Source organism: Lagenorhynchus albirostris, chromosome 4, assembly GCF_949774975.1.
Source record: "Lagenorhynchus albirostris chromosome 4, mLagAlb1.1, whole genome shotgun sequence".
Lineage (NCBI taxonomy): Eukaryota > Metazoa > Chordata > Mammalia > Artiodactyla > Delphinidae > Lagenorhynchus > Lagenorhynchus albirostris.
In genome coordinates, this window is record NC_083098.1 from 78,761,978 (window position 1) to 79,050,335 (window position 288,358).

At 36.7% G+C, this 288,358-nt stretch overlaps 2 protein-coding genes across 2 annotated transcripts; one reads left to right on the forward strand and one right to left on the reverse strand.

Moving 5' to 3' along the window:
- The first annotated feature begins 4,256 nt into the window (after positions 1 to 4,256).
- Positions 4,257 to 178,590, forward strand: LOC132519360 (cytochrome c oxidase subunit 7B2, mitochondrial). Its single transcript, XM_060147295.1, has 3 exons — positions 4,257 to 4,277; positions 93,693 to 93,748; positions 178,196 to 178,590. The coding sequence occupies exon 3, from the start codon at positions 178,255 to 178,257 to the stop codon at positions 178,498 to 178,500; it is 246 nt and encodes an 81-aa protein (XP_060003278.1). The 5' UTR covers positions 4,257 to 4,277; positions 93,693 to 93,748; positions 178,196 to 178,254; the 3' UTR covers positions 178,501 to 178,590.
- Positions 40,863 to 41,756, reverse strand: LOC132519359 (ribonuclease H2 subunit B-like). The gene is given in 2 exon segments (XM_060147294.1): positions 40,863 to 41,036; positions 41,038 to 41,756. Coding segments are annotated over 2 exon segments (816 nt in total). The 5' UTR covers positions 41,685 to 41,756; the 3' UTR covers positions 40,863 to 40,867.
- Positions 178,591 to 288,358: the final 109,768 nt, after the last annotated feature.

Consider the following 288,358-nt stretch of genomic DNA (forward strand, 5'->3'; position numbering starts at 1 on the left):
TTGAAAAAAAGGAAAGTTCATGTTTAATGAGATTTTAGATACTAAATTTCTGTTTTTAAGTGAGTTGATAAATAATAAGTACACAAAATATGTGACTCTTTATCATCCACCATGAGAACATTAGTGATATCACTATGAAAACCGGAAGACATAGACTTGCAGAAGAATCATCAGCATCTACTTCAAAGGTTAGTGGTTATTTTAAGAAGAGTGTATTGGAAGATAAGAAGTTAACACACACATGGTTGCAGAGGGTACATCTACATATAACATTGTGAAATAGACATTTTCCTTTAGAGTAAATGACTATTCATCTAGTTAGTTTTTCTTATTTTTAATCCCCAATTTTCTAGTGCATGTAGTTTGAGACATTGGCTGTTAAATAAGGCCAGTTTTATATTGTTGCTATCAGATGCTTCAAGAAGAAAATAAGTTAAATAACTTCCCATGCTTTTTTTTTTCCCCTTTCAGCTCATGGAATCACATTACAACTTGAAAATTCATTCCTCAAAAGTAAAATGTCTGCTATTTTTGTGAATGTTATTGTGTATTAAGTTAAAAGGATTATATTTAAAATAAAGTTACTTGCAGTAATATGAATTTAAATTTGGCAGGGCATAAGGTCATAGTAAAAAATAAAAATTCTTGTTGAGAAATGTATGCAATGACTACATTTGCAAAATCGCCTGTGGTGTGTACATAATTCATAAATGCATCCAAACTGCAATTGACTTATAAACTGTAATTGTCAAACTTCACAAATATTGTTATAATGCATACGGACATACCTCGTTTTATTGTGTTTCACGCCATTGCGTTTTGTAGAGGTTTGTGGCAAATTGGAGGTTTGTGGCAACTCTCTTTGGGGCAAGTCTAGTGGAGCCATTTTTCCAAGAGCATCTGATCACTTCATGTCTCTGTGTCACATTTTGGTAATTCTTGGAATATTTCAAAGTTTTCATTTTATTTTACTTGTTATGGTGATCTGGGATTAGTGATCTTTGATGTTACTTCTATGACTTGCTGAAGGCTCAGGTGATGGTTAGCATTTTTTAGCAATAAAATATTTTAAAATTAAGGTATATACATTGTTTTTTAAAAATATAATGCTATCATATTTTAACAGACTACAGTATAGTGTAAACATAACTTTTATATGCACTGGGAAACCAAAAATTTTGTGCAACTTGATTTATTTCGATATTTGCTGTATCACGGTGGTCTGGAACTGAACCCACAATATCTCCGAGGTATGCCTGTATATAGTTGGCCGTCAGTATCTGCGGGTTCCACATCCACAGATTCAACTAAACACAGACTGAAAATATTTGAAAAAAAAATTCCAGAAAGTTCCAAAAAGCAAAACTTAAATTTGCAGTGCACGGGCAACTATTTAAATAGCATTTACACTGTTTTAGATATCATAAGTAATCTAGAGATGATTTAAAGTATATGGGAGAATGTGCATAGGTTAGGCTATATGCATATACGGTGGCATTTTATATAAGGAACTAGAGCATCCATGAATTTTGGTATTCTTTGGGGGTGGAGGGGTCCTTGGAACCAATTCCCCGTTGATACCAAGGTACTACTGGATATAACAATTTGATGAACCAAACTACAAAACTCTTTGTGATAAAACCAGAATTGAGTACAAAAAAAAAAGAAAAAAAAAGACTCAAACATAACAGCATATGTTTTTTCTCTTTGGTTGCTTCTAAATAGGATTTTATGAATATTTACTTCTTTACAAATACATTTTGTAAATAAATTTCAGTGGTATACAGAGCTACTCAATTTTTTATAAACAAAATTTTGTTGCATTGTTTTAAAATCATTTAGAAATTTTAATTAAACAATTGAAAATTGTGCTAATAAAATTCAGGTTTTGAAGATTTGTAGACTGCAGTTATTGAAAAAAAAACTTCCTTGTGACACAAGAAAGACATTTAAATTTACCTCTACAAAATCAAGGAATAACCTAAACAAGTTCAAGTGGATTTTAAATTTTGTATAATATTGTTGCAGGAAGGGGAACCCCTTCCAGGGCCTGAGAGTGGGCTCTTGTCTAACACTCAGAAATGAATTGTTCGAGGAGACACACATGCTGACAAAGCAAGAGACTTTATTGGGAAGGGTCACCCGGTCGGAGAGCAGGACGGTAAGAGAACCGTCGGCTTCTCTTGCCGTAAGGAGGAGGAGGACGACGGCTCTGTCACATGGCTTGCAGTCCCAGGTTATATGGTGATGGTATTAGTTTCCGGTTATCTCTGACTTTCAATCTTTCTGACTCAGGGTACTTCCTGGTGGCACGCGCATCGCTCCGTCAAGATAGATTCCAGCGAGGATTCTGGGAGGTTGGTAGGACATATGGACTGGCATCTCCTCTCTCCTTTTGACCTTTCCCGAATTCTTCTGGTTGGTGATAGCTTGTTAGTTCTGCATTCCTTACCGGGACCTCATGCCGTGATTACTGTGGTGCCTGGCCAGGGCTTGGCGGTTTCAGTCAGTGGTTCCCCTAACAATATAAAATTTAATTTTGAAATTCTCTAATTGTTCCTTGGGATATTTTAACCCATGTGAAGAATCTTTTGATGGAGCTCCTATTATAACAGGATAAATTCACGTTCTTAGAGAAATAAAATGAACTTTAAAAGGCTTTCCAAGGGCTTCGCTGGTGGCGCAGTGCTTGGGAGTCCGCCTGCTGATGCGGGGGTCACGGGTTTGTGCCCCGGTCTGGGGGGATCCCACATGCCGTGGAGCGGCTAGGCCCGTGGGCCATGGCTGCTGGGCCTGCGCGTCCGGAGCCTGCGTGTCCGGAGCCTGTGCTCCGCGACGGGAGAGGCTGCAGTGGTGAGGGGCCCGCGTACCGCAAAAAAAAAAAAAAAAAGTCTTTCCAATTTGCAGCATCTAAATTTGGCAAAACCTTCAAAAGTATCATAAATAATGGAAAACTTATTTTATGAAGCTTGTGTCCTACGAATGTTTGCTGAAGATTGTTACTTTGAGTAGAGGCAGAAAGACGGCACTTGGGAAAATATTTGGACTGAAAAATTTACATATTTTAAGAAAAAATAGGAATGAGATTTTGTTTAGCATAATTTTTGAGTTTTTCTTAATTTAAAGTATTATCATCCACAGTGAAGAGGAAAGATGTCAAAATTTCCTATATATCAACCATAAAATACATATTTGAGAAGACTGTAGGCAGTTTAAAAAATTTAAAAACAATAACACCGTATTAAAAATGTATTCTTCAGAAAAATATTAGTGACTATTACAGGCGATAAAGGCTGAAACACTAAAATACATTAATATGTGCGAATAATTATAAGTCTGTTATTTTTAATGTTCATATTATAATGAAGACATTTTAAAGTTTTGCTTAAGGGCTTCCCTGGTGGCGCAGTGGTTGAGAGTCCGCCTGCTGATGCAGGGGACACAGGTTCGTGCCCCGGTCCGGGAGGATCCCACATGCCGTGGAGCGGCTGGGCCCGTGAGCCATGGCCGCTGAGCCTGCGCGTCTGGAGCCTGTGCTCCGCAACGGGAGAGGCCACAACAGTGAGAGGCCCGCGTACCGGGGGAAAAAAAAAAAAAAAAAAAAGTTTTGCTTAAATAGCTGCTTTAATTTTTAGAAATAATTTTATTTTACAAAATGAATTTTGAATTGCCCTCTGTATAAATCCATCAGTATAAAATCTCCAAAATTTATAATTTTAATTTTATTGCCCCCTTTCACTTTCAAGGGGCATCGGTTGGAAAACATTATATGGTTACCATAATTAACAACCTGGCCTGTTTAGGAGAGGTCAGATACACTACAAGACTTGTAGCTCACTCTCTGGTTACAGGAAAAGTTCCCTTGCGGCCCAGAGGGATTAAGATGTAACAGAAAGAAAGAAATAGTGAGTTTGCCAAAAGATTGCTGTGATATGGAGGGAAAAGATTCCCACCAGCGAGACTATACATTATGTAGAGGAACGGGAACACCTCTGCCAATGCTGTTTCCTTCACTATGGAGGGACATATATGAGAACAACACGCCTAAAGCTTCTCCGTCTTTTTACTTCTTCCCGTGGAGCCGGCAGTCAGCTATTTGATTGGTCAGTTTTGAAAGAAAGTCTGCGTGTATGACCCGCCCCTTCCTTTCGTCTTAGGGAGGAGCGGTCTCTAGAAAGTGCCCACTTTACTCCGCCCCCCGGCCGGCAGTGAAGTTGACAAGTGCGGAATTTGCCTGTGCGCCATCTTGCCGTTGGCTGCTGTCTGTGCCGTAGTTGGTAAGTCTGTCTAATTCTGGAGTTTAGTATGAGCAAACCTGCCGTTATGAGCCAGAGTCTTAAACATCTTCGCTAGCATTTATAAGGAAATAGTTTGCTTTTCCTGCTACGTTATTTCTTTTCTTTTGTTTTTCATTTCTCCCTGGGTAAAAGAGAGACGTTACTCGCACGACCCTCCTCACACCACAACATCTAGAATGTAAAGTGGGCATAGAGAGAAAACAAAAAAAGAGGAATTCTGTGCTGTAGAGTGCTTATGGAGTAAAACTTTGGGCATGCTTATGGCATGGCTGGAGTGGGAGGTGTTAAACTTGGATAGTTTTGGACTAGGCGCTGACCACATATTTTCAGCTGTAGTGGGTTGTTGCAGTTTGTGACGATTTTGTTTACAAGAGAGTGACGGGTTTTATATAAGAAAACACTGATTTCTGTAGAGGCAAGTCTGCAGGCTCTGGGCTGTAAGCAAAGGCAGGAAAACTTTGATAGGCTCAGCAAGCAAAATCTGACCAGTACCGCTGAGATGTCCTTATTAAATGCAGCCTAGCCAAATAGTTGCTGCTGCTTGACCATACATTCTGCATACCTGATTTTTTCTAAGAAGCCTTCTCTGAGGCAAGGGTTTAATTATAGAGAGTCTTTTCATGTAGTGGCCGTTTTTAGGTCTCAAAGTGTTTCTGCTATATCCAGCGGTATCTGCAGGACGTGGTTAGTGCCAGGCTTAGGTTGGTGACAGAGAAAGTCTGCTGAAATTCTGATTATCTTTATATATATATATATATTTAAAGATTTATTAATTATTTATTTATTTAGGCTTCGTCGGGTCTTAGTTGAGGCATGCGGGATCTTTCGCTGTGGTGCGCGGCCTCTTTGTGCATGGGCTTCTCTCTGGTTGTGGAGTGTGGATTTTCTCTTTCTCTAGTCATGGCGTGCTGGCTCCAGGGTGCGTAGACTCTGTAGTTGTGGCTCGGGGGCTTAGCTGCCCTGTGGCATGTGGAATCTTAATTCCCTGACCAGGGATCAAACCCAAGTCTCCTGCATTGGAAGGTGGATTCTTTACCACTGGACCACCAGGGAAGTCCCATATATATATATTTTAAATAAATTTATTTATTTATTTTTGGCTGCATTGGGTCTTTGTTGCTGCGTGCGGCTTTCTCTAGTTGCGGTGAGCGGGGGCTACTCTTCATTGCGGTGCACAGACTTCTCATTGCAGTGACCTCTCTTGTTGCAGAGCTTGGGCTGTAGGCATGCGGGCTTCAGTAGTTGTGGCACGCGGGCTCAGTTGTCGTGGCCCGCAGGCTCTAGAGCGCAGGCTCAGTAGTTGTGGCGCACGGGCTTAGTTGCTCCGTGGCATGTGGGATCTTCCTGGACCAGGGCTCGAACCCATGTCCCCTGCATTGTCAGGTGGATTCTTAACCACTGCGCCACCAGGGAGGCCCCCCGTTTTATATTATTTTGAGTCTCCTTCAGAGTCAAGAGAGGGAACGTTGGAGGAATCCTGTGACTTGTTGGTAAGTTTTAAAGTTGCTCCTACCTCTTGATCACAGGTGGCTCTAAATTTGGTAATTTTATACCATCTGACCATGACTTTTCACTGCTGAGATTCAAACTGTGACTCTACCCATAGGAGGTTGATGGACATCAAAATTTAAAAAAAATGGGGACCCTTACTCTACAGAGCATATAATTTCTTCTTAAATTCAGAATGAGAAACAACTAAATAAAATTATTGCAAAAACAGTGGCTAAGAAAGCAAGTCATAAAGGCTTGCTCTTGGGGTGCTCTAGTTCTAATAATGGATTTTGCTTAGGAGTTTGCAATGTTAGAGTAATTTAAAATTTGTGCTTCAAGTTAATATAGAACAATGGAAGAGTGGAAACAAAAAGGAAAATAGGATGGAGGAAAGTAAAACTTTTTTTAGAAGAAAACCTGAGAAATTAGGGAGTGAATTGACAAAGGTGACATAGGAAATGACACTTTGAAGTTCCAGTAGACATCTATAAGAGAGAAGTGGAGATTCAAGAGGATCTAAATGCTGTACAACAGAGTATTGGAAAAGGGAGAGGTGTTTAGTTGTTACTAGATTGAAATAGGGTCCCCAGGTCCCAAATTAATCAAAAAGAGAAAGAGGCAAGATCTCAAATGGTATGACTCCTTCAAAGAGAGTCAAGGAACAGGAAACCATTGAGAGGTCACAGATAAGAAATGATGTAAAATGCATTAGAACAGAATCGTAAACAGTGAGAAAACTAGGAGGATATGTAGAATACACCAAGTATGATTATGTGATTTTCAGGTAATACAGTTTTTGTAGGTTTGCAGGGAGGTATAGTTTGTGCCTCAAAGGAACATGCCCAAGAATTAGGACTCAAGACAAGGCTCAGCAAGATAAGGCATACTGAAAGGGGCAAGGCAAAAACATGAGTTAAAGTTAAGCTTGAATGGGTTTGATATCAGTCTGTTGGGAGAAAAGTTTTTTTTGTGGAATTATCCATCTCAGGGAAGTGGAGGAAAAGAGATTTGTTTAAACAGTGGATACTTTCAGTAAACTCAAAATTTAGTGATTTCATCATTGATGGTAGAAATGATTTTGGAATTTAAGAAACAGAGGAAAAAATGAGGAAAAAACTGATGTCTAGAAAAGATAAAAAGGAAGGCAAGTATTCATTTCCAGCGAACAGCAATAATCCTTTATATTTTGGAGAGGAGAACAAATTAATAAGCAGGGTAAGCTTATTAGAAACTCAACTTCCTAAACAGATTAAATGATTAAAAAATTAACTAAAACTTTATGAAAGGTATAGGAGAAGGAGAGAAGAAAATAAAAACTAGAGGCGTATTTCATTGCTGCAGAAAAATATGTAGCAGAAAAAAATGCTATTCAAGGTCTGAACAATTCAGTGGTGAAAGACACTGCCTACAGGAGCATATGGAAGGGGTATTAGTTCTCCCTGGGCCCGTAGGGTCTCGGCTTCAGAAGCATCAATTGCAGTTTCAGTTCAAGAATTTGTTGAGAGTGATTTTCCAGCCAAAACAAATGGGATAAGAAAGAAGCCATCCCTGAGAGGCAGGTTTCACCAGCTTAGCAATTCTATAACAAGAGGCAGTGGAAAGAGTCACTGTGGTATAGGATTGAAAGTATCTGCTTCCTGGAGATAGTAGGGCTTGTTTAGAATCTCCACTTCCAGCAGTACCAGAGAGCCAGAAACTGGGAGTTAAAGGAGGGAACAGAAATGAAGAGGTTTTTAAAATATGTCGCAGAGGGAAAAATTGTACTTCAAATAAAATCTGGTGATCTTGAGTGCAAATTTTAAAACTTTTCTGGAAGGCAGGAATGTTTCAAATGTCATTCTTTCAGAGAGGCAATGGTATGCTAAGTGCATTTTGCTTCCACTTCTCCGTTTTTGCTCTTACTTCTGTTCTATCCTCTGTAAGTTTTACTTATTTAAACAATTCTATAATACTTAGTAAATGCCCAATACTGTCCTATGTCCTTTGCAAATGTTGACTCATTTATTTTATGTATTTATTTATTTTATGTATTTATTTTATGTATCAATCCTGTGCAGTAAGAATTCCTATAATTCCTATTTTATAGATAGGTTCAAAGAGTTTAATTACTTTGTAAGGGGGACAGACCCAGTCTGTCTGGTTTGAGTCAGACTAGTTAGGTAAACTCTTTAGTAGGCCCTATATTATGTATGTCTCCTGTGTCATTTTTTAAATGCAAATGCATGCAAATATGAATATATATTCTTAATTTTTACTTTTCTCTACAAAGGAAATCAAATTTTATACACTGTTCTGTACCTTGTTTTTTTCTCTTAATTGCGAATTCTGGAAATATTTCCATATCGATATGTACAGAGCTTCTCATTCTTTTTCATTGTATAAAATATTAATATAGCTGTAGTATTAATATTTTGTTATGTGAATGTATCATAGTTTATTTAAATATTCCCCTGTGGATGGACACTTGGGTGATTTCCACTCTTTTACAATTAAAAATAGTAGTGTGGGGCTTCCCTGGTGGCGCAGTGGTTGAGAGTCCGCCTGCCGATGCAGGGGACACGGGTTTGTGCCCTGGTCCGGGAAGATCCCACATGCTGCTGAGCGGCTGGGCCTGTGAGCCATGGCCGCTGAGCCTGCGCGTCCGGAGCCTGTGCTCCGCAACGGGAGAGGCCACCACAGTGAGAGGCCCACATACCGCAAAAAAAAAAAAAAAAAAAAAAAGACAAATGCATATGTAGCATTGTTTATATATTACCAAATTCCATAAGTCTTTTACCATTTTGCATTCTGCTTACAATATGCTTCATCATAGCCTCATTAACAGAGTATTATGAAATGGTGAGATTTTTGCCAATCTGATAGGTGAAATGTGTTACTTCAATGTTGTTTTAATTTGTATTTATTATTTAATAATAAGATACGAATGAGTTAAATATCTTTCCATTTGTTTAAGAGTCACTTGAATTTCTTTTTCTGTGAACTGGCTGTCGTTTGCCCTTTTTCTAGGGAACTTTTAGTGTTTTATTTCTGTTTGAAATCTAGCTGTTCTTTTTATATGAGAGAGATGGACCTTTTGCCTCTGATGTGAGTTTCAGATGTTTCTTCCCATGTCAGTCATTTGTCTTTTGACCCTGCTTATTTTTTTAATATAGTAAAATATATCAACATTTTCTTTTATGGGTTTTGAGTCACATTTAGAAATGTATTTCTCCAAGTTTATAAAGGAATTTGTCTGCTTTAGTACTTTTGTGGTTGCATTGTTTTTCCTTTATATATTTAAATCTTTGATTCTTTTTGAGTTTATCAGTGGTCGTGGAATATGATATAGATTCAACTTTATTTTCTTCCAGATGACTATCCTTTGGGCTCTTTAAAATGTGGCTAGTAAAAACCTGTCTTTGATATGATACAATTTATGAATCCCTGAAGGAATTATACCCATTTCAGATACTGGGAATGCCTCTGACTGAGAGGAAGCAGAAAAAGAAATTCATCAGCATGAGTTTTGGACTTTCTCCTAACAGTCTGATTTTAACATTTTCAAGCTGCAGCTCACAAAGGCATGAGAATTTGACCATAGACGTAAATTCCTTTGAACCTTAAAGTTTTTTGTATTTGAACTTTCAAGGTGATCTAATATTTGGACTTTAATTTCTCCTTGGGAATTTAATAATTTAAAGAGGTTACTTTCAAATTTGGGATATGTCTATAATGTCAGAATTTTATTCTTAGAATTTAAGCCATTTGATATAATTGCAGGACCTCTGATAGAAAATTTGGAATAAGAAATAGAATTGGGAATAAATTTTCAGCTCTAGATTTAGAATGACTACAGATTTAATTTAGTTAATGTGGTTTTTTGACCTGTTTTGGAGTATTCTGGGCTCAGAAATCTAAACTGCCAACAGTGGTTCCAGAAGGATACCCAGAATCATAGTTGGGGTGGGTGACTCAGTGATGGGAGCAGGAATGTCTTGGTAGGCTGCTGATTCCTTTCTCTCGGAGGAAGCCACTCCCCTAGCTGAGCTGAAGCTTAATGATAAAGCTCAGTGGTTTAAGAGAACAGAATGCTAGAGAATATTGGTGTATGGGAGGGATTGTAGAATGCTTCCTCCCTACCTCTGATGTTTCCTTAAGGTCCATTGTCATAACATGTCTGGCCTTTCAACCCAACTTCTTCCTAAGTAGTTCAGGGAGTTATTTGATTGTTGAATTGAGAAGAAGAAACTGGGAGCCCCTTTATCTCCGCTTGTTCTTGGGATTGAACTGTCCTCAGGAAGCTGCTCTGCTCTTCCATTTTACAAGGGTGGGTGAAGGACTGTCTCCATATCGTATTACTGAGACTAAAAGGGAAACAGCAAAATTTTGGATTCAGTGCTAGAAAACATGTTAATGGATAAACCGCACTCTCCACCATCTGCTTTAATCAGACACAAAGGTAATATTTGGATCTCCCAATAAGCCAACTAATTTGTATTTCTTAATTCTTCAAAAATTGAGTAGGAGTGCCAATTATTGACCTTCCTCACCTCCAACTCCATCAAGGTGGGAAGCCCATGATAAGGACAATGGAGTGACTGAACTGAAATTTCAGATGCTATATTGTGTCTCATAACTGAGGTGGGAATCAAGTCAGCAAGGACATCACCATTCAGTACACTCAATACATGCTCAGTAGTAATCTATGTTTAATAGCTGTGTGGAGGGAATATATGCAAATTATATCTCCACAAGATATCTCCAGAAAAATGAGCAAGGATCATATGCATACCACCCTTGATGCCTTAATTCTATATATACCTTTTCTGACACCAAAGTGTGAAATTACAGGAAAGTCTAAATTTAAAAAGTTTTGTGTTAGGCTAAGTTTTTAGAAGCAGAAATAATGAGACATAGAAATAAAGTAAGTTATATGTTATACACCTGAGTGTTTAGAACTGCCAAGACTGTAAAGTCACATCATGTTGAGTTTTGGGTTTTTAATATTCGTCTTTATAAATTTTATTCTGAATGAGCCCTTGGGATACTTTGTATCAGTGACAGATTTTTATTAATAATAAAAGCACCATCCCCACCTCTGCCCTTTGCCTTATACTTCTGGTGACACAATGAGAGCCAAGTCAGTTGTTCCACTCAAGTAGCCAAACTGTCTGTAGGCAAAGAACATACTTTTTTCTCCGCTTATTAAGTGGTAAAGAGGTAGCTGTCTTCCTCCCCTCCTGAAAGAGTCTCCTTGGAAACATGATGGGCCTGATTCATAATTATAATACTTTTGTATGTAAATAAAGTCTCCCCAGAAGCCAGAGAGCCTTGTGTGTCTCAGACTGAGAGATGTCTCTAAGTCCTGGGTCTCATTCCTCCTTGAAATGTAAATACCTAGGAATACTCCCCTCAGTGCTTTCACCCAGTACTTAACAGACCTATGCTAGAATGTAACCCTTTGGCTTTGGAGGAGATAAATTTTATTATCCTTCTGGATCAGAGCATTTAGTGCCATCATTAGGGAAACAAATGGCTACAGATTTAATCCTATGATGTATGAAAATGTTTCTAGGAGAAATGAAAGAAAGGATTCCCTAACTTTATAATGAATTCATTTTCATGTGGCAGGAGGATTGGACTTTTTATAGGAAATCTTTTATTTCCCACACATCCCTTACATGATTTTTCTGTCATTTCTGCTGGATAAAGATGTTAATACTATACTTGGGACATAGCAAATAATTCACAAATGATAGCTATTATAATAATTATTATGCTTATTATTTTAAGATCTCAAAAATGCCTATATCCATGTTGCACAAAGAATCATTAAAATTTAAATTACTTTTTTTTGAATTTTATTTTATTTTTTTATACAGCAGGTTCTTATTAGTTATCCATTTTATACATATTAGTATATATATGTCAATCCCAATCTCCCAGTTCATCACACCACCACCACCAACCTCCCCGCCGCTTTCCCCCCTTGGTGTCCATACATTTCTTCTCTACACCTGTGTCTCAATTTCTGCCCTGCAAGCCGGTTCATCTGTACCATTTTTCTAGGTTCCACATATATGCGTTAATATAGGATATTTGTTTTTTTCTTTCTGACTTTCTTCATTCTGTATGACAGTCTCTAGATTCATCCATGTCTCTACAAATGACCCAGTTTTGTTCCTTTTTATGGCTGAGGAATATTCCATTGTGTATATGTACCACATCTTCCTTATCCATTCGTCTGTGGATGAGCATTTAGGTTGCTTCCATGACCTGGCTATTGTAAACAGTGCTGCAGTGAACATTGGGGTGCATATGTCTTTTTGAATTATAATTTTCTCTGGGTATATGCCCAGTAGTGTGATTGCTGGGTCATATGGTAATTCTATTTTTAGTTTTTTAAGGAACCTCCATACTGTTCTCCATAGTAGATACAGTGCAAGAGGGTTCCCTTTTCTCCACACCCTCTCCAGCATTTGTTGTTTATCGATTTTCTGATGATGCCCATTCTAACCAGTGTGAGGTGATAACCTCATTGTAGTTTTGATTTGCATTTCTCTAATAATTAGTGATGTTGAGCAGCTTTTCATGTGCTTCTTGGCCATCTCTATGTCTTCTTTGGAGAAATGTCTGTTTAGGTCTTCTGCCCATTTTTGGATTGGGTTATTTTTCTTTTTTAATATTGAGCTGCATGAGCTGTTTATATATTTTGGAGATTAATCCTTTGTCCATTGATACGTTTGCAAATATTTTCTCCCATTGTGAGGGCTGTCTGTTCACCTTGTTTGTAGTTTCCTTTGCTTTGCAAAAGCTTTTAAGTTTCATTAGGTCCCATTTGTTTACTTTTGTTTTTATTTCCATTACTCTAGGAGGTGGATCAAAAAGGATGTTGCTGTGATTTATGTCAAAGAGTATTCCTCCTATATTTTCCTCTAAGAGTTTTATAGAGTCCGGTCTTACATTTAGGTCTCTAATCCATTTTGAGTTTATTTTTGTGTACGGTGTTAGGGAGTGCTCTAATTTCATTCTGTTACATGTAGATGTCCAGATTTCCCAGCACCACTTATTGAAGAGACTGTCTTTTCTCCACTGTATATCCTTGCCTCCTTTGTCATAGATTAGTTGACCCTAGGTGCGTGGGTTTATCTCTGGGCTTTCTATCCTGTTCCATTTATCTATATTTCTGTTTTTGTGCCAGTACCATATTGTCTTGATTACTGTAGCTTTGTAGTATAGTCTGAAGTCAGGGAGTCTGATTCCTCAAGCTCCATTTTTTTCCCTCAAGACTGCTTTGGCTATTCGGGGTCTTTTGTGTTTCCATACAAATTTTAAGATTTTTTTGTTCTAGTTCTGTAAAAAATGCCATTGCTAATTTGGTAGAGATTGCATTGAATCTGTAGATTGCTTTGGGTAGTATAGTCATTTTCACAATATTGATTCTTCCAATCCCAGAACGTGGTTTATCTCTCCATCTGTTTGTGTCATCTTGATTTCTTTCATCAGTATCTTATAGTTTTCTGCATACAGGTCTTTTGTCTCCCTAGGTTTTTTATTCTTTTTGTTTCATTGGTAAATGGAAGTGTTTCCTTAATTTCTCTTTCAGATTTTTCATCATAGTGTATACGAATGCAAGAGATTTCTGTGCATTAATTTTGTATCCTGCAACTTTACCAAATTCATTGATTAGCTCTAGTAGCTTTCTTGTGGCATCTTTAGGGTTCTCTATGTATAGTATCATGTCATCTGTAAACAGTGACAGTTTCACTTCTTCTTTTCCAATTTGTATTCTTTTTATTTCTTTTTCTTCTCTGTTTGCCGTGGCTAGGATTTCCAAAAGTATGTTGAATAATAGTGGTGAGAGTGAACATCCTTGTCTTGTTCCTGATCTTAGAGAAAATGCTTTCAGTTTTTCACCATTGAGAATGATGTTTGCTGTGGGTTTGTCATATATGGCCTTTATTATGTTAAGGTAGATTCCCTCTATGCCCACTTTCTGGAGACTTTTTTATCATAAATGCGTGTTGAATTTTGTCAAAAGCTTTTTCAGCATCTATTGAGATGATCATGTGGTTTTTATTCTTCAATTTGTTAATATGGTGTATCACTTTGATTGATTAGCATATATTGAAGAAACCTTGCAGCTCTGCGATAAATCCCACTTGATCATAGTATATGATTCTTTTAATGTGTTGTTGCATTCTATTCGCTAGTAGTTTGTTGAGGATTTTTGCATCTATATTCATCAGTGATATTGGTCTGTAATTTTCTTTTTTTGTAGTATCTTTGTCTGGTTTTGATATCAGTGTAATGGTGGCCTCATAGAATGAAGTTAGGAGTGTTCCTTCCTCTGTAATTTTTTGGAAGAGTTTGAGAAGGATGGGTGTAAGCTCTTCCTAAATGTTTGATAGAATTCACCTGTGAAGCCATCTGGTCCTGGACTTTTGTTAGTTGGAAGATTTTTGATCACAGTTTCAATTTCATTACTTGTGATTGGTCTGTTCATATTTTTTATTTCTTCCTGGTTCAGTCTTGGAAGGTTATACCTCTCTAAGAATTTGTCCATTTCTTCCAGGTTGTCCATTTTATTGGCATAGAGTTGCTTATAGTAGTCTCTTATGATGCTTTGTATTTCTGTGGTGTCCATTGCAATTTCTCCTTTTTCATTTCTAATTTTATTGATTTGAGTCCTCTCCCTCTTTTTCTTGATGAGTCTGTCTAAAGGTTTGTCAATTTTGTTTATCTCCTCAAAGAACCAGTTTTTAGTTTTTTTGATCTTTGCTATTGTTTTCTTTGTTTCTATTTCATTTATTTCTGCTCTGATCTTTATGGTTTCTTTCCTTCTACTAACTTTGGGTTTTGCTTTTTCTTCTTTCTCTAGTTCCTTTAGGTGTAAGTTTAGATTGTTTATTTGAGATTTTTCTTGTTTCTTGAGGTAGGCTTGTATTGCTATAAACTTCTCTCTTAGAACTGCTTTTGCTCCATCCCATAGCTTTTTGATCATGGTGTTTTCATTGTAATTTGTCTCTAGGTATTTTTTGATTTCCTCTTTGATTTCTTCAGTGATCTCTTGGTTATTTAGTAACGTATTGTTTCTCCTCCATGTGTTTGTGTTTTTTATGTTTTTTTCCCTGTAATTTATTTCTAATCTTATAGTGTTGTGGTCGGAAAAGATGCTTGATGTGATTTCAGTTTTCTTAAATTTACTGAGGCTTGATTTCTGACCCAAGATGTGATCTATCCTGGAGAATGTTCTGTGCCCACTCCAGAAGAAATTTTAATCTGCTTTTTTTGGATGGAATGTCCTATAAATATCAATTAAATCTACCTGGTCTACTGTATCATTTAAAGCTTGTGTTTCCGTATTAATTTTCAGTTTGGATGATCTTTTCATTGGTGTAAGTGAGGTGGTGAAGTCCCCCACTATTACTGTGTTACTGTCAATTTCCTCTTTTTTTTTTTTTTTTGTGGTACGCGGGCCTCTCACTGCTGTGGCCTCTCCCTCCCGTTTCAGAGCACAGGCTCTGGATGCGCAGGCTCAGAGGCCATGGCTCATGGGCCCAGCCACCCTGCAGCATGCGGGATTCTCCCGGACCGGGGCACGAACCCATGTCCCCCGCATCGGCAGGTGGACTCCCAACCACTGCGCCACCAGGGAAGCCCTCAGTTTCCTCTTTTATAGCTGTTAGCAGTTGCCTTATGTATTGTGGTGCTCCTATGTTGGGTGCATATATATTTATAATTGTTATATCTTCTTCTTGGATTGATCCCTTGATCACTGTGTAGTGTCCTTCCTTGTCTCTTGTAACATTATTTTAAAGTTTATTTTATCTGATATGAGTATTGCTGCTCCAGCTTTCTTTTGATTTCCATTTGCATGGAATATCTTTTTCCATCCCCTCACTTTCAGTCTGAATGTGTCCCTAGGTCTGAAGTTGATCTCTTGTAGATAGCATATATATGTGTCTTGTTTTTGTATCCATTCAGCAAGCCTGTGTCTTTTGGTTGGAGCATTTAATCCATTCACATGTAAGGTAATTATCAATATGTATGTTCCTATTATGATTTTCTTAATTGTTTTGGGTTTGTTTTTGTACGTCCTTTTCTTCTCTGTGTTTCCCACTTAGAGAAGTTCCTTTAGCATTTGTTGTAGAGTTGGTTTGGTGGTGCTGAATTCTCTTAGCTTTTGCTTGTCTGTAAACCTTTTCATTTCTCCATGGAATCTGAATGAGATCCTTGCCGGGTAGAGTAATCTTGGTTGTAGGTTCTTCCCTTTCATCACTTTAAGTATGTCATGCCACTCCCTTGTGGCTTGCAGAGTTTCTGCTGAGAAATCACCTGTTAACCTTATGGGTGTTCCTTTGTATGTTGTTTGTTGTTTTTCCCTTGCTGCTTTCAATAATTTTTCTTTGTCTTTAATTTTCGTCAATTTGATTACTGTGTGTCTCGGCGTGTCTTCTCCTTGGGTTTATCCTGTGTGGGACTCTCTTGCTTCCTGGACTTGGATGGCTATTTTCTTTCCCATGTTCGGGAAGTTTTCAACTATAATCTCTTCAAATATTTTCTCTGGTCCTTTCTCTCTCTCTTTTCCTTCTGGGACCCCTATAATGTGAATGTTGGTGTGTTTAATGTTGTCCCAGAGGTCTCTTAGGCTGTCTTTATTTTTTTTCATTCTTTTGTTTATTCTGTTCTTCAGCAGTGAATTCCACCATTCTGTCTTCCAGGTCACTTATCCGTTCTTCTGCCTCAGTTATTCTGCTATTGATTCCTTGTAGTGTATTTTTTTTTTTTTTTTGCGGTACGCGGGCCTCTCACTGTTGCAGCCTCTCCCGTTGTGGAGCACAGGCTCCGGATGCGCAGGCTCAGCACCCATGGCTCATGGGTCCAGCCACTCCGCGGCATGTGGGATCTTCCCAGACCGGCGCATGAACCTGTGTCCCCTGCATTGGCAAGCGGACTCTCAACCACTGCGCCACCAGGGAAGCCCCCTTGTAGTGTATTTTTCAATTCAGCTACTGTATTGTTCATCTCTTTGATCTTTAATTCTTCTAGGTGTTTGTTAAACATTTCTTGCATCTTCTCTATCTTTGCCTCCATTCTTTTTCTGAGGTCCTGGATTATCTTCACTCTCATTATTCTGAATTCTTTTTCGGGAAGGTCGCCTGTCTCCACTTCATTTAGTTTTTTTCCTGGGGTTTTATCTTGTTCCTTCATCTGGTACATAGCCCTCTGCCTTTTCATCTTGTCTGTCTTTCTGTGAATGTGGTTTTCGCTCCACAGGCTGCAGGATTGTAGTTCTTCTTGCTTCTGCTGTCTGCCCTCTGGTGGATGAGGCTCTCTAAGAGGCTTGTGCAAGTTTCCTGATCGTAAATTACTTTTAAGTTCATTTATTTCACTTTTAAAATGAATTTGTGGTTGAAATTTAGGTGGGATGTCTGTCTTGAGTGTTGAAATTTTCAGAGAGGTATCTCCGTTTTTCTCATGGAAGACCACTGTTTAGTTCACAACTACTTTTTCTCCCTCCTTGGTGAAAGAGTACCTCCCACCCCCACAAACATACATATCTGTACACATGTCATGTATATACACATATACACATGTGCGTGTCTTCAAGTGCACTTAGGTTTCTCTCTCTCTACAGCTTTATCACACTGGATTTTATGCCTTCTAAGGCATTGAGACTTATTCCCTACTATTTCCTAAACCCAGTAGTTTGGAGATGATCTCTTATTCACTTGCCTTTCTTAACTCATCTTTTAGATTCTAGTTATAAGGATTCAAATTCATTTTATTTCCTGTTTAATATGGTGACAGTTTTTGAAATAGACAGGGTACAGTAATATCTAGCTAGAAAGATAAAGCTACTTCTGGTGAAGTGGAAAATAGAGTATTGTAAAGCTATAGTAGTTGAAAAAGGAGAAGGATCGGGACTTCCCTGGTCCTCCAGTGGTTAAGGATCCACCTTCCGATGCAGGGGACTTGGGGTCGATCCCTGGTGAGGGTACTAAGATCCCACATGCTGTGAGGCAACTAAGCCCACGCACCACAACTAGAGAAGCCCACATGCCACAACAAAAGATCCTGCGTGCTGCACCTAAGACCCAATCCAGGAAAAAATAAGTAAATATTTTTTTAAAAACCTAACACAAATTATTCTTAAAAAAACGTAAAAAGGAGAAGGATCAATATAGGTTGGAGGATTGATAATATTTATTGGAGGAGATGGTATAGGATTTGGACCTTGCTTTTTATAAGAAGTAAAGAAAGAAGACAGCATATCAGGTATGGAAAATAATATGAACTAAAGCCATTTCTTGAACACACAGTAAATTTTACAGCGATAAACAAGAAGTGATGAACAGCCCCCCTTTTTTTTTCATGATTTTACAGTATAGTAATTTTACAGTACACTGTGATTCATTGATTACTTCTATGTTTAGGGAACAGAAGGAGATATGCTGTCAGCAATGAACCTGTCAGGTTAGACCAAAAAATTTAAGATAGTTGGTATACATAATGTAGGATCAACAAAAATTTTAAACCAGAAAGTGAAAGAATGAGCAGCAGTACTTTAGGAAATTTGGTCGTTGATAAATTGAATGGAGAGAGTCTTGAGCCAGGAACACCAATTAGGGAAATAGTTGAATAATCTAAACAATAAATGATGAGAACATCTAACTTAATTTTGACTTTTTGAACAGAGAATTCCAAAGAAGAATCAACAGTTCTTTTAGACTTAATTTATGAATGCAAGGGAAGAGGTAATTCAGAGCTTCAAGACTTGGAAAAAAGTATATAAGTTTGGAAGAGAAAGAGGCAAATTCTTCTTTATGCACATGTGGATGTTGGTCAGTGGCTATATACAGGCGAAAAAGCTCTATGTGAATAATGAACATATGTTACTGGAATTCTAGGCAAGAGATGAAGGTTTGGAATTCACCAGCCTAAAGGTGGTAGCAGTCATGAGAGTGAGTAAGCCTTCTAAGTTATAAGGCTAAAGAGTATATTTTAGAGGAATAGCTCACAGAAGGTTAGAAGAAGCAGTGAGCTGAAGGTCAGAGAATATAGCCAGTATAGTTAGGGAAGCTGAAAAAAATTGTGATGTCAAGCTAATGTGTCATGTGCTGCCCTTACCCTATTGATAACTAACTTGGCTGGACCGCCCTTTGTGGTTCTTATTCAGATTGCAAGATGTCCTCAGCAATAACTCAGGAAACTTTGAAAAAAAAAATCTTTATTACTTACTGGTCTTGGAAATTACATGGCACACCTGGGGCCATGCAGTGAGGGTGCAGTATGAGAGAGGGAGACAGGGGGTGGGCGGGAGAGCTTGCTCAAGGGCATGGATTTGGGGTTCTGCTTTTACTGGGGTTGAGGGTGGGGGCCTAAGGTTTTGCAGGCTCACTCCTTACTAGTGAATTTAAATATAAAAGGAGGAATTTAGCAGGAAGAGAGAAACCAATGGGCCCAAATGGGCAATTATCCAAATCAGCCAAGATCTTCAAAACAAAGGAGACTGGGTGAGGCCTTGGTCTTTATCTAGCTATGTGACTGACAATGTGTTTGAGATAGCCATCTTTGAAGGGGATGCCCTTTGAAGGGGATGCCAGGGCAATCAAAGCTTAAGTCAGGCACTTGCATTACAAAAAGTAGAACACTGTCAGGGCTTACACTACAAGTGGTGAGCTATATGAAATTTTCTTGTGAAGTAAAAGAAAATGAGATCTGAGAAATTCTAGTTAATCTTCAAGTTTAAAGTATTACCCAAGGTGGGGTGAGTGTGAAATGAGGAGGCCTGAACTCTTATATCCATATAAATTTGCACATGAAAACACCATCACCCATTATTGTAGAATGATTTGTCAGATAAACTGTGAATGAGCTATTTAGTTTGAGCAGTGGAGAGGGATTGGGGGTAGCAGTATGGGTGGTGACAGGAGGGCAGTGCTGAGTTGGCAGCCATAGGGGTTATCCTGAGGGGTGCTTGAGAAAACAGAATACTTGTGTAGCGGAGGAAAAATAATTTCCTTTACCCTTCTAGGTTCTTGGCTGAGACACCCTCTATAATAAAAGAGAGATTAACAGGAGAAAAACAAATTTAATTTTGTACATACATGGGCCCTAAAGATATGAGACCCAAAGAAGCGACCAAAGCTGGCAGCTTTTATACCTTTCAGGCAAAGAAAATGGACTGAAATAAAAACACACAATGTAAAAGTTGTGAGTTAAGTTTTATTCAGGGACCTTATTGAGGACTATAGCCTGGAAGACAGCCTCTCAGATAACTGTGAAGAACAGCTCTGAAGAGGTAAGGGAGGGGCCAGGATATATATGAACTTTTTTGCTGGGAAAAACATGTAGTCAAGCATAAAATAGATTACTGCTAATTACAAGGAATAGACATCTCAAGTTAATTATTTTAGTCCTTTTCTATGTATGGGAAAATGTGAAAATATGGGATCATTGAAATTTTTCCTTAGGTGTGTGTCTTAACTCTCTAGGAACCAGCATATCCAAAGCACAGACTGCTTCCTGTTTTTCTCCATCCTGAATTCCTCTGAGTGCACTGTCAGTGGGCACTGCAGTGGCAGTGGCTTGATCCTTGTAGAACTGGAATGGCAGGCAATGTTTTTTCTGTTCAGTGGCCCCTGTTGGTCATAAATTTGACCAAGGTTTGGGAAGTATTTCATGACTAATTTGTCCCATGGCCCTAATAACTTAACTCCTAGGTTAGGGGAGGATCTTGGTGATAGGCCATTTATGTGCTATATCTGGATTAGGCCCTGTTAATAAACAAATTCTCTGGACCATCTGTCTTACTGGTCTATTATCCATGAATTGCTTTTCCCTTGATGCTTCTTCCCATATCTAGTGTTGCATAATTATAATTAATTTTATGTAGAGCTAAGTAAGTGATCAGTTGCCTCAAGACATTTAGCCATCATTAATTTTGTTGAAGGTCTGGTTACACAATGAGTAGTGCAAGAGACAACAATCTAATAAAATAGACAAGATATAAGTAATATAGCTAGTAACACATTAATAAGGTTGTAGTACAGCAGAGTGAGACACAAAGCACAAACAGTTTAAAAACAACAAGGAGTGAACAAGTTAAAACAATGATTAGTATAACTAGTTGCAGTTTGGGTCACAGTAAGCCATCAGGTCCTGAGGGGAGCCAGCTGGAGAAGCCAAATTCTGGAGGGCTCACATAGAGAGAAAAAGATAAATGTTTCATCTTCATTTATAAAGGTATACTTTATTAACTTGCTGTAGGTCATAGCATAAAAAGAAGGGTTTTCTGGAAAACAAAGATTAAAAGCCTGTAATATTTCAGACAAAAAGTCATAAAATTATAAATCATATTTATCAGTTCATGCAGTCCAATTTAATTAATTTTTGTTTCACTCGATGAAGCCATAAGGTTTTCCATTAGAGTTTTGTAATTTCTTACCTAGTTCAGCAGTATGATCTAAAAATCACCAGAAATCTGTATTTGTCAAAAATCCTTTCTATGAATTTTCTTGAAAATCTTCATTTTTATAAAAGCATCTGAGTACAATAATAACTGTCTATAAATGATGAAAGACTTAAAACGGCATGGTTAAAGATCTGATTACAGTGCAGTTGAAAAAGAAATTTGGTTAATTCTGTGACATACAGCATTTTAAGATAACTACAATTATGACTGATAACATTGTACCAGCACATACTAGATTTTTAGGAATCCCATGTAATTTCTAGAATATCTATATTAATGGCATTTACCCATGCAGTATAACCTAAGAAGGTTTATTACTACTTATTTGACGTTTCCCAGGTAATTGAACATACTAAATAGACCTAATTAATTTAATATCTCTCTTTGGAATGTATCAGGGGCCCTCTGAAGCATCCCAAAGTTAGCTAGATGTCAAAAGAACATTTAGAATTTGATTTGAGGAAGTTTGTCAAAGATAGCAAAAGGCTTAAAAACACTTGGTCAACTAGGATCATAGGTTATTTGAAACAGTACTTATTCACTCACCCAAAGGGACAATAAAAGATTTGAAAGACAAATACAGAAAGTTACAATGAATTAAAAGGTACAGAAACTTTACACTTCGTTATCAAAAGCAGATCAGTATTCCAAGAAAACTTTGTTCTCTTAACACAGAGAGGGAAACAAATTCTAGTTTTGTACCAGCTTATTTTTACTATTAAAACTTATTTACTCAAATTCTATTCTAATCTTAGCCAATCAAGACCATGCACAAAACTCTTTTTTCAGGGTTCCTTTCCCACAAACCATCTATAACTTTCTTATTTACATTCAGATTTTGTCCTACATTTTCCCTTTCTTTTTCTCTCTCCAGGACAAAATCACTTTCTTTTCCCTTAACGACATGTATTTCCATTCCTTATATATTTTTTCCTTTCATACACAGATGTTTTTATTACTACTTTTAGTATTTTAATTACATATATTAGAATTCTTAGTTTTTAAAAACCTTAATTTCTAGTGAAAACTAAGAAGTAAACAATTATGAACTGTTTTTTACAGTAGCACTCTGTAGATTGGCAAACATAAATATTGTTTATGATTTCTAAAATGTACTTTTTTAAGGAAAAATTTTCAGTGTGGCACCAAACATTTTTATCAATAATCCTAAATATCTTTAGTTTTTCTCCAAACAGAAGCCTATGTTCAGTAATAAATGTTTCGGTATATTATTGGGTTGGCCAAAAAGTTTGCTTGGGTTTTTCTGCAAGATGTTATGGAAAAACCTGAAAGAACTTTTTGGCCAACCCAATATTCTATTTTGGAATGATCTAGATATTTAATAAATTTCCATTATTTAACTTAACTTAGCAAAACTCTATTTACCAAAAATCTGAAGAAACTATTTTTTAGTGGGCATAGCCTAAAACATAATTATTCTTAACAAGTTCACCTAAAAGTTCTTACCCCATTTATATCTATTTAATTCAGTTGTTCTCAGCAATTATGTTTAGATTAGCCATGAAAATTTCATGAGACAGTAGACCAAGTCAGCCATCATGCCAAGCTATTTTTTTTTGCTGATAAATTTTATAACAGAGATAATATGACCTTATTTGACTTTTAGTGAACATGGTTACAATAAAAGTAAGACATGTCTGTATTAACTAAACCAACAAACTTAAACTTTAATACTACGTATTAATTTAATATTGAATATTTCTCAGATCACATGAATTTGAAATTCATTTGGGTTAGTTTCTATTACATTTAGAAGTATTTAATTTATAAGCACTTACTCTTAAGTCAGTTAAATAGAGCTCTTTATAAATTAATTTTGATTCTGATAATGTTATCCAGAGGTAGAGAAATATCAAATTTATAACATACACACAGACATATAAACAGACATAACCAGTGATCTCATAGCTTCATTTCAAAACTTAAACATGAATCAGGGATTACAATATAAACTTACTAGTTTATAAATAACAGTTGGAATAAGTTAAATTTATTTGCTCAGATGACTGAGGCTTTTTACTATTTATGGAAAAGACTTTTTAAGATTTTTGTTTGTCCTTGATAAATCCTTAAGTAAGCTGTGAATTAGATTTTGAGCAAGGAAGCCTTTCCAGTAGTTTGTACTTTTAAAAAGGCCTCTTTTCCTCTTTTTTTTTTTTTCCTTTGGTTTACCTGATTGAGTTAACTAGGCTCAGTCTCAGGTCATTGCGGGCTGTATTTACATTTCTGATTTGTAGAGATTTGCAAGACAAACACAGTTGCTTTTAATTCCCCAAAGAACTGGTCTGCCGCCTAAATGATAGCAAAAAATTGATTTGCCCAGCTACATTTTCTTTAATTTGCTTTTTTATATCAGTGAGAATATTTCCAACTAAACTGGAAATCAAGAGTTCTATGTTCTAGAACTTTAGGGTTCATTTTATCAAGCCTTCAAAAGTTTGCACAAGGCATTCAACAAAGGCCCTCTGAGTGCACAAATTAAACCCAGAGCAATTCACCTCAGAGGCAAAAAACATCAACAACAAAAACCCCTCTATTATTGCCTTTATTAGTCCCCAGTTTTTACTTCGTATTGTATGGGTTCAGGTAACCCTATTGGTTTCTTTTAGTATATTTAATTAATATTGCCAGAGGGGCAGGTTTATATGCCCTGTCTTATAATACCAGGCAGGGGAGCATTCCCCAGTGAGACTTAATAGTCTGTCCCACAATATTATAATTAGGTAAAAGAGATTTAACCATCTTATATAAAGCCCGTTCAAATGCATTGAGTTTTATAAAATTTCATCTAATTCTTTCAACTCTTATACCTTAATTTTAGCCTCCATTAGGACCCCACCAACAAGTATTATTCCTACAAGGAGTCCCAGAAACTTTCCCTTTTATCCCCTGGCCATTTAACCTAATTTTGTATAAAAGGCATTGGGGTCCTCAGTGAGGGGTCGAGCCAAGGGACCCAGACCCTTTTGTCAATCTTTTTTTTTTTGCAGTACGCGGGCCTCTCTCTGCTGTGGCCTCTCTCGTTGCGGAGCACAGGCTCCGGACGGAGCTCAGGCTCCGGACGCTCAGGCTCCGGACGCTCAGGCTCAGAGGCCATGGCTCACGGGCCCAGCCGCTTCGCGGCATGTGGGATCTTCCCGGACCGGGGCACGAACCCGTGTCCCCTGCATCAGCAGGCGGACTCTCAACGATTGCGCCACCAGAGAAGCCCTTTTGTAAATCTTTAACTTGATTAATTGGCCTAAATGTTGTACCAAGCAATTGCTGGTCTGGTGGTATCTCAGTGTAATTTTTTCTTTCAGCCTTTTAAATTTTTTCTAAACTGGGGTTAAATAGAGCGGACTTGTTTGGGGCCCTTTAATGTTGGATGAATAGTGGGTCCCTTTGGACCATTCAACCTTAGGTAGTGTTGTATCACAGCCTCTGTTTTTTTTTTTTTTTTTTTTTGGCGGTACGCGGGCCTCCCACTGCTGTGGCCTCTCCCGTTGCGGAGCACAGGCTCCGGACACGCAGGCCCAGCGGCCATGGCTCACGGGCCCAGCCGCTCCGCGGCATGCGGGATCCTCCCGGACCGGGGCACGAACCCGTGTCCCCTGCATCAGCAGGCGGACTCTCAACCACTGCGCCACCAGGGAAGCCCCACAGCCTCTGTTTTTATCCCATCAATGTCCATTTTATTTATCTCATTTAAAATAATCATCTAAAGATTTCCATCCTGTTGGGATGAGTCCCTTTAAGAGTTACGCCTTGTTGGGAAGAAATTGCTTGACTTTCCCCTTAGCTTCTTCCTGTTGCCTTGTTAATCATCTTAATTTAACATTAATTAACCTAATGTTTTTATTAACATCTGTAAGACTTATTAAAAGGAAGCTGAGACCACAAAAAAGGCTCCCAAACCTTTTTTTTCTTTTTGGTTAGTTTGTTTTAAAATAAGGGAGTTTTTAAGGTTAGCCAATTATAATTTTTGTATCCACCTTTTAATTTACTTTTTTCATAGGTACCAATAAAATAGCTATTTATAATGAGAACTCTCTAGAAATTTACCAATTTAGAAGTATTTTTCAATTTAAAGGGTCCATCCTCTGGCCATTTGCAAGTAGTATTAATAGTGACTCAAACCAATAAGGCACAAGAGGCATCCCACAAGACAGTGCAAAAGATGCAGCCTCCACAAGGTCCAGAAAGATTACTCCCCCGAATAGTCTAAGTAAAGGCCTTTGTTGCACAGGTGGATACAACAAAGGTTGAGATGAGGCCTTTGTTGAGATGAGACCCCTTTTGACAAATTTCCCTGAGAGCTGGCACAAAGAGACTGCTCAAAATCCCAGTCTATTCAACTGGCTACCAAATGTTCACCTTAGGTATACCTTCCAAATAGCAGAGACCAAGCTCTCAAAACACAGAACAGAACACCTAAGAAGATCAGGTAGAACATTTACATCTCAAAGGCATAGGGAGACAAATACGAGTTCCTCCTAGAAAGGTTTTTCTTCCTTTAAGATGAATTCTAGAAAAATGTTTTATCAAGCTAGCTTTCTTTAACTGTGTACACAAAAACCAGTTTAGGAATGTCAAAAAGAGTCCCATCTTGGCCATTTTTAAGGTGAGATTTCCTTAGTTCCCAATTAAGTAAGTACTTGCAAATATGTTTTGTATGTATTGTACATGAATCTGGCTGGGGTGTTAGGTCGGAGGCTGGCTTTCTGATGCCCCTCATTTAGGAAAGATGTTAGGCCAGCTTCCTACCTAATAACCCAGTCCAGATGGCTTAGTGTTTTTTAACTGAGCAAATCCCAGTATCTTTCAGCTGGGGGGCACCTCCCCCACCCCAGTATCTTTCAATTGGATAAATCTTCCTAAGTGTCTCTCAGCTGAGGAGTCAGGTATCTTTTTATTCATCACCAAAAAAACCCACTTGGGATCATCAGCCCATAGCAGGAGATCTAAGACATAGGAGCTATTTGCCCAGTCATCTAGGCTCACTGAGGAGGTGGACTGGCACAAGTGACCTTTGCTGGTACCAAGGCTCCAGAGCCTGGTGGAGTTAAGGCAAAGGAGAGAATTCTGTTCTGGGTCCCTTCACAGTCACCAAAACTGTTGACTGAAAAACATGCAACATAAAAGTTGTGAATTAAGTTTTATTCAGGGACCTTACTGAAGACTGTAGCCCAGAAGACAGCTTCATAGATAGCTCTGAGGAGCTGCCCCCAAGAGGTAAGGGAGGAGCCAGGATCCACATGAACTTTTTTGCTGGGAAGAACATGTAGTCAAGCATAAAAAGATTACTGCTAATCATCTCAAGTTAATGATTTTAGTGCTTTTATATATATGGGAAGTTGCAAGAATATGGGGTCATTGAAATTTTTCCTTAGATATGCATCTCGAGCATCTAGGGGCCAACATATCCAAAGCACGGGATGCTTCCTGCTTTTCTCCATCCTCAATTTCCCTCAGGGTGTACTGTCGGTGAGTAGAACTGGAACGGCAGGCAACATTTTTTTCTTTACAAAACAGATTTGTGAAGAATTGGCAAGGTGAAGAAGTCTGAGCTTAGGGTAGTAAACTAGTGAGGAAGAAACAAGTTTTGTTTATGTGGCCTTCTTGGCTCTGAATTCCCTATCTCTAGTGATAAGAATGTCTGTCTCCTGGTTCAGGGAGGATACCTTTCTTATGGAAAATTTATTTCCTGCTTTTCGGGGGACAGAGGGTCAGAGTGTCCTTGAACCAGCTATTTTTTAAGTAACTTTAATTCAAAATAATCAGTATGCCAAAGGGGCATATTTTGGGGAGGCCTGACCTGCACTCATCACTTGAGAGTGGATGGTAATGGGCTGGTTCCTAGTGTCTTCTAGTACTACTGGGGGTAAATAAATACTTTATTTCTTAAAAAAAGTCCAAGTGATATTTCTCTGCCTTAGCATTTTCCTGTTATAGAGAGAAAGAATCCCAACTAAGCTGATGTTGAATTGTTAGCTTTTTTACATGGATAAAAATGAGAAGAAATATGAAGATATATCACCTCTTCTTCTGTTTAAAGACCCAAAACAAGAGTTGTGGTAGGGGAAGGCAGGGGACAAAGGAGTTGGAAACTTAATTTTTACAAAAAAGCTAGCAGTTCATGACAGAGTCCACAGCTTGAGTGGCCTGTATTTCCAGACAGTTGCCCCTGTCTTGACCCTGTTTGTTTCTGGTTTTGTTATCTGTGTCCCTGGGGTGAGGCCAAGGACAAAGGACAATTTGGGAAGCCAGCCATGGCCCACAAAATAAGCCTTCAATTGTCATTTTAATATGTCTACCATTTCACCTTAATTTAATTTCCCTACCTCCAAGAATATATCTTGTTTTGTAAGTTCACAGGCTGACACATCATCCAGAGAGACTATTTATTTTTCCTATCTTCTTCGCACAAATGCTGAGATTATTCTTGCAACAGTAATCAAGATCTTCTGTCTTTGGGTTGCAAAGAAAATGCATTCAACTGTACTTGAAGGAGAAAATTGAAATTCGGCAACAGATGATAAAGCACATTCTCCTTCTCTTTCAGTTGTCTGCTCATATCAGCTGAACTGCATTAATAAAAGCAAAAGGGGACTGTTGCTTGCTATTGGCAAAATATACAGTATTCAGTTGCCCAAAACTCTGTATTAGGTGTGTTGCGGTTTACTTCTATTATGGAACCTTGTGCTTTTAGTCCTTTTTTTTTTTTTTGTCAGTGCTAGCATGGTGCAAAATGAACTATGAAAGGACTCCCTAGAGGAAGGTGTTTCCCACTAGCTTTAAGAGCAGAGCTACTGTGAATTTTCTAGAAATATGATCAAATCTCAAGTATTTGAGATGCCTTGCCTATCTGCTTGCTGTAACCTTTTGACATTACTGGTGTAATTATTTTAGGAAACAGCTCTGTAGATTTATTAGCATGCTTAATGCTAGCTTTAATTAGTGATTGCATTTATTGGGTATGCAAGTCATGAGGTTGCCACTGGGTACGTTTACGAATAACACAACCACCATAATAATAAAAGGCATCCACAAATAAAAGTAGGTTGGTACCTCTGAGAGAAAGATTTCCATAAATAAAGGGCGTAGTGCAGATTTTTCTTTTTCCGCCATCAGACAACCTCATGGGCATGCCAATTGTGAAACCATAGTCAAATTTATAGAAATGCATGGGTAAGGACAAAATAAAAGTTCATACTCATATACACTCAAAATAATTCTTTTTAGCCAGCCCTGTAACAGGAGGCCAGTGGCTTAAGTATAGGCAAAATTTTGAAGTAGGAATAGTTTAACTTTAGGTGCCTTTAGACTCGTCTTTGTGTGCCTAGCAATATCTCCTTCTCCAGAAGACTCATTAATTTTCTCTCCCCTCTGAGATTATTTGTGCTCAAGAGGAGATGAAATGCATTAACACTGAGGTTTAAATGATGATAGGGGCTCTTTGAGACCAAACTGACCTAGCTTCAAGTCCACTTTTTATCATTTTCCAGCTATGTGATTTTAATGAATACTTTTTACCTCAAGGAGATGAGGTTTTAGTGCAATTTGAGCTTATACAATTTGGGGGGCTCTTTTTTGAAAAATTCAAAACTGTGGCTATACATTTAGGTAAGAAAGTGAATATTTATAATTACACATTGAAAATGACAAATAAAACAAAATTCAGAAGAATAAATTTAACTTGGTATTCACCAACGGTATTTGTCCATAAAATTTTTTCCATAACAATAAGAATACCTTACCAAAATAACTAGTGGTCTTGGGATACAGTGACCTATTCTGATTCTTATTTTCTGAAGATGTAGGGGCCACTTTGATTTTTCTGTCCTTCTAATGAGTCATTTTTCTTTCTGATCATGGAAATTGATGTGGGTAAGAAGGGCAAAGTTTGGGATGAGTCAGGCACCATTGAACAAATCATCTCTTCAAGTGCACTAAGCTCTACCTTTCATATAAAGTGGTGGCAAGTCCCCAAAGTAACTCCTATGCAAGGAATGCATGTCTTTGTGTGCTTCAGTTCCTGAACCATGGCCAAGCCAGTAAACACCTCTTGTAAGATGTATCATAAAGTCCATAAAGGATTATAGAAATAAAGGTACGTGATAGTGACTTAAAAGATGCCCACCTATGCTGTTTGCCTATATTAACTCATGTGACATTTCTGATAAACTTGTCCTACTAACATTATGAAAAGTATCAGTGAAGTCTGATACCATGTGTGATACTGCTTTTCTTTTCCTTTTAGGCTATATTATAATCTCAATACCAGTAGTCCTTGCAGTTAGTATCAAAGTCAGGAAGACTCACAGGCTACTGGAGTTAGCAAGAAGGAGTACTTGACCCTCTTGGGAGGAAAGGAGTTCTTCCCTTTCCATTGATGCATTAAGTAGGCTGTTCTTTGGAACCTTTGAGTTGTACTCGATAATAGTCCTTAATATTTGCCTCTCCTAAAGGATGCCCAACAATAGCTAAAAATAAATTTAACTGAATAGGGTGAAAGAGTAAGGAAATAAATGAATACATAAGAGGTCCGTTGCACAGAGCTGGAACAAAAGAAACCTACTTACATCTGAGATTCATTTTCTCTTCACTGCATCAGAATAACATGCCTAAAATTTAATTTGGTTTTACAATGCTCACAATCAAGCTTGGCTTTCGGGATGTTGTATTCTGAAAAATCTGTGGTGTCTTCAGCTTGTGCTGAATCCAGTGTCATTCACTAGTGACACAGGCAGGAGAACAAGGGGAAGAAGCAAGAGTAGGCTCAGGGTAAACAAACTAATCCATAATGGGGTAGCACTGTATTCACTAGTCTACTACATAGATTTCAAAGGGATGGGGGAAACTGAAATTTGATGTAAGTTCATGTCTTTTCTCCAAGTCCTCTGAGATCAGAGACAAGACAAGGAAAGTTTACATAGTTGTCTTATTCAAAGTGAATTCTCTTAGACACTTAGTTCAGCTGGCTCTGGGGGCGTCTCTCTTTCTTCTGATCTCCTTTTCTCACTGCTTCTCCCTTTCAGTCCTCTCTGTTGGATCCTCTTCCTCATCCTGGCCTTAAATGTTGAAGTATCCCGGGACTCTGTCATGGACCTCTTCTCTTCTTTAGACACTTTCACTCCCTAGGTAATCTTTTAATTACCATCCTGACACTGAAGGCTCCCCAGGTTCCATCTCTGACCTGAATCTTTCAGACCCATATCTAACTGTCTACTTAAACCTAACATAACTGAACTTGAATTCTTGATTTTTCTCCACTAAGTCTGTTTCTCTCAGCGTGTTCCCCTTCAAGTAAATGATAACATTTGGTTGCTCAGGTCAAAAAATTCGGCATCACCCTTGACATCACTCTTCATTTCATATCCCACATCAGCAAAACTGTTGGTTTTACACTTTTGAAATTTATTCTGAGTCTGACCACCTCTCTCCATTTCTGTTGTCACCACTTTCGTTCAAGCCACCATCATCTGGAACCTGGACGTTTACTTTATCCTTCTACCCCTTGTGTCTACTCTTGCCTCCATTTAGCTATACTTCATACATAGCCAGAAAGATCCATTTAAAATGTAAATATGCTATTACCTTCTGAGTAAAACCCTCAAATGCATTCCTGTCACACTCAGTGAAATAAAAAATCCTTATTCTGACCCAAAGGCCTTACATTATCTGCCTCCAGACTCACTAGTTTCTATCTGTACTCACTCTTCTCCAGCTGCTCTGCTACTCCTCCATGCTGGAAGGACTTTACCTCAGAGTCTTTGCACTTGCTGTTCCCCCTGTCCAGAATGATCTTCATCCAAATGTCCACGTGGTTTGCTCTTTTATTTCTTTCAGTCTTTGTCAGCTTGTCAGAGAAAACTTCACTGCCTGTCCTGCTCAAAGTAGCACCTTTACCCTGCTTTATTTTTCTTTACATCTTTATTTATTGTCTACGTCTCCCAGTAGAATGTAAGATCTATGTGGAAAGAAATGTGGCCTGATTTGTCTTTTATATGCCCAAAGTCTCAAATGTCCTGGCATATTGAGTAAATATTTAGGGAATGAATGAATAAGGTGCCATTAATGTTCTAGGGGCTCCATTTGCTTTAGAGCAGTATCCTTTCTGTTCCATAGTCAAATCCATTATATTGATAGTTCCCAGCCAGTTGCCACACCTGGCTTTTAGCAGCTAATCTGTACTAGAACAGAAGCCAAATCCTGTGATTATGAAAACATGACATGTACTGAGGAAGGCATAGACTTAGGCTGCATTTCTGCTCACAGACACACCAGAGTAACATAAAGCTTCAGGACTCATTACAGATTCTACTTAATTGGGGCTTAAGTCTGCTATCTTACAACCTTCAGCTAGAGCCATTGTTTCTGGAGTTTGGCTCAGTTAGCTGTGCTTGTTAGAGGTTTCAAGGCTTAGATGAATTTCTTTAAAAAATGCTGCTGGTATTTATTCCTTTGTGTAAATCATTTTTTCCCCTTGTAGTAAAAGTAACACAGACTAGATTAATGAGGAAACATTGGAAAAACAACAATTGTAGAAAAAATTCCACTTCTCAGAAACAACCATTCTTAATTTTTTTTAATAGATCTTTATTGGAGTATAATTGCTTCACAACACTGTGTTAGTTTCTGTTGTACAACAAAGTGAATCAGCCATATGCATACATATATCCCCATATCCCCTCCCTCTAGAGCCTCCATCCCACCCTCCCTATCCCATGTCTCTAGGTCATTGCAAAGCACCGAACTGATCTCCCTGTGCTGTGTTGCTGCTTCCCACTAGCTATCTATTTTACATTTGGTAGAGTATATATGTTGATGCTGCTGTCACTTCGTCCCAGCTTCTCCCTCCCGCCCCATGTCCTCAAGGCCATTCTCTACGTCTACGTCTGTGTTCCTGCCCTGCCACTAGGTTCATCAGTACCATTTTTTCTTTTTTTTTAGATTCCACATATATGTGTTAGCATACGGTATTTGTTTTTCTTTTTCTGACTTCACTGTGTATGACAAACTCTAGGTCCATCTACCTCAATACAAATAACTCAATTTCGTTTCTTTCTATGGCTGAGTAATAGTCCATTGTATATATGTGCCACATCTTCTTTATCCATTCATCTGTTGATGGACATTTAGGTTGCTTCCATGTCCTGGCTATTGTAAATAGTGCTGCAATAAACATTGTGGTACATGTTTGTTTCTGAATTATGGTTTTCTCAGGATATATGCCCAATAGTGGGATTTCTGGGTCATATGGTAGTTCTATTTTTAGTTTTTTAAGCACCTTCCATACTGTTCTCCATAGTGGTTGCACCAATTTACATTCCCACCAACAGTGAAGGAGGGTTCCTTTTTCACCACACCCTTTCCAGCATTTATTGTTTCTAGATTTTTTTTTTTTTGCGATACGCGGGCCTCTCACTGCTGTGGCCCCTCCTGTTGCGGAGCACAGGTTCTGGATGTGCAGGCTCAGCGGCCACGGCCCACAGGCCCAGCTGCTCCATGGCACGCGGGACCCTCCCAGACAGGGGCACGGATCCGTGTCCCCTGCATCGGCAGGCGGACTCCCAACCACTGCGCCACCAGGAAAGCCCTAGATTTTTTTTTTTTTTTTTTGTGGTACGCGGTCCTCTCACTGCTGTGGCCTCTCCCGTTGCGGAGCACAGGCTCCGGACGCGCAGGCTCAGCGGCCATGGCTCACGGGCCCAGCCGCTCCACGGCATGTGGGATCTTCCCGGACTGGGGCACGAACCCGTGTCCCCTGCATCGGCAGGCGGACTCCCAACCCCTGCGCCACCAGGGAAGCCCCCCTAGATTTTTTGATAATGGACATTCTGACCGGTGTGAGGTGAAACCTCATTGTGGTTTTGATTTGCATTTATCTAATGATTACTTATGCTGAGCATCTTTTCATGTGCCTCTTGGCCATCTGTATGTTTTCTTTGGTGAAATATCTATTTAGGTCTTCCACCCATTTTTTAATTGAATTATTTGTTTTTTTGATATTGAGCTCCATGAGCTGTTTGTATATTTTGGAGATTAATCCTTTGTCCATTGTTTCATTTGCAAACATTTTCTCCCATTCTGAGGGTTGTCTTTTTGTCTTGTTTATGGTTTCCTTTGCTGTGCAAAAGCTTTGAAGTTTCATTAGGTCCCATTTGTTTATTTTTGTTTTTATTTCCATTACTCTAGGAGGTGGGTCAAAAAAGATCTTGCTGTGGTTTATGTCAGAGTGTTTTTCCTATGTTTTCCTCTAAGAGTTTTATAGTATCTGGTCTTACATTTAATCCATTTAGAGTTTATTTTTGTGTATGGTGTTAGGTAGTGTTCTAATTTCATTCTCTTACATGTAGCTGTCCAGTTTTACCAGCACCACTTGTTGAAGAGGGCTTCTTTTCTCCATTGTATGTTCTTTCCTCCTTTGTCATAAATTAGGTGACCATATGTGTGTGGGTTTATCTCTGGGCTTTCTATCCTGTTCCATTGATCTATCGTTCTGTTTTTGTGCCAGTACCATACTGTCTTGATGACTGTAGCTTTGTAGTGTAGTCTGAAGTCGGGGAGCCTGATTCCTCCTGCTCCGTTTTTCTTTCTCAAGATTGCTTTGGCTATTCGGGGTCTTTTGTGTTTCCATACGAATTGTAAAATTTTTTGTTCTAAATCTTTGAAAAATGCCATTGGTAGTTTGATGCGGATTGCATTGAATCTGTGAATTGTTTTGGGTAGTATAGTCATTTTCACAATATTGATTCTTCCAATCCAAACACAAGGTATATTTCTGCCTCTGTTTATGTCATCTTTGATTTCTTTCATCAGTGTTTTATAGTTTTCTGAGTAGAAGTCTTTCACCTCCTTAGGTAGGTTTATTCCTAGGTATTTTATTCTTTTTGATGGTAGATGGGATTGTTTCCTTAATTTCTCTTTCTGATTTTTCTTTGTTAGTGTGTAGGCATGCCAGAAATTTCTGTGCATTAATTTTATATCCTGCAACCTTACCAAATTCATTTATTAGTTCTAGTAGTTTTCTGGTGGCATCTTTAGTTTTTCTATGGATAGTATCATGTCATCTGTAAACAGTGACAGTTTTACTTCTTCTTTTCCAATTTTTATTCCTTTTATTTCTTTTTCTTCTCTGATTGCCATGGCTAGAACTTTGAAAACTAGGTTGAATAATAGTGGCCAGAGTGGACATCCTTGTCCTGTTCCTGATCTTAGTGGAAATGCTTTCATTTTTTCACCATTGAGTATGATGTTTTCTGTGGGTTTGTCATATATGGCCTTTATTATGTTGAGGCAGGTTCCCTCTATGCCCATTTTCTGGAGAGTTTTATCATAAATGGATGTTGAATTTTGTCAAAAGCTTTTTCTGCATCTATTGAGATGATCATATAGTTTTTATTCCTTAATTTGTTAATATGGTGTATCACATTGATTGATTTGCATATATTGAAGAATCCTTGCATCCCTGGGATAAATCCCACTTGATCGTGGTGTATGATCCTTTTTATATGTGGTTGGATTCTGTTTGCTAGTATTTTGTTCAGAATTTTTGCATCTATGTTCATCAGTGATATTTGACTATAATTTTCTTTTTGTTATATCTTTTTCTGGTTTTGGTATCAGGGTGATGGTGGTTTCATAGAATGAATTTGGGAGTGTTCCTCCCTCTGCAATATTTTGGAAGAGTTCGAGAAGGATCAGTGTTAGCTCTTCTCTAAATGTTTGATAGAATTTGCTTGTGAAGCCATCTGGTCCTGGACTTTGGTTTGTTGGAAGATTTTAAATTACAGTTTCAATTTCATTACTTGTGATAGGTCTGTTTATATTTTCTAATTCTTCCTGGTTCAGTCTTGGAAAATCGTAACTTTTCAAGAATTTGTCCATTTCTTCATGGTTGTCCATTTTATTGGCATATAGTTGTTTGTAGTGTTCTCTTATAATCCTTTCTATATCTGTGATGTCAGTTGTGATTTCTCCTTTATAGTTTCTAATTTTATTGATTTGCATCGTCTCCCTTTTTTTCTTGATTAGTCTGGCTAAGGGTTTATCAATTTTGTTTATCTTCTCAAAGAACCAGGTTTTAGTTTTATTGATGTTTGCTATTGTTTTCTTCATTTCTATTTCATTTATTTCTGCTCTGATCTTTATGATTTCTTTCCTTCTACTGACTTTGGTTTTCTTTACTCTTCTTTCTCTAGTTGATTTATGTGTAGGGTTAGATTGTTTGAGATTTTTCTTGTTTCTTGAGGTGAGATTGAATTGCTATAAACTTCCTCTTAAAACTTCTTTTGCTGTGTCCCATAGGTTTTGGGTCATTTTGTTTTCATTGTCATTTCTTTCTATGTATTTTTTTATTTCTTCTTTGATTTCTTCAGTGATCTCTTGGTTATTTAGTAGTGCACCATTTAGCCTCCATGTATTTGTGGTTTTTACAGTTTTTTTTCCTTGTAATTGGTTTCCAGTCTCATAGTGTTGGGGTCAGAAAAGATGCTTGATACGATTTCATTTTTCTTAAATTTTCTGAGGCTTGATTTGTGACCCAAGATGTGATCTATCCTGGAGAATGTTGCATGTGCACTTGAGAAGAAAGTGTATTCTGCCAGTTTTGGGTGCAATGTTCTATAAATATCAATTAAATCTACCTGGTATCTTGTGTCATTTAAAGCTTGTGGTTCCTTATTTATTTTCTGTTTAGATGATCTGTCTGCTGGTGTAAGTGGGGTGTTAAAGTCTCCTAGTATTATTTTTATTTATTTATTTATTTAAAAAAAATTCCGTATTATTACTGTGTTACTGTCGATTTCCCCTTTTATGGCTGTTAGCATGTGCCTTATATATTGAGGTGCTCCTATGTTGGGTACATAAACATTTAAAATTGTTATATCTTCTTCTTGGATTGATTCCTTGATCATTATGTAGTGTCCTTCCTTACCTCTTGTAACAGTCTTTATTTTCAAGTCTATTTTGTCTGGTATGAGTATTGCTACTCCAGATTTCTTTTGATTTCCATTTGAATGGAATATCTTTTTCCATCCGTTCACTTTCAGTTTGTGTCCTTAGGTCTGATGTGGGTCTCTTGTAGAAAGCATATATATGGATCTTGTTTTTGTATCCATTCAGCTAGTCTGTGTCTTTTAGTTGGGGCATTTAATCCATTTACATTCAAGGTTATTATTGATATGTATATTCCTATTACCATTTTCTTAATTGTTTTGAGTTTGTTTTTGTGGGTCTTTTTCTTCTCTTCTGTTTCCCACCTAGAGAAGTTCCTTTAGCATTTGTTGTGAAGCTGGTTTGGTGGTGCTGAGTTCTCTTAGCTTTTGCTTGTCTGTAAAGGTTTTAGTTTCTCTTGAATCTGAACTAGATCCTTGCTGGGTAGAGTAATCTCGGTTGTAGGTTTTTCTCTTTTATCAGTTTAAGTATATCCTGCCACTCCCTTCTGGCCTGCAGAGTTTCTGCTGAGAAATCAGCAGATAACCTTATGGGGTTTCCTTTGTATGCTATTTCTTGTTTTTCTCTTGCTGCTTTTAATATTTTTTCTTTGAATTTAATTTTTGTTAGTTTGATTAATATGTGTCTTGGTGTGTTTCTCCTAGGGTTTATCCTGTATGGGACTCTCTATGCTTCCTGGATTTGGGTGACTATTTCCTTTCCCATGTTAGGGAAGTTTTCCACTATAATCTTTTCAAATATTTTCTGAGACCCTTTCTTTTTCTCTTCTTCTTCTGGGATCCCTATAATTCGGATGTTGGTGCATTTAGTGTTGTCCCAGGTCTCTGAGATTGTCTTCAATTCTTTTCATTCTTTTCATTTTTTCTTTAATCTTCTCCTTGGCACTTATTTCCACCATTTTGTCTTCCAGCTCACTTATTCATTCTTCTGCCTCAGTTATTCTGTTATTGATTCCTTCTACTGTATTTTTCGTTTCAGTTATTGTGTTGTTCATCTCTGTTTGGTTGTTCTTTAGCTCTTGTAGTTCTTTTTTAAACATTTCTGGTATTTTCTCAATCTGTGCCTCCATTCTATTTCTGAGATTCTGGATCCTCTTTCTTATCATTACTCTGAATTCTTTTTCGGGTAGATTGCCTATTTCCTATTCGTTTATTTGGTCTTATAGGTTTTTACCTTGCTCCTTCATCTGTGACATATTTTTTTGCCATCTCATTATTTTTTCCTTTTTTTTATGAGTGGGATTGTGTTCCTGTCTTACTGGTTGTTTGGCCTGAGGCTTCCAACACTGCAATTTGTAGGCTGTTGGGTAGAGCTGGGTCATGGTGCCTAGATGAGGACCTCTGGGAGACCTCACTCTGATGATTATTCCCCGGGGGTCTGAGGTTCTCTGTTAGTCCAGTGGTTTGGACTTGGAGCTCCCACCAAAGGAGCTTCAGCCCAACCCCTGCCTTGTGAACCAAGATCCCACAAGCTGAGCGGGGTGGGGAAAAAAAAAAAGAGAGAGAGAGAACAATAATGAAGTAGATAAAATTAGACTAGTTAACTAACAGCTATGTTAGAAAATATAAAAATAAAAATATAGATGAAACAACAACTGGAAGATAAAACAGAACCACAATAGTAAAAAGGAGGAAGAGAAAAAAAAAGTGGAAGAGGCATTGGCTGTGGAGGGCAGAGCCTAAGCAGGGTTGAGGTTTGGGCAGTGGGTGGGGCCTATGCTTAGGAAAAGGGCTGGAAAAGGTGGAGGGGTGAGGGGTTGGGGCTTAGGCTCAACAGAACAGAAGAGGCCCAGGCTTGCCCCTGCCTCTGGTCTCAGACAGCAGGAGACCACACCTGGCAGACCAGCAGGCTTCCTGGGCTTGAGTGGGTGGGGCAAATGCCCTCTGCTCCTTTCCCACTCCCCCCGCCTGCCTCTCCTATTCTATTCTGGCCTCCCTTCTGCACTCCCAGGATCAACCCAGCCTGGAGGGGAATCATGAGGGCATAGGACCCAGCCCAAGAGTGGGGCAGACTTCCCTGGCCGATTGGACAGGGGAAATGCTGGGCCTGCTTCCTCCCTGATCTGAGCCCCCGAGGGCTCCTCCAGGTGTGGGAACCCCTCTCCCCTCTCAGCCACTGCTCAGGGGCACTGGTCCTGTCCGGCCTCCACTTCTTCTCCCCCCTCAGTTCCCCCACATCCTACTGGTTCGTTTGGGGGTTCTTCCCATTTCCTTGGGCGTCAGGGTCCCCCACAAGCGTCTGCCAGGCACCCTAGTTGCGGCAACCATGGTTAATTTTGATGCATTTGTTATTAGTTTCACTTTAGTGTGTTTGTTTATGTTTGTGTGTGTGTATGTGTGTGCGCACACATGCATGTTTACACAGTTGGAGTAAGCCAACAGTATTTACTGAGCACTATTTTTATTCAGAGCCCTTTGTTCCTGTCCTAATAATCTTATTAAAAAAATGAGGGGCTTTGACTTTCTGTCCTCATTGTGAACTACTCCTCAGGAGGCATTCCTTTCACATGAAATTAGACTTCCCTCTTTCCATGTTACCATTACCCTGTGCTGAATGTATGTTTGTCCTTTTTGTTATATCTATCTAGGCTCTCTCCCTCTCTGAGAGAGAATACAGTGGAAGCCTGCTCAGACATGTTGGAACAATATTGGAAAACAGAATTCAGTCAGTGAAAACAAGAGAGTAAAGTATGTGAGAGTGTCCCTGACTTGAAGAAGAGTCAAGTAGTGTTGTGATGTCAGGCTTGGTGGATATGGGGAAGAGTTGCACGCTAAGACTGTTTTGTGACGGAAGCTAAATGCAGGGAGCAGATGGCAGGTCTAAGGCCAGACCTAAGAAAGAAGATGTTAAGTCCTAGCCAGAGAGAATGTAGGTAATAGACATAGTGGATGATGGAAACTTGGGGACTTATTATAAGGGTGGCTGAACTAGTTCTACCAAATGGAACTAGTTCTACCATATATTAATTAATTAATATATGATCATTATAGGAACACTAGAAAGTGCAGATAAGTGGCTGTCCACTTACTTTAAAATATCTTTTGGTGCTTGCTTTGTGGTATTAGTTGTATCTAGGGTGGAGATTAGGGGAAGAGAGAGACTTGGGAATTGGAGGAAGTATATACAAGAGACGAATAGGGAAGTACATCACTGCAATATAATCATTCAAGAAGAAATATAGTGATCTGTCATCTTTGTAAATATAGTAACCTGTCTACACTGCTACTTGACTTGTTATGTATTACTTTGGTGATTTGAATTAAATCTATTATTTTTAGAAAACACTTAAATTCATAAATTGACATTAACAAGCTGGAAATAGACCGGGATTTAAATGTGGCTTATTTCCTGTCATCCTAAAAGAATTCATCGAAGTCTTGGTGGAATGCAGTGTCTAATACCTGAGGGCACCCCTCTGAGACACCGAAGTGTTTGCTTCAAAGGAAAGCGATGAGCTCTTATGGCCCCTTCTAAGGGACACCACTTTGCTATTCCCATTGTGCTCCTAATGCACAGTACCCAGCATGTGAGTTATTGCTTGTCAGGAAAGCTCTGATTGTCACTGTGAAATGTTGTTCTCCAGGTGTTTTTAAGAGTCATTTTAAGAGTCATTAAGAGTGGTGTCAGCACAGCAGGCGGCCCTTCCGTTTTGGAACATCGATGCCTTCCGCAAGGGTTGGCAGACTACTGGTTCTGGCCTGATTAATAGTTCCAAACAGGAGTGAGGCATGTCCAGGAGGTGGCAAAGAATCCCCAGACCAGGCTAAGTTTTTATTCTTCAATCTGCCTCTAGGGTGCAGAGGCTAACTCTGCTCCTGTGAGGTAATTAGGGAGGAATCAGGAAGTAAGACTGCTTGCCTGCTTGGTATGAATTGTCAAACAAGACTCATATGTGACTCAGTTGTCTTATATCTGTATGAGATATTTATTTTGTAAAGTAGTTTTACATACATAATTAGATGAAACCTCTGAGTCCTGGGTGGCAGACAGTGTATAGATAAAGGACATAAGACAATCTTTTCTTTTTTTAGCACCTATTACTTTTTTTTTTTTCCCCCTAATACTCTTGGGCTTGGAGGACATAGTATCTTCCTATGGAAAATGCACATGAAAATCTATGCCCTAAAATGCTTCTCAGCAAAAAATGAACACAATGAAACATGAAGAGTCTAGAAAGAAGAGATGAGATTCACTGCTTCCCTCCCTCCCTTCCTCTCTCCTTTCCTTCCTTCCTTTCGGTTTGATATATATTAAACCCTCCTAGACTGAGGTACACTTAATGGTTCCTGCCTCTTGCTAGAATTGTAATGCTAATTTTTTTTTTTTTGTCACACATCAGTTTATTGAGGAAATTGTGATGTTAGAGGTTAATTCTATTCTCTTGATTACTTTTCATGATGTCAAACAGAACTCCAAAGTCCACAAGCCATGAAGTTACACAATTACTTTCCCATATTTTGTTCAGGAAACACAAACATCAAACACAAAGAAATGTTCAAGTGAATCTGAAAATTGCCCCCTTCCTACTTTTTTTCAAAAGGTGGTAATTAAGAGTTAGGAAGTACAGTGGAATGGAGGAAGGATGAAAATGGGACATGTAGAAGGCAAACATTTTTGCTCGATTTAATTTTCAGTGTTTCAAATCTTTCCAATTTTTTTAAACATGTTTTGCACCAAAAAAGGAATCAATACTTTTCATTCCACTCTTGTCAACTTTAGCCAAAACCTTCTGAGCTGCAGTCATTTTGCTATTTTTCTTTACAGTCTTCAAATCTTTAGTGTTAAACTTAGTGTAATCTTCTTTTGCTTCTACGGGCTCATCTGATTACTTTCTTTGATGGAGGGTTTGGCACTGAAGCTGGAGGTTCTGGAAGCTTTAAATATTTAGATAAGTCATCACTTAGTTCTTTAGGGATGTAATCAGATATCAGACCATGGGCATAATTAATACAATCCTCTTCCTTGTCACTGGAAACCGGGTCACCAGAGAAAAATGCAGTAGACTGTACCCGGGCACCGACATTTACACTATTGGTTTTTAATGCTGCCATAGTCTGATTAACCTTTTTTTCCAGCCATTTTAATGTCTTCTTTTTGCTGTACTTGTAATATTTCTTCTTGTCTATTTCTTTCTCCTCTGTCACATGTTGAAGTAACTTCTTAAGTTCAGGAAGTTTCAGCAACAAGATGCAATTCAGAAACATGTCATCCATCACAACTTGATCCAGGGGCTGAAACTTTCCCTCTCTATCAGCCTTTATAAGGGAGTGGAGAAGCAGAAACAGAGGGTCCATGAGTGTGGCAAAGTGAAGAAGAACTCTTGATTGAACTGATTCATTTATAAACCAAGAATGGTTTTTTTCCTTGAAAACTTTTATTTCAAACAGCTGCGGTAGACACATATTGAACAAGTAAATGGCTCCTTCCCCTGAACATGGGTTAACCAGTTTTACAAACAGAAGCCCACTTTTCATCTTCTTTGAAGCATCTTTTAAATACTCTGGGACTAGGAACACGTGCTGCCGGGCGTGAGCCCCTTCTCCGCAGTCCACACCTCCCGCCCTGCTGCCTGTTTGGTCCCGGTGGCCACAGGCCAGGCCTCTGCTAATTGTTTTTTAAAAAGCCAATTATATTTTCATGTTGCCGAGAAAATTTCTGCCTAGAGTATAAAACACCTGCTTGTGATATTTTTTTCCATACCGGTTAACAGTTCTGTCCAGTAGGTGGACTCCTTCATGTACAGATAGGGGTTTTCTTTTTCCTTTAATCAAGTGTTCTTAAATTTGTGAAAAGGCATTTCCTCATATTAAACTTTTGGTTTCACCAATTTATTTTCTGAAAGACTGAAAATAGATTTTGGTATACTGCCTATTCCTGTTTGAGAAATAACTTCATCTTTAGTTACTTTTTCTTTTGTTTTATTTCATTTTTGTTTTAGTTTATATCTTGACATTTTAAATTTATAAATCAGAGCCCCTTCGCAGTGACTAAATTTACCATCTGCATTGGATTCTTTTAAAATAAACTACATTTCTGTGCTTATATTCATCACAATATACAAATGTGTGAATAATTATGATTAATATATATTGATACCAAGGACTAATAATTATATTTGTTGTGAGAATAAATCTGTTTATAGTCTCCATAGTTGTTTTCTTCACATTGTTCTGGAGTAAATGTTTTTTTATAATGCTTTTTTCAACAGGGAATCTGGCTCATGAGTCATTTTTAAGCCAGTCCCTGAAATTTACACTAGTTACTACCCCTAGGGTCAGATGTCTTTGGCAGTTTCTCTATGGCCACTGGGACAAGTGCAGATTCTCATTCTGGGTTATGAGTCTTTGTCCCTAAATCCTTACCTTTCATCCCTGTTCTTTGAAAATCTTATCATACCATGTACTTATAGACACTGAGATGTTGTATGCGTGATGAAAATACCAGTAGTTGATTCAATACTTTTATTCCAACATGAAAAAGAAATCTCTTGACCTGGAAACCCAATTTAGGAAAAGCTTCATTTAGGTAACCTTTGTGTGCTCTTTCTCTGTGACTGAGCCAGTGATGATAGCATGTGACCTGAAACCAAATTTCTCTCACAGTTCATTGCGTTTTCATATATTACAGGTTCTACCTCCAGTGAAAGATTAAAATGTCAAAGATAAGTAGAAAAAACAAGGCAACCTCTTCCCTGTATAATCAAGGCCAATTTTGCTGTTTTTATTCTAGATTGTAAATTTGTTGAAAGAAAGAGTTGTATCTTATTCATCTTCGTATTTATCCTAGTATCTGATATCAAACATGGAAGCATAACTGAACAGAATGTATTCTATTACTTCAAAAATTGAAATAACTTGGATTAGAACCTTCTATTAAGCAGAATAATTAAGGATGTCATTACAGAACAGAAATTAAAAAAAAAACACACAGATATTTAAGATAGGCAGATATAGTTTTGAATCATGGCTCCTTTTAGCATGGCTCCTTTGAGCTGTCTGACCCTGCTCAAGTTATTGAACCTCTTGGAGCTTCAGGTTTCTCAGTTTCTAAAATGGGAATAACAGTGCTTAGAAATAATCGAGGACAAGATATTATATAATTTATCCAATAATATCTTATGAAAAATGAAGACTCAAACCCAGCTCTTCTGATTTCTTCTGTATAACATTGAAAATGTCTTTCTATACTTTAAGTACTTATAAAGGACAGGGATTAGAAAACTCTCCATACTAGTTACAATAATCCTGTTCTAGGATGATATAGGGAGAAGGAAAAAGATAATACTGGAAACTAAATTCTGAAAGCAAACTTAAATTTTGAGACCTTTCTATGGCCTGAACTTTAGTGTCACCTCCAAATTCGTATATCCTAATGCCCAGTGTGAAGGTATTTGGAGGTGGGGTCCTTGTTGGGTGGGGGGGGAGAGGTGCTTAGGTCATGAGAGTGGAACCTTCATGAATGAGATTAGTGCTTTTATAGAAGTGACCCCACAGAGCTCCCTAGCCCCTTCCACCATGTGACGATATAATAAGAAGTCTGTGACAGGAAGAGAACCGTCACCCAACTATGCTGGCACCCTGATCTTGGACTTCTGGACTCCAGAACTGTGAAAAGTAAATGTTTATTGTTTATAAACCAGCCAGTTTATGGTGTTCTGTTGTAGCAGCCCAGATGGGCTAAGACAGACCCTGACAAGAACTTTAAACTGATATTCAGGTAATGTAATTAAATGTTTAACATTTTATAAGTTGGTAGGTAAGAATTAGTTTGAGAGAAAATTTTAGTGCAAAAAAATGTGGAAAGATAAGGAATTCTGAAAGGACCAAATCAGAGAGATTATTTTCTAAATTAAGTCAGATAACCAAGATATATGCCAAGATATTAAATCTATGAAGTAATTTCAAGAAAGCATGAAGAAAATGAAGAGTTGGAATTGTCAAAGTAATTGATAATGTCCTTCACATGGTTAAATATTTTCTTCTAGAATTAAAAATTTAATCCAGATATGATATCAATTTAATTATACTGAGGACTGGTACTAGCCTTACCTAGGATTCAACTGTATGAAAATATAATACACCTTGATTTTTTTTAACCAAAAATTTAAGGTAGAGATTTTATTTCCCGCTGCCTGTCAGAAATAAGAGGAAACTGACCTTATTTTTTATAAAATTATAACCTTCGGATTAAGTTGCCCAAGAGACCGAGTGAAGGATGTTTATTAAAAGTCCCTTTCCCGGGCTTCCCTGGTGGCGCAGTGGTTGAGAGTCCACCTGCCTATGCAGGGGACGCGGGTTCGTGCCCCGGTCCGGGAAGATCCCACATGCCGCGGAGCGGCTGGGCCTGTAAGCCATGGCCGCTGAGCCTGCGCGTCCGGAGCCTGTGCGCCGCAACGGGAGAGGCCACAACAGTGAGAGGCCCGCGTAACGCAAAAAAAAAAAAAAAAAAAAAAGTCCCTTCCCCATTGCAAAACTAGGAATAGTACAGGTATGCAATAATAATAATGATGATTGCAGACAGAAAAAGGGTTAAGAACCAGGGCTATGGGACTATTCAAAGAAATGGACAGGATCTACTATTTGATTCTTACTCTTCTCTGCGGGCCACTGTATCAAAAGGCATTCAAAGGATTGCTTTCTTTTAGGCTCTAAATGTCCTTTGGGCGTTTGCAGATCTGCATGCTACATTGGAAAAACCTCAGCTTACAAGATGTCCTGTTCAAGCTGTGCTATAAAAGCAGAGGAAGTAGCAGCCCCAGGCTTTCTATCTTTGTCAGGACTCCTCTTGAGATATTAATGTAAAAGTTTACAAAACTAAAAGTTGAATTACATCTCAGGTTCAATTGGATCTGTTAAAATGGCTTATGGTTCAGGGTAATTTATCAGGTTTATGTATCTATTGGCAGAATTTATAGTGTTGTATAGACCACATACAGGTGGAGTTGAGGAAAGGAATCAATCTTTGTCATCTCTTAGTCTTTTTTGTCTTTGAGATGTGGCAGGAGTAGTGCTGAATAAAAGCCAAATAACCTGGGAATCCATTCTTTCTTTTAGAGTGGCTTGGGATAAGATCTCAGTTCTCACATAGGTGTTATTTATAACATATATAGAGTTTAGAAAGAAGAGAGCTTTGGTTGTCAAAGAGATATTTTTATTATCCTGGGATACATACATCTAAAACTCTAGGACTTTCAGTAAAAATTTTCTTCATAGCTTCCAATCAGTTGCACCAGCTGCTTCTTCAGAATGTCCCTTTTTTTTTTTTTTTTTTTTTTTTTTTTGCAGTACGCGGGCCTTTCACTGCTGGGGCCCCTCCCGCCGCGGAGCACAGGCTCCGGACGCGCAGGCTCAGCGGCCATGGCTCACGGGCCCAGCCGCTCCGCGGCATGTGGGATCTTCCCGGACTGGGGCACGAACCCGTGTCCCCTGCATCAGCAGGCGGACTCGCAACCACTGCGCCACCAGGGAAGTCCCAGAATATCCCTCTTGATCAATAATGCCCATGATACTGGAAGGAGAGGAGAGAAACTTTCTATACAGTAGAAGTGAAATCTCTGTTAAGAGATACATATGTCTGGTTGCTGGCCCAAATTTTTGAACTGCTCCATGTTTTCTAATATTTCTTGTTAGATCAAGAATGTGTATTTTTATGGTGTTTCATTTCTCTAAAAAATTTTTATGACTCTTCTCATTAGCAAAGACAAAATCAGTCCACCATATTTGAACTTCAGCCAGTCATTACCAGGCTAGACTAACTGCCTTTCTGAGATGATTTTTAAGAAATAGATTTGGGGGACTTCTCTGGCAGTCCAGTGGTTAGGACTCCACACTTCCACTGCAGGGGGCACGGGTTTGATCCCTGGTTGGGGAACTAAGATCCCACATGCCCTGAGGCGTGGTCAAAAAAAAAAAAGAGAGAAAAAGAAATAGATTTGGAACAACCAAGTTTTACTAATCAAAAATCAGTTGTATTTAACACTAATTAGGTGTAGTGACTTTTCAGAGTAAAAAATGTCAGATATATTTTCAGCATAGATAAAACTACACACTCCTTTTTGGTACTTGCATCAACCTGCCCTGCTCTAGTTTGTTTTATATACATGTGGATTTACATTACTGTATTTTAATACATTTTAATAATTTTCAGAGTATCTATTGTTAATGATTTTCTTATAGAATATCAAACTTAAAAGAAAAATTGGAAGCACAGTACAAAGAATGCTTTTTTCCCCTGAACCGTTTGTAAGTTACTAATTTGATTCTTTATCATTCCCAAATGCTTTAGTGTTTAAACCCTATGAACAAGGACATTCTACTGCATAATCATGACACCACCTTCAAAACCAAAAAATCAACTTTGATACATCCAGAGACATCTCAGATTCCATTCAAGTTTCACCCATTGTCCTAAATGCATCCAGCAAAAAATCCAGCTAAAATTCTCATATTGTATTTAGTTATTTTGTCTCTTTTGACTTTTTCAGTCTGGAATATTTCCATGATTTTTTCTTTGACTTTAATGACCCTAACTCTTTTGAAGATTGCATGCTAGTTATTTTGTAGAATGTTCCCTCAATATGAATTGGTCTGCTGTTTCCTCATGATTACATTCAGATTTGTCAGGAAACCACAGAAGGAATACTTTCATCTTTTCATTATATCCTATCAGGTGGTGCATGGTTTCAGTTTGCCCCATTACTCATGATATTCACCTTGATTACTAGATTAATGTGTCTGCTATATTCCTTCGCTGTAAAGTAACTCTTTTCCCTGTTGTAATTTATATTTTGTGGGAAGGTACTGTGGAACTGTGTAAATATCCCGTTCCTCATAAATCTGTAGTTTAATTTGTTAATTTTTATCAATATAGACTAGAGGCTTTCTATTTTATTTTTGTGTTCAAATTGTTCCCAATTTGGCAAGCAGTAGCCCACTTATGCCAACTTGTCTGTTCTTAGGATATGTGCCATTATTTGAGCACTTCCTTTCTGTGGCTTATCTTTAAAATTTTTTTCCAGCTTTATTGAAGTATGATTGAAAAATAAAAATTGTATTTGTTTAAGGTGTACAATACAATGATTTGATTACTACAGGCAAGCTAATTAACATATCCATCACCTCACAGTTAACTTTTTTTTGTGTGTGTGGTGATGAGAAGACTTAAGATTTACTCCTTTAGCAAATTTCAAGTATGTAATACATCATTATTAACTATAGTCACCATTCTGAACTTATCTTAAAACTGAAAGTCTATACCTTTTGGCCAGTGTCTCCCCATTTCCTCCAAGACCCAGGCCCCAATAGTAACCACTCTTCTACTCTCTGTTTCTATGGACTTGACTTTTTTAGATTTCCTGTGTAAGTGAGATCATGCAGTATTTCTCTTTCTGTGTTTGGCATATTTCATTTAGCATAATGTCCTCAGGGTTCATTTATGTTGTCACAAATGGCAGGATTTCCTTCCTTTTTATGGCTGAACACTATTCCATTGCATGTGTATGTATATCTTTATATGTATTTATACATTACATATATAAATAATATGTATTTATATATAAAATACATATTTATGATAAATTTATATATGTTATATATAAGATGTAGATATATGTATGGATAAAGAAAACTTGGTTTATATATGTAATTTTCTTTATCCATTCATCTGTTGATGGACACTTAGGTTGTTTTTATGTCTTGGCTACTGTAAGTGATGCTGCAATGAACATGAGAGTGCATATATCTCTTTGAGATATGGATTTTATTTCCTTTGGATATATACCCAGAAGTAGAATTGTGGCTCATAGTGTAGTTCTATTTTTAATTTTTTGAGGAACCTCCATATTGTTTTCCATATGACCAAGTTACATTCCCACCAGTAGTGTACAAGAGTTCCCTTTTCTCCACATCCTTACCAATGCTTATCTTTTGACTTTTTGATGATGGCCATTCTGACAGGTGTCATATCTCATTGTGGTTTTGATTTGCATTTCCCTGATGATTAGTGATGCTGAGCACCTTTTCATATACCTGTTGGCCATTTGTATATCTTCTTTGGAAAAGTGTTCAGGTCCTTTGCTCATTTTTAAAATTGGATTATTTATTTATTTATTGCTATTAAGTTGTATGAGTTCCTTATACATTTTGAATAGCCATATTGGATATTTGTAGCTTATCTTGCACATTCTGTGTCTCAGGCCCAGAGTCAGCCGTTTCTTCAAGTAGCCTCATTCCTTTTAATGGAGAATGGTAGAAGCTAAGACCCAGGAGTTAGGTGTACTGATTGCTTTTGGAGTGTCAGTGCTTCCAGGCCTTACAGTGGATTAATGTAGGGAATATAGATATATATAACACACATACAAGCACACTCTCATTTATGTCAATAATTATTCCTCTTTATGTAGTGAAAACCGTGAGTTCTTAGTACAACCAATACCAGTCCCAAACTACCAGATTTATTTTAGTTTTCTCCTTTTGCACATGTTTAACTCTTATCTCTGATTCTGAGAAACCTGTCTCCTGGTTTCTCCCAGGAAATATATTGTCTTTAATATACCAATTATGTGTCTTTGTTTTCAACTCCTACCCTACACAGATGCCTTTCTCATCCTGTTCCAACTCTGACTCCCATATGGGATGTCCTCTTCATTCCACTAGGGATTCTATATACCCCATCCTAAGTCACTCTCCGTAGATGAGCTCCTTGCCCCATTTGGACTCTGACATCCAGTGCTATGCTGCCCTCACTTATAAATATGTTCCTCACTGCATTTGGGCTTCTGGTTCTCCCTGCTGGACCAGCCTACATGCAGAAAGATCCTTCTCGCTGTGCTCGAGCTCTGACACCACACACAAGGCCACGCCCATGAACAGATGCCCCTCCTCATCTTGCTTAGGTGCTGGCGTCTCAGGTTAGGCGCCTTCCCACAGGAATCACTGCTTACTCTGGCTGTGAGTGCCTGTGCCGAGCTTCTCCTCCTCTCTCTTGCTCGGATGCTTCCCCAACTCAAAGCTAACTCCAGGTTGCCCTTCCATGTGGATGCCCTCCTCACCCAGGTCAGACTGATACTCCGTCACACGGAGACTTCCTCTGTGGACACCCCTGAATCTCATTTGTGCTCTGATACACTGTTCTGGGTTTCTATTTGTACCCTTCTCACAACTGGAAAACATGTCTATTTTGCTCTCCTCCTATGTATGATTTTTTATATGTATTTTTTTAACTCCTATTTTAGAAAATCAAAAAGCTTTCTTTTTAAGAGAATAGAACTGAAACGTATGTTTGAAACTCTGAAAATCAGGTGGTCCTCTTCTTTTTTTTTTTTTTTTTTGCGGTACGCATGCCTCTCACTGTTGTGGCCTCTCCCGTTGCGGAGCACAGGCTCCAAACGCGCAGGCTCAGCGGCCATGGCTCATGGGCCCAGCCGTTCCGCGGCATGTGGGATCCTCCCGGACCGGGGCACGAACCCGTGTCCCCTGCATCGGCAGGTGGACTCTCAACCACTGCGCCACCAGGGAAGCCCGGTCCTCTTCTCTTTATGAAGAGAGTCACAAAAAGATTATTTGAATATCACCATTCAGTATATTTAACCTATTATTTTTTTTATAAAAGTTTGATCTCTACTTGGCCATTTTTACAAGAACATAGGTTTGCCCCATTCACATATCTTAGACAATCATTAATCTATCCTTAAGTAACACTACAATTAGTAGAATTGAATTTGTAAACCCTTTTTTAAAGATTATGTCGAGTCCACTTTGTGTCCTTATATACCTAGTGTGTTTCCAGCAATGAAAAAAGCACAATGGGTAATAGAGAGATAACATAGGGCATATCTCATCACCTCAAGCAGCTTATGATCTTTTTGGACTAGCAATAGTTCCAAAGGAGAAGCAATGCAGTGCAGCATATAAACTTCGCTGAATAACAGTCTGTTGGTAAGTATGAAATATGGCTTTCCAAGAAAAATATGGCTTGTGGACTGGAGCAGTTGAATTTTCTCATAAGAAGTGTCTGAAGTGTTATCACTTCAGTTGGCCCTGGAGAGTAGATGGGATTTGGACAGATGAAAAGATGGGGTAAAAAGAAGAAGCATGCATCAGGAAAATCACAGGTAGAATAAGCATGGCGCATGGGGGGATGCAAAGGAATTTATTGTGATGGGAGCAACAGTAAATTGGGAAGTCATAGGAGGTTAGATTGACAACTAAAATGGGCTTGGAACCTGTCAGTACAAAGAGTGGGCTTTTCCCATAGTCACTAGAACCACAGTAGGATCTAGGGCAACATTATGACATGATGAAAGTTGTGTTTTAGGAAACTTAATCTAGAGGATATTTCTTGTGTAGGTTAGAGTTGGGGAAGACTGTAATTTAGTCAGTTAAAAACAAGCTGGAAGTGTTCAGGGCCTCGAATTCAGCTATGATACTGAGGATGGAAAAGGTGGAACAACGCTGAACTCTTTCCAAGGACAACTGAGAACACAGTGAAACAAACCAACAAACAAAAAATGAAAGGTTAAAAGTGGCTTCAGAAGCTATGAGGCAAAATGAGTGGGCAGTGCATTCTCTGAAAGTAACATTAACATCTAACATTTTGCACTTTCCATTCGATTTAAAATGCCTTTCTTTAATTTCCTGGTTTAGTAATTATTTTATCTCATGACTTTCCAGATAATCTGCAGAATGGCCATTTAAAAAAGCAAAATAGAGAGGAAGATTAAAAAGAAGAATTGGTAATGAATAGTTTGAAACACATACATGAGCAGAAGTTATCTCTACATGCAGTGTAGCAGTTACCCACAAGCAGGTACATGTTCGAGATAAATTATTCAGCCTTAGTTCCCAGCCATAGTCTTGGAAACAGATGGAAGGTTTGAAGTATTTTTATTTTTTTATTTTTTTTATTTTTTATTTTTTATTTATTTATTTTTTTAACATCTTTATTGGAGTATAATTGCTTTACAATGGTATGTTAGCTTCAGCTTCACAACAAAATGAATCAGTTATATACATACATATATTCCCATATCTCTTCCCGCTTCCCTCCCTCCCACCCTCCCTATCCCACCCCTCCAGGCAGTCACAAAGCACCGAGCTGATCTCCCTGTGCTATGCGGCTGCTTCCCACTAGCTATTTACCTTACGTTTGGTAGTGTATATATGTCCATGCCTCTTTATCGCTTTGTCACCGTTTACCCTTCCCCCTCCCCATAACCTCAAGTCCATTCTCTAGTAAGTCTGTGTCTTTATTCCTGTTTCACCCCTAGGTTTTTCAAACCATAATTCAAAAAGAGTCATGTACCAAAATGTTCATTGCAGCTCTATTTACAATAGCCCGGAGATGGAAACAACCTAAGTGTCCATCATCGGATGAATGGATAAAGAAGATGTGGCACATATATACAATGGAATATTACTCAGCCATAAAAAGAGACGAAATTGAGCTATTTGTAATGAGGTGGATAGACCTAGAGTCTGTCATACAGAGTGAAGTAAGTCAGAAAGAGAGAGACAAATACCGTATGCTAACACATATATATGGAATTAAAAAAAAAAAATGAAGTATTTTTAATAAGCATTTAGATGTAGGATTGAACCTGTAATTTTCAGAAAATACTTAGGAGACCAGCCGATATATCAAGTAGGGAGCACGGTAATATGATTATGTCTCTGTACAAACAAACACATAACAGAAGAGATGCAACCAGCATAGAACTGCATGTGTCAGTCTTACAAAGTACACAAAAATATCAGTGCTGAGAGAAGTTTCTAGAAAACATCTGCTATGTTTGCAGATATTTGGCCAAGTTTACAATTTTTTTTTTTAAAGCATCATGTCTAAGTCTACATAGATAAAAAATACTGTGTGCTTTCAGAGGTTATCAGGGACTATATAAAACCTACATATCAAAGCATAACCTTTATTTAGAAATATGATTAATATAGCTGAGAATACATTCTGCTCTTAGAACAAAAAAAAATAGACAAAAAATCAATATGATGGGCCATATGTTGTTTGGTAGTTATAGAAATGGAATATAAAATGAAGGCTAGTTAATTTTCAGCTTGTTTGTTTTTTTAGTTTTGTATCTTCTGTTGCAACTGAATAAAGTATATTCCCAGTGAAGATTTTAGGGGTGAAATTCTACTCACTGCTTCATTCCTTTGGGATCTTCTTGTATCTTCACTGAAACTAAAATAACCTCATCTTTGCTTTAAGTATATTTTGTGAATCTTAATAGTATCACAAATTTAAGCAAATTCCAACTTTTTTCCCCTCCCAGCTCTGTTGCTCTTACTTGAATAAAACATAAAATTAAATGTTTGATTTTGGTTGTATGTTGTAAATTATGCATTGACTTTAGTTTTCACAGAAACATGAGCCAAATGTATTTTTTAAAAGGGAAAAAAATAGATGGATAAGCTAAAGTTCCAAGACTCAGAAAATAATTGCTTCAATTTGATTTGAGACACAAAGTAAATTGTAATCTGAAAGAAAAATATATTTTTCTCTTTATGGTTTGTAATATTTTAATCCATTTACCAACTGGACATCAATTTCAGTCCTCTGATGATCTGACCAAAAGAATGTGACTGTGGTTTAAATAAAGAAGGAAATAATATCACTACTAACAGATAATAGCAAAATTTATTGAGCTCCTGCCATAATTTAAGTGCATTCTACTTTATTTTCTATTTAATTAAATTAAACACAAAAGCTCTAAGAGATGGGTAGCATTGCGATCCCTGTTTTAGGCGTAGAGTGAGTCAGTAAATTGTCCAAGTTCCCACAGCTAGGAAGAGGTGAAGACATGAACTCAGACTCTGACATTCTGACCTCTGAGTTCATTTCCTTTAGTCATGCTATAGAACTTCTTATTTGACATAATTTGTGAAGAATTGCCTTTCTGAGATAGAAATGAGAAACGGAGATATGTATTCCCAAAAATCAGATAAATTGAGGGTACAGTATGTCATTAAAGACATAGTATATAATAGTAGTAGCTACCAGACATGACTCTTAGGTTATCATATTTAATTAATAATTTTTTACTTATTCTCTTTCCCCAGCACCATTTTCTAGAGGAGGAAACTAGAGCTCAGATACAGTATTTACCTTCGTCAGGATCACAGAGCTTGTAGATGTCAGATTCAGAATTTGAACACAGATCTCTGACTCCAGAAATCTGAGTTCCTTTTGGTAGGAACCTGTGAGTCCAAAAAGAGGGAGTAGAAGAGGCAGTTGAGTAAGGATTTAGGAGAAATGGAAGAGGCTGTGTCTGTGGCTAAGAAAAAGGAGGAAGCCTGGTAGATCGGGGTATGGAGTGTTAGGGTGGAGACAAGCTCCTTGGCAGGAAGAGACCACATTTCTGGTGAGAGACAGAGGCTTTCAGCAGTCTCACTCTTTTATGGAGCCCAGCGTGAGGGCTCATTCATCTAACCGTGCGTTCCCCATCACATTCATCCACATATGTTAAGGACAACACACTGTCTCTGAAAGAGCATTTTTTCCATGCCAAGTCAGCAGATCTAAGTGGAGCTTCTCGCTCTGCCAGCTACTGGATAATAATCAGAGGAATATCATGCATACATACTTTTTAAGCAGTAAGCAGCATTCATCTTTCGAGGCTGGGATAAGGGGCAATCAATGATGTTTGTAAAATGGCTTTAGAAAAGTGGTCAGCCTGTCCTACATGTTAGTTACTGTCATGACTAGTTAAGTTGACTTCCACAGTTTTAAATTTATTTATATATCTGAGGAATAAGATACTTGCATGTCAATTGCTTAGGGCTAGGGCTGTGATTGTCAATCCTTACAATCCCCAGAACCCAGACAAATGTACACACACACAGACACACACACACACACACACACACACACACACACACACACACACACGGCACCCATCCGAATCTTCTAGAATTGGGGGGAACAGCTGTAATGTTTGAAAAAGTCTCATGCTCCTAGGAACTTCTTAGGTATTCCTCTAGGGTGTGTCTAACTATACCAAACCAAATAATGAGGTAAATTTGAGATGCAGTATTTTAAAGCTCTAGAATAATATCTATATCTTTTCTCTTTCTCAATTTAAAATGTATTTAATACAGAGCTAATCTTTTCATGAATGAAAATGGCCTGAAACCCACATGCTGCTTCAGCTGGTTTATTAAAATATCTTAAGATATAAGTGATGCTACAATATTTTCTTAACTTTGTTGGGATATTGGGGGAGGGAGGCAAGGAGGGTTGTGGTAAAGAAAGTTAACAAGTTACATTTCTGGTTCCCAAATGTAATTAGTAGTCTTTTTCCTCCTCACCTTTTTGTATAAGCCATTTCTTATACAAAGATTCTTATAGCAATGTTTGAACATTGCTGCAATTCTTCCCTACTCTGACCCAACTCTAGCTAATTCCTCCATTTCCGTTAGGGGGTCTGCAGATATATATATATATATGAGCTTATAAGTTATTTTCTTAACTGAGCCAAGATTTGAAAAATTAGGAGACTTTACATTTAAAAAACCCCAGGTTTCCAGTTTTTTTTTTTTTTTTTTTTAAGAAAAATATCAGAAGTTCTAGCAACACTGGACTATCTCTCCAAGGCTAGATCTGAGATACATAACCTTACTAATGAAAATATTATTTCGAATTTTCCCACAAAGTTTAGGTAATTTAAAGGGGGATAGTACAATTTGATTTTTAAAGGGATCAGTCTTCTTTTTGTGTTTTTGAAATTAACAAATTATTTGTTTAAGAAGGTAGACTAGTTTCATCGCAGTGATCAAGGCAGTTCGTAAACTTTTGTGGGGGCAGATCATACCATCTGCGATATCAGTGTAAGACACTTTGTAGGGCGACTGAGTAATCTCCAGATGAAACTAAGAAATGTAACTTTAAAATAGTAATGACAATAAAGGTGGTTGTTGATCATTGCTTGACACTGAAGACTAACGTGAATAAAAAAAGCAATTTCTTTATAGCTTTCGATGTTCTGTTTTGTGGTGAATGTTAAATTAAATATTATTTATGTATTATATATAATCCACTTTCCCTGGTTCCCACTGTGAAGTGTCTACTGACACCAGTCCAGTTTCCAAGTTAGTCTCTAAAAATACTATGCTCATGCCTTCCTCCAGCATTCACATGTTGCCTCTAACTGAAACCATTTTATATTTCCCCTTTGGGTACCCAAATCTTACCTACCCTACCAGGTCTAAGATAAAGTTCTCTTTTTTCATATATACTTTTTTTGATAAAAAATGTTGCCTATTAGAAAAGGATATGGACAGACATTGGAGGGTGACAAACCTGGTTTTGAAACCAAATCTTCTGCTTATTGTTACGTGACTGTGTAGACATTATTTAGCTTCCCTCATCCTCAATTTCCCCATAAAATTGCAAATATTGGTGTAATAATTGCCTCCAGCTTTATGAGAAAAATATTACAGCATGTTAAACATCTGAAGAATCATAAAGTGTTAACAAATATTTTTCTATAGCGTTTAATAATCCAAAGATTGTAAAGTAGCAGCTCACAGGATGCATAGGCCTCGGAGTTGTGTCTGTTTGATTTACACCATGTTTAAAAACGTTTAAATAATTTCCAACACTAGAAAAAAATAGATATTTTACATAAACATCTAAATTCTTGTTTCTGTTTAGAAAATTAGAAGATCTGGGAACTCGGGACCTCCATTACCAAATGGCAGCAATCCATGGGCAGCTTTTTTGAGAAAACATGCTTCAGTGTGGCTCAGCATCTACTTTGCCCATTTTACTTACTTGCCTTTCTTGGGTCTGATTATCATTTGAATTTACTATCCTGGAGTTAAACCATTTATTTTTGTATTTGAATACATTCTACCTTTCATCTTTAACTATATGTGTCTTCTTCTATAGTATATAAAAATACCATGTATTTTTTATACACTATATTCTATAGTGTATAAAAATACCACATTAATACCATATATTTTAATGTACCTTATTATAGATAACATATGTCTTATTCTATTATATATAATATATAACTTCTAGGACAGACATGAGATTTTAAAAAAATCTTAAAAACCCTACCAGCTTCTAATATCACATCGTAAGTTAATAAATACTAGTTAGATTACAATGTTAAAAGGTGAAAACATGTAATGTCAGTGAAATTAATTTTATCTGTCATCAGTATACCTTCCATCTCTCTATGAGACTATGAAGGAGGGTACATGGAGAGAAAAGAAAAAGCTTATTTTTTTCTCTTTTCAATACTAGGATTGGATTTTCAGGGATTTTCTTCCATGCACTGAAACTTTAGTATGCATACATTCTAAAAACTCTTTGTTTTGATCAGTTTTTACTTCTGTAGCTCCCCCACTGGGAAATTGTACTCGCTTTTTGTTTAATTTAGCTGTTACATAAATATGTTGAAATGCTTCACTATTTCAGTTCCTGCTGTGAAAATATTTTTTAAGCAGCAATATTAAAACACTTTTTTTCTCCCAGCTATATAGATCATAGGAATTTGAAAGCAGCAAGAGAATGTAGAGCTTATCCAGTACACCTCATGACACCACTGGGGCTTAGAAAAGAAAATGGTATGCCCATAGCTCACGTTGAGATCGAAGAACCTCAACTAGGGCCTAGCATTCATGACTCCAGTTCAAACTGATGTTTAAATTTTAAATAGTAATTCAACTTCTTATGTTGTAAAGCAAATAAAATGAATTCCACTGAAATAGTTACGTTCTCCACCTCATAATCTAAATCAACTAGTATTTATTAAACTTACTATGTGGCTTTATTTTATTCTCCCAAGAGCCATGTAAGTTAAGTATTGTTATTATCCTCATTTTACAGTAGAGAAATCTGAGTGACTTGTTGAGAGTTAGACAGCTAGTGATGGTGGAGGTGAGATTTCCACTCTGGCCATCAGACTTCAGCTTCTGTGCCTGTAACCACTAGACCACCTGCCTTGTCATCATGTGCTTATTTTCTCTATTTTGTCCTGAGTTTGTCATGTCCATGTATAAGAACTGGTATAATGTTGACAAAGTTTTCGGTCTATCTGTGATTGCTTGAAGTTTAACTTTTAAAGTTAAAAGTTTCTACCTTCATTACACAGTTCTATCAAACTGTATCTCATTGTTCCAACTATTTCTGTTCCTATTCACCATTTCACCTGTCTGTGAAATTCTGAAATTGGGAATTTTCTTCCACTGCAAATATCTCTACAGATGTTTGCCACAAACAAACAAAAACACTTCAGCTATGATGACTTTGGATGAGCCAAATAATTCTTTTAATAAGTTTGCCTCAAGCTTTTTCTCAGTTACTCAAAAAATCTCGTTTCCCCTAGGAGTAGTTTTGGTCTTCAACTATTAATTTCACCCTTTGTATGAAAAGAGTGCCTGATGGGATAAAAAACTGGGCACTTTCTAGTCAAGGGAGAATTTCCTGTTCGACTTTTTAATGTCCTTATTTTTGCAATAAATAAGGATGCTGGATGAGACATTATGTAAGGAGACCAAAGGACTGGAACCTGGACTTCACAGTTGAGAAGTAAAACATATGAACAACCTGGCAAATAACTTAAGTCCATATAAGGCGACCCTGAGCAGTGAAAGTCAGTGTCCCAGTCCTCTAGTGCTGAGCTGAGGTGAGTGTGTGGAGTGAAGCACAGTTGAGTTGAGTGATGTTAGTCAAGGGCTTTGGAAAGAAATACTGTCCAATTCCGGTTCCGTAGTCATATCTTCTGCCTGGCTCTCGTTCCTCACTGATCTGTAAGAACTCAGAGGAAGCACATAATTCAGATCCTGGGCTATTTTTTTTTTAGAACACATTATTTTTCTGATTAGACAACAAAACCTAACTTAACTGTGAATATTGTAGAACTGTAAAAACAGTATGAAAACAATATTGTCATCCAACATCCAGAGAAATCTACTGTAAACAGTTAATTATCTTTTTCTGCAGGTCCATGTATTTAACTGCCTAAACACCTCTCTGTTGCCTCTATATTATATATGTTCAACAAATTTAGGAGCATGTTATCTATGTAATTTTTAGCTTATTTTTTCTCACTTAACTCAAAAGTCAGAGTAGCACAAAATATACAACTGGTTTGCATACATTTAATATTTCTCAAAAGCATGTTTTAATGCCTTTGTCATGTTTTCTTCTGTGATGATTAGTATATTTTGTTATTCTCCTATTATACTCTTCTCCATTTTTTTCTCTCTTCATTTTTTAGTTGTAGTTGATCTACAATATTAGTTTTAGGTGTACAACATAGTGATTCAATATTTTTATAGATTATACTACATTTAAATTTATAATAAAATATTTGCTATATGCACTGTGCTGTACAATATATCCCTGTATCTTATTTATTTTATACATAATAGTTTAGACTTCTTAATCCCCTATCTTTATCTTGCCTCTCCCCTCTTCCCTCTCTCCACTGGTAACCACTGGTTTGTTCTCAATATCTGTGAGTCTGTTTCTGTTTTGCTGTGTTTATTTATTTGTTTTATTTTTTTAGATTCCATAAATAAATTTAGATTTATTTTTTAGATTTTTAGATCCCATATAAATGATATCATACAGTATTTGTCTTTTTTTCTCTGACTTATTTCACTAAACATAATGCCCTCCAGGTTCATCCATGTTGTTATAAATGACAAAATTTCATTCTTTTTTATGGTTGAATATTTCATTTTATAAATATTTCATTTTATATCTATCTATAGATAGGTAGATAGATAGATCTATAGATATATCAATCACATCTTCTTTATCCATTCATCTGTTGATGGAAACTGAGGTTGCTTCCATATTATGGAAATTGTAAATCTTGCTGCTCTGAACATTGGGGTGTATGTATCTTTTTGAATTAGTGTTTTCATTTTCTTCAGATATATATCCAACAGTGGAATTGCTGGATCATATGGTAGTTACATTTTTAGTTTTTGAGGAACCTCCATACTGTTTTCTATAGTGGCTGCACCAATTTACATTCCCACCATCAGTGTACTAGGGTTCCCTTACCTCCACGTCCTTGTCAACATTTGTTATTTGTGTTCTTTTTAATGATAGCCATTCTGACAGGTGTGAGGTGATACCTCATTGTGGTTTTCATTTGATTTCTCTGATGGTTAGTGATGTTGAGCATCTTTTCATGTGCCTGTTGGCCATCTGCATGTCCTCTTTGGAAAACATGTCTATTCAGTTCTTCTGCCCAGTTTTTAATCAGTTTTTTTTTTGATAGTTGTATGAGCTGTTTATATGTTTTGGATATTAATCCCTTATTGGTCATATAATTTGCAAATATTTTCTCCCATTCAGTATGTTGTCTTTTTGTTGTATTGATGTTTTCCTTTGCTGTGTAAAAGTTTTTAAGTTTAATTAGGTCCCATTTGTTTATATTTGCTTTTGTTTTCTTTGCCTTGGGAGGCAGATCCAAAGAAATATTGCTGCAATTTATGTCAAAGAATGTTCTGCCTATGTTATCTTCTAGGAGTTTTATAGTTTCTGGACTTACATTTAGGTCTTTAATCCATTTTGAGTTTATTTTTGTAAATGGTGTGAGAAAGTATTCTAATTTTATTCTTTGACATGTAGCTGTCCTCTTTTCCCAGCATCACTTATTGAAGACACTATTTTTTCTCCATTGTTTATTCTTGTCTCCTTTGTCATAGAATAATTAACTATAGGTGTGTGGGTTTATTTCTGGGCTTTGTATTCTGTCCTCTTGATCTGTGTGTGTTCTTGTGCCAGGACTGTACTGTTTTTATTACCATAGCTTTGTAGTATAGTCTGAAGTCAAGAAATATAATATCCCCAGCTTTATTCTTTTTTCTCAAGAGTGCTTTGGGGATTCAGGAACTTTTGTGGTTCCACATAAATTTTAGGATTATTTGTTAGTTCTGTGAAAAATGTCATGGGCATTTTGATAGGGATTGCATTTAATCTGTAATTGCTTTGGGTAGTATGGGCATTTTAATTCTTCCAGTCCATGAACATGGGATATTTTTGCATTTCTTTGTATTATCTTCAATTTTCTTCATCAAGGTTTTATAGTTTTCAGAGTATAGGTCTTTCATCTCCTGGTTAAGTTTATTCCTAGGTATTATTTCTTTTGGATGTGATTTTAAATGGTATTGTTCTCTTGCTTTCTCTTTCTGGTAGTTCATTTAGTGTTTGGAAAAGCAACAAATTTCTTTATATCAATCTTGTATCCTGCAACTCTACTGTCTTCATTTATTACTTCTAATAGTGACTTTAGGGCTTTCTATATATAGTATCATGTCATCTGTTTTACTTCCTCCCTTCCAATTTGGATGCCTTTTATTTCTTTTTCTTGTCTGATTGCTGTGTCTAAGACTTCCAATACTATGTTAAATAGAAAGTGGTGATAGTGGGCATCCTTGTCTTGTTTCTGATTTTAGAGGAAGAGCTTTCAGTTTTTTACCACTGAGTATGATGATACCTGTGGGTATGTCATAAATGGCCTTTATTATGTTGAGATATGTTTCCTTTATACCAACTGTAGATGAGAATTTTTATTATGAATGCATGCTGAATTTTCTCAAATGCTTTTTCTGCATTTATTGATATGATCATGTTATTTTTATCCTTTTTTTCATTAATGTGGTGTATCACATTGATTGATTGTGAATGTTGAACCATCCTTGTGACTCTGAAATAAATCCAACTTGATCATGGTGTACAATTCTTTTTACATACTGTTGGATTCAGTTTGCTAATATTTTATTGAGAATTTTTGCACCTATTTTCATCAGAGGTATTGGCTTGTAATTTTCTTTTTTTTTTTGTAGGTTTTTTTTTTTTCTGGTTTTGGTCTCATGGTAATGGTAGCCTTGTAGAATGAGTTGGGGACTGTTCCCTCCTCTTCAATTTTTTGTAATAGTTTGAGAAGGATAGGTATGAGCTTTTCTTTATATGTTTGGTAGACTTCCCCTGTGAAGCCATCTAGTCTTGGAGATTTGTTTGCTGGGAGTTCTTTTAATTACAGATTCCACTTCACTACTAGTGATCTGTCTGTTCAGATTGTCTATTTCTTAATGATTCAGTCTTGGAAGATTGTATGATTCTAGAAATTTATCCATTTCTTCCAGGTTGTCCAGTTTATTGGTATATAAATGTTCATAGCGTTCTCTTATGATTTTTTTTGTTTCTCTGTGATACTGATTGTTATTTTTCCTCTTTTGTTTATTGGGATCCTCTCTCTTTCTTGATGAGCCTTCCTAAAGGCACATCAAATTTGTTTATCTTTTCAAAAAACCAGCTCTTGGTTTCATTGATCTTTTCTATTTTTTCACCTCTATTTTATGTATTTCCTCTCTGATCTTTATTATTTCATTCTTTCTGCTGATTTTGGGCTTTTTTTGGTCTTCTTTTTCTAATTCCTTTAGATGATAGGTAACCTTGTTTTCTTCGAGCTTTTTCATTTTTCTTAGAGTAGGCCTGTATCATCATAAATTCTCCTCTTAGAACTACTTTTGTTGCATCCCACAGAATTTGGATTGTTCTGTTTCCATTTTCATTTGTCTGGAGATATTTTCTCATTTCCTCTTTATTTCTTCATTGACCTATCGGTTTTTTTCATAGCATATTGTTTAGTCTCCATGTGTTTGTGTTTACCCATTTTTCTTCCTGTAATTGATTTCTAGTTTCATACCATTGTATTTGAAGAAAAATGGTTGATATAGTTTGTCTTCTTAAATTTTTAGAGACTTGTTTTATGGCATAGCATGTTATCTATCCTGGAGAACATTCCATGTGTAGTTGAAAAGAATGTATAAGCTGCTTTTTTTGGATGCAATGTCCTGTAGATATCTATTAAGTCCAACTGGTCTAAATTGTCATTTAAGACTAATGTTTCCTTATTGATTTTCTGTCTGGATATTTCCATTTATATATGTGGGGTATTAAAGTCCCCTACTATTATTGTATTATTGTTAATTTCTTCCTTTATGTCTGTTAATATTTGTTTTATATATTTAGGTGCTCCTGTGTTAGGTGCATACATGTTTATGAGTGTTATATCCTTTTCTTGTATTGATCCCTTTATCATTATATAATGTCCTTCTTTGTCTTTTGTTATATACTTTTTTAAAAAGTCTACTTTGTCTCATATACGTATTGCTATCCTAGCTTTCTTGTCATTTCCATTTGCATGAAATATCTTTTTCCATCCCCACACTCTCAGTCTGTGTGTGTCTTTAGCTCTGAAGTGAATCTCTTGTAAGCAGCATATAGATGGGTCTTGTTGTTTTATCCAGTCACCCACCCTATGTCTTTTGATTGAGCATTTAGTCCATTGACATTTACAGTGATTACTGATAGGTATATACTTATTGCCATTTTGTTACTTGTTATGTGGTGCTTTTTGTAGTTCTTCTATGTTCTTCTTCTTTTACTTTCTTCCCTGTGGTTTAATGATTTTTTTTAGTGGTATGCTATGTTATTTTCTCTCTAGCTTTTGTGTATGTCTCATATTTCTTTGATTTGATGAACCATGGGGTTTATATGTTGACCTATAACTGTATGTAACTAATTTCAATTTCAGTTTCAATAGCCACATATGTCTAGTGGTTATTGACTTGAATAGAGCAAGTATAGAGTTCAATTATTGGTAATTTTGAATCTGCTGACTATCTTAACTGCTGCTTACTGTTAGAACTTTCATAGATCTGTATTAAGATGTCCTTTCATATATTCTGTGACGAGAAATATCTTTGTTACTCTATTGCAGAGGTTTTACTAAATTCAATAATACTTTTTCAAACTCAGTGAGCTAATTAGGTAGCTAGTTATCTGAAGTAAATGTGAAAACCCTTAAAAACTGTATGTTGATACATACTGATGCATGTGTTATTATATATTGTACTATATCTTTTACAAATGATTAAGATGAACTTAAAAATTAATTAGTTGTCTAATTTTAAAATAATCACTCTACATTCTGCTCAGTGTACCTTACTACTTTTATTTACATGGTTAAAAGTAGATTAAAAGAAGTAGAGTTTACTTGAATTATTTGAAAATAAGACATTTGATTCTTCTGCCTTTAGATTTTCTAATTTAACCTATATGAACACCTATAGTTATGTAGAACTGCATGTAGCAAACCTAGGTTCTAGAATTGAAATGGAAAACATTTAAATTTGTAATTTGTAAATAACAGAATCAATTCAATTGAAATATATCATTAGTGACACTAGTGACACTTCTGTGGGTATATCTTTTTGTATGACTCTGATTCTTGGAATTATAGAGTAATATTTTATATATCCCTCAAATAAACCAATATATAATTAAAATTAATGAAGAGGTGGGGGAGAAGCCAAAATAGACCACAAACTAAAAAATTAACCTAACTACATTGCAAGTGAGTATTTTAACCACACTGAAGAGAGTAGTAAAGAAAATAACCATATTTACTCTGGAGAACAGAATCTTAACTGGATACATATGACAAAAACATGTACATAAATGCTATAATCTAATTAGTAAAAGTGTTCCTAACAGGAATGGGTTAGCAAAGCACATTTTATACACATATTATATTACTAGAATTTTTATGTATATACTAGAATTGAACAAATAGATAGACTAAATAGACTGTAGATCATGAGAGCTGGGCTCCTCACTGTTTCAGAAAGAAGTATAAATAAAGAAAGGAGGAAAGGCTAAAGTGAATCCTGTGGCGTTGGATTGGAATCAGAGGTATCAGAGGTATCAATATAAATTCAGAGGTATCAATATAAATTCATTGTTTTTAATATATAAACAGATAGATAGATAAAGAAATATAGCCTGTTCTCATTATTCACAATGGTTATAATCTACGAAGTCACCACAGACAGTGAACTAGTGAGTACCAAATCATTGCTCCTCTGGAAAATATAGGATTAGTTTCCTGCAAGCCTTTGTTCACAGTATTCTCATCAACTGATCAATATTTAGCCTTGTTTTATGTGTGTTTCTGTTTAAAGACACCTTAGTTATTGTTGATTCTTTAACATTACTCTCACAACCAGTGGTCCTATAACTCATTTTTAATGAAGCTTATCTAACACACATGTTTTCTCCATAAGGCACATCACAGCCTTCTTGTGCTTAGAAACACTAGATGGCACTTCAACATTACCCTTGGGAGCCATATTAAACAGTAAAATCACCAACAAAACGCACAAAAATGCAGAAAAAATAGCACTAAATAGACTGCCCAAAAACACATGTTTATACTATGAAAGCTGAAATAAGAAGGCAAAAGCTTTTCTTGTTTTATTACCTTAGCTGCAAACATGTATGGCAGGTGACTCAAATTTTTCACTGCTCTCCACATGTCTGAGGATGACTGTGAAGGTGCTGCAAATGTTGATGACTGTGAAAGTGCTACAAGTGCTGCAAATAAATTTTAGCCATTAGGTGATTTTATAAATACAATCAGATCAACTGTGTGTGTGTGAGTTTGTAGGCACACATATATAACCTAGCTATGTATGTTGAGAGAGTCAGAAGCCATGATGCTCAAGTAACAGTGAGTATACCCAACATCTAGATCTTGGTCCTAAACACCATTTTCCAGTAAAAAGGAACCAGGACTCCTTAGAGAAGTGGTTGATTATAGGCATAGGACAAAAAAACCCCACAAATTGAGTCTGCAGCATTGTGTGGTTCCAGGAAGTAAGAAAATACCAAAATAATAATAATAATAAGTTGGTTGCTTTTCCAAAGAACATAGGAGGCAACCTGAAAGAGCCTCTAATGGCCAAAGCCATAACAAATAGAATAACTAAATAAATAATAATAGTATTGAACTTTAACACAAGAATAAAAGAAATATTCATGCATTCTTGCTGATATTAATAAATAACTCAATAAATAAGCAAATATGTGAGGGAGAAGAGATAGCTCTTCCTCACAGTGGAATTTCAATTAAAAAATGCAGAAGAAAATAGAGAAATAAGAAGTTACTATTAGGCAGACACCACAGTAATACATGTTGCAGATAAAACCCTCTAAAGATAGTGGGGAGACACTGAGGAGAAACATGATTTGCATAGTCTCAAAGTATGTCCCTAAGATACTTTTCAACAAAAAAAAAAACCTGTGAAAAAAACCTGGCTAACACCAACTTAATCAAATGATCACCATAACTATCATTAGTAATATGACATATTGATAGATATCATGGACCTCTTGGTATTATGCACTGGGAAAGTCACAACATTGTGTTTGTGGTATTTTTCCCAAAAAATGCATAACTTATTCTAATCTTGAGAAATTATTGGACAAACACAAATTGAGGGATATTTTACAAAGTAACTGATCGGTACTCTTCAAAAATGTCTAGATCATGAAAGAAAAGGAAAGACTGTGGAACTATTAACTGCTAGAGGAAACTAAGGAGAAATAACAACTAAATGCAATAAGTGATCCTGGATAGGATCCTAGAACAGTAAATGACTGGTGGTGGAAAAATTGGTCAATATCAAATAAGGTTTAGTGTTTAGTAATAATATTGCATCACTGTTAATTTCCTCTTCATAGTAATTGTACTTTTGTTATGTAAGATGTTAACATTAGGGGAAATGAGTGAAGGCTGAAACATCTTTCTCACTAAGTTTGCAATCTTACTGCATGCAAAAATTATTTAAATAAAAAAGCTTTACAAATACTCTTAAAATTTATTGACTCCATGCTTCTGTGCTCATGTCTGATTTGGAGTTAGTTTTGTTATCTGGAAACTGAGATTCTACAAATGTCTAAGAATACTTTTAGAAAAGTTTGGATTACCTTAGATATACAATTGCTCTAGTTTATCATTTCTGGTTCCCAGTAACTAATACTTCCTCATGTTATCTGAAGATAAAGCTGTTTTCAAGAGAGAAAGAAGGCCATTATATCTTATAAAGGGGTCAATTTATCCAACAGATATAACAATTGTAAATATTTATGCATTCAGCATCAGAGCACCTAAATATATGAAGCAAACACCAACAGAACTAAGAGAAGAAATAAACAGCAATGCAATAATAGTAGGGAACTTTTTTTTTGAAATTTATTTATTTATACAGCAGGTTCTTATTAGTTATCTATTTTATTCATATTAGTGTTTATATATCAATCCCAATCTCCCAATTCATCCCACCTTCACCTCCCCACCCCCTGCTTTCCCCCTTAGTGTCCATACGTTTGTTCTCTACATCTGTGTCTCTATTTCTGCCTTGCAAACTGGTTCATCTGTACCATTTTTCTAGATTCCACACATATGCATTAAGAGATGATACTTGTTTTTCTCCTTCTTACTTCACTCTGTATGACAGTCTCTAGGTCCATCCACGTCTATACAAATGAACCAATTTCGTTCCTTTTTATGGCTGAGTAATATTCCATTGCACCACGTCTTCTTTATCCATTCGTCTGTTGATGGGCATTTAGGTTGCTTCCATGATCTGGCTATCGTAAATAGTGCTACAGTGAACACTGGGGAGCATGTGTCTTTTTGAATTATTGTTTTCTCTGGGTATATGCCCAGTAGTGGGATTCCTGGGTCATATGGTAATTCTATTTTTTAGTTTTCTAAGGAATGTCCATACTGTTCTCCATAGTGGCTGTATCAATTTACATTCCCACCAACAGTGCAAGAGGGTTCCCTTTTCTCCACACCCTATCCAGCATTTGTTGTTTGTAGATTTTCTGATGATGCCCATTCTAACTGGTGTGAGGTGATACCTCATTGTAGTTTTGGTTTGCATTTCTCTAATAATTAGTGATGTTGAGCAGCTTTTCATGTGCCTCTTGGCCATCTGTATGTCTTCTTTGGAGAAATGTCTTTTTAGGTCTTCTGCCCATTTTTGGATTGGGTTGTTTGTTTTTTTAATATTGAGCTACATGAGCTGTTTATATATTTTGGAGATTAATCCTTTGTCCGTTGATTCATTTGTAAATATTTTCTCCCATTCTGAGGGTTTTCTTTTCATCTTGTTTAGAATTTTCCTGTGCTGTGCAAAAGCTTTTGTTTCATTAGGTCCCGTTTGTTTATTTTTGTTTTTATTTCCATTACTCTAGTAGGTGGGTCAAAAAAGATCGTGCTGCGACTTATGTCAAAGTGTGTTCTTCCTATGTTTTCCTCTAAGAGTTTTATAGTGTCCAGTCTTACATTTAGTTCTTTAATCCATTTTGAGTTTATTTTTGTGTATGGTGTTAGGGAATGTTCTAATTTCATTCTTTTACATTTTACTGTCCAGTTTTCCCAGCACCACTTAGTGAAGAGACTGTCTTTTCTCCATTGTATATCTTTGCCTCCTTTGTCATAGACTAGTTGACCATAGGTGCGTGGGTTTATCTCTGAGCTTTCTATCCTGTTCCATTGATCTGTATTTCTGTTTTTGTGTCAGTACCATATTGTTTTGATAACTAGCTTTGTAGTATAGTCTGAAAACAAGGAGTCTGATTCCTCCAGCTCCATTTTTTTCCCCTCAGGATTGCTTTGGCTATTCGGGGTCTTTTGTGTCTCCATACAAATCTTAAGATTTTATTGTTCTAGTTCTGTGAAAAATGCCATTGGTAATTTGATAGGGATTGCATTGAATCTGTAGATTGCTTTAGGTAGTATAGTCATTTTCACAATGTTGATTCTTCCAGTCTAAGAACATGTTGTGTCATCTTTGATTTCTTTCATCAGCGTATTATAGTTTTCTGAGTACAGGTCTTTTACATCCTTAGGTAGGTTTATTCCTAGGTATTTCATTCTTTTTGTTGCAGTGTTGAATGAGATTGTTTCATTAATTTTTCTTTCTGATCTTTTCTTGTTAGTGTATAGGAATGCAAGAGATTTCTGTACATTAGGATTGTATCCTGCAACTTTACCAAATTCATTGATTAGCTCTAGTAGTTTTCTGGTCGCATCTTTAGGATTTTTTACGTATAGTATCATGTCATCTGCAAACAGTGACAGTTTTACTTCTTGTTTTCCAATTTGTATTGCTTTTATTTATTTTCTTCTCTGATTGCTGTGGCTAGGACTGCCAAAAGTATGTTGAATAATAGTGGCGAGAGTGGACATCCTTGTCTTGTTCCTGATCTTAGAGGAAATGCTTTCTGTTATTCACTGTTGAGAATGATGTTTGCTGTGGGTTTGTTAGGTATGGCCTTTAGTATGTTGAGGTTGGTTCCCTCTATGCCCACTTTCTGGAGAGTTTTGATCATAAATGGGTGTTGAATTTTGTCCAAAGCTTTTTCTGCATCTATTGAGATGATTATATGGTTTTTATTCATCAGTCGTTAATATGGTGTATCACATTGATTGACTTGCGTATATTGAAGAATCCTTGCATCCCTGGGATAAATCCCACTTGATCATAGTGTTTGCTAGTTTGGATTCTGTTTGCTAGTGTTTTGTTGAGGACTTTTGCATCTATGTTCATCAGTGATATTGGTCTGTAATTTTCTTTTTTTCTAGTATCTTTGTTTAGTTTTGGTATCAGGGTGATGGTGGCCTCATAGAATGAGTTTGGGAGTGTTCCTTCCTCCGCAATTTTTTGGAAGAGTTTGAGAAGGATGGGTGTAAGCTCTTCCTAAATGTTTGATAGAATTCACCTGTGAAGCCATCTGGTCCTGGACTTTTGTTAGTTGGAAGATTTTTGATCACAGTTTCACTTTCATTACTTGTGATTGGTCTGTTTTATATTTTTTATTTCTTCCTGGTTCAGTCTTGGAAGGTTATACCTCTCTAAGAATTTGTCCATTTCATTGGCATAGAGTTGCTTATAGTAATCTCTTATGATGCTTTGTATTTCTGTGGTGTCCATTGTAATTCCTCCTTTTTCATTTCTAATTTTATTGATTTGAGTCCTCTCCCTCTTTTTCTTGATGAGTCTGGCTAAAGGTTTGTCAATTTTGTTTATCTCTCAAAGAACCAGTTTTTAGTTTTTTTTGATCTTTGCTATTGTTTTCTTTGTTTCTATTTCATTTATTTCTGCGCTGATCTTTATGGTTTCTTTCCTTCTACTAACTTTGGGTTTTGCTTTTTCTTCTTTCTCTAGTTCCTTTAGGTGTAAGGTTAGATTGTTTATTTGAGATTTTTCTTGTTTCTTGAGGTAGGCTTGTATTTCTCTGAACTTCCCTCTTAGAACTGCTTTTGCTGCATCCCATAGCTTTTTGATCATGGTGTTTTCATTGTTATTTGTCTCTATGTATTTTTTGATTTCCTCTTTGATTTCTTCAGTGATCTCTTGGTTATTTAGTAATGTATTGTTTAGTATCCATGTGATTTATGTCTTTTTTTACCTGTAATTTATTTCTAATCTTATAGTGTTGTGTTTGGAAAAGATGCTTGATGTCATTTCAGTTTTCTTAGATTTACCGAGGCTTGATTTGTGACCCAAGATGTGATCTATCCTGAGAATGTTCCATGTGCATTTGAGAAGAAAGTGTTATCGGCTGTTTTCGGATGGAATGTCCTATAAATATCAATTAATAGTAGGGAACTTTAAAACCCCACTGTGAACAAAAGACAGATTATCTAGATAGGCAATCAATAAAGAAACAGTGAATTTGAACAACACAATAGTTCAAATGGACCTAACAGATCTATATATAGAATGTTTCATCCAAAAATAGTGGAATACACATTCTTTCATGATAAAAACTGTCAACATTGGGTGTAAAAGTTATGTACCTCAAAATAATAATGACTGTATTTGACAAGTCCATAGCTAACATCATACTCAACAGTGAAAGGCTGAAAGCTCTTCCTCTAAGATCATGATCAATACAAGGGTGCCCAGTTAAACCACTTGTATACAACATGGTACTGGTAGTCCTAGCCAGAGCAATTAGGCAAGAAAAGAAATAAGAAACATCCAAATCAGAAAGGAAGTAGTATAAGTGTCTGGTTGCAGATGACATTATTTTATATATAGGAAACCCTAAAGACTCCACTGAAGTCTTGTTAGAACTAGTAAACAAATTCAATAATTCCAAGATACAAAATCAATGTATAAAAGTCAATTGTGTTTCTAATACACTTATAATGAATTATCTGAAAAGGAACTCAAGAAAACAGTCTCATTTACAATATCATCAAAAGTAATAAATTTAAGCAAAGTGAAAGACCTGTACACTGAAAATGATAAGACATTGTCAAAAGAAATTGAAGAAGACATATATACATGGAAAATATCTTGTGTTCATGGATGAGAAGAATTAATATTGTTAAACTATCCATACTACTTGAAGGCATCAAAAAATTCAAGGAAATTCCTATCAAATTTCCCATGGTATTTTTCACAGAAGTAGAAAAAGAAATTAAAATTTGTCTGGAACTACAAAGTCAAATTTGGCAACCCAAATTGCCAAAGTCACCTTGAGAAAGAACAAAGCTGGAGGCATCGCTTTTCTTGATTTCAAATTATATTAAAAAGCTGTGATAATTAAGAAGTATAGTCCTGGCATAAAAACAGACACATAGATAAATGGAACATAATTGAAAGCCCAGAAATAAACCCATGCATATATGATCAACTAATATTTGACAGGGGAGCCAAGAATACTCAATGGGCAAAAGGTAGACTATTCAATAAATGGTGTTGTGAAAGCTGGACATTTCCATGGAAAAGAATGAAACTGGACTCCATCTTACACAACTGAGAAAAATTAACTTAAAATGGATCAAAGACTTTAAGACCTGAAACCGTAAAACTTCTAGAAGAAAATGGGAAAAATCTCCGTGATGTTGGTGTTGGCATTTTTGGATATGACACTAAAAGCACAAGCAACAAAAGCAAAAATAAATGAGTGGGACTACATCAAACTAAAAAACTTCTACACAGCAAAAGAAACAGTCAACAAGTGAAAAGGCAATCTATGGGATGGCAGAAAATATTTGCAAACCATATATTTAATAAGGGATTACTATTCTAAATATAGAGATTCATACAACTGAATAGCAAAAGATTCTAAATAATTGGATTAAACAATGGGTAGAGGACTGGGATAGGTGTTTTTCCAAAGAAGATATACAAATGGCTAACAGTACCATGAAATGGTCCTTAACATTACAAGTCATCAGGGAAATGCAAATCAAAACCACAATGAGGTATTACTTCACCTGTTAGGATCGCTGTTATCAAAAGGCCAAGAGACAAAATGCTGGGAAGAATGTCGTGAAAAGTAACACTTGTGCCCTATGGTGATAAAGTAAATTGAGGCAGCCATATGGAAAATTATATGGAGATTCCTCAAAAAATTAAAAATTGTACTACTCTTGTGATCCATCTATCCCATTTCTAGGTGTATAGCCTAAAGTAATGAAATCATTTCCATAGGGAGAGATAGCTGCACTCTCATGTTTATTGTAGCATTATTTACAATAGCCAATATATGGAAATAATTTAAGTATCTGTTGACGGATGAATGGATAAGGATGTCCTATACAGGTTTCACTCACTATTCGAAAGGAGAGTGTTCCTATGAAACCTTTCTTAAGCTGAAATGGTGTAAAGTGAAGAAGCAGTTACCTTAGGATACATACATTTTGCTAATGGATGCACGAAATAAATCTGGATAAAGCACAGATGCTCACAGACACAGTTCAAACTATAGTGGCTTGATGCTGAGATGCTGAGTGTAGTTCATGGGGAAGGAGCTTGGTGGTGCCACTCTTGCTACTCCAGGTACACACTGCTTATATAATGGCCTCACTGCAAAACAAGCACTGAACACTATTTTTACTTTTTGCCTTTTTTCGTATACTTGAAAAATCCTCTTCAGATTTCTTTTGATTAACAAAAACAGGTTCTAAAAGCCAAGTAGTGTAAAGCAAGCCTTTGAAAAGCAGGAGATATATATATATATATATATAAAATTAATATAGTGTGTTAATTATTGATATTGATAATATATAATCGTTGATGTATAATATTATTCATACATAGTATTTTCTAAATAATATAAATAATAATATTCAGCCATAAAAAAAGAAAAATATCCTACGATTTCCAACAACAAGGATGGAACTTGAGGGCTAAGTGACATAAGTCAGAGAAAGACAAATACTGTATGATACCACTTGTATGTGAAATCTGAAAAAACTGGACTCAGAAACAGAGAGTAGTTGCAGTGGGAGAGAGGAATTGGGTGATGATGGTTAAAAGGTACATACTTCCAGTTATAAGATGAGTAAGTTTGGGGGATCTAATATATCACGTGCTTGAAAATTGCTAAGAGAGCAGATCTTAAAGGTTCTCACCACACACACACACACACACACACACACACACACACACACACACACAGGTAACTGTGAGGTGATGGTTGTGTTAACTGGCCTTACTGTGATAATTATTTTGCAATATATATGTCAATCAAATCATCACATTGTGTCTCTCAAATGTACTCAGTGTTGTCAATTATATCTCACTAAACCTGGAAAAAAAAGGATTAAGATGTTTTCTTATTAGAACACAGATGGATTTGTATTGAACTGCAAAGCAAGTGCTTTTGGAGGCCACCTACCTTCTTGGATCCTGTCATAAACCAAAACACCTCCGATGGCAACTCTGTTATCCTCTATGCCTATATTCCTAAGTAATTTTTATTCCCTCATTATTCCTCTGTCACTTTCAATTCTGTCACTGCTCAATCTTCCTGTCATTTCTTAGTTTGAATCCAAAGAGAAAAAAGAAGTACATTGGCCCCAGCATTTTTTAAAAATTGAACCAGTTCTCATTTAATGTCACAAACCAACCCAATAGATTCACTGCCCTTGGATTAGATGCCTAGCCCAGGAACACTGACTTCTGGTCCTGTGGGGGCATGGACACGTGGTACAAAGTCTGGCTGCCTAATGATTGCATTCATCGGGGATAATGGCTTCAGCGGCTTGCTGTGGTACTGGCAGGCAATGCATTTGGCCTATGCAGAGTAGCAATTTGTTCTCACTAATAAAACACTGATAAATAACTATACTTTTTTCAATGTTAGTCACTAATTTACATTTTTGCAGTGTCTTATAAGCTAAAATTGTGTTCACTTATGTAACTTTATGTGATACTTCATTTTTTTTTTTAACATCTTTATTGGAGTATAATTGCTTTACAATGGTATGTTAGCTTCAGCTTCACAACAAAATGAATCAGTTATATACATACATATATTCCCATATCTCTTCCCGCTTGCGTCTCCCTCCCTCCCACCCTCCCTATCCCACCCCTCCAGGCGGTCACAAAGCACCAAGCTGATCTCCCTGTGCTATGCGGCTGCTTCCCACTAGCTATTTACCTTACATTTGGTAGTGTATATATGTCCATGCCTCTTTATCGCTTTGTCACCATTTACCCTTCCCCCTCCCCATAACCTCAAGTCCATTCTCTAGTAAGTCTGTGTCTTTATTCCTGTTTCACCCCTAGGTTTTTCATGACATTTTTTTTTTAAATTCCATATATATGTGTTAGCATATGGTATTTGTCTCTCTCTTTCTGACTTACTTCACTCTGTATGACAGACTCTAGGTCTATCCACCTCATTACAAATAGCTCAATTTCGTCTCTTTTTATGGCTGAGTAATATTCCATTGTATATATGTGCCACATCTTCTTTATCCATTCATCCGATGATGGACACTTAGGTTGTTTCCATCTCCGGGCTATTGTAAATAGAGCTGCAATGAACATTTTGGTACATGACTCTTTTTGAATTATGGTTTTCTCAGGGTATATGCCCAGTAGTGGGATTGCTGGGTCATATGGTAGTTCTATTTGTAGCTTTTTAAGGAACCTCCATACTGTTCTCCACAGTGGCTGTATCAATTTACATTCCCACCAACAGTGTAAGAGGGTTCCCTTTTCTCCACACCCTCTCCAGCATTTATTGTTTCTAGATTTTTTGATGATGGCCATTCTGACTGGTGTGAGATGATATCTCATTGTAGTTTTGATTTGCATTTCTCTCATGATTAGTGATGTTGAGCATTCTTTCATGTGTTTGTTGGCACTCTGTATATCTTCTTTGGAGAAATGTCTATTTAGGTCTTCTGCCCATTTTTGGATTGGGTTGTTTGTTGTTTTGTTATTAAGCTGCATGAGCTGCTTATAAATTTTGGAGATCAATCCTTTGTCAGTTGCTTCATTTGCAAATAGTTTTTCCCATTCTGAGGGTTGTCTTTTGGTCTTCTTTATGGTTTCCTTTGCTGCGCAAAAGCTTTTAAGTTTCATTAGGTCCCATTTGTTTACTCTTGTTTTTATTTCCATTTCTCTAGGAGGTGGGTCAAAAAGGACCTTGCTGTGATTTATGTCATAGAGTGTTCTGCCTATGTTTTCCTCTAAGAGTTTGATAGTTTCTGGGCTTACATTTAGGTCTTTAATCCATTTTGAGCTTATTTTTGTGTATGGTGTTAGGGAGTGATCTAATCTCATACCTTTACATGTAGCTGTCCAGTTTTCCCAGCACCACTTATTGAATAGGCTGTCCTTTCTCCACTGTACATTTCTGCCTCCTTTGTCAAAGATAAGGTGACCATATGTGCGTGGGTTTATCTCTGGGCTTTCTATCCTGTTCCATTGATCTATCTTTCTGTTTTTGTGCCAGTACCATACCGTCTTGATAACTGTAGCTTTGTAGTATAGTCTGAAGTCTGGGAGCCTGATTCCTCCAGTTCCTTCTTTCGTTCTCAAAATTGCTTTGGCTATTCTGGGTCTTTTGTGTTTCCATACAAATTGCAAAATTTTTTGTTCTACTTCTGTGAAAAATGCCAGTGGTAGTTTGATAGGGATTGCATTGAATCTATAGATTGCTTTCGGTAGTAGAGTCATTTTCACAATGTTGATTCTTCCAATCCAAGAACATGGTATATCTCTCCATCTATTTGTATCGTCTTTAATTTCTTTCATCAGTGTCTTATAATTTTCTGCATACAGATCTTTTGTCTCCTTAGGTAGGTTTATTCCTAGATATTTTATTCTTTTTGTTGCAATGGTAAATGGGAGTGTTTTCTTGATTTCACTTTCAGATTTTTCATCATTAGTATATAGGAATGCCAGAGATTTCTGTGCATTAATTTTGTATCCTACCACTTTACCAAATTCATTGATTAGCTCTAGTAGTTTTCTGGTAGCATCTTTAGGGTTCTCTATGTATAGGATCATGTCATCTGCAAACAGTGACAGCTTTACTTCTTCTTTTCCGATTTGGATTCCTTTTATTTCCTTTTCTTCTCTGATTGCTGTGGCTAAAACTTCCAAAACTATGTTGAATAAGAGTGGTGAGAGTGGGCAACCTTGTCTTGTTCCTGATCTTAGTGGAAATGCTTTCAGTTTTTCACCATTGAGGATGATGTTTGCTGTGGGCTTGTCATATATGGCCTTTATTATGTTGAGGAAAGTTCCCTCTATGCCTACTTTCTGCAGGGTTTTTATCATAAATGGGTGTTGAATTTTGTCAAAAGCTTTCTCTGCATCTATTGAGATGATCATATGGTTTTTCTCCTTCAGTTTGTTAATATGGTTTATCACATTGATAGATTTGCGTATATTGAAGAATCCTTGCATTCCTGGAATAAACCCCACTTGATCATGGTGTATGATCCTTTTAATGTGCTGTTGGATTCTGTTTGCTAGTATTTTGTTGAGGATTTTTGCATCTATGTTCATCAGTGATATTGGCCTGTAGTTTTCTTTCTTTGTGACATCCTTGTCTGGTTTTGGTATCAAGGTGATGGTGGCCTCGTAGAAGGAGTTTGGGAGTGTTCCTCCCTCTGCTATATTTTGGAAGAGTTTGAGAAGGATAGGTGTTAGCTCTTCTCTAAATGTTTGATAGAATTCGCCTGTGAAGCCATCTGGTCCTGGGCTTTTCTTTGTTGGAAGATTTTTAATCACAGTTTCAATTTCAGTGCTTGTGATTGGTCTGTTCATATTTTCTATTTCTTCCTGATTCAGTCTTGGCAGGTTGTGCATTTCCAAGAATTTGTCCATTTCTTCCAGATTGTCCATTTTATTGGCATAGAGTTGCTTGTAGTAATCTCTCATGATCTCTTTTATTTCTGCAGTGTCAGTTGTTACCTCTCCTTTTTCATTTCTAATTCTATTGATTTGAGTCTTCTCCCTTTTTTTCTTGATGAGTCTGGCTAGTGGTTTATCTATTTTGTTTATCTTCTCAAAGAACCAGCTTTTAGTTTTATTGATCTTTGCTATTGTTTCCTTCATTTCTTTTTCATTTATTTCTGATCTGATTTTTATGATTTCTTTCCTTCTGCTAGCTTTGGGGTTTTTTTGTTCTTCTTTCTCTAATTGCTTGAGGTGCAAGGTTAGGTTGTTTATTCGAGATGTTTCCTGCTTCTTAAGGTGGGCTTGTATTGCTATAAACTTCCCCCTTAGAACTGCTTTTGCTGCATCCCACAGGTTTTGGGTCGTTGTGTCTCCATTGTCATTTGTTTCTAGGTATTTTTTGATTTCCTCTTTGATTTCTTCAGTGGTCACTTCATTATTAAGTAGTATATTGTTTAGCCTCCATGTGTTTGTATTTTTTACAGATCTTTTCCTGTAATTGATTTCTAGTCTCATGGCGTTGTGGTCAGAAAAGATACTTGATACAATTTCAATTTTCTTAAATTTACCAAGGCTTGATTTGTGACCCAAGATATGATCTATCCTGGAGAATGTTCCATGAGCACTTGAGAAAAATGTGTATTCTGTTGTTTTTGGATGGAATGTCCTATAAATATCAATTAACTCCATCTCGTTTAATGTATCATTTAAAGCTTGTGTTTCCTTATTTATTTTCATTTTGGATGATCTGTCCATTGGTGAAAGTGGGGTGTTAAAGTCCCCTACTATGAATGTGTTACTGTCGATTTCCCCTTTTATGGTTGTCAGTATTTGCCTTATGTATTGAGGTGCACCTAAGTTGGGTGCATAAATATTTACAATTGTTATATCTTCCTCTTGGATCGATCCCTTGATCATTATGTAGTGTCCTTCTTTGTCTCTTCTAATAGTCTTTGTTTTAAAGTCTATTTTGTCTGATATGAGAATTGCTACTCCAGCTTTCTTTTGGTTTCCATTTGCATGAAATACCTTTTTCCATCCCCTTACTTTCAGTCTGTATGTGTCTCTAGGTCTGAAGTGGGTCTCTTGTAGACAGCAAATATATGGGTCTTGTTTTTGTATCCATTCAGCCAATCTGTGTCTTTTGGTGGGAGCATTTAGTCCATTTACATTTAAGGTAATTATCGATATGTGTGTTCCTATTCCCATTTTCTTAATTGTTTTGGGTTCATTATTGTAGGTCCTTTCCTTCTTTTGTGTTTCTTGCCTAGAGAAGTTCCTTTAGCAGTTGTTGTAGAGCTGGTTTGGTGGTGCTGAACTCTCTCAGCTTTTGCTTGTCTGTAAAGGTTTTAATTTCTCCATCAAATCTGAATGAGATCCTTGCTGGGTAAAGTAATCTTGGTTGCAGGTTTTTCTCCTTCAACACTTTCAATATGTCCTGCCACTCCCTTCTGGCTTGCAGAGTTTCTGCTGAAAGATCAGCTGTTAACCTTATGGGGATTCCCTTGTGTGTTATTTTTCCCTTGCTGCTTTTAATATGTTTTCTTTGTATTTAATTTTTGACAGTTTGATTAATATGTGTCTTGGCGTATTTCTCCTTGGATTTATCCTGTATGGGACTCTCTGTGCTTCCTGGAGTTGATTAACTATTTCTTTTCCCATATTAGGGAAGTTTTCAACTATAATCTCTTCAAATATTTTCTCAGTCCCTTTCTTTTTCTCTTCTTCTTCTGGAACCCCTATAATTCGAATGTTGGTGCGTTTAATGTTGTCCCAGAGGTCTCTGAGACTGTCCTCAGCTCTTTTCATTCTTTTTTCTTTTTTCTGCTCTGCAGTAGTTATTTCCACTATTTTATCTTCCAGGTCACTTATCCGTTCTTCTGCCTCAGTTATTCTGCTATTGATCCCATCTAGAGTATTTTTAATTTCATTTATTGTGTTGTTCATCGTTGCTTGTTTCATCTTTAGTTCTTCTAGGTCCTTGTTAACTGATTCTTGCAATTTGTCCATTCTATTGTCCATTCTATCTCCAAGATTTCGGATCAACCTTACTATCATTATTCTGAATTCTTTTTCAGGTAGACTGCCTATTTCCTCTTCATTTGTTAGGTCTGGTGGGTTTTTATCTTGCTCCTTCATCTGCTGTGTGTTTTTTTGTCTTTTCATTTTGCTTATCTTACTGTGTTTGGGGTCTCCTTTTTTGCAGGCTGAAGGTTCGTAGTTCCTGTTGTTTTTTGTGTCTGTCCCCAGTGGCTAAGGTTGGTTCAGTGGGTTGTGTAGGCTTCCTGGTGGAGGGTACTAGTGCCTGTGTTCTGGTGGATGAGGCTGGATCTTGTCTTTCTGGTGGGCAGGTCCACGTCTGGTGGTGTGTCCTGGGGTGTCTGTAGACTTACTATGATTTTGGGCAGCCTCTCTGCTAATGGGTGGGGTTGTGTTCCTGTCTTGCTAGTTGTTTGGCATAGGATGTCTAGCACTGTAGCTTTCTGGTCGTTGAGTGGAGCTGTGTGCTGGCGTTGAGATGGAGATCTCTCGGAGATTTTTGCTGTTTGATATTATGTGCAGCTGGGAGGCCTCTTGTGGACCAGTGTCCTGAAGTTGGCTCTCCCACCTCAGAGGCACAGCACTGACTCCTGGCTGCAGCACCAAGAGCCTTTCATCCACAGGGCTCCTTAATTTGGGATGATTTGTTGTCTATTCAGGTATTCCACAGATGCAGGGTATATCAAGTTGATTGTGGAGCTTTAATCCGCTGCTTCTGAGGCTGCTGGGAGAGATTTCCCTTTCTCTTCTTTGTTCTCACAGTTCCCAGGGGCTCAGCTTTGGATTTGGCCCCGCCTGTGCGTGTAGGTTGCCGGAGGGCCTCTGTTCTTTGCTCAGACAGGACGGGGTTAAAGGAGCCGCTGATTCGGAGGCTCTGGCTCACCCAGGCGGGGGGGGGGGGGTAGGGAGGGTCACGGAGTGCGGGGCGGGCCTGCAGCGGCAGAGGCCGGCGTGACGCTGCAGCCTGAGGGCGCCGTGCGCTCTCCCGGGGGAGCCGTCCCTGGATCCCGGGACCCTGGCAGTGGCGGGCTGCACAGGCTCCCCGGAAGGGCGTGTGGCTAGTGACCTGTGCTCGCACACAGGCCTCCTGACGGCGGCAGCAGCGGCCTCAGCGTCCCATGTCCGTCTCTGGGCTCCGCAATCTTAGCCGCGGCTCGCGCCCGTCCCTGGAGCCCTCTCAAGCAGCGCTCTTAATCCCCTCTCCTCGTGCACCAGGAAACAAAGAGGGACGTAAAAGTCTCTTGCCTCTTCGGCAGGTCCAGACCCCTCCCCGGACTCTCTCCCGGCGCACCAACGCCCTGCAGGCTGTGTTCACGCCGCCAACCTCAGTCCTCTCCCGGCGCTCCGACAAAAGCCGGAGCCTCAGCTCCCAGTCCCGCCCGCCCCGGCGGGCGAGCAGACAAGCCTCTCGGCTGGTGAGTGCCGGTCGGCCCGATCCTCTGCGCTGGAATCTGTCCGCTTTGCCCTCCGCACCCCTGTTGCTGTGTTCTCCTCCGCGGCTCCCAAGCTCCCCCACTCCGCCTCCCGAAGTCTCCACCCGCGAAGGGGCTTCCTAGTGTGTGGACACTTTTCCTCCTTCACAGCTCTCTCCCGCTGGTGCAGGACCCGTCCCTATCCTTTTGTCTCTGTTTAGTTTTTTCTTTTGCCCTAACCAGGTACGTGGGGAGTTCCTTGCCTTTTGGGAGGTCTGAGGTCTTCTGCCAGCGTTCAGTAGGTGCTCCGTAGGAGTTGTTCCACGCGTAGATGTACTTCTGGTGTATCTGTGGAGAGGAAGGTGATCTCCGCGTCTTACTCTTCCGCCATCTTCTTTGACTTCCCCGATACTTCATATTAAAATAAAGTCTTACTCTTTAATTTTTTAAAATATCTTTATTGGAGTATAATTGCTTTACAATGTTGTGTTAGTTTCTGTTGTACAACAAAGTGAATCAGCTATACATATACATATATCCCCATATCCCCTCCCTCTTCCGTCTCCCTCCTATCCTCCCTATCCCACCCCTCTAGGTGGTCACAAAGCATCAAGCTGATCTCCCTGTACTATGCAGTAGCTTCCCACTAGCCATGCATTTTACATTTGGTAGTGTATATCTGTCAGTGCTACTCTCTTGCTTCATCCCAGCTTCCCCTTCCCCCTCTGTGTCCTCAAGTCCGTTCTGTATGTCTGCATCTTTATTCTTGCCCTGCCGCTAGGTTCATCAGTACCATTTTTTTTAGACTCCATATATGTGCATTAGCATACAGTATTTGTTTTTCTTTTTCTGATTTCACTGTGTATGACACACTCTAGGTCCATCCACTTCATTACAAATAACTCAATTTTGTTCCTTTTTATGGCTGAGTAATATTCCATTGTATATATGTGCCACATCTTCTTTATCCATTCATCTGTTGATGGACATTTAGGTTGCTTCCATGTCCTGGCAATTGTAAATAGTGCTGCAGTGAACACTGTGGTACATGTATCTTTCTTTTTTTTTTTTTTTTTGGCGGTACGCGGGCCTCTCACTGTTGTGGCCTCTCCCCCTGCAGAGCACAGGCTCCGGACGCGCAGGCTCAGCGGCCATGGCTCACGGGCCCAGCCGCTCCGCGGCATGTGGGATCCTCCCGGACCGGGGCACGAACCCGTGTCCCCTGCATCGGCAGGCGGACTCTCAACCACTGCGCCACCAGGGAAGCCCTACATGTATCTTTTTGAATTATGGTTTTCTCAGGATATATGCCCAGTAGTGGGATTGCGGGGTCACATGATAGTTCTATTTTTAGTTTTTTAAGAAACCTCCATACTGTTCTCCATAGTGGCTGTACATTCCTACCAACAGTGCAGGACTGTTCCCTACGCTCCACACCCACTTCAGAATTTATTGTTTCTACATTTTTTTGATGATGCCCATTCTGACTGGTGTGAGGTGATACCTCATTGTGGTTTTGATTTGCATTTCTCTAATGATTAGTGATGCTGAGCATCTTTTCATTTGTTTGTTGGCAATCTGTATGTTTTTTTTGGAGAAATGTCAATTTAGGTCTTCCACCCATTTTTGCATTGGGTTGTTTGTTTTTTTGATACTGAGCTGCATGAGCTGCTTGCATATCCTGGAGATTAATCCTTTGTTAGTTGCTTCATTTGCAAATATTTTCTTCCATTCTGAGGGTTGTCTTTTCGTCTTGTTTATAGTTTCCTTTACTGTGTAAAAGCTTTTAATTTTCATTAGGTCCCATTTGTTTATTTTTGTTTTTATTTCCATTACTCTAGGAGGTAGGTCAAAAAAGATCTTGCTGTGATTTATGTCAAAGAGTGTTTTTCCTATGTTTTCCTCTAAGAGTTTTATAGTGTCTGGTCTTACATTTAAGTCTTTAATCCATTTGGAGTTTATTTTTGTGTTTGGTGTTAGGGAATGTTCTCATTTCATTCTTTTACATGTAGCTGTCCAGTTTTCCTGGCACCACTTATTGAAGAGGCTCCCTTTTCTTCATTGTATGTCCTTGCCTCCTTTGTCGTAAATTAGGTGCCCATATGTCTATGGGTTTATCTCTGGGCATTCTATCCTGTACCATTGATCTAAATTTCTGTTTTTGTGCCAGTACCATATTGTCTTGTTGACTGTAACTTTGTAGTATAGTCTGAAGACAGGGAGTTTGATTCTTCCAGCTCCGTTTTTTTTCCCTCAAGATTACTTTGGCTATTCAGGGTCTTTCGTGTCTCCATACAAATTAAAAATTTTTTTTTGTGCCAGTTCTGTAAAAAATGCCATTGGTAATTTGATAGGGATTGCACTGAATCTGTAGATTGCTTTGGATAGTATAGTCATTTTCACAGTATAGATTCTTCCAATCCAAGAACATGGTGTATCTTTCCATCTGTTTGTATTGTATTTGGTTTCTTTCATCAGTGTCTTATAGTTTTCTGCATACAGGTCTTTTGCCTCCTTAGGTAGGTTTATTCCCAAGTATTTTTTTCTTTTTGTTGCAGTGGTGAATGGAAGTGTTTCCTTAATTTCTCTTTCTGATATTTTGTTGTTTGTGTACAGGAATGCAAGAGATTTCTATGCATTAATTTTGTATCCTGCAACTTTACCGAATTCATTGATTAGCTCTAGTAGTTTTCCAGTGGCACCTTTAGGATTTTCTTTGTATAGTATCATGTCATCTGCAAACAGTGGCAGTTTTACTTCTTCTTTTCCAGTTTGTATTCTTTTTATTTTTCTTCTGTGACTGCCATGGCTAGGACTTCCACAAGTATGTTGAATAATAGTGGTGAGAGTGGACATCTTTGTGTTTGTTGTTCCTGATCTTAGAGAAAATGCTTTCAGTTTTTCACTATTTAGAATGTTGTTTGCTGTGGGTTTGTTGGATATGGCTTTTATTATGTTGAGGTAGGTTCCCCCTATGCCCACATTCTGGAGAATTTTTACCATAAATGGGTGTTGAATTTTCTCCAAAGCTTTTTCTGCATCTATTGAGATGATCATATGGTTTTCATCCATCAGTTCGTTAATACGGTATATCACGTTGATTGATTTGTGTATATTGAAGAGCCCTTGTATTCCTGCGATAAACCCCACTTGATCATGGTGTATGATCCTTTTTTTTTTTAAAGAAGATGTTGGGGGTAGGAGTTTATTATTTAATTAATTTATTTTGCTGTGTTGCGTCTTCATTTCTGTGCGAGGGCTTTCTCTAGTTGTGGCAAGTGTGGGCCACTATTCATTGCAGTACACAGGCCTATCACTATCGCGGCCTCTCTTGTTGTGGAGCACAGGCTCCAGACGCGCAGGCTCAGTAGTTGTGCCTCATGGGCCTAGTTGCTCCGCAGCATGTGGGATCCTCCCAGACCAGGGCTCGAACCCGTGTCCCCTGCATTAGCAGGCAGATTCTCAACCACTGCGCCACCAGGGAAGCCCTGTATGATCCTTTTAATGTGCTGTTGGATTCTGTTTGCTAGAATTTTGTTGAGGATTTTTGCATCTATGTTCATCAGTGATATTGTCCTGTGTTTTCCTTTTTTCTGTAGTATCTTTGTCCGGTTTTGGTATCAGGGTGATGGTGGCCTCATAGAATGAGTTTGGGTGTGTTCTTTCCTCTGCTATATTTTGAAAGAGTTTGAGAAGGATAAGTGTTAGCTCTTCTCTAAATGTTTGATATAATTTTCCTGTGAAGACATCTGGCCCTGGGCTTTTGTTTGTTGGAGGAATTTTAATCACAGTTTCAATTTCAGTGGTTGTGATTGGTCTGTTCATGTTTTCTATTTTTTCCTCGTTCTACCTTGGAAGTTTGTACTTTTCTAAGAATTAGTCCATTTTTCCAGGTTATCCACTTTATTGGCATACAGCTGCTTGTAATAGTCTCTCATGATCCTTTGTATTTCTGCAATGTTAGTTGTTACTTCTCCTTTTTCATTTCTAATTCTGTTGATTTGAGTCTTCTCTCTTTTTTCATGATGAGTCTGGCTAGTGGTTTATCTATTTTGTTTATTTTCATAGAGAACCAGCTTTTAGTTCTTTGCTCTTGATCTTTGCTATTTTTTCTTCATTTCTTTTTCATTTATTTCTGATCTGATCTGTATGATTTCTTCCTTTCTGCTAACTTTAGGGTTTTTTTTTTTTGCTGTTGTTCTTTCTTTAATTACTTTACTTGTAAGGTTAGGTTTTTTATTTGAGATTTTTCTTGTTTCTTGAGGTGAGATTGAATTGCTATAAACTTCCCTCTTAGAACTGCTTTTGCTGCATCCCATACGTTTTAGGGCATCGTGTTTTCATTGTCTCTGGGTTTTTTGGTTTCCTCTTTGATTTCTTCAGTGATCTCTTGGTTGTTTAGTAGCGTATTGTTTAGCCTCCATGTGTTTGTATTTTTTACAGTTTTTTTCCTGTAATTGATATCTCATCTCATAGCGTTGTGGTCGGAAAAGATGCTTGATACAATTTCAATTTTCTTAAATTTACCGAGGCTTGATTTGTGACCCAAGATGTGATCTATCTTGGAGAATGTTCCGTGTGCACTTGAGAAGAAAGTGTATTCTGTTGTTTTTGGATGGGATGTCCTATAAATATCAATTAAGTACATCTGGTCTAATGTGCCATGTAAAGCTTGTTTTTCCTCATTTATTTTCTGTTTGGGTGATCTCTCCATTGGTGTAAGTGGAGTGTTAAAGTCACCTACTATTATTGTGTTACTGTCGATTTCCCCTTTCATGGCTGTTAGCATTTGCTTTATGTATTGAGGTGATCCTATGTTGGGTGCATAAATATTTACAATTGTTATATCTTCTTCCAGGATTGATCCCTTTATCATTGTACAGTGTCCTTCCTTGTGTCTTTTAGTAGTCTTTTTTTGAAAGTCTATTTTGTCTGATATGAGTATTGCTACTCCAGCTTTCTTTTGATTTCCATTTGCATGGAATATCTTTTTCCATCCCCTCACTTTCAGTCTGTATGTGTCCCTAGGTCTGAAGTGGGTCTCTTGTAGACAGCCTATATACGGGTCTTGTTTTTGTATCCTTTCAGCCAGTTTATGTCTTTTGGTTGGGGCATTTAATCTATTTACATTTAAGGTAATTATTGATATGTATATTTCTATTACCATTTTCTTAATTGTTTTGGGTTTGTTTTTGGAAGTCTTTTCCTTCTCTTGTGTTTCCTGCCTAAAGAAGCTCCTTTAGCATTTGTTGTAAAGCTGGTTTGGTGGTGCTGTGTATTCTCTTAACTTTTGCTTGTCTGTAAGTCTTTTGATTTCTCAATCAAATCTGAATGAGATCCTTGCTGGGTAGAGTAATCTTGGTTGTAGGTTTTTCCTGTTCATCACTTTAAATATATCTTGCCACTCCTTTCTAGCCTGTAGGGTTTCTCCTGGGAGATCAGCTGTTAACCTTATAGGGATTAACTTGTAAGTTATTTGTTGCTTTTCTCTGACTGTTTTTAGTATTTTTTCTTTGTGTTTAATTTTTGTTAGTTTGATTAATATGTGTCTCAGCGTGTTTCTCCTTAGGTTTATCCTGTATGGGACTCTCTGCGCTTCTTGGACTTGGGTGACTGTTTCCTTTCCCATGTTGGCGAGGTTTTATACTATAATCTCTTCAAATATTTTCTCAGACCCTTTCTTTTTTTCTTTTTCTTGTGGGACGCCCATAATTCGAATCTTTGTTCACTTAATGTTGTCTCAAAGGTCTCTGAGACTGTCCTCCATTCTTTTCATTCTTTTTTGTTTATTCTGCTCTGCGGCAGCTATTTCCACCATTCTATCTTCCAGGTTACTTATCCATTCTTTTGCCTCAGTTATTCTGCTGTTGATTTGTTCTAGAGTATTTTTAATTTAAGTTATTGTGTTGTTAATTACTGTTTGTCTTCTCTTTAGTTTTCTAGGACCTTGTTAAACGTTTCTTGTATTTTCTCTATTCTATTCCACGATTTTGCATCATCTTTACTATCATTACTCTGAAATCTTTTTCACGTAGTTTGCCTATTTCCTCTTCATTTATTTGGTCTTGTGGGGTTTTATCTTGCTCCTTTGCCTGTATGATATTTCCCTGTCTTCTTATTTTGTCTGATTTACAATATTTGAAGTCTCCTTTCCTTAGGCTGCAAGGTCATAGTTTCTCTTGCTTCTGTTCTCTGCCCCCAATGCTGGGGTTGATCCAGTGTCTTGTGTAGGCTTCTTGATGGGAGGGAATGGTGCCTGTGTTCTGGTGTGTGGAGCTGCATCTTTTCCCTCTGATGAGCAGGGCCGTGTCAGGTGGTGTGTTTTGGGTTGTCTGTGTGCTTAGTATTACTTTAGGTAGTCTGTGTATTTATTGGTGGGTTTGTGTTCCTGTCTTGTTTGTTGTTTGGTATGAGGCATCCAGTGCTGGGAGGTGCTGTCAGTTGGGTGGAGCTTGGAATCAGACAGCGGCCTCCATGAGAGCTCTTGGCGATTAATCTTCCCTGGGGCCAGCATTCTCTAGTGTCCAGCATCCTGGACTCGGTGCTCCAACTCCAGAGCCTCAGGCCCAACTTCTGGTCGAGGGACCAAGACACCACAGGTCACTTGTCCCAGCAATAAAGGGGATTTGAAAAAAAAAAAAGACTAACAAAGCCCCAGACAAATGGTAGAAAGTAAAATCAACGAACAGAAACAGAAACAAGGAAACACACACAGACAAAAGAAACAAAAACAGAGCCAAATAAGTCAAATAGAAAGATAACAACCAAACAAACAGAAGAACCCAAGAGTGAAATCAAACAATTAAGAAGAAAGCTGACAAAAACCCTAAACCAAAAAACAAAGCCAAAGCAGAGTGCCAACTGAAAAGTGAAGCAAAGAAACCAAGCAAACTGACAAAAATAATATTAAAAAAAAAAGAAAATGAGAAGGGAGAAAGAAGGGCGAACAACAGAAATTCAACATAGAAACAGAAATATACAAAAAAATATATATTTAATTAAAAGAAAAGATAAAGAAAACTCCAGAGAAATGGTAAAAGCAAAATCAAACAAAGAGAAACAGAAACAAGGAAACACACACACAGGTAAAAGAAACAAAAACTGAGCCAAACAAATCAAAAAGCAAGAGAACAACCAGACAAATAGAACTCAAAAATAAAATCAAACAAGATTAAAACTGACAAAAACACGTAACCTAGAAACAAAACCAAAGCAATGTGTTAACTGAAGAATAAAGCAAGGAAACAGAACAAACTGATAAAGGTGATTAAAAAAATAATAATGATAAAATAAAATAAAAAGGACAAAAACGAGGGACAAGAAAGCAAAGTAAAAATAGACATTGAAAAAATAATAAAAATTAAAAATATGTTATAAATCATGGAGATCCCAAAAGACTAAAAAAAAAAGAAAAAACTAACCAATGAACAAAAAAAAACTAGAACCAACAACAGAATGAATCAAAACATAATAAAATTAATCGTGATAATTATGTTTCCCTCGGGTCTCCGCTATATGTGTCCTCGCCCACGCCATGAGTCACAGCCCACCTCTGCCTCCCCAAGAGGCTCTCCTCTGCCTCTGGGCTGGTGTCTGGACCTGCTGTGGGCCCTGTGGGCACCACTCAGACTGTGATCTGGCCCACTTCCTGCGTGTGCTACCCCCAAAGTCCGCAGCTGCCTGAGCTTCACCATTTTCATTTGTGGGAACACTCATTGTCTACTTAGATATTCCATAGATGCAGCGTCTACCCAGCTGATCGTGGGGATTTAATCTGTAGCTTGTACAGCTGGTGGAAAGATTTTCATTCTTCTTCTTTAGTCACCCTGTCTCTGGGGTAAGGTTTGGTTTTATCCCTGCCTCTGTGTGTGGCCCACCTACAGGAGTCTGGTCCTGAGGCTGCCTTGGAGCTCTTGGCTCTGCACCTGTGAGGACCGAGTGCAGAGGTGGTATGACTGCTTGGATATTGGGAGCCCCAGTGGCTCCAAATGCACAGGGAAGCCAGTGGCCATGGGCTTAAGAGATATGGCCCTAATGAGGCCTTTTCTGGGGCCTGGCATAAGGCACGTGAGGGCTAGCTCTGAGGGGGCTTTTCTTTTTATTGCTCGGCAGCTGGCACACAGGAGCCAGCCCTGAGCCGGCTTCTTTTATTGTCGTCAGCAGGCACCGGCGTGTGGGGAGAAAGAGGTTACGATAGTGGCTCCTCCCCCTGTGTGTGACTCAGAAATAGCACCCAGTGGCAGTCCAGTCTTCCTCCATAGGCATTCCCTGCTGCAGATTTCCTCCCTCCCATCCCCTCAGTCTGTCTCCCCACAGCCAACAGCAGTTTTCTCTCTGGGCCTGTTCTCCAATCCCCATGCATCAGCTCCCAGCCCCCTTGCACACCTGTGAACACACATCCCAGTCTGGGGCACGTACAGCCGTGGTACAGACCATATGTGTATTTCTCACTCTGTCCCCTGTGCCACAGATTGGCCGCTTCACCTTCTTCTGACAGCCTCAAATGCTTCCCTTTTATCCCAATCAATTTCCCTGTCGGAGAGGGGGTTTCCCCAAATTTGGGAATCTCTCCTCTGCTTCATCTCCCCCACCCTGGGATGCAGGTCCCATCCCGTTTCCTCTTCTCCTCCTTCTCCCTTCTTTTTTTCCATCCTACTCAGTTATGCAGGGATCTTTATAGTTTTTCCAGTGTCCAAGATTTTCTGCTAGTTTTCAGCCAGTGTTCTGTGAGAATTGTTGCATCTATAAATGTATTCCTGATGCATCCATGGAGAGAAATGAACTCCACGTCCACCTACTCCTCCGCCATCTTGAATCTCCCAAGTTTGCTCTTTCGGGGAGTAGAAAATAGATATTAATGTTGAGGTATGTTTTTTCATGCAAGATAACCTATACTGTACAAATATATTGTGCATTTGGGAAAACATATAAGACATGTATGCTCATTTAGCAATCTGCTGTTCTTTTTCTTCTGTTCTTGAAAATGCTTACCAACTTGTTCTAATAAATAATAATTATTCCTGGGTATAGCCATAAATAACACAAAGAATGATAGTTGATAGAATCACAACAGAAATTCTGGAAAGAGCTGTATATCTCACTCAATCCAGCACATTCATTTTAGCAATTCTGTGTCAATTTATCCATCTTTCTTTAGATTAAGGAAGATATGTGCTCTGATTTTTGCTTTAATCTAATTATCTTTGCAATAAATTCTTAGAATTCATCACCCAGGAAAAACATGCTTTCTTTCATAAAATGAAATACTTCTTTTTGTTGGAAATAAGATTACACAATCTGTATTTTGGTGTTTGTAATAGCTGTGAGAAAGCACAGGGCCAGATTTAATTTTCAAATATACTTATGTGGACATAGTTTTAAAAACAGTTATTGTCTTCAATTCATTAAAACAAATTGTTGAGTGGGTTAAACATTTTGTAGGCCCTTTTTATTTAGCTTTAGTTTGTATATGTTTATCTAATGGTGTATTTCCATTTGCTTGTCTAAATGCATATTTCCATTTTCATGCAAGCCACCTCAATCATTTTGGAAAGTAGCTTTTCAGTCAGGTGATGCTTATTGAGAACATACTGTGTGCTAAAAAGTGTTTCAATGGAAAGCTAATAGGAATAAATTCTATGGAAGGGCATACATTCAAGTGACAAAGAAGATTAGGAAAGCCATTAGTAATAAAATAAGTTGAAAACTCCTCCATGCCATGATCTAGTCTTATACTTCCCTTTGTTTCATGGTGCCGAGGACATGACTGAGAATAATGAAGCCTGCTAACCTGAACCAAGTGAAGTACATCAGCAATTGATTTAACTTTTAGCCTTGATGATGGAGCAAAACTTGGGGAAAAGCTGATGATGCAAGGGTTGTATTGCTAGGTTAGCAGAGTATCTACAGATAAATAAACAGTAAATATATATATATATACGCACATACATACATGTATATGTGTATACACTATATATCAGGCAGAGTAAATGTGTATATATATATATATATATGTATATGTTTATATATATAGTTGACCCTTGAGCAACACAGATTTAAATTGCAGAGGTCCACTTATAGGCAGATTTCTTTCAATAGTAAATGCTACAATACTACATGATCTGACGTTGGTTGAATCCACAGATGTGGAACTGAGAATATGGAGGAACCATGGATATAGGAGGCTGACTATAAAGGCATAGGAGAATTTTCAACTGCACTGAGGGTTGACACCCCTGACCCCTGTGTTGTTTAAGAGTCAAATATGTGTGTGTGTGTGTGTGTGTGTGTGTGTATTTATACACACATGCAACACATACATATACACACATACATTGATAAAGTATATTGAGGACATAAATGAAAAGGGAGATGTTTGGCACATTTTGGATAGCATTGTTCTTATAGAACAGGAACATTGAATACTTGCGCATTTTTTATCCAATTTGCCCCTCTGTGTAACTAAGTGAGTGCTCAGTATATCTTCATTGAATGAATGAATAGGAAAGAAATTGCTTTCAAAGCACTATAGGGAAATAGGATGCTCACTGTAGATAAACCTAGATAAAAGCTGAATACTAGTCACGTTAGGGCACAACATAGTCTTTGATTGTGTGACCGCTTTATAAATAGTATAAGTTTGCATATGAATTATAGATATACAAAAAGAGGCAGGGAAGCTTCTTTCACTGAGCTATATACCTAGTTAATTCAGGGCCTTTCACATAATACATGCTCATTAGATTTGGTTGTATTGATTTTAAAAAAACACGTACATTAAAAGCCAATCTAAGCATATCTAAAAACAAAAGTTTAAAAATAAGTTATGTTAGCTACTTAGTAGTTAAAATGAACTGACTTTGATTAGTATTAAGTGTTAGCCAGTTTTGAAATACCAACTTTCAAAGCCTTATAAACAGTGAAGTAGCACAACTCTGGCACTAATTGGGTCTTCCAGGGAGCCTAATAAGTATGTATGTCTTTTACTTAGCAGTGCCAATTGCCACTTTCTCCTTGGAAGGAGGCTGAAGTGGAGGTGGCTCGGACTTGGCTTCTCATGTCCCTTTCAATGGTGATCACCTATGAGCTGGCTAGACTACTAGAGCCCACCCCCTCAAAAACATCTGTAGGGAAACTCATCATTGCTAAAAAATAGCTGTAAATGTTTCAGCTAATATTCTTAGTGAATGACCACCTAGAGCAGAAAGAACTGAATGCTTTCTGGCTTCTACCAGTACCCACGTAGAATCACTGGCTCTTACCACTTTCTTCCAGGAAGGGGTAACGTAGACGACCCCATGGTTGGAATGGAGGTGGCTCCACCTGGCTTCTCGTGTACCTTTAGTAGTGATTACACATGAGCCTCTAGCAGGTCAGGGGACTCAACTTTCTCTTTGCTCTTTATCTATTTGTCAGATTTCTCTGAGGAAGCAGGCAATAAGTCCCTTGGAGAAATGCTTTTCTCTTGGTTTTCCTCCTACCTCACCAGCCTCTCTTCCTTGGTCTTTTCCTGGCTCTTTCATAGCTCCCTCACCTCTAAATTTTGTAGTATCTCGGGTCTTGCATTACTTTTCTATTGGTGCATAACAAATTACCTAAAACTCGGTGGTTTTTAAACAACAGATATATATTATCTCACAGTTTCTTTGGGTCAGAAGTCTAGTGTAGCTTAACTAGGTCTTCTGTAAGACTGCAGTCAAGGTGTCAGCTGGCGTTGGGGTATCATCTGAATGCTTGACTAGAGAAGGATTTATTTCCAAGCTTAAACAGGTTGTTGGCAGGATTTATTTTCTTAAGGCTATAGGAGTGAGGGCTTCATTTCTTGTTGGCTGGGGGCTGGAGACGTTACAAGATGCCAGCTAGAGGCTGCCCTCAGTTTCAAGAGGCTACCCTCACTTCTTTGCCCAGCAAAGGTTGAGGTTCCCCAATATGGCTGCTTGCTTCACAAAAGTCAGCTAGTGAGGGAAAAAGCTCCAGCACAATTGGCACTGTAATAATGTGATCACACAGTGTCAATCACCTGCATGCTGTCATGTATTCTATTGGTTAGAAGCAAGTTACAGGTCCTGCCCACACTCTAGGGAATTGGAATCATACAAGAGCATGACCACCAGGAGGCAGGGATGATCGAGGCACCTAAGAGTCTGCCCACCCCAGGGCTAGTCTCTGTCATCCGTCTTCTCTGTCTGTACTCACTTCCTCTCGTATCTCACGTCTTTAAATACTGTCAGTGATTGGACAACCCTGTTTTATATTTAAAGCTTGATATCCTTCTCTAAACTCCACACTGATATAGCCACTGCTTTCTTTATATTGTTCCTCTTCTGATAGACATCTCGAAATTCATATATCCAAAGTCAAAATAATTATTTCCCCTAAAAGTAACCTGTTTTTCCCATGGTTTCCCAGTCCCACTAAATGGCAGCTCTGTTCTTTCAGTTGCTCAGATCAAAAACTTTTATGCCATCCTGACTCTTCCTGTTCTCTCATATCCAACATCCAATTTATTAAATCTTTATTTTTAATTTGCCATTTCTTGGTTAGTGTACTTATCTTCAGGTAACACTAGGACCTGATCTAAAATATAGGGCACTTGGTGGCTCTCTGGCAACTGGAGTCCTAATGGGAAGAAGTAACCTCTGTCTCCATTTTATACCAGCTGGCTCCGGGCCTGCTTCTAACAGGATGGACCACATGGAACTCCAACACCACTGCTCTCTGACTTCGCTATTGATGGAAACTCTTGTGGCTTTGCCACATGCCAGATTGGTTCATGTCAGATGTTGCCTCTCACCAAACAAGGCTGCATTTGCCTTAATGAACCTCTCCGTACAAAGATTAAGGAGTAATGCCGATAATGGTAGTCACCTAACTCCTCCTAACATACTCTCTCTGCAGGGTTTTCTCCTCTGGGGCCTGTCCTTTTTTCATCCAATGTTCTTTTTTTCTTTCCTTCTCGCCCACATTTTTTTGTTTGTTTTTAATTAATTAATTAATTTTTTGGCTGCGTTGGGTCTTCATTGCTGTGCACAGGCTTTCTCTAGTTGTGCCGAGCCGGGGCTACTCTTTGTTGTGGTGTGCCGGCTTCTCATTGCAGTGGCTTCTCCTGTTGCGGAGCACGGGCTCTAGATGCACGGGCTTCAGTAGTTGTGGCACACAGGCTCAGTAGTTATGGCTCACGGGCTCTAGAGCGCAGGCTCAGTAGTTGTGGCACATGGGCTTAGTTGCTCCGCTGCATGTGGGATCTTCCTGGACCAGGGCTTGAACCCGTGTCCTCTGTATTGGCAGGCGGGTTCTTAAACACTGTGCCACCAGGGAAGTCCCTCACCCATGTTTTGGAAAACTGTGTTAATATCTGTTTCTGGGTAGGTAGGGCTTCCTATCATCCACATATACTTTGGTCTAAAGTAATAAATGTATCATTTTCTCCAGGTGTATTTTTACTTTATAGAATGAAAAAAATTGTTCCTATCACTAGAATTTGAGACATTAGTATGATGGCAAATTTGATTTATGGCACAAACAATAGAGGAGTTCATGCTTGTTTCCCTGAACTCACGTGGAAGAGGTAGCTCCCTATTCTCCATACACATAAGGTGAACCTTGATCAGAACTCTCCCTATTTGAGCTTGGGCACAGGTAGATAGTAACTCATGGAGGCAGCTGACAGATGAAAGGGGGTGATCTCAAATACATGGGTTGAGAAAAATTTACAAACTCCTTCTGTATCACTATAGAAAGACAGGTAACTATGTCCTCTTCCTTTCAAATACTTTGCAATTCTTTCCTTTGTACTTTAAGTTATTTCTTAAAGTTTATTTAATCAGGTGTCACTCGTATAAAAATATTTACTGTTGGTGAAGTAGTCTATGGTGATTTTCTCTGGGTAATATAGCCCATCCTTACCTTTTGCCTTTTTCTGTTTCCTTGAAACCTCACACTAATTTTCTAATTATATTTTTAGGAATCTGAATCTTGAACTTTCTGAGGAGAGCATCTGAGCTTCAGAGTTCCTATCAGGTAATGACAAAATATGGAAAAGACCCATGGTGCTGAGATTAGAATTTCACTGTGAGTGTCAATTTTAGATAATGTTGTGGATCCCTCCTTTTTTATGAAAGAAAGAAAGAAAGTTAAAGTTCTGGTAAGAAATTTTGTAAAAATTAAAATTGACAACAAAACCGCTTTAAAAAGTTGTATGTACTCTTAAGCACTCTATTTATTATTCAGAATTAGCCTAACCACAGAAAGTATAAGAGACATATACCAGTCTAAATAAACAAATGTTTCCAAAATAAGATATTTCCTATCTGTCGAAAAAGTTTTACTTGATTGACTAACTTGATAGTCTTAATGCAATCAGTTGGATGAAAAATAAAATGTGTATTGCCAGCAAACATTTTAGAGAGATAAGCACTTGTTGCAAGTACTATACATGCTTAGAAAAATCTTTACTTTGGCCAGCTAAGACCACCACATGTTTTAAAATGTCATCCATCATTTCAGTGTTAAGAGCGCCCCCTGGTGTGATTGTCTAATTATGTTTATGAGAAATTTAGGCACTATTTTTTTTTAATTTTTAAAAATTTTTATTGAATTCTTTTTTTTATTGAAGCATAATTGATTTACAATATTATATTAGTTTCAGGTATACAGTATAGTGATTCAATATCTTTGCAAATTATACTCCATTTTAAGTTATTACAAGATAATGGCTGTAATTCCCTGTGCTGTACAGTATATCCTTGTTGCTTATCTATATTAGACACTGTTTTTAAAACCTCATTTTGCTATTAGATGGTAATAGACCTTCTTTTTATACTCTGCTGACCTGACCAGTATGGTATGTAACTATCTAGAAATATGAATTTAATTTTTTCCTTGCCGTTATCCATGTTTATATCTGGAATCAGTGGTTAGCTTGAAAGTAGAATTTGGTAATAGTAATCCCTAAACTTCTTCAGTTAAAGTTAAGGACCAATAATATATCCTTTGGTAAATGTGAAATTGTATACTGAGATAAAATTTTATAGGATAATCAAATTCTTTGGTGGTAATAACCTTGTTAAATGGCAAATTTCTGTGAACAGTTTCTTTTTGGTAAACTCATGGGCATTTTAATAATTAAACATGAGAATTCAGACATTGCATTTTGATTTTGAAATATTCATTGTTTGGAAAAATTAATCCAAGTTTTAAGATTTTCTTACAACCCAGCAGCCCCCCTATAACCACGGAACTTGCAAATGTAAACATAATAATTCATCCCTGAATCACAATAGACCTCTCATCCATCCCCTAAAATCACCCCCACTCCTGTAAATTCTCATTCGAACTTGGCAGCAGGGTGTCTATTTTATTACTGTCATTTTTCCTTGCATTTAATATTTAGTCCTTTGGGAATAATTAAACCATCCTTGCAAAGTGAAAGTGTGCATAATATTCTAAACTACATTTCTGTAAATTTGATAACTGCAATTATATTTCCCCCTACTGTGTCTTCTCCAAACTTAGATTGTTGTGATCGTTTTAACCATTTCTCATAGGTTCTATGTTCTAAACTTGATCATTTACAGGGCTATCACACTGAGCTGTTTGGAATAGACTGCTTTTACTTTCATTTTCTTCTGTATGGTTCCTCTTTCAATTGAATTCTGAAGCCATAAGCTTAGCACAGTATTTATATTATGTCCTGGCCTGTTAAAAGGAAATTTTCTAAAATATAGAATAAAAAAAAATCAGAACAGCGAACCTATCATAGTAGACCTGTGTTTGAATCTGGTTTGCAAATTTATTAGCATCGTGACCTTGGATAAGTCAGTGAGCCTCTCAGAGCCTTAATCTCTTCTCCTGTAAAAGGGAAATACAAATCAGTACTTTGCAGAATGTTGTTAATTCATCTTTTATGTTAATATGTATTTGAGATTTATTATCTGCCAGATTTAAGGCTGGATGCCTCATGAGCATTTAGTTCTCACAACAGTTCTGTGAAGTAGGTGCTTTTATTTCTATATTATTGTTGAGGCTTAGAGAAGCTAAGAAGCCTGTTAAGTGCAAAGGCCAAGATTCCAATCGAGGTCCTTTTGACTTAAAATGAGCTTATAAACACTATGCTTCGTATATGTTTTAATCCTACTTACTCATTTCTGCTAATTTATTGATTTTGTTGTCCTTAAGGTCAGATTATCTCCCAATGCACAAACATACAGGAAACCAATCTTTTGAAAAAGAAGACCTGGATCTTTTAACATGGATGCTCTTCTTGTCCGAAAACCAGAATTATTTTGAGAATTTATTCTTCTATACAATTTTTTTCAAACCAGGCAATGCACTAAGAGATCCTTTGTTATTATTTTCGTTGAGCTAATAGCAGTAACAAGGACTATTGGGTTGGTGAACCTTAAGGCACCTTCATGCAGAATATAAAGGCAGGATAATAGAATGCTAATTTTAGGCACTGTTGCATGCTTCCACCTCACCATTTCTGCTGGTTTTCTCTGGAGCTGGGACCACAATCTATTCCTTTTTGCCTTGCTGTTCTTATTTAAGTATCTAATTACTTGGATTGGCTTTGTGAAGACTACATCATTTTCCTTATGGTTTAAGAATTTTTCCTCATATTCTAGATACCAGATTTTATTCATTAATTGCTACAGAGGCTATAAGTTTCTGGTTTCGCTAATAAGTTGTTTTGAAGGCTACTAAGTAACTCACCATGGAAACATGGTGTGAACAGGCTTGTCCTTTGCTTAATAAAATCTAGTGTTTCATAATATTCCTTTGGTCCTTGAGATTTGCTCTAGGAAGTAGGCTGTTCAACCATGATTCAAGAGCACATTGTTGGGTTTCTCAATGGCTGAGTGACTGTTTTCTTGTTGAAGTTGCCTCATGTGCTTGGGTCAGATGTATAGGCATTAATGTGAGCAGCTGTGTATATTATTATGTCTTACTGAGGTTGCACATTACGCCAAACACCACTGCCACTAGGAAAATCAACTCAATCATCATCATTGAATCCATGAATGAGTGAAGAAATGGGAGTTGTTTTAGTTTTCTACCCTCATTTCTGCCCCACTCCTACACTTATTCCCCTGACTGCCTACCACACACATGTGCACACACAGCATTTGGTGAGTTTGTTGTTGGACTTGTTTAATGTTTGTGGAATCCGGTCTTTTTTTCCAAATCCTCTGATATTGTTTTGGGTTAAGCCCTCATATTTTTCATTTGAACAATTGGGATACTCCTTTAACTGAATTCTCTCTCTTCAGTGTTACATGCCTCCAGTAAACTGTCCCTAGTAACACCAGAATAATTTTCCTAAAACATAGAACTCATAACAGCTTAAAATTATTCATTGTCTCATTGTTCAGAAAGAGCCTTTGGTTCTTGCTTACTCTCTTCTAATTTGTCTCCCTACCATTGTCTTTACCCTCTGAATTCTGTGCTTTGCTCCACTGAAAAATTACAAATCCCAGAATGCTTTTCACTTCCTTTGCCTTCCTGTGCCTTTATGCACTAATGCACATGCCTTTATGCCAGTAACACCCTTCTGCTCTTCATTTGGCGGGCTCCACTTTCTCCTCTAAGACAATCCTTCCCTGACAAAATTCTCACCCCACAAGCACATACTCAGTCTAAGTGCTTCTTCAGGGGAATTGCAAGATCCTGTGCTCACTTCTGTTGTTACAAGGTTTAGATTAAGGTGGGCAGCTTGAAGGCAAGTATTATGGTATATTATTCAATGTACCACAGAGCCAGATATTTAGAAAATGCTCAGGACAACTTTACTTATGAAGCCCATGAAGAGGCTTAATGAAGAATAGAAAGATACTGTGTTAGGATTCCCACGAAGATCTCATGCCTCAGTCAGGCTTTCAAGCTTATAGATCAAAATGTCTGACTTCTGTCAGCCATTACTGGGCAAGATGGTGAAGCAGCCATCAGTTGACGTTATATGCTGTCTTTCATTTACATTGAATCTTTTACATTTTCACTTAAATTGACTTTTTCCCAGCACTCATATACACCTCAGTACCCCTCTGTGACAGTGATTTTTTGTGGCTTAATATTCATTCTCTTCTTCTTTTTACTTGTGGTGTCAAGAGAAAAAAAAAGACCACAAGCCCCCCATTATCTCTTTCTCCTTTTTGCTATGGGAGACAATTTGCCATAATTCTGTCCAATGAAATATAAACAGGAATCTGATGGAATTTCTGGGAAGTCTCTGTGTTCTTGCTGTTGATGGTATCTTGTCTTCCTTCTGGCCCTTTCTTTCTTCCCTGCTCCTGGAAGGTACACACGATGACTGGAACTGGAGCAGCCACCTTGCTGCCTTGAAAGGTTAGGAATATTACTGAGATTTTAGCCATGACATACCTGAACTTTCAAATCAATAACAGTAATTTCCTTCCCTTGGAATTCTCATTATATAAGCAAAATTTACCGTTTTGTGTTTAAGCCATTGTTATTTGAGTTTTCTGTTGCATCAACTGACTCACTTCCCAAACTGATACTTCTTACATTTTAAATGAATGCATTAGAAGTTAGTGGTATAAGTTTTCCACCTCTCCACCTATGTTTTATATCTGTTAACTCAACAACCACGTATTTAGACCTACTGTCACCATGTATGTACTACCCTAGACACTAAGATATAATGACTGGAACACCATGCCTATGTAAATGGCTTACAGTCTCATGGGTGCATAGAAACAAAATTAATTATGATATTGTGTATTAATAATGATTAATTATGACAATATGAGATAGAATATATAATATAGCAAATGCCACAGCAGTATATGTAGAAAAGCCTGAAGGTAAACAGAAGAGAGTATTTACAATTTGATCAAGCTCTCCTAAAAGTAAAATCAAAATTTTTAAAATCAGAGAAATGAATCTCTCATCTGGGATTTCAGGCACCCTGAACAGGACTTAATCCTTGTGCCTTTTTAGTGACAGCGTAGGTGGTTACTTACCTTTATGTGTCAGCCTTCTGCCTCTTACTAATAATTAAAATGAGCACTGTCTAGGAGACCAGAGATAAAATCCACACTTTGAATTGCTGACAGGCTGTCTTTGGAAAGCCAAACTGGTGAAAAGCAATTTGTGGAGAAGGAGGGACAAGAAATGACACAGGAAGTTGCCAAGGATTCAACTGACACACAGAGTAGTAAGCCAAGAGCTGTGACAAGGATGGCAGTAAACAAGAAACCGAAGCTCAGTTGTTGAAAGGCAAGAGTTAGGTAGTGGAGAGAGACATCAAAGCATTAGGCAGCCAACAGCCTGGAACAAACTCACAATGAGGGAGAGCTAGGGAACAAGCCTCCTCAGGAGAGCACAAAAATAGGCTCCAGGACTCCAGGACTCTCGCTGAAGTCTGTGAGGAAGGCCAGAAGCAGATCATAATAAGGACACTATTTATAAAATCACAGCAACTCAAAGGAGTTAAAATGAGAAAATGGTCTCAAAGTAAAGCATAAAAATTTTAATCAGTCAATGTTTTGAAAAGACACGAAACACTCAAAGAAGCTGATTCAAAAAGAGAGTCCAGGGACATTGGCATTGATTTCAGTGCTTGATCTTAAGGTGATTATTTTTGGTACAGATTTTGAAATGAAAAAAAGCTCAGGAAAGGCAAAATCAATGTGGAATAAAATTTCTGGGATTGGGCCAAATGCCATTCAGAAGTCTCAGGTCTTGGGATAAGCTACAGAACTGAGCACATTACCATTTATTCTAACTGTGACACAGGGTTTTCCCAGAAGATGAATGAGAGGAAAGCTGCCAGTGATCCAGGTTTGAATAATAAGGACTGACCATCTCCCGTCTACCACACACTTGAGAGAAGCTATGAATACCAGTAAGGCATCAAGACATGTTGTGTGATCACAGAATACTCCATACTTTTACTCTACTCAGGATTAATGGACCAAGTTATGCTTGGTCCGTTAATGCATGACCACCAGGGTCTGATAGAAAATTATAGATACTCTCCTAGGGCATAAGTCCAATCTTCCTGAAAAAAACAGGGAACAACTAACATAGGTAACAGGTATTTTGGCTTCTGTGACCATATTCCATCTGTACTCTTCATCTAATGAGGGATGCTAATTACCTGTTCTAATGAAATTTGATCAAGAGTGGTTTTCTGAGATATATATATATATCATATATATGAGATATGTTTGCATTTTATGTATTTTTATATCTGAACTATATTGAATCACTTATAATATTACAAATTATCTAAATTATTTCTAATGTAAGACATACAGGTAGTTCATTCATGATGTTTTTTTTTTACTTTTAAAGTGCTGCCCCTGAGGAAGCATGATTATTTTGCATGATGTCAAATGTCATAGAATAGGGATTTGACCTAAATAACTTTTAACTTTCCTTCATCATTTGATGCTGATCTAGAATATGCAAATTCACCTAAATTTTCCTAGAAGCTATTTTGCTTGCTTTGCCTCATCTGTGAAGCAGTAATGTGCTTTCAAAGAGTATACTGTTTTCTAGATTTACATTCTATGCATCCAGAATTCAGTAAATACCCATGTTCACTTTATCCATGTCTTCTTTGTTTACAGTAATTTCAGTTATTTCAACCTCAGTCTTTCGGAATGAGGAGTTCTGACCTTTGGTATCTTTTTCACTTATAAATCTGTTCTATGGTTTATTATTATTATTGTCCTTCTCCAAACCTTGCCTTGCTCTTTGGTATTTCTGAAATGTGGCAGCAAACAGCATGAGGCTGCATAGGAACACATAAAACAGAATGTTATAAAAAACTCTTTGTGGATATTTAATCATCATTACTTTTCTGAGAGCACTGTCTCATCCTGTTGATGAAACCTATTCCCAAAATTACATATTCCTGATTTTTATAAACAAGTGTGTGATTATAGTAAGCCATTAATATTTGATGAATATGACTTGAAGATTGCATTAGATTTCCAAAAGGGATCAAGGATATATAATAATCAGGAATTACTTACGAATTTGCAAAGGAGTTTGATTTAAAGAGGTGTTTTTTTAGCTTCCCAGTATCCTCTTTAGATTATTTATATAGGAAGAGATATTTTTATGCCAGGAGTTTTCATCTATAGAAAACCCAAGTTAATGTTTTCATTAATTTGTGCCTATATTTTTATGTTTGGGTTGGATCTCATTTTTATGGTGTGCAGGCTCCCACAGGTGAGTCTGATGCACACCAATATATGAGAACATTCTAAAATATTCAATAAAATTATGAAGAGAGACAGTTTTTATAATGAGAAGATACTTAGAAATATGTTTAAGGTTCTGTGTTGACTTCAAATTAAATATAATTGCAAAGTATATGTTGCGGACTGAATATTTGTGTTCCCCCAAAATTCATTTGTTGAAACCTTAACTTCTAGTGTGATAGTGTTAAAGGTGGGGCCTTTGGGAGCTTATTAAGTTTAGATGAAGTCATGAGAGTGGAGCCCCCATAGTGGGATTAGTATTAGAGGTATAAGGATTATCAGTATAATTATTATAAGAAGAGGAAGAGACTAGAGCTCTATGTGAGGACACAGCGAGCTAGGACACACTGCAAGCCAGGAAGAAAGCTCTCACCAGGAACCAGATTTGCCAGCACTTTGATCTTGGACTTTACAGCCTCCAGAACTGTGAGAAATTCTGTTGTTTAAGCAACTAAGTCTATGGTTTTTTGTTACAGTGGCCTGAACAGATTAATACGGTATGCATTGGAAGCCAGGAACAGTTTGAAAAATTTCAAATCTTTTTCTTCCTTTTTCAAAAAAAATATATATTTATTTATATATTTGGTTGCACTGGGTCTTAGTTGTGGCTGGCGGGCTCCTTAGTTGTGGCTCGCCAGCTCCTTAGTTGCGGCACGTGGGCTCTTTAGTTGTGGCAGGTGGGCTCCTTAGTTGTGGCATGTGAACTCTTAGTTGCGGCATGCATGTGGGATCTGGTTCCCTGACCAGGGATCGAACCTGGGCCCCCTGCATTGGGAGTGCAGAGTCTTAGCCACTGTGCCACAAGGGAAGTCCCTCAAATCTTTTTCTAATTAACTAAAGTTGGCTACTAAACTCACAGCTGCCTTCAAGTGTCAATAAAGAATGGCAGCCAAATGACCAATAGTGGGCATTACTGAAAAGATGCTCTATCAGGAAATAGAATGTTCGGAAAATGTAGTGCAGATATTTTCTATAACTAAATTGAAATATGGAAAAACTTGGTTAAACAGAATGCCTAGAGAACAGTGTTCTAATTTCATTGGATCTTTGATAAAATTTGAGCTGAATGTCCTTTGTGACTCAGTTGTTATTGACAACTTTCTTCATCATCAGTAAAATGCTATCCTATCTTCTCTCCCTTAATGTAATCAGAACTGAATCTTTTTTTTTTGCATTTGGAAACTTTACCCTGAAGCATATTTCTCATTCTGTAGTACGATGGAGGGATAAAGATGAAGAATGCATAGGCTTCGTTTGTAATGGGACTCTCTAATATTAGTTTTGTGTGATTTGCCACCTTATGTTACTAATGGAATATAGAGAATTCTAGATAAAGTTTCAAGTTAATGGTTTTATTGAAAAAAAAACTGTTTCAAATCTTAACTCTTAAAAGTATTTTTCAGTAGTTGAATTTATAATGAAGAGATTGACACTTTCATCATAATAGCCATTAACCTAAAGAATTTTGTAAGAGAGGACTTGGGAGATTGATATAATCTAAAATAAACTACTTAAAACACACTATTTAAAGCACAACTGATTCTGCACACTACTTTTTGAAATTAATGTAGGTCTAAACAGAGCTCTATCTATAGTTTATGTCATACCACTACGCAGTATGAAGTACTTATTCTGTGCTGGGCATTGAGTTAAATGTGTACATACACATGCATACACATATAAAATCTCATTGCTATATAATATATATAGTCTAATTTCTGTAACAACCTAGTAAAATTAATATATTTGTGAAATTAACATGAGTTTGTGTGTTTGTGGGTATGTGGGTGTGAGTGTTCAGAGCAATAGCAAACAAAATTGTTCTATTTTATTATCAAGTAGAACATATTTATTATTGTTGTTGTTAAGCTTGTTCTAAAATTTGAGGAAATAAAATTAAAACTTAATTGAACTCTCAGAAATAAGGGCTAAAATAAAAATATGGAAGATATAAAAGAAGCAACACTAAAATTATTAAAATAGTGTCCTCACGGGAGTAAGAATCAGGAACAGGGCAGGAACAGCAGGAGGCTTGTGTTTTATCTCATAAACCTGTTAAAAACCACTTGATTTTTTAAAGAATATGCTGTTATAAATATGAGGTTTAAAATGTAAAAAAGTAATAAAATCATTTTATGAGTTAAAAAAAAGAAATGAAGTGCTTAAAATACATACTGTCAGAACCATTCTAGGGTGCTTTAGAATCAGGTAGAAAAGAAGCGAGTTCATCAATTAGGTAAGTATAAATTAATTAACTTTAAAATAGCAGTCAGTAGTTATAAGCCAACTTCTATACACTCATTTTAAAACATTTTTTTAAATTGTGGTGACATATATATATAACATAAAATTTTCCATTTTTAAGTGTACAATTTTGTGGCTTTAATTACATTCACAATATTGTACAACCATCACCACTGTCTATTTCCAAAATTTTTTCATTGCTCCAAAGAGAAACTCAGTACCCATTAAGCAATAACTCCTCATTCTGCCCAGACCCTGGTAATCTCTAATCTACTTTGCATTGTTAGGAATTTGCCTATTCTAGGTATTTCATGTATATGTCTTATGGTCTAAGACATAAATGGACTTATACTACCTAATGCACTTAAAGGCTGGGTTAGTAGTTGAGTTTTCCTTAAGAAGCTATATCCTATTCAGTGAGGTTTTTTTTTTTCCTAGTAAAAGCCATTTCTTTCACTTATTCTAAATCAATAAGAGGACTAGGCATGCTTACTGTCTCAAATGCAGCTAACGGACCATTCTTTCATTGCCTTTCTCCAGTGGTCTGCCCTCTGAGTGTAAGTGAGAATTTATGTGTGTATGTATGTGTTAGTGTGTGTGTTTGTGTGTGTGTGTGTGTGTGTGTGAGAGAGAGAGAGATGTATTGGTGTATCTCAAAACAATTATTTCATTTGTTCTGATTCTGAAAACAATCCATTTTCATTACAGTAAACTGGAAGAACATTTGCTTGCTAACTTTGATATTATAAACAATGTAGCAATAAACAGCATGGTGCATCATTTCTGATGAATTCTACTTTAATTTAACAATATGCCTTCCATTACCCAGAGAAGCAGTGGAAGCCCTTTGTTAAAGACGTAGAAACTGTTAAGCCAAAGTTGCTGAATATCTGTGAAACAGACTCCCTACCCTCTCCTACACCCTTACTAGACTAGGCGAGCAAGAAATAAATATTTATTGTGTGAAGCCATTAAATGTCAAGGTTTTTCTATTACAGCAGCTTCCATTACCTTAACTAATACAATCACCCTTTGAACATTTCCTGTTAAAGTTGCCTTAGGCACTTAAAACTCATTAAGTCCAGAGTACATTTTCTTATATTCTGCTAAACCCAATGCCCAGAAAGGAAAATGTCCTGTATTTCGTCACAACTCTACTACTGCTCTGGCCATCAGATGTGTGTGTGTGTTTTTTTCCCCACAGTAACCAGTTCTCCAACATGTCAGATGTTGATGCAATTCAGTTAAATTCTGACACTAACCAAAGTTAGTAAAAATTCCACAGATTAAGGGCTCAGTTCCACAAGACTTCTGCTCACTTCAGAAGTCAAGTGCAAGTCGTAGGTCCCCAGGCTACCCGCAACTTGACTACAAATTAGAGGTTCCCATGATACCCTCCTCATGTTCGATAATGTACTGGAGTGGCTGATAGAACCCAAGAAAACAGTTTAGTTACTCTTCCCAATTTATTATAAAGGATATTTTAAAGAATACAAATGAACAGCCAGATGAAGAGATACATAAGTTGAGCCTAGAAGAGTCCCACGTGCAAGAGCTTCTGTCTCTGTGGAGTTGGGTGTGCCATCCTCCTGGCATGTGTATGTATTCACCAACCTAGAAGCTCTGTGAACCCTGTACTTTTGGGATTTATATGGAGGCTTTATCATGTGGGCATGATCAATTATTAACTCAATTTCCAACCCCTCTGCCTTCTCTAGCGAATGGGGGTGGGATGGGGTTGAAAGTTCCTAGCTTCTAATCATGACTTGCTTTCTCATGACCAGCCCCCATCCAGGTGCCCATCAGGAGTCACCTCATTAGAACAAAAGGTGTTTCCGTCACTCAGGAAATTATAAGTGTTTTGGGAGCTCTGTGTTAGAAACTGGGGTAAAAGACTAAATAGTAGCAGGAACCAGGGGCAAATATATATATATATGTGTGTGTGTATATATATATATATATATATATATATATATATATATATATATATATATACACACACAAATATTTATATTTACTATTATTTCACACCTGGTCTTCCACCTTTTTTTCTTCCTAGTAATGAACTAAGTGTACTACCAGTCACTTACACTAGGAAAAAAAGTCATTTTAACTTACTTCTTATCTCCCTTACCCAATGGCTTTCCATTTCCTAGAAAAAAATTTCTATGTACATTGTTCCTCTTGTCTCTATTTGCATAGCATCTTCCCTAATTCAAGCTCTCTTTATCTCTTGGTAGGACAATTGTCATAACTTTCTAACCCATATTTCATTTCTTCTACAAGCTCTTCCTGTGGAACTGATTAATATCCCTAACTTGTTTCTGATATACCAGGACCTTTTACCCAAATTGTATGTACTAAAGTTCAAATTCTTTATCTGTGATCTGCCTTTTGACTTAATTTTGCTGTCTTATTTCATATGGCTCCCCATATGGTACAGTATATTGTGTGAACTGAAATACTTGCAGTTCCATTACATACTCTTTATTTTCTTACCTCCCTTTGTTCTCTTTACTTGGAATATCTTGCTCCTCCATCTCAGAATATGTGAATTCTCTATTACATCAAGGTCCAACTTAAATGATACTTCTTCCACAAACTTCTCTGATCCTCTTCTTTAATAATTTCTTCATTCCTTAAAGGAAGGGGTATCATTTATGACACATTGCTTTTCTTATAGTTATTCTTGTATGTCTTATCTCTTCCACTAGAGAAAGAACTTCATGATGACATACTTTAATAAAACTATTATTAATAGAATTTTACCTGAAAAAAATTGCACATGGAAATAAAGATATCAAATATTTTTGTAATAGAGTAAAAGTGGGTACAAGCTGAGGTAGAAAATAGGTCTCCAGTGGACTTGTAGATTATTCTTAAACAACATAAGATACACTTACTCCCAGTCACCAAATAATTGTTGTGAAATGAGGGATACTGTTACTTCATAAGGTTCATCTAAACTAAATCATGATTCTTGGCATATTTTTCAATGTAAAATGAGATGAGTCTTGGCAGTATGTCACATACCATGATAAATAAATATATTCTCTTTAGAGAGGAATAGGTGATGAAATGATCCTTTGATGTTCCCCAAAGAATGCTGTATCCATTTTGATATGTAGAAAGACAGTAATCCAAAGCACATGCTTAGAATACTACTGTTGTCTTCATAGTTTAGGCTATCACTTGAGAAAGGAGTATTCTGTTTAATAGGTTTTCTACTCAACACTATTTTTTCTTGTGATTTATTAATTCTACTGTGCATCTAAATTTATTCTTTTGATTGTTACCTTGACTTTCATCTCATGCATATACCACATTTTATTCATCTTATCTCCTATGATTGACACTTAGTATTACCAGAAGAGGATTTTGTAGGTCACATGTACATGTAATTTTACTAAGTACTTCCTGATTGCTTTCCTGAAACAATTTACAGGCCTAACAGCAAAACCTGGCAGCTTAATTTCACCCTTATGCTTTCTAACATTTCTACTATCCAACTTCCTGATTTTTGTCACTTTGAAAACTGGTATTTTGAAATTTGTATTACCTTAGTAGTGAAGATGAGCCTCTTTTTCATATATGCAGCCTTAGTTCATTCCTTCTTTTGGGTTTCTTGTCTTTCCCTGGTTAATTTTTAGCAGTTCCTTGTATATTCTCAATTAATAGTTAACAAGCATCTCTCCTAGTCTCTAATATCTTTTTTCTTTAATTAAAAAATTTTTTTACATCTTTTTTGGACTATAATTGCTTTACACTTTTGTGTTAGTTTCTGCTGTATAACAAAGTGCATCAGCCATATGTATACATATATCTCCACATCTCCTCCCTCTTGCGTCTCCCTCCCACCCTCCCTATCCCACCCCCCTAGGTGGTCACAAAGCACCGAGCTGATCTCCCTGTGCTATGCGGCTGCTTCCCACTAGCTATCTATTTTACATTTGGTAGTATATATAACTTTTCTTATAGTATTCTTCATTGCACAGAAATCCTTCATGTTTTGTCAAATCAGTAGTTTTTGCTTTATGTATTTCTTAATCAAATTTAATAAGGTATAATTTATATACAGTAAAATGTACCCATGCTGAGAGTACAGTATGAAGAATTTTGATAAGTATATGCATCTGTGTGCTCAGCATCACAATGAAGATATAGAAAATTCCCATCACACCAAAAACTTCCCTTAAGACCCTTTGCAGTCAATTCCTGCCTTTCATCCCCAGCCCTAGACAACTAATGATCTGTTTTCTGTCACTAAAGATTAGTTTTGTTTCTTCTAGAATGTCATATAAATGGGATCATGCAGTGTGAACACTCTTTTTCACTTCTATTTATACTCAACATAATGTTTTTAAAGAATTAAAAGAAAATTTATATATATACATACATATATACGCATGTATACATGTATATGTGTATATGCATACACAGAGATAGATGTATACATAACTATACGTATATGTACAGTTTACTTTTCTTCCTATATATCCAAGTTGCTATTTGGTCTCATTTCTCTTCAATCCTCCAGACTTCCTTTAGTATTTATTTTAGTAAAGATCTGCTGCCAACTCATTTTTAAAAAAGTGTATTTCAACTTCATTTTGGAAGAGTAGTTTCACTGGATATAGATTAGGTCTTAGCTGAATTGTTTTTCCTTTTGTACTTTGGACATGCCATTCTGTTGTCTTCTGGCATCCACTGTTTGTGATATAAAGCCCATCATTGATTGCATCACTGTCAACATCTATGTAATGTATCAATTTTCCCCCTGCTTCCAGGGTTTTCTCTTTATCTGTAGCTTTCAGAAGTTGACTGTGAAGTACCTGAGTGTGATTTTCTTTGTGTTTATCCCACTGGGAGTTTGTTAAACTTCCTGGATATGTAAGTTAATATTACTTTTTTCTTTTTTTCCTTTATACTAAGTTTGTGAAGATTATTATAGCCCGTATTTCTTGAAATATTTTTCTTTCACTTTTTGTCTCTACTCTCCTGGTACTCCAAGTGAAATGTACATTGAATCATTTGATGTTACCCCAGAGTCTCTGAGCCTTTATTTTCTACATTTTTTTTGTCTCTGTTGTTCAAATTTTATTCATTCCATTGATCTATTTTCAAATTCACTGATTCTTTCTTCTTCAACTGGTGTTGACCCCATTTAGTAAATTTCAGTTGTACTTTTCAGACACAGAATTTCCATTTCATTCTTTTTTATAGTTTCTGTTTCTCTGCTAAGATTCTATATCTGTTCATAGATTGAAGTATATTTTCCTTTAAGTTTTGAATGTCTCCCTTTAATTCTTTGAACATATTTATAATAACTTCCTTGAATTATTTGCCTGGTATGTCTAGCATCTGTGGCCATTCAGAGTCAGATTCTATTAAATGATTATTTCATGAATAGGGGTCACAGTTTCTTGCGTTTATTCTTGTTTTGTTGCTTGCCTAATAGTTTTTGGTGGAAAAGTAGACATCGTAAGTAATATACTTTAATAATTTAGAAACTCCTTCTTTCTTTCAGTGATGATGATGATGATTTTGTTCTTCCAAAAAAAAAGAGGAAAAGGTCCTTATAAATTAACTTGTTTGGAATCAAATTTTGAAATCTATTTCTCCTGCAATGTTCAGCAGCTGATACTTTTTTTCAGCTTCCAGTTGCTGTTACTGCCTCTTTGTCCTCCTCCTCTTCTCTCCTGTTCTTCTTCCTTCTTCTCTCTTTATCTTTCTTCGTTTTTCTTTTTCCTCTTTTGTCAAGCCTCCCAGCTCTTACCTGAGCCTGCTATTTAGTAATTAATCAAGAATTTTATGTGCAGAGTTTATATTCAGATTCTGAGGCTCATCCGGTCTATTAGCTTTTTCTTCAGTTATTGACATAATTTTTTCTACTTTATTATCTTATAATTGTGCACTACATTGGTTGGTTTTCAAATGCAAAAGCCCTGATTCTGACCTACTTACATATGATTTATTTTCCTTTTTATATATTTCTAGATTTGACTGTAATATATTGTTAAAGTTTTAATGTTGATTTTTATGTAGCTTTTTTTCTCTAATAATGTTGGTCTAGTTTTGATTTCAGGGTAATTCTGGACTCAAAGAATGAGGTGTGATGTATTTCTTCCTCTCATTGTAAAATTGTTCTGGCAGGGTTGATATTGTTTCTTTTTTATAAGTTCAGTAAAATTATCAGTAAAGCAGTTTGTCCTACAGTAGTCTTTGTGGGGAGTTGTTAAGTTACAAGTGCAATTTCCCTAGTATATATAGGGCTACTTAGTTTTTCTTTAATTTTTAAGTTAATTGTATTGTAGTCATGAAATGTAATCTTTGTGATATGAGCACTTTAAATTTACTGTGACTAGTTTTATGGTCCAATGTATGATTTATTTTTAAATGATTGGGTGGAGAGTTCCATAAATGTCAATTAGATCAGGTTGATTAATAGAGTCATTCAAATCTTTTATTTCCTTAGTAATAGTCTATTTATTTAGTCTAATGCTTATGGGGTCATATGGTAAATATATGTTTAACTTTATGAGAACCTGCCAAACCATTTTCCAAACTGGCTATATCATTTTGAATTCCCACCCTCAATGAATGAGAGTTCTTATTGCTTCACATCTTCAGCAGATTTTGATCGGTCAGGATTTGTTCATTTGTTTTAATTTTAGCCGTTTTAATAGGTATATAGTAATACCTCATTGTAGTTTAAATTTCTTTTCCTAATGCCTAAGGTTGTTGAGACTCTTTTTCTATGCTTATTTACCACCTGTATATATACTTTGATGAAATGTCTGTTTATATCTTTTACATCTTTTTAAAATAATGATTTGTTATCGTGGAGTTTTCGCCTTATTATTGAGGGCTTTTTTTTTTAACATCTTTATTGGAGTATAATTGCTTTACAATGGTGTGTTAGTTTCTGCTTTGTAACAAAGTGAATCAGCCATACATATATCCCCAGATCTCTATTATTGAATTTTAAAAGGTCTTAATATATTATACATACAAATGTTTAATCCACTATGTGATTTGCAAATATTCTCTTTCAGTCTGTAGCTTGTCTTTTCATTAACAGTATCCTTTGCAAAAGTTAAGTTTTAAATTTTGATGAGGTCCTAATTAGCAAGTTTTATTTTTCCTTTTATGTATGTTACTTCTGGTGTCATAAAAATACTTATTACCAAACCCAAAATCTTACAGATAGCATTTTATTTTTCATGTTTTTTTCGAGAAATTTTAGTCTGACAGTTTCCATTTACATCTATGATCTATTACGAGTTAATTTTTGAATAAGATATTAGTTGTAGGTGGAGATTCATTTTTTAAAAATAAGGATGTCCAGCAGCTCCAGCAATAATTGTTGAAAAGACTATCCCTTTTTATTAATTTGCCTTTGCAAAAATCTATTGATTGTATTCATCTTGGTCTATTTCTAGACTTTCTATTCTACTCCACTAACATATGTCTGTTCTTTCACCAATACCACACTGTCATAATTGCTTTAGCTTTATAGTAAGTCTTGAAATGGGGAGTGTGAATCTTCTAACCTTGTTCTTTTTCAGGATTGTTTGGTTAGTGTAGTTCCTTTGTCTTTCCACGTGAATTTTAGAATCAGCTTGGCAAAATCTACCAAAATGTTTGCTGTGTTTTTGATTACGATTGCATTCAATTTGTAGATTAATTTTGTTAGAAGTTATATCTATTGTCTTATATCTGTTGAGTCTATCAAGCCACTTGCATGGTATATTTCTCCATTTATTTAAATCTTCTTTAATATATTTTATTAGTGTTTTGTAGTCCTCAATATAGAAATGTGATGGCTAATTTTATGTAAACTTGGCTGTGCCATGGTATACAGGTACATAATCAACACCAGTCTGTATTTCACTGTGAAGGTATTTTTTAGATGATATTAACATTTAAATCATTAGACTTTGACTAAAGCAGATTGCCTTCCATACACACACACACACACACACACACACACACACACACACACACACACACACACACACACACAACTGGTCTGTTACTCTGGAGAACTGGACTAATGCATAGAACTTATATGTATTTGGTTAATTTATATGTAAATTTTTTTTTTTTGCGGTACGCAGGCCTCTTACTGTTGTGGCCTCTCCCGTTGCGGAGCACAGGCTCCGGACGCGCAGGCTCAGCGGCCATGGCTCATGGGCTCAGCCGCTCGGCGGCATGTGGGATCTTCCCGGACCGGGGCACGAACCCGTGTCCCCTGAGTCGGCAGGTGGACTCTCAACCACTGCGCCACCAGGGAAGCCCTTTAAATATTTTTGATGCTATTTCAAATGGGATTTTCTTTTTAAAATTTCAGTTGTTGATTGATGCCATAAAGATATTAGATTCACTTTTGTTTATTGGCATTTACCCTGCAACCTTGCTAAACTCACCTAATAGTACTAGGATTTTTTTTTTTTTTTAGATTCTTTGAGGTTTTCTCCATAGGTATCTGTGTCATCTATAAAGCGAGGCAATTTTATTTCTCCTTTTCAATCTGTATGCCTTTTATCTCTTTTTCCTGTCTTATTGCACTTGCTAGGGCTTCCAATAAAACAAGGAATAAGATTGGTAAGGGAAGATATTTGTCTTTTTTTCTGACTTTAGGGAGAAAAAATTCAGTCTCTCATTATTTTGTATTATGTTAACTGCCAGTTTTTCATATATTTTTCATTAAATTAAGGAAGTCTCCTTCTATTTCTGGTTTGCTAAAAGTTTTGTTTGTTCACTTTTATCAAGGATGGATATTGAATTTGGTTGATTGCTTTTTGGTATCTACTGAGATGATCATATATTTTTACTTAAGATGGTAAACTGCAGTGATTCATATTTGAGAATTGAATCAGCCTTGAATTCATAGAATGAACACAATATATATATTGCTTGATTTGATTTACTAATTTTGTTGATCATATTTGCATCTATGTTTATGAGGAATATTGGAGTATGATTTCATTTTCTTGAAATATCTTTATCTTGTTTTGGATAATGCTGGCCTTATAGATTGAATTAGAAAGTGTTTCCTTTTATTTTCTGGAAAAGATTGTGTAGAATTGCTACTATTTCATCCTTAAATGTTTGGTAGAGTGTACAAGTGGAACTTCCTGGGTGTAAAGTTTTCTTTTAGGAAGATTTTTTTTTCCCTATAAATTTCTTTTTTTAAAAATAGATATAGTATTAATCAGGTTATCTGTTTTCTAGAATTTCCTTCTTGTCTTTTGGATGCCTGTGTTATCAGTCGTGATGCCCCTTCTTTCATCCCTGATATTGGTAGTTTGTGTCGTCTGTCTTTTCTTATTTGTCAGTCTTGCTCTAGATTTGTTGATTTTACTAATTTTCCAAAGAACCTGTGTTTGGTTCTTTGATTTTTATCTATTGTTTTCTGCTTTAATTTCATTGATTTCTACTCTGATCTTTATACATTCCTTATCTTCTGCTGGTTTTTGCATTTAATTTGCTCCTCTTTCTTTAGTGTTTTAAACTGAAAGCTTAGGTTGTTGATTTTACATATTTTTAATATAAGCATTTAATTCTATGTATTTCCCTTTAATCACAGCACTTGCTGCATACACATATTTCTATATGTTGTATTTTAATTATGTTTTAGCTTGTCATTTAAAAAACTTCCCTTGACAATTCCTTCTTGGTTCATGTGTTGTTTAGAAATGTGTTGTTTAATTTCCAAATATTTGGGGATTTTCCAGATATCTTTCTGTTATTTAGTTTAAGTTTAATTCTCTTATGGTCTAAAAATGTCATTTGCTTTATTTCTATTCTTTTAAATTTGTTAAAGTTTAATATATGGCCCAGGATATGGTATATTTCTTTGAAAGTTTCATGTACACTTGAGAAAAATATATATTCTGCTATTGTTGGGTGGATTGATTTATGAATGTCAATTAGGGCAAGGTGGTTCATAGTGCTATTTAAGTTGTTTACATACTTAATGATTACTTGCTTAATTTTTCTATCAGTTACTGAGAGAAGAATGCTGAAGTTTTCAACTATTATTGTGGATTTGTAATTTTTTCCTTTCAGATCTATCAGTCTTTGACTCATATATTTTGAAGTTCTTTTTTTTCTCTCCCATTTGAAAACCATTTTTAAAATTGAAGTATAGCTAATTTACAATGTTATGTTAGTTTCAAGTATAGAGCAAAGTGATTCAGTTATATGTATATATAATATATATAATATATTATATATTGTTTTCCAAATTCTTTTCCATTGTAGGTTATTATAAGATATTGAATATAGTTTTGTTTGTGGTTTCCTTTTTCTGTGCAAAAGCTTTTAGGTTTAATTAGGTCCCATTAGTTTCTTTTTGGTTTTATTTTCATTACTTAGAAGGTGGATCCAAAACGATATTGCTGCAATTTATGTCAAAGAGTGTTCTGCCTCTGTTTTCCTCTAGGAGTTTTTTAGTGTCTGGTCTTACATTCAGGTCTTTAATCCATTATGAGTTTATTTTTGTATATGGTATTAGAGAATGTTCTAATTTCATTCTTTTACAAGTAGCTCTCCAGTTTTCCCAGCACTACTTATTGAAGAGACTGTCTTTTCTCCGTTGTATATTCTTGCCTCCTTTGTTGTAGGTTAACCTACCTAAGGAGGCAAAATACCTGTACTATGAAAACTATAAGATGCTGATGAAAGAAATTGAAGATGACACAAACAGATGGAAAGATATACCATGTTCTTAGATTGGAAGAATCAATATTGTTAAAATGACTATACTACCCAAGGCAATCTATAGATTCAGTGCAATCCCTATCAAATTACTAAAGGCATTTTTTCACAGAACTAGAACAAAAAATTTTTAAATTTGTATGGAAACACAAAAGACCCCGAATAGTCAGAACAATCTTGAGAAAAAAGAATGGATCTGGAGGAATCAGACTCCCTGACTTCAGACTATACTAGAAAGTTACAGTAATCAAAACAGTATGGTACTGGCACAAAAACAGACATATAGATCAATGGAACAGGATAAAAAGCCCAGAAATAAACCCACTCACTTACGGTCAATTAATCTATTTTGAAGTTCTTTTGTTAGGTTCATGCACATTTAAAATTCTTTTACCTTCTCATAGAATTGACTGCATTATAATTATGTATTGTCCCTCTTTATACCAGATAACCTTTCTTGTTCTAAGACTACTTTGTATAAAACTAATAAGACTACAACAACTTTCTTTTAATTTCTGTTTTCATGGTATGCATCTCCGCATCCTTTTAGTTTTATCCTACCTAAGACTTTATATTTAAAGTGGCTTTCTTGTAGACAACATACAGTTGGGTCTTGCTCTTTTATCCAATCTGATAAGTTCTGTCATTTAACTGGTTTGTTTTGACCACTCATATTTCAAGTGATTTTCCATATGATTGGATTAAAATCTACCATCATGCTAGCTATTTTCTACTCATTACATTTGTTCTTTGTTTCTTTTTGCCTCTTAATTATAATTATTTCTTCTCCTTCTCCTTTCTCCCTCTCTCCTTCCCTTTCTTTCTTTTCTTCTTTATTTCTTTAGTCCTAGTTTTTACAATATACATTTCAAAATAATTTATGCCTACCTTCAAATACGGTATGCCACTTCACATGTAATGTGAGTACTTTATAATAGTATATTTCCAGCTCCTGTCTTCCATCCCTTGATCTGTTTTTATCAAACATTTCACTTGTACATGTTATTAAATACAAACTGTACTGTTACACTTGTTGATTTAAACAGTGTTTTTAAAGCAAATAAAAATATGATAAAATTTTACCATTATTCCATTTCCAATGCTCTTCATGTCTTTGTGTAAATCCAAGTTTATGAGCCCTATCATATTTCTTCTACTTTAAGAACTTTCTTTAACATTTCTTATAGATATCTGCTGGTAATGAATGTCAGTTTTTGTTAGATTGAAAAAGTCTCTCCTCCCCACTTTCCTTTTTGAAGGATATTTTTGTTATAGAATTCTATATTAGCAAGTTTTTCTCTTAATACTTTAAAGATATCACTCTCTTGTCTTCTTGCGTGTCTGGTTTCTGATGGGAAATCTGATGTAATTCTTGTCCATGTTCCTCTGTAATATATTTTATTTCTCTGGCTTTCTTTAAGATTTTCTCTTTATCTTTTGTTTTAGCAGTTTGAAATAAATACATGTTTTTGTATTTTTCTTATTAGGTGTCCTACAAGGTTTTTGGATCTGTAATTTGGTGTGTTTCACTAATTTTTGAAATTTCTCAGCCCTTTTCTTCCTTTTTTTTACCTTATTCTCACTTTAGAGATTCCAATTACACATATGTTAATATGTTTGATATTGTTAACAGCTCTTATGTCACAGCTCAGTTCTGTTGTGGTAGGTTTTTGATTTGTTTTGTACTGTTACTCTTTTTTCGTTTTGCCTTAAGTTAAGGTAATTTCTACTGACCTATCTTTCACCTCTCACAGATTCTTTGGCTGTTTAAAGTCTACTTACTCATCAGGCAAAGCCTGGCTTCCTTCCTTCCTTCCTAACTAAACTAACTTTTTTCTTTCCCTTTCCTTTCGCTCTCTCTCTTTCCTTCTTTCTTTCCTTCTTTCTTTCTCTTTCTTTCTTTCTTTCGCTGTATGTCTCATTCTTCTCATTTCCATTTGTTTCTTTTTTATAATTTCCATCTTTCTACTCAAATTACCTATTATCCTTGCATTTTTCTATATTTTCCATTATAGTCTTTAACACATTAATTACAATCATTTTAAATTTCTTGTTTGATAGTCCCATCTATGTCATATCTGATTTGGATCTTATTCTGATGATTGTTTTATTTCTTAAACTTTTTTTTTCTTCCTTTGCCTTTTCACATGTCTTGTGATTTTTGTCATTGTTGTTGAAGACCTAATATGCTATAAAGGACAGTAGATACAGAAATAAGCTTCTTTGATGTTGTTTTTTGTTTGGTTTGTTTTTTGGATTTTTTTGTATGCATAGAAATCAACACAGCCTTCCTTCTGCTAAGCCTGTAGTATGGAGTTTGTGTTAATCTAGTCAAGAGTTGTGCTGTATTCCAGTGTTATTTTACTCTATACTTATTAGCATGGTGATGAGGATTAGGGGAACTGATGATTTTGTCATGTTTTAATTAAGCCTGCTATAGGCTGGCATGTCTTCACAGTTCTTCTTGCCCCTTCTACAGTTGTAATCCTGGAGATAGCACATATTTTTGTCTCACCCCAGACCCCAGAGATAGAGCTTTTTTTTTTCCTGTTGCCCTTCCCCAGCTTCAGTGTCTTTCCACCAGTGCCTGAGGCTTTAGTTTTATTGCACTTCCCCTTATATTAAGGCTTTTGTTCCTGAAGAGATATAAGGCATGTGATGGAGTTTTGGTGTTGGCTGCTGTTCTCTCCTTCAGCTGTAGTGGCTTTCCACCAGTTCACTCAGGCTACAGAATTTTTTCTTTTTTGAGGGATTTTTTTTGTTTTTTATTTTGTTTTCTCTGTTGTTGTTTTAATCTTCCCCCAGCAAATTAAGGTTTTGTTCTATAGGAGAAACAATGGTGATATGTCTGGATAGAATTTTGAAAGCAGAATGCCATTCTCCTCCAGCCAGCACCATGGTAAAAATTCTTTTAGGATTTTCCCAGTTAACAGGTGAGTTTCCTGGAGGAAAAGCCTGTAAAAGCTTGGAACACCCCATGCCTGTAGGTGTCAGGGACTTCACACTAGAACAGTGACCCACACATAACCTTTAAAAATTTGTTAAGTATTTCTAGCTGAATCTTCTTACTAGCTTAAATGGCATATGGTAATATCTGTACCAGGTAAGCAAATGATGGCCTTTTTTCTCCCTGTAGGCACCTATTTTACTCCAGATTTTGGGTTACGGGCATACTTCATTTTATTGAAGTATTTGTTACAGGCATACTTCATTTACTATACTTTGGAGATATTGCATTTTTTTGTTTGTTTTTAACAAATTGAAGATTTGTGGCAAACTTGCATTGTCAAATTTTGGTTAGCATATTTTAGTAAAAAAATATTTTAAAATTAAGGTATGTACACTGGTTTTTATTTATTTATTTTCTTTATTTTTTTTGGCTGTGTCAGTTCATAGTTGCAGCATGCGGGATCTTTTGTTGTGGCACACGGGCTTCTCTCTAGTTGTGGCGTGCGGGTTTTCTCTCTCTAGTTGTTGTGCATGGGCTCCAGGGCATGTGGGCTCTGTAGTTTGCAGCATGTGGGCCCTCTCATTGAGGCATGTGAGCTCAGTAGTTGTGGTGCACGGGCTTAGTTGCCCCGCAGTATGTGGGATCTTAGTTCCCCAACCAGGGAATGAACCCATGTCCCCTGCATTGGAAGGCAGATTCTTTATCAGTGGACTACTAGGGAAGTCCCTACATTGGTTTTTTAGACATAATGCTATTGCACACTTAATAGACTACAGTGTAGTACAAAAATAACTTTTATGTGCAGTAGGAAACCAAAAAATTCATGTGACTTGCTTTACTGCATTATTTATTTTATTGTGGTGGTCTGGAACTGAACTAGCAATATCTTTGAGGTGTGCCTTTTACTATTTGTATTGAGATCTCAGTTCTCTGGTGGGTTAAAGAAAATTGCTATTTTGCTTTTTGTCTAGTTTTTGTTTTTTTTATGTAAAGGTAGGAGTGAGGCACTTTCTAGTTTTTTTTTATCACTAAGCTATTATTTTTTAATATATTAGTGTGTTGTTATCTAATAATTTATATTTGCCTTCATGAACACTCTCCTTATCCAGTTTTAGAGTCTGGATTTTACTAGGCCCATAAAATAAGTTGGTAGCATCATTTCAGTTTTTCTGTAGGAATTTATATGACATAGATATCATCTGTTTTTTTTAAAACACTGTGATTGTTGAAAACATCTAGGATTTTTTAATGTTTTGGTAAGGGAAGGCGTTTCTTTTAATAAAATTTCATTTTGTTTATTTTTTTCTATTTTTGTGCCAATTTGTCACAGTGCTGCTCTTTTCCTGCCTGTGACAATGGTTGGGCAAAAAATTCATCATGAGGAAGAAAAATAATACATATGTAGATATTTCTCCCTATCCTATGCCCCATAGCCCTTTCCCCACCTGTACCTCCTTTATGTATCTTTTGTCTCCCCAGGGGTTTCCTGTAGTTTTTAATGCTGTATTCTGGGCTCTTTTAGTCATTCCTTCTCACTTTTGAAGCATATCCCATGTTGGTTTTGTGGAAGGGATCTAGTTCATGTTAGTGGTCATTCTTGAGAAACAGAAGCTCCCATATTTTCTGTTAAAAACAATTGAATAAACTGAGTTCTTAAAGTATATTAAACACTTGACAGCTATTTTGGTAATGTAATAGAGACATACTTCATGATTTCTGTTTCCTAGGCTTAGTTTATAGTATAATATGGTTAATCAACAGAGATTCCTCCATATTCCATTATAACCCCAAGTATTTGACATGGATAATAAATATTTGTGACAGTGATTATTATTCAACCTCTACATTTGAATAACACTTCAGAGTTTATACTGCTTATGTTCATTCAATTTGATTCTCTTTTCTGCAAGTATGGTACAAGTACTGTTGTTCACATATCCAAGATTAGAGAATTTGATGCTCAGAGGGATTAGATGATCTGTTTAATATAAAAAAGTAAATGGTAGAGCAACCACCAGGTCTGCATATTCCAAATCCAGTGCTTGTATTGCTGAAAGACTGCTGTGTGTGATCACCCTTCTTTGCTTATTATGTTGTGTGTTAATATGTGTCCATTTATACACAGGCTGTAACACAAAAATACTTAAGGATTCACTGAAAACTTCAAAGAATGTTGCTGCCAAATAGAGTTCATATTTTCTTCTGGAAAAGTAGTTTCTGTCAGAAGGAATTATCTATGCTATCTAATATTATTTTCTTTGATAAGAGTGGCTGAATTCTCTCTGGTGCAGTTTTCAAAGTGCCTCTCATGGCTTTTACCTCATATTTTCCTGTTGAATTTATGACACCTTGTTAAAAAAATAATTAAAAGTTCATATTTGAGTTGCATTCAGAGCAGAAGAGCTTCAACAAAACAACCAGGTATGAAACTCAGATGTGGTTTTTAAGTAAGCAAAGTCAGCATAAGGTAGTGGATCTAATTTCAGTATGCAGAAAACTTAATTGATGAACCTGTTAAAATTAGGTTCCTAGTCTTCAACTGTAGTAATTCTGGTGGGCTTTCTGTGATGGGCTATTGTATCTAAATTTTTATCTTTTACCTTAGATTGGACTGTTTTTTGAGATACACTGCCTAACTTACTGTTCTGTGTAAGTAAAAAGCAAGTCATCAGATTAGAGAGTTATTTTAATCTGAATACCTAGCAATCAGCCTTGCAGAAATGGTACAGTTACCTTTTGAAATGAAGACAGTTAGTTGAAAGGTCTGGGATTTCGTCCTGAACTCCTAGTTTCTATCTGGGACTAGATCAGGATTTCCTGTCACTACTCTGCTTTGCTTTAGCATTTAATCATGGTTTGTAATTTTTATTTGTTGCTTTTATTGATTTCTTTACCTATGGACTGTAAGATTCCTGGGAGTGAGGTATTAGTTGCTCTTCTGCTTTCAGCCCTTAGCATGGGAGCTTTAATTATTATTATTATTAATTATTAATTATTTAATTCCATATGTAGAAAGAATGAATGAGATGTGATCCTGAAATGGTACCAGAAAAGGGGGTTTTGATGGAAAGGTGAATCAAGAAGTTCTCCAAATCAAATTTGCCCTCATTTTGCAATTTTTTCTGTGAGAAGTACTCATTTAATAATCCCTGTTATACGAGGAACTCTATTACTTGTCAGCCCAGAGAAGCTAACGTGCTATGAAAGAAAATACTTTGTTTTAAAAAGGGCAAAATTTGAGGTGATTGTAAACATGTCAAAGTGACTCTGAAAACATTGTATTCATTTATTCAGTCATTCATTAAAAAAATAGTTATTTAGCACTTATATAAAGCACCACATATACATTAATAGGTAGAAATAATGGCCGCTTCATTTTTGAAGCTTACAGTGTTTGGGGGAAGAAAGACAGCCAAATGAGTAGTTAAAGCAAAGTGGGAGCTTTCTGCAACATTGGAATATCTGAAATATCACAGAATAGAGGCTCCATGTTTATGGCACAGATAAGACAGATATGCCATCTGTGGTGCACTTCATACAGAAGTGTGCATACACATGTGTATGCCATGTCTAAGAGCACTGTTCATAGTGTTGAGCGCATTTTTGTGCACTTATTTGTTCTTCCATTATATTGAAAGATGCTTAAAGTCTAGGAGTCTGTCTTTTATGCTCATGTATTCTTTTCAGAGTTCACTGCAATACACGGAACAGAGTGGACCTCCAATAAAAAAAAAAAGAACAAAAAAACCCCAACAAGCTGATACTTCCTACGTTAAAATCAGGATTAATAAGACAGTAAATTCAATAAAGGTTACTGAGTACATACAGGAGAATTGAATAATTGAGAATTGACATAATTTTTCTCGTTACTCATTCTCACTTGTACAACCATTCTGGATGTTTTCAAACAGTCCATTCTGGCATGGATGCCAGTGCAGTTACCATTTGTAAGGGGCATAATAAGAAGCCATGGCACAATATTTTGGGAATAAATCTGTCTTTTGCAATTTTGAATGTTTCTGAAATTTAAATTTCTAATCAGTTCTTTTTCTGTGTTCTGCTGAGAAATGCGTAGGTTCAAGGAGTTATTCAGACATCTCATGTACAAAGCAAGTTTTGAAGTCAAGGGAGAAAACGTGTTTGAAGAGGGTCTCAATAGGGTGAACTTCCAACTCTTCTGAGTACCAAAACTCTAAGCTACTGAGATGATTAGAGTGTCTGGCCTTCTTTCAACTGCCCCAGTTTTCCCCGTCTTCTGGTTTTCTTTAAATTTCATTGAGCCTGACTCTGCAACCAGACTCTAAGCCTCTTTGTGCTATTTTTGCTTTAACTTCATCATGTTTCCTCAAGAGGGGAAAGTATTTCAGAAAGTCCTCTTTACTCTGTGACCTAGGATTATGCCTTGATTATGTAATTATTCAGAATGTTTAGAGCCCATAGTTAGACAGTGAATTAAAGTTGCCCAATTAAAGAATGTTAGGGAGAAGAAAAAATTTTTTAAAAAGCACAGTGACAGTGAAAGTGTCAGTATTCAGATCGTACCTGAGTTTATTCAGCATGTTATAGTGGAGAGGTCATAAACTTGAAGAACTGATGGGATGAACTTTTCACCTGGCTTGTCTGTTGACCTTGTAGCTGTACTTAAATCCCCAGAGCTTCAGCCTGTTCATCAATAAGAAGGGGAAATATGATTCTGCCTGTTGTTAGAATAGAATAAAATAATTCATGTAAATCACTTAGCAGAATGCCTGGCTCTTGTCAACATCTAATGTGTTAGCTTCTTTCTGATTCTTCCTTTTTCTCTCTTCCTTCCATACACAAATAAACTCTAGCAAAGAACGATGGTATGTTATCAGTTAAGCACTTAATCTGTATATTTGAGGTTTAAAATTCACTTGCTTCCCCTCTATCCCCTTTCTTCTTGTCTGTCTCTTATTTTAACTTCCCAGTTAGGAGCTGTTGCCTGAAAATACTGAGGTAAGGTTGAATCACTCTCTCTCTCCACACACTAAATCTAAAAGGCAAAGTGAAGCAAAATCCTGAATCTAACCTCCCTTAAAAAAAAAAAATTAAAAATAAATAAATAAGTAAATTGAGAGAGTATAGCAAATACTCACTAGCTAGATGCCTCTTATGTAGGTCCACTTCTAGTCCACACATAGCCAGGGTTACGGTGAAAACGAATCAGTGAGATATGTAGTATTCTGCTGCAAGTGAATACTATGCTATTTTATGAATTATTTTTCTTTTTTTCTTTTGTGGTACGCGGGCCTCGCACTGATGTGACCTCTCCCATTGCGGAGCACAGGCTCTGGACGCGCAGGCTCAGCGTCCATGGCTCACGGGCCCAGCCACTCCGCGGCATGTGGGATCCTCCCGGACTGGGGCCCGAACCCGTGTCCCCTGCATCAGCAGGCGAACTCTCAACCACTGCACCACCAGGGAAGCCCCTGAATTTTTTATTATTATGCACTAGACTGCTTTTTTCTGGTTGTGGAAAATCATCCTAATGCAAACAAGATATTATTTTTAAATTAAATATTTTTTGAAATTAAATAATATTTTCAACATTTGATTTGTGTTTCTGCTATGTACAAGATATTTTGTAGAGGATTAAAAAAGATTCAGACACCAATCATGATTTTAAGGTGATTACAGTATAATAACAGATAGGATAACTATTTAAATAATTATAATACAGAGTAAATAATTTTAAAAGTTTTTAATAACATACTGTGAGAATTCAGAGAAGAACATGATTACTTCAATTTAGGTTTAAAGACGGGTGGAATATTTTGAAAAATGGCGGCATTTTAGATGTCCATTAAAGTATAGAAGATTTAGGTCTTCCCTGGTGGCACAGTGGTTGAGAATCTGCCTGCCGATGCAGGGATGCAGGGGACACGGGTTCGTGCCCTGGTCCGGGAAGATCTCACGTGCCGCGGAGCGGCTAGGCCCGTGAGCCATGGCCGCTGAGCCTGTGCGTCCGGAGCCTGTGCTTTGCAACGGGAGAGGCCACAACAGTGAGAGGCCCGCGTACCGCAAAAAAATTTTAAAAAAATTAAAAAAAAAAGTATAGAAGATTTAGAAAAAAGAAAGAGCATCTAGGCAAGGGAACAACCTAAGCAAATAACTGGAGGCCAGAGAAGATGAAATGTGTATTAACAATGGCAAAGAAATCTAATATGCATGAGGCCTAAAGAGAGAATATGAGTTAAGGTTTGGCTATATCATTAAGGGCATTGAATAACAAGCTACAATTTGTTTCCTTCACATATATTCATGGATACAGCAATTTTACTTGCTATTGCAATTACAGGATGTAATCCCAGTCTTGTATTCACTATATATATTATATATATATTTTGTTGTCCAGTGGACTGACTGAGGGTAGTCAACATTCATGGAGGATATAAGGGGATCTACATATCTGTTTCTCCTAATGTCATCAAGCTTTTATTTTGATAGACTCTCAGACTTTTTATTTATATTAAAAATCTGACAGTCACAAGTCTCACTTTACTCCCATACATGAGACAGAATGGGACAGTGTCACTGATCTTGTAGTTTGACAAATCTTACAAGTATTTATTTGGTACCTTTCCAAAGTAGAAATGGCAATTTAACTATTACCAGGGAAACAAAGTGTTATCTACTAAGACAACTAATCTGTATTACAGACATTTTAGAGGTTAAAACTTACTTTCACAGGGCATTGCAACATTCTTAGAAGTCCTGATATCACAAATACTCTTTGTTGAAATAACACTTCCAAGGACAGCTTTAACAATAGAAAATAGAAGGATTGTATATTTCCTCCCACCTGAACAAGAAAGTAAAAATTTTAAGTTTTTAATTCACTATTTGAGCAGAATTGAATCTGCATTTCTGCAGTTGTAGGTGAAGGCAGAACATGTCCTCCTTAATTTGCTGAGATTTCGTTTACTAGAGTCAGGGCTGTCTTTAATTTCCAAGGTTAAGCTCTGGAATTTTCTTGGTTAGCACTAAGGAAAGGTATGGGGAAGACAGATCTAAGATGCACAAAAGGTACAATATAAATAGGGAAAAGATATATTAGAATTATTAACAAATAGGATAGTTAATGATCACATTACAGGCCATAACATAACTATCATGATTTCTATCTAAATAGAGTCAATGCAGTGTGAAGTTAATAGACATAAATTTGTTCATACTTATTCTACAACATTAATTGATAATTTATTGATTATTTTAAAGAAGAGTCTAACTTCAACCCCAACTGGAGATAACTTTTATTTACTATCTGAATAATTTGTATGCCTCTGAATGACATTTTTTAAAACCACATCTGTATATTAACAAATAAAACAATGATAGGATTGCTAGCATTTTTTTTTTACCAACACATACAAATTCTCTAACATCTCAAATATAACTACATTAGGAAATCATAACTAATGCTGATGTCTCTTCAACAAAAATGTCAAATGACAGTCAACTCATCAGTAGTACACAGCCATAAAAAATGACGATGCAATATAATCTTTGAAATCATTCATTGCCAACAACCTTATAACATATCATCATTCATTAGTATGAGTTGTAACTCTTACTTTACATATACATGTCTTTAAAGAAGGAAGCTTTTCTAAGGTGCTTTTATTAAAAAATAACTGTAGGCTTAGTTCATTTCCTAAATGAAACATTTTATTTTATAAATATTCTATAGTTTGCACTCAAATCAACTATGCAGTTTTAGTAGTAAGTTTTCAGTAGGAAGATGATTACACCCAGGAAGGATACACTTAAATAGGTGTATTACAGATCACTTTTCCCAGGTTGATCCACCTAAAGGAAATCAGATGATATATTATTTTGCACAAGGCAGCTTCTCTGGTGAACTACAGAAAACAAAATGGAAGTCTGCTTCTGAAATCTGCAGTGCTACAAGTTTGGTATCCGATGACAGACCAATAATTAGGCAAATAAGTATTTGGTTCTGAAGAACCTAGGGGCAGGACAGGAATAAAGATGCAGACATAGAGAATGGACTTGAGGACACGGGGAGGGGGAAGGGTAAGCTGGGATGAAGTGAGAGAGTGGCATGGACATATATACACTACCAAATGTAAAATAGATAGCTATTGGGAAGCGGCCACATAGCACAGGGAGATCAGCTCTGTGCTTTGTGTCCACCTAGAGGGGTGGGATAGGGAGGGTGGAAGGGAGACGCAAGAGTGAGGGGATATGGGGATATATGTATATGTATAGCTGATTCACTTTGTTATACAGCAAAAAGTAACACACGATTGTAAAGCAATTATACTCCAATAAAGATATTAAAAGAAAAAAAAGTTTGTCATACGACTAAAGAGGTATCCTCAAATTGACCTCAGAATTCAGATGCAGCTAATCATATTGTTATAGACATTGCTGGTTGCTGACCAAAATCCATGTTTTAATCTTTTTCCTAGTCACACTGGTAGCATTTGCCAGACTTTCTTGTGAATAGGCATGGCCATGTGACAGTGCCAGAAAGTGGAATGGGAGCAAAAGTAAAACATGCCACTTACAGGCTTGAAAATGAAATAAAACATCTCATGTAGGTGCCTCCCTGCTTATTGCCCCTTTCAGCAGCCTGGAATTGAGACTGCATTTTTCCATGGGAGGTCAGTCCTACTGTTTACCTGCCTAATGCTTTTAAGTGAGAAAGAAATAAATTTCTAATATGTTTCACTCATACTATATTATGGAGTGTATTTGTTTTAGTCATTACAAATGACTCTAACTCATATAAATATTTATTATAGTAATTAAACAGAATGCTATTCTGATTCAATACTAAAAATAGGGAAGTCATACAGTTTAGGTCCACATTTATTAAAAAGAACAAAAAAAACAAAAACAGAACTAACTGATAAAGGTTACCTGAAAATATTTATGTAAGCATTTTATGGAAAATATTTATGTAACCATTCCTTTTATATTATCTTTTAATTTTCATGATATGGAAAGTCAGTCATTAGCATTGGGATTTTATTTTTCCATTTAGAGGCCCTAAGCCATGCTTCTTGTCATTTGACTGTTGGTTATTAGAACATGAAATATTAAAATGGGGTATCAAGATATAGATACCTTGTTACCTGTTACCATAGAGATGAATAAAAGGAGGAAGATTGCAAGGGCATAATTAGGGCCAGTACATTAAGGGCCAGCATGAATCCATGTAACATAGAATAGCAGCAAAGAGATAAGATGAATGCACAATGACAAGAAGATTGAATTTGAACCAAACAAGCATTTCTTATGAGGTAAATTACAAAGGCACAGCCAGTGCATCTGAGATGTGTGTGTGCATGTGTGTATATGTGTACGTGTGCACACGTGTGCATGCCTGTTCATATTGATTAAGCATACATGCTCTGCCAAGAGTTAGGAAGAAAAAGGAAGAGGAAGAAAAAGACCTGGACCCCAGGTGATCAAATTATAAAGGTATTCAAGACATCTGGTAAAGAGCTTGTATCTTCCCATTCCTTCAAATATTTAAAGGTTACCTGAAGACATGGAAGGGTATTCTTTTTATTTTATTTTTTTTAAAACAACATCTAATAGAAGCGGAAAAGAGTAAAACATGTCAAAGATCTCATTTACCTATGAAAATCCACAAAGTGGCTGAAAATATGAGGGGAAAGGAAGACATTGCATGAAGATAAATGAAGAGAACCAAACCAAACAAAAAGGAGAAGGAAACAAAAAAGACATCATTAAAACATTATATTTGAAGTCTTCTTTAAAAATTTTTTTAAAAAAATTTTACTGAAATGTAGTTGATTTACAATGTGTTAGTTTCAGGTGTACACCAAAGTAATTCAGTTATACATATTTTTATATATGTATATTCTTTTTTGGCATTCTCTTCCATTGCAGGTTATTACAAGATATTGAGTGTAGTTTCCTGTGCTATACAGAAGGTCCTTTGTTGGTTATCATCTATTTTATATATAGTAGTGTGTATATTTTAATCCCAAACTTCTAATTTATCCCCCCTTCCCCTTTGGTAACCATAAGTTTGTTTTCTGTGTCTGTAAGTCTATTTCTGTATTGTAAATAAGTTCATTTGTATTATTGTTTTAGATTCCGCATATAAACTAAATCATACGATATTTGTCTTTGTCTGGTTTACTTCACTTAGTATGATAATCTCTAGGTCCATCCATGTTGCTGCAAATGGCATTATTTCATTCTTTTTTATGGCTGAGTAATATTCCATTGTAAGATTTGAAGTCTTAAGAAATCTAGGTTTAGCCCCTGTATCTCCCATTTCTTGGCCATGTAATCTTCAATTTTACCATTCTTACTTTTAGTAGTCCCATCTGTGAAAAAAGGAACAAAAATTCTTGATATATTTATCTTGCAGGATTATAATGAAGATGAAATAAGATAATGGGTGTGAAAGAACTTTACAACCTGTAACATAGTCTTACACACACATAGTTTTTGGAATAGATTCTTTAATTAACATGTAGCATTTTGAGGTTTTTTGGAAGGAGTATATTGATATTTTCCTAACAGAGACCTCAAAGGTAGCACAAAGGCAAGATCGCTTTAGAAAGTCTCATTCTGATTTTTTTTAAATGAGGAGGGTGTAAACTATAATGAATATTTGACTTTCTTTGTGGACAGCTTTATATATTGGAAAGTAGAAAAAGCAGTCAAGTAAATTAAGTTTAATTTTTGGCCAAAGAGCAAGAACAGTTGTGATGTGAAAGCACTGGGAAAAGAAAGAAAGTGGAAAGAAAGTGTCCGAGTTACCTGAGAATAAAGATATGTACTATATTTATAAGTGCTAAACATATTTAGGGTGGGGGAGGAAGTGGAAGAAAATGTAAAGATACGATTTCATGGTCTGAGACTCTTAAAGGAACATTGGCTCAAGACAGATGAGAATCTTAAAAATATTGACTCTAATGAAATAAAATATTTGTTGGAGAAGTCAGAAGCTTGGTAATTGGACAGGGAGCACTAATTGAGCTCAGATTTTTTGTAAAGATCCAGAGAAATGATGAAAAGAGCATCAATTAACCACACAGCACGATGAAGGAATAGCAAACAGAGCTCAGAATGAGCTACAATTTGAGGAAAGTGCTAAATATAAGAAGCGGGGGCCTTCCCTGGTGGCGCAGTGGTTGAGAGTCCGCCTACTGATGCAGGGGACATGGGTTCGTGCCCTGGTCTGGGAAGATCCCACATGCCGCGGAGCGGCTGGGCCCATGAGCCATGGCCGCTGAGCCTGCGCGTCTGGAGCCTGTGCTCTGCAACGGGAGAGGCCACAACAGTGAGAGGCCCGCGTACAGTAAAAAAAAAAAAAAAAAAAGCAGGGAATTTATCTGTAATAAGAAAAGTTGGACAGGATCCTAGCTATGTATAGATGTAATGATGTTAACACATGAAGCAAGAAGTCAGAACACCATGGTTTTATTTGAATTCCATCTTCTCCAATAAGTAGGAAGTGGTTGAAACATAGAACCTCTTACCTCCACATAGCATATTTAGAACAAGTAGAAAAAGTTACCCCAAAAGAGCCACCATGAAAGTTGGGACATGCTATAAATTTTCAGTAACTGAAAATCTGATGGTTTAGCCTAGAAGGTAGTGAAACTTCCATTTCTAGAAGTACTCAAGTAAAGGTCATATTGTTAATATTATTACTGAGTGGAACTTAAGTTGGAGTAATTCTAAATTCCCTACCAGTGCTAAGATTCTACAGATCTAGTTAGGATCAGGGTCTGTTCATTCTAGAGTGGAGTTGCCAAGTTCAACAAAAATGCAGGACACCTGGTTAAATTTGAATTTTAGATAAACAATGAATAATTTTTTAGTATAAGTATATACCAAATATTTTATCCAGCAACGCTTCTTCTAGACATTTTTTCCCACTGATTCTCTGACTCAATTTTTCCCCTTTTCTGAGGATGTAAGGAATAGAGAATAAAGAAATTGCCGGCACAGCTGAAAACTACTCATAGACCTGACCTCAGGGGTTTTGTCAAGATTTATAAGTGCTAGAATCCATGGGATCACAAGACTGAAAGGAACCCCTATGTGACATCTGGGAAATTCCTTAATTTTAAGAGGAAAATGAATGATTTGGCTTCTCTAAGATAGAACATGATATAGAAAGTTGTTTGCCACAGTTATTGGTTGCTAAGAGAGTTTATGGAATCTCCTTTATTGTAGATGATTCAAAACCATCCTTCCTGTGCTTGTGGGAGTGGAAGATAAACTTCTCCAGGTACCTTTGCTCTGGAAGCCTATTTTTAAGCCTTAACAGAATTCCCCTCAGGCATAATCCCTTCACAGTTTTATAGGACTAAGTTTTTCAGCTCATCAGTCCCTGAAGCTCCAGATAGTTGTGGGGATAATTTAAGCAAGTCCCATATCCCTCCAATTTCCTTTTCCACAACTCCTCTACAAGGTAACCAAGCATGAGACATTTTGTAAATGTGGCAGCCTAGTTTTCAGCCTCTCCTGTAGTTAGAAGCTCTTGTGGCTAACCTTTGGAGAACTGACTCAAAGTAGAAATCCCTTAAATAGATTGTGATACTGTAATTCATTCTTTGTTCCTTGAATAACTTATATGAAATGATAATAATGTTGCTGGGGGTGGGTGGTGGGGTGAGTACCTGACTTATAACTAGAGCCATGTGCCAAGAAAAGGACATTTTAAAATAGCCTGCAGTAAATGCTAGAGAGGGTGTGGAGAAAAGGGAACCCTCTTGCACTGTTCGTGGGAATGTAAATTGGTCCAGCCACTATGGAAAACAGTATGGAGGTTCCTTAAAAAACTACAAATAGAACTACCATACGACCCAGCAATCCCACTACTGGGCATATACCCTGAGAAAACCATAATTCAAAAAGAGTCACATTTCACAATGTTCACTGCAGCTCTATTTACAATAGCCAGGACATGGAAGCAACCTAAGTGTCCATCATTGGATGAATGGATAAAGAAGATGTGGCACATATATACAATGGAATATTACTCAGCCATAAAAAGAAACGAAATTGAGCTATTTTTGATGAGGTGGATGGACCTAGATTGTGTCATACAGAGAGAAGTAAGTCAGAAAGAGAAAGACAAATACCGTATGCTAACACATATATATGGAATTTAAGAAAAGAAAATGTCAAGAAGAACCTAGGGGTAAGACAGGAATAAAGACACAGACCCACTAGAGAATGGACTTGAGGATATCGGGAGGGGGAAGGGTAAGCTGTGACAAAGATATAGTCCTTTAAGAGGACCTGCTGATAGACAACAACCAGCATAGAAGTTACCTCTGTGAGAGTTCAGTCTGAGATGATTTCCATTTGTTTGGTTAGAACAAACCAGGCAGATGTGCCAGTCTAAAGGGCCAGTGCTTAGATGAGGAGCAGAGGAGCTCAAACGATTGTTAGGGATATATTAAGTGGTTTTGGCTACATGTTATGTGGGTAAGTCTATTAGTTTAAAGGAGATATGCAGGACTAGACAAGGGAATTAGGTTGAATGTGTATGAACCATCTTGGAAGGTATCCTTCAATGTGACAAAAACTTGCTTATTTAGCTAACTTCTATGGCTTCTTTCATGGAATGAATAAAATGGACACTGGTTTTATGGAAGTGCTGATGTTGAGAAAATCATGCATACTAGAAAAATTTGCAGGCTATTTTATTTTTTTAACATCTTTATTGGAGTATAATTGCTTTACAATGGTGTGTTAGTTTCTGCTTTATAACAAAGTGAATCAGTTATACATATACATATGTTCCCATATCTCTTCCCTCTTGTGTCTCCCTCCCTCCCACCCTCCCTATCCCACCCCTCCAGGTGGTCACAAAGCACCGAGCTGATCTCCCTGTGCTATGCGGCTGCTTCCCACTAGCTATCTGTTTTACATTTGGTAGTGTATATATGTCCATGTAAGGTCCTCTTAAAGGAAAGAACTATATCCAAGAAAGGGCTGTCTCTATTGACATTGTGTATGGAACTCACAGTGCTGAGAATAATATCTGCTCTAAGCTCTAAAGACCTCTGCATACGAGGGATACATTCAGAGCTTTCTGAGGCATATTTTCTATGAGTTCCTTGATCTTCTTGGCAAAGGCTCCTTCTATGTTAAGAAAACAAATGGGGAACTCACAGGCAACAAAAGTACTAAGTACTTAATTTGGGGCCTGGGTTGTTCCTCAGCCTTCTCAATCGACTGTTTCAGATGGGATGGTGAGGGTTAGAAAATTCACTAAACTAGACGACCAAGGTGAATCTAAGTCATTGATATCTGGTAGAGCAATGAATGATAGAGCATTTAAAATCTGATTTGGGGAACTTCCCTGGTGGTCCAGTGATTAAGACTCTTCACTTCGAAGTAAGTCAGAAAGAGAGAGACAAATACCGTATGCTAACACATATATATGGAATTTAAGAAAAAAAAATGTCATGAAGAACCTAGGGGTCAGACAGGAATAAAGACACAGACCTCCTAGAGAATGGACTTGAGGTTATGGGGAGGGGGAAGGGTAAGCTGTGACAAAGCGAGAGAGAGTCATGGACATATATACACTACCAAACGTAAGGTGGATAGCTAGTGGGAAGCAGTCGCATAGCACAGGGAGATCAGCTCCGTGCTTTGTGACCGCCTGGAGGGGTGGGATAGGGAGGGTGGGAGGGAGGGAGACGCAAGAGGGAAGAGATATGGGAACATATGTATATATATAACTGATTCATTTTGTTGTAAAGCAGAAACTAACACACCATTGTAAAGCAATTATACTCCAATAAAGATGTTAAAAAAATTTTTTGAAAGATTATAAAATATGTGAAAAAAAAAAAAAAAGACTCTTCACTTCCGCTGCAAGGGGCATGGGTTCAATCCCTGGTCAGGGAAGTAAGATCCCACATGCCCCTGGAGTGGCCAAAAAAAAAAAAAAAAAATTCTGATTTGGGTGATCGCAATGCCAAATTTTTCATTTGGGTTATGCAATATATTAAAGGTTGCCAGTGCCTAATAAATCATAGTTTCTTTGGCTTCTTGGAATCTGGAATGGGAGTAATTGATCTTGAGAATATCTTGCAAAAATACCTGGCTCAAGCAATATAGAAATAATTTCAATGACATCTCCTCTGGGTCAGTATAGACTCAAGACCCGTGTTAGAGTCTTGTTTAAGCATCTAAAGGTCATGGTCTTAGGCAATCTGATTGAGAATCTGAAAGATTCTAATTAAAGTATTTGCTATCCTAAAGGATTCCTGATCTATCAAGGGTTAGATAGACAATAGGGATTCTTACTGCAGACATTGAAATCTACTTCTGGAAGTTAATCAGGCATGTTTCATTTGATCTTTGTGATAACTGAAATATTGGGGGAATTTGAGGTGCTCTTTGGCTCTGTACCCATTTGAGCAATGTTATCTCATTTCACTGGTATATACTAAAGTCAGAATTGAAAATAGCTGTTAATTATAATGCCATCTTTTCTTGTAGTGTCTAAAGACTTGGGTGTGTACCAATATGCATCACTGGGTGCAAGCTGGAATTTATAGGTGGGAGAGTCAGCAGATAGAGAGGTCCCCTGTTCTTTCAGAGTCCTATAGAAAGGAATGCTTGGATAAGAGTGCAGCTGTATGTTCCATGGGTTTGGATTCTGACAGTTATTGTTTTCTTTAAATAGGGCAAATGTGAGAACAGCTTTGCATGGGAAGAAATGGACAGTTTGGGCTTAGGTGCTAGGCATTTAATTGTTAGAAAGCCAGGTACCTAGCACTTTGAGATCTTGGAAGCTCCTGGTCCCTTTGGGAGTTTAGTTTGGAAGAAGGAGAGCTACTTGGTCCTAGCTAACTAACTGCAAAGCAGTCTAGAGGAACGTCCCAATGTCATTCACTAGATAATCCTATCCAATGTGAAGTAAAAGAAACAAATGGATATCTGAAAGTTAGTCGATTCACCTATGAATCTATTTAAAACCCAACACTTTTGTTCAAAATAATATTATTTTGTTAAAAATAGAATTATAAAATGTTGTATGTATTCCCTGATACTATTTCTACTCAGAAAAAACTGGGTAATTAGTACATATTATTAGGACTTCAGGCATTGACTGAGGGTAAAACGAAGTACCCTTATGAAACAAACTGAAGTTCACAATGGAATTCTACTCTCACTGAGGAAGGACATTTTGGAGAAAAAATCAGAAAAGTGAGAATAGGCTAGGGCTTCATTCATAAGCAACAAGAATGGGGTGTCTCATCAACAGAGTAGGGGCATAATAGATGGTTCCAAATGATGGTCAGGCATGTGCCCAGAGCTCATCTAGTAGTGTTTACCTTAGCAGATCCCAGTGAGACTGATATGTATTGCTTTCTTTGGACAGATTTGTCAGGAATAGTAAGAGCCTGAGCTTTTTAGAAATTCCAGGAAGATATAGGAAACTAGAACAGGTATGGGCTGAAAATAATTAAAATGTATTGGAAGGTAGGGTACCAAAGGCAGGGAATACAGTTTGGGGTGACCCTGATTGTCTTTGTCTGAATGGCACAGTCTTGATCTGGGATGGAGCAGTGACAATGAAAGAGGCACAACAATAAGACAAGCATAGCAATAATAAAATAATAAATTACCTATATATATAATTTGAGTTTTGAAAATGAAGTGACCAAACTATTGATCAAAAAATATTATTCAAAACACTACAAATGTTAAATGTATGCCTAAAAGACTCAGGAGTTTGGCTTTTCAGGGACTATTTAGCTGCCCACCTGCAAATGAAATAAAACCCATACATTTAGGGTATAAGCTATGAGTCATCTGTAGAGCTTAGCCTTAGGTCAGGGCTTAATAAATATTTGCTGAGTAAGTTAATAGAATCATAAAGAACACACCTGAGACAGATAAATTGCTTACTCTGTTTCTGCCTCAAATGTCCCAATGTTTCCTGATTGTAAGTAGACATTGTATAAAAAGATGTGCTTAGATGACAGACATAAAAATTAAAGACATTATACCTTTTCACAGAAAGTATACTTGATTTTAAGATACAGCATGTCCAAACCAATATATTTTTTGCTACCTTTTTAAAACAAACCTACAAAAATAGTTTTTTTGATGAAAAATGTATGGTAACCTTTGTTTCCTTTAGTTACTAAGTGGCAATTCCACAGAGGGTCTTACTTTTCTCATGTTGTCTTTAAAATTCCAAGAAGTGTCACCTATATTATTAGAAATGTTTGCTGAACCTGAACTTTCAGAATACTCGTAGGATATACTTTAATTGGATCTATAAAAGCAATTCCCCAAAGAGTATAGCTCCAACCAGTTTACAAAAACCAATTCAGGGTTTACAGAGAGAGGCAAAAAAAAAAAAAACAACCACTGAGAAACTACAAGTCTTCCTTTGCTCAGCTTAATGTTTAGGGGAAAAACAGGGATGAAGTTTCAGTGATTCATTTGGATGACAATTCATATTTTTTTCCCCTTGGATTGGATGAAATATCGTCTTATTTCATTTTATGTAGTTTTCTCCAGTGCTCTAGGATTATGACATTATTAATGCCGTGAACAGTAATATGCCCACCAGAAATAGCTCATTCTAGAATTTTCAGGTAATGGTAAACAGTGGTAGATCAATGAAATTTACAGATAACTCAAAAGGGTCTTTTTATTCAATAAACAATTTCAACATTCCTGAAGAATACAACTTTTTAAATCTATTTTCTGTTTTGAGATTTTATTTTTTGTAATGGTTGTTTTTAACCAGTAGTAACATAACAAGTAGGAGAGGCACAGTATTGATCTGTTCTATGATTCAGTCATCTCGTTTACTTATTTTGGACTTTGAGAAGAGAAGTAAATGGCCTCCATAATCCATACACTAGCTAATCATCCACCTAATTTTTGAGCGTTGATTGGATTCACAGGCCGTGAAATGGAGTCCTGTAAAGTTTTTCTGACTAAACTTCAACTTATTTTTGCTTCCCAGTAAAAAACTTTGTGAAGTTCAGAAACCAAATACTAAGTTTGAACACACCAGAGGTGACTTAGGGCCCAAAGCAGAAAATAGAAAAGCAGATATTTGGGGAAACTAGCTGAGTCAGCACAGTGCTTGTTAGAAATGGTAGCTTCCACACCTAAGTCTCTCTACAATCCTGAGGATAAAATAGTTTGTTCCATGGATCATTCAGGGACTGACTTAGGTCAACACTTTTCTCTGCTTTTCACTAAGATAGGCAAAATCATGTTTTCCATGAACGTCTCATTTTTTTTTTTTTTTCTGTAGCATTTCTTTAACCTGGAACAATATGAATTTACTACTAGTATTGCTTTAATTAGACTACTCCTTTTGTGACTTTTAAAGTTTTATTTATTAATTTTATATATATATATATACACACACACACACACATATATATTTTTTTAACACGGCAAGAATCAATCCTGGTGTTTCTAAGGATTCTAAAAATTATCATTTAGGTCAAAATATGCTGGTTAGAAATTCTTTTTGAATTTCTAACTCCTTAGTTTAGCTTTCTGACTCCTTAAAAATAGCCATTTCACTTGATATGGATTTTTTAACTGAGAAGTGACCCCTAGGTATTTAAAAAATACCATGAGTTTAACAAAATAAATCTTTTCAAGGACACATTAATGTCATCAAAACTCTCAAAAGGCAACTTTTGCCTTTTGTTATCCTGCTATGTATAATGTTTTTATTGTCTGCCATAGGAATAAAATTGGTTTTTCAATGCAGTTTTTAAGTATTATGTAATATCCAGCCTTGCCTGGTTTCATTTATATTGATTTAAATATAACTGGACTGAATATATATGACCAAGAACATTGAACATGTTAAACTATGAAATTTGGGGCGTCTCTCCTATCTGATACTTTGTTCTACAATGCTGTTCTACAACTTTTCCCTTTACTTTTCTTTCCTGGGTTTTTCCTTGTGCTATTTTCTCAATTTGGAAATATTCTAAGTCCAGGTACCCAACTCAATTTGTTGAAAGCCTTGTCTCTGAAGTCCCAAGCTACAAGAGAGATAGCTATAGGCTGAAGAGTTGGTATCATTTAACAATATTGTATGGTACATATAAAGATGTATTAAGAGGGTAGATCTCATGTTAAATATTCTTAGCACAATAATTTTTTTTTTTTTTTGCGGTATGCGGGCCTCTCACTGCTGTGGCCTCTCCCGTTGCGGAGCACAGGCTTCGGACGTGCAGGCTCAGCGGCCATGGCTCACGGGCCCAGCCGCTCCGCGGCACGGGGGATCTTCCCGGACTGGGGCACGAACCCATGTCCCCTGCATCGGCTCTCAACCACTGCGCCACCAGGGAAACCCAGCACAATATTTTTTTTTAAGAAAAAGCAGGAGGGAGAGATTTTAAAAAAAGAAGGAATTGGGGATCATAGGCCATACAGATCAGGACTAAAAGCCATTCAAGAGACTTGGAGTGAGGAAGATACACTTCAGGTGGTGGGATTACATGGGTGGTCAGGAACTGGATAGGCTGAAGTCACTAAAACTAGAGTAGACTAAAATCCCAGGAAAGAAAATAGGGAGAATACTTGAGTACATAGAGCCAAGGCAGGGTATGAAAGTAATTTCAGAATTCATTTCCAGTTTCCTTACAGCTTGATGAAGTCCTGCTGAGCAGGCGCTGAGGTCTACGTATATCAAGGCTCTGCCAGACACTGTCTTCTAGGATCCTCATCTCAGATGTTTTCTCTTCAGTAAAATCTCTTCGGTATCCCTCAAGCTACAGTTAATATGTCCCCTCAATATCCACCAATATTCCCATTGTATTTTTACTTTCTAATTCAATTTAATAAATATTGAGTGGCTGCAATGTTTCAGGCATTCTGCTAGGAAATTGCTTGTCAGTCTTTCTTGGTCTCCCGTTCTCTCCTAACACCACAAAAGGAGAATTTGCAATGATTAGAAAATGGAAGAAGGCCCCTGACTGGTCTCTTTGTCATGATTGTTAGTATGATCATCTTTTCCAAGCCCACAGCAGACACTTGAAGTTCAGGAACTTTATCTATTTTCCTGCATTTTTGCTAGGATTCAAGTTTCTAAGATGTGGTCTCCTGCCACTATACCCTCTTAGGTCTGGCCACCTTGGAGACCAACTATAGTCTATAATACCAAAGGGACCTATAGAAATCTTTTTCTACAAGCAGGCATCCTTACCTTACTGTTTCCCACCCTAGGATACCTGACGTAGTCTTCTCAGTGATTTTAGGCTTTTTATAAAGGACAGGCCTCTTAGGCTGCTTCCACTTTCTACCAGGCTGTAAACCCTGAGGGGAAGAAGTACAAAGCCAGATTATCTCAGTAAAATGGGGGAAGGGAAAAGAAAAAAATGTATCTAAAGGTCTCAAAAATTTACTTGCCAGACAGATATTGAACAAGTAACTATTATAGATGAGAAAAATAATTGTAGTTATAGCTACCAAATACACCTAGAGGATTTATTTATCCCAAACAATCAAGCACACTAGTATTTAGCTACGTTTATGCCTATCACAGAATCACTTATTAGAAAAAAAAAAAAAGAATCAGCATTAGTGCTCAGCAGTGGGAGAGTAGTCAGATAAAGTGGTCAGATAAACTTGCATCAGTACAAGGGTGTGCTACATGGGTACATGAGCATTAAAATGATGTTGATATTGACATTAGAAAACGTTCACAATATTTATTTAGATGCAAAATATAGTTTATAAAGAATATGATTGACAAGATACATCCCCAAGTTTGTTACCAGTGGTTATGACTAAGTAGTCCTTTTAGTGGGAATTCAAGAGTTTTCAGCTTTATTCTTTTTGTTCACTTGCATTTTTAAGTTTTTCTCCAAGGAATGTGTATTTTCTTTTCACCATGAAAATAAAACTAAAAAGAACGATTTTGAATTTCAAAAAGATCTAATTGCTTCCATCTACTACTAAGTGTTTGCTGTGTGTAGTCACTTTGGTAGGCACTTTACATACATTATATTTATTTTTCTCACCAGTCCAGAAACATTGGTATAAAATGGAATTTTTTTTCTGTTTATTTCCCTTATTTGTTCCTAGAGAAGGAAGTATGAATCAGATTGGTAGATGGAAGAGCCGTGTTTCCTTCTGGGCAGGATTGCCATGTGGTAACAGGCTCTTCTTCTCTCATGGGTAGCCCCTCTTCTACTCCATCCATATGGTTAGGTGAAGAAGATCCCTCAAACCAAGGCTTTCTTTTTTCCTTTCTCTTTGATTAATGTCTTAGCATGCTTGCCATTGCTGTTAATTTGGGTAGAATGTAGTGATGAAGGGAGAGCAAATGGACTTTAAGCATGAGAATGAGAAGAAACTTGATTTTTAAGAAGATAACTGTTGAGAAATTTCCACACAAATTGCTGGATTAGATTACCTGGAATGCTTTTGTGTTCATTTCCCAGCAAGAGGAGAGATTTCTCAGGAAAGCAGCACTGTGTTAGGTCTAAACCTTTGGCAGTATGTTCCACCTCAGTGATGGTATAACTTTCCTTAACAGGGTATCATCCGCTCATTTAACAGGCATGTGAGTGAATCTCTACTGATTTGAGAATCAGACAACTGCACAAGCAATGAGACATAAAGTGATAAAATATGTGCCTTATCTGATGATTTTTAATGCTACTGAAATATATTTTTAGAACTCAGAGTAATAAAATAGATTCTGAAAGTTTATTGGGATACTTTAATTTCTTTTATTTTTACAATTTGATGCCAAATTCTTTTCATGTATCTTTAGCATATTATATTACTGTGTAATTGTTCTCTTTAATAAACACTTTTACCTGATAAATAAATAAGAAATTAACTTGTGTGAATTGAAAGATGATAACAATCCTATCAGGATCAGGGAGTTAATAATTGATGATCTTTAATACTTTACAAGCATAATACTGTATGAGCAGCTCTTCTAGATGGTAGTAAAGGTAAAGCTAAGTAGTCAACACTTATTGATAAGACACCATTGAATTATGAGAATTACAAACTGTCATGGCAGAACTGATCCTTCTATGTCTGACATAGATCTTGGGGCTGAGAATTCTACTCCAGTTGGTTTTTAATAATATAGAAATAGATAATTCACTTGATTCACATAACTTGTTTTATTTCTCTAAGCCTGTTCAATCTTTAGTATCCAATGCTAAATTTGTATGATACTTTATATTTTGCAATGTAGTATTTTTTAATGCACAGTTTGATTTTTGTCTACCCAGTATCAATTTTGCTAATACTGGTACCATCTTCTTCATACTTTGCCACTCTTCTACCCCATGAGGTTCTGATGAGACTGCTGTTCACAGAAGTCGTTGGGTTGTGTAGGAGGCTTGTAATGTAGCTGAGATCTGGCTGTGATTGGGATGAGCACATATTTAACATTTAATGAAATATTATATACAGACACTGGGAAATAGAAGATAAGTTTATGATATTATCTGTCATGTCCTCTACCAAAGAGAGGACTCCCACCATTAGTAGAAAAGATGAGGAAACTAAGGAGAGGAGCCAAGCTGTCAAATTCAGAGACCTGGCAATGTTGTCTGATTACTCTATGTCTGATATAGGTACCATCTCTAACCTTCCCAGTTAAGTAAATTGGTCATGTTTTTTTAGTTTGCTTCATATCATTTGCACACAAAATGTGAGTTGACCTCATTAAATAGGCCCAATATATGTGAGTTTTCATTAGTAAGACCCTGCTTCAAAGAAAGGTAAATAGGATGACATATTTTGTAGGTGCAGTCATTCTCTTTCCTTTGTCAACCCAGGGTTTATTCAGTGGGGTCATTTACAAAATGGAACAATAGGGTGAGTATGGAAGTGATGGTGTGTTCAATAATATGGACTTCCTCTTACCAAGACTGACCTGGCTATGGCTACTGAGAGTGCCTAATTTTCCTAAATCGTTGATAAGCAGCAGGGCCCTAATATGAAATGGTATTTCTAAGAGATCAGCCAGCTACCTGGTTATAGGCAATGTTTCTGTCAGATCCTACCTATAATGTTTCTGTCAGATCCATTACTCATAGGCTAACTGAATGTTCTAAATATTGTCAAAATATTCCACACACATCATCTCTCATCTTCTGTCTCACTTCACAGTGGAACAAGGAATGCGGTGGACCAATACTGGTGGGTTCCCTAGTCTTTTCATGTACCCCACTTGAGGTACCAGGTTAGAATTTATAACTATTTTAGTAGTGAAAAAAGAACTGTCCAACAGAATATGTAGGAAAGGATTGACGAGAAGATTTGAAAACCAAGCCTTGAGATGGTCAGAAACTAGGGCAGCTCTGTTTTTGTCTACAGTAGATGATGCTGACTGAATCTCTAAGACATTGTTATCAGAAACTAAGCTCTAATTTTGTTTTCTGTGTGTGTGTGTGTGTGTGTGTGTGTGTGTGTGTGTGTGTGTGTTTCCCAAGACTAACATTTCTGGAGGAGAGAATCTGGTTGGCTTAGTTTGGGTCTGTGATCACTCCTATGATCAGGGTGGGGAGGAGTCCATTATCAGAAGAAAGAAGTATATTAAATATTAGGCATCCAAGGACTGGACTGTAGTAGCTACTACTTTTGCTTTCTCAGTATGTTTCCTGTGTGCCTCCCTCTTATCCCTAATGCCCACCATTTAATAGAAAATCTATTCTCCTAGGTATATGGTTGAACATATGATCTGAACTGTTGATAAGCATATGTGGCTGTTACTGGGGTGACTGTTTCTAATTTCAAAATGATAATTGTCATCCTATGTCTGTCATATTGAAATTCATCATCAGCTATAAAGTCTCCTTTGCAGGGATGATTATAATGGAAAATATTTTCATATGTTTAATAAGTTTAATGTTTTCTTAAGTGCAATAAACGAAGACATTGGCTTCACATCATAAAAAAGATGTAGTGTTCTGGAATAATTTCATTAATTTTATAGAGAAAATGGACTAAGTCCAAATGTTACTTATGGTATAATATAAAAACAAAGATTTTGCTGTTGTTCAAATAGGTAATAAATGGGAGCAAAAGAGGGTCTTCGTATAACACATAGCTATATAGGCATGCCAACCTGAGGACAAAGAAAAAGGCCAAAGCAGTTAGGGTTGTATTTATGTTTCAAGTGTATGTAATCACAGATTTGATGTTTTCAGTTCTTAGGGAACCAACCAAATTCTCTGAGATTGTATGCCTGCATCATTCCATACTTTTTCCTTAGAGTAATTTATTATATTCTGAAAGTTTTGGTTTTATGTTCTTTGTCCCCCTATCACACTGTGAGGCAGGGACTGCGTCATTCATTTCTATATCTCATAATCTCCTCTTTAGTTGGGGACATGATAGTCACAGACTTAGAACAAGGCTTCAGTGATAGCTGAGTTTGATTATTGGATTTACCATATTCTAGCCATGTAACCATGGGTAAGTCATTGAATCTAATCAACTTATTATATTTTTATATGTGATTTTGGAATAACATTGCCTCTTTGGGTAGTGTGAGAATTGGATGTGATAATGTAAGTAAATTTCTAATCACAGTTTTGGCAGATAAGTTTTGGATGAAGTGTAGCTAGTAGCATTGGTTATTCATAAACATGTGTGGCTTCTTAAGTGAATGACTACCTAATTCTTCTTTGTAAAAGCCTTGTTTTTTGTCAAAAGAATTATATCAATGAATGTAAACATTTCCAGTATCTACAATGCAAGAGTAATATCTGTGTTTAATATAGTATTTTTGAATGTATGCAATTATGAAAACTCGCTGTTATTGAATAAGAACATGTGCCTGCCATATAAAATATTGTTATTTGAGAAGAATGGGTCTTGCAGTTGAATAACATAGGCAGATGGACTCTTGAATTTCTGCAGTGAAAGTTTAATTTCATTGATTATTCTACTAGCTGAATTAACAAATGCTAAAAATACTAGCAAATATTTTAATGCTGATGGAGCTAATTGATATATCAAATTATTCAATGGATCATCAGTTCATGTGATTAAATATGCAAGATATAAGCTATGTTTAAAAATGTCTACTGATTCTGTATGCTTAATCTCCCACATTAACACCAAATGCACATTTTTAAATTCAAGTGTAACAGTGGGAGACTGTTTAAGTAGGTCATTCATAATTGAATTTGATATACGGTGTTTATTTTTCTTGTTTTACTAGTCAACAAACATTTTGGTTGGGTAGTCATGAAAAATAATGAAACTCAAGATCTGCATGCATTTACCTGTAACTACAGTACTACCAGGAGAAAATACTGATAGCCTAGAAAATTCAGAAGATAATTTGGTTTGCCGAATGCATGTTATTGTAATGGTTACTATGTATTGAAAAAGAAAAATTAATGAGAATAGCAGATACTGTAACTCCCTTTAGGAGACATATAAACAGTAAGGATAGTGATAGGAAAGGTTTTAGCCTTGTTCATGGATACTCCTGAGAAAGAATCTGGAAGTTTTCAATCTATTACAGAGCTTGATTTTTAGATCATATCTTTCACGCCCACTCTCCCCCCATCTCACACACATGTTAACCACAGGGAAAGGTCCCTTGTCTTTATCATGGAATGAATCATTTCACTCTGAATCAATGAAGATGCTGTTAAAATTAGTAACTGGTGGTAATAATAATAGGTCACACTTTTTGAACACTTACTGTATGTCAGGTACCGTGTAAGTACTTTTCAAGTGTTATGTATGCCTACTAAGTCTTGGACACAAACACTAGGGATATAACATAAAAAAGGGGAAAAAAAAGATGGAAATTCCTGTCCTCATGGAGGTTATATTTTATTGGGAAATATATTGGAAAACAGATACATTGTGTCATTTAATCCTTTTCAACTTTATTCATTTGGTGCCAGTATTATCTTCATCTACCACTGAAGAAATCGAGGTGTAGAGAAGTTTGGTAATTTGCTTTTAGGCAAATGGCTATTTAAGGACTGAACCAGGAACTAAAGCCATGCAGTGTCTTGCTCTACCATGATATTCTGCTTTTCCTAGTCTACTGATTCTTCCTTTACAGCCCTGTGCGTTTCTTGAGAAAATTGAAGTTTACCTGCCAGCATCTGTACCCACATATTCTGCCTGCCTTCTTATGATACAGATGAATTTTCTAAGTGCCACTCTGAAGCCAGCCCCTCCATTTGTACCTAGGATCCCTTTGCTCTTATCTAGTTAAGGACCTTGTTCTAGCAATTTTCTCCTTTCTTTTCTGCATTAGTTTTTTTCCCTCTCTCTCTCTGCTGGGTCATTCCCAATCAGAAGACATAAATGCTATTATTCTCTATTATTTAAAACACCCACACACACAGGTATACACGTACTTTCTCTTTATCTCATATTACCTTTCAGTTACTGACTCATTTATTTGTTCTTTGTTAAAAGCAGAATTTCTCACGAATAATCCATGCTGGCTATACTCAATCGTACTTCTTCCATTTTTTCTTAAAACCATTGCATTCAGGCTATCACTCCCTTTCACTACACTGAAATTTCCTTGTGTAAGTCCAAAGTCTTCCAGATTCCTAAATCCAGTGGTCATTTGTCAGTTCCCATTAACTTGTCATTGACTTTTGACACAAATAATAATTTTTTCCTTGAAATTCCTTCTATGCTTGGTTTCCAGTTGACCACACTCTTCTGCTTTGTTATTTTAGCGGTAGCTTTTTCTCAGTCTCTTTTATCGATTTTTCATCTAGTCATCCTTCTAATGATAGAATGAGCCAGGGCTCAGTCCTTGATAATTTTGCTTCTTTTGCTATACTCACTTATTTGGTGATCTCATCTAGTCTTGAGGTTTTAAATACAAATATATAATCTGTGATACACTATACCATTGCACTCAGTCACTCATTCCCTGTGTCCCTGCAACAAGATGTCACATTCTTTTCTCTTGTAGCCTGGCTAGCATTGAATAGCGCCTCTTGTAAGTACAGTATGTATCACTACTCCTCTCTCTGGCTTGATCATGTGATTGTGTTAGGCCAATGAAATGTGAGTGGAAGTGACAGTATGCCAGTTCCAACCGGAAGCTTTACCTGTCCACACTCTTGCTCCCTTGTTTTTCTCATGAGAGATAAAGCTAATATATCTTAGAAATAGGTTCTTCTTCAGCCAGGGTGCTGGAATAAGAAGACAGAAACAGAAGTGCAGTATGAAGCCCATATAGCTACCAAGAAGTAATGTGAGTGAGAAATAAATATGTGTTGTTTTAACCCAAAGAGATTTGGAGAAGGGGTTGCTACTGCTGCAGAGCTGACTAATATACCACCTGAGTGCTAAGGACTCCCTAATTTCTATATCTAGCCCAATCTTTCCTTGTACTCCCAACCTATCTGAGTGTTTGCTCAATATTTCTAATTGGATGACTAGCAGACATCTCAAACCTAACATTTCAAAAACAAAATCCCTATTCTTTCCCCAAATACTCCTGATGCTTCCCTATGAGTGCCACCCTTTAATTTGCTCTGGCTAAAAACATGGAATCATCCTTGATTCTTCTCTTTATCATTATCCCCACATTCCAATCAGGAAATCCTATTAGCTCTACTTCAAAAGTATATCCATAATCCTGACACTTGTTATTTCTTACATCGCTACTATCCTAGTCTAAACCACAGTTATTTAATGCATGGACTTAAAAGAACCTCCCTGCCTCCACCTTTACTCCTCCATAGCCTATTTTCACATGGCAGTCATATTTTGAAATGACAATTGAAATGTCATCCTTTTGCTCATTACTTTTCATTAGCTCCCATCTCATTTAGAGGTAGACCAAAATCCTTAAAATGGCTTGTAAGCCCATACCTAATCTTGTCTCTTGTTTCCTTTCTAAATTCTACCTACTCTTTCTCTCACTTGTTTACTTCCATTCAGCCACACTGGCCTCTTCGTTGTTTTGGAATATGTGAAGATCACTGTGCTATGAGGATTTTTACCTGCTTTTGCCTCTATCATGAACCTTTTTCATCCAGTTAGCCACACTGTTTACTATCTCACCTCCTGTTAGGTCTTTGCTCAAATCCTGTCTTTTTAATGAGGCTTTTCTTCAATACTCAGTTCCACATTACACTACTTGTAGTCCCCGTGCCCATCCCTTTTCTTTTTCTCCATAGCATTTTCCATCTCTGTTATATTAGAGGACATATTTTGTTGGTTGTTTTCTCCTCCCCCATTTGAATGTATGCTATAACACTGCAGAAAATTTTGTTTGTTTGTTCACTTCTATATACACAATACCTGGGCATATAATAGGCACAATAAATATTTGTTAAATGAATATTTTGAGGTCTTTCTTGATACTCCCACATATACTGTTATAGATTGAATGTGTCTCCCGAAAATTCATCTGTTGAAGCTTTAACCCTCAATATTATTGAGGTTATTGGTATTAGGGGGTGGAGCCTTTGGGGCATAATTACATTTATAGAAGGTCATGAGCATAGAGCCCCCATGAAGAATGAGTGTCCTGATAAAAAGAAGTGTCCTGATAAAAAGAAGAGACCAGGTCTCACTCTCTCTCCATGTGTGAGGACACAGTAAGAAGGCAACAGTCTGCCAGCCAGGAAGGGGCTCTCACCATGAGCCAAATTGTCCAGCACCTTGATCTTAGACTTCCCAGCCTCCAGAATTGTAAGAAATAAATGTCTATTGTTAAGAAATAAATTTTTTCCACTCAGTATATGGTATTTTGTTATAGCAGCCCAAGCTGACTGAGACAGATTTTGGTATTAGGAGTAGGGTGCTGCTGTAATGAATAGTTGACTGTATGGAAGCAGCTTTGGAATTGGGTAGAGGCTGGAAGAGTTTTGAGGTGCATACTAGAAATTTGGATGTTAAGGGCAATTCTGGTGAGTTTTGAGATGGAAATGAGGAATATGTTATTGGACACAGGAGGAAAGGTGATTCTTGTTATCAAGTGGCAAGGAACTTCTCTGAACTGTGTTCTAGTGTGTTATGGAAGATGAAACTTGTGAGTGATGAAATTTGATATTTAGCTGAGGAGATTTCTGAGCAAAGTGTTATAGGAGCAACTTGGTAAACTGTAAAGAAAGAGAAATGAATTGAACAAGGGATTGTTAAGCAATAGGAACCAGAACTTGAAGACTGGAAAATTCTCAGCCTAATTTTATTGCAAGACTGAAAAATCATGTTCTGAAGAGAACCAAGGGTGTGGCTGGACTATCACTTGATAAAGTGACAGAGAAAGCTTATGGAATTACACATGCAGAAGCTCTGCCAATTTGAACTGAAGGGGGCAGAGATGGGATGAAATGAAGGAAGACTGTTGGACTCTGGATTTGACAAGGTTGAGAATATAGTTATTCAGCTGTGAACGTGTGCTATTATTCTTCAAAAAGAGGAAAAAGTTACCCTGAAAGTGATTTAGAGATGGGACACTGCCTTGGTGTCAGTAGACCAAATGACCTCCATTCGAAGCCTTGGGGTCAGGACCACCCTGCAGAACTTTGGGGCAGTGCCATGGAGACAGGACTACCACCCCAGTGAGCCTGGAGGGCAGAGCATCAAACCAAAGAGGATTATTCTCAACCCTTGAGGTCTGTTGGAATTCACCTTGCTAGATTTTGCACTTTCTTGGGACCCATCACCTTTTCCTTCTTTCCTTTTTCTTTCTTTTGGGATGAGAATGTCTATCCTTTGTCTGTCCCACAGTTGTATTTTGGAAGTACATAACTTGTCTGGTTTCACACGTTCACAGCTGGAGAGAAATTTTGCCTCAGGTTAAATAATACCTCAAGTTTCATCCATATTTGATTTAGATGATATTAAAATGAAACTTTGGACTTCAGATTTTCGAGTTGATGCTGGAACGAGTTAAGACTTTGGGGACTGTTGGGATGGAAGGAAAGCATATTGTTTGTGAAAATGACATGAACTTTGGGAGGCCAGGGGCAGAACAGACTGAATGTCTACATTTCCCCGAAATTCTTATGCTAAAGCCTTAACCCCTGATGTGATGATGTTTGGAGGTAGGGCCTTCGGGAGGTAATTATATTTATTTATTTATTTATTTATTTTTAACATCTTTATTGGAGTATAATTGCTTTACAATGGTGTGTTAGTTTCTGCTTTACAACAAAGTGAATCAGCTATACATATATCCCCATATCTCTTCCCCCTTGCATCTCCCTCCCTCCCACCCTCCCTATCCCACTCCTCTAGGTGGTCACAAAGCACTGAGCTGATCTCCCTGTGCTATGCGGCTGCTTCCCACTAGCTATCAGTTTTACATTTCATAGTGTATATATGTCCATGCCACTCTCTCTTTGTCCCAGCTTACCCTTCCCCCTCCCTGTGTCCTCAAGTCCATTCTCTAGTAGGTCGGTGTCTTTATTCCCATCCTGCCCCTAGGTTCTTCATGACCATTTTTTTCTTTTTTTTACATTCCATATATATGTGTTAGCATACGGTATGTGCTTTTCTCTTTCTGACTTACTTCACTCTGTATGATAGACTCTAGATCCGTCCACCTCACTACAAATAACTCAATTTCATTTCTTTTTATGGCTGAGTAATATTCCGTTGTATATATGTGCCACATCTTCTTTATCCATTCATCTGTCGATGGACACTTAGGTTGCGTCCATGTCCTGGCTATTGTAAATAGAGTTGTAATGAACATTGTGGTACATGACTCCTTTTGAATTATGGTTTTCTCAAGGTATATGCACAGTGGTGAGATTGCTGGGTCATATGGTAGTTCTATTTTTAATTTTTTAAGGAACCTCCATACTGTTTTCCATAGTGGCTGTATCAATTTACATTCCCACGAACAGTGCAAGAGGGTTCCCTTTTCTCCACACCCTCTCCAGCATTTATTGTTTCTAGATTTTTTGATGATGGCCATTCTGACCAGTGTGAGGTGATACCTCATTGTAGTTTGATTTACATTTCTCTAATGATTAATGATGTTGAGCATTCTTTCATGTGTTCTTGGCAATCTATATCTTCTTTGGAGAAATGTCTATTTAGGTCTTCTGCCCATTTTTGGATTGGCTTGTTTGTTTTTTTGATATTGAGCTGCATGAGCTGCTTATAAATTTTGGAGATTAATCCTTTGTCAGTTGCTTCATTTGCAAATATTTTCTCCCATTCTGAGGGTTGTCTTTTTTGTCTTGTTTATGGTTTCCTTTGCTGTGCAAAAGCTTTTGAGTTTCATTAGGTCCATTTTTGTTTATTTTTGTTTTTATTTCCATTTCTCTTGGAGGTGGGTCAAAAAGGATCTTGCTGTGATTTATGTCATACAGTGTTCTGCCTATGTTTTCCTCTAAGTTTTATAGTGTCTGGCCTTACATTTAGGTCTTTAATCCATTTTGAGTTTATTTTTGTGTATGGTGTTAGGGAGTGTTCTAATTTCATTCTTTTACATGTAGCTGTCCAGTTTTTCCAGCACCACTTATTGAAGAGGCTATCTTTTCTCCATTGTATATTCTTGCCTCCTTTATCAAAAATAAGTTGACCATATGTGCGTGGGTTTATCTCTGGGCTTTCTATCCTGTTCCATTGATCTATATTTCTGTTTTTGTGCCAGTACCTTACTGTCTTGATTACTGTAGCTTTGTAGTATAGTCTGAAGTCCAGGAGCCTGATTCCTCCAGCTCCGTTTTTCTTTCTCAAGATTGCTTTGGCTATTTGGGGTCTTTTGTGTTTCCATACAAATTGTGAAATTTTTTGTTCTAGTTCTGTGAAAAATGCCAGTAGTAGTTTGATAGGATTGCATTGAATCTGTAGATTGCTTTGGGTAGTATGGTCATTTTCACAATGTTGATTCTTCCAGTCCAAGAGCATGGTATATCTCTCCATCTGTTTGTATCATCTTTAATTTCTTTCATCAGTGTCTTATAGTTTTTTGCATACGGGTCTTTTGTCTCCTTAGGTAGATTTATTCCTAGATATTTTATCCTTTTTGTTGCAGTGGTGAATGGGAGTGTTTCCTTAATTTCACTTTCAGATTTTTCATCATTAGTGTATAGGAATGCAAGAGATGTCTGTGCATTAATTTTGTATCTTGATACTTTACCAAACTCATTGATTAGCTCTCGTAGTTTTCTGGTAGCATCTTTAGGATTCTCTATGTATTGTATCATGTCATCTGCAAGCAGTGACAGGTTTACTTATTTTCTGGTTTGGATTCCTTTTATTTCTTTTTCTTCTCTGATTGCTGTGGCTATAACTTCCAAAACAATGTTGAATAACAGTGGTGAGAGTGGGCAACCTTGTCTTGTTCCTGATCTTAGTGAAAATGGTTTCAGTTTTTCGCCACTGAAGACGATGTTGTCTGTGGGTTTGTTATATATGGCCTTTATTATGTTGAGGTAAGTTCCCTCTGTGCCTACTTTCTGGGGGTTTTTTATTATAAATGGGTGTTGAATATTGTCAAAAGCTTTTTCTGCATCTATTGAGATGATTATATGGTTTTTATTCTTCAATTTGTTAGTATGGTGTATTCCATTGGTTGATTTGTATATGTTGAGGAATCCTTGCATTCCTGGGTTAAACCCCACTTGATCATGGTATATGATCCTTTTAATGTGCTGTTGGATTCTGTTTGCTAGTATTTTGTTGAGGATTGGTCATTATATTTAGATGAGATTATGAAGTTGTGGCTTCCATGATGGGATTAATGTCCTTACAAGGAGAAGGAAGACCAGAGCTCTCTCTGTGAAATGAGAGGGCACAGTGAGAAGGCAGCAATCTGCCAGCCAGGAAGAGGGCTCCCACCAGGAACTGAATTGGTCAGCACCTTGATCTTTGACTTCCCAGCTTCTAGAATAATAAGAAATAAATGTCTGTTATTTAATCCACCTTCTTATGGTATTTTGTTATAGCAGTCCAAGCTGACATAAGATATATATCCTCTTGAATTCTAATTAAACTATGGTGTTCTAAGTTGCCAAAATAATTCCTCAGGCTTTATTCTTACCATGCAAGAGGATGAATTTCAGGAAAGGATCACTCTAAATCAGTGGATTTTGAAACATCGAACCAAAATTTTCTAAAAACTCTTAATTTTCAATTTTGTAGATATTAAGTGAGCTTAATATCTATATAATAGCACATGACTTTGTCTTTCAACCTAGCAGTTGGATTTCCTTGTGCATAGGAACAAGAGTCTCTTAACAGTAGGATAATTGTATTCAAGATTCATGTTTTTCTCCAAAGGAGTAAAATTTTCAAAAAATATAGTTCTCAGAGACAGAAAATACATCTTTAAGACAGCTTAGTATTCTTAGTTCCATTTGGACTAGCTTTTCTCCATCACTTAAGCTTACTAATTCACTTACACATTGTATTTACTCTGGGTAATGCAACAGTCTTTCTGTATCTGTAAAATGTTTGTATTTAATATGCATCCAGAGGAGTGGCATAAATGGTAAGAAGAAATTAGGATGTTGCCTTAAAAATAAGGTTGACTAGGAGCACCTTACTGCCACCTGTTGCAGATTACTTGTTAACATGTAGGTTAAAAGAAGGAAAACAGTCTATGGTACTTAAATTTTAAATTAGTTATTGTATGGTAATCAAGAGAAACCTGAATGTGAGGGATAGGATTCTTGGTGAGCCTCTCTTGCTTTTGTAGGGTGCAGGTAAGGGATGTGGTTCACAATCTTTACTGAGCTCCTCCTGGGTACATGGAGAAGTCCAAGGCCTTATTTTATTGCTTCGTCTCCAGCTGCTCAAGGAAGGAGACAGAAATCCAAGAGACATTATTACTCCTCTTTTATTTTCCTTCTTTATAATCTGTCAGTCACCAAATTCAGGAGAGGCTAATATTTCTTGATCAGCTCCTCTTCTCTGCATTCCCATTGCCACTACCTTAAGCCCTGAATCATTTCCCGCTGAGTTTATTACACCAGTGCTCATCTTGCTTCTGGGTCTTCCCCTTTCCACTTTGTGAATATAGTTGTCGTTCTGTAATTTATAATATCATGAGACTACTCTCCAGCTTAAAATTCTTTAGTGGCCCCTTATGGCCATCAAGATCTAGTCCAAACACCTTACCTGGAGATGGTAAAGTCAGTCCAAAAATAGCTATGTTTTGCAATCCTGACAGCTTTGCTGTTTTATATCACATGCAGATTCCTTTAAAAGCATCTTTTTTTTTTTTTAATTTTGGTCCCCTGCTTCCCTGATGCTGCAAGCTGGAGCTTTGTCTATTAGATAGTCCTTCACTGCCCCATAGTCATAGAACCTGGGGGGCATATGCTTTTCAACCTGTCTGTAATTGTCTGTTGACAGTTTTCTCCAATGGACTATAAACTTTATGAAATCAGGAAATATGCCTTTTTTGCTGTTTTGTCTCCAGGGTATAGGAAAATTCCTAACACAAAATAAATAATATGTTAGATAAATTTTCTCCAATTAAAATAAATATTCTGCTATCTTTTCTAAAATTGCCAGTTACTGGCATCTCATCTTTTGACAATGACTTGGAAACAGTGGTGGCCATTGCCCTGGTTAGTATTTGAATTTTCCATCACTTTCAGCCTTCTTTGAACACCTCAAATAACAGAGATCTCACTACTTCCCAAGATCCCCGTTTCCTTATAAGTTAGCTTTAATATTTATAATCCTTTTCTTCATATTGAGCGAAAATCTACCTCTAAAGTTCTGTTCTAATTTGTCTTACTTTTGCCCCATTAAACCCCATCTGTTGTTCTTGCAGACATCATAAATAATGGAAGGTTTTGGCTCTCTATGTATCTTGCTGCTGTAACAGATTTTACTTTGTATGTGGAGAAAAAGATATTATTCAGGAGCTTCCTATTATACATCAATACTTAATGGAGGGGGCTGTTCATTGCAATATGACCCAATTAGACAAAAGCATTTAAATGACATATTTATCACTGAACAGTGAGAGATTATGCTAATAAAAGTAGTGTACAGTTATGTTCAGTATACTTCGGGGAAATGTAAAATTCTAAAGACTGGATATTATGCTTTCCATGATGAAAGATTTAAAGTCATCCTAAAGTACAATGACTTTTTGCAATTGTATTAGAACACCAAACTGAATAGACATGATTCCATTAACAATATATGACTGTAGTGCTAAAATTTGGCTCCAGAAACCCTGATACTCTGCAAATATAGTCTTATAAGATAGGCTTTTCATAACATGCTGGAAGTCCTATTTGTACTTTCCTGTAAAGAATATAGCTTGTCTTTTCTTAGTCATTATCTTTAATAGTACTAAATAATGAGTAGCAAACCATGTATATTTATAGTGTATTTTTAAGTATCAAGCAGTACCGCATATAATATCTAGAGCAGGGGTAATTATGTAGTTGAGGTAACTAATCAGAATATTAAAACTTGCAGAAGCCTAATTTTATTTCAAAGATATAGAAATATCAGTTGTCTATTTGATGATTAAATGGTACCTTTTATTTATATTTCAAAGTAAACATAACCTGTCTTCTTATATAATGCCATATGTTTCTGAGTGAATGACTTGCTGTGTGAATTGAATAGTGAAAGTGTAAATTTTACATTTTGTCAAATCTCTGATACATTTAAATTGTTTTCATTTTGGAGTCAGGATCAACCCTAGGAAAAATAGTGCCTTCACTACTCCCAAGAGGGTTTATTGTCAGCTACCATTTTTACCCACCAGCAATACAATTTGAGGGGAGGAGGAGTCCAGGTAAAAATTGCACTTTCAAAATAGATGGAGATATGAAAGAAGAGTAGGGTGTGTAACAGAGAAGGAGGAAAGAGAAGTAATGGGTAAACTTTCTATAGCCATCAATCCAACAAATGATAGTTTACACGGAATTAGGAGAAAGAGACAATAGTCTACCAATGGAAAAAGGGTAAGACAGATATCACCTTCCTTTTAAAGTCAAGTATTCCACTTTGTGCCAACATAGTAAGACTATGCACAAAAGATTTAGAGTGGAAAATTGGTGATAGGCATGCAAAATTAAAACTAGAGTACTAGAGCAGTACTGAGTATAGGGAGATGGGGAGTTAGTACAATTTGTCTGGATATGAGGACAAGGTCAGGCAAATTTAAAGTCCAGTACAGAATCTTTGAAAGTAGCCATTAATAGAAGAATCAAGTCTTCAGATAATGAGTTATAATTGTATGGCGAGCCAACGCAAGTAAGGAAGGTGGCGTTTTCAAAGAGAACCATCTGCAAAAATTGGAAGCACCTTTCAAGAAGGGATTAATGGCTCCTTGAGCTATTGAAAACATTAAAAGGTGAATGTTTTGACTGAAAGGTAACCATGAAAAGCATAACCTAACCAAATCTGTACCAGACTTTTTAGAAACTGTTAATGGGCTGGATTCCTGAAAACCAGAGCCTGAGAGCAAATATCCAGATCAGTCCAAAGAGAAAAATGGGATGAGGGAATTAGGAGGGTGCATGTTTCCAGTTACTATAGGAAGTATAGCCTTCTCTGGATCATGAAATCAAGTTTAGTGATTGTCTGGCTGAAACATCCTTCTCAGTCCATTTGGGCTGCCAGAACAAAATACTACATGTGGAGTAGCTTATAAACAGTCCTGGAGGCTGGAAGTTCTGAGATTTAATTCTCACAGTTCTAGAGGTTGAAAGTCTGAGATTAGGGTGCCAGCATGGTCGGGTAAGGACCCTTTTCTGGGTTGCAGACTACCAACTTCTTGCTGTGTCCTCACATAGTGAAAGGGGCTAGGGATCTCCCTGGAGCCTCTTTTATAAGGTACTAATTCCATTCATGAGGGCTCCACCTTCATGGTCTAAGCACCTCCCAAAGCCTCCATCTTATAATACCATTACTTTTGAGGGTTAGGATTTCAACATATGAATTTTGGGGGGACACAAGCATATAGACCATAGCAACATTCCTCTAGAAGCAGTTCATAGACTGAATATGGCCCCCAGATGTGTTTTGTTTGCCTTACCCCTTATTTTTAGAAATTAAACCTACTACTGAAAATCAGAATATCTCACATTCATCATCCAGATGGTCAGCTTCTCTTAAAAAATTAGATCTGGAAACCTAGCTCAAGTTCTAACAAGGCAACAGTGAAATACAGTTTCCTTTTGTGGAAAGAATATGATTTCATTACTTTACCACGGTTTCCAACATAGCCTATCTCTCCCCAACATTAAGCATGGTGTCAGTTCTCAATTTTTATCATGCTCACACCATGGGTTTTCTTTGTAACAATATAGAAGTATTTTTCTGTGCCCACATCTCTATCTAGAATGGAAAGTCCGATCAGTGTAAAAATAGACATTGTATTTCATGTGCTACAAGAAAACAGAGAATACCTATATTTTTGTTGAAATGTAAAAATTTTCTACCTAATTCTTATGAAAACCTTTAACCCCTTTGCTACTTTTCCATTATTTTTCTAGCTTCTGTGGACATTTAAGTCTGTGCCTTGTGCTGGACTCTCAACAATCCAAAATTTTAAAAAAACAATCTTACTTACAGCTCACCACACAGACTCCTTAAGTAATTCGGTGTCCTTGAGTCAGGTATGCTGAGTATTGCACTAAGGAGGCACTAGCAGTAAATCATCCAGGTGTCTAAGACCGTGAGTTTGGACAGTATTGTTTAAACATCTGAAACCTAAACAACCTGCATAAGTTGTTGAAAAAAAAAGACTTTCTGTATGAATTAAGATCAGGTACTGGATTCTGATCTCTCCACTTAAGCACATAATGTAGCTGACTATTCTGTTCCTTGGCATTTCTTTAAGTGAAAAAATGCATTTTATTGTTTTGAATTTTTTGCATGTCAACATTTCTGAAATCAGAGTTTATCTGACAATCAATGTATACATTTGATGTGGCAATATTTTCTTTTTAAATTTCTAAATAATTGTTATTAAATTGATAACCAACTAAGCAAACAGGAAATTAAATAATACTCATTGTCTTAATATATACACTTAAAGATCCTAAATAGTAAGAAAAAAATGCTAAAGAATTCAGGCATAGCAGCAGCTAGAGAAAGGAAACAGTTTTGGAAAGGTAATCTTTCAGATCACTTCAAATCAGTTATGTAGGTGGTTACCTACTTCTGAGTGAGGCTGTTCTTAGTGTGTTGTCATTGGCCATATTTTTAACTCCAAACTATTTTGTCTTCCCTAATATACTGCAAGAGTTTGAATTACCTTCTCTGTGTAGCCAAATTACATTTGAACTACATGAAGAGATTCAGATACTCACATAAGTAAAACCTGGGCAGAGAATCAATTTGTTGCCGAAGTCTTTAGTCATTTATCTATTTTGTCTGTATATGTATATGCATATATCTTTATATATAAACACATATGTGGATGCAGCTTCAAATATAAATGATATTTGAATTCTCTGGTGGCCTCATACTTAGTTCATATAGTTGAAACTTTGATTTTCCACTTAAGAAATTATATAGAATATACACCTCATACCTGCCTTGTGCTGGATCTCTTGCCTCTTAAGTTCCTATGATTTGGCAGGGGTGGAGAGATAATTATTGAAGTACATATAGAGTCCGTTAAATTAGGGTGAAATTAGGTTGAATTAAGATCATGTTCATGAACTCTGATAGAAATGGTCAGGAGCAGGATGAAAGGCCTTATTTTGTGCTTGAAGATTTAAATGTAGTCCTATGGAAAATATATCAAAGACAATTTGAAGTCTAACTAAACCACCTGAGTCACCATTGGTAGGAATAGGATTCCATCCTTGGGTCTGCTCTAAGACCATTTAACATAAAAGATCACATACACACAAAAACGGGGAAATGGGACATTTCTTTTTTAAGTTCATGAAGTTATACCCTTTATAGAAAAGAAAACTGAAGCAAGCAGCTATATATATCTATATGTCTATATGTATATGTTTCCATTTAACTGATGTGACATATGAAAACTGTGATGTATACATCCTCATTTCCTTGTCATCTCTGATATGGTGCTATAGTTGGACACCTATCTTGATTTAACTCTATCAGAATTTATTCACTCAGCAAACATTTATTGAGAACTTTTATATGGAAGATACTCCATAAGTGCTAGAAATGCAAATGTGAATAAAAGACTCCCTATTATTAATGTTTTTGATTAAGTGGGAAAAAAATCAGAGGGCAGGCCTTCTTAATAAAGTTTAGAATATGCAATTATAGAGCTAAAAGCCCTTTTGTTCTCCTCTGTTGGACACTGTATTCCATTGTCACCTATTCCTACTCTCATTAAACCTCTTATAAGCCATTTCCCCTTAGACTGCAATAGTTATCATTATTCTTATTTATATATAAGGAAAATGAAGCAAGGAAATTTTGCAACCTGCCCAAGATCACATAGTTAATGAAGTTGCAGAGCTGAGACTAGAATTTCCTGGATCCTGCACCCAGGATCATACCATTCATGTGGTTATTTGCAGTCTCAGAAGTAGTTTAAAAAAATACAATAGATGATTATATGACAGTCATGATTAAAGAAATCAGTAAGTTGCCTTAATAAATGATGGGATTTTTAGGTCTTTTGTAGTTCACTCTTCTCAACAACTTATGACCTGTAGTTAGAATTTCTGATCTCTCCTGGGCTCTCTTGATTTTTATTCCCTAATGCTTCCAAAGGTCTGAGAAGGGCATAACCAAAAGCAATTCATCATGTTTGGCCAGCAGAGATCCATATTTCCCTGGGGCAAAGCAATGAACCTTTGAGTTTCAAACTGCTTGGGATATTGAGTCCAAGCATTCAGATTACAAACATAAAACTAAAAGAAACTAGTAGTTCTGGAAAATGCATTCTCAGCCTTAATTCTATCCATACTTTCTCAGCAAGAAACAGTGGTACCATAACACATACAGGAACAGTTCATCTCTCTCCCCTCTCTTGGGACTAGGAAAACACAGTAGGAATGAATGACCAATTACAGCAGTATAATCTGTATGTGGAAGGAAGAGGAGACTGTGTATTTAGTAAAGGCCATTTCTAATGTGGCTCTGGAAGCTGTGCCAGATCTTTAATGGATACCTTGGCTGCATGAAAACAGCAGGAAGCTATATTGCACTTCAGATGCTACCATTTAGGTGGCCCCCTGCTACTGGTTCTGCTGACAAGCAAGTTGTACACATAGAAGGAAGGGCAATTTTTCAGGGAGCTCTGACTTCTGCTGGCATAGCATTCTTTTTAAAGCTTTTTCTACTCACTGAAAAAAAAAAAGCCTCTGATTGAGCAAGGGCTGAGGCCTTGCTAAGAGAATATTTAGCTTCCTATGTAAGTAACTCACCTGCCTTCCAAGAAGTTTTCCTGTGTTTGATTTGCAGGCAGCTCAAGTGACTGAGAAATTAAAGGCCAGATTGGTTTTAAGGGTCAAAAGAAGGAGGAAATCTCTGAGAGGCCCAGTTGGAAGGCATATTTTACTGTAATTTGCTGCCATGTACACTCATCAGTGTGGTCTGAGTTCTCTTCTAGGCATCTGAACACATCAAAAACCTTTCTTCATACTTTTTTCTTTGTTTCTCTCTGCTGAATTTTGAATAATTTCCTCATAGTTACCTTCTTCTTCACTAATTCTCTCTTTACTTGTGACTAACTGCCATTAAACCCATTCATTGGGTTTTTAATTTTATTTATATTTTTAGAAATTCTTTTTGGTTCCTTTTCAAATCTTCTTAGTCATTCTATATAGTTTCTTGTTCACAATATATATTTTAAGATTAAAAAAATATTCAAATGTCATAAATATGTTTATCAGGGAGACTGTCTCTGATAATTCCATCATCCAAAGTACTCTTGAGTCAGTTTCTTCTATTATTTCTTCTGGTGCTTGCTTGTGATGCCTTGTTTCTTTTGTGTTTTGTACTTTGTTTATGAGCTGCTCATTTTCCTTAGACTTTTAATTGTGAAAATCCTTTGAGATCTGGGGTAGAGATGTGTTCTTCCGGAAAGGATTTACATTTACTTCTGTGAGTCTAGGCTCTCTTAATTATATTCTCAGTTTGTGGGCTTTCAGATGACCGTGTGAAATTGGGCTGTAAACCTGAGAGAAGCCAGTTTGTGGTTCTAAAATCTTATCCACCATTTTTAACCAGTGCTCTCTAGGCAGTTTCAAGGTTTGACAGAGTTAGTTTTCTTGTAGTTTTCTGCAGAGTAGGTTATTTCTGGCCTACCCTTTCCCTGAAGATATAACCCTTTATAATCTCAGTTGTAAGAAGACAGATTTCTGCCTTGGACAGGTTTGGGCTTTGGATACTAGTTTCCATACACAATGAAACCATGAAAACTGAAGTTCCAATTCACTTTTTGGGGAAAAGATCTCAGAATAAATGCTGTCCAACCTCCTGTGCTTATTTGACTGGCTTCCTCCATCACTAAACCTCTGCTTTGAGATGGATACAATTCTGTGTATCCTGCCACATTACTGCAAATATAAATCTTAATTAAAAACACTCTATGAAAGAGATTTTGACTCAACACACAGCTATTTTTATAATTTCCTTTTCTTTGGCTGGGGTGGAATGCCTCGTTATTCTTTTCTTCATGTAATACCAGCTTTGTTACCTCCACTTCTGGAGATGAAAATATATTAAAGTTTCATCAGAAAACACATAGAGACTGTCTGCATGTTTAGGCACTTACCTGAATGCAGAGACATGAATTGACTTGTCATCTAATTCCTGGCAAATATATAGCTGAGATAATGGCTTTCTTGAGAAAGAGAAGATTGATTGTCTTCAAGGGCCCTAACACCACCCACTTCTCTAGATTATCTGTGCTCTATTATTCTCAGCTTAGAACATTAGACAGCAGTATATCTAGACTAGATTATCTTAATTGCTATAGGAAAATTTTCACTGAATTCTGATTGAATAGTACCCCAATTTTTATGGAGCAATACTGTAACTAATGGTTATATATAAAAATTAAAGTATTATACTTATAAATAAAATCCAAAATCCCCTTGAGGCTTTCAAAGTTCTGCATTACTGGCTTCTACCAACATTTCCTAACTTTCATGTGCTGGTTTCCCTCCAGTTCACAATTCTCCAGTCACACTGAGCTTCTTTCAGTCTCTAGCTCTGGGCCTCCATGTGTGTTGAGCCTTCTTAGACTTTCCTTCCTTCTCTTCTACTGGAACATTTCTAGTCATTGTCTGGTCTCACCATAGATGTCTTTTGCTCAGAGAGGTCTTTCCTGCCCAGTGATTATAAAATAACTTTAAAGTTATTAATACTTGGCATTTTATAGAATTTATCCCATACTGTAGTTGTATCTGATTGTGGCTGTTTAATGACTTCTTTCCCAGTGACCTGTGTAAGCTCCTAGAGGCCAGAGAATGTGTCTGGTTTTTTACTGGTATTTCAATAAATACTCAAATTTACAAATAACAGCATAGCATAAAATCTTCTCAACTTCATCTGCTCTAAAATGAAGATAATAATTAACTTCCACATTTTCTAATGGAAGTTAAAAGAAAATGTTGGCATAAGAAGTAGATACTGGGCTTCCCTGGTGGCGCAGTGGTTGGGAGTCCGCCTGCTGATACGGGGGACGCGGGTTCATGCCCTGGTCCAGGAGGATCCCGCATGCCGCGGAGCAGCTGGGCCCGTGAGCCGTGGCCGCTGAGCCTGCGCGTCCGGAGCCTGTGCTCCGCGGCAGGAGGGGCCGCAGCAGTGGGAGGCCCACGTACCGCAAAAAAAAAAAAAAGAAGTAGATCCTAAAGTAGACATACAAATACTCACTATATACCATGCCACGAACTCCACCACCAACAGTAACAAATTCATATGTGTGCTTCAATAAAATTCCAAATGAGTCATGTCATAGACCTAGTATTTGTTTTGTTTTGTTTTGTTTTATTTTTAAGTAATTGAAACAATCAATGAGAAAATATAAAGGTCTCTCTGAGAACAATTTGAGCTTATAACAGAAGGATGAGTTAGAATTGGCTACATGAAGTAAGAGGAGAAAACTCAGCAAACACAGTGGCGAGAAGGAATAGGAGTTCCAAAAACTGAAAGAAGTCCACATGTAACTGGAATGCAGGCAGTGAATAGAAGATTTGTGTGAGATGTTGCTGACTAAATGGTCAAGGATCATATAAGCCTTATAGGTCATTGTTATGGACTGAATGTTTGTGTCTCCCTAAAATCCATATGTGGAAGCCCTAACCCCCAATGTGACTGTTTTTGGAGATAAGGCCTGTGGGGTTATCAAGCTTAAGTCACGTCATAAGGGTGGGGCCCTAATGTAATAAGGCTGGTGTCCTTATAAGAGGAGAAAGAAGATAGCAGAGCTTGTTATGTCTCTGCCATGTGAGGACACACAAGGAAGTAGATGTCTATAAGTCAGGAAGAGAGCCCTTACCAGAAAACAAACCCTGCTGGGCCTTGGTCTTAGAATCTCCAGCCTCCAGAACTGTAAAAGAATAAAATTCTGTTTAAGTCATGCAATCCATGGTATTTTTTCATGGCAGCCAAAGCAGACTGGGATAGTCATATCAAAGATGTAAGTCTTTATCTTAAAAGTAATAAGAAACTATTGAGTGGTACTGTGTCCTGACCTAAAACAATTTGGCCTTTCACCATTGTCAGGTTCTTTTGGTAAATATTTGTATTCACTAATAGTTTGAGTAGGTTGTTCACATGGATGGTATTATTATGAAAGAAATTCTTCAATTTAATACTATCAGATATATGGAATTGAATAGAAAGAAGTCATGAGAACATAAATTCAGGCACTATCCTTAGACACTTTGGCATACTTCTTACATTAAAACAAGGCCGATGATAATTCTTTTTAAATGCAGGAGCAGCCAACCGGATTGTTTAATTACATAGTAGAATTCTGCATACAGTAGATAAACTCAGGACCATTAGAACTCTAGAACTAAAGGGCTGTTCCCAGTTTATCAGGACAATATGCTTGCGAGATTTTCATTCTTCATTAATGCAAGAGTATTAGCCCTAATATAACATTTCTAGTGAACCATGTATCTTGAATACAACTCATATTATCAGTGAAAAATTGTTTCTAACATTCTTCATGCTAATTAAACCCTCTGATATCTATTTCTATGGTTATATGTCAGGTGCATATGTAACCATTCCTGAAGTGTGCATTCCTGGTTAGTGTACTTCAAATGCTAACTAACAACCCCTAAACTGTAAACGAGGTTAATTTAGTCACATGTGTATCATACTACTTGTATTTAAACATTTTAAAAGCAAATCATCTGAGAACATAACAGATTTGTCAGTGTGGATGTGATACAGTCATATTTCTGCTTTTAGATCCCTGGTGAAGGAGGGTTTAACATATATAAACCACTAAATGTGATATGGACATTAACAGAATGAAAGATAAAAAATCATATGATCATCTCAGTAGATGCAGAAAAAGCATTTGACAAAATTCAAAATCATTTCATGATAAAAACTCTCAAAAAATTGGGTATAGAAAGAATGTACCTCAACGTAATAAAGGCCATATATGACAAGCCCACAGCTAACATCATACTCAATGGTGAAAAGCTGAAAGTTTTTTCTCTGTGATCAGGAACAATGCAAGGGTGCACACTCTTGCCACTTTTATTCAACATAGTATTGGAAGTCCTAGCCAGAGCAATCAGGCAAGAAAAATAAGTAAATAAAAGGCATGCAAGTTGGAAAGAAAGAAGTAAAAGTGTCTCTGTTTCCAGATGACATGATACTTCACATAGAAAATCCTATAGAATCCACCAAAAAAATTTTCAGTAAAGTTGCAGGGTATAAAATCAACATGCAAAAATCAGTTGCATTTCTATACATTAATAATGAACTATCTGAAAAAGAAATAAAACAATCACATTTACAGTATCATTAAAAACAATAAAATACCTAGGAATGAATTTAACCAAGGAGGTGAAAGACCAGTACACTGAAAACTATGGCATCGATGAAAGAAATTGTGGAAGATACAAATAAATGGAAAGATATCACGTTTATGAATTGGAAGAACTTATATTGTAAAAATGTCCATACTACCAAAGTGATCTATATAGTCTATGCAATCCTTAACCAAATACCAGTGGCATTTTTCAAAGAAATAGAAAAATAATCTTAACATTCTTATGAAACCATAGGGACCATAATTAGCCAAAGCAATCTTGAGAAAGAAGAACAAAACTGGAAGCATCACAATTACTTATTTCAAACTATATTACAAAGCTATAGTAATCAAAACAGTATGTACTGGCATTAAAAACAGTCACATAGATCAATGGAACTGAGTAGAGAGGCCAGAAATAAATCCACATGTATGTGGTCATCTAATTTTGACAAGGGCAACAAAAACACACATTGGGGAAATGATAGTCTCTTCAATAAATGGTATTGGGGAAACTGGATATCCACACACTAAAGAATTAAACTAGACCCCTATCTTGCACCACTCATAAAATTTAACTTGAAAAGGATTACAGACGTAAATGTAAAACCTGAAATCATAAAACACCTATAAGAAAACATATAGAAGAAGCTCCTAGTTCTTAGTCTTGGCAATGTGTTTTTAAATTTTGACACCCAGCCACAGGCAGCAAAAACAAAAATAAACAAGTAGAACTACATCAAAGTGAAAAGATTCTGCACAGCAAAAGAAACAACCAACAAAATGAAAAGGCTACCTATGGAATGGGAGAAAATATTTGCAAACCATATTTCTGATAAGGGGTTAATATACAAAATATATAAAGAACTTTTACAACTCAGTAGTAAACAAACAAACAAATAATCCAATAAGAAAATGGGAAAAGGACCTGAATAGACATTTCTCCAAAGAAGATATGCAGATGGTCAATAGGTACATGAAAAGGTGTTCAACATCACTAATCATCAGGAAAATGCAAATCAAAACCATGGTGAAATAGCACCTCACACCTGTTAGGATGGCTACTGTCAAAAAGACAACAGATACCAAGTGTTGTAGAAGATATGGAGAAAAGGGGATACTTGTGCACTGTTGGTGGGAATATAAATTGGGGTAGCCATTATGGAAAACAGTATGGAGGTTCCTCAAAAAAATAAAAATAAAACTAACACATGATCCAGTAATCCCATTTCTGGGTACATATCCAAAAGAAACAAAATTAGTATCTCAAAGAGATATCTACTCCCCCACGTTTTTTGCAGCATTATTCACAATAGCCAAGATATGGAAACAACCTGTGTCTGTTGACAAATTAATACATAAATAAAATGTGGCATGTATATCTATACTATATCTATGTGTGTATGTATTTATCTATCTATCTATGCATAATGGAATATTATTCAGCCATAACGAATGAAATCTTGCCATTTGGGACAACATGGATAAACCTAGGGGGCATTATGCTGAGGGAAATAAATCAGACAAAGAAAGACAAATTCTCTGTGATCTCACTTATAAGTGGTATCAAAAAAAAAAAAAAAAACCCACACACAAAACACCTGATCTTGTAGAAACAGAGTAGATTGGTGGTTTTCAGGGACAGGGGGTGGGGGAGACGGGGAGATGTGTGTTAAGGGGTGCAAATTTCCAGTTACAAGTTCCGAAACTCTAATTGATAGTTTGTTATACGTATTAACAATATTGTACTGTAAACTTGAAATTTACTAAGAAAGTAGATCTTAAATACCCTCATATCTCTCTCCGTCTCTGTCTCTGTCTCTGTCTCTGTCTCTCTCTCTCTCTTTCACACACACACACACACGCACACGATAACTATGTGAGGTGATGGATTAGCAAACTTTATTGTTGTAATCATTTCACAAAGTATACATACATCAGATCACCACATTATACACCTCAAATTTACATGATGTCATATGTCAGTTATACCTCAGTAAAGCTAGGGAGGAAACAAAGATGCAAAATCCCAAGCAAACAGAAAGAGATCACTTATGAGCAGTTGGGAGAATAGACGGGGGATGGCAGAGATGCTGTGGGAATGCCATTTAAGGAAAGCATGTGAAGAAAAGTTGAGCTATGATAGATACACTTTAGATAGAAAGAAATTAATGGATTTGAGATGTCTTTAGGATGAAAATTTCTTTGAGAAGATAAACAAAATTGATAAACCACTAGCCAGATGCATCAAGAAAAAAAGTAAGAAGACTCAAATTAATAGAATTGGAAGTGAAAAAGGAGAAGTAACAACTGAAACTGCAGAAATACAGAGGATCATGAGAGATTACTACGAGCAACTATATGCCAATAAAGTGGACAGCCTGGAAGAAATGGACAAATACTTAGAAAAGCACAACCTTCTGAGACTGAACTAGGAAGACATAGAAAATATAAACAGACCAATTACAAGCACTGAAATTGAAACTGTGATTAAAAATCTTCCAGCAGGTCTTCCCTGGTGGCGCAGTGGTTGAGAGTCTGCCTGCCGATGCAGGGGACACGGGTTCGTGCCCCGGTCCGGGAAGATCCCACATGCCGCGGAGCGGCTGGGCCCGTGACCCATGGCTGCTGAGCCTGCGTGTCCGGAGCCTGTGCTCCGCAACGGGAGAGGCCACAATAGTGAGAGGCCCGTGTACCGCAAAAAAAAAAAAAAAAAAAAAACTTCCAGCAAACAAAGGCCAGGACCAGATGGCTTCACAGGTGAACTCTATTAAACATTTAGAGAAGAGCTAACACCTCTCCTTCTCAAACACTTCCAAAATGGGAGGAACACTCCCAAACTCATTCTATGTGGCCACCATCACCCTGATACCAAAACCAGACAAAGGTGTCACACAAAAAAGAAAACTACAGGCCAATATCACTGATAAATGTAGATGCAAAAATCCTCAACAAAATACTAGCAAACAGAATCCAACAGCAATTAAAAGGATCAAAAAACCCCATGATCAAGTGGGGTTTATCCCAGGAATGCAAAGATTTGTCAAATATATGCACATCAATCAATGTGATACACCATATTAACAAATTGAAGGAGAAAAACCATATGATCATCTCAATAGATGGAGAAAAAGCATTCGACAAAATTCAACACCCATTTATGATAAAAACCCTCCAGAAAGTAGGCATAGAGGGAACTTACCTCAACATAATAAAGGCCATATAAGACTAACCCACAGCTAACATCATTCTCAATGGTGAAAAACTGAAACTATTTCCACTAAGATCAGGAACAAGACAAGGTTGCCCACTCTCACCAGTGTTATTCAACATAGTTTGGGAAGTTTTAGCCACAGCAATCAGAGAAGTAAAAGAAATAAAAGGAATCCAATCGGAAAAGAAGAAGTAAAACTGTCACTGTTTTCAGATGACATGATACTATACATAGAGAATCCTAAAGATGCTACCAGAAAGCTAATAGAGCTCATCGATGAATTTGGTAAAGTAGCAGGACACAAAATTAATACACAGAAATCTCTTGCATTCCTATGCTCTAATGATGAAAAATCTGAAAGAGAAATTAAGGAAACACTCCCATTTACCATTGCAACAAAAAGAATAAAATACCTAGGAATAAACATACCTAAGGGGACAAAAGACCTGTATGCAGAAAACTATAAGACACAGATGAAAAAAAATTAAAGATGATACAAACAGATGGAGAGATATACCGTGTTCTTGGACTGGACGAATCAACATTGTGAAAATGACTCTACTACCCAAAGCAATCTACAGATTCAGTGCAATCCCTATCAAACTACCACTGGCATTTTTCACAGAACTAGAACAAAAAATTTCACAATTTGTATGGAAACACAAAAGACCCAGAATAGCCAAAGCAATCTTGAGAAAGAAAAATGGAGCTGGAGGAATCAGGCTCCTGTACTTCAGACTATACTACAAAGCTACAGTAATCAAGACAGTATGATACTGGCACAAAAACAGAAATATAGATCTTTGGAACAGGATAGAAAGCCCAGTGATAAACCCATGCACCTGTGGTCCCCTTATCTTTGATGAAGAAGGCAAGAGTATACAGTGGAGAAAAGACTGCCTCTTCAATAAGTGGTGCTGGGAAAACTGGACAGCTACATATAAAAGAATGAAATTAGAACACTCCCTAACACCATACACAAAAATAAACTCAAAATGGATTAAAGACATAAATGTAAGGCCAGACACTATAAAACTCTCAGAGGAAAGCATAGGCAGAACACTGTATGACATAAATCACAGCAAGATCCTTTTTGATCCACCTCCTAGAGAAATGGAAATAAAGACAAAAATAAACAAATGGGACCTAATGAAACTCAAAAACTTTTGCACAGCAAAGGAAACCATAAACAAGATGAAAAGACAACCCTCAGAACGGGAGAAAATATTTGCAAATGAAGCACCTGACAAAGGACTAATCTCTAAAATTTATAAGCAGCTCATGCAGCTCAATAACAAAAAAACAAACAACCCAATCCAAGAATGGACAGAGGACCTAAATAGGCATTTCTCCAAAGTAGATATACAGATTGCCAACAAACACATGAAAGGATGCTCAGCATCACTAATCATTAGAGAAATGCAAACCAAAACTACAATGAGGTATCACCTCACACTGGTCAGAATGGCCATCATCAAAAAGTCTACAAACAATAAATGCTGGAGAGGGTGTAGATAAAAGGGAACCCCCTTGCACTGTTGGTGGGAATGTAAATTGATGCAGCCACTATGGAGATCAGTATGGAAGTTCCTTAAAATCTAAAAATAGAACTGCCATATGACCCAGCAACCCCACTACTGGGCATATACCCAGAGAAAACCATAATTCAAAAGGAGTCATGTGCCACAGTGTTTGGTGCAGCTCTATGTACAATAGCCACGACATTGAAGCAACCTAAGTGTCCATCGACAGATGAATAGGTAAAGAAGATGTGGCACGTATATACAATGGAATAGTTCTCAGCCATTAAAAGAAAAGAAACTGAGTTATTTGTAATGAGGTGGATGGACCTAGAGACTGTCAAACAGAGTGAAGTAAGAAAGAGAAAAACAATTACCATATGCTAACACATATATATGGAATTAAAAAAAAAAAAAAGGTTCTGAAGAACCTAGGGGTAGGACAGGAATAAAGACGCAGATGTAGAGAATGAACTTGAGGACCCGGGGAGAGGGAAGGGTAAGCTGGGACGAAGTGCGAGAGTGGCATGGACTTACATACAGTACCAAATATAAAATAGATAGCCCAGGGAGATAGTCCAGCTGCATAGCCCAGGGAGATCAGCTCGGTGCTTTATGTCCACCTAGAGGGGTGGGGTAGGGAGGGTGGGAGGGAGACGCAAGAGGGAGGAGATATGGGAATATATATATATGTATAGCTGATTCGCTTTGTTATACAGCAGACAGTAACACACCATTGTAAAGCAATTTTACTCCAATAAAGATGTTAAAAATAAAATAAAATAAAAGTAAAGTAAACAAATAAAAGAAGCCAATGGATATATTAAATGTTTCAAGGGAATTGAAAGTATCACAAAGGATTTCTGAGCTTAACTTTCTCAACTACATGTGTGGAAGTGATGTGTAGTGGTTTGGGGAACATTGGTAAAGACCAAGTTTGAGAGTGGAAGGGCATGGTTGTACACTTATGCCTATTGATTTTTTAGACATCAAATTATCTTTGAATTATGTTTGAATTATTTTGGAATTTGAATTATCTTGGGAGAGATGTTAAGAAGGCAGTTTAATGTATTGCCCAGGATCTAAGAAGAGGGTTTATATGTGGAGACGTAATTTGGGAGTCGTCTAATTGCCCTTTGATGATAACGTTTATTAGCATGCCTAGGAATACCGAGAGAGAGAGAGAGAGAGAGAGAGAGAGAGAGACAGAGAGAGAGACAGAGAGAGAGACAGAGAGAGAGACAGAGAGAGACAGAGACACAGAGAGAGACAGAGACACAGAGAGAGAGAGAGAGAGAGAGAATATAAAGTGAAAATCAAACCTATGTCTTAGCCTTGAAGAACTCCTTCACTAAGGACCTGTTACAGAAAGATGAGTTTGTAAAGAAGAAATAGCCATAGAAATAGAAATAGAAAGAAAACTAAGGGAATATTATAGAAGCTAATTGAAGAGAAGGTATCCAGAGGAAGAGTGCGTCATTGGTATTATTATAGTGGAAAATTCAAGAAAAGTGACTTAATATGTCCATTTTAGGGACAGAGGGGCCATTATTTATCTTTGTAATATCTATTTATGTTGAATGATGAGGTGGAAACTGGATGGGGTGCAAGAAAAAAAAATGGAAACTCAGGAATTTTCCAAGGTTCGTTAATTGCTGTTTGAAACTAGATCCCATTTTCCATGGAATAGTGTCCTTCTACACATTCTCACGTTGTGTACAGTTCACATAATATAAATTGCTCTTTTGGCTTAAGGTATTTTTGTTGTTGTTGTTCTGAAACTATTTTCTCCAGTTAAATAAATGAATGTTTTATGTAGGGAATCCCCAGAATCATCTAGCTGCTGGGTGTATGTTGTATCAATATTTTGGGACTTTCCCAATATTTTGGCAAATACCATTTGTAGGCTCTTACGTAATACGTGACATTGATTATAAGGCATACTTAAAGGAAACATTTTCACAATTTAGCTTAAATCCAGTCCTGGAGGGAACATGTGTTTCTGAAGCATGGCTCTGGTTTATTTTCCCAGTATTAATTCCAAGATTTTCTTAGTTATTCCTAGTTATTCTCTCTGCCTCTTTAATATAAATTATAAAGTTATAGGTGAAACTGCAAAATCATGAACTATGAAGTAAAAGCAGGGAATTGCTTCACTTTGGATATTATTAATTCAAAACACAATTAGATTCTAACAATCTTAACTCATTATTTTGTGTCTACCCAGTCTTATAAATTATCTACATTTGTTCTCAAAGAAGTCTCTCAGGCTTATCTGCTATTATTTCTTAGTAACGTTAACAACACATTTTTATGAGGATTATAATATGATGTTCAATCTACAATTCAATTAATGTGATAAAATACATTATATAAGAAGCCCACAGGTCCACCATCAGCTATCGTTCTAAGCTGCATAAATTGTATGTGTAATCAAAATTATGGCCTATTTGCATGTAAATCTCACTTCTCCCTTAACAAATGTTCAAATGGTTAAATTATGCCAATTTAGTTTAAGCATACCCTTTTAGTCTATGAAGTTTTAGACTCCATTAGATTAAAGAAACTGAAAGTAACCTCTTTGAAACGAGAATTCTAATTGGAAATCTTAAGACTTCAAAACAAGAATCTGTTCTGAATTTCTGTTGTATGTGTTTAGATGGGTAACCTCCTTCAGGTTTGCTTTCTTCTTTAGCCTTTTTCCCTCAGGAATTTAAAAGAAAAACTAAAATGAAATATCAGTTCACTAAAGCAGGCACCCTGCCCCAAGGTTTGGCAAAGTGCATCCTGTCTCACTGTTTCTTCTGAGGATCTACAAAGAAAAAAATCAGTTTACTAAAGTCAGCCCCTCTGGCCAAAGTCTTTCTCACTTCCAAATAATGAATTCTAAATGGAAAAGAAAACAAAAAGTAGAATGCCAACATCTTGTTAAGAGTTTTCAAGAAGTTTCCAAAATTTTATGAAAGTGAAAATTAAAAAATAAATTATACTGAAAGACAGAACTGGCCTGGTAAACCAACTTGCAAAGTGATCACAGTTACTACTTCAGGGCTGTGAAGTGCTCTTCTCATCAAATGGAATTTCTCTGCAAATGCTCCATAAGTTGCCCAGGTGATGGCAATAACAAAAGCCTTACTCATAAAGGTTTTATTTACAGATATATTTTGAATAGAGTTTAGGAGGGCAGAGGTAGTCCAAGTAGGAAATTTAAAAATCTGGAATTTTCGGAAACAACAGGGAAAGTATTATTTTGCAGCACTAAGTATTCCAATCCAATGTGGATTTGATCAGAATTAACTTCTGGAGTAGACCCCTACTAGCCTAATTTCTGGTTAGCACCTGAAAACAATTTTCATGAAAAATAGAAACACTTGGAAAACGTGTCTTTCAAGATATCTAAAAGTTAAATATTTTATTTTTTTCTTTACTTTATATGACTATATCAGTGATATACTTAAAGACAAGAATGGCTTGTACATTTTCATTTCAAGGTTTAGATGAAAGTTTCAAATTATGCAACAAGGGGTCACTGATGCAACTCTAATGGCCACTGAAAAATCGTACAATCTTTCTGCTCATAGAGCATTTAATGAATAAAGGTAGATGTGGAGAGGAGAAAAACATCTGCACAAATACTAAAACTGCAAAAGTTAGACTCACATAACGAAGGCAAGAGTTAATGGCTGTGGGTATTGTTATGATACCCTAGGCTTACCACACCCTCTGTACTCCCTGAGTCATATGTTACGAGTCCCCACAAGGAAGTGATTTAGTTTGTGAAATGCCTCCTGGAACTATTAAACAATTTAAAATGAGTACAATGGTGTAACAGCCTTGAGAACACAGAGACATCCTTTGGTATTCCCCAAAATGTGTTCTGGAAAACACGAATATGGAGATATGCTCCAGAGGGAAAAAAGCATGGCGTGCTCAGCTAAGTTTGGAAAGCACCACATGGTATCCCTCTCAGAGAATCGCTGTATGCGTTAGCACCATAGAGGTTTGGGAAATACTTCAGTAAAAAAGAATTTGACTTTGTTACCTGCATATTTCTCAAACTTACATGACACGGAAGCCCTTTTTATAAATAACACCCGCTAGCATCAAACAGAACTACTGAAATAGGCACGTGTTTGGGGAAATACTGATAGAAGGTTACTTCATGATTTGGAATCAGTGTCAAGCCAGTTAAGCTAAAAGATAAATTATGTATGCCAGTCACTGGAATGGAATATTCTTTTTTTAAAGTTAATAAAATAAATTCTCACATTCCAGTTTATATGTCAAGTTCTGAGAGTTCCAGTGGCCTGAGGTGGATCCTCAGAGGCTCTCACCTTTGTGTGCGTGTGCAAAAGAATTGTGGTCTGGCTCTGCAAAACAAAGGATTGGATGCAGAAATATAATGACTGCAGAAATAAGGGACTGGCACATTTTAAGATCTTGACTGGGTGAACTGTACAAGTGCTTACTATTACTCACTAACATCTGCATTATTCCCCTGCAAACTCTTCCCCACCCCAGAGTAATGTCTAAGCTGCAAATTTGACCCCATTACTCACGTTCCTAATGTCTTTCAATGGCTCCATATCATTTTCTGGATAAACTTTTCAAAGTTTCTAGAATTTATTATAACCACGATCTCTTTCTTTTCTAAGATTAAGTTGGAGAAATGCTATGCATTTATCCAGATGTTTTGATTTGCCAGATCCACTGAAATAGACTCTTCTAGCTGGACATGACTATATCACAACCTACAAGCCATGGAATGTAGTTAATATAAAATCTTTTGGGAGGAAGCACAGCAGCCCACTTTCTAACACTTAATACATTGCTTGAAATAACAAGGATTTGTTATTCAGTCCTTGTAATTTCCAATATTTGAAATGGCCTGTAATGTAAAAATAACATGGGCTCAAAGGAAATTTTCTGGGCCTACTAAAGTTTAATAGAGAACAAAATAAAGTTTAATAGAGAACAGTCATGCCTTTGACGTGCAGTGTGGCATGGAGAATAGCTCCCAATGTCTCTGTTATTGTTTTGTTCTCTTACATATAGCTATCAGAAAGGGAAAAAGTGAGTATAGTTGAGAGCACTTTGTGACTAAAAAAATATAATGGGATTCATGAGTGAACCACATTAATGTAATTAGGTTAATAAAAGGAATTGCCTGAATGAACGCTGTGGTTATTCCCAGGATGGACATTATTGAATACCTTCAGCATTCTATATAGGATAGAAACAGTCTGTTCATGGTGGCCATGGGAAGCAGTACCTGAGGGAGAGTACATACCTTATATCCCTTCACTCTTGGAGCAACATGTGCCATTTAAGGACATTGATTCGCGAGTTGTCCACTCTGTCATTTCTCCCTCCTGGCATAATAATCCACCGCTGTAATCTGCCTGTTTATTTGTTGAGGTAACGTCCGTTATGTCACTTTTTAGGCTTAATAAAGTGACATAATCTACAGCCTTAATCAAATGGCTGTACCGTCCATTGATTCATTGACTCAGGAGATGATACCATCACATCTGAAACTGAACCATTTTTCAGCTTTTCCACCAGCAGCATTGCTTGTGCAGGGTTCCCAGATTTCCTGTTACAAAAAGGCTGAAGGCTTAAGTAATCCTGATGGGAGACACTGCTCCATGTACACTTAATCCCTCCTTGAGCAACCTACTTTTCTGAGAAATACATAAGTGAACGGAAGACACTGCAGGTTAGGTGCATTTCATTTCAAGAAGATTGCCTTTTTACTGTTTCTTGTTTTCTGTTGTTCTGAAGCTGTCAAAGAAGAGTAGAAATAAAAGGTGGAAATAAAGATGTTACAGTTGAGTAATGGAGTCTAGGAGCCTTAGCTTTGAAAGTGTATCATTCGTTATACAGCAGAACACCAGTGTTACTAGTGCTTTTAATGTTTTTAAATGCCGCCAAATGTTTCTGTTGACTAACTTATTCCCAGGGGGTCCCTATAACTCTTTCAGGTTACTCGGGTACTGCTTTCTAAATTACCATGGTGGTGAATTCAATTACTACTGTACTCTTTCAGTGGCCTAAAAGAATAAATGGTCTTCCTAAAATGTTTTTCTCTTTGAAAGGTCTAGAGTATTAGAGCTGGATAGGACCTTAGAGATTATCTGATTCAGTGTTCCATAAACTTGTCTGATGACAAGACTCTCCTGAGAACTTGTTTAAAAAAATATAGATTCTCAGGCTACTCCCCTGGATACTCTGTTACATTTGACATGGAGCCCAGGAATCTACATTTTGTAACAAAGAGTCCAAATAACTCTTAGGATCAGGCAGGTTTGGGAAAAGCTAAATTAGTTCCACTTTTTAATTTTATGGATGAGGAAGCAGATGCCTAGATAGATTAAGTGATTCATCTAAGTTATACTGCACAAAAAATTTGAAAAATTGAGATTAGTTCAGGAAAAAAAATATTGTTGGGCAACCTTCATGCATCCCATAGTAGGGAATGTATTTTCTTAGAATTTAAGCCTTCTGTATTGAATAGAACAATGCTATTTAGAAGATTGTGGGAGAAGTGATGAGACACTTTACTCCGTATATGACAGTGGAATTCTCTGTACACAACAGGGAATGATTTTGCTCCACAAGTGACATTTGGCAATGTCTGGAGATAGATTTTTGGTGTCACAACTAAAGAGAAAGAAGTACTACTGGTATGTGGTGTATAGAGGAAGGGATGCTACTAAACCCCCTGCAAGGCACAGGACATCCACCCACAACAAAGAATTGCTTGGACCACAATATCAATAGTGTCCAGGTTGGGAAAGCTCGGTATTGATTGCTTCTTGAGCATTATCTCCCCGTGAGATACTTAACAGTACTATCTGAACACATTTGAGGAGTAGGACACAGTTTCCAATTTTCTTCCTGAAATTAGATAGAAAGCCTTATATCATAGCTAAGCAGGTCATTTATTGGTCCATGTTAGGCTATACTTAGACTGGATGAAATTTTTTTTTCCCCCCTTAGGACCATACAGTAAATCTTTTAAGGATTCCTCCTCTTTCTTCTACTCACGTATCTAGACCTGTCATTCCTAGCACACCTCAATTACGTCTCCTTTGACCTTTCTGCATTCTGTATCTAAATCACCCAAACTCTAATTCCCTGGGATCAGCTAAAAGCTACAGTGTCAATGTCTGCTGATTTTTAACAGAAATTGAGACAGAGTTTTGGTCATAATCTTAATGCAGAGGCTAAGTGAATAGAATACACAATTTGCTTAGAGTAACTTATTTTCCAAATCAGTATGATTTTCTTTTCCTAATATTTCTCAATTCTGTCTCCTCTCTGTCTGTTATCAGTACTTAATTCAGATCCTCATCATCTTTTTAATAAACCATTGAAATAAACACTTAATTTTTTCCTCCAGATTTTTTCCCACCTCAGCCTTTTCCTGATTAAACCAATCAGTAGTTTCTCCTCACCTATAAGAATGTTTCTCAAATGTGGATTACATATGGCATCTTTCTTTTTTGAATTTTATTTTATTTATTTTTTTATACAGCAGGTTCTTACTAGTTATCCATTTTATATACATCAGTGTATACATGTTAATCCCAATCGCCCAATTCATCCCACCACCACCACCCCGCTTTCCCCCCTTGGTGTCCATACGTTTGTTCTCTACATCTATGTCTCTATTTCTGCCCTGCAAACTGGTTCATCTGTACCATTTTTCTAGGTTGCACATATATGCGTTAATATATGATATTTGTTTTTCTCTTTCTGACTTACTTCACTCTGTATGACAGTCTCTAGATCCATCCACGTCTCTACAAATGATTCAATTTCGTTCCTTTTTATGGCTGAGTAATATTCCATTGTATATATGTGCCACATCTTCTTTATCCATTCGTCTGTTGATGGGCATTTAGGTTGCTTCCATGTCCTGGCGATTGTAAATAGTGCTGCAATGAACATTGGGATGCATGTGTCTTTTTGAATTATGGTTTCCTCTGGGTATACATATGGCATCTTTTTAAAGAGGAAACATTATTTCATCTCAACTTGTATCATCTTAAATTATTTGATTATAAAATCACTTATATATGTGTAAACATAAAATCAAATTCATCCTCTTTATGCTTAAAGCTTAACACAACTATGAAACCAAAACAAATTTTCAAATTAAAAATGAATCAAACTATTCAACAAAGAATAGTTGAATATTATATTCTTGTATTTCTTTATATTATTGTGAAGGGAAAAAATCACAGAATTAAGAATTCTCTTTGTTAACTCACATAAAAGGCTTTGAGTTTGAGCATGGTTTTCTCAACAACAGGAAACACTGACTTACAGAATCGAGTCCAGATGCCACAGCAAGGCATATGAAGTCCTCAGTGTCCGTTGTGGTCCTTTTCTCATCCCTCCAGGCTCATCTGTGGGCATTTGCTGCTTCAGCACTTATTACTTAGTGTTACTGAGCTCATCAGGCTGCCCTGCCCCCATACTATTTCAGCTGTCTGTGCTTTCGCTTGTGCTACTTGGTCTACGTGTTTTTTTCCCCACCAGTTTTGTGTTTTATGTTTCTTAGTCATCCTTCAAGATCTAACCTAGGTGTCATTTCCTGTAAAACCATTCCTAGAACCCCAGGTTGAAATGTACCTCTCCTCTGTGGATTAAGGGCACCCTGTGCTCTTCTGTAGCCTTGTCTCCTCCCTTATAACAGTGCTCTGTCCATCCCCTCCCTCTACCATGAACTACCATAAGAGTAGGGGTGGTACCAATAGCACCCAGACCAGGCCCTGCCATGCCAGTAGTCACTCCATAAATATATAGTAAACTGAAGTGAAACATTTTCAACTAAAGACCCATCTCTGGTAACCACATTGCTTTTTGTTTCTTTGTATGTTTGTTTGTTTCCAATGCTTGGAATTGAATATACTTTAAGAAAACATGACATAGTTGAAAAATGCACTGGATTTAGAATCATAGGACTTGAGTTCACATCTTGTCATTTGTTCTTGTGTGTAAAATGGAGATAATCACCATCTCACATTCTTTTTGCAGATGTGCAAAATTCTGGCATGATGTTTGGCAAACAAGCATATATAATAAGTATTAGTTTCCTTCCTGCATTATGCTTTACTTCTTTTTATGGACTTTAGTGATTTAAAATTATTATTGTTACCAGTGAAGCTTCAAATCAGTATACCTCCCTATCGCCATTAGATTCAGGTCCGGTATTAATTATTTTTTCTGAACTGAGCTTCAGCATTGCTGTATAAAGTAGATGAGACAATCAGTCTTTCCTTTTCATCCTCATAGGCTACTTCACTCCCTTTAACTATTTATATTTATTCAGAACATATTTCTTTTCTTTTATTGCCACAGGCATGAGAGAACCTCTGCTTTGTTCTTATTACTTAGAGAAATCTGTCTTCTTCCTTCTCTTTGTAGGTGGTTTTCATCAGAAAGCATCCACTTTGAGAAGCATTTTCTTTACCTGCATTATATTATTGAATTTACCTTTTTTATGCTTTCATATGGTTATTAGAATCTATAGCTTCAGTTCTTTGGGTAATAGGCTTAAGGCTCCTAGATAACACAAAATTTATTGTAGAAGTAAGTCATGTGGAGTTCAGCAAGATAGAAAATTTCTCTCATCAGTGGGTTGCTAGCTCTTACATGTGTTTTATAAACAAAAATAGATCAAAGGTACTACAGAAGGCATTCCTAATAAAAAAATTCTTAATAATGGATACATTGGTACAAGCAAATTCAGACTTAGATGGCAAAGAAAATGTTCACAGATATGGGAATAGCCAGAGGATGAACTAATCTACAAAGGGATGCGATCATTGTCACTAGAGACAAAGTATTTGAGCTTCAACTTAACATTGAAAGGATAGGAATAATGAAACCAATTTGTCATAAAGCAGCAGGCATGAGTTGATGATCCACAAGAGATCCCTATTATCACAAATTATTCTCTGGTTCTGTGCCTTCCTAAAGACTGAAAGCTATGTGTGGCACAAGTGCTTTTGTACTGGATTAAGGCTGCACCTGTCATACTCTGATCCATTTCACTTTCAACCAACTCTCTGAATTCAATTCAAATTAAACCTGTAGTGCCTTTTGGTGAAGAGATTCATGACTAACAGGAAAGAACTTTGAATGTTTGGAACCTTAGAGGAAATGCATTTGGTTCTGTTTTAGTCCTGTTTGTCACAATCATGAAAAGTACGACTTTACCATCTGGTAGGAAATAAAAGAGAACCTTAGGGTCTTGTTTTCTAAGTTGGGAATAAAATCATTTGCGTTTGCAAATCTCAGTGAGCAGTTATAAGTTTACAAGTACTGACCTCAGGCCCTTTTGTATCCATGCTGCCTGCATTTGGGCCACAGTTAACATATGTCATTGCTAGAGACTGAGCACTGTTTGACAGCTTGCACTGAGAAGAGACATTGACGGAAAGAACTCCTCCATGTGTTTCTGCTTCTATATCTCTTGTTCAGTATAATTATCTGTTTAAAAAAAGAATTATTAGGGCTATTATGGACATGTACATCTGATTTCATGATTTTTTTGGCTTGTTCTCAGTTGGTTTTAACTTCTTATGAGGATACCAACGTCCATTTATATTTCAGATTAGCTCAGAAATGTTCTTTCTTTGCTTTTGTGTCAGCTATTGTGTATGCAAAATTACATCTTTTGATCTTGAAGATTTTGCAGACTATTGGAGGAGAATGTAAAGATAATTCCTCAAGAGAATGACAAGACAAGCCACAAGCTGGAAGAAAACATTTGCAAAAGACATATATGATAAAAGACTGTAATTAGGTTCATTGATTGTAACAAATATAACAAATGTTACTCTGGTACAGAATGGAGAAGGCATGCATGTATGGAGTCAGGAATTACATGGAGACTCTGTGCTTTCCATTCAATATTGTTGTGAACCTAAAACTACTCTAAAAAAATTGTTTTTAAGAATGATAAACCGAATGCATCATGTCACATGGTGTGAAAGAAGGGTTATAAACGTGTAGAAGCTCAGAGAAGAGTTGGCTTATTCAGCCTAGGGAGGTTTCGAAAGGACTTCACAGAAACAGTGGCTTTTAGACTGGGATTTAAAAGGCAAGTAGAATTTCATCTGTAGGAAAGTGCAAGGCAAGAAGTACTGGTAGAAATGAGAAATGGGAAGGAGGTTAAAAGGAATGGAGAAAAGGAGCAAGAAGAAGAGGAGGTGGTATGACATACCCTGTGAATGCCTTGTAATTCTGACTGAAACCAGAGTTTATAGTAGGCATAGGCAGGTCACTGGAGTAGTGGGGCATGTTGGCATTTTAGCCATTTTATCAGCTGGACATTGTTGTCTCAGTTTGCCATTGAATTTTCCTTTTTTATGCTTTCATATGGTTATTAGAATCTATAGCTTCAGTTCTTTGGGTAATAGGCTTAAGGCTCCTAGATAACACAAAATTTATTGTAGAAGTAAGTCATGTGGAGTTCAGCAAGATGGAAAATTTCTCTAATCAGTGGGTTAACTAACTGCGCAAGTTCACATAGCTAATCAGTGGCAGAGCTAAGACTCAACTCCAGACATCATGATGTCAAAACTTACCTGCCTGGCCACACTGCAAGACGTGGTGTGGGTGAAACCTTTAAAGTGAGAAGAATTAAACGTGGATCAGATGTCATCGCCTATCTTTTGTTTTTGCAGGTTTCTTTGCAAGGAAATAGACCAGCAGCTTCAATCAACTGCAGTTCTGTCATACCTCCATGATGTTTCCCTTGGTCAGAAATGCACTAAGTAGCCTCAGGATTCGAAGCATTCAGCAAATGAGGGCAAGACAGAGCCACTCAAAACACTCACCAGATTTTCATGACAAATATGGTGATATTATACTAGCCGGTGGAACCGCTTTCTGTGTTGTTGTGTGGGTGTTTACAGCCACACAGGTTGGAATAAAATGGAACCCCTCCCCTGTTGGCAGAGCCACCCCAAAAGAGTGGAATGATGAGTAAGCATCACAGTTACTGTAATACACAAGTGTCTCAAAGTCAGCTTGTCATTTCAGTACTCTGCTGTGCATTGAAATATAGCATAATCGAAGAAATAAAATGCATTTGAAAACATTAAAAAGTCTCTGAAAATAGTCATTATAGTGCCTGAAAGCAAGGCAGTAGCAGTGGGTATAGATTACAGGGGATTATGAATAATAAATATTTGAAAGTAGAATTAAGGAAGCATGTATTTTTCTGGCTTAATGATTTATGCTAGGTATCTTTCAGTGGACATACACACATAGGTACTTAACAAATTAATTTAATTGTTTGGCAAATCCTATTGAATCTTTCTTAAAAACATATTCATAATTGACCATTTTTCACATCCTTTATCTTTCCTTCCCTGACCTGACCCACTATGCTTTTGCTGGGATTATTATAAAAACTCTCTAGCCAGTCTCCTTTCCTTTATACTTGATGATCGTCAAGCCTGCCCTGAACCCCCCCCAACGCAGTCACACACAGTCTTTTTTAAGCACAACAGTGACAATGATCTTTTTTTTTTAAATTAGTTTAGTAATATCACTCCTCTTTTCAAAACACCGTGACTCCCCATTTTACAAGGACATGAGTGCCTCAAGTCAAGGATAATTGGGACTATCTTATGGGTGACTTATCAGAGTTGGCAGTGGAGACCACCTCCTACTCCTGAATGATCAGCTTCAGGGTAAGTGTACTGTTCCTCAAGCTCAAATATATAGAGATATCATTATTCTCTGGATAAAAGACATGTTCCTAGGTGTATAATTTATAGGTCTTAGGCAATGCTCATTTTCAGCTTTATCAGTATTGCTAAGTTATTCCCCAAAGTGGTTACATTCTCACCAGCAATGTGTACAACCTCCTCTTGTTCCACATCCAAACTCACTCTTAAGAGTTTTCATGCACTTTAATATTTGCTACTTTGATGAGCGTGAAACAATAGCTCATATTTTAATTTATGCTTCCCCGATTACTGATTAGGTCAAACATCTTGTGTTAGCTTTTTGTGTTTTGGGGTTTTTTGTGTATATGACCTTTCTTTTTTTTTTTTTTAATCATTCTTTTTTTTTGATTAATTAATTTATTTTATTTTTGGCTGCGTTGGGTCCTCGTTGCTGCTTGTGGGCTTTCTCTAGTTGTGGCGAGTGGGCGCTACTCTTCATTGCGGTGCATGGGTTTCTCATTGCGTTGACTTCTCTTGTTGTGGAGCATGGGCTCTAGGCATGCGGACTTCAGTAGTTGAGGCACATGGGCTCAGTAGTTGTGGCTCGCAGGCTCTAGAGTGCAGGCTCAGTAGTTGTGGCACACAGGCAACTGCTCTGTGGCATGTGGGATCCTCCCAGAGAAGGGCTCGAACCCATGACCCTGTGTTGGCAGGTGGATTCTTAACCACTGTGCCACCAGGGAAGCCCTGACCTTTTTATTTGTTGCTTTTGCCATTTTTCTATTCAATTGTTTGTCTTAATCATTTGTAGAATTATTTTTGGATATTCTTTATAGTAATTATCTCAGTCAGGATTTAATCAGAGAGGCAGAAGCAGTGTGAATAGTATAGAATATAGGATTGATTTGGGGAATTAAAACTAATACAGCTGTGAGAGCTAGTAGAGAAGTTTTTGCAAGACTGTTGCCTTTGTATCTGGTACTAAATATGTTCACAGTAAAGCAGGAAAACTGAACATGAAGTAAGGGAGAGCCAGGGCCAATGGGAATTGAGAAGGATGCACTGGGATCATGACTGTAAACTGGAACCTGTGCCTGTTTCTCACTGTCTCTAACTAAGATGACATGGATGACTTATGGGAGAAGCTGGTGCCCTTCTCTGTGGAACTACACATTCACCTTGCTCAGGACTCAGAAGAGCTGGAGAAGAACTGGTAGGAGTTAAAGTAGCTATAGGCCCAGGTGCTGTTTCTTATCAATCAAGCCGGAAGGTCAGTAGCAGCATACACAAGCTGCTGCAGCGCAGGGCTGCTGTTCTACACCAGCCTTCCAAGTGTAAAATGGATGCTGGTTCATGTCTACCATCCCTATCTCATGCATTCTCTCTGGTGGCCAATCCTAACCTGAAACCATAGAGAGGAGGGAATTATGGAAAAAGCAGTTCAAGCCTGGCTAAGTTGACATTTAGAAAGCCACAGTAATCCACCCCTTGTCAACTTGACATCAGTGCACATCTTTCCTAACTGTACCTATATTTCAAAAAAAGACAGTAGCAAAAATAGGCTTTCACTTAACATGATGCAACTTTCTCTCTTAAAACTAATCCTATCCCCAAAGGAGGACATCACAAAGACCCTTTATCCATGGCAGTGTTGCACTCTCAACTTCCAGTTTAATGGAACCATTGCTGTGATCTCTAATGAAAGCCTAAGACTTCTAGACCAGCAAAGCTCAAAGTTATAGGGACAGGAAACAAATACTTCTCTAGTGTGTTGCTAGGGGTAATTGTGAAGAAGCCAGTCTGATCTCCACCTCTTGATTCCCAGACCTGTAAATCTCACCTCTAGGAAAATAGCACTATATATCTGTTGGTTATTTACAGGATGTCCAACATCTTAGAAGACATTACCTCAGCCTGGCAAGGTGGTGTTACCCAGCTGTCGCAGTCACTAACACTTCACAAGGCCATTGTACCATTTTATCAGTGATGGGATACATGGTAAGATCAGTGACTCCCATAAGCATAAGCCCATTACTATACATTATTTGCTTTTTATTATAAAAAAATAAGCTTCTTGGTCAGAATCAGTGCTGTGTCGCATACCATGGTAGTAATTAAGACATTTTGTAAATTCATGGATGATGGTATTCACAGGAAAGTCACAGGGAGAGAAAGTAAATCTACATTGTTACTAAGTGTGTATTAAAGTGAGAACAAAGTATTGCCTTTTCTGTGATGGAAATGGTCTAATGAAATCAACCTGGCACTGATGATTCCCTTCCTTCCTCCAAGGAATAGTGCCAATGGAGGTGCAGTGTTGGTCTGTACGTTTGGTAGATTGGGCACTCAACAGTGACTATAGCCAGACTAACCTTGATGAGTGCAAGTCCGTGTTGTTGAGCACACACATAATCTCCATCCCTGCTGTGATGACCACTTTGTCTCTGAGCCATTGTGAAAGCACAGGGTGGCTGAGAAGGAGAGTGATAGCCGTAAGAAGGGGTCATCTTGTCCATCAGAGTATTAAGATACTCCTCTGCTGAGTATCCTTTTGGTGAGTATTTATATGGAACCTGAATATCTTCCTACTCTGTGCTCATTTAGAGTAGTCTGTTCACAGAATCCATTCCCATGCTTGTCACCAGTTTTCCAGTAGTGTTCCTTCTAATTCCCTGCCCAGCCTGCCAAGCCATTAGCTGGCATCTATGGCTTGGTATACAGTTGTACCTCTGGCCCAAGCAACAACTCTGTACTATTTCATGTACTGCCCACCAGGAAGATTTCCCTTCCTCAGGGCCAATTTGGAATTAAGCTGTATTACTGAAGCTTTCTGCTTTCAGGTATGGCCAGCATATTTTGTAGAACCAGATCTGAATTCTTTCTTTCTTGGTCAAATGGTTTACAAACCTATAAATCCTAGGTTTGGAGTGACATGAAACCTTCCCAAACACAAAACTTGTAAACAGTGGAGCCTGGAGTCAAGCTTTAGAATATGTTCTTTTACTTCCAAGTTACACTGTCTGTTAGTCTTTCTTCAAGTTTACAGGTTGAAAGTTCTGGAGAAGGATTCAATCTGGAGCTAGAGAAGATAGGGAGCTATCTAGATTGTTGTGAAAACCATGGGGGTGAAAAACATTATCAGGAGAGTATATCAACAAGGAAGTGGATATAGGGAATGCATGAGGCATGCAATGAGTACTATATTTTAAAATGGCAATTTCTTTCTTTCTTACCTTCACCCTGAATATTTTCTGATTCGAAGTGAGGATTAAAGCCTACCTCTTTAGGTTTATATATGTATGTGTAAGCATGTGCCCGCATGCGTGCGAGTGTGTGTGTGTGTGTGTGTGTGTGTGTGTGGAGTGTGCATACGTGGGTATATCTGTATAGATATAGATATGTACACACACATATGTCTATACAGATATATATATATATTTAAAAAAAGAATTATTTTAGGAATGTATATACACATAAATATAAATTATTTTATATTAAAATTTGTGACTGCTGGTTTCTTATAAGAAAATTGAGATATTGAATCTTTTGCTATTTCTAACTTTTCTCACTGGATTATTATAATTTGATCATACATAAAACATCAAATACAAGCTGTTTTGTTGTTCTCCATGTGTCTTAAAACTAACTTTTGAATGAAGTTATCAAATTTCCAGCCATAATGTAATTCTTATAGTGCCTCATACACTTCTTGGAAAATTATATTATTATATATTATTATGAGGAAAATATTACTTGGCAGTTACTGAATACATTTGCTTGCTGTCAGCAAAGGAGGAGAACTTCATTTTGACACATACTCCCCCTTTACTTGGAAAAACTGGGCTACTAGGGCTACACTTTGGTACTGGGCTTAAGTATGAATAATAAGTGAAGAATGAATAATTAAAGCTTTCTATATCTATGTGCTGTTATAGTTGTTGAAGGATTGAATGCTTTTCTCATTTGAAATTTACAGTAATCCTGTAGAGTACATAAGCTGGTCATGTATCCTATTGAATATATGTATACACATGATTAGCCATGGGTTGGTTAAGTGACATGGAAGCCATCTAAAAATGAAGATAGAAATAGAATCCACATTGGCTTTTGGTCTACTGTTCCATTAGAATTTCTCATGCTTTCTAAGAAAAGACAACCCTGATCTTATCCTGTGTGATGACGGTAAATTGATAAATAACTGGGGTGGCTGCATGCCAACTATTGGGAGGGCTGGTAAGTTAAAGGGTCAGGCGGGAGAATAGGACTGAAAGGGTGGTGTGTGTTTGATCAGCCTAGTTTATGTGCAGCCACTTTAATGGGATTTGAATATGAGGTCCAGTGTTTACTAGTTCTTGCTTCATGACACACAACCTTATAGATAAGTTAATAACAATGACAAGAACTATCCAAAAAAAAAAAACTGTATAAATTCTGGTCTCAGGTGTAAAATAAAGTAAGAGATATCTCTGTGTTAGAGTTTTCTCTCACGTCCTTAACTGATCTAACAGAGGCAGTGTGTGCCGTCTTCAAAGATGTGAGAAAAATGCAGTGGAGATAGCAAGCTAGTTATTAGCAGCCATTGTTAAAACATTTCAACAGAGAATTCCCCTTCTAAGAGAAATTTCTGTGAAATTTGGAAATTGTTTAAGTATTATGTTAGTTCCTCATTTGTTATGAGTATAGTAAATGGCATAGATGTACGACATACATCATAAAATCTTTCATGTTTTGCAGTAACAGCAGTTGCTTTCCTGGGGGAATGACATTAATTTGAGCAGTATCTCTTATTTTCCAATAACCTTTTATGTTACCAAAAAATCGGCAACTTCATTTTCTTCCCCTATCTGGAAACCATAGAAACCAATGTGAAATTATAGCTAAGAAGTTCGTCACTGGGCTATCTCAAGCTGATCTCCATGGAAACATATCACATTTTCTTGAAATGAAAGATCTTCCAATCAGACACACAACCATAACTGATGGGTGTCTGACAAATATACCAACAACAACAAAAAAAGTATATGGATATTTTATTATATAATACATTCAGAAGAGTTTTAAAACTGCTTCATAAATGAGAACATTTAAATGGTATTATGCCAACTACAGAAATAAAAATACAGTTTTGAAAACAGTATTCTGTCGCTCTGTTTAAATGTTGTTCTTTCTAGATTTTTGCATTAAAGGCAACTTTCTAAACTCATACGGACTTTGAATTCAGAAAAATCTGTATTCAGAACCTAACTCTGCCCCTTAGCTATCTGGCTCATCTCTCCCAATTTTTTAATTATAAAATTAAGGGATATAATACCTGATTTACAGATTCTGTTTGCTAATGAGTTAAGGTAAATGCTTAATAAGCAGTTATAAATTTTTTTTTTTTTTTTTTTTGTGGTACGCCGGCCTCTCACTGCTGCGGCCTCTCCCATTGCGGAGCACAGGCTCCTGACGCGCAGGCTCAGCGGCCATGGCTCAAAGGCCCAGCTGCTCCACAGCATGTGGGATCCTCCCGGACCTGGGCACTAACCCATGTCCTCTGCATCGGCAGGCGGACTCTCAACCACTGTGCCACCAGGGAAGCCCAGTTATAAAATTTTATCTAGTTAAATGAATAAATGAGTGATGGAAGTATTGCTGAAGATGAGGATGAGATTGAGGATTATAATTTCAGCCCTTTAATGAATGGTTAAGAGATAGTATTGTTCTAGATGAAAGAGACTAAATAGGAATGTCACTGTCAAGGGCTTTGACTATGATTTAGCTTTGATAATACAAAGACTATCCCTAGTTCAAAATTTGAATAATCTCCAAAAATTTATTTTTAAGACTGTTGTTTGGAGCTTGGGTCATATGAATGGGGTGGGGAAGGGACTTTATCATATTATAGGAGTAGGCTCTAAAATAAGCCCGTAAGGTAAAAATCATATTTTCAAAATTACCTTAAATTACACATAAAATTCTGTATTCATTTAATGTGGTGTTCTGTTATATAAAGAATAGATACAGTAGTATATGTTTACCAGACATACACATGACAAATATAATTGTACAATACACCCCCCACAGAGTGTGAGGACATGTCCTTTTGTGAGAGCAAAGTGAACCACTCAAGAATACACAGTCTTATGGAGCAGAACAAGAAATGGAATGTTCTACTCTGTATGCACTATTTTTCCTTTTTTTTTTTTTGTCTCTGTCATTCTGTATCTGCATCACAGTCTCTTAATTTCTCCCCACACCTCTTTCCATTTTCCTTTCCTCTGTTCCTGTCTCTTTGTCTCCAAGTCTACAGAGTTGAATCTGATTAAATTAAATACATATATGATGTGACTCCACTATATCACCCCGGAAACAATATTAAAATCAAGCAGCTTTTAAACTTTCTCTGCTGCAACCCATGCTGAATGATATACAACAAACTTCTATGCCTGTATTCAGAATTTTATTTTTCCAAAAATAAGGAAAGAAACCAATAGAAACATTAATGTTTTGTGGATTAAGAAGTCATGGATATTCATAAAAGTATTTTAAACACACATGATTTCATTGATTATAGAATTTCTCAAACTGTTTTTAAGGAAATAACTAAATATTCATAAGCTGTATGATAATTTATGTACCTCAAGTATGTTATAATTTATTTACTTCAAGCACGTTAAAGAACTATATTTTAAAATTTTGCTTACCTCAGGCTAAGATATAGGCTTTCAATTATGTTACAATTTCAAGTGCATTACATTTGACCACACACCTTTTTTTCTCGATGAAACACGTTCAAATGTTAATATATATGAGGGGCATATGCTAGCAAAACCTTAAATTCACTCCAATTTCTTTCTTTTTCTCTATATACCTACTTCCCCTACCTACTAAATAATTTGTGAACCTGAGTTTTTAACTCTTAGGACTGTAGTAATAAAGACATTATGTGATTTTTACATCACTCGATGTTAATGAGAATGCTGGTTAGGATCATATGCCACCCTGCCAAAGTTTGTTTATTTCATACATTCTCTAAATTGTGATACTAAGAAATTGTTTCAGTTCTAATAACTGTAAAAATTACTCCCTAAGAATACTGAAAAGCAATAAAAGCTGTTATCCCCAGTGGAATAGGGTAAGACTTCGGACCTTACAATTATTTTTTAAAAGTTATTCATAAATTAAGCTTGTAAGAAACTACCCACTTCATATATGAGTGAAAATTAATTTTCAGTGTACTTTCACAATATTATATCTGAAATACAAATAAGTTTGAAATATGCTTGTTATTTTCCTAATGTGACAACATAGAATGATTTTGTTGAACATGAGAATCATTCTGTAAATTTAAAAAAATAATAATTTAACTTCACCTTGGAACAAACAGCATTAAAATTTGGCTAATTAAAGAATCAAACCAACAGGAAAAAATAGCGTTTTCTTTATTTCCTAAATGTTATCCAACTTCGGTAGTCAATTTTTGAGTTATTACCTAAGAAGTGAAGAAATTTAGGATGGTTGCTTCTGTCAAATGAAACAAAAATGCTATTACTAGCACTTAAAAGGAAGATTCCAGGACAGTTGGATGAAAAGGAATTTTATATTGCACACAACTACAACTACTTTTTCTGAAATATTACATAAAAATTTTAAGCAAGATTATTTTCTTGGTCTTTACTTATATGTCACATATTTATATAGTTGTTTAATTAATAGAATGCTACAATAGAGTGAATGTTTGTATCCCTCCAAAATTCATGTTGAAGCTTAATCCCCAGTGTGATGGTATTTGAGGTGGGGCCTTTGCGAGATGATTAGATCATGATGGTAGACTCCTCATGAACGGGATTAGTGCCCTTATAAAAGAGATCCCAAAGAGTCCACTTGCCCTTCGGACATGTGAGAACATAGCCAGAAGACGCATCTTTAAATGAGGAAGTAGACTCTCATCAGACACTGAATATGAAAGCAGCTTGATCTTGGACTTCCCAGCCTCCAGAACTGTGAGAGAATACATTGCTCTTGTTTATAAGCTACTCAGTCTATGGGATTCTGTTATAGCAGCCTGAATATACTAAGACAAATGTTTTGAATACTTTACTCATTCAAAATTTATAATTTATTGGGTTGCATTATGAATCTCCTCAGAATATAATATAATTAACTAGTCTGTGGAATAGGATTATTAGAATTTGAAGTGACTGTGGAAAAGAGAGTGGCAAAATAACAAAAAGCATCTTCTTTTATGAATTAGTCCCAAATACCTGCCACACCTTATTTGTATTAGTTGGAACTGACCATTTTGTAAAGCTCCCTGTCACTGAGCCAAACCTCTCTTCAGAGCTAAACTTTATAAACTTGTTAAGTTTGTCTGTGGTTAGATACAGTAAGGCTGAGCTAAAGAGAGCGATCTAAAATGCAGTTTCAAGAAAATTGAAATTTATTTCTCTCTGATTTAGCAGTTCAGTGTAGGCACATGGTTCAGGGCCATAAGCAACACCATAGTGACAACAGAGGCCACTGGAGATGCAAGGACAAAAAAGAAGCATTAATAATAGGAAGGAGATTTACATATCTCTCAAGTCAAAATAAGTTCACTCTTTTCCCCCAAAACAGTATGGTTATAGAAACAGTAAGATTATGTTTGTGTTGTGTGTGTGTGTGATTGAAGTAATATAAATACTATGACCTTATTACAATTAAAACCAAAACCAAAAAAAAAAAATCCCAAAATTATAAAACAGAAAGCCTCATCCACCTGGAATGAATTATATATATATAAATGGCAATGTTTCCTTCAAACTGAGGAAAAAATATAACAGATTATTTGGCATATTCCTATGCAAATATATTTGAAAATCTAGATAAAATGAATAATTTATCAAAATTCATTAATCCTAAAGGATATAAAGTCTAAACAGACCAATTACCATAGAATAAACAGAGGAAGTAGAGAGATGACTCCAATTAAAAAAAAAAAAAAAAAAAAAAACACGCCTGAATAGGCCCAGTTGAAAATTTTGCCAAACTTTGAAAATAAGAAAATCTTCAATCTAAACTATTCTAGAACAGAAAAAAAAGAGGAAAATTCCAAATTCATTTTAGGAATGACATGAGTGTATTATAGACTCCAAACATTACAAAGATTTTACCTAAAATAAAATTACAGTCCAATCTCAGTATGGGAAAAATACATGATGATCATGTGGATTTATTCCAGGAATGCAATGTGCAATGATAGTTAAATATCAATAAACATTTATATAACCCATTGTATTAACAGAGCTGGGGAGATAAATCATCTGCTCATGTTCATAGATGCATAACAATATTTAACTATTTAAAATGTATTATGCTTTAAAAACAAAATAAAAATATGATTCATGCATGTGAGTGCATACACACACACCCCCTACAACCCTTGACCCTAAAGTCGGCATCTTACCTAATGGAAAAACATTTGAGACTTTTGATTAATATCAAGCACAAAGCAAATATGTTCTGTATTTCTGTTGTCACTTAACATTTTTATTGCAGGAATTAGTTTATAGAATTAAAATGCAAAGGAATTGGAAAGAAAGAGTTAACTTCTATTTGCAGATGATAGAATTATGTATGTGGAAAACCAAAAAACACTGATGGGGTAACTACAAACAATAAGAGAATTCCAGGGTGGGATCAGATTATAAAATCATAAGATCAGCGTTCGAAAGGATAATGTGGATGAGGCAATTCCGTTTACAAAAGGAAAAATAAATGAGCACATAGAACACCTAGATATAGACATATGTCCAGCATATATGTGTGTGTCTATATAAACGAATGAAAATACATACCATGTTCTTGGACAGGGAGGCTTAATGTCATATAGAGTTTAATCTTCCTTGAGATAATTATAACATTAAAGCTTTTCCAGGAAATACTAATAAACTATATTTCTTTGGGACTTGGCAAGTTAATTATAAAATTTATTTATCACAGCAAATAATCAGGACACGTGAAAATCCTGTAAGTGTGTGACTGACTCTCTTAGTTATTAAAATATTTTTCAGAGTCTGTATTTCTAAAGCCCTGTGCTATCGTGTACAAATGGAAGCTCAATATAAGAGAATAGGGAATCCATAAATAGAACTTATTGTATTTAACATATGACAAAGGTAGTGATCTCGGCTGGCCTCGGCCTGCAACGGCTTGAAGGAGGGTTTCGGTTCCCGGCCAGAGATTGAAGTCAGGCTGGGGCAGTGAGAGCGCTAAATCCTAGCCACTAGACCACAGGGGACCAGTAGCCAGTGATAAGGCCTTGGCCCATCACTGTGTGGAAATGAATTTTCACGTAGAGACGGAAAGTAGTGAAACAAGTGAAGTGTTTATTAGGAGGAAAAAGGGTACGTGTGGGTAGACACATGGGCTGGCTCAGAGAGAGAGAGTCGCAGCCTTGTGGTAGTTTGAATCACTTTTATAGGACGTTTCTTCCGGGTCTCCTTTGGCGAATCATTTTGATTCGCCTGGTTCTGAGTCCATATTTGGTATATCTCAGGAACCTCCCATGTGTGCACATGCATCTCTTAGCCAAGATGGATTCCATCAAAGAGGCCTATGGGTAGCTTAACATCACTCCCCTTTTGACCTCCAAGAAGCTTTATAGTCAGGAAGGTCTTCTTGACTTTGAAAATGAGAAGTATGTGGTTTCTTATCTTTTATCTGGGCAGAGCCCAGCCTCCTCTCTGGCTCCTGCTGTCAGGGAGTTTCTGTCCACAGGGAATGAACTCCTGCTGCCCACCCTGGGGCCCATCTGTCTCTTGCCTCAGTAGCATTTACACAGTGGGGAGAAGATGAATTTTTAATGAATAGTGTTGGGAGAACTAGTCAGCCACAAGGAAAATAGATAAAATTGTATCCATTTCTGACACTGAAGACAGAATAAATTCTGACTGGTTTGGATCTCTAAATACAAAAAATGAAAATATAAAACAAGAAGAAAATATAAAACAAGAAGAAAACATGGGGGAATTTATAAAGCAAGAGTGTGAAATTTTTCCTAATTATGAATCAAAGTCCATATGCAAGGAGAAAAAAATATTGATACATTTAACCATATAAAGAAATAACTTTTACATTGCAAAAATTCCAATAAGCAGAGTAAAAAACACATGATGAATCAGAAAAAATGTTTGAAAATTATGTCAATTTAAAGAGTTACTATCCCTAATATATAAAAGCCTTCTGAAAGTAGAGAGGTAATTGAACAATGGGCAAAAGAGATAGGAACAGACAGTTCACAGAAAAAGAAATGCAAATAGCTCTTATATACATGAAAATATTCACAACTTTCCGTAAGAAATGTGCTAATTACAGCTAAACTGAGATACTGTTTCTCACCAATCAGATTGACAAAAATCCCAAAGTTTGACTAAATGTTGATGAGGTTGAGGGAAAACAGGCACTTTCATAGATTGCTACTGGGAATGGAAAATGGTAAATTTCTCTGAAGGAGAATTTGGCTATATTTTGCATTTATCTTTTAACCCAGAAATCTCATTTCTAGGAATCTATCTCAGAATGCACTGGCAAATACATGAAAAGGTATATGCAGAATGCTATTCATGGAAACACTTTTGAAATAGCAAAATACTGCAAATCGCCAGTTACTGAACTCTTTTTTTTTCTCTGCTTCAAAATCCACCCTCAGATTTGCAGTCTGGGCCTCTGCCTGCAGGGGGCACTATAGCAAAACTGGAACTTGAAAAGGAAAGAAAGGACGCCAGCCTTTCCGAAGGGTCTAGATGATGCTTTGCCTTTACTTCCTTTGAGTGTCACAACAGCAACACTTCTTCACTCCAGCAAGAGTTTGTTCCCCACTGACTTAAATACTGCCTTTAGCACACACTAAATGCTTTTGTCTGGAGCTTGACTTGGATCATACAATTTATTTGGAAGAACAAACAATATCCAGGAAAACTTGGACTTTTTCATAAGTAGTGTTGGACTAGCTGGTTAACCATAGGAAAATAGATGGCACTGATTCCATTTACGGCACTCTTCATAGGTTTGATTCCAAATTGTTCTGAGATTTAAATATTTAAAAAATGAAATCTTAGAACTAGATGAACATGAGAACACTTATGTGTCACACAGGTAGTAACTAGAGGGAAAAACAATACCCATGACCAGGGAAACAAAGGGAAAAAAAGCTGCACTTATGAGAACTTCAAATCATAAAAAGGGTGGTGGATAGAACTGTTACTTAGACCTCCAAAGAAGGGACACTGCTTGGCTGGCACTGGCATCTTTGATCTTGGAGTCCGGCAGATGGCATCCAGACCTCCAGTGAGGGGCAACCAGCAGGCTTGTGCTGGTTGGTGTCTGTGATAGCATAATCATCTGTCTGTGAGAATCAGAAAAACTCTAAAATGGAATTAAATGTTCCCTTCAGAGAATATTAGGAAACCATCTCGTTATTTCAGAAATTGGAATAAAAATTTTAGCATTTATATTTTTCTAGCTAATAAGTAAAGAAAAAAGACAGAGTTAGAATATTACCACTAAAAGAATGGATCTAAGCAATAGTAATTAGTGACTATTTACATCACAAAAAAAGAGAAAATAAGACAATATATGCCTACTGGTGAGAGTACAAACACTGTCTCTGAACTACTGTTGCCAAAAAAACCCAAAGTTGAATATCATTCTAACTACCAATTTACAAGAAATAAGGAGACAGAGAAACATTTTGGACAACACCATGGGGCTGCGGTATGCAAAATCAAGACTGGGAAGCTCTTTTGGACAAATATATCCAGTTTCCTCTGCAAATAACTGGCAAGGAAAAAAAAGAAGAGAGTGGGAAGGAACATATATATTAAGTGAGACTTAACAGACAAAATAATTGCAATATATGGACCTTCCTTGGATCTTAACTCAAAGAAACAAAAAATATATGAGACGATAGGGAATTTAAATACTGACTAGACTGAATGTGTGATGATTTTAAAGAACTTTTTTTAGATGTAATGATATTTTGGTTATGTTAAAAGTAAAAGAATGCTCGTATTTTAGAAATATACCCTGAGACATTTTTAAGTAAAATGCTGTCTAGAATTTGCTTCAAAATAATCCAGTGTGTATGTTGGGAGTGGGTGCATAAATGAAATGATAATGGCCATTTGTTGAAAACTATTAAAACTTAGAATTGTATGCATAGGAGTTCATTTTCTTATTACTTCTATTTGTATATTTATATATTGTTTTTGACATTTTCCAAAATTAAAAATACATTTAGTATACTTATAGTATATTTTGCTGATAATCATAGTGAATAATAATGACAATGTGCCTTTCATTTTGAGAACTATGATGTTTAAATGCACTTTAAATGCATTATTCTTTAAATTTCCCCAATAAATATGTGATCTTTTTATGATTATTTCCATTTGTTTGATTTCAAAGCCTTTACCCTTACAACTATTTGCCTCTCTGCCATTCTACCTAATTAGTGGTAAAGGTGATAAAAATTTCAGTTGCAAGTTTGGCAGTGAATAAGTCCTTTTAATATTAATAGTTAATAATTATGAAATAATAATGCTTGCCTATTATTATTATGTGCCAGGCACTGTTCTAAGGACTTCGGGTGTATTTATTTGACACCCTTAACTACCTTATGAAGTAAAAGTTTTATTAGCTAAATTCATTTTATCATGCTTGGAAACTTGTGTGATTTGAGAGTCACCTATCCAGAATCTATTTAAATATTTATCTTCTGTTAGACCTATAAATTCCTTATTTGTTACTATTAGAAATAATACTGTATGAAGCAGCCTATACACAAATCTTGAATCTTCACTTCTGGTATTTTTAAGTAGCGTCTTATAAGAGAAATTGCTAGGTATAACCATTTTTAAACTTTGTTATATATTGATATGGATATTGACAAAAGTGCTTTTTAGAAAAATTTTGCCAACTTCCACCAGTTGTACATAGCAGTTTCAGCATTATGTGGAGTTCAGTACACTTGAGTCCCACTTAGTAATCTCATTTTTAAAAAGCAGGATTGAAACCTGAGAGGTAAAGAAATGCCATGTCATTTGTATGTTAATTTTCATTTCTTTGATTGTTGATAGTATGAGACGTTTTAAAATAAGATAATATTGTATTATGCAACTGTCTGTATGTGTGTATATGTATTGTCCATTATATTCCTTCATCTGCTTTTTTGACTGACATTCTCATCCTATTAAATTGTAGGACTTCTTGATACCGTAAAGTACCAGTTATTTTCAGTCATATGTGCTACAAATGCTTTCTTACTTTAGTTTTTGCCCTTTAAATTTGTTCAGGATATTTTTGACAGGTGAATTTTTTCAGTTTTGATGTAATCATTTAATCAGTCATTTCCTTTGACCTTTTCCAGTGAGCTTTTTCACTTGGATAGTCTTTTGGGATCACAACATCAGAGAAACATTCACAGGCTTGTGCACTAGTTGGTTTGTTTTTGAGACATTATTCTCCCCTTTGTCCAAAATGCTCTAGTCAACTGATTTCCTTTCATATCCTTGAATCTACCAAGCTCTTTGCCAGTTTAGTCTGGGGAAGGGATATTGTAGTGCCTGTTCTCTAGGCAGTTCAAAGCTGGACCAACTTGTTTCAAGGCTGTTTTGTAGTCTGAATTGGTTGAATCCTGGCTGTCAAAGAACCTGATCTCAGCAGGAAATTCCCGGCATTGAGCTGAAGAGCATTATTAGTCTAAAGGCTGCAGAAGCCAACTTGTGACAAGAGGATCACCAATGCCTTACAGTGTGAACACATGGCTTTGATGCAAATAGGTCATGAGAAGAAAATACAGAGGAGAATTAATTGAAAAGCGTCAACATTTTTAAAGCAAGGTTTAATTTTTGTTGTCATTGCCTCTTTAATGATGGCATAGGAGACATTTAGCAAGATGCTTGGAGAATTTCATTCACAGACATAGCTTATCTAAACCACTGAAATCCCAAAGTTTCATCCCACTATTTAACTCACATCAAGTACATATTTGACTACAGACTTTCAGTGACAACAACAAAATAAATCATTCCTGTTAAAACTTCAGAGATGATTCTCCGTTTCTCTTTTCACTAGTCAGAAAGAGAGTTAAAACAAGTGTGAATTTAGAAACCTGACTTTTGTTTGGAAATCTTGTTATTTTGAGAAGGAACATTTTGAAACAGATTTTTTCCCTTTTATTTTTAACATTAGTTTTTATTTGTAATGAAGTAATACAAGTACATGGTTTTAAAACTCTAGCAGTGTAAAGGGCTTAACAAAATAAACAGTCTCCCACATGATTTCCTTCTATCTTCAGTCTCTCTTTCATTAGAACCATTTTACAGTTTTCTAATTGTTTTTCTGTTTGTTATTTCTTCTTATAACTCTACATCATTAAACTTAAATTGATGTCTTGATTAATCCATTTCAGACATTGTCTGTGGATGTCTTTGTATGATACATGAATATCTAGCAATTTTTTCTTTGTACCACACTTTTCTCATTTTGGGAATTAGAAAATCTTTTCAAAATTTCATGTTTAGGGTTAAAGTTCTTTATTTTTTTAAAGTTCTCTTCAGTTCCCTGATAATTGATATTTCTACTGGACTTTTTCAAATTTGTTTACCCTGATCTTTCTCTTGCTACAGGTTTTTCTTCAATTTCTAGCATTTTTCTTTCATAATGAGAATGACTGACAATGTCAGGTGTATGGATGGGACCTGTGAACTGGCAGACTTCGTTTTGAATAACTGAGCAGGGGACTGGAATTTTTCTGAATAGTAGAATTTGAACAATTTTTCTTTTGAGGCAAATATCCACTTATCCCAGTTTGCCCACGGAGAGCCACTTCAGTTTCATAGAAAGAAGTCTTCTTCCCCCTCACCCCAACACTTTGGGTAGGTTTGTATTATTTAGGGGTCGAGGTAAATGGGGAATATTTCACCTTTTCTAAAACTTAACAGTGAGGTGTTGTATCTAGAAGGCCAGCTTCCTCAATTTCTGGGCCCTTCTTAAATTTTAGGATGGGTGTGTCCTCCTCTGTTTGTCCATATTTGGTAAATCTTCTGTCTGCTGAAAGCCCTTATCTCACTTCATTATAGTTGTGTATACTTTTTACTCTTTACTGACCCTTTTTGAGGATCTTGAGTTAAGAGAAGAAAATTTTTTGTATTCAGTCAGCTGTCCTGAACCAGAAACCAACTTACTTTTTAAAATAAATTTTATTGCATTTTATTTTAAAAACAAATACATAATCATTGAAGAAAACTTGTAATACTCAGGAACTTATAAAGAAGGAAGTAACCATCAACGATTGCCTAATTATTAATAATAATGACATTTTGCTACTTTTTTTTTGCAAATCTGTATCTCCTTTTACTTCTGTATCTATAACTCTAGTGTAGATTTGGTCCAAGTTTGATCACAACATGGTATGGTAAAAATTTTCCATGTGAATAGTAATTACTCTTAAATAAATTTTATAGGAAATATAATTCTCCATTGTACACATGAGTGTATCATAAAATAATTTACTATTCCCTCATGGTTACAGTGTAAAATGCCTTCTCTTTAATCACTGTTGTAAATAATGCTGCAGTGAGAATTCTTTACATAATCTGTACCCATTCCTGATTATTTCCTTGGGATTTTATCTTAAAAGTAAAAATTCTGAATCAAAGTCTATAAAAATATCATTTCACAATTCATGTGCCAAATTGCTTTACAAAAAAATGTATCCATCAGCAGTATATAAGGGGCCCATCTCCTCAATGTCTCTACATAATATAGTATTAACTTATTAAAATCCAATATCACATATAGAACTTGCATCTTATTTTACTTGGCTTTTATTGAATCATTAACGAGGTTGAATTTTTAAAATTTTATTTGACTATTTTCATTTCTTCTTTCACGAATTATCTGCTTGGATCCTTTGCTGATGTTTGAGATCATGATATGTAACGGCTGCATTTTAGAATTTGTAACAAAGCAAGATGTGTTCCATATCAAAGCTACCTCTATACACCACTAGTCTTGTTTTGGAAATTTTGTAGTGTAGAGCCTGCCTGAAATGTCCAGTCAACTTTGGGGTTTTCTGTTATCATCTACATACGGTTTTGCATGTTGCCAAACTTTAAAAAATAAATCATAAACACAATAGGAGCATAAAGAAAAGAAACACGTAGCAAGAACGATAACAGTAATATTCTTAGCATGGGAGAAATAACTGGAACACAATTGCAAAGTATGCAAAGTGCAGTATCTACTATAGTGCTGGCTGAGAGGCTGTCCCCCCATACATATTTTGTGAATGAATGAGTCAGGGAATTATGAGGAAGCAGAGGACTTCAGACATCTCCTTCTTTCAGCCTTTTCTATGATTTGATAAGTAAATAAGGCAGATCAGGAATTCTTCTTTTGTTTTAGTTTTTCTGTATTACTGAAAATAATCATATCCACAACACTTCAAGGTGATGTTGTATTTATTAGCTAATGTTCAAAAATGGTCTGGACTCTTCAGAACAGAGTTGGGTAAATACAAGCAGTTCTTATCAAGATATCATACATAATGGAAAGGGTATTAATTCATATTCAAGGCAGATACAGTTGCAAAAGTTAGTATTTCTTTAAATAGCAGGTGGTGTGATTGTTTCTATAGCAATAAAACAACCTTCAAAATGTTTAAAAGTTATTCTCTTTTTGGCAAGAAATCTTTTCTTCAGAACCTCTTAATTGTAAAAACAATATCAGAATCATATTAAAGATAATTTTGGAAAAAAAGAAACAAAATTGTTTCAAGTGCAGCTGTTGTTAATTTACATTCCATTTATGCAACTGTTAATGGATATATATTTGTTAGAAGCTATCGTAGGCACTTCAAACTAGGTTTGAGAAAATAAATTTTCAGTGAATTTGAACTCTGTGTGCAAAAATTAAATACGAAAAAAATGAAGTTGGGGTCATTTCAGTTGTCTATTTTGATTGCCAAAAGTCATTATATGAACATTTTTTGAGACTCTCTAGGTTACCATGGAATTTATCTGTGACCTTTACATCTTGGAATTTATCTGTGACCTTTACATTTTGTCTGTATTCCTTCCTTTGGGTGAGTTCCTGTCCTCTATATGTGAGATTCCTGGCTATACAAGAAAGAACATAATCCAGGCTGACCTGTAAGAATAGCCCTTACTGTTGGGAACAATAACCTCTCCAAAACTTTTCAAGGGATTACTATAGGTGTTGGTAGTAAAGGGATCATTATATTTTTGTGGCAGGAATTTTTGGTATAAGGAAACAGCAAAACCCAGAGCACCCATCTTTGTTAAGATGTGGATAGTCCGTTTGAGAATGAAAAGACAGTACCATCTTGATAACATCTGAACCTTTGGATCTAGCCAAGCCTAAAGCAAGAACCACCACATATATTTTCATATTAAATGAGCCAATAGGTTTCCTTTTTAGCTTACGCTAATTTGGGTTGGGTTTCTGTTTCTTGTTAAAGAACTGTGTCCTGGTGCCTTGTGTAGACACTGGGTATGCAGCTTCCATCTTCAAGTGAAAGGAACAAAAACAGACTGTTGTCACCCAGTGTAGATGAGTGTAGATGGTGGCAGCAAGTGCACAGGAGCCCAGATCGATAGAGAAACTTGTATAAAGTCACGGAGGTAAAAGAGATACCAGGACACATTAAGAAAATCAACATTTGGGGGGTTTAGGTCTGGCATCTAAGGAGCTTGGAAGTTGTCACTCTGTCCTAAAAACAAGTAAAACACTTAACAGACTGAATATCCACAACTCTTCTACATCCATCGGAGAATTGAGGTCACAGGGCAAATTTCTGCCCCCCAAATTAGAGAGAGAGACAGGAGGACAGAGAAAATCACAATTTACTGGAGCAGAAATCTAAACTGTACTTGACAAATTGCTAGAGTTTCAGTGTGGGCAGTCCTGAGGTTTAAAATGTCAAGGGGACCCAGGCTTAGGGGGAACCTCACACTAAACTTACTACCATATGATCCAGCAGTCACACTCCCTTGATGTATACCCATCTGAGTTGAAAACATGCCCACAAAAAAACTTGCAAACAGATATTTATAGCAGCTTTATTCATAATTCTCATAACCTGGGAACAGCTAAAATGAACTTTAGTAGGTGAATGGATAAATAAACTATGGTAAATCTGTAAAATGGAATATTATTCAACACTAAAAAGAAATAAGCAATCAAGCCATGAAAAGACACGAAGGAACCTTAAATACATATTACTAAGTGAAAGAAGCCAATCAGAAAAGGCTACATACTGTGTGATTTCAACTGTATGACATTCTGTAAAGACAAACCAATGGAGACAGTAAAAAGATCAGTGATAGCCAGGGATTAGGGAAGAGAGATTAAAGAATAGGCAAAGCACAGAGGATTTTTAGGTAATGAAATTACTCTGTATGATACTATAATGGTAGATACATCTCACTGTACATTTGTAAAACCCATAGAATGTATGACACCAAGAATGAACTCTCAGGTAAACTGTGGACTTTGGTTGATAATAATATATCAGTGTAGGTTCATTGATTGTAACAAACGTACCTCTCTGGTGAGGGTTGTTGATACCTAGAGAGGCTATGCTGTGCATGTGGGCAGTCAGGGGGTATATGGGAACTGTAATTTCTGCTCAATTTTGCTGTGAAACTCAACTGATCTAAAAAATAGAGCCTATGGAAAGAAACAAAAACATCTAGTATTAGAGGAATAAGGTATGTGGAAAATGACAGAAAATTAAACATGGAAGTTGTGCAGTGTCCTTAAATATTGTGATAACAGGTTCAGATTTTACTAATAAATTTAGTTGGGGGCTGATTATATATGTATGTATGTATGTATTTCATCTTTGAGACTCTATGATTTTACTGAAAGTCTCACCTAACACAGAGTGACTGAGGTATTTTCAGTCTGATACTTCCATCACCCACCATTACAACCACCACAACTACTGCGGTGGGAATGGGCTTAGTTTTACGTATTGTTTTCTTATGTCTATTTGTGCTGATTCCTAATAATCACGGTGTTTTTTCCTAAATGTCTACCAACTTCATTTTATATATATATTTTTTTAATTTATTTTCATTGGGGTATTATTGACATACTGTGTAAGTTTATAATGTGTTGATTTGATACATTTGTTTATTGCAATATGATTACCACCATAGCTCTATCAGGTAACATAATTATCAGTTCTTTTTTTGTGGTGGGAACAATTAAGATCTAGTCTGTTAGCAACTTCGAAGTTTTTAATACAGTATTGTCTGTAATCACTATGCTGTACATTAGATCTCTAGGGCTTCTTTATCTACTAGTTGCAAGTATTCACTCTTAAACAACATCTCCCTAATTCTGAAACCCGCCCCCCCCAACCTCTGGTAGCCACCATTCTGCTCCTGTTTTTACAAGTTTGGCTTTTTTAGATTCCATGTATAAGTGATATCATACAATATTTGTCTTTCTTTACCTGACATATCTCACTTAGCATAATGCCCTCAAGGTGTTTAAGTATTTAAAGCAAAGTAGTGATATCGCTTATTTGATATGTAGAAAAGCTACTTTTGGTATTGTGAAAAATAGATTTGATAAGAATGAGAACAGAGGAGATGAGACCAGTTAGAGGACTGTTGTTATCATCCAAGTTAAATCCATGAGGATGTGGACAAAGGGAGGGGAAAGATTCAAGAAGCGGTTAGGGGTTGGTCTAGCAGGACTTGGTGAGGGGTTGGTGTTAGAGGTGAGAGAACAGGAGGGGGCTAGAAGGAGGAGGCTGGCCCCTCACATTTCAGGTCCCAGTGCATAAGTCAATGCAGACCAACATATCACAAATTTTTAGAAGTTTAAGTTAACAATCCAGTAATGAAAACATGTTCTGTCCTTCCATCTTGAAAAATATAATTCTGTAATGACAGATTAACTATAGTGTTAATCTATGATTTTTATATAACAGTGTGGCAAAATATCAATAATAGCTAAATTTAATTATTATAGTACACATATGAGTGTTCTGATCAAGAATTTTTCATGAAAACAATGGCTTAAGAGATTAAAAGCTAAAATGTAATTGTACTCAAAGTATATGTAATTTAATATTTTTTCAATAAAATGGCAAATTGAAGTAAACTTTAAAAAATTACTTTTCATATTTTTGGGAAAGATTTTTCATCTAAAGCAACCCAATTATCTATTAAAATTAAGATGTGAAATGCAAATTATAATGAATATTATATTTAAAGGACAATTCTAGCATTTAATGTCTAGCTGGTTGCCAGTATGAAGAATTGGTGTCATACTTCATTCCTATTTCTTCTAGACCTTTACTGATACAAATTTAAAATCAGTATGAATTGTTAATATTGCTAAATATTCCACAGCCTCCATTGAACAGTTAGTAATATGATACTAATGCTTGAGTACCTCTGGAACTACAAATTGGAACATGAAGAGAACATGAAAATGTATGCTTAGCACTAATGAGAAGTTATTGCCAGAATCCACTGTACCTATACCATCCGAAGGAACATTTGATAAGTTCATTAATTTGTCTTTTCATTTACCTAAGCACATCCACCGCTGAAATCTTCATCCTCCTCCACAGCAAGGCCCCTTTCTGAAGTCAGTAGTGACACAGTCCTCACACCTTCCCATCATTCAGAAGTAGTTCCCAGGGCAAGAGATATGAGAAACATTGTCATGGAAACTGAAGGGTACTTGTCAAAAGGAAAGATATTGGTGGCACAGTTCACCTTGTGCCAGTCTGGGTGCCAGACTCAGAGGGACAGAGGTGCCCATGACTTCCTTAATAGTGTCTCCTTGTGTGCCTGTGTGTGAGAGAGAGAGACAGAGACGGAGATCCAGTGTTTTTTAAAGGGTGTGGATTGGCATAACGGTTCCTCTTGCCCTGCTTCAGTGATGCTTGGGGGACCACCATGACATTTTTGCCTTAAGTGTCTAGATTCCTGGGGGGGGGGGTGGTCCTTAACCAGGACAGGGATTATCATAGCAAGAGGAACAGATATAGGAGAAAATTACAGGTTCCGTTTGGGACAAGTTAATTTTAAGATGATGGTGGGATATTCCATTTAAGAAATTTAGTTGACTTAGAAATACAGTCTGGGCGGGCCTCTGAATAAAGGAATGAGTTTGCAATATAGACTTAAGAATTGTTAGCTTTGTAGTGTCTGGGGGAAAGAAAGATTTCAAGATTCCACCCTCATACTCTTCTTTTTTCTTCTAAAGGAGACATCTGTTTATTGGATGTCAAATACAGAAAAGGCTGTAACAACCAATGAGTGAAATTAATCTGTGGATCAAATGGCTAGCTCCATTTGAATTTTTCTCTCATGCCCCCTCGAGTCTTACAGTTCAGGAACTTGGCCATTTCTACAACCCTGAAGCTTACTTTTTTTTCTTTCTTTGCATATTTTTTCCTCTTCCTGCCATGAAATGTGATAATACTGAAAACCTACCTTAGGTTGAGTAGGTGTGTGTGGGAGGAGAGTTTGAGTGAAATACAGAAGGTGACAGGTTAAGCTTCAGAAGTTCCAACATAAAATGATTACAAGCTTTGAGGTTTAAGGCCAAATATAGCTTCTGCCAAAAGCGTCCTTCTTCCATTTGATATTGTTCGTTGTGTATAGTCTCATGAGAAGGGTGATGTAGTGCAGGTTAAAATTTCATTTACTCCTGGATAACCAGTCCATCTGAGATTGGTGAAATCCCGCCATAATATTAAACTTCAGGATATTAGATAGTAAAAGTCCTATGATCACCTGCATTATTATTAATTAAATGACAAATTCAAATGGTAACATTTGAACACGTGTGCAATAAAAAAAGAGGTTTCCATTCCAGTTTAGGTCTGGGTCCCACATGTCAACACAAAGAGGAGCCATCCCAGCCTACTGCTCAGTGCTTTACTTTACTCGCTGACAATATACTGACAGAAAACAACATTGTTAATAAATGTCAGTGCATCCATTTTTGTGCACATGTACATATAAGAATAAATTCCAAGAAGTAAAATTTCTAAACCAGAAAATATGTGCCTTTTATTTCTTTTTTTTAAACATCTTTATTGGAGTATAATTACTTTACAATGGTGTGTTAGTTTCTGCTGTAGAACAAAGTGAATCAGCTATTCGTATACATATATCCCCATATCCCCTCCCTCTTGCGTCTCCCTCCCACCCTCCCTATCCCATCCCTCTAGGTGGTCACAAAGCACCATGCTGATCTCCCTGTGCTATGAGGCTGCTTCCCACTAGCTATCTATTTTACATTTGGTAGTACCGTTTAAATTATGTGATCGCCAAATTGTTCTCCAAAGAAGTGGAGCCAATCTTCACCAGCATTTGAGATTTTTGGATGAATATTAATAAATATTTTCACTTTTGTCAGCCTGGAAGGTAATGATGGTATCAGATTTTTTTTTTAATTGCATTTTGTTGATGATGAGAGAGGTTTATAAATTGGTGATATTTCTTCTTTATATAATCTACCCATTTTTTTTTTTTTTGCGGTACTCGGGCCTCTCACTGTTGTGGCCTCTCCGGCTGCGGAGCACAGGCTCCGGACGCGCAGGCTCAGCGGCCATGGCTCACGGGCCCAGCAGCTCCGCGGCATGTGGGATCTTCCCGGACCGGGGCACGAACCCGTGTCCCCTGCATCGGCAGGCGGACTCTCAACCACTGCGCCACCAGGGAAACCCTACCCATGTTTTTATTGGGTTGTTATTTTTCTAATGTGTAGAAATGCTATATATCTTTAGGAGACATAGCCCTATTTTTACTTTATCCTTTGCTTCTTTTACTTTTTTGTAATATTTTTTCTGGACTGATATTAAATAATTTTGTTATATGCAACTTTAACGATATTTTCTTCTATAGTTTCTGGGCTGTATGTCTCATGAAGAAAGTCATTACCAACACTAAAATAATGAATAAATACACTCATTTTTTTCTATTTCCTATGAGACTAATTTTCACATTTTCTACTTTGATATCTATAAAATATATTTTGGTAAAAGATAATAACATTGGGATATAGCTCTGTTTGTTCCTAGTGACTAGCAGTCATTCTAAACACTTTAAGAAAAAAAATAATCCATCTTTTCCCTATTGAAGTGAAATGCCACATTTAGCTATTTGCTGAGTCCCCATATGCATTTGCTTCTATTTCTGTTCTCCCTATTCTGTTCCTTTGATCTGTCTACCTTTCTCACACCACAAAAGATCAAGTGAACAAAACTTTTGAAATATGAAAGATGTAAATAAAGCCCATAAGGTATATTTTATATAAATACACATATCTACACACAAATATACATAAAACCAGCAAAGCTTATGTACAGATAGTCTATAAAAGAAATGCAAATGCCTTATGAAAATTTGAAACATCCCAACTTCAGTCGTAATCAAAGATGTGCAAATTAACACGATGATGTTCCATTTTTGGTCTATTATGTTGGCAAAAGTTAAAATGTTTGGTTAACACAGGTACTCCCTTACTGTTAATGGGATGTAAATTGGCACATTTTCTTTGATTAACCACTTGATAAGAACTCTCAGGAGTCTAACTGCACATATCTTTCAACACAGTAATTTCCTATAGATGGCTGGTATACATTAAAAATATATGTACAGTGTGATATATACAACATTAAAAGACCAGGAACAATCAGGGGTAAGGGATCTTTTTAAACAAAATATTACATACATACAAAGGCAATGTTATCAGCCTTTAAAAAGTGATTTAAATATGTATTGACAAGGTAAAATCCTCTAAAAATATATTGTAAATGAAAAAATATATTTTAAATGAAGTAAGCAAATAGTGAAGAGTTTGTAAGCTTCCCTGTATGTTGAAGAATATACATCCCTTATATGAAAACAGCACACATATATTTGGCTCTATATGGATAGGAAATTTCTGAAAGAATATATAAGAAAATACTAATAGTTGGTGCTTCTGGTAAGAGGCAGGATGAAATGTTTCCAACATAATTGACAAAGTTTATTTAATCATAAGCTGTTTTTATAAGTAAGAGAGAATACCAACAACTCTTTTCAAAAGTGGAAAGTAAACCAGTAAATATTTCACATGGAAAAATTAAGTACAGTGTTCAACCTTACTACAAAATGTACATTAACATGAAGTTCCATTCTTTACCTATCAAATTAGAAAAGTTTGGCAATGCAAAATGTTAGTAGTTTTTTTTTTCTCATAGTTTGCAATTGGAGACTACTTTATTTCTAGGGATAATTGAATAGTAAAGTCGTGTGTGTGTGTGTGTGTGTGTGTGTGTGTTTGATTGTGCTAATTTTAACCAGAAATCATTGACTTTCTGTCTGCTGTTAAAAAAAAGAATAAAGAGAAACCTCAATTAAATAGAGTCAAAAGACCAGAAGGGGGAGCTCTCATGTCCTGTGATGATAGCAGAGCTCAACAGGAAGAAGAAAGACTCCTCTTCTTTCCTGGCAAGGACTCGGCCAATGAAAACCATGGACTCTTTATTTACTAGAACCCTCTCAACTTCCTTTCTGTAAAAGCTTTCTTCTTCCCTTGCCATGTTGGAAAGTATACATGGCTTGCCATGTTGCAAACCCTGAATTGCAATTCTCTGCTGATCCTGCATAAACCCACCTTTGCTGGAGAAATATCTGGCAGTTTCTTTGTTTCAGGGCAACATTCTGGTCACCCATATGGAAACCAGAGAAGACCCCTGAGGGCTCTGGGGCTGGTGAGCAGATTTGAGCCCTTTGTCACTCACTGCTTTTCTTACCAACTCTGGGGTTTGGAGGTATGTCTTTCTCCTGGATCTGAGCTCACACTGTCTTTGTGTTTGAAGCTCTCCAGGTTATTTGGGATCTATTTAAGGGTTTTGACTTTCTGTTTAAGACCTTGTTCTGTATCCTAGTACTCGTTTGGCATGTCAAGCTGATCATGAGATCAGACTGTTTCAACTGAGAGTGGCTGGAACTGCTGTTGGCCCAATTCCTTCAGGAAGGGACTGCTTCAAAAGAAACTGTGCCAAGTTTTTCAGCCTTCAGACTATTCCTTTGGAAAGACTATCCTCTGCAGACTGGCAAAAAAAATAAATAAATAAAGCCTTTGCCTTGGCCCTTCCAGGACCAAGCTGTCTTCTTAGGACTGGCTGGAATTGGCTTGCAAGCTGTTTGAATTGAGCCATTTGTGCTGTAAGCTGTTGGAGCTGCTTGGAAATTGTTTTTAATGTAGAGAGAAAAACCGCTGAAAATGGGACCCCAAGTATCTAAACATTTTGAGGGTGCCCACCCACATGGACAGTGGCCAATGTTATATTTAAAAACCGAGGTCCTTCCTTATGTGCATTTCTAACTAAATGGACCAACCTGACCAAAGGCAATTTAGAATATCACTGGTCATTATGGGGAATTTTTGTAATCCCCAAACAATTTCCTTACTACTAAATTGGACCACAATAACTCAAAAATTTCCAGAGCTGAGTGGAATGCTTGTTTTGGTTGGTATTTTGAGAGTTCCTAACATTATCAGGAGTCTAAAAGTGCCTCTCTGCAAAATAAGATTTTAATATTAACTGAGGCAAACAAATGGTTAAGAAAGATAAAATAACTCCCGAAGCCTCACATTCTTCTTCCTTGGCTTCTTTGCCTCAGGCTCCACCTCCAGAGCCGTCTTGTTTCTCTCCCTTCACTCTTTCCTGGTCTGAAACTGTCACTGGCCCCATCTTCTTCCTTTCCTTCTACACTGCCTGTGCCTCCACTATTCCCACAATTCCCCTGCAATAATTATCACACCAAACTTCCCCTTTTCTCAAAACTTGCCCCATTCCCTTTTCCTCTGAACTTGTCAGAACCTGTCTATTTAAATTTAATCCTTCTGAGGCTCCAGAGACTAAACTCTTAATTTCTTAATACAGTAAGTCCCCTACATATGAACTTCCAAAGATGCGAACATGTGTTCACATGTCCAGTCACATAAGTTCATGTGTCCGGTGTACATTGTCACATGTGTGCATCCTCTACAAGTGGTTGTGTTTTTGTGTACTTTACTGTACAGGACTGTGTAGAGTACAGTAGTACAGTGTCTTTATTTCTAGTCCAGGACGTCCAGAAGCAAGCGTAAAAGAAGCGGTGATGTAGCTGAAGAAGTGAAGAGATTAATGATACAGGAAATTTTCTTTATTTGAGGAAGCACTGTTAGTTTTTGAGGCACAGGACCCGAACGTAGAATGGTATATGAAGGTTGCAGCAGATGTTCGGAATGCAAACCAGGGTGGGGGGAAGGGATAGTTAGGGAGTTTGGGATTGACATTTACACACTGCTATATTTAAAGATGGATAACCAACAAGGACCTACTGTATAGCACAGGGAACTCTGCTCGATGCTATATGGCAGCCTGGATGGGAGGGGAGTTTGGGGCAGAATGGCTACATGTATATATATGGCTGAGTTGCTTTGCTGTGTACCTGTAACTATCACAACATTGATAATCAACTATACCCCAATATAAAATAAAAAGTTTTTTTAAAAAAGAATGCAACCCAATGCTATCATGTCATCTATGATGAGAAAAAAAGAGCTACTACCCAGACATCACTGGATCGTTTTTTCAAGAGGGTAAATAGGATGGATCCAGCAAGGGACCATCACCTGTGCCATCAACGTCAGGCGTGAGTGAAATTGCAGCTCGCCCTCCATCACCTATTGCTGACGATCCTTCAGCCCTACCGTCTCCCACCTCCTCTCCCTCCTCCAGTCAATAACTCTTCTTGCCTCTTCACTTGATGCCAGCCCCCATATGCCAGCTGTTATACTGCACTACTGTACTTTCCAAGGTACTGTACTGTAAGATTAAAAATGTTTTCTTTATTTTTTGTGTGTGTTTTTTAAGTATTATTTGTGTGAAAAGTATTACAAACCTATTACAGTACAGTACTATATAGCTGATTCTGTTAGTTGGGTACCTAGGCTAACTTCGTTGGACTAAACGAATAAATTGGACTTATGAATGTGCTTTTGGAATGGACCTCATTCGTATGTAGGGGTCTTACTGTATCTTAAGGTTTAAGAAATTTTGTATCTTTTTTTTTAAACATCTTTATTGGAGTATAATTGCTTTACAATGGTGTGTTAGTTTCTGCTTTATAACAAAGTGAATCACTTATACATATACATATGTTTCCATATCTCTTCCCTTTTGCGTCTCCCTCCCTCCCACCCTCCCTATCCCACCCCTCTAGGTGGTCACAGAGCACCGAGCTGATCTCCCTGTGCTATGCGGCTTCTTCCCACTAGCTATCTATTCTACGTTTGATAGTGTATATATGTCCATGCCACTCTCTCACTTTGTCACAGCTTACCCTTCCCCCTCCCCATATCCTCAAGTCCATTCTCTTAGTAGGTCTGTGTCTTTATTCCCGTCTTACCCCTAGGTTCTTCATGACCTTTTTTTTTTTTTCCTCAGATTCCATATATATGTGTTAGCATACGGTATTTGTTTTTCTGTTTCTGACTTACTTCACTCTGTATGACAGACTCTAGCTCCATCCACCTCACTACAAATAACTCAGTTTCATATCTTTTTATGGCTGAGTAATATTCCATTGTATATATGTGCCACATCTTCTTTATCCATTCATCCAATGATGGACACTTAGGTTGCTTCCATCTCCGGGCTATTGTAAATAGAGCTGCAATGAACATTTTGGTACATGACTCTTTTTGAATTTTGGTTTTCTCAGGGTATATGCCCAGTAGTGGGATTGCTGGGTCATATGGTAGTTCTATTTGTAGTTTTCTAAGGAACCTCCATACTGTTTTCCATAGTGGCTGTATCAATTTACATTCCCACCAGCAGTACAAGAGTGTTCCCTTTTCTCCACACCCTCTCCAGCATTTATTGTTTGTAGATTTTTTGATGATGGCCATTCTGACCAGTGTGAGATGATGTTGCATTGTAGTTTTGATTTGCATTTCTCTAATGATTAATGATGTTGAGAATTCTTTCATGTGTTTGTTGGCAATCTGTATATCTTCTTTGGAGAAATGTCTATTTAGGTCTTCTGTCCATTTTTGGATTGGGTTGTTTGTTTTTTTGTTATTGAGCTGCATGAGCTGCTTGTAAATTTTGGAGATTAATCCTGTGTCAGTTGCTTCATTTGCAAATACTTTCTCCTATTCTGAGGGTTGTCTTTTGGTCTTGTTTATGGTTTCCTTTGCTGTGCAAAAGCTTTTAAGTTTCATTAGGTCCCATTTGTTTATTTTTGTTTTTATTTCCATTTCTCTAGGAGGTGGGTCAAAGAGGATCCTGCTGTGATTTATGTCATACAGTGTTCTGCCTATGTTTTCCTCTACGGGTTTGATAGTTTCTGTCCTTACATTTAGATCTTTAATCTATTTTGAGCTTTTTTTTTTTTTTTTTTGCGGTACGTGGGCCTCTCACTGTTGTGGCTTCTCCCGTTATGGAGCACAGGCTCCGGACGCGCAGGCTCAGCGGCCAAGGCACGTGGGCCCAGCCGCTCTGCGGCATGTGGGATCTTCCCGGACCGGGGCACGAACCCGCGTCCCCTGCATCGGCAGGCGGACTCTCAACCACTGCGCCACCAGGGAAGCCGGAGCTTATTTTTGTGTATGGTGTTAGGGAGTGTTCTAATCTCATACTTTTACATGTACCTGTCCAGTTTTCCCAGCACCACTTATTGAAGAGGTTGTCTTTTCTCCACTGTATATTCTTGCCTCCTTTATCAAAGATAAGGTGACCATATGTGTGTGGGTTTATCTCTGGGCTTTCTATCCTGTTCCATTGATCTATATTTCTGTTTTTGTGCCAGTACCATACTGTCTTGGTTACTGTAGCTTTGTAGTATAGTCAGGGAGCCTGATTCCTCCAGCTCCATTTTTCATTCTCAAGATTGCTTTGGCTATTCGGGGTCTTTTGTGTTTCCATACAACTTGTGAAATTTTTTGTTCTAGTTCTGTGAAAAATGCCAGTGGTAGTTTGATAGGGATTGCATTGAATCTGTAGATTGCTTTGGGTAGTAGAGTCATTTTCACAATGTTGACTCTTCCAACCAAGAACATGGTATATCTCTTCATCTATTTGTATCATCTTTAATTTCTTTCATCTGTGTCTTATAATTTTCTGCATACAGGTCTTTTGTCTCCTTAGGTAGGTTTATTCCTAGATATTTTATTCTTTTTGTTGCAATGGTAAATGGGAGTGTTTTCTTAATTTCATTTTCAGATTTTTCATCATTAGTGTATAAGAATGCCAGAGATTTCTGTGCATTAATTTTGTATCCTGCTACTTTACCAAATTCATTGATTAGCTCTAGTAGTTTTCTGGTAGTATCTTTGGGATTCTCTATGTATAGTATCATGTCATCCGCAAACAGTGACAGCTTTATTTCTTCTTTTCTGATTTGGATTCCTTTTATTCCTTTTTCTTCTCTGATTGCTGTGGCTAAAACTTCCAAAACTATGTTGAATAATAGTGGTGAGAGTGGGCAACCTTGTCTTGTTCCTGATCTTAGTGGAAACGGTTTCAGTTTTTCACCATTGAGGATGATGTTGGCTGTGGGTTTGTCATTTATGGTCTTTATTTTGTTGAAGAAAGTTCCCTCTATGCCTACTTTCTGCAGGGTTTTTATCATAAATGGGTGTTGAATTTTGTCCAAAGATTTCTCTGCCTCCATTGAGATGATTGTATGGTTTTTCTCCTTCAATTTGTTAATATGGTGTATCACGTTGATTGATTTGCATATATTGAAGAACTCTTGCATTCCTGGAATACACCCCACTTGATCATGGTGTATGATTCTTTTAATGTGCTGTTGGATTCTGTTTGCTAGTATTTTGTTGAGGATTTTTGCGTCTATGTTCATCAGTGATATTGGCGTGTAGTTTTCTTTCTTTGTGACATCTTTGTCTGGTTTTGGTATTATCAGGGTGATGATGGCCTCGCAGAACGAGTTTGGGAGTGTTCCTCCCTCTGCTATATTTTGGAAGAGTTTGAGAAGGATAGGTGTTAGCTCTTCTCTAAATGTTTGATAGAATTCGCCTGTGAGGCCCTTTGACTATATCTTGCTACGCATATAATACAAATCTATTTTGCCAGTGGACCACGTAACTAAATCGGCTTGAAATGGAAGTATTGTTTTCTATGGAATACTTCCCAAAGACAGGGACTTACTGTATTCCCTGGACTAAAGCTGAACTGCAAGCTATAGTCAAAGATTTTCCCAAAGTAATTGAGGATTCTCACAGATTTGCTGAGAAATTTAACACAGTCACTCAAACTTATTCACTTGGTTTCTCTGATTTATATCAGCTAGTTCATATGCTTGTCCGTGTAGGCCAGGCTCAGCATTGGATAAAAACCACTAATTGGGAAAGCTCTGAGAGGTCTCTAGAATTACAACTGAGAGTAACTAACATTATACAATCAGGTTTGGGTGATCGCTGGGTGACTTCATCAAGAAATTTCTAGAGCTTTTCCAAAGCCTGGTCATTGGGACAAAATTCAGGCCTGCACACAAAAATCTGATGAACCTGTTCATGATTATTGCAATTGACTTCAGATTATTTTTTAAAGAAAATTCTGGTCTTCCTTCAGTTGTTGAATCTACCCAAATAATTTTTAACTCTATTTTTGTTAATGGGATGAACTGGGACCCTTCCCTTCTAGTGAAAAGGACCAGTGTAAAATGGGAAACTGTGTCCACTCCAGATTTAGTTCATCTGGCAAATCAACTCTCTGGTACTTTAGATGAGTTACCTCCAAGGAAAACACCAAAATATTCAACTCCAACAAATGAAGGCTCCTAAAGGAAACCAAAACCCTCCTAGTTTCAGCTACTATTACAATGAGTCAGGACATTGGAAGAGAGATTGTTACAAATGTACATGCTTTAGGTGCCTCCAGACCTCTAATCAGCCTTTCCAGTGTCCTCCCAATTCTCAGCCATGTGGCCCAAGGAAGTACAAGGGCCCTTCCCAATCCTCTCACTTAATTGTCTTGGAGAAACATTTCTTCAGATTGGGGATGAATCTCTCGGTGCTCAACCCCACTACTCTAAAATGTCCTTGTCTCAGAGTAATAAAAAAGTTTGAATAATGGAGATCTCTACTAAACCTCAAGTGATTCCAGTCTCTGAACCTATTCCCTTTTGTTTAGGCCCTTTGAGTGGTGCACACCATTTTCTCCTTAGTTCCTCCACCCCTATCCACTTATTAGGCCAAGACTTCTTAGAGAAGTATGCCAGATTTTCTTTTTCCCAAATGGAAATAATTCTAGAAATTGACAGCAGTTATCAAAATAACCCACCAGGTGAATTAAATGACCCTTTGACATCTTTTTTTGGTTCAGTCTCTGATGGTACTAGAGCAGATTCTGAAAACACTGATCACTTGTCACTATTGAATCAGCTGCCACTTTCCTTATGGGCAAAATTGCCAACTGATGTTGGCAAAATTCACATAAAAATTCAGAGACCCCTCAAAACCCCAGAATTTATCAATACTCTATAAGTAAAGAAGCCCTTCCAGATATGAAGCCCTTCAAGGCTTAAAGCCTATAATAAAAGATTACAAGGCTCAAAGCTTCGTTATCTCTTGTACTAGCCCCGTAACACTCCTATTTTACCAGTGAGAAAAGCTAAGGGCTGAGAGTGGAGGTTTGTCCAGGACCTGTAAGCCAGCGGTCCCCGACATTCTTGGCACCAGGGACTGGTTTCGTGGAAGACAATTTTTCTACGGACCGGGGTGTGTATGGGGAGATGGGGCAGGTGGTATTGCGAGCGATGGGGAGAGGCCGTAAATACAGATGAAGCTTCGCTCGCTCGTCCTCCGCTCACCTCCTGCTGTGCGGCCCGGTTCCTAACAGGCCGAGGGCCGTATAGGTCCAGAGGTTGGGCCATGCTCTAAGCAATGAACAACACTGTTATTCCTCGACATCCTGTTGCTCCTAACCCTTATATCTTACTAATATGCATTCCCACTGTAAGTAAATTCTTTACTTGATTTATGTAGTGCCGTCTTTAGTATTCCGGTTGATGAAGCTAGACAATGCCTTTTTCCTTTCACTAGGTAAGAAAACAGTAATGCCTCAGGGTTATACTGAGAGTCCTTATTTTTTGCAAATCCTGAAGGCTAACCTGGATGATGTAAAGTTCCCTAGAGGTTCTACTTTGTTGCGATATGCGGATGATTTTGCTGCTTTGCTTTCCTTCTCAAACTTCCTCACAGGAAGACAGCATCCACTTGCTAATAAAGCTTTTAGTCTTAGAAAAATGTAACGTCACAAAAGAAAAATTTCTGTTTGCCCAAATCCAGGTTTGATGTTTAGGCCATCTGATATTAGAACAAGGGCTACACCTAGATCCAGATAGACTTCACAGTGTCCTGTTTCCCCAGACCCAAAACTAATGCCAACTGGGAGGTTTTCTCAGGCTAGTAGGTTATTGCCAAAATTGGATTCCAGATATCTCTCTTATGGTCAAACCTCTATATGTTTTACTCAACAATAACAAACCTGACCCAATTTTATGGGAAGAATTGAATGACATAGCCTTCAGGGCCTTAAAGGAGAGTTTGATGAACCCACTTGTCCTTGGGTATCCCAATTATTAGATTCCCTTTTCCCTTTTTAGATGTGAAAAGAAAGGGAATGCCCTTGGGTAAACACCCAAAAACATGGGAACCACCATCAATCCATAGGGTACTATAGCCAGCCACTGGGCCCTGTAATGCAGGGATACCCCACATGCCTTAGAGACATTACAGCCACTGTGCCCTTTTGGTTAAGGCCAATGGGAAGATTGTTGTTCCCTTTAATCATTTTTGTGCTTCATGCAGTAGAAACTCTCGGGAATTCTCGTGACACTCAACATTTCTCAGCCACTTCACCTCCTATGAAATCCTTTGTATTAAATGCCCCTCAGATAACTATTTTACATTTTAATATTTATTTATTTGGTTGCATCAGGTCTTAGTTGCAGCAGGCAGGCTCCTTAGTTGCAGCACGTGGGCTCCTTAGTAGTGGCACACGAACTCTTAGTTGCAGCATGTGGGATCTAGTTCCCTGGCCAGGGGTTGAACCTGGGCCCGCTGCATTGGGAGCATGTAGTTTTATCCACTGTGCCACCAGGGGAGTCCCCTATTTTACATTTTAATAACCTTAGCCTGGCTACTTTTCTCACCTCTGTCACCAACAAAGTCCATCACAACTGCTTAAATCTGGTGGACCACCTCCTGACTCCTCATAATGACCTACAGGAAATTCCATTGGATAAAATTGACTTCTCATTATTCACTGATGGTTCTTATTTAAAAGGTGACAATGGCAAATGTTGTACTGGGTATCCTATTATAAATACTTTTGACACTGTGGCTAGTTTGGTTCAACAGGCTGGATTATACACTCTTACACAGGCTTGTACTTTGGCCAAGGAAAAAACTGCCAATATTTATACTGATAGAAGATATGCCCTCAGAATAGTTCATGATTTTAGAATGTTGTGGAAGCAACATGGCTTTCTTACTTTCTGTAGAAATAGAATTAAAAATGGCCCCAATGCTCAGGAATGATTAGATGCAATACCTTTTCCAGCCACTTTAGTGATTATTAAGATTCCAAGGCATTCTGAACTTGGCTGTCAGGAAGCTAGAGGAAATCACCTTGCTGATATTTCTGCAGGGAATACTACCCTTAAGGGGACCAAGAGCAGCCAAACTTCTGTCATGGTCCAAAGGGATATTTCCCCAAATAATAATTTGGAAGAACTGTCCAGAGAGACCCAAAACTTGACCCCCCCCAAAAAAACAAGATTGAAAACTTGACAATTGTTTTGGCAAAAAGAGAAAGCTCTGGTTTAGGCTAAATAACAACCCAGGCCTACTGGAGACTCTAAAATTCCCACTCCTCGCCATTATCCACACATTAAGCCATTCGTTTATGGACAAAATGACAGCTTTCTTGAATTGATATTGGTGGGGAAACATTAACAAGGCCACAACAATGACCTACCCCTCTTGTCCTACTTATCCAAAATACAAGTCAGGGAAGCCTGTTCCTACTGCTCCTGGAACACTTTAAACTGTCTAGTGGACCATTTGAAGTCTGGCAAATAGATTTTATACAACTCCCTCTGTCTAATGGGTATAAATATGTTTTAGTCATGGTCTTTATATTTTCACACTGGAGTGAAGCCTTCCCTTTCAGAGAGGCTATTGTCTCTTCTGTGGCTAAAGTCCCTTTGGAAAATATTATCCCTACCCGGGAAACTCCTCTTGAACTTCACAGTGATTAAGGAACTCATTTTACTGGCCAGGTGCTTCTGCAAGTCTCTGCTGTTTGGCTGGTTTTACACTTTCACTGTGCTCACCACCCTCAATCCTCTGCTTTAGTCAAACACACTAATGGTATTATTAAGACTCAGGGGACTTCCCTGGTGACACAGTGGTTAAGAATCCACCTGCCAATGCAGGGGACACAGGTTCTAACCCTGGCCCGGGAAGATCCCGCATGCCAAGGAGCAACTAAGCCTGTGCGCCACATCTACTGAGCCTACACTCTAGAGCCCGTGCTCTGCGACAAGAGAAGCCACCACAATGAGAAGCCCGTGCACCACAACGAAGAGTGCAACGAAGACTCAACACAGCCAAAAATAACTTAATTAATTAATTTTTTTTAAAAAAAGACTCAATTGGAAAAGTTTGTAGAAGCCCTCCAATACCTTGGCCGCAAGCATTGCTGTTGGTCCTTCCAAATCTCAGATCCATCCCTTCTGGGACTCATCAGCTCTCACCCTTTGAGACAGTCACAGGACTCCCAATGCACTTGGTTCCTGCTTCTTTTGACCTACAACTGATAAAAGGAGAGATACTCTAATGTTGCAAAGGCCTAAGCTTCTATTAAAAATAACCATGGGGCTTCCCTGGTGGCGCAGTGGTTGGGAGTCCACCTGCCGATACGGGGGGACACGGGTTCGTGCCCCGGTCCGGGAAGATCCCACATGCCATGGAGCGGCTGGGCCCGTGAGCCATGGCCGCTGAGCCTGCGCATCTGGAGCCTGTGCTCCACAACGGGAGAGGCCACAACAGTGAGAGGCCCACGTACCGCAAAATAAATAAATAAATAAATAAAAATAAAAATAACCATGGTTGGGTAAAGCAATCTTTTCACAGTGCACCCCAGAAGACGAAGACCTTAAGCATCACACCTTGCAAACTGGAGATTTTGTCTATCGGAAAAGACACTTCGAGGAAAACTCTCTTCAGCCTTGCTGGAAAGGCCCTTACCAAGTACTGCTAATCAGCTCTTGTGCAGCCAAACTCCAGTCATATGTCAATGGCATCAATAAGTACAGAACTGAAATTGGTATTTGACATTAGGAGAACATTGGTGACTTGGTGGTCTTATTGTGAATAATTTCACCAGAGGATGAGGGGCAGAAGCAATAGATAGAGCTGGTAAATATTGGAGTAGAGATAGTTAGTATAGATGTCTATTTAGAAGCTTAATAAAAACTGTTGCTGTATTTATTTCAGATAACACTGGACAATTCATCAACCCAATTGATTAAAATATTGTGTAGCTAGTTGGTTTTTGTCTGGATACAGCACAGTGTATTTTTTCATATTTCTGAAATTAAAAACACAACTCTGGAATGTGAAGGCAATAGAGGAGAGATTTAAAATATTTTTCTTCAAGATTATTCTTAAACCACCCAGTCACCCACCTGATTCTTAAATATATCTGGAGAAGGCCGTTGTATAATCACTCGTATTCTCTAATATAACTCCAAGAGAGAAGAGTTTTTTCAATATTCTATTATTCCCTACTGGAATTGAAGACTATTCCTGTGTTACCTCTCTTTATTATGAAATATTAATAACCACTGACCTTAGTATTTTAATGGAAATATGTCAATATCTAAAAAAATGAACATCATTAGAATTAAATCTATATTAAAGTTGATATGTAAAACATAAATAAACTAGCTAATGGAACTAGCCAGTGTAAACACTTGCCAGGGAAAAAAAATAATTTAATTTAATGGAGAGCCATATATCTTTTTTTTTAAATTTTTTTAACATCTTTATTGGAGTATAATTGCTTTACAATTGTGTGTTAGTTTCTGCTGTATAACAAAGTGAATCAGCTATATGTATACATATATCCCCATATCTCTTCCCTCTTGCATCTCCCTCCCACCGTCCCTATCCCACCCCTCTAGGTGGACACAAAGCGCCAAGCTGATCTCTCTGTGCTATGAGGCTGCTTCCCACTAGCTATCTATTTTATATTTGGTAGTGTATATATGTCCATGCCACTCTCTCACTTCATCCCAGCTTACCCTTCCCCCTCCCCATGTCCTCAAGTGCATTCTCTACATCTGTGTCTTTATTCCTGTCCTGCCCCTAGGTTCTTCAGAACCTTTTGTTTTGGATTCCATATATATGTGTTAGCATACGGTATTTGTTTTTCTCTTTCTGACTTACTTCACTCTGTATGACAGACTCTAGGTCCATCCACCTTGCTACAAATAACTCAATTTCGTTTCTTTTTATGGCTGAGTAATATTCCATTGTATATATGTGCCACATCTTCTTTATCCATTCATCTGTTGATGGACACTTAGTTTGCTTCCATGTCCTGGCTACTGTAAATAGAACTGCAATGAACATTGTGGTACATGAGTCTTTTTGAATTAGAGAGCCATGTATCTTTTGTAGAGCTCCTGAGAAGGAAATTTTGGATAGCATTTTACTTTGTTGAATTGTGGCTGAGTCATGTCAATTTCGGTACAGTTTTCAATATGAGATATCAGTTTAGAAATGTAATGTTTTCTGGGAAATTAAGCACTAAAAATAAATTAAAATCGAAGCCTTTACCCAGATCTTATGAAATGCAGTCAAGATACTAGATTCTGCCATATTTTTCAGGCATAAGTGAGAAGACCATATATATCAATTAAGATCAGACTTTTCCAAGCATTTCTATTTCAGTGAAAAGCATTTCTATTTGTTTTTCAAAAATGAGTATTGACTTTATATTAATGGCAATTAAAATTATCATCAAATTTAGTTGTAAACAAAAGTATCCATCTTCAGGAAAGAGTCATTTTCCATACTATTTAACTTGGGCACCGGATCAGAACATTGTGTTTCTCAGCACCCAAGTCACAAACTTCATACCATTTTATGAAACCCAAGAGGGTGCAGAATTCACAGGTAGAACCAGAGATGTAAAAATCACTTGACTGAAATGATACTAAGGGAGTCAGGTACAAAGCAGAGCCCTCTTCTATGAGAAGGAGATTAAAATGTCAGTGAAACTGAAGGAAACTTTTTCTGAATGGTGAAAATAATTGGGTCATGACCAATGGTCTAGTAATTTGGTTTTGCCATAATCTGCTTACCCAATATATCTAGATGTGGGATGGTCAATTGTGTCAGGATACAGAGTTAAACTTTCTATGTGGTTATAAGATTAAAACCTGGTTCTCTTTACTTCAGTCATATTATTTGTCTGTTTAAAGACATGGAAAGTCATGGTTTCCATTGAGTACAGGAGATCTAGATGGGAAACAGCTTAATGACCTGTTCTATATTTGAGATACGGAAACTGAAACCCAGAGTAACTAGGAACAGTAATGCTATGACACATAATTTGTTGTAACACAGGGAGAAACTATTTTTCTTACCTTGGATCCATGTTTCAGTCTCACAGTAGTGCTGCAAGTTCTGAGATACTTCTAACTGAGAAATGCTGTGTGTTTCTCTCAGTTCCTCAAGAGAGTTAAGTGTTTTTCTCTCTTTCCCTCTCCTGGGACAGCCAAAATTGTGCCTTTCTAAGTTCTTCTAGGGATGAGAGAATGTATGATAATTGATTCTCTTTGTTTGGGGTAACACTCTAAAATAAGTAACAATCCAGGGCATTATTCACAAGTACAAGTCCATCAACAAATGTAGCTGAAATTATCTTAGAGCAGCCCTGTCAAACAGAAATATAATGGGAACCACACATGTGGTTTTAAATATTTTAGTGACCGTCTTTTTAAAAAAGTAAAAAGAAAGAGTAAACATAATTTTAATAATAGATTTCAGTTAACTTGATATATCCAAAATATTATTGTTTCAACATGTAGTCAAAATAAAAATTGTTAGTGACATACTTAAGACTCTTATTTTCATAGGAGGTTTTTTTTTTTTTTTTTTGGGTACACGGGCCTCTCACTGTTGTGGCCTCTCCCGTTGTGGAGCACAGGCTCTGGACGTGCAGGCTCAGTGGCCATGGCTCACGGGCCCAGCCGCTCCGCAGCATGTGGGATCTTCCCAGACCGGGACACGAACCCGTGTCCCCTGCATGGGCAGGTGGACCCTCAACCACTGCGCCACCAGGGAAGACCTCATAGGAGGTTTTTGAAATGCAGTTTTTTTGGTTTTGTTTTGTTTTGTTTTTGTTTTTCTGTGCTTACAGAACACCTAATTCAGACTGGACACATTTTGTGTGCTTAATATCTATATGGAGCTGATGGCCACTGTAACGCACAGCACGACACTAGAAGGTTAGAGGCAGAAAGAAGAGAGAGGTGATAAGCGTGATCTGGGCAAAGAATGAGATCCTTGGATTGTGAGGATTAAGGGATGCTGGAGATCAGTTTCCTATATGCAAATGTACTCTGCAATTTGGCAGGATTTCAGTGGGGAATGTCTGCAAAATACCTGTGGAGGGGTGTGAGCCAGGGTAATTTGCTTCAAAATATGACATTTCTTACATTCGATTATTGTTGAATAAATTCACACCTGTTGCATGTGTTTGCACCTCCAAATAAACAGAGTTTTTGATTAAAGGTTCTAAATAGAGTAATACATACTCAATATTTCTATCCTCAAAACCACCACTTGTGGCTCAATCTGATGAGGCCTGAATTCTGCCTCTAATCTCCTGTTGAAATTATCCCCCCTAAGACAAGGAAGGAAGAGGGTTACTTGACTCAGAGGAGGAGTCATTATTGGAAATTCTCATGAAGAATTTATTTCGTGATATCATTATTATTTTCTTCTACAACAAAGCAAAAAAGATGGTTGGTTGAGAATAAACTCTACAGGACTTGTAACTTAATATTTATATGGTACTATATACCTTACTAAGGATTTGTAGTGTACTCAGTTTAACTATAAACCTGGGGAAATAAGACTTAGACTAGTCTAAGCATAGCAAAGACTTTTCATTTCACATGTTAACTCTGAAGCTCTGGCAATGGCCACCATGAGCATCTTGTAAATAAAGAATCTGAGGCTAAATTTCTCTTTCTTTTGAACTTTATTGAGGTACAGTTGACAAAGTGGTAAGATATTTAAAGTGTACATCATGATGATTTGATATATGCATTCTTTGTGAAGGGTGTCCTCCCATCTAGCTAATTAAACTGGGGTTGATTAGCAATGAAGACCGTGAGTTCAGGAGGTAGAGTGGATTAGATCGTGTTTGAATTCTATAATTGTACGCATTTTCAGTGAATGTTTTAGACTCCAGAAGTCACATTTGGAGAGTCAGACATATTCAAGAACTATTTCTGCCTCATGTTGGTGTCCAGACCCAACTCACTGCTCATTTTTACTGCTGTGAAAACCAGGAAGAGTAATGGCATCAGTTAAGTTGAAATGTGGGGTAGAGGAATAAGAATGGGCTTTAGAATGAGATTACGTGTATGTAAATGTTAACTCTGCAAACTCAGTTATGTACGTTTGGGAAAATCAATTTCCCCTTCTCTAAAATGAGGATAATAATAACACCTATCTTACAGGAGTGTTGTGAAGCCTCCTTTAATGTGTAATGCCTTTGACATTTGTTATTCTTAGCTAAGTATGATTTGGGACCGTTATGCGATTTTTTAAGGGCAAGGACCATGACTTAAGTTTCTTTGTACATAACTGGCATAGGTAAACAATAGGTATGCAAGCAAATTAAGTACTTCTAAACTAGAATGTTATCAAGTTTTTCTTTTTGTGTACTTCAAAGCAAAAGAATAAATTAACTTTCTTTTTGGGTAGGTCAAAGTACAGACTTTATTAGAGACAGGATAAGATGCTGAATGACTTCTTTGGGTTGCTTCCAACCCTTTCTTTCTGTGCTACTTAAATAGAAAGCTGAAAAGGAAGGGCCTGCCCATGACAATTTTCAGCAGAGATTCATTGGTAGTCATTGTATGGTTGTTGTAAAATAAAGCTTAGTATTTTATGGCAGCTTAATCTACTTTGCCTTTCATCTGTGCATCTGTGAAAAAATAGTGACAACATGGAAAATATTCTAAATCAAACATATGGAGTGTTGGAGTCTGCAGCCAAAGCCTGTCCTCATCAAACTGTTATTGAGAGAATGTAGAAATTCCAAGGCTCGTGTTGAATGCTAGATTGTTGTACTCAGATAGCCACTCTCTTAAGTTGATTATTATTTAAAAATATCCCCAGAACAGAAAGAGGGAAGAGTCACATGAAGGATTTTTTTTTTCTTGATCTTACCAAACGTTTGACAGAAAAGGACTGTCAGTAAATCCTTATATAAGGAACATGCATACATTACACACACACACACACACACATACACACACACACACACACACACAATCTACATACCTAATAGTTGAACACTAACGTGTATGGATTCAAAATGAAAGAGGCTTAACATTAAAATTTTGAAATAAGAATAAATTGATGACCTGACATCATGTCACAATAATTTACTACAGTTTGGATTTTTTTTTTAATACTGTGCCTCACACAGAGAGGCGAAGAATGGACTTCATGAAGTGCTGCTAACACCAGGACCAGTGTTTTGTCATTTGGACTGTGCCATCTCTACATCTGTAGGAGGGACCAGTCACATAGATTATGATGTGAAGGACCTCCCTTTGAGTTGTAATTGGAGCAGCATTCAATCTAAAAACATCAAATGAACTTCAAATAAATGACTTCTATTTTGCGAGAAGATGACTTCATATTATCTTTTAGTTTGACCATTTATTATGTTGTAAATTATTTGATTTTCTACATTTTGGTACAATGTACATTACTCAGCAATCTTTCTCCAAGAGCGATGCTTCACAAATGTTGGCTGCATTGTAATCTCTGGAAGGCTTGTTAAAAAAAAAGATTTCTGGGCTTCTCTGGTGGCGCAGTGGTTGAGAGTCCGCCTGCCTATGCAGGGACACGGGTTCGTGCCCCGGTCTGGGAAGATCCCACATGCTACAGAGCGGCTGGGCCCGTGAGCCATGGCCGCTGAGCCTGCGTGTCTGGAGCCTGTGCTCCACAACGGGAGAGGCCACAACAGTGAGAGGCCCGCGTACCAAAAAACAAAACAAAACAAAACAAAAAAGATTTCTGGACTCTAACCCCTTAGTTCCTAATTCAGTTAGGTTTAGGGTAGAGACAGAGAATTTTTATTTTGAACTAGTTTCTAGGTGATACTGATTCAGCTGGTCCAGGAACCACACATTGAGAACCACTTGATGATTGAAACAATATACATATGAGTAAATGAGCTAGGCAGCAGAATTACATTTATAGTGATTTTTTTAAATAATCTCAGTGTACATGGAGATACTTTTATGTAACACTCTGAATATAAAGTGACGTTGGTTATTTAATTAGATGTTTTCTATACCTAACCTTAAATATCCAAATATTTGATGTCATATAGACAATTACTTTGATTACCTTACATTTTACCTTTGGTACTGGTTTATTTAGATGAACTTGCTGTGTGTGAGATTGTATTTCTAATCAAGATGTTGAAATAATAATTTAAAAACAAGTCAAATTGACAATTCCTATGCTACCTAAAGATCTGCTTCAGAATATTCTTCTTTTAAGAGAAGCTGCTCAAGGCATTTAGACATCAGGGGATGTTTGACTTCAGGATTCGATTATAAGGCATTTCATTATTGAGTAACTTTCAATATATTTCTAATTACTGTTTTTTCAATTATAAGCTATCACCTGGTGCCTGTTTAGGGTGGTGCAGGCTTTGCAGTTAGTCTGTTTCCAGCCGTAGATTACTTAAGAGACAAGTAAAGCACAGAGGAATTGCCATATAAAACAAACCTTATACTCTCAAGTTAAGGAGAAATTCAGGCTTTCTAAAAAATATTTTAATATGTAATAAAAAGCACCAAATTTTTTAAAACAAGAAAATAAATGAACAAAACCCCCAAAGCAACAACAAAAAAATAAACATCAAAATTTATTTATTACATTGATTGTACTGTATACTATTTCTGCTCATTTAATTAAATAAAATAAATTTTATTTTTGAAAGATACAGAAAATCACACAAAATATACAAAAATATAAAACAGAAGAATTCACACAAATTATACACACAAACACAACAGGATAATTGAACAAATGATATTGTAGAGTCTTTGGGATCATTCGGTTGATCTCTGATTGATAAGGAATGGACATCCACTCAAGCTTGCTCAAATAAGGGGGGAGGTTACAGCAGTCTCACAAAAATCTGCAAATGCTGAAAAACTAGGCCTTAGATAGTCAAAAATGGGGTTAGTTCCAGGATCCCAGCGACTGGATATTATGGACCTTCACCCTGGTTTCTCTGACTTTATTTTCACTTGTCTGTACTTACTGTATCTGCTTCTCCCCACGCCCTGTTTTGCTAACTAATGTCTCAGTCTCTCTCAGTATTCAAATTTCAAATACCAAGGAAAGAAATGTAAATGGGTGGCCTAACCTGTGGATAAAATCATCTAGGTTCAATGGTTTGTGAGTTGTTTATCTATGGTTACATAATATATGGGCACAGGGATTCTGACACAGTCGAGTTAAAATGCAAAGACTGGGTGCATATTATAGTCAAATGATTTTTCTGAAGCATTCTTAGAGGAAGCCAGATTGGCCAAACCGTAATACTCTAAGTAGAGCTGGTGATTCATGTACTGATAGAGTACCCAGATTATAGAGGTAATACTAACAGGGAAATAAATGGCCTCTTGAGGATAGAATTAAAATTTAAACATAAATTGATGAAATTGCAAGCAACAGGAAGCAAAGTGCAGAACCCATGTGAGGCAGGAGATAGATGGGCTCCAGGCTAGGCATTTACAACTGGCCTCCTTTTTACATTTCTTGGGGTAGGAAAAAGGTGGGCTTTAGGCCAGACCCTTACAACTAGCCTCCTGTTTGCATTTCCTGAGACAGGAGATAGGTGGACCCCACGTTAGGCATTTACAGTCAGCCTCCTGTTTGCACATTGAAATAGAAATAACAACAGAAACAGGGTAGGTAGCCAGGCTTTGTCTCCTGAGGACACTTTACGATAACAGTCACGGCAGGAACAGAGAGGAGCTAAACCCTGTTTGAATAAAAGATCAAACATATCTCCCATCCTTGGGGCAAGGGAGACATTGCACATGTGCAGAAAGGCTCCTTGGGGGTCAAAAAGGAGGGGGCACCACCCCAGAATAGGTGATGCCAAGGCCCCGCCTAAGCCTCTGGGCTGGAATCCATCTTGGAAAAAAGTTGTGCATGCATGTTGGGGAGGGTCCTAGGGCAGGGCAGATGTGGAAAAAGAAATCAGGTAATTGGCCAAAGGTAAACAAACAAAGGTAAAACCCGAAGGACTGCCCGATATAAATGATTTAACCACCACTTTACTGCACTCCTCCTCACTGGGGGGACGCCCACACCCTTTCTCTCCGGGTGTGCATCTCAGCCTTGCTTCTGTCTTAACAAACTGTTTCTGTGTGTGCTCTCCTACTTGTTGTGCTATGTCTCTAATAATAAACTTTTTACCTGTTTTTACAGTTTTTGCCTCCTTGAGAAATGCATTTTCAGTGGGGGCAAGGACTAAGGAAAATTTGCCTCTAGCATCTGGCCCTTGCTGGTCTGGTGGCTAGGATTCCTGGTTTTCATCCAGGCTACCCAGGTTCAATTCCTGGGCAGGGAACTAAGATCGCTTCAGGCCACTGCTCACTGCTGCTGTCTCTCCGAGATCACCTGGAGGGAGCAAAATGTCTCCTGCGGTGATGTAGTATGTCGTTTGGAGGGAAGTAGACAGGACTTCCTAAGAGCAATCATACATACTCAGTTCATTAGAAGTGCCTTGAATTTGTTAGAGAAAAAGACATTTTCCTCTACCCTTCTAAGTTCTTTGGGCTCATCTAAGAATTAAATTGACGTGAGACAGACTAACAGGAGAAAAATCTAAGTTTAATAACCTGTGTACATGGGAGAGATCCAGGAAAACTGGGTTACTCGCTCAAATAGCTGAAATCCTCACCTTAAATACCATCTTCAGCTAAAGAGAAAAGAGGATGTTGCAGGTAGTGGTTTGAGACTTCAGAGGGGAGGAAGGAAGTTGACATTAAGATGGAAAAGTACATGTTTGATAAATGTTTGCTGGTCCATGCAGAGGCAATGAGACACGGAGTGGCTCTGATCTTTAGACCCTGCCAGGTTTCCCCCACTACACCTAGACCATATTCTTTGCAGGTATCTCTGGTGATAGCTCTGTTCCAAAACAGGCCCTTTATCTAAATTCTTTAGGCAAAAGAAAGAATTCTTTTGGGTCTTCTGTTTCTCAAAAATAATCAGCCTAAATTAATCCTCATGCCAAAGAGACATTTTGGGGAGACAAATTTTGCTCCTCCATGAGTTTTATGATGAATATCTTATCTTTATACTTCATAGTAATATTGTGTTATAACTTTAATAATTCTCTTGTAGAATAAAAAATTTAAATCTCCCACATGTAAGCCTACTGATATCATCTAATTTTGTCTGGTTATGAATCTCTTATTAAGTGCTCTCATATTTACTATAGGAAGCTTCAAATTTAGAAATATATAGATTTTCCTATATTAAAATTAAGCTTTAAATTTACCTTACTAACCAATTTTTAACAATGGAAGGAATAAAAACTGATGACATACCTTGTCATTTGTGTTTTTTACCACCTGAAATTTAACTATTTAATGGTTAAATACCAAATAATAGAACTCTCTCATTAAAGAAAAAAATTTTTTAAATAATTTGACTTTAACCAATCCTCAATATTGAACATAATCTTAGTTTTTAATGAGAACATGCTTTTTTCACCAAAAAATTTTTTTCACCTAATTATCCCTTTAGAGTTAGTGAATTAGTTAGACAAAATAAATATTAAAGATCATGTATGATTTTCTATTCTCAGAAAAACAAACTTCCTTTTCCTGTGTTTTAATTTTTAAATTAGCTTCTATACTTTCTTTACTTCTTTTACCATATGTAACAATCTCTACCTATAATCCAAAGCCACACATTACTTAACTACCTATACTTGCACTGGGTAGATAAAGTGGAAGAGAGAAAGAAAGAGAAGGTTAGAAAGGTAGGCTGAGGTCAAATTTCTGAATTATCTTGGAGGCATTCCTAGGATTTCTGGGTTCATGATCCTTGAAATGTGTTGTGCCTCACATTTTATTTTATTTTAAAACTTTTAGGTACCTTGGGCTTCTCCTAAAGATTCTTATTTAAAAGATTTTGATGAGACCTTGGAATCTATAGTTTGATGAATCAAGTGATGCTGTTGCACTTCAGTATTTGGAAAAAACTATCTTTGACAGTGGATAGTCAGTGAAGGCTTTTGAGCACAAAAGTATAAGCAGAGATATGCTTCAGAAAGATTACTTTAGGAAATAATGGGTTTGTGGAGTTTGGAACATAACACAGAGAGACAAGTTAGAAGATGATTTCAAAAGGCCAAGAAAGAGGTAATGAGGGTCAAAGTCAGGACAATGGCATGAGAACTGGAAGGACAAGGAAGACTCAGTGATTCAATAAATATTTACAGAGCGCTTATTATAAGCAGGCATTGTTTTTTAGGTATTGTGAATGCAGAAAAAACAAAACAGAAAAAACATTTTTACTCCTGTGGACGTTATATTCTATTGATATAAGACATAAAATAAACATATTAATTATATAGATAAATATAGATAGATAGATAGATATATTAAGTGCCATGGAGAAAAAAGCAATGAAGGAGGACATGAAGTGCCAGGTGGAAAGAGAGGTTAAATAAGGTGATTTGGGATGGTTTTACTGATAAAGTAATATTTTAGATAAACATGAAGGAGGTGAAGTTTCAAGCCACTCAGTTATCTGGGGAAAGTCATTCCAAACAGAGGGTAATACCAACAAAATATCAAAGAATGGAAGTGTGCTAGAAACAGCAAGGCCTGTCAGTGTGGCTGGGATGAAGGAAGCAATGGGGAGAGGAGTAGGGTGTTACATCAGATGGACAGTGGGATGCCAGACTATTTAGAATTTTGTAGTTTCTTGTAAGAACTTTGGCTTTTGCCCTTGGCTGTGATGGAATACCATTGAAAGGTTTTGAGAAATGGAGAGACACATTGTGCTTTATGTCTTAATAGGATAACTCTTGACTGCTGTTTTGATAGACTTGATGGTGGGGGTGGGGATCAATGGTAGAAAGAGAAAGACTAGTTAGAAGAATATTGCAATAACCGATTTTCATATAGTGACACTTTGGACCTGTGATGGCGGTGGAGATAATGAGAATGTATCAGTTTCTTCAAATATTCTGAAGATAGAGACAACTGAAGTTTCTGACAATTGGAAGTGAGGTATGAGCAATAAGGAGGACATAAGGGTGTGTTCAGGGAAAGATGGAGTGGTTATTAAATGAGATGAGACAAACTTCAGGTGGAGAAACTTGGGGGGAAGAATATCAGGGGTCTAATTTTGACATGGGTAAACTTGAAATGGATATTAAGGCATCTAAGTAGAGATGTTGAGTAGGAAATTGAATCCTATAATTTTGGAGTTTGAGAGGTCAAGACTTGAGATAGAAATTTGGCAGTTCTCAGTTCATAGATGAGATTACTAAGGGAGTAGTCTTGACAGAGAAGAGAAGAGGTCTAAGGACAGATATTTGGAGCATTCCAACAATAAGACAATAGGTAGAAGAGGAGGAACAAATTAAAGAGACTGAAAAAAAGCACCAGTGAGTAAGGAGGAAACTTAGCGATTACAGTTGTCTTAAAAGCCAGGAGAAGATATTTTTTCAAAGTGGAAAGAGTAATCAACCGAATGAAACACTGCTGGTAATTCCAGCAAGAAGTCTAAAAATTGACCTTTGGATTAAATAACAATGAGATCTTTGCTGAACTTCTCAAGAAGAGGTTCTGTGGGGAGGTGGGAGTGAAAGTATTTCTGAATTATATTCAAGAGATAATGGGAGTAGAGGAATTGGTGCATTGAAGTGTTTTGCTCTAAAAGAGTCAAGAGGAGATATCAGATGATACAAGGAAGAATTTGAAAAGTTCAAAAGCAGAGGTATTTTGTGGTTACCTATCTCTACCTCTAACAAAATTTGTTAATATGTCTAGATTGATGATATCACACATGTGCCAAGAAGTTATGAAAAGCTTTATTGCTCATATAATGGGACTATCTGTTGAGAGTAGTCCAGGCACAAAAACTTGAGCAAAGGGAGGGTTTTTACTTTGGTTAGAGGGTAAGGAGGCTAGAGTAAGTGTTCCTGTGTGGACTGTGTTTGCATAGTTCAATTCCTGCTGGTGCCAAGGGAAGGTGAGTGAAGACTTTCTTATTGGCTTTCTTAGCTGTGGGGCACGAGGTAGGAAAAGATGGGGCTTGAAAACTGTCAGTGGTCAAACACCAAAAATGCAGTCAGACTGTAACAAAAGAGCTCAGTGACAAATTTGGGGTGGGGTTTTAGGAAATAATGAAGAAATTTCTCTAATTTGGAGGATAATGATTGAAGATATTGATGGCATTTAACCAAGACAGAAACACCCAGTGAGGCTCAGGTCACATCTAGAAATGCCAGCCCTTCTGACCATAGGGAAGAAGCAAGAGGAAAAATGGAAGAAGGAAGGGCAGAAAGCCAAGATAAAGTAGTAAGTGCTGATTGCATGAATTTTGGCATTTGGGTCTTGAAGAAATATTCTCCTGAATCTCAGTTTCTCTGTATGCAAACAGTTCTCACCTAGCTAGGGTTTTTAGAGTATGAGAAGCAGATACAAAGGATTGGGTTGCTTTAATGTAGCCTTAGGTGGTCTTTCTCTGGTATGAAGAATGGTGACAGCTTAAAGAGCTTAAAGACATTGTTATGTTTATCCCTTGAGGTAGAACCAGGATCCTGCCCCAAGGCTGCACTATTGTTTTCTGGCCACCCCGCCCTTGTCTTTTCATCCCTTCCCTTCCCTGATTAGCAACTGTTCTAATCTGCCCTTTGGAATTCAGGGAAGGTCATAGAGGATGGAGTCAAGAAACGGGGGGAACAGAAAAGCTTCCATACCCAGGAGCCTCACAGGGTCCTGCTTGGTTTCACTACAAGATTACCTGAGACCAGATTAGAGGAATGGAGGCCCTGGATATGCCCTAATCTTATCAGCAACCCACCCTTGAACTGTTGCTATAAAATTCCTTATCAAATCCTCCCAGGTTGGGACACATAATTTTTGAGAGGCACAAGCCCACTGTGTCCCCCTTTGCCTGGCAAAGAAATAAAGCTATTCTTTTCTCCTTCACCCAAAACTCTGTCTCTGAGGTTTGATTCGACACTAGTGTGCAGAGGCTGAGCTTTCAGCATCAGTAGGAACACTTAAATGGCAATTTTGATGAATTGCTGGAGGCTGAGTATGGGCCAGCAAGAGAGTGAGAAACTCATGGGAGCTTCAGTCTTAAGGATCCCCCTGACTTTCATGGGTTCTAACCTCTAGGAATCCCACCATGCTCTCATGTTGAAGAGTTGAAGAAGACCCGTCCTGGCTCTGCTAAGGGGCCTACAAGAGGAATCACTGTGAAATTCACCCAGAGCTTTCTCAATAACAAAGATTTCCTTCAGGAGGAAAAGACTTTACCGAGCTTTTTCTCCTCTGGAGGAAGGGCACTCCTCATACTCAAGCCTCCTCTAGACTTCCTGTATCAATTAAGCAAGGGAAAAGCCAGGAGTCAGTGCTGTGCCTCTGAAGTGGGAGAGCCAACTTCAGGACACTGGTCCGCAAGAGACCTCCCAGCTCCACGTAATATCAAATGGCGAAAATCACCCAGAGATCTCCATCTCAACACCAAGACCCAGCTTCACTCAACAACCAGCAAGCTACAGTGCTGGACACCCCATGCCAAACAACTAGCAAGACAGGAACACAACGCCATCCATTAGCAGAGAGGCTGCCTAAAATCATAGTAAGTCCACAGACACCCCAAAACACACCACCAGATGTGGACCTGCCCACCAGAAAGACAAGATCCAGCCTTATCCACCAGAACATAAGCACTACTCTCCTCCACCAGGAAGCCTACACAACCCACTGAACCAATCTTAGCCACTGGGGACAGACACCAAAAACAACAGGAACTACGAACCAGCAGCCTGTGAAAAGGAGACCCCAAACACAGTAAGTTAAGCAAAATGAGAAGACATAAAAACACACAGCAGATGAAGGAGCAAGGTAAAAACCCACCAGACCAAACAAATGAAGAGGAAATAGGCAGTCTACCTGAAAAAGAATTCAGAATAATAATAGTAAAGATGATCCAAAATCTTGGAAATAGAATAGAGAAAATGCAAGAAACATTTAACAAGGACCTAGAAGAACTAAAGAGGAAACAAGCAATGATGAACAACACAATAAATGAAATTAAAAATACTCTAGATGGGATCAATAGCAGAATAACTGAGGCAGAAGAACGGATAAGTGACCTAGAAGATAAAATAGTGGAAATAACTACTGCAGAGCAGAATAAACAAAAAAGAATGAAAAGAACTGAGGACAGTCTCACAGATCTCTGGGACAACATTAAACACACCAACATTCGAATTATAGGGGTCCCAGAAGAAGAAGAGAAAAAGAAAGGGACTGACAAAATATTTGAAGAGATTATAGTTGAAAACTTCCCTAATATGGGAAAGGAAATAGTTAATCAAGTCCAGGAAGCACAGAGAGTTCCATACAGGATAAATCCAAGGAGAAACACGCCAAGACACATATTAATCAAACTGTCAAAAATTAAATACAAAGAACACATCTTAAAAGCAGCAAGGGAAAAACAACAAATAACACACAAGGGAATCCCCATAAGGTTAACAGCTGATCTTTCAGCAGAAACTCTGCAAGCCAGAAGGGACTGGCAAGACATATTTAAAGTGATGAAGGAGAAAAACCTGCAACCAAGATTACTCTACCCAGCAAGGATCTCAATCAGATTTGATGGAGAAATTAAAACCTTTACAGACAAGCAAAAGCTGAGAGAGTTCAGCACCACCAGACCAGCTTTACAACAAATGCTAAAGGAACTTCTCTAGGCAAGAAACACAAGAGAAGGAAAAGATCTACAATAACAAACCCAAAACAGTTAAGAAAATGGAAGTAGGAACATACATATCGTTAATTACCTTAAATGTAAATGGATTAAATGCTCCCACCAAAAGACACAGACTAGCTGAATAGAAACAAAAACAAGACCTGTATATATCCTGTCTACAAGAGACCCACTTCAGACCTAGGGACACATACAGACTGAAAGTGAGGGAATGGAAAAAGATATTCCATGCAAGTGGAAATCAAAAGAAAGCTGAAGTAGCAATTCTCATATCAGACAAAATAGACTTTAAAATAAAGACTATTACAAGAGACAAAGAAGGACACTACATAATGATCAAGGGGTCAATCAAAGAAGATATAGCAATTGTAAATATTTATACACCCAACATAGGAGCACCTCAATACATAAGGCAAATACTAACAGCCATAAAAGGGGAAATCGACAGTAACACAATCATAGTAGGGGATTTTAACACCCCACTTTCACCAACGGACAGATCATCCAAAATGAAAATAAACAAGGAAACACAAGCTTTAAATGATACATTAAACAAGATGGACTTAATTGATATTTATAGGACATTCCATCCAGAAACAACAGAATACACATTCTTCTCAAGTGCTCATGGAACATTCTCCAGGATAGATCATATCGTGGGTCACAAATCAAGCCTTGGTAAATTTAAGAAAATTGAAATCATATCAACTATCTTTTCCAACAACAATGCTATGAGACTAGATATCAATTACAGGAAAAGATCTGTAAAAAATACAAATATATGGGGGCTAAACAATACACTACTTAATAACGAAGTGATCACTGAAGTAATCAAAGAGGAAATCAAAAAATACCTAGAAACAAATGACAATGGAGGCATGACGACCCAAAACATATGGGATGCAGCAAAAGCAGTTCTAAGAGGGAAGTTTATAGCAATACAATCCTACCTTAAGAAACAGGAAATATCTCAAATAACCTAACCTTGCACCTAAAGCAATTAGAGAAAGAAGAATAAAAAACCCTCAAAGTTAGCAGAAGGAAAGAAATCATAAAGATCAGATCAGAAATAAATGAAAAAGAAATGAAGGAAACGATAGCAAAGATCAATAAAACTAAAAGCTGGTTCTAAGCCCTGTTATAGATGGGGTGGTCAGGAAAGGCCTCTGTGAAGGAGTGACATTTGCAAAACCAGAATAGATTGAATGAACCATGCTGATACTGGAAAAAGAATGTCCAGGCAGTAGAAACCACAGAGGCAAAAGTCCTGAGGTAGAAGCACGTATGTGTCCAAGGAAAAGCAGAGGCCAGTATGACTGGGGCACAGTGAGTATGAGGGATAGAAAGTAAACTGGAGAGGTGTCTGGGGACCAGATCATATAGGACTCTGGGGCCCACTGTAAGGTTTCTAACTTTGAGTTTGAATGTGATGGGAAGCCAATGTAGTTCTACTATCTGTGAAGTGTATAATCAGACTTGAATTTTAAAAAGATCCCTGTGGATGCTGTCTAGAGAACAAACTGTAGAGGGGGAAAGAGTAAAAGCAAGGAGACCAGTTAGGAGGTCAGAAATTGAACTAGGGGAGTAGCTATTGAGGGGGATACATTTTAAATGTAGAATGGATAGGCTCAATTGGATTTGCTGTGAACTGGATATGCTGTGTGAGAGAAAAAAATTTTGGTCTTAGGGATATAGTGATGACACTTGCTGATACAAGGAACACTGAAAATAGAGCAAGTGTGAGAGGTAGAATCAACAATTCAGTTCAGGGCATTGTTTGTGGTGCCTGTTCAACATCTAAATACAGATGCTGAATAAGTAATAAACATTTGTCAATGTATATCACTGGTGCCCCAAGGAATAGTAGGGGCTGGTGATATAAATTTTGGATTCATCAGTATATAGATAGCATTTAAAGCCACTGAGATGGATGAGACCAACTCAGAACAGTATATTCTGGTTATAGGCACAGAACAAGAATTGAGAGTAAGTAATATCATCAGTTTAGACTTAGAAAATTTAATGTAGAAAATGTTAAAAATATAATAAGGAATGAAGGAAAGAAAAATCCTATAGTATTTTAGGTACTTTATAGGTAATTAGCAATGTTAAAAGTTCAAAAGCCTTTACTTGAGTCTTCTTAGACTATTGATTTATTGGCAGTTGTTGACTTATTTCTTTCCTTGTTAAAGTACCGATTTACTGAAGGGGAGAACAGAAAAATAGGATAGTGATGTTTTTTCTCCCTCTATTCTGTATTTGTAGCTTTCACACTATCAAGTAAAAGTTTATTATTATTCATTTATTTCACATTCTTAACCTAGCTCATTACTCTTTCCTTCCCCTTTTAAAATTTCTTCCTTTTGGCAGAATGTTAGGCAGCAACACTCATGATGATAATGCTTAGAGCAATAGCAATTCCAATTGGTCTTTGTGGATTAGCATGATAAACAGTCAATGATAAACTCTGACTACTTTTCTTAAAAGTGCATTGCCAGCATAAACACTAATGAGTCCTTCCGAGCCATTATCATTTGCCTATGTCTTCACCGGGCTGAGGCGAACATTCGAAGAGTATAGTATGCTGAGTTCAGGTTATATCTGAATCCCTTTATTGATCTGTTCTTCTAGTTCTTGATAAATTCTCAATACAAAAATTACAAAAATGTCCAACACACATATTATACAAATATGAAATATATTTTTATTTGTATTATATATATGTGATTTTATCCATCTATCTTCCTACCTACCTAATGACCTAACTACCTTTCCATCTATCTAATATAAATAATGATGGAAAGGTTGTATATCGATATCTATTTCGACAGATAAAATTTTTGAAGGCTTTGGAGGTAGGTAGAAAAATGAGGGAGACTTCTTTTATCTAACGAGATTTCCTACGGGGCTAATAACTGCCAGTAACAATGAGGGTGGGGAGAGGCTACGTTGAGGAGGTATATTTACTGAAAGTGCATCAGGCTATGAACAAATTATGTATAAATTGAACAAAAAGCCAGAGCCAGAGAAGGAAATCATAGAGGGTTAAAGCAAATGGGCAGCCAAAGAGACAAAGTAAGTGATTATGTGAGATAAAAGAGAAATTGTTTTATAACGGAGAGAACTTATTATTATTTTTGTGTGTGTGTGGTACACGGGCCTCTCCCATTGCGGAGCACAGGCTCCAGACGCACAGGCCCAGCGGCCATGGCTCACGGGCCCAGCCGCTCCGCGGCATGTGGGATCCTCCTGAACCGGGGCACGAACCCGTGTCCCCTGCATTGGCAGGTGGACCCTCAACCACTGCGCCACCAGGGAAGCCTCACGGAGAGAACTTAGATAGGAGAGCTTAAGTTCATACATACTACTGTTAAATCTAATATTTAAGAGAGTAAATATTCAGTTTTACTCACACTTGCATGTGTGCGTGCACACACATGCACCCACCTCACTTAACCAACAGTTTAAAGTTACACAATACCTGTTTAGAGGGGCCCTCTCTATGCTTTGCTAAGCAAAGGAACATTTTAACATCAGTGTGAATATGGATGAAGTATCTCCAAATAACTTTCTTCTTAGAATCCTCTTGTTGAAGTCTAGGACTCTTGACTAGATCTCTCTTTTTGCCATATGTTTTCTTAATCAATTGTTGTCGGGGAAGGTTGAGACATATTTGAGCTTGAGATGAAGATGTTTAGTTCACAAATGAGCTGATTTGGTGTAGCTGAGGTGAAAATCCTTTCCATTGCCAAAGGTCTTTGCTCTAGCAGAGATGTTTCCCCTATTTGTCTAAGACCCAGTGAGTGAGAAAATCTTATCAAATCAGCAAGAGTGCCTTTTGGTTTTAAGACAAAATCCTTTGGTCAATTGTTAACCAATTCACTGAATTTTTGGCCTGTTTCATCCCATGTAAATGCAGATACATATAAACCAATCTGCAGACAATCTCTCTCTATATAACCTATTCATTCCCTCTCTTTTACTCTCCTTGATAACTAAACCATAAACGTAGGTTAATTATTAGCCCGATACCACTAATATGTTTTATGTTTGCTTGTTGTAGTTATTATACCATCATCCTAATGGATTGTTCTTATTATGGTTAACAAATGCCGTTGCAATTAGCACTGTCCTAGTTGACCCATAACAACTACTCTAAGTACAAGCAGAATATGAATGCATGTGGGGAAGGTCAAAGCCAGTTCATAATTCAACTTGTGAACACTGAGTTCCCACCAAAATTTTCCTTTTATGGGCAATTTAGGATTTCCATTAGAAAGGCATGGGTCCGAGAGCAGCCAAACCTGAACACAGGTCTTAGGGACAAAAAGAAGTGCTATGTGCCAATCAATATCTTGCCCAACATTGTTGTGTAAAAATATAACATATGTTCTATGCTGGGCAGATTTGTCAGTCTTTCCCAATTCTAATGTTATAGGTAAACTTGCTATATTAGTTTGCTAGGGCTGCTATAGCAAAGCACTGCAGACTGGGTGGCTTAAAGACCAGAAAATTATTTTCTCAGAAATATGAAGTCTAGACACGTTGCTGGGAGGGTGAATTTTTCTGAGGACCATGAGGAAGGGATCTGCTCTAAGCCTCTCCCCTTGACCTATAAATAGCCATCTGCTTCCTGTGTCTTGACATTGTCTGTACATGTCTGTGCCCTAATTTCCTCTTCTTCTAAGGACATGGGTAGGATTGGCTTAGGATCTGCTCAAATGACCACATTTTCACTTAATTACCTCTGTAAAGACCCTATCTCCAAATACTGTCACAATCTGAGGTATGGGAGGTTAGAGCAACGTATGTATTTGGAGGTACACAATTCAGTCCATAATACCGACCTTCTTAGTAATATTTTTTAGAATCTCCTACAGCGCATATCCCTGTATTAGACGCTGTGTCTACATACAAGGTATATAAGTTAAATACATTTTTAAAGGATGTAATTTTTATGGAGTCAGAGTTCCAAAGCTATTGCAAAGCAATTTGAGGGTCATGTAATAAATGGACACAGGTGGGACTTCCCTGGTGGCGCAGTGGTTAAGAATCCGCCTGCCAATGTAGGGGTCACGGGTTCGAGCCCTGGTCTGGGAAGATCCCACATGCCACGGAGCAACTAAGCCTGTGCACCACAACTACTGCAACTACTGAAGCCCACGCGCCTAGAGCCTGTGCGCTGCAACAAGAGAAGCCACCGCAATAAGAAACCTGTGCACTGCGACGAAGAGTAGCCCCCGCTCGCCACAACTAGAGAAAGCCTGTGCGCAGCAACAAAGATCCAACACAGCCAAAAATAAATAAATTTATATATAAAAAAAAAGACACAGGTTTGTTCATTCATTCAACAACTACTTGGTGAGCACCAACTATGTGCTATGAACTCTTTTAGGCTTGGGGAATACATAAATTAATAAAACAGATAAAAACTCCTGCCATTAGAGAGCTTACATTCTATCTGGGAACACAGGCAAAATAGACAAAAACTAGTAGACACAATAAACAAGTACATTTTATTGCGGGTTAAACACTATCCCTGTGTACTGGGCAGATTAAGAAATATTCCCAATATTTCAGGGGAAATTTTGCTAAAATCAGTACCTATGCTTCTCAAAATCTTTACTGGCTATGCCCTGAAACCTCTAGGTCTTCCAGAAGTTGCTACTGGAATGAAAGACAAGCAGTACAGATTTTAGTAAAATCCATTTTAGTCACTCTTCCTCTTCCCATAACCCCCCATCTTTGTCGTTAAGTTATCAACACTGAAGATTCAAACATACTGACACATGACAGATCAACCAAAGTAATCACTGAAGCTTGAAGCACCACTTGCATCCACATTTCAGTAAAATTTTTTAAGATGTATAATACCAGTTATGAATCAAATGGATTGAATCTGAGTAAGATGTCATTGAAGATATTTTAAAACCTTAAAATACTATGGCCTGGAATGCTTCTGCTCTATAGTTGGGCATGTATTTGAAATGTGGCTTCCTGTCTTTCCATTCAGAAATTGGAAGGTGTAGAAAACAGCAAGAAATAGAGAAGTTTCTTGTCCTTCCTGATATATTTTTTTCGCTAAAGAAGAAAGTAAACAATAAGGACTCAGAATTTACAAATCTAGGCAGGAAATTAAAATGAAGAGTAATCATGTGAAGAAAAATAATCTGACAGAGTTATACCATGAGAACAGAGAGCTGGATACAGAAATAGATCAGTGGGCCGTCATAGTCAGCTGATTAGAAATGGCTTTTAAATATTCCTTTTCTTTTGAAAACCAAAGCATTCTATATTTGTGTAATAAGACTATAGTCCTGCCCAACCCAAGCACCTTCCAAAGAACCGTATTATGTTAAACCTTTCTCACCTGAATACAGAAAGAGTTCAGCACACACAAAAAAGCTATAAAGAAGAGGAATCATGATGTTGATTAGGATGGAAGGTCAAGATTTTTAATGAGTAACTTCACAGCCAAGTGTACTGTGATGATTTATCCCAGGGTCAAGTACCCTGCTTCTGTATATCCCTTAGCTGCTTGCCAGACTGACCCAGTGACCTTGGGAAGGTGTGCCTGGAAGCACTTGTCAAAATTAATCTCAAAGGCATTGGGATGCTAAAGCTCTCCAACTGAAACCTCCAGAAATAGAAAGTAGAGTATGAGTTGGTTGTTGAATTGAGCTTTGAGAAGAAAACATAAATGCCCTCAAGCATGAATAAGTCTCAGTTTAAGACAGTCCCATAACTTTTGCCTGACCTATTGCTAATTTTGTAGTTAAACTACAGATATTTTGACGCCAGGGATTTCTGGTTTAGAATCCTCTAAATTGAATGGTGATACCCATAAAAAGATTATTTGCTGACCTATTAACATAGACAATTTAATGAGACTGACATAAATATATCTTCTCTAATGTATACTGTAGCAATAAACAGGAACAGCAAACCAAATTTAAGAAAATTGAAAAATCAGGGTGCGTGATGGGATTTGAGACATGCAAGTGGAATTATCAGCTTTCTGACACTACATCTATTTTACCATTTTTAGAGAAGCTAATGCAGATTATAATGTCAAGTTCAAGAAATTCTGATCTCCGTAGCAACACTTGGGCATGCTAAAGACACTTACTTGGTTATGAAACTTCTTGGCTTCACATTCTGGAGTCAGAGTTTAATCAGTTCTCTATCCTATAGGGAATAGAAAGAGTAGGGAAACATAAAGGCAGTCAGTATTGCAGTCTGTCACTTTCATTTTCTTGAAGGCTAAAGACCTTTCCTGGGCCAGAGTTTGGGGTTTCACGCAAAAATTTATCTCTTTTGCTGGTCCCAATAAAATGCTGCCACATTTTCTTAGTATAGTGGGAGATAACCCTTAGAAAATGTCAAAGAAAATTTCCCTTCCCCTGTTCAGTTAAATTGTGCCATTTTCCCCAATGTACCTTAGATCTCCAAATTGCTAATGAGTTACTTAGTAAGGTTGAGATTATATTGGACAAAATACATACCAACTACTCCACTCTACTCTCTAGTCTATTTTCTCTATCTATCATACTTTTGTTTTTCAATTTTCCCCAACTGTGTAATTTACCAGTTAGGGCAGGACTGTAAAATATACGTAAGAGCAAAGAGGAGGTCACCGTGATAATTTGCTATCTTAGCATATCTTTAATTCTTCAAGAATAATGGTGATGCAGATAAGGATCTATCTTCAATTTATGTCTGTGAAATATGATGTCAAAGATTTTTTTATGTCTAGCACACAAAATATGATATTTTTACCATATCATGAGCAACAGCAATCCCAAAGATCTAAAGCAAAGTGAGCAATAGTTTTGTAGGTAATTCAATGTAGGAGAGTCTTTTCAGCAACTGGTGCTGGAAAAGTTGGATATCAACATAGCAGTATGCAAAAACAAACAAAAAAAGAACTTTGATACATAGAACCATACAAACATACAAAATACATTAACTTAAAATGGATCAAAAATCTAAAAGAAGTAAAGCTATACAAGTTCTATAAGAATGTATTGGAGATAATTTTTGTGATCTTGAATTAGAGAAAGAATAGAGAATAGGGAAGTTCTGGACTAAGACATGATTAGTGTTTAATTGTTCTTTATAAACTTGAAGTAGATACACTCCACTGGCCAAAGGTGATGTTCAAAATATGTAATAAGAGATCCAGCATGAGTACCAGCAGATTAGGTTGGATGCCAATCTTGAATTCTAGTAGAATATCACTTTAGCCACCAACTGAGACATAAATTGGTATGTCTATTCCAAATATTCATAATTCATAATTCTGGAAGGAGTACAAATTTCAGTACTCTCTCAGCCACCTCTGAGTAAAGAGTAGGAGGGTGAGAAAGGAAGAGGACCTCACAGCTACCCTGTCATCAAGTGCTGACTGAAACCAGGGGGTTGAGAGAAGGTGTGTGTTGGGCCTAGAGGAGAAGCAGAAGACATCTAAACACCTCATTTATTTTGCCATAGTATTTATTAAATAAGGCTTAAGTGCTTTTAGATAACATTTTATTCTTTCATTCATCCACATGCCAATGTTCTGCACACACTCGTAGGGCAAAACACATGTGAGTAAATACAATTAAAGAAAAGTGGCAAGAAATATTTTTAAATCAAAATTCTAATTCTGTCCCCTGACCTGTCCACCTTAACCCCGTTGCTACAATCCTTCAGTTTTTGAATCCCATGCTATCTCCTGGACCTACACTGGGAATCATTTTTTACTGTATAGTGAATTTCAAACTCTGATACACTTAGGGTAACCGGACTTCATTTTAGAATTGGCTACTGCAACACTGGCTATACATTCTGGACCACATTTTTTTTTTTTTTTCAGTACGCGGCCCTCTCACTGTTGTGGCCTCTCCCGTTGCAGAGCACAGGCTCCGGACACGCAGGCTCAGCGGCCATGGCTCACGGGCCTAGCCGCTCCTCAGCATGTGGGATCTTCCCGAACCGGGACACGAGTGTCCCCTGCATCGGCAGGCGGACTCTCAACCACTGCGCCACCAGGGAAGCCCTGGACCACATTTTTAAGTGAGCACTTCTGATCAGCCGTCTCTCTAATATGTCTGATGGTATGCTCTACATACTCCTGTTCCCATCATATGAGGTTGCCATCCTTTAGCTGAGGATTGATGTAGTGTGGATTAATTGACATGACTGATTGTGTGTCTATTTTCTAGGAAATCCTAGTGCTGCAGATTAGAAGGCAGATGCCAAATTTTCTCTTCTGCTTCTATCATTTCTCTGTTCTCACCTTCATTTCTCTTCTTCACAGCATGTACGTTTAACGGACATTATCAAAGTTAGCATCAGGGAGTCCTCTTGGAGTGGTTAATGGACTTGGTGGTAGAGTAACTTTAATTTTGCACTTTCAATGAGACATCTATTTTTTTATTTAATGAGACCTTAAAAATGATGGTGGGTGAGAGTAAGGGAAAGAACTGCTTCCTTTTTTTCTTCTCTAAGAAATTGTTTTTTGCTGCTAAGAAATAGGTGGATGATAAAGAGTTGAAAATGAAACAAATGGAACTCTTTTTAAATTTTCACCTTTTGATATATTGAAAATCACTCAAAGGGAGGAGAAAGATAGTAGAGTCCAAGGAATCCTATTCTTCTATGCACTAATCTTGTCTTTACTTAGTAGCTTCAATTCTGTGAGTTGACTCTTCAGTATTCAAATAATTAAATGACAAAAATTTCTGGCATTCTGAATATTGTGTGCATTCTGAATCTGTCTACATTCTGAATATTGTACTTCAAACGAGCTCTTCTTGGGAGGGGGTTAGTTTGAAAGGTGTTAAATGTGACTTTTGGAAAAAGCATCAGTATTTTCAACATTTTTTTTTCTAAAAATGAGTAGTTACTGTTATGTCAATTGCAAATCTTCTTTCAATTAGGCATCTAGATTTTTTTTTTTTTTTACAAAGCTCTCTCCAATTTGCTACAAGGAAAATCACCTGAAAAATGTACTAGATGTCTGACTTAATGGAAACCCCCTGATATCAGGGACTCTCTTATTGGGAAATTTAATATCAGCCCCTTAGAACATGTGTCTAATTTAATAAACCCCATGCAAGGGCCAATAATGTGCAAGGCCCTGTTAGTCACACAGGGAAAGAACACAATGATTCTTGCCTTCCATTAATTTTTAATTAATTATTATGCCAGTCATGTCGAATTTGGCATGAGTCACTTTGCTAAAAATGTGACAAGTGTGGGAATTTTTAAGGTCACAGATTGGCAACCATAGAGATATAGATTAGACAAACTACCCAGGCTTGTGTGTTTAATTTATTTATTTGTTTTTTATTTATTTTTAACTTTTATTTTATTTTTTTGTTGAAGTGTAATTAATTTACAATGTTGTGATAGTTTCAGGTGTACAGCAAAGTGATTCAGTTATATATGTATATATATACATATATAGATTCTTTTTCAGATTCTTTTCCCTTGTAGATGATTACAAGATGTTGTGTATAGTTCCCTGTGCTATACAGTAGGTCCTTGTTGGTTATCTATTTTATATATAGTAGTGTGTATGTTTATTACTTAAGTTAAGATGATCATGTAATTCATTCAAACTGTTACATTTTTGAGAGCTAAAGGAGAAGGGGATGACAATTATTTAAAGACAATAGTGGAAGCCTGGACTATCCCGGGGCAAACCAGGGCATATAATGAATAACTTCTGGTAAATATGTTTTATGTAGAAGATTTGGTCCTAATGATTTTATCATATTGTAGAGGTCAAAAGTTGCCATATACCTGTGTGGAATGTCCATCATGAATTTTGTCTTGGTATGAATGTACTGCAGGCTGAGCTCTCCAATGACTAGAGGAAGCAGTTACTTCTCAATCTCAGCTGGATGCACATCTTTGCCTTCTTTTCTGATTATCTCAAAAGTAGATCACGTATGCTGTCCAACTGCTTTCTTCCTCCACAACTGTTTTATGGATTGTTTTATGAGACTGACTTTTTTGAAATGTTGAAACATTAAACTCAGTTCATCCACTCACTCAATATGTTGAAGGCACTATATCCTAGACATTGCAGGGAAAACAAGGACATAAAGATATCAATCCTACTACTATAGACTGAATGTCTGTGTCCCCTCAAAACTTATATGTTAAAATCCTAACCCTCAAAGATGATGGTATTAGAAGGTGGGACCTTTGGGAAGTAATTAGGTCAATGAGGGTGGAGCCTTCATGAATGGGATTAGTGCCCTTATAAGAGAGAACTCAGAGAGCTTCCTCACCCCTTCCATCATGTGAGGACACAGGGAGAAAGTGCCAGCTGTGAACCAGGAAGTGGCCTTCACCAGAATGTGACCATGTGGACCCCTTGATCTTGTACTTCCTAGCCTCCAGAACTGTGAGAAATAAATTTTCATTGTTTATAAGCCACCCAGTGTATGGTATTTTGTTATAACAGCCTGATTAGACTAAGACATCCACCATGAAAAAGATTATAATTTAACAGACAGGATTAAACAATCAAGTAGATAATAGCAAAAAAACAGGTAGAGTAAGACAAGTGCGATAAAAAGACAAACAAACAAACAGAAGGCATACAGAAGAAGTAATTATATTTGGGGAATCAAGAAGAGTTTTTCATTCATAGGAAGACATTTGAGAAAATCTTGGATGGATATTTCAATAGAATGAATTGAAAAATAGAGAAAGAATAACATCTCAGGGGAATGAACTGAAATATATTTAACAAAAAAATAATAAAAATTAAGATTGAATAAATATGTTGTCAGCAAATGGAGTAGCTGGTCTGCCGGTCAGTTTGTCTCAGGAAAAGATTTGCATCATTTACATTAAAATAGTAATTCAAGCTGTAAAATTGGTTGGATTAATCTATGTGGAGAATATAGTAAAAAGAGAATAAGATTGAGAACTATACTTTAGAAAGCTATACTTTAGAAAACTATACTTTAGAAAAGAGAATAAGATTGAGAACTATACTTTAGAAAACTAGATTTTAGAAGATGTCCATTTTTATGATGTAGAAACAAACATACAACAACAAAAAGAGCTACCAGGCAATTAGGAAAATAAAACAAAATGGAGCTGAAGGTAGAAATCGTTTCAAGAATCTGGTTAGTGAAGACAAAATTACTTAGAGAAATCCAGGAGACTGGGACTGAAAATACATAATTATATTTTATTAACTAGATATTGTGAGAACAATTTTTAGCACAGTAGTGAAGACTGATGGTAGATCTGAAGAGTTTAGAATTGAACTGGTAATGGAGTAAAGACAACCTGTGTAGATTTTTTTTTCCACAAAGTTGACATTCAAAAGAGGAAATAGAGCATGATCTGCATCATACCAGCAACAATTAGCAACAGTTAACTGTGGCCTTTAGGATAGTTCCATTGTCCTTATGTTACTAAATACATAATGAAAACTTTAACATATGAAATAAAAGGATAACTCACCACATCTCTTGTATTCATAAATCTTCCCAAGGGCCAAACACTGACACAGAAATAAATGGCTGTGGCATGATTTAAAGAGAGAGAAAGGCTAAATGTGACCCAGTATGTGGATTAGGAAGTAATCATATATCATGATCTGTGGGGGGAAAAAAGCACAAATATAACCACACTACTAAGTAATTTCAGTGGGAAAACAGGAAAAGATGGATTTAAATTCAATCAAAAGGATTAAAATTTGTTTTAAGAAATATTTACTGTCGATGACAGGGTTTTTGAGAAATTGGAACCTCTAAATAGGCTTATTTCATTTGTTATTTTTATTTTGTCTCTCTCTTTTTTTTGTTTTGTTTCTACTTTTAATTTTTTACTGGAAATATACCAACATAAAATCAAACTGTTTTGAGTGACTATTACAGTAAGTTCCTTACATACGAACCTGCCAGTTGCAAACTTTTGAAGATGCGAACATGCGTCCGCATGTCCAATCATGTACGTTAGTTCACGTGTCTGGTGTACATTGTCATGTGTGTGCATCCTCTACAAGTGCTTGTGCTTTTGTGTACTTTACTGTACAGGAATGTATAGAGTACAGTAGTACAGTGTCTTTATTTCAAGCCAGTTCTGCAAGAGGACAACTTCATTGAATGCCTTGCTGTGCAACACAAGGAGCTTACTAATGAAGACCTGATGGAATTGGAGGCCCAGATAAAGGACAAAGAGAGACAAGGGGAAGAAGAAGTAACTGAGGAACCGAAGAGATTCACAATGCAGGAAATGGCAAAGAGATTTTCTTTATTTGAGGAGGCACCGTTAGTTTTTGAGGTACAGGACCTGAACATAGAACGGTACGAGAAGGTTGCAGCAGACGTTCAGAATGCAATCCAGTGCTACCTTGTCATCTATAAGGAGAAAAAAAGAGCTATTACCTAGCCATCACTGGATCAATTTTTCAAGCGGGTAGATAGAATTGAATCCAACAAGGTACCAGAACCTGTGTCATCAACGTCAGGCGTGAGTGAAGTTGCAGCTTGCCCTCCATCTCCTACTGCTGACGATCCTTCAGCTCTACCATCTCCCACCTCCTCTCCCTCCTCCAGTCAGTAACACTTCTTGCCTGTTCACCTGATGCCAGCCGTTGTACTGTACTACTGTACTTTCCAAGGTACTATACTGTAAGATTGTTTTCTTTGTTTTTTGTGGGTTTTTTTTGTTTGTTTGTTTTGCGGTACGCGGGCCTCTCACTGTTGTGGCCTCTCCCGTTGCGGAGCACAGGCTCCGGATGCGCAGGCTCAGCGGCCATGGCTCACGGGCCCAGCTGCTCCGCGGCATGTGGGATCCTCCCAGACCGGGGCACGAACCCGTGTCCCCTGCATCGGCAGGCGGACTCTCAACCACTGCGCCACCAGGGAAGCCCCTTGTGTTTGTTTTTTATGTATTATTTGTGTGAAAAGTATTATAAACCTCTTACAGTACAGTACTATATAACTGATGTGTTAGTTGGGTACCTAGGCTAACTTTGTTGGACTTAAGAATAAATTGGACTTATGAACGTGCTCTCGGAACGGACCTCGTTCATATGTAGGGGACTTACCGTATTTTAAGTTTTAAGAAACTTTAACTATATCTTGCTACTCATATAATACAAATGTAATTATTTTTTCAGTGGATCATGTAACTAAATTGGCTTGAAATGGAAATATTGTTTTCTATGGAATACTTCCCAATGACATCGTGATCTTGGAACCCTAATTACAAAACTCTCAATCCACATGCAAATACATTTGGAGATTGGTTTCTTCCAAACTACTGCCTCTGATAAACATTTTCTTGTTTTCATATTGACATAAATATAACTTAAAACAATTCCTCTTTTATATGAAAATTCTTGTGTGAATATTAAAAAGTATTCTTAAGTGGTGAATAGCAAATAGGTTATTTCCTTTCAAAATTAAAATGATAAACCAAATTTAAATGATTCATTTATCTTAAAAATTAAGATGAAAGACAGCACCAGTTTTGCTGACAGATGTTAACCAATTTTGCTGATAGATGAACCTTTTGTGTTAGGCGTAGGGAAAGAAGAGGAAGTTTGAATTGGTATTGCAGCATCAAGGCACAAAGTAGGTGACAAGTAGAAATGTGGAGAGAAAATAGCCTAAGTTTTGGTGATTGAGAAGAAATCTTGTGATAGCATTTTAAATTCAGACGGGTAAGGACTAAAGTGAGCCACAAGCTAGGCTGTTGTCCATGAATTGTCTGTAGGGAAATGTACAGCTTCCCGCTTTGTTAAGAAGAGAAATAAGAAAAAGAAAAGTGAAAATACCTAAATCTGCTCAGAAATCAAATCTAAGGACACGGGGGGAATTGCTATACCAAACATTTCCATCTATTCTGCCAGATAAGAGAAATTTAAATAATTTACTTCAGAGAAGTAAAGGATTAAAAGTATACCACTTATTCTTCCTACTAAATTTATCATAAAAGTAAAGAGTTTTCTCCTCCTCTTTCTGGATTTTGCTTTAGATAATTTCTCCTAATACTGAATTACATATTACATATTTTGGTAGGTCATCAATAATTTGAATAAAGAAAATCATAAACAAGATTTTCAATATACCCTAAGTATGTTCACGGGACCTATAGTTTTCAAGAGTATTAACACATCAGATTTTTTGGTTGACAAAGGAATATATGTATGCATTTGATTAATCAGCAAATTCATCTTGTCTCCTGTTCAAGAAATGTAGATTCATCTACATGTTTTTAATTTTGTTCCCAGTCTAGTGGACCCATAAGATATAGAGCTATGACTTAATTGCTTATATATTTGAAATTGTGGTCCAATGACATATGATGACCTCTAAGTATTAAAATTGTATTCATTTACAGCAAGGTATGGATTGATATTAGTTTTGGGTGATCCTTGAAATTATAAAATGAATAAAAGAATTTAAAAGATTTTAGTTATTTAATAGAAATTCTAGATTATTTTCAGAGAATAGAAATAAGAACTTACAATAATATAACACCATTCTGTCTTGTCAAATATTTGGCAAAAACTTTTGGGTTTCAATTTCCATGTTACTGATGAAGAAAGCTAACAGTGTCAGAATTAAAAAGGATGGAAAATTAGAATTTTTATAGTATACTGTGGGTGGCTTCCAATTATTTTTTCAATAAATGTTTTGTATAAATGTTATAGACTCTCAGGCATTTTGGTAGATATATTCCTTTCTAAATATTGCAAAATATTTTCTTTTTGCATTGTCTAAAATAATTTAATTTTTGTCTCTGGTAATTTGAATTGATGAGGATCCAGAATGGGCTTATCATGTGGAAATAACTTTAGCACAATGAATTTTGCTCCACTCTTTATCTAATAGGCTGGATTAATTGAAAGCCTTTTTTTGGTGTTACTAAGAGGTTTTCAAAATAGATATAAATAAGCATTTCATACGCCCCCAGATAACACCCTCTTTAGAAGGACTTTGGTTATCAGACTACAGAGGAGTGTCTAGCAGAGGTGATGAAAGAGGATATTAACTTACATAGTTTCCTAAGACATAAGACTTATCTAAAAAGGATCTACTTGCTGAGGAAAGAAGTCACTGTGTCTTCTCTCAATCAAAACTCTCCAGAGTTTCTTATAGAAATACTTTTCTATATCTAAATTGTCCTAACCTGTTTCTCTTTTCCATTAACCTTGACATGATAATAAGTAATATTGGCAAGTCCTATTAATTACACTAAAGAAACAGGTTTGGTTATAGTGATTCGCACTAATATCCAGTTTAAAAAAATAGGAGAATGAATCCTATTCCCTAAGGAGTTTTATTGGTAGGTTATTGAAAACCATTGTGTAATTCACTTATACACATACACAAATGACTGTCACTGTAACAACTAATCACTTTTTAGATCATTTAGAGAAAAAGTACGTTCTTGGTTCATGCAATTGGAAAAGCAAGGTAAGAATTCTATAGAATAGTAATGGCACCTACCTTGTCCAATTCAGGGAGGAAATGAGCATGTTAAACTATCCTTTATAGGATCCCTGAAATAACCTAAGGGTGGAGAAGACATCAAGGCTTTGATGAAAGGTTTTATGTAAAAGAGCTGGCCTTGATTAAAATTTTATGCAAAAGAATTGTTCTAGTCACTTAAAGTCTTAAAGAAAAAGAGTGATTCTTACTTGGGCTAGACCAGAAAGTGATTTCTCTAAGACTGATTTCACACACAGAAATGTCTAAAGTTTTCTCTAACTCCCAAATACTGGAGTGTAAACATTATATATAATGTAGGCATTAAAGAGGAGATCAAGGACCATCAGCTGTTTTAGTCTGTTTTTGCCATTTCTCCCATGGACTTCCATAGGGATACCTTGACTTTGTATTGCTGGATGAGATTAATGATTAAATGCAGATGACTTTGTATAATGATTCTTTTTGCCCTTTCATGAGTATTGTTTTGTTTACCTTTGGTCAAACAAAATCTCAGCTTGACAGGTTTCCTAACATCAAATCTTCAAACACAAAAGGCAGAAGGATTCTTACATGTTTTTATTCTTTTAAGAAATGTTCTGATCACATCACAGTCTTTGCTACTTTTTATACGTTCTATGGTATTGTTTTACCTGATAATGATTTATACAGTTGAAAGAGAAAAGTGTGCTTGGTTTGTTCAGAGGGATATGAAACTCCATGCAGTTTGCCATGACACCTTTCTGAATTTATGAAGAATTATCCACATTATCCTTGTGGATCCCATTCCTTTGCTTAGAAGCACTCTGTCTTGCTCACCAGAGTGTTAAGAGCTAACCTCCTATTTCAGGAGCCTAGCTTTCTGGGATTTTCTTACACACTGGTATCTTTTACTACATCTGCCTTGGTACTACCGTTTCCAGTGTTGCAACATGGTTGGTGGACAAACAGCGACATGTGAAGCCAAGTATGTTGTAGGACATGGCAAAAAATGGAAAATTTATACCAATATTACATTCTCACAAGGCAAAAGCTACCCAGGTCCTGAATAACCCAGGAATAAGTCATTCTCAGTAATGAGAACAAAAGATTCTCTCTTAACTTTAGCAAAGCTAAATTAAATTCATGAATACTAGGAGCCCAATAATTTGGATAAGAACATTTGCACATGATCCAGGTTTCCAACTTATTGTAAGAGAATATCACAGACCTGTGGGAAAGAAATCAAGTCTTCAAGAAAAAAAGGTGAAAAATTACTATGAAGGAAAATGAATGTGATCTTTGCCTTATATCAGAAACTAATATGAAATATAGAATAAATAGTGTATAATATGAAGTGGTTTTAAAATCTAAAAGAAAAATACTGTAAGTACAAATGTGACTGAGCTTTGTTTAGGTTTAAGGCTTTCCATGAGAGTATCAGATATTTAAAATAAATTACTTGTGTTTGATTGCTTATTCTTTACAGTTGATACTCTGTGTTAGAGGTGGTGAAATTAAACCAAAGTAGTTTTTAGTGGTGAAACAGTTGGTTCAAATACATAGGTAACATGGGAACAATTAACTGTGCTTCTTTCTTTTTTATATTTGTCTCATTTCACAACTAATGTGGAGACTTTTATGTCTTTCATAATTTCATTTAACAAAAATACTCCATGCTGTCTTTTGTGTTTCCTCTTATTTTCTTATTGCTAAATTAGATATAATAATCTTTAGCTCACTATATTTATATGAATATGAAACCATATATATATATATATAGAGAGAGAGAGAGAGAGAGAGAGGAGAGAGAAAAAGGAGAAAGTGTTTACTACCCTGCATGGTATGTGAAAAATATTTTAGAAATGTTCTACTTTTCTTCCAAATCCTGAAAAAATACTGCATTTTCTTTCTTTATATACTCATTTTTAAAAATAAAATGAAACACACGTAAAACTGAAAAACTTATTAATAAAGTTTAATAAGTTGTTTAAAGCACATAGCTATGCAACAATTATCTGTGTGAAAGATAAGAACATCAGTACACCTTTCTCTATTATAGCTTCCTTCCTCACCCTAGAGGTAACCACCATTCTGGCTGTGGCAATAATCTCTTCTCTTTTTAAAATAGTTATACCAATTCCATGGATACATGTATACGTATGGCTGAGTTGCTTTGCTGTGCACCTGAAACTATCACAACATTGTTAATTGGCTATACTCCAATATAAAATAAAGAGTTAAAAAAATAGTTATACCAATTCCATATGAATCTCTAAAAACAGTTTACCTCTTTTGAATGTTACAAATGTGGAATCAAAATATATGTATATTTGGCTTTTTCTTTAATATTATTTTCTCATGATTTATCCATACTGTTGCAGGTAGAAGTAGGTCATTCATTCTCATTGCTAGATAGTACCAACATTGACAGATATATCACAATGTATGTGTGCACAATGTATGCTATTGTTAACAGATAACTGGGTTGTTTCCTATTTAGAGGCATTACAAACAGCTATGACACCTATATTTTTGCTTCAATACCTAAATGAGACATTAAAATTCTATTTAAAATATCAGTGATAAAGAAAGCTTTATTTTTTGTTTTGACTTTTTTCTTTTACTTGCTCATATCTAAAAAAATTGATAATAATTCCTGCCTTATCAGATTTCTATTAAGGTTAAATGAGATATTTCATTTTCAGCTCTTCAATGCTTTTGATGTAATTACAATATATGTGTATTTACATATATTGAAAATATATTTATATACATTATATATAATACATACTTAGATCACTTGGAGAATGAATAATCATTTAAAAAGATACAATTATATATTATACATAAATATATTTTAAATATATGTATGCATATATACATTTGTCTGTGTATATAATTTATCCCCACAGTTTTGGTTAGTTTTGTTTTCAGCTGGAAGATTCACACAAATAATTTAGCCAGCTGTTACCAGAAACGGGAAGCACCCCTCCCATTATGTAGTACACATAGAATTAGGAGCTGAGATCGAGTCTCATGACCCTGTGGGCAGTAGTATATTTTCACAAAGAAATTATGGAGCTGGTGAATCTTATCTCTGAAACTCTTCTTTCCCTTTTCTCCTTCTAATTACCTAAATGATAAAACAATGATAAGCTAAATTTCCAGGGTTATTTTCATTTTGATAGAATATCTTAAAGAACCAAAACCTTACACATGTCCAGAGTAAAAATGTGTAAAAAGATATTATTGGGCAGACACACTTGTTCATGTTCCTCTTAGTAGATTACCTAATACTTTTCTTTTTACCTGCTTGAGGGCTGATGCTGTGGCTCGCCTTAGGTACTTTCTCCAGAAAGGAATAAATAACTGGACATTGCAGAAGCATTAGAATAGAGAAGTAACAAAAGAATGGTGAAATTCCTGTTGCGTGCTTTAATGATTCCTACCCCTGGAAACTGGGAGTTGAACATAATCTCTCTATAGATACAGCTATCTACTAGGGGAAATTATTCCCTTTAGAAAACATAACCCAATTTATTGATATAAATCTATATATATGTACAGTTATTTGCTGAGCATTTCTTGTGTTCCTAGAACTGTATCATTCACGGCAAGAAGACAAGTATAGGATACTGGGTTCAACCATCTAGAGCAAAATATCTGTTTTTTCGAAAATTTCCATTCTGTTGCAAACCCATACTTTTGTAAAATTCAATAAAATGAACTACTAGAAAAATGAAATTAAAAACAGATAAAACACAAGCCAAGTTTTTATTATATTCAACAGAAAAAATATTTTATAAATATAATCAGGAAAAAACATTAAGGGAGAAAATAATTTTAAAATATGTTCATTGTTCATTCAAAGTTGCATCACTGTGATTCATATAGAGAATCACTATTACACTTGAACTTGTTGTACTATCATAACAGAAATTTAAAAGTTATGAGTAAAATAAGAATTCTCTGTGCTGGAGAACTCAGACATTGTTCTTGACTACAATTCCTACCTCCCAAAGCCTCACCTACTAGTTCCCTTTCCTCCAGTGATCCTGTCATGCTACAGATGATGGGACTGATAGAGATTTGAAGGTCCAGAAGGTCCCCAGAAAATTGCCTCTTTCTGAACCAATTATTCAAGTGATTCCAAGCATCTCTCCCTCTGATGTTGCTGAGCTACACTCTCATTAACCTAAATTTGTCTTTACTGGATCCTGTCCACGCTGTAGCCTGGCAGATGTGTTCCACTGCAAATTCAAATCTACACACTTAGAATCCTACAGATTTTCCTATATAAAGCTCCTTTAAAAGTTTATAATTAGTAGATGCAAACAGATGGTGTAGAATGCATTACCTCTTTGCAGAGTCAACATCTGTAACAGACATAAATTTGGGCAAATGCTTGGCTCAAAACAGGAAATACCTATACTACAACTCTTGTCCTTTGGATATGGCTAACTGATACAAGGTTCAGTCTAATGACCCAAGCTAGGACAATCAGAGTCTACCTTTCAGGTTTTAGAAAAATTCCATGTAAACACATAAAGACAGAGGTGGTTGAAACTAAGTCATCATATGGTAGAAGTTGCTGCTAAGATACCTGGAGCTGCCCTAGTTTTTGTCATTATCATGCTTGGAGACTGTGTTTGCTTTAATTCTAACAGTGACCTCAATGTCCTTCCAATAAATCTCTGTTTTGCTTAGGTTAGCCAGTGCCAATGTCTGCTATTTGCAACCCAAAGAAACTTAACGAGTAAATCATATGGTCCTAAAAATAAATGACAATGTGTGGAAGAGGGATGCTTTATTCACCAGCCAACAAAATTGGAAGCCAAGTCCTAGAATCTAGTTAAAATGCCTTATCAGGGAGTCCTGACTTGATAGAATTGGGCACTCAGGTTTATTGGAAATCCCAAGGACTTTGGTGTTAGAAAAGCTAAATCTGAATCATAGCAATGGTTTTTCTATGTGGGATTTTGTCAAGTTAATCTACTACCTGATCAGTGCTATTGTGAGAATTAAATGAGAATGTAGGTTGCAAGTCATAGTGGAGAGCCAGCATTTATATTATTTGTGTAGGAATGGTTGAAGATAAGGCCAGAAAGACAAATTGGAGCTACATGTTGGGGAGCCTTGTATGCCACAGAGAAAAGTTAGAAGTTGATTTATTTGGGAAGTGGAAGGCATGGCATTGAAGGTCGTTGAGCAAGGGAGTGATATGATCGTTGCTGTACAGCTTGAAGATTAATGTGACACCATAATACAAGTCGGACAATTTGGAGATGGTAAATGGCAAACTCTCAGGAGTTGTTACAGTAATCCAGGTGATAGCAATGAAAACCTGAACTAGGCTGGTAACAGAGGGGGCAGAACAGGCTGGAGGTATTAGAGGTGCATAAAAGTGCAATGAGTTGGTTGTGAGACTAGCTGAAGGAGAAATGGATAAATCAAAGATTCTTGAGGTTTCAATCCTGATGGCTTGAGCTAAAAGCAAATATAATTCAGGATGCTAGAGATACTACATGAGATACAATTAAGCAAAATAGAACTATAACATTTTTACATCTTGTAACATCTTCAGTTTCTTAACCATTATTATTTGATGTGTTTCTTCATTAGTATTTGGTGCAAATCACTCCCCCATCTATGTAGTTAGCTGATTAAATTCCTCTAGAATTGTTTTATTTATTTTTTATTTTTTTATAAATTTATTTATTTATATTTTTGGCTGCATTGGGTCTTTGTTGCTGCGTGCATGGGCTTTCTCTAGTTGCGGCGAGCAGGGGCTACTCTTCATTGTGGTGCGTGGGCTTCTCACTGCAGTGGCTTCTCTTGTTGTGGAGAACGGGCTCTAAGCACGCGGTCTTCAGTAGTTGTGGCCTGAGGGCTCAGTAGTTGTGGCTCGCGGGCTCTAGAGCGCAGGCTCAGTAGTTGTGGCACACAGGCTTAGTTGCTCCGTGGCATGTGGGATCTTCCAGGACCAGGGCTCACACCCATGTCCCCTGCATTGGCAGGTGGGTTCTTAACCACTGTGCCACCAGGAAAGCCCCTAGAATTGTTTTAAAAGAAAGAGTTTGGCTTTTCCTCAGACATCCCATGCTTTCCTATGTATAACATGCCCTTAAATTGTGGGTATCCACTTCAACCTCACCTATGGTTGATTGAGTTATTCCTTTGTACCTGAAGTACTGCCCATTATTTCACATTAATTATCTTATTTAATTTGTTTAATCTTCACAAGCCAACTGCTTGTGGTAGACACTATTATTCTTTTTTCAAAAATAGGGAAGCAGAAGTTCCAAGAGGTGGCCATTACTCAACCCACAGCTGGACCTCTTGGAATTGCCTTCTGTTAGTTTTCCAGCCACAAGAACAAATCAACATCATGGACTTGCCTCTTGAGACAAATGAAAAATGGTATGAATGATTATTCTTTCTTTCTGAAACCTAAATTAGCTTTCCTTGGAAGATTTACTAGTATTTAAGGTATCCAACCAAATGTGCAGCAGGCTGTTAAAGCTGATTACTTTGAAATAAACAAAATTAAATTACAGGTAGGAGTTCTAGTATTTTTGTGGCAGTGGTTTTCAAATGTCTTTGTGCAGCAAAACACTGTGAGTCTAAGTTACAAAGCCACCAGTGACAATGGTTCTTTAAAGCAGTTGCTCTTAGGCTTCCCTGGTGGCGCAGTGGTTGAGAGTCCGCCTGCCGATGCAGGGGACACGGGTTCGTGCCCCGGTCCGGGAAGATCCCACATGCCGCAGAGCGGCTGGGCCCGTGAGCCATGGCCGCTGAGCCTGCACGTCCGGAACCTGTGCTCTGCAACGGGAGAGGCCACAACAGTAAGAGGCCCACGTACCGCCAAAAAAAAAAAAAAAAAAAAAAAAAAAAACCTGTTGGTTCTCATGGGTTGGGGTATGTACGGATGGCACAAAAATATTTGGGAGCATGTAACATTGCAAAAGTGACCCAGATTTATTTCCTGATACTTTAGGTAGTGTGCTGCTATCTTATCCCCACTTGATCTCTGCAAAGAATAAAAATATTCTTCATGTGCCAAATCTGTCCCCAGCTTCATCCTGAATTTGTAATTACATTAATAAATTTCAAAAAATGGTTACTGCCTAAAATCACTACAGCATGTTTCAAGGCACATTTTGAAAACAACAACAAGTGACTCAAATAACAGTCTTAATCATACATTTTACATTTATGTGCTCTAGCTGTGAATTAAACATGTGAAAAAAAAAAAAGATGGGCTTTAGAGGTAAGTTTAGAGTTATCTGTTAATATCTAGGTACCTGGGTGAACTCTAGTATATTTCTGGTCTTTTCAGGGTCTCAGTTTCATCATCTGTAAAATAAAGGTCTATGAAGATGAATCCCTGACACATAGTAGGTACTCAGTAAACACTAGTTTCCTTTCTACCTAAATGTGTGACTACTCTCTGTTCTTTTCTAAGAGACTTTCTCAGTTCAAGTTTTTTCCCATCCACCACACCTGCTACATTCATGTCTGGTAGTTTTTTCTCCCATCTTCTCTTTGCCCACGCCTGTTCTTAGAAAAAATTTTGATATAATTTAAATTCAGTTCTGAAGATATCTGTGCTAATTATTTCTAGTAACTGTAGAATATCATATAAATGGTAATCTGAAGAAATGAGAGAGGATATTGGAGGATACTGTATACCTGCCTGAATTCAAAACATTTGCCTATATAGATTAAGACCTTTCACTGGATACACTTTTAATAGGGAGAGATGCATACATACAATTAACAAATCTTTACAGTAAAGGTAAGAACTCAGTCATTAGGCATGCAGCAGTGGCACTGATTGATTTTGTCCAAAGTCGGAATGAAAGGAGGAATGTGTGTCGATGTGCAGGATTGGTGCTCAAAGGATATCATTTAAACAGTGTCTTGAAGATGAAGATCTTTTCTAGCTTAGGAAGAAAAGAAAATGTCTCAGTTAATTTACTTAAAAAGTATATTACTTTATTCCAACTTGTGCTTCCACCTGGAAACTCTGGTCTGAGAACATTGTGCAGTCTTTGTACTGAAGTCTTAATTGTCTTCAGTTCATAAAAGCTGACTTCCCACTATCAGCTAATAATTTATGAGTCATGACGCCATTCCTATCTTAAAGATAAATGAATCATCTAGAAAGAAAAAAAATGTGAAGTTAAATTGTCTTGAAATCATTTCACTGGATTTACTTTATGTTCTGGGAATCTTGAGACCAATAGATCTCAAAGGGAATTCATAAAAAATATGGCTAATTTGCTTTATATATTTCCATTTAATGTTTTATATTTAAAAATAGTACCATTTACTTTGGTGTTAAAATACTGATTCAAATTGTAACCAGATGAGTAAATGAAATATATGACAATTTTTGATATTATAATTAGTGGATTTATTGACATGGACAGATGGTCACAATGAATGACAAATGCATAAAAAGGTTAGAGTAAAATACATATTTATGTATAGTAGCTACATGTACATATTATGCTATATATATATCATATAAAGTACAATCTTTTTATTTTTCTGGAATCTTTTACACATATTTAGATGAGAAAATCTTAAATATAGTGTTCATTGAATTTTACAAAGTGATCAACACATCAATGTAATGATCACCCAGTTTAAGATGTAAAGCATTAACATCAACCCAGAAGCAACTCTCATGGTCCTTTCCAGTCATTAACCCCAACAAAAATAACCACTATTAAACTATAAAGACTTTTACTACCATAGATTAATTGGGCCTGTTTTGGAAATTTATGTAAAGGGAATAATACTGTATTTATTTTTATTTGTTTCTAGTTTATTTTAGTCAACATAATGTATGTTGTTGAATGTAAGAGTGATATATGCCTTATATATGATTTAGTTGAATGAATATTCTCCAATGAATATATGCTTTCTATAGTTGAGGATGGATACTTGAGTATTTTTTTTTCCTTTTTTTTTTTTTTTTTTTACGGTACACGGGCCTCTCACTGCTGTAGCCTCTCCCGCCGCGGAGCACAGGCTCCGGGCCCGCAGGCCCAGCGGCCATGGCCCACGGGCCCAGCCGCTCCATGGCATGTGGGATCCTCCCGGACTGGGGCACGAACCCGTGTCCCCTGCATCGGCAGGTGGACTCTCAACCACTGCGCCACCAGGGAAGCCCTTTTTTTCCATTTTTGACTATTAAGAATAATGGTTCTATATACATTCTTTTTTTATTATGTAAGTTTCAGGTGTACAGCATTGTAATTTGACATCTGTGAACACGACAAAGTGATCACCACAAGTCCAGTTGCAATTCATCACCATGTAGTTGACCCCCTTCACCCATTCTGTCTACTCTCCAACTTCCTTCCCCTCTGGTAACCACTAATCTGTGCTCTGTAGCTATGAGTCTATCTTTGTTGTATTTTGTTTGTTCTTTTGTGTTTTCAGATTCCACATATGAATGATATCATATGGTATTTGTTTTTCTCTGTCTGACTTATTTCACTTAACATAATACCTTTAAGGTCCATCCCTGTTGTCACCAACAGCAGGATTCTATCCTTTTTTATAGCTGAGTAGTACTCCATTGCATATAGGTACCACATATTTTTTTATTCATTTATCTATCTATGGGTACTTAGGTTGTTTCCATATCTTGACTATTGTTAATAATATTGCAGTGAATATTGGGGTGCATATATCTTTTTGAATAGTGTTTTCATGTTTTTCAGATAGATACCCTGAAGTGGAATAGCTGAGTCATATGCCAGTTCTATTCTAAATTTTCGAAGGTATCTCCATGCTGTTTATCATAGGGGCTGCACCAATTTACAGTCCCACCAACAGTGTAGAGGGTTGCTTTTTCTCTACATACTCTCCAATATTTGTTATTTTTTTCTTTTCAATAATAGACATTCTAACAGGTGTAAAGTGACATCTCACTGTGGTTTTGATTTGCATTTCCCTAATAATTTTTTAAAAATTTTAATTATTTTTTATTTTTATGGCTGCATCAGGTCTTAGTTATGGCACGTGGTATCTTCACTGAGGCATGTGGGATCTTTCGTTGTGGTGTGCAGGCTTTTCTCTAGTTGTGGCATGCAGGTTTTTTCTTCTCTAGTTGTGGTGCACAGGCTCCAGTGTGCATGGGCTGTGTAGACTGCTGCACATGGGCTCTCTAGTTGAGGTACATGAGCTCAGTAGTTGTGGCACGTGGGCCTAGTTGCCCCGTGGTATGTGGGATCTCAATTCCCCAACCAGAGATTGAACCCTCATCCCCTGCATTGGACAGCAGATTCTCTACCACTGGACCACCAGGCATTTCCCTAATAATTAATGATGTTGAACATCTTTTCATGTGCCTGTTTGGCATCTGTATCTCTTCTTTGGGAAAGTGTCTACTCAGATCCTCTGCCCATTTTTTTTCTTTAATCAGGTTGTTTGTTTTTTGTTGTTGTTGACTTGTATGAGTTCCTCATATATTTTGAATATTAACTCCTTATCAGATATATGATTTACTAATATCTTCTCCCATTCAGTAGGTTTCATTTTTGTCTTGATGATGGTTTCCTTCACTGTGCAGAACTACACTGTGATGTAGTTCTATTTGTTTATTTTTGCTTTTGATTCCCTTGCCTTTGGGGTCAGATACATAGAAACATAGTTAAGATCAATGTCAGTGAGGTTACCCACCTATATTTTCTTCTGGGAATCTTATGGTTTCAGGTCTTACATTCAAGTCTGTAACCCATTTTGGGTTAAGTTTTGTATATGGTATAAGATAGTGGTCTAGCATTATTTTTTGCATGTGGCTGTCCAGTTTTCCTAACACCATTTATTGAAGGGACTATCCTTTCTCTATTGTATGGTCTGTGCCCTTTGCTGTAAATTAATTGTCTATATATATGTAGGTATATTTCTGGGTTCTAAATTCCATTCCGTTGATCTGTGTGTCTGTTTTTGCCAGTACCATACTCTTTTGATTACTATAGCTTTGTAGTATAGTTTGAAATCAGGGCACATGATACCTCCAGCATTGTTCTTTCTCAAAGTTGTTTTGATTAGTAAAGATATTTTGTGGTTCCATACCAAAGTTAGAATTATTTGTTCTAGTTCTGTGAAATATGCCATTGGAATTTTGATAAGGATAGCATTGAATCTGTATATTGCTTTGAGTAGTATGGACATTTTAACAATATTAATTCTTTCAGTCCTTAAACACAAAATATCTTTTCCATTTATTTTTGTCTTCTTCAATTTCTTTCATCAGTGTCTTTTAGTTTTCAATGTACAGTTCTTTCCCCTACTTGGTTAAATTTATTAGTAGGTATTTTATTCTTTCTGATGAAATTGTAAGTGGTATTATTTTCTTAATTTCTCTTTCTGATAGTTTGTTATTAGTGTATAGAAAAGCCACAGGTTTCTGTATATTGATTTCATATCCAGCAACTTTACTGAATTCATTTATTAGTTCTAGCATTTTTTGTAGAGTCTTTAGCATTTTCTATACATAATTATCATGTCATCTGCAAATAGTGACAGTTTTAGTTTTTCCTTTCCAATGTTAATGTCTTTTATTTATTTTTCTTGCCTAATTTCTGTAGCTAGAACTTCCAATACTATGTTGAATAAAAGTGATGATAGTGGGCATTTGTGTCTTGTTCCTAATCTTAAAAGAAAAGCTTTAAGCTTTTCAGCACTGAGTGTGATGTTAGTTGTGGGTTTGTCATATATGGCCTTTATTATGTTGGGATACATTTATGTACCTTATAAAATGAGGTCTATTTTTACTTTGTTGAAAATTTTTAATCATAAGTGAATACTGAATTTTGTGAAATGCTTTTTCTGCATCTATTGAGATGAGCATAAGATTTTTATCCTTCATTTTGTTAATGGGATACATCATGTTGATTGATTTGTGGATGTTAAACCATCCTTGCATTTCTGGAATAAATCTCACTTGATCAAGGTGTATGTTCCTTTTAATGTATTACTAGATTAGGTTTGCTATTATTTTGCTGAGGATTTTTGCATCTTGGTACATCAAGGTTATTGGCCTGAAATTTTCTTTTTTCTTTTTCCTTTTTTTTTTTTTTGGTGTCCTTGTCTGGTTTTGGTATCATGGTAATGTTGGCTTCATAAGATGTTTGGAAGGTTTCTATCCTCTTCAATTTTTTGGAAGAGTTTGAGAAAAATGGGTATTAAATCTTCTATACTTTTTTGATTTAATGGTTAAAAGAGTGAGATCTGAAGTCCTATTGCTTAACCTCAAATCCCAATTCCAAAACATATTAATTGTGTACTCTTGGACAAGTTATTCAGCTATATTTGCCTCAGTTTCTCCATCTGTAAAATGGGTAATTATGTCTACCTCATTGGTTAATCTGAGCATTTATTATGGTAAAGAATGCAAAGTCCCTGAAACAATGCCTAACACATGGTGAGAACTCAATATCTATATTTGTTTTTCATTTACTATTTTTTTTGCCTTGGATTGTTTGTATATTTTTAATGTTGCCATTTCTATATACAGCATTATAATTTCTGTAGTACATTTTTGTCTACTCCACTTTCTTCAACTGTTCTGTGTTTTTTTTAAATTTTGCTGAAATATGTAGATGTGGAAGTCTTTCAGAATAGGTTTGTGGATAATAAAATTTTTTGATTCTTTAGTGTCTAACAATGCCTCTCTATTCAGTGCCATTGCATTTGAAGGTAGTTTGATTAGAGGTACATTTCTAAATTCTGATGAGCATTTTTCTTCAGAACTTTGTTATCCTTTAGTTATTTACCTGGTGTTCTGTCTCAAGCTTGCTCCTTCCCCCAGAGCTCAGTGGCTCTTACCTTAGCACTCTCTTGGAGTGCCCCTATACTCTCAGCTTGGGAGCCTCTTTCCTATGCAGATGTCTCAGCTCTTTGGGCTTCCACTTTCAATTGGGCCCATCTGCATGTTACACGGTAACGCAACTTTGACTTTCCACACTACTATGGATTTAGCTTTATATTTTTATATTTTCATGTTATTTCAGGCAAGGATAATATCTTGAACAGAAAATAAGATTGTTTTTGCACATAGTCCTTAACATTTTATTTATTTTATCCCTTATAATTTAATATTGGGAACAATGTGAGTTTATTCAGAGATCTGTGCTCACACTCTAGCTCTGCCTCTATAATAGCTGTATACCCACCACCAAGCAATAGATCCCCTTTTTAGTTCCAATATTCTCATCTCTAGTAAGGAACTAGTTATCGTAGGGTGGTAATAAATGTATAGAGAAAAGCAGTCAATTAATTCAATGCCAACCAGGTGTTCCTCTGTAAGTTTTGTGGGAAATGGGGCCAGGCTTGTATGACCAGGAAGCTTGGGTTTCTAATTATTGCTAGCATGTCCTTTGTCGGTGAGTGACCTTGGGCATGCGATTCCAACTTTTTGAGACCCAATTTCTCCTTGTTTTAAAAATAAGGGTTAGGGGCATTGTGTAAAACAATTAAAATCCTACAAAATCCTTAAAGAACCTTGTAGTTCCAGTAGCCTATGTTTCTAGGCTTAACTTGAGCTGGCACTATTTAGCTACTGCTGAGTTAAAATGTATGTGTGTGTATGTTATGTGTCTGTGTGTGTTTGCTTTTATGTCTGTGTTATGTGTATAAGTGGGGGGCTCCTGAAGGAAAATTTATGTTTAGTGAAGACATTATTTTTGGTGTTGAAATTAAATGGTTCTTTTGGAATGAATTTAGCTTTGATCTATTTATTTATGTTGGCAGAGCTATCCAAAATGTACTAGGGAGAGGGGGATGCTGTTGAGTGGGTGTTTGAACAGACGCCGTTTTGCATATTTATCTGTCATCTCTTCTGGCCCTGGGGGAGCCTGAGGCTTCTGCCTTGCCTAGTTCCTCTGCTGGGCAAGTCCAGAGGCTGCCTCTCCCTTCATTCTCTCTCTTTTTTCTCCCTTGGATTCACACTTTTTAAAGACATTCACACTTTTTAAAATTAATTTTTATTGGAGTACAGTTGCTTTACAATGTTGTGTTAGTCTCTGCTGTACAACAAAGGGAATCAGCTATACGTATACATATATCTGTTTTCATTCACATTTTGAGAGATTTTAAAAACTGATTTCAGAGGGAGTCTATGCAATACAGAGTTATTGTTTATATTTTGAATCATTTATGTTCCTTAAAGAATTATCATTGCTCTTTAAATAGATAATTTTAGAAATCTCCTTTGTACATCTCACTGGAGCAAAAAAGGATTTCTTACCTAGTAATTAATTACAGGGGAAAAGAGCATCCACCGCAGGTTTTATTACATTCTTTGCCATTAGGGATGGTCCCTGTACTGCTGTTGAAATCCCTTTCTGCACTGGGCCACTTTAGATATATCTTCATTTAATTCGTATTCTGACCCCACAAATTCTGTACAGAAGCTTATATTTAATCTTTGAGTATATTTTACAGTGCCCTTCTTTTCCACTTCAATCTTCTGTAAATTTAATATTTTAAATTAAAAAAACACATTTATTAAGCACTAGACACTGGGCATAGTGGAAAAGACCAAATGTGTGCTTGCCCCTGTGGAGCTTAGATATTAATAAAGACACATGAATAAAGAATTAGACACACATATGTGTACGTAGTTACAGATTCTGATAAGATTAACTAAGCAAAAGAGCTGGCAGCTAGGAAAGAAATCAGCCTAGTTGGGGAATTACTTTGTTAAGAGTCAGGGAGTCAGGGAAGGTTCTTCTGGAAACAATATATAAAATGAGACCTAGAAGATGAAAAGAAGAGTAAGCTGAAGAGTTGGGATAGAATGTTCTGTTGGGAGAGATGTTATTTAAACATTTAGGGCAGGACCATAATTCATCTCCTGGTCAATTAGTTCTAATATTTAGAAGAACACGCTGATAGGTCTCACTGGATCTTTTTTTGGTTGAATACGGCTCAAATGGGGGAATGTGAAAGGATTAATCCTCAAAATTTACAAGCAGCTCACTCAGCTCAATATCAAAAAACCAAACAACCCAATCCAAAAATGGGCAGAAGACCTAAATAGACATTTCTCCAAAGAAGATGTACAGATTACCAACAAACACATCAAAGGATGCTCAACATCACTAATCATTAGAGAAATGTAAATCAAAACTACAATGAGGTATCACCTCACACCAGTCAGAATGGCCATCATCAAAAAATCTACAAACAATAAAGGCTGGAGAGAGTGTGGAGAAAAGGGAAACCTCTTGCACTGTTGGTGGGAATGTAAATTGATACAGCCACTATGGAAAACAGTATGGAGGTTCCTTAAAAAACTAAAAATAGAACTACCATATGGCCCAGCAATCCCACTACTGGGCATATACCCTGAGAAAACCATAATTCGAAAAGAGTCATGTACCACAATGTTCATTGCAGCTCTATTTACAATAGCCAGGACATGGAAGCAACCTAAGTGTCCATCGACAGATGAATGGATAAAGAAGATGTGGCACATATATACAATGGAATATTACTCAGCCATAAAAAGAAATGAAATTGAGTTATTTTTGATGAGGTGGATGGACCTAGATTGTGTCATACAGAGTGAAGTAAGTCAGAAAGAGAAAAACAAATACCGTATGCTAACACATATATATGGACTCTAAAAAAAAAAAAAAGGTCCTGAAAAACCTAGGGCAGGACAGGAATAAAGATACAGATGTAGAGAATGGACTTGAGGATATGGGGAGGGGGAATGGTAAACTGGGAGGAAGTGAGAGAGTGGCATGGACATATATACACTACCAAATGTAAAATAGATAGCTAGTGGGAAGCAGCCTCACAGTACAGGGAGATCAGCTCGGTGCTTTGTGACCACCTAGAGGGGTGGGGTAGAGAGGGTGGAAGGGAGACGCAAGGAGGAGATATGGGGATATATGTATATGTAAAGCTGATTCACTTTGTTATAAAGTAGAAACTAACACACCATTGTAAAACAATTATACTCCAATAAAGATGTTTAAAAAAAAACTTTTTAGTCACCTTACAGAAGATAATAGTTCATTAAAAAAAAAAAGCAACAAAGCATAGTTGCTCTACATGGCAACATAAGAGTTTGAGATTATGAAATGAGGATAGAGGTGAGGATAAAGGAAAGGTATGGAACAGAAATATGTGAGGAGGGCCTGCAGATGAGGCACCTATCAATAACAGAAAGCTAGAAGCGTAGAGAATGATACATGGAGAAATTTCTAGTGGAGGAAATAGTCCATAACTTTGCAGACACAGTGATGATTGATGTTGAATGTAAAATTGTTTCTTGCCCTTTGATTATTCTCTTACATATATCAATGTTCTATAAAATCTGACAAACACACTAGCTTTAGGCTTTGTGGTACTTCACGAAAAATGAAAGAAGTTAGTCTCAACAAGCTTCCTGGGGCAATTGCAGGAGCCACGTAAGAGGTGAGGCTCAGGCTGCCACATGGATGGCATAGGAGCAATTTAAAGGCTCACCACCAAGTATTTAATTGGATAAAAACAGAGGATATTTATTTGTATACTCAAGAAAAAGGTGTTCCTGGAAACCTGGAGAACTGGGAATATCTAGACCAGTGGTTCTCAGGTGGGAGTGATTTTTTTCTCCAGGGAACATTTGACAATGTCTGCAGACAATTTTAGTTACCATCAATTGGGGTCGGGGGGTGGGAGCTCGTGGGATTTAGTGGCTATAGGCCAGGGATGCTGCTACACATCCTACAATGCACAGGAAAACCTCCTCCCCGCTGCCCATCCACACGAAACATTATCTGTCCCAAAATGTCAACAGTGCTGAGGCTGAGAAACCCCGATCTAAACTGAAGGCATTTTGTCATTCTTATTTCCTAATCCTGTTAAAAATATTGGTTAAAAAATTAGTCATAAAGAATTTATATAAGCTCTATGTTAGATCAATCTGTGATACAATTTACCTTCCACAGTATCAAACAAAACCATGTATAAACTCACAATTTTCTTGCAGTCAGAACCAAGGTTATAACAGATATACCAGGTTGGTACTAGTAGGCCTAGACAAGAGAGCATGGAAAGTAAATAAAATCCATTCCTGCATACAGAAATTATTTCAAAATGGCAGTTTCATTGATCCACATAGACCAAAAGAAATGACATAAATTGAATTTTGAAGAAGGAGCATGCATGAGATCTGTGCAGAAGGGCGTGGAGGCACATGGCATTCGTATTATAAAGGAGGGTCTGTGGTATGTACACTGGATGAGGGAAAAGAAAAGAAGAGACTCTAGTGAGGAATCTATGGTGGTAGGCTTGGTGAACCTTGATCAAAGTTCTGCTAATATGAAGAAGAATCTGGAACAATGCTGGTGTTCTTATAACATTTCTTGAATGGATAACTAAGTAGAGTGGATATGACTTGATGATAAACAGGGCGTGGGGCAGTAAGAAAAATCTAAGGTGATTCTGAAATAGAGCACTGGATGAATGGCTGTGTCTAGGAGTCACATATGAAGGAGCAGATTTACAAGAAGGATGTGGAAGATCAGTTGGAGGTCTAGAGTTCAAGAGACAGTCCCAGGTTAGTACTAGAGATTGGGAAGCATTTACATCACAGATAATGACTTAGAAGTGCACTAGATAGCTATTTTACTGACATTCCAGTTTACCCGACAGAAACATCAAGTTAACCTGCCAGTACATTCAGGTGCAATGGCAAGACCATTTAGTATTACCTCAGATGTTTTAACAAGTATTGAATACAAACAAAACCCACTCTCCTTGGAAGCAGGTGCCTTGGAAATGCAACACACTTGTTATAACAGTGCGGCCAATACTCACATTTTTAGATTTCCTCTTTAGGAATTACCTGGAACATTTACAGATCTTCTCTAGGAAAATCATCTTTTCAGGAATGCATTTAAATACATATGCTGTTTGAAAATTACAAAATAAAAGTAATAACAATAACAACTAATATTGAGTACATACTGTGTGCAGTAAGCACTGTAGTAAGAGCTTAATGAACATTATAATATTTAGTCTTCATAACCACCCAATAAGCTAAATATATTTAATATTTTTTAGTTGAAGAAACAGGCTTGGAGGAGTTAAAATAATTTGCCCAAGGCCACAGGGGTCTGCCTGACTCTCCAAGCAAGTCTTTTGGATAGCTTGAATAATAATAATTTGATCTTAAAATATAGAATAATAAAACTCATTTCTAAGATATCCCTGGAGAATCTCCAACCGCCTCAATAAGGGGAATTCTCAAGGCCACTGAAGTGTGTATAGCCTATTAAAAGATTATTTTGAGGAATAATCTCCAATTAGGTTACATTTTGTTTGTTTGGGTAGTGTTTGATTAATAATTTTAATTATTTTTCTGTCACCTATTTCATTCAAATTGTAGGATAAAAAACAAAACTGAATTATGACTTCTACTCATTTGGAATTTAATCACAAACCACTTTTATTCTTTTGTTTCCAGATTTGTTCCTTTTGTCTTCTCTAGATAACGTCCTGAGGCAAGTGACTGACTTTTTAATCCTTTCACATCACAGAATCTTGCAGAGGACTTTCTATAGAAGAGATTCAATTAAAACTTGAGGTGAATCAAGTTAACATATTCAGTATTTTCAAACATAAAGAAAAACATACATGTATACACACACACGCATGCATGCTCGCACACATGCACACTAAGAATGAATTCATATACCTTTGGTATACTCCAAGTTCTTACCATAAGTAAACTTTCCAAAAGTCGCCCAAGAAATTATTTACAAAGGCTGGTAACATAATAAATATTAATTATTAAAGCGAATAGCTTCTAAAATTTGTAATTCCATTAATAGTACATATACAGAATATCTTTAGGTCCTAATTTGATGTCTAGCTGCTAATGTCTTGCTTTGTGCTGGGTATGATAGAGGAAACGGTATGGATATGATCTGAATATGATATGATATGAGTTATATGATACGATGGAGGAAACAATATGGATACGATCTGAATATGATATGTGTTATACGATATGATAGAGGAAACGATATGGATATGATCTGAATATTATATGATATGAGTTATACGATATGATAGAGGAAACGATATGGAGATGGATATGATAGAGGAGGAAGTTCATCTCTACTTTTTTTTTTCTTGCCTTAGAGAGGGGTAGTTATATGAAGAGGGAAGGAAAAGAATATAAATTAAAACAAAACAACTCTAACCCCTCCCCTGCAAAATAAAACCTCCAAGACCAATTTCCCTCAGTAATATCTTTTCTGTTGTTAAATTCATGAAAGGAGAGATACTTAGTACACACAGTGTCTGAAGAGTCAAGCTATTTTTTTTCAATTCTTGAAAATATCTGCGGCCATTTCTATGATCAGTTATCAAAATGTGCATCAAGTCTTTGTTTTTTAGGTGATTTTGTGAGCATTTAAGGAAGAAGGTCAACAGATGCTAAAAGCTCACTAGGAGATAATCTAGTTCAGTATTTATTTTTACTGGATATATTAGCTATTAATTGCCTTACTTTCTAATGTGTGAAACCATGATTAAGAATGTTATGAAGTCATCTCTTGGAATTAAGTCGTGCTCTACAAGAGTCAATACATAGACTGACTTTTTATCACGGACCCACATTCCATCATCTTTTAGAGATACTACTACAATTCTGAGCTCTGTTTAGGGAGAAACAATATAAATACTTATATTAGCACATTAGCTAACATATTGTTGACTTTTTCTATATGACCCTGACCACAGGGCCTCATCGTTCACTGTAATTCAGATGAATATAACCTAGCTGATTATGGAATGGAATGTTTGTTCTCCTTATTGGTATTGATCTTTCATAACTGGAAGAGACATTATCTGTGTTTTTTAAAGATTGTTTAATATATATTTACAATATTGATTATAGCTGAAAATTGTTTATACAATATGTCACAAAGGTAATTAAATAAAAACTATGCATATTCAATATATAAAAGTAGCTAGTCATATTATTGCAGTATGGAACTAGCAGTATTTCTAAGGGTTTAATATATGTTTGCCTTAAAGTACAAACATGAGATATCAGAAAAACCAGCTTCAGAATCATTGGTTAATACTCTTTAAAATGTATAGTTTCCTAGGCACTGTGGCTAGTATAATTTTAGTAAAATACCCTAGAATCAAACAAAGCCAGGATGTCACTCAAAATCCAATAGGAACTAATTTTAAATATACATAAAATCTGTGGTGCTGCCAGACCAGAAAAAAGAAGCATAGAATATGGAATTCCATCTACATAGTTCAGATGGTGAAATACAAAATTGGGAGGCATTGCATGAACTATTCAAGGGCATCTCACTTTGGTGCCTTCAGAGACAGATTTGAAGAAAATACAGTGTCTTAAGAGAGCCAAAGAAATGCAAAATCAGAAGAAGATTAAAGTTAAATGAGTATGTAGATAACTGAAGCCCAGTGGACTAATATAAATGTGTAACTTGAATTTAGGGAATGAGGATTGTAAAACCACACACCTTTGTAACTATGGAGTCTGTTTAGTGAGCATTTAAGTATTTTCTAGTTTTGTCTTGGGAGAAAAAAAGAAAAGAAAGAAAAGGGAATGAAACTCACTTTCCTGCCAAATCTTTCTTTATATACAACCTCATTTTTCAGACATGAAAATTCTAGTTTGCTTGGGAAAGCATACTGGCCACTTTATTGGGTAAATGTGTTTTATCAAAGCTTAATATGATAAAGCAAATCAAACATCCAGTATGAACGCTTTTATGTTAAGGAAAAAAATCTGTGTACTTTTGGTAAATTAAAGTGCTTGTACTGTTTATTTTTGTTATAGTATCTAACTTGTAATTTCAATTTAAAATGTTTAAGGAAGAAATTAATTATAGGTTGAGATTTTAATTTGAAAATAAGAATATAAGTCTACTGTGTGAGAACAGCATGAGAATAATTTTGAGTTTAATATTTACTATACTTATAAGTACAATTTATTAGGTGTAAAAGAAATACTTAAGAATTTGTGAGAGTTTTGTTTGTTAGAAGAGTTTTTGCCACCCTTTTCCATTTTGTGCACATATAGACACAAGGGCTCCAGGCATTCAAGATCCCACCCAGCCATCCCGAGGTCAGAGGAAATAAATAAGCTTTGTAATCCCTGCACAGCACACCAATATGCTTTCACATCTGCATTGAGAATGCTCTCAGTGAGATAGTTAAGTTATGGATAAAAACTGAATATTTAAAATTATAAATGTAGATTAAGTGTTTTGGTTAGATACGGTTATAAATTAGGCAAAATACTGATCAAAGGCCATCTTTAAAGTGATAGTTACACGTTAACTGGATTCATAATTAGAGAAAAAGATTGTAAATTGACTTGAAAAGTTTAATGGGTAACTTAGGTGGCAGATTAGGGATCAAAAGTACTTTCCTGCCTGAAATAACTAAAAAACCAGGCAAGCAATGTGAAACAACAGTTTTAAAGAAATTGATCATTAGGCAATGAAGGACAGTGAGCCCTGAGACGAGAAACAAATGAGGTGAGCCTTTTGATTACTCCAGCCTACTTCCAGGAGACAGTTTCCAGGTTGTACCATGGAAAGTACATTCCAGACTTTTTCTTGGGTTAAGGAGACATAACTGGGAGTTCAGGGAGGCCAAAGCAGCTACATTTTGCAGAGCAGAATACCAGAGAAAGGAGAGCTCCCTGGAGGAACAACCAGAACCCTGAGAGGTACTCCCTGAGAGGTACTCCCTGGAGTTTTCAGCTGAGGTCTGATCAGCACACATGTGTGCAGAAACTCTTCAAGGCTGAGGAAGAAACATCTGAAAAGATTAGAGGAAATAATACTTGGAACTCACACAGGATCTCGAACAGTACTGGTCCCAACAGCCAGAGTGGAAAGCTTTGCAAATCACAGGACATGGGGTAGATCACTAAGAAGGTTCTTACATGAGTAGTGGGGAAAAATTCACCCTAGACTATACCCTGATCCTGCCAAACAAACCTTACGCAGATCTAAAAGGATCAGACTGCTTTCAGGTTACCTAGTGGTTTGCCATAACAAAGCTCAAGAATTTTACTGGAATATCAACATATTAAGCATTCCCAAAGGTAAAATGTACAATTTCTGGTATCTGATCAAAAGTCACCACACATGCAAATAAGCAGGAAAATACTAACCATGACGAGAAGAAAACTCAATCAAAACTTATCCAGAATGGCACAGATAAACTATTAGATAAGGAACAAGAAAACAATTTACAAAAATTAAATTGATTCCTGATAAAAACCCTCAATGAATTAGAAATTGAAGAAAATCTTCTCATTTTGATAAGGGATATATTTGAAAAATCTACAATTAATAACCTATTTTTTTAATGTACAGAAACTTTGAACTGATATTTCAGTAAAGATGAGATGCAGTTGTCAAATAAGTGCATGAAAGTCTCCACATTAGTAGTCAGAGTGAATTGCAAATTGAAAGCACAATGAGAAACTTCTACATGCTTATTGGAATTAAAACTAGTCTAAAATTAAAAAGATAGACCATACCAAGCATTGGTAAGGATATGAGGCAGAGGGACCCTTGCATACTAAGTGGGGATGTGAAATGGTACAACCACTTTGGAAAACAATTTGTCATTTTCATAAAAAAATTAAACATATCCTATTTACCACATGACAGCTGTTACCACTTTTAGGTATTTCCGCAAAAGAAATGAAAGCATATGTACATGCAAAGACTTGTACAAAAATGTTTATATCAGCTTAATTGGTAATAACCAAAATCTGGGAACAATCCGAAAGTCCATCAATAGGCAAATGCATAAACCGATTGCGGTATATTCAGACAATGTAATAATACTACTCAGCAATAAAAAGGAATGAACTATTAATATATACATAACACGAATGAATCTCAAGATAATTATTTTGAATGAAAAAAGCCAAATAGGGCTTCCCTGGTGGCGCAGTGGTTGGGAGTCCGCCTGCCGATGCAGGGGACAAGGGTTCGTGCCCCGTTCCGGGAGGATCCCACATGCCGTGGAGCGGCTGGGCCCGTGAGCCATGGCCGCTGGGCCTGTGCATCCGGAGACTGTGCTCCGCAGCGGGAGAGGCCACAGCAGTGAGAGGCCCGCGTACCGCAAAAAAAAAAAAAAAAAAAGAAAAAAGCCAAATATTTCTCCCTTTAAAAAACAAAAACTCCAAGAACCTGTTCCATATATCATTCCATTCATATAAAATTCTACAAATGTAACTGATATCTAGTCACTGAAAGCAAATCAGTAATTGCCTAGAATGGGAGGTAAGGTGTAGAGAGGGGGGGAAAAGGAGAATTACAAATGTGAATGGGAAATTTTGGGGGTTGATGAATGTAGTATTATCTTGATTGTGGTGATAGCTACATGGGAGTACTTATCAAATATACAATTTAAACATACGGAATTTATTACATGTCAATTATATTTCAGTAAAGCTATGTAGAAAGTCTTAAGAGAAATCTGCATTTCTGAATTCATTACTTTAATAAATTGATTTTTAATTTTAAAAATAAAAATATTTGTAAATTCTTCTCTATAAATAAAAGCTCTCAAGTGCATTAAAAAAATTGATGCTGTCAGATGTAAACCAGCCTAATTAAAACTCTTGGTTGTGGGGTTCAGAAATTTCTACAATTTTAATAACAGTCCCAGTTGAGTCTTATGCACATAAGCTTTGCGAATCATGCCTTAAAATGGTCAGAAACCTTACAGATTTTACATTTGGCACAAATCATTGAGCATCTTTTAATTCCCTGAACAATTTCATAATTTTAGCTTAGAAGTTTTCCAAAGGATGAAAAATAATTGAATTGTTTGGCCAGGAAGATGATAAAATGTATTCAAGGATAACTAAGCCATAAACTTGCTTGTTATTTTATACAATTATACATGCTGGAAAAACATTAGAAACAATTACATAAGAAACCCCCCATTGGGGTTCTGTGTGGCAAATATCGCTCTGGAGTGGTGTGGAAGTATTACTTTTGGAGTTTCTCTCATTAATACACGAGGGTATAGGAGAAAGGGAAATGGTTAGGAGCAGAGAAGATACATAGGCTGTCTCCTTTGTATTTCTGCTTACCGATTGAATGCCCTTGAGAAGAACAGGGTGGTGAAGTGTTTGAAAAGAGGAATTTGGGGGAGAGATGTTAGTGGAGGATACAGAGAAGTGTCAAGAGGAGAGGAATGAGAACAGGATATCACAGTGCCAAAAGAGGAGTCTTGTTGAATGTATAAGGAGCACTGGTATGTGGTTATAATAGGATTTATTGTGTATATAGTTTTCTTTTTTTTTCTGCCAGGAAAACCGACTGAATCATAATTATCTCAATAACTTGGGAGATTCTTACTTTTGAAGTTAATAAAATAATTCTCATCATTATGTACGTTTTTATTTTTTATTATTTTTTTAATGAATCTAGGATGGCAAGAACATTCTCTCTAGTGGGATTCTGATGGCTATTAATGCTCAGTATTCCTCATTGCCTAGGTCTGAATGGGATGTACATCATTTTCCTAAATCACAGAGCTGTCTCTCAAAGTCCTGATTTTCATTCAGAGTGGTAACTGGCAGGACGTGGATTCTGGAATTGTTTACAGATTCTCTCTGTTGAATAATTGTTATTGAATATGTAGTAGGGACTTTGCAATCAGGCTAATTCAATGAAGGGTGTTTCTTCTGAAATGGGATTAAAGCTTGTAAGGATTCATTAATGTAATGCATGTAAAGCACTTCACCATTGCTTGGAACATAGTGATTGTCTAATAACTATTAGCTATTAGAAATAGTATGGAGGCAACATGGCATAGTTGAAAGTCACTAAATTATGAAGCTGGAGACCAAAATGCTAACAGCCTAAGTACAGACATTTGGGAAAATTTATCCCACTCAGGGTTTCTTTACTTAATCTATCAAATGGATTAATATAATCTCTGACTAGGAACTAGATCAGATGGACATGTTGAGGTCCTTTCCAGGAGTAGGTTCTGTTCTACCAAAAGAGGACCCCAAATAACAAAATGAAACGTCCTGAGGGATTAGATAGAGACATACTTGGAAAAGCTACATGAAGACGACATTCACAAAATACATCTTAGAGGTGTTGATTCTGTTGATGCTACTGAGTTGCGATTTGCTGCTTGTCCCCCCAGTAATTCCCTTTTGAAACATTTTGTAATAATACAGTGTCACCATAGAGGCCAATAGAATGAGCAACACTTCGTTGTGCAAGGAGCTGAAAGAAGAAAAGTAATGAGTTGAGGAGAACTGCTAAACAGATTGAGTACCAAGGTTGCTGATCCATTCCTGATTCCAATTAACCTTAATTTGTCTAGAGGCTCAGCAACACCAAATGAATATAACTGGCCAATTAGCAGACCAGCAACATGAGTTCAGCTCACCAAAGGCTGTTTATCACTGGACATGATGAGGGCTCACCTGCTAATTCTATGGTGTCAGGGCACGGCTCTCTCTTGTAGAGCTCCTTAACTTGGGAGTTACAGAATGTACACATTCTGAGATACTAAGTGTAGGGATTGCAGGAGGAACGACCTGCACTTCATCGGGAGATTTTATTAGTAAGTACAACTGCAGCTACTTACAAGCAAATATTAATAAGACTACCGCTTAAGCCCATGAGGTTTAGACTATGATTCTTTGCCACATACAGTTCTTAGAGGGGACTCAGTGTTCAACAAATGCTAATGAATATGCTTCTTTCATTTTTAAACTTTACCAAGTATTTCCTTAGTGCATATCCATTGCTCTTGCCAAAAATCCTTTCTACCTACTAGGGTAAAAATATGATATATTGTATTTTAAACAGGATTTTTGAAACACAGACCCACAGACTTGTTGAAGGTAACGTCATTTCCTTCCTGGACAGCCATCATCTGATGTCTTGTTTAAAGGTGAAACCCTTTGGTCACTATCAGAACAAACTGCAATAAAATCTATCTCATGTCATTACTGGTTAATAAATTTGAATTTACCATGTCCAAAATTATTTATACAAATTCCCTAATAGGCAGAAATAGCAACATGCTGTTGATTCTTTATGAAAATTATGCAGAAAGTGGACTTGGGTTCTTATTAGGACAGGAGGCGACCTGGTGAGGTCTTAAAATGAGACCGGGAAGCAGCAACTAATTTCAGCTCTGATAATAACTTGATTGTGGCCTCAGGCCACTCATTTAAATTCAGGAAGCCTCCAGTTTTGTCATGGTGATAATAATGTATGTCTACTTCCCACATGTGTTGTGGAGATTAATTATTTAATGTTTGCCAAGTGCTTTGAAGATGAAGACTAAAGACTAGATGCTAAGTTTATTACTTGGAATAGGATATATCAGGAAACTGCATTCTTTTTCAATGGTGAGCACTGGTGTGCAGAAAGGGGAGTTTGAAGGGAGACCAGGTGAAAGTGTGAAAGAATTGAAGATGAAACAGCCACTTCTCAAAGAATCAGGATTTCTTTTTCTGCCCTCTACTTTTGAAGAAATGTGTTTGACAGCCAAGCACAACAGGAATGTATTTAAAAGTTTGTCTAGAAAATATCTCCAGCACCAAAGCAGTGTCAGTTCGATTTTCTACCATACCTACACTAACTGCACAATGAGAGTTCATTGTCTAAATAATAGCTCTTAGGCAAGAAGAATTTCCCACCACAAAGAATTTACTGTTTTATGTTGAATCTACTTTGAAGTAAGAATTTGGACACATTAAAATTGTTGGTTTGAGCATAGTTTTAAATTAAGCAACAAATAATATTATGATTTCTGAAAGTGGTAGAAACCAAAAGGATTTTCTAGCTAAGTATAATGAAACAGAAAATCATAAAGATCATTTCAATCTCTCATATCCATCTATTTCTTAAGCACTTAAGTGTGCAAAGAGTTTAATTAATAGATGAGTGTTCATGAAATCTCTATTCTATTGGAAGGATTCTATGGAGGCAAATGTAAGGTTAGCAATTGTTCACGCTAAAGCAGCACTGTGTTTTAGCTGTCATGAGTCAATAGCCACAGACTGAGTGACCAAACCCTTTAAAAATTTTAATTTCTTATACTTGTGAGTTTTGGACCGCTATTAGAAAAATCATAGAAATATGGAAAAATAATGTTACAATTTTCCATCTTGCAAATGAAGAAACCAAGGCCCTGAGGTTGAAATGACTATACCAAGTTTCCATTGATAGTTGATAGCTGAACAAATACCCTAATATGTATACTTTTTTCCTCCACATTGAATCCAATGAATGAATTACATTCTAATAATTAAAAATAACAAAAATATGATAGAAAAAATTTACATTATATATGTGTATGCCTCCCAGGTGATGATCTTTGTTCAAGGGGAACACAATGTGGTTTTGCCAAACCATTTTTCATAGAAAGCTGAACACATTCTGTTCTTCTACAGAAGTTTCCAGTACCTGAATTCCAAGAACTGAAAATGAAGACACCTTGTGATGTTTACAGGATCAGGTGGTGCTTTTAAGATATTTGGCTCCTATACTTACTCTGCTAAAACTTTTATATATCATTTAACCCCCAAATGCCCTATGAAGTAGGTACTATTTTCTCCCCAAGTGACTTGCACAAGATCATAAACAAGCATGAGAGGTATAATTTTAAGTTATAAATTTAAATTTATAAATTTAGATAAAATACATCTTTCTGACTCTAAACTATTTGATGTGGAATTAATTGAGATTAATCAATTTAAATTAATTGAAACTAAATGTCAGCAACTGAAAAAGGAGAGGTGTAAAGGGGAATATGAGCAATGATAACCAATCACTAGATTCTATCAATCAGTTCACACTTCTATGTGTGCCTAAAATTTCAATAAAATACAAATAAAAAATAAGGTTATATATTTGAAAATCCATAAGATTTTGTTCTGTTTTTACTCTCATGACTTCCAAAGCATCTCTTCAGGCACACTTAAGTATGAACACACCGAATTATAATTTATATACGATTCTAATTATACTTTGGACCTTGATTGAATTGGACCCTCAGCATTTAGTCACTCAGCTCATGTTTGCACCCTCTTTTTTCATTTCCTAGTTTTACATTGCTGTCTTCTGTGGTGTGCCTTTAAGTGATACCATGGTTGTATTGGGCTTGATATTTTAATTCACATGCTTAGCCTCTTTGTCTGGATCTACTCAAAGTTCAGTCTTATAAGGGAGGAAATTTCAACGCAACGTTTGTGGCTCTTCTATTTCTTTTTAGCTAAAGCATCGTCTTTAGAAAGTTGTTTCTTTCATGTGTGTATTTTCATATTTATTTTCCACTATGAGAAAGAATGACTTTTCTGAAGTCATGTGGTGAGAACAAGGCTCATATACCCCTTTCTCGCTTTTGGCCAAAAGAGAAAAATCTTCCTGTTTGAGGGCCACCTGAAAATATCTCCCTCACTTTATGTTCACTTTCCATATTTTTCTATATTCTCCTGGATGTCACAACCTTGAATTTAGAAATTTTCTGTTTCACACCCAATTATGTGTTCTAATAAAAGAATATGGGAAAGGAATATGACAGAACAATGAAAATATTTTAGAGAACAGTTCTTTGAATTATTTGTTTGGCCCAATTACTTTTAAATTATAAAGTTATAGAATAATAGACACAGCTATACTGTTTATGGCATATTTCCACTCTGTGTTATAGTAATGACAATAATACTCCAGTTAATAATTGTACTGTTATTTTAGACTAACTAAAAATTTAAACATATGCTATATCATTTACTCTTTACAATAATCATTTGGGTTTAGGATTCTTTACATTTAATAATAACAATAAAAAGAAAGGTTCAAAAATCATAGCTGTTGTTATATAAACATAATGTTCTTAATGGTGATAACGATGATTACAATAATAATTTGAGTGCAATGTTCCAGTCCACACCTCATTTAATTCTAACAATTATATGACAGAAATTTATCACTGTTCATTTTACAGTGGAATAAATGAAGTTCTGAATGTCAAAGCTCACACAATTGTTAATTCATAGAGCTGGATTTAAATGCAGGTCTCTCTGAAATGGTATGGAAGTTACACCCACGTTTCAGACTGCAAATTTTTACACTATCCACCACACTGTTCTGTATTTTCTGTTTATACCACAAACATTGTGTGATTTATTGACTCTACTGTGAGTCATCTTTTATGTGTATTCATCTCCTCTTTCAAATAAGACTTTTAGGGCTCTGAAAGCAGGAACCGTTCCCTGTTCACCTTTGTATCTTCACAGTTCCTAAGGTGTTATCATTAACAGTATTAACAAATATGATTCTAGACACTTTGGGAAAATCCAGTGGAAGCAAAGATCTTATCATCTTGTAATAGAAATAAACCATTATGCATTTAGCTGAAATCAAGGTAAAGGTAAAGATATGATAATATTAGCTGAAGCCACTATCACTACAAATATCATGTGCTGCATTTTGTGATGTTTAATTTTATGTGTCAACTTGACTGGGCCACAGAATTCCCAGATGTTTCATCAAACTTTATTCTGGGTATGTCTGTGAAGATGTTGGTGAATGACATTAACATTTGAATCAGTAGGTTGAGCATTGCTTTCCCCAATGAGGGTGGCCCTATCCAATCAGTTGAAGGCCGGAATAGGACAAAAAGGCCAACTATTCCATGAGCAGGAGGAAATACCTGACTTCAGAGCTGAGACATCAGTCTTCTCCTGGCTTTGGACTCAACTGAAAATTCAGTTTTTCTTGGTTCTTGAACCTGATGGTTTTTAGACTTCAACTCACACCTTCAGTTCTCCTGGTACTGAGGCCTTGGTACTCAGACTGGAACTACACATTGGCTCTCCTAGATTTCTAACTTTCCTATCACAGGTCTTGGGATTTCTCAGCCTCCATAATCATGTGAGCCAATCCCTTATAATAAATCTCTTTATATATACATAAAATATATAAATTTATAAACATATATAAACACACATGCATGTATAACAGAACCTATTGGCTCTGTGTCTAGAGAACCCTAACTAATGCAGATTCCTTCAACAAACATTAATTAAGCATTAACTCTGTTCACCTATTGCCTTAAACATATCTCCTGAGTGCGTGCTGTGTGTAGGATTTGTGTTAGGTTCTAGAGAAAAAATCCAAGTAAAAGCCATCCTCTCTGCTTTCAAAGGATATTATAGACCAAGTCAAGGGCACAGAACATACACATAAAATATAAGGAACCCCCTGTAGCACATGCTGAATGTCCAACAAGTAAAGCCTGCAGTAAATACTATTAGAATCTTGAGGAGATATTGCTCGCTTCGTGGATAGGGCGGCCATCCATCCCAGTTTAGCAGGGACAGTCCAGTTTATGCCTTTGTCTCAGCCCTATTAATTATTGCCGCATTTCACTCTCAACATTGTTCCAGTTAAACGATAAACTATAAGGTCACCTTACTCACAGATGGGATAGAAGGAAAGCTTTCTTTAAAAGGTAAATTGTGGACCATGTCTTAAAAAAAGTAACAGACATGAGTCATAGATCCGGCGTTGTGAAATGTGTCTTTTATCATTTCCTTAAATTTCCAGCCATCGATTGCTTCAATCCCACTGTCCACCTTCATTCTAGAAAGTCCTATGAGAAAATAAGACATATCTTACAGGAAGGGAACAGAATGTTTCACTGATGTCTCCGCTCTCCTTCTCCAGGAGGATAGCAGGCAGTTCCAGTTCCGCATCACTGTGCCAGTGTGTGTGGTAGGGAGGCATGAGGTACCATAAGCTCCTTCATTTTTACAGCTGCTAAAGCAATTACTAGCTAGGAATTAATGTTAACCAGAGCAAATTAGGTAAAAAGTCACTTCCATTCACTCAGAATAATTGCTGGCTAAATTAAAATTGGCTCACATTTGAGGAAATAATGTAAAAATGTCTTCAGCGGACATATTTGAGTGCTTATATTTGATGAACAAGGGAAGCATTTGGGGAATGCTAATATAACATTTAAATATGTTTTACATGAAAATCACGTTCAGCTTTTCAGAGCAAGATAAAGATGCAACCCTTGGCAAATAATGCCACACCCTCTGCTAGAACCTCTGCCTTAGTGTTCAGCAGAAGCAGACTTTTCAGAATAAAAAGAAGCAGTGGTCAAAGGTGCAAGTGTCATAAGGGGAAGTGATGTATTGTAGTCTTTATGATGACATTTATATAAATTAAAAATTTAGATTATATGCTTTCACAGTGAAAGGTCCACACTGTCTCCCAGATCGGTAGACGTCTGTTTTTGAATGTGAACACTTTGAGAACAAATGCCATACCATATTTATCTTGGTAGCTCTCATTACATAATTGAGTGCCTGCTATATACTAGGTAGTTAAAAACTGTTGGTTGAATTACCTTGACTGCACTATGCATTTTTTAAATTACTAGACTATGCACAAAAGTAGGTATATGTGATGATTGAGCTCTAAACTAAATTCCTAAGAATTTTCTATGCATATATTTGATATTGGGGCATGTGAATTATACTTTTGAATCATATACTTACTTATCATATACTTACGATTACCAAACGCACACCCAGAAGTGAATTAGGACACATTTAGCAGAATTATTAAAGAATAATTAATGGAAAGTAAGTCGCTGGGAAACTTCTTAGCACTTTAAAGAGTTCTGCCATTGAAGCCCTAGGACAATCCTGATCTTAAGTGGTTGTATGGTCCTATCAGGAATGACAGCATTTCTGGATGTTTGTAAATTTTGCTTGCCTATCAATGCCTGAATCAGTCAGTCTAAAGATTACTTATTAACACTTTTTTAAAAATCACAGCATGTTTTAATAACGATGAGTGGATTCACAGGCAAAAGTCTTAGGTTAATGTCCCAGTTCTGCCCTTGATATGCTGTGTGAGCTTAGTCATATAATTTAACCTCTCTGAACCTCAGTGTGCTCACCTCCAATATGTCACTGAGGTTGAGGGTTGCTCTATGGATCTCTATATCCTGCACAAATTATGAGTCCAGAAATTTCAGGAATATGGACACTGAGTGATCAGACGGAAACAGCATCTGTGACATCTTTCAGTAATGTATGGTTGAAGAAAATGAAACAGATGTACTGTTCAAATATTTAAATGACAATTCATATTTTAAAGTGATTTGAAAAGATTGGAATGCAATTTTTATAATAACAGTTTTTTAGTTTTTAACCTTTGTTAAATTAGAAATCCAGAAATGTAAAAAAGATTACAGAAAGGAACGAATAAGACTTAGAGGAAGAAGTTGGAGGCTAAAAATCTAGAGTAACTTACTTGTCTATAGTAAGAGGATAAACTAAATGATAGCCATGGATTAATTTGAAAATCTTTTCCTAGGATGAACCTGCAGATTGAATTATTGAACACCTAGTTTGGCAGTATATTTTTTAAATTAATTTTTATTGGAGTATAGTTGATCTACAATGTTGTATTAGCTTCTACTGCACAGCAAAATGAATCAGCCATACAGATACATATATCCCCTCCGTTTTGGATTTCCCTCCCCATTTAGGATGCCACAGTGCCTTAAGTAGAGTTCCCTGTGCTATACAGTATGTTTCCCTCAGTTGTCTGTTTTATACATTGGCAGTATATTATGAAGAAATACAGCAGAGAATTGACAAACATGCACATCACTTTGTGCTGTCACGGCACATTATATAACAGTAACTCTTGGCCTTTTTTTGGATAAAAAAACTTTTTTAAGACTATGATCAAAGTTACTAACCAGTACATTAATCAGCTTTTGCTAGATAACGCTATGTAACAAACACCTCCCAGATTTTAGGGATTTATAGCACAAAAAACATTTATTTCTTGCTCAAGTGTCATAAAGTTTGTAGGGCTACTCTGATTGTGATCCAGGCTGGTGACCAATGGTAAGTCTGCATTAACACACCTTTTCATTTCAGGACCCAGGCTGAAGGATCTGCCCTTAATTGGGGCATGCTATTCTCATAGCATAAGATAGTAACACAAGAGAACCTGAAACAGACTTTAAAATAATTTTAAACCTTCTGCTTAACATGATTAACAGCACATCTACTCACATATCCCATTCAAGAGTATATCACCTGGTCAAGCCCAAAATCAATAAGGCAGAGATATATATATTCTTCCCACATAATTTATTGGCAAGTCATATGACACTGGGCAGGTGTTAACCTACTATTGTGGATGGCAGTGAGGTTTAAATATTGGGAACGATAGTCTACCTTTATTGCCATAGGAAAATGTAACTGCAAGGAAATATTGAAAATTTCTAGGGGTTCCAAGTCATAGTTTATGTCTCCTGGACAAATAGCCAAATAGCAAGGTAGTACTTTTCTTCTCAAACAGTTTAACATGTTTGGCAAATAGTCTTGAAAAAAATTACATCCGGTAGGACTTTCCAAAAAACAAATTTTTTTCCTCACACCTTACTTACTGAATTGTATTTGTAAACATTTCCATGGAAAATATTGGTTCTTTGAATGAGAGATCTAGATGTAGAGTAGGGAAAGGACAATTGGATATACGTACTTGAAAAATTCTTGAGTAGCAATGATATCTTAATTTAATCTTTGAAGGTGAGTTGTGAATATTTTGTTCACATTGTTTCTCTAGTAAACATGAAAGGGTGGTGCAGTAATTAGCAGGTTAGTATGAACTAACAGAACTTGGATTAGCCCCGGGTCTCACTAACTTCAAAGCTTGCCAGACTTTTTAAAAATCATATTCTCTGTGAAGGGAGGAATGCAGTGATTCTATGCAGAGCTGGGGAGGGGGGAGTGGAAAAATCGAACAAACAAGAAATAGTTAAATAATTTGGAAACTCAATAGCAGTAATTCCTGTTAATAGAGGTCATAGCTGGAGTTAAAGGCTTAACATTTCCAGAAGACGAAGAGTGCCTGGTAGGTACCAAGCCATGCCTCCAACATGGTTTACTTACTCCAGCAGTAAGTAAACAACACTTACCACATTCATCTTGAAGTTATGTCTACACTATGAAGTGCAAATCGAAAAATGACTATTTTGCAGATGAAAGGTCAAAATAGAGCTGACATGTAGAAATAGAAGAAAGGCAGATTTTGGCTTAATGCCAGCATTTGCTAATTTAATCTGTAACACTTGTATGTTCTTCCTCATTAGGAATGTCTTTACTATTTTCCAGAAAGCATTTGTTAATTAACTAGGTCGGTGTGATGATTTCTTAGACAACTTTTACTACTGAGATGCTATGACTCACGATTTATCTCCGTTTTTTATTCCTTCCTACCTTCCTCCCTCCCTGCCTCCTCTCTCTCTCTCTCTTTCTCTATTCTCTCTCTCCTTTTGTTTTTCTTTTGCTCTGTAAAAATTAACATACAGATGAAAATACATTTTTTCTCCTCTCTAAATTCATCGGTCATTTGGGTATATTTTAACCAGATTCTTTTTTTGTTTTTGTTTTCGTTTTTGTGGTACGCGGGCCTCTCACTGTTGTGGCCTCTCCCGTTGCGGAGCACAGGCTCCAGACGCACAGGCTCAGCAGCCAAGGCTCTTAAGATTCTTAAGAATGTGGTCTTCAAATAGTCTTTTGTTTTAACTATTAAGCTTTTCTCATTTCTTTTATACCAGCTGTATAGAGCGACATTTCCGCTTAAATAATTACTTTTAGAAATCTGTTTTAAGTCTCCAGTTTCTTATATGTGCAGTCATAAATTTAAACATTTATTTATAGAAAAATAATTCTATTTGAGTTTGTGTTCGAATGAACACAGAAGCAAGAGAATTTCCAAATCTTATTGTTTTGACAATAATACCAGATGGGTCTTTACTTCAAGGCTAAAGAAAACTTAATGCTTTAGCAATATGGCTTTCACCTTGAATCATAATATTTTCCAATGGACTTGATAATATAGTGAGGTTGATTACTTTAACCCAACCATGGTATAAGATGCAGTTTATTTTTCTTCCACTGGGACACTTTTATTATATAAACAACTCATAAGTACCTTAGGAAAATAATAATTTACGGGGTTTTTAAGAAATGTGTAAATCACTTTAAACTATAGTCGTTGTATACAAATCTTTAAAGGAATGTTTTTTCATGGTTAAATGAATATTCTACTCAATAATAAGTTGCTTTATTGTTAACTGCATGGACCACCAATTTCAAGGACTTAGAAATACATAAAATATATTTAAGAGGAAAAGATTCTGAACACTTTTGATATCAAAACACACCTAAAGGACCTTAAAATTAACATTAAAGGGTTCTATAAAAACATATTCTATTTCTTTCTAGTTATTTATATTCTTGAAAAAATGAGTTTCTATACTTCGACCACGAATGTGGACATTTTTTCTTTTGGTCTTTCTCTCCAGTATTGATATCTCACAACATTCTCAGCTCCTCCAAGAACTTGATCCAAACCTCAACATCTCAAATTCTATTTTCCATCTTTCTCCTTTGGTATAAAGTGTGGCAAATATAAATGCCTCCATGTCCATGCAGGCGAGAGAATGCATTAGGGAAAATACAATAGGGAGTAGGGGAGGTGGTGGTGACATGGGAGCTTGCTTGTCCTGCCTGAACAGGGCTGTGACTACTCAGTTCCATCTGACTGTCACCATGTAGGAAAGAAGACGTTTGTTGTAAGATAATCAAATTTTCAAAAGAAACTACAGAAAGGGAATTTTATGTAAAACTCTTGAAATAATAAATATTGTCCACTAACAATCCTCTCTTTTTATCTTAGTTATAAAACTAAAGGAAACACATTGAAGGCAAACTCCAACTGCCAGTCTGAGATATCTATTTTATACCCACACTTCTATATACCTGCTCAGAGTTCTAGTATCTTAGATACTGTGTCTTATGATGACATTTAGGCAATGAGATGAACCAAGCATTCATGGTTATAATAACCTCAATCAGTGATTGCATATACAGCCCAATAAAAAATGGAACCATGTATATTCAATTATTTATTGAACAGAGATGTTCTGTAGTCTGAATAATACTAATTTGGAAATTATTGGAACTAAATTAGTCACATCGTATTCTCAGATATTTGTCAGTCTCTAAGAATTAGTGCAAATCACTTTCTCATTTTTTTTTTATAAATTTATTTATTTATTTTTGGCTGCGTTGGGTCTTCGTTGCTGCGCACTGGCTTTCTCTAGTTGTGGCGAGCGGGGGCTACTTTTCGTTGTGGTGCGCAGGCTTCTCATTGCGGTGGCTTCTTTTGTTGCCGAGCATGGGCTCTAGGCGTGTGGGCTCCAGTAGTTGTGGCACGTGGGCTCAGTAGTTGTGGCTCATGGGCTCTAGAGTGCAGGCTCAGTAGTTGTGGTGCACGGGCTTAGTTGCTCCACGGCATGTGGGATCCTCCCGGACCAGGGCTTGAGTCCGTGTCCCTGGAATTGGCAGGCAGATTCTTAACTCCTGCGCCACCAGGGGAGTCCCATTTTCTCATATTGACTGTGTTTAACTTTTTTTTTTTTTGCGGGGGGGATTTAAAAGATGAAGGGTACTAAAGCCATGGTAAGTTTTAAGAATCTTAATAATAATATTGAATTTTTACATTACCCCTTTGCCATCAAATTATTTGAGTCATTAACAATAATATGCACAATAGCATATGATTTAAATGTATTTACAAATTTTGGATTTCTATTGGAATACACCAGGTTAAATGCTAGATAAAATTTAAATTTTATGATTATTTTAAAATATTATTTTTTAATGCACCCATGGGTTGTCAAAATTTGAAGAATACATAGGACAGGGAACTTTGGGATTTAAGGAGAGCATGTAAGCAGGCTTTGCATTGAAATCTTTGTTCATTGGTTAAACTTGGTTGATTACTTTCTGGGCTTGTAATGCTTAGTGGACAGGGAGTAATTTAGGGTCCTCGTAACACTTCTTTTTCTTCTTCAGAAGGATGAAATAATAATATTTCTACATGTGTATTTGCAACGAAATGTATAGTTCACACAGGCCCAGGTTTAATTACAGGGTGTGTAAATTAAGCAGGTTAAGTTGTGTCACATCCATATTTCATGAATTTGTTCACATTTCATATTTGTCCACAGATTTCACTTGCAGAAAAGAGTTTTTTTGAGCAATGCAATCACTTTAGATATGACTCTCAATAGCCTTAAGAAAGTATGAAATGAGAAAGTACAGATCTGAAAAACAGGTGAAGAATTATTATTTAGTTTTCAGAAAACTCCTTTCTTTTATAAAGTTGACAACCTATACACATTTCTTATATAAATGACTTTCACCTTTGGAGTTGAACATTTACCTAAAGATGTGGGATTACTGGGCAGTGAGGAAGAGGACAGAAGATCTTAAAGCATTAGGAGTCACAAGAAATCCAATCAGTTTCTTTTTATTGAGCATTTACTTTCCATAAAGCACAGTGTGATACAAGGTTGGATACAGAAAAGGAGCTAAACATTTGTTCTCAGGAGATTTGGCATAAAGCATATAGCACTTGGCAAGATGAATAACAATATAAGAAATTCAGAAATAAGCAATATGAGTTAAAAGAAGAGAGAGAAATGTTAATGAGATGACTAAATAAATAGAATTAATCTAAGCAGATGTTACAAGCTTAATTACAGCCTTCCAAAATTCTTATGTTGACGCCTAACCCCTACCTTTAGAATGTGACTGTATTTGGAGATAGGGCCTTTTACTTTAAAAGGCAAAATTAAGGTAAAATGAGATCATCTGGGTGGGCTTAAATCCAATATGACTGGTGTCCTAATAATAAGAGGAGATTAGGACACAGTTACAGAGGGAAGACCATGTGAAAATATCAAAATAAGATATCAATCTACAAGCCAAGGGGAGAGGCCTTGGAAGAAACCAAAGCTGTCGACACCTTGATCTTGGACGTCTAGAGTCCAGAACTTTGAGGAAATAAACTTCCATTGTTTAAATCACCCAGTGTTTGGTACTTTGTTATGGCAGCCCGAGCAAAGCACACAACTGGAAACACAGGCCGAAGAGACCTGGCCTGAGTGTTCTGCTGACTATTAAGAGATATTTACCCGGAAAGAGGATTTCATGGAGGCAACAAAGTGGAAGAAGATAAAGAATATTTTCTTTATCAAGAAAAAGAAATTGTTTACATCAACTTAAGAGTGCATGTAATGTGCAGACAAGGAAGCTAAATTGCTTTAAGATTTACACTGTAGAGAAATTTAATAATACCACAATTCAATTAATTTGTGCTAAGAAATGCATTATATGTATTGAAATATGCATAAATAATTGGTTTTGTTTCTTTTAGGATTCAAATCCTCACAGGATTTTAAATTGAAATAAGTCATAAGGTGAGATATAACTGAATGAAAGTTGTTAATGATGTTGCTGCAGGAATGGAATGGGCTTTGCTTAGAATCATTTTGGCAGCATAGGACAACATGGTTACCTTGGGCTTATCTTCCCAAATTAAATACCCTTTGATCAGATAAAAATTATTAAAAAGAATCCTAACACACTGAGGAATAAAATGGATAAATGGTTAAATATTCTTAAGTTATCTTACAATTATTTAAGTTATCATTTTGACATTGCTTTTCTATAATGCAGAGATTACTGAAAAAAATGTAATTTCCTGATTCATTAATATTTTAAGGTACTTTATTATTCAAAGCTTTGCCATTGAGTAACACTCAATGGCAATTATAGCTCCAAATAAAATACAATGTTCTACTTTCTTTGACTATTTATTTAGCATTAAAATGGTCTAATTTATAACAAAATCAGAGAATTATGCATTAAAATGAAATTTAAGTTTCCTCCCAAGAGAGAAATCTTTTCAGCTGTGTAACTTGTGGGTAATTACCCAACCTCCAATAGAAAATCTTCAAGGATAGGTTTTCCACTACATGACAATTTAGTCTTTTGAAAGTTTTGTAAATCCTGAAATTTGTATCATCAACATACAGTAAACAACTCATGAGATTATACCATGATTTATTTGATCTTGTACCTCCAAAGTCTATTTCTGGCCCATAATGGGAGTGCAATAAAAATGTGTGCAAGTAAATTGAATTGAATATCCTGAGATTATCTGTTGACAGTTAAGTCATTTTTTTTTTATTCTGAAGCAAAGGTGAACATTTTCTGTGGAAGCTCCAAGGATGTGAGAGAGGCCTGGGGTTTCTGCTCTATTCTTAAATGTCCTTGGGATTCTATCCTATTCTTGACTGACACCAAGTTAGAACATTTATTGATCAAGTTTTAATGCCATCTTAAATGTTGTCAGTGTAAGTCTTGAGATACTGCTTTGTTTGCTCATTTTGGACACAGTATGTAAGCACCCTGTGCGTCCAGCCCCTAGCTCTTAGAGCTAGAGTAAACATGGATCTATATACTTAGTGGCAGGAGGCTTGCAAATAGCAGAAAATAGTCTAGGAGAACTGTTAATGGAAGTATTTCCATTTAATTTTAATCATCAGTATAATTATCCTTTTGCCAGTGAAATAATGCCTTCTCCTTTTAAAAGGTAAATACTTTTACAAAGTGCATTGAATCCTGAGAGACTCCTGGCTCAAATCCTTGTATACTTCCTAGAGAGGGAAAATAACAGGTTAGTAAAAATATTTCAAATGAGGCCTTTGAAGAAAATCCCTAGTAGATTAAAATTCTATATCTGGGCCAAGTGAATAAAGTACTAATGAATTGAAATACAGATTGAAACACTCACAGATTAATATTTAGGGGAAGAATTTAGGTCAAAGAGTAAAAAGGGTGGTTTGTATACAATTTTCTATACATTAAAAAAAGCAATTGTGCTTGAGCACGTATTTGTTCCAATGCTAAAGATGTTATTCAAACAGCTTTGCTATACAGAAAAATGTGTACTAGATGGCAGTCTAAGTACCCTTTTCATTTATGTCTCAGGCTAATTTTTGGATTCCAATCCATGAGTGGGGGAGAAAAGAAAGTATCATGCATTATTTTACCAAATAAATGCTTTTATCATAACATAAGCATAGTGTTTAAATAATTAAACTAATGAGTTGTGATTCAACTTTAAAATGTCATAATTTGTCTTTTACTTGTACATCATCCAGAATTGAAATTGTACCTTGATGCAAAAATACCCTTTGAGACACCTTGACCCAAGTTAAAATTGTGTTTTTAAGATCTATGGCACATTGCCTTTATACAATTCCTCATTGCTTGTCCTCAGTGTTCGATTTTAAAATAAACGATGATCAAGTGAAATTAGAAGAAAAACACATTAATATTTTAGAAATTTTCAGGAACTTCAGGACTCTGAGGATGCCAGTGCAATCAGATTGCAGCCACATCTTAGATTATTAGTGAGTGTTTTAATTGCCTATGTGGATTTATGCTGTCCTTACACCTAGAAAACTTTATGTTTGTTCTTAAAATCTTATGTTTATTCTTATTCTCTTTTTCCAGATTGGTGCAGAATTTTTTATTCTCACTTTCTTTGTATATTTACATTCTTTTCAGGTTTTGTGTCTCTTCCTGAAAATTATCCAGGACCAAATATATATTTAAATAAAAAGTCAAAGTGATACCTTTGGAATTTTAGTTTGCTTTCACTATATTTGATCAAGATCTTGTCTTTTTGTTCTTTTTACAGAAGATGTTTGTGAGTTTGGAATCATTTTCTCATAGATAATCCAAGCTGGCTGTTTAAATTCAATTTGTATACTTGTTTCAAAGATGTTTGAAAAGCCAGACAACCCCTCTGGTTCTATTTGCGTAAAAGCTGCAAAGTTCTAAGTTGCTGGAGAGCTGGCAATACTGGAAACGAAGTGGCCTAGGCTATTGAAGAAGCTGAGGAATTTAGGGGGATGATAGACCTTTAAGCTTGGAGCTGAGAAGACAGTAAAAATACTAACTAATACATCTTTTGAACTAACTAAAATGCCAAGTGTTGCAATAAACTCATTACATGGATTGTTTCATTCAACTTTTAATATCATTTGTGGTAGGTAATACTATTAATCTCACATTATAAATCAATAAACTTGGTGTAGCTTGCTTAAGCAACTGCCTAAGTCAAAGAAAAAGTAAGTTCTGGAGCCAAAGCTCAAATCCAGGCAGCCCAGATGAAGATTCTAATCTACTCCAAAGATTTTACCTGCAAAACTATACTACCATAGTCCAAATGACAGGATTCAAAGAACTATGAAGTTCTAGGTAGAGGTTGCTTGAAATCAGTTAAAGTATCACCATTGTGGTTCCTGA

What these genes read in the sequence shown, in the direction of transcription:
- LOC132519360 (XM_060147295.1), top strand. Translation starts at nt 178,255, where the DNA reads ATGATGTTTCCCTTGGTCAGAAATGCACTAAGTAGCCTCAGGATTCGA.